This window comes from Saimiri boliviensis, chromosome 1 (assembly GCF_048565385.1).
Source record: "Saimiri boliviensis isolate mSaiBol1 chromosome 1, mSaiBol1.pri, whole genome shotgun sequence".
NCBI classification, from domain to species: Eukaryota; Metazoa; Chordata; class Mammalia; order Primates; family Cebidae; genus Saimiri; species Saimiri boliviensis.
In genome coordinates, this window is record NC_133449.1 from 225,594,322 (window position 1) to 225,824,518 (window position 230,197).

Sequence of the window (230,197 nt, forward strand, 5' to 3'; positions counted from 1 at the left end):
TTTCCATGCCCTTTAGACTCCTACTTGAATGAGTCTTTTTAATGTTCTCATTTTGCTGTTTTTTCACCAAATGTCTATTTCTGACTTTATTCCTCTAGATGTCTCACTGAGTATGCCTGAAAAAGAAAGATTATTCTAATACAATTCCTAACAAAAAGTTGGTACAACACTAGCTTATTCAGAAATTGCTCCTCAGACTTGGATTCCAAGAGTGTCAAAAAGATTTGGTGGGAGGCTGGGCTAGGAACCCTTGTTTTAATGATTTTGTCCATAATTAACACTGGTGACCATATAAGGAACAAAATATATCTGCACATTTCACTGAGACATCTACATTGGAAACCCCAAACAAAAAGAAAAACCAATTCAAATAAAAAGACAATATAAGAATGAAAATAAGTTGGTCACATTAACACTGGAAGCCATCTTGAAATGACTGCTGCCATATTGTATCACAGTAATTTTTAGCCAAATACGGCATTTGTAAATTTAAACTTTCTCTCATAGAAAGGGGCCGGTACCTGTTAAAGTGTTATTTTATGCGATAATATAGTCACTTATTATTTTGGCAATTAGAAGTAGACTTAAAGGAGATTCCAATTTGGTTGCTGGCAGCCATTCTGGGTTTCTTGATTTTAGTACTCCAAAGAATATGGTGGTCTCATGGAGTAGCTGACCACTAAGGAGGAGAGGATTGAAAGGGACTCACTTATCAGTTTTTAACAATAGAATGCAGTAAGAAAATCAATGGATAACTGCCATCCTTTGGTTAAGAAGTTAACTGTATCATAGCTCACTACTGCCAGAACAGCAACAGGTGTACAATAAAAGAGATGAAAAATACAAAAGTCATTAAGCCACCTGATTAAAAAAGACCAATATTTGAAGACATTTAATAGATACTGAGTATAAATTTGAGGAGAAGAATCAATCTGTATTACCAAAAAACCATGTTTTTGTTTCCTGTAAGATACAATGAACTGGTACATTAAAAGTCAATTTTGTGTTACTGCATTATCTTTTGATTCTTCTGAGATGTAGAATCTTAGCTATTTTTCTTTGTGTCAAACCCTGTAAATATATTATTTCCAAAAAAAAACGCATTTAATTCGTTCTTGTTCTGATATATTTGACTTCAAATTGTAAATACATATGATTTTCATTTCCTAGTACTTTTGCAGTCTGAAAAAAAGATCATATATATGGTGTTGCTAAATCAATTATGGTATTATCCCAAAATATATTGGCTATTTTCTCTTTGTATATGACTCAAAGCATAATTTATTTTTCCAGCCAGTTTAGCAATCCCAGAAATCTATGGTGTTGTTGATTAGATCAACATATTTGAAATGCTTTATGACTTAATCATGGGTGCTGAATTAAAAGAAAACTTTTTTTTTTACATATATATTTAAGTTCTCTTTAGCACTTTACACTCCCAATAACAAAGAATACATTGTGCAATATTTCCATCCCTACTCTAGATTTGCAACATAAAAAATAGTTTCTGAATTTTCTGATATACAGAAAAGAATTCTTGGGTGCAAGGGTCCATTGCTGGTCCAATGACTTGAATGGAAACACACCTAAATGAGTTTGTCATTGACATTCAAACAAAGATGTACCTTAAATTTTTTCCCAGACCTAATTGCAATATATTAATTGCCTTGGAGAAGAAAAAAGTCCAAGGATACTATGAAATTAAATCATTTACTTTTAGTGTTTTAGTTCTTACACAGATGGACGTTATCCTCACTTTGCCAGCAATTTTTGTATATTATAGCCTGGTCATATATAAAACCTGCTTGATACTTATATTGAAGGATCTTACAGAGTTTCATAATGTTTAAATAAAACAAGTAAACTGTTAAGATGTGATGTTCTTACTTTCCTACATAGTGACAAAGCTTAATATTATAATAAGACTGCACTTGAACAAGACTATCGTGAGCAGAGTGGACCCTGTCTATGATGGTAGATACATAAAAGAAGTAATAAAAACAAGATTATTGGGGGAATATGAGGGAGGAAATGAACTAAGAAGAAACTGACACCAGAAGTATAAGAAGAAGATATTTCCTTTTCTATCTCTATTTCTTGGGCCCTCCATTTTTATTTAGAGGCATGTCTTAAGATGGTTCTGTAGTCTTTGCTTCTCAGTAGGTGATATATTCAGGAAGATAATAGCTTCATGCCTCAGCTATTAAAAGATGGCTCTTTAATTTAATTGGTGTCTGACAGCAACCGGAGCTCCATTTATTCAGAAAAGTACCCCCAGGGTGGAGAGAAAGCTCTAATTTTCTATTACTTGACAATGAAGCTATTGGTCTTAACAACAAATGTAAGATTCTTGGATAGAAATAGACTTCTAAGAATATTGTATCCCTTTATTTTTCTTTCAAAGCAAGGGGCCCAGTTGTCAGCTTTTCATCTGTTGAAAATATCTGGGATTTTAATCAATATCAATGAAAATTCTGCCTGCCAAAAATCATATATATGTATAGAGCAGAGAAAGACAAAAAACAAGTGAGTTAGAGATTTTAGAGACTATAAAAGGTCTGTCTTTAAAAATGCTGAGATTCTTGCATGTGAATCTAAAAATGAAACCATTTATTATTCTAATAAATAAACATATTCATTTGTGATAATTGCTTCAAACCCTAGGAAAAGATAAATAATGTTCCTTGTGGTTCTTCCTGTGCTCAGAGTTCTGCCAAATTGAACATCCTTTCTCAATGGGAAGACGCTTGCTCCTGTGATGAGAGCCAAACTTCAAGTGGCTGAGAAGCAAATTCTGCTATTCTAATAGAATGCTTTTGAAAAGTCAAACTTTCAGTTCGGTGTACATGAACATTCAGTAATCTGTTAAAGCAATTGTACTCAGCATATTGGAATTACTTGGGAAGCTACAGAAAAAAGATTATGGTCATATAGATTCAATATCGCATGTCTTGTTCCAAAGGATCTTATTCTGTGAACTATATATATCAGTAGTGTACATTACCATACAATGTAAAAAGATCTACATATAAACAGTGCAAACCAACTATCCAAGTGTTATACCAACTAAAATCCCCAATACACTTTGAACAGTGAAAAAAAAAAAAAGATTATGGTCAAGGGTGTAACATGGACATGAGGATTTTTAACCCCCACGCCCCATTGAGTCTAAAGTACAGCCAGGGGTGATTAAAGTATTTAGGGGCAAGAAACAAAGCCATTCCACAGATATATATTTAGGTTGATATTTATGACTCACAATTTAAAATAATTTAAAAGCTCTATAATTGGTTTAAATTTTATTGAACTTAGAATATTTTTCCAGTATAAATATTTAATTGCTTTGATTTGCTCTCTTTTCTAGTGATAGTTCCCATTACATTAACAAATATATATCTAATAAATTACATGCCTACCCTATTATTGTTACTCCTTTAATAAAACCTATTTTAAACCATTTATATCAAACACTTTGCCATCTAAAGTACTGAAATATAAGGGGTATGACAATAATCATGTAAAATATTTGGGGATAAGAATTTGAACTCCACATTGAAGTCAGTGACTTCTGAGATTTCAATTATATCTCAGAGAAAAAGATTTGGATTCACTGTGAGCTTTGCATTACCAACACAGACCCTCAAACAAAAAACAAAAGCAATGCAATGCTAGCTAGGTAGAAGATTGAGTTAGAGTGTGGAATAAAGAGGAAGGCACAGAGAGAGAGAGAGAAAGAGAGAGAGAGAGAGAGAGAGAGAGAGAGAGTAGAAGGAGGAGGGATGAAAGAGGATTCTGCCCTTGTCCTCAGTAAGGATATATTATTTGATCAAATCAGTTTACCAAATACCAGAGACAACTGTTTACTTCTTAAAACTCTAATAGTATATGTTAACATAGATAATCACTATTGTTTTCCAAAAGCATATTTATTTTATGGCATCATGAAGACATGCATTACTTATTACTTATCAGAAACTTATTCATAATATTAAAGATATTAGGCTGTTTATAATTGGATGAAACAGTTCAATAGAGTGGTTCCAAGCATAGACACTAGAGTATCATAGTTCAAATCTAGCCAGGCCACCTACCTTTTCTGAGTCAATCATTTAACATTTCTTGGCCTTGATTTCTCCATCTAAAAGTAGCCATATTAATATTAATGATATCATTAATGCTTGCCTAATGCTGTTATAAAATTTGAATGAGTTAATATATTATGGTAATAGCTAACTCAGTATCACATATGTGCTAAGTATTTTATGTAAACAATTTGTTTACTCCACTTAATACCCTGTAAGACAGATATTATTGCTTTAGTTTTCAAAATGAAGAAATGAAGACTCAGTCAGGATAAATGATTTGCCTAAGCTCACACGACTTCCTTTAATAGCAAAGTGAACACTTAAGTCAGTCAGAAGCTTCAGGGAATTGCCTTCTTAACCGATGCACCATCCTTAACCTCATGGAATACCATGGAATTGTTCCTGGCACATCATAGGCACTTTGCAAATATTAGCTAAATATTAGCTGTTATTATGTTGTAATCTATATATAGATTTACAAGTAGCTTCTCAGTTTTCTCACCTTACCAAAGAGGATCAAAATAAACCATAAGGTTATTTTGTAATAATTAAATAAGATTATTTAAAGATATAAAACATTATTATTTATTACATGCTACCTCAAAACGTTTTTTTTTTTTTTACTATTTAAAAATTTAATATATAAGATTTAAATTTTTGTTTGCATATATCTTTGGTCAATAAACCAAATTGTAAGTTTTTAAAAGCATAGACTATATAATGTTATTTTAATAATCCTTCAACCTCACTTCAAGGGCTAGCATAGCTCTATCAATGTAGTTTGAAAATTAGTATTTTCTTGAGCCTCAGTGGCTCAGGTCAATTGTCCTGGTTCTTGAGAAGGCGAGGGAGCTTTCAAGGCCAGCCTGGAGAATGTAGAGATCCCTCATCCATTGAAAAATATAATAGTAGTAAATAAATAATAAAATTTAAAAATTTTTTAAAAGAAAATTAGTCTTTTCTTATAACTGGATACATGCTTATTTTAAAAATTGAAAAATTCAGATAAGCACAAAAAGAAAATTAAAATTACTTATAGTTCATAATCCAAATACCCAGGGGGGAAGAAGACACAAATTTTGTTTACAATATATTTGCCATTATATATTTGAATAAATCATAGTTTTTAATCAAAATTAGACCATCATACCTAGAGTTTTAGGAATATCACTTACAGTTTTCTTAAAGACATAGTTTTATACATTTTATATTTTCCAGGATTGATTAATTAACATAGCGAATGTTTAATTAAACTGACCTGTGGGTATGGTATAAGTTACTGGAGTCTGCTATAACTCACACTGATACAGGAGGGAGATACGAACAGAAAATTTGATAATAAACTTTCTTAAATGTTGGATGATCCCACTAAGGAGAGATAGCCTAACTCCTTCAGTCATGCTCTGGCTTTTTTAATTCTGTGGCTCTCCCAGAGAACACAGAGGCACAGGTTAAGGTCCAGCATTGGTACCAGGGGACTACGGCCTGCCCCTCCTACCCTAGTTTTAGAGTAAGCAAAGTCATGTAGCGCCGGGCACGGTGGCTCAAGCCTGTAATCCCAGCACTTTGGGAGGCCAAGGTGGGTGGATCACGAGGTCAAGAGATCGAGACCATCCTGGTCAACAAGGTGAAACCCCGTCTCTACTAAAAATACAAAAAATTAGCTGGGCATGGTTGTGCGTGCCTGCAATCCCAGCTACTCAGGAGGCTGAGGCAGGAGAATTGCCTGAACCCAGGAGGCGGACGTTGCGGTGAGCCGAGATCGCGCCGTTGCACTCCAGCCTGGGTAACAAGAGCGAAACTCTATCTCAAAAAAAAAAAAAAAAAAAAGAAAAAAGAAAAGTCATATAGCCAAAGACACAGAGGTTTCCGGCAAGCATACTCCTGTGCAAAAGAAATAGAGCTTTATTTTGTAACTTCTCCACTGGGAAGATTAATTCTAAAGAAAAGGATAATAAGCAAGTATCTTACCAAATTAAAAAGGATAAATATTAGTTAGGAAAGTGCACTAATAATATAACAACAGTTAGTTGTCACCAAAATGATAAAGAAATCTGATGAAACATGACAAATTCATTGAGAGCTGACTTCATTCTAAGGGTCAGAGAAGAAATTTCAGACATTAGGGTTTTGATGTTTTGGTAGGGAGGGCACTGTTCAGGATGTACTTTGGAAACTTGAAAACTCTTGGGCAGGTAAGTGGCCTAACAGTGCCTAGAGACTGTAGCCTAATGCTGTAGAAAGTCCACTGAGAAAAGCTTCCTCTATGACAGCTGGTTTACAGAAATGCCTACATCGTTTTACTGTAAGGGCGGAAAGGTGTAATAGCTTTCCTTGCCCATTGTAAGGATCACAGCTGACACTCTTATAACAAAAGACAACAAGGGAATAGCATAACACATTTTTTAACTAAAGTTTTATGTGACATAGGAGCTTTCAGAAATGAAGATCCAAAGACCCAGGGTAAACTTATTATATGCTTAGGTTTGTTAAAGAAAGGATAACCGTATAGAAATGTGATTGGACAGAGGGTATAATCTAATGGTAATGGATCAAGGCTGGAAACCCACAAGGCCGGTCTGTGCAGATTTTTCTGGCTGTGAGGCTTTCCTTCCTCCTGGGTATGGGGCAAGACCCTGCTGGAATGAGAACGTTGAGGAAGAAGGCAAACAGAGTGACCTTTAGAGGTTTTATGATTTGCTTTAGGGAAGAGGAAGACAAATTCCAGTTTCTATGACTCACTTCAAGTGAGAAAGAGGGGCAGGAGACAGGAGGGCAGGAGGTCAGAGAGAGACTTTGCTTCTGAGGCTGCTTCTGTGGCCTTCTAATCTCCTTTAGTTCAAAGTACTTAGCATACCAAAGAGTCATACTTTGGCTTATCGTTTTCTGTAATATCAGCTAAAGTATCACTTCACAAGACAGTTTTGACATGTAATATAAATAAATTCCCTCCAATTTTGTTTGGAATAATGCAAAGATAAATAGAACACTGAAAATATACTTAAAGCTTATTTCTTTCATTATTTAAAGAGAGGTAAATATTTAATGGTGTTTTACGTACAGAAGCCTTAAAGAACTCCAGAATTTACAAGTATACACAATAGATTTGAGGCTCTGAAAGACTCCATTCTAATGCAAATAATCAAAATAGCAATTTTAAAATATGTGTCGTCTGTATGATCTGTACTATGCACAATCAATTAATGTGCCTGAAGGCCAGGTGTGGTAGTTCACACCTATAATTCTAGTACATTGGGAGGCCACAGCGGGCAGGTAACCTGAGCTCAGGCATTCAAGACCAGTCTGGGCAATATGTCGAAACACCATCTTCACTAAAAATACAAAATTTCAGCTGGGCATGGTGGTGCATGCCTATAATCCTAGCTACTCAGGAGGCTGAGGAATGAGAAACACTTGAACCCAAGAGGTGGAGGTTGCAGTAAGCCGATATTGTACCACTGCAGTCCAACCTGGGTGACAGAGTAAGACTCCGTATTAAAATAATAATAATATTCCTGGCAGGAAATTCATTCAATATATTCATCAAATACATTTCCCTCGTACTTCTAAAACTTTCACAGCAAAGATGTATTCTACAACAATTATTTAACAAATAAATGTACTGAAATACTAGTACATTCTCATTGCAGCCTAACAATTTTTTTAAAAATTGGGGGAAATATTCCAGACTTGACTATCATTTTTTTCTTACTATATCATTTTCTATTCCAGTTCTGCCACTGTAAAAGTCAACCTAGATCCTGAATCATTGTCACTGTTTCTCAAAGGAGAGCCATGAACATTTTGGATAAAATGATTATTTACCATATGAGACTATCTTAGCTTCCAGGACACTTTAACATCTCTCACTCCTCTGGTTGCTCATTGCCAGTGATAACCAAATTCCAATCATTGTGACAACTCAAAACACACAACACACATTTTCCTGCATCCCAAAGAAATAGTACTTTTCTAGAGAACTGCCTGAGTTTTTTATTATAAAGTGAATGATTAGATAGAAGGGAACTAAAGAGGCTATGATACACCCCAGTGGAGCTTTATTACATCTGCTATGAGGTGGCCACAGTTAATCCCTGGCCTTAATGTCACCAGAGCCGGATGGGCATGCTCCTTCCTAAACCAGCCACCCACTATGGGCTCCATCAAGGTTGAGCTTCTCCGGTAAGTGCCTAGATATTTTAGCTAACCCTAATCTCTTATTTATTAGCAATGCTTTTACCAGTGCCAGAGATTCAGAGAGAAACTAGCTCATCTCAGCGTTTACTTCATTGGTTAAGATTATTTGCTGATTAAACTCATTAGTGTGTGTAAATGCTTCTAAGAGTGCTTGGCACATAGTGTTTGATAATGTTAATTTCATCAGCAATCATCAATCATTATTATCATCTTCTTCATCATTATCACTTTCATTATTTGTGATTTCCTTTGCAGTTACAACAGATCAGATGCAATTTTGTACACAGCATATAAGATTGCAATTTTTTTTTTTTTTTTTTTTTTTTTTTTTTGAGATGGAGTTTCGCTCTTGTTACCCAGGCTGGAGTGCAATGGCACGATCTCGGCTCACCGCAACCTCCGCCTCCTGGGTTCAGGCAATTCTCCTGCCTCAGCGTCCTGAGTAACTGGAATTACAGGCACGCGCCACCATGCCCAGCTAATTTTTGTATTTTTAGTAGAGACGGGGTTTCACCATGTTGACCAGGATGGTCTCGATCTCTTGACCTCGTGATCCACCCGCCTCGGCCTCCCAAAGTGCTGGGATTACAGGCTTGAGCCACCGCGCCCGGCCATAAGATTGCAATTTTGCCCAAGCCTGGAAGCTTATAATAAATATCATTAAGTCTACCATATACCATGCTCTGCACAGAGCAAGGCATTCCTTCCTCAATAAGGTGATCAACTTAAATAGTTCCTGCCCAATGGTCAAAATTTAAGCCATGGTAAATTTACAAACATTTATTGAGTTGCAAAACAAAACATAATGTAAATTTCAAGTTACACATACTCCTTTGGAAATTTTCTGCATTGGATAGATTAAACTTTTTAATATACAAGACCAGTAACATCTGAACTGAAAATATTTTCTTCTTAGCTTAGCAAATCCTCTTGCAAGTGAAGCTTTTCTTCATTGATCTAAGATCCTCCCTCTAGGATTCAAAATTAGAGTCAATATTTTAAAGTTGTTCACTGTCAATTACGTGCTTGAAAAGTTTGAATTATCTTTAAATGATAATCCTGGAACACAGCATGAGGCCTGTCTTGGTATAGTCTGCAGTTCCTTAGTGAAGGTAATTGCAGTTTGGGTAATTAATGAGGTGAAGGGAAGGCTATTACTAGTGATTTTAATAAGATCTAAAATTGGTGATTGCCGGACATACTACTATAAACTGAAGATCAATAGTATTCTGACATAGGACTTGGTGACTTGCATTTTGATACATGACATCTGTGACATAGAAATATTACTGAAAAGGGGTCCTGATCCAGACCCCAAAAGAGGGTTCTTGGCTCTCTCACAAGAAAGAATTTGAGATGAATCCATACAGTAAAGTGAAAGCAAGTAAAGGAATAAAAGAATGGCTACTCCACAGGCATAGCAGAGCAGACCAGAGGCTACTGGTTACCCATTTTTATGGTTATTTCTTGATTACATGCTAAACAAAGGGTGGATTATTCATGCCTCCCCTTTTTAGACCATATGGAGTAACTTCCTGATGTTGCCATGGCATCCGTAAACTGTCATGGCAATGGTGAAAGTGTAGCCCTGAGGACAACCAGAGATCAGTCTCCTTGCCGTCTTGGTTCTGGTAAGTTTTGACCAGCTTCTTTACTGCAAACTGTTTATCAGCAAGGATACAAGTCTTTGTGACCTGTATCTTGTGCTGAGCTCCTATCTCATTTTGTGACTAAGAATGCCTAACCATCTGGGAATGCAGCCCAGTAGGTCTCAGCCTTATTTTATCCAGCTCTTATTCAAGATGGAGTTGTTCTGGTTCAAACACCTTTGACAGAAACACCACAAGTTTCTTGAGATCAAATATTGTACACAGTTCTCTGCTTCCTTCAGAGTTTCAGCAGCGTGTGCTCCCATTTACACTACTCACTGTAGACTTTCCATCAGGCTGCAGCTTGATAGCTGAAGAGGTGTTTCTTATGTGATTGTGAAAATAATTCCACAAACAAAAATTAGGTTTGTTATTTTGTCGTCTCCAGACTAATCATAAAACACCTTGAGTTTCCTTTATAAAAGTTTCCTTTGCATAAGGAACTTAACTACTATTTCCCTGCAAACTGGCAAATGAGAAGGATTATACACAATCCAATTTTTGTTTTTTATTTTGTTTTTGTTTTTGCTTCTTTCTGGCTAAACTTGTAACAGAAGGCTCTTTGGATGAATTTAAAATACATTTTACAGGTGGGATAAAGAGTTTTTATTCAATTATTAACAAATATTTGCATCCTTTTAGTTATATCTGAAGAAAAGAATACTAAAGTGCACAAGACTCAAAATAAATCTATTCATTGGCCCTTTATAAGTATCTGTGCCTAGTCTGAGTCACCACATTTTATGTCCCAATTTAAAAGTCATTCAAGTTCAGATTCTTTTCAGTTGCAAATATGTTCAGGATTCCTGGGGAGTTTGCGACTGAACCAGATGGCTAGCAAATATGCAGAGTTTCACCTAATCTAACATTTTTATCTTAAGATAATTGAGCTTCTCCTCTTCATGTAGGCTTCAATAGAAAGCAAATTGTGTAAGGAGAAAATGTTATTGATGCTTGTTCAGGTTTTATTGGGTGATTTAATATGAGTTAGTCTTGGTAAATATGTAAAGAAATTGGAGTCGTTAAGATAAATTTCCAAGACTGCGACTTGTCCCTAGCGTTCTAAATAAACAGTTGTTAAGTAGAAATGAGTGTAACCTGTTTTAGTGGAACCTGTGAAGGCCCACAATTTTAACACAGACCAATATTTCAGACCAGCTTTGACTGAAATATTTCTAATGGATTTGGTTAAGTGAGGTTACACATTTTAGCAGTTCTCAAATTATTTTTTGCCAACTTGAAAAGAACAAACAATACAGCAATTCACATTGTGGTAGGATAATATTTTGAATTATAGTTTGTGTCTTTTCTATGAAATACCAATCATTTTGTTCACTCACATCTTGAGGGCTTTCTCTCCTAAGTTCTTAAGGGTAGATACAAGTCACCCATTCAGTGCCTATGAAGGAAAGCTAAGATATTCACTTCTTCATCAGCCTTCCAGTCTGACAGCAGGTGAAGAGATCCAGATGCATGACTGCAGAGGGAATTTACTGCTCTCCAGGACTAGAAAAATGATGCACTGAGTGAGAGAACAAGGGGCCACATGAACAGAAGAGTGGATGAGAAAGAGATAGAAAGACTTTAAGTAGTCCCTGTCAGTGTCAGGGAGTGGCTTGTGTGCTGAATCAGCACAGATTTGATGCCTTGTCAGAAGCACCAGCTGCCAGCACTCAGCCCCGACCTCTCCAGAAGAAGGGAGACTTATATGCCCTGCAGGAGAGGAGGAAAGCCCCTTCTGAACCCTGAGGGAGCACACAGCCTGTTTTACTCTCTCAGCATCGATATGTAGTTAAAAACAAACAACGAAATACACCAATAAGGAAGGCTCAAAATGTGATTAATACAGTTATCAGGTGCAAATGATGTCCACTCTGGCATTTATGAACTACAGCATAAATTTTGTTTTGTTCTTCTTTCCAACTTCTATGAAATCCAGTTCAATTCGGTCAGCGTTTTTTGAGTTCCTCCTATATGGCGATTGCTAGGGACACTGCTACAGCTGTGATACAAGGAGAAAACCACTGCCACCAACTGCAGCTGGCTCTCAATATTCATGACAATTAGTGGCTAGAAACTGCAGCAGTGCACAAAAACCTCAATGTGTCCAAATGGTCCTTCCCAACAGAAACAGTCAAAGAATCAGAAAAATTACTGTCTCCACACTTGCATCTTTTGACTCCTTTCAGTGGAACCTAAATTATATAGCAAAACATCATGGCAAGAAAGTCTTAGAAATGTACCTTTAAAAAAGTTTTTCTAGTGTTCAACATACAGGAAGACAACACAGATGATTAAAATCAATATTGACTGCCAACCCACCATAGCCAAAGCAAGCCTTCCTTCTGCCTACTCAACGTAGATGTATATTCTTCTATATATACTTCAGCTTCTAAACAACAACGAATAGCATCAACAACATGCTCCCACCAATATTATGCAAATAAATATGCACTCATTATACCGTGGCTTCTTTCTATTTCCCTATCTCTTTCTTACTCGTAAAAATTCACCATTTGAGGCATTAACTCCCCCACACTTCGGGGTTCTGCTACTTAGTGACTCTGGGCAGTCACTGGCAAGCCAGATAGCATGCTCCAAAGCAGCAGGTTACTTCAATTTAGTTTGAACATGGTGGGAAAAGTAGGCTTCCTCTTTGCCTTCATCCAGGGAAGGATGGAATGCATGCAGGAGTTGAGATAAGACAATGGTAGTGATGACCAGACCACAGCATTCCAAATGAGCAAACAATAGGATGGGAAGGGCCAAGGAAATCTAAGGAAGTATGGAAACTGGATACAACCCAATTATCCATTCCAGTGAGGATGAGTTGCTTCCCCCTCCATAATAGTTCTTTAAAAACAGCTCAGTATTTCCCTCCACTGTTAACAGACTTAAATTCACAGTGATAATAGTCAGGCTAGGATTGGTAAGAGAAAGTCCAGGCTGTTGAACCCAGAATAATCTCCATTCTTGCCACCATGGCCTCTTTGTTGATAAATCATTCATCAGGCACTAGATAGGGGGGAAAGCTAAAAAATCTGAACATAATGGACCATTCTATCCTATCTGTTAATACCTGGTTATTAACAGCCTCCTTTGCAGTGAGTTTACTTTGGTGAGATTCCCATGAATCACTTCTGAGAGGTCTATTCCTATACCAATTTCCAAGATTCAGGGGCTATCTGGTCCCTATCTTTACCTATTCATAGCCACCACTACCTATAAAGCAGTGTATGTTCATATATTGGCTTATATTATCTTTCAGCAAAAAGGAATACCAGAAATGGCTTGAACATTTTCCCACTGAAAGGATTTTGTTTCCCTTCTCTGCTTGGGGGCCACTCTTGAATGGGACTGTAATACCATGGCAGTCCACTTCTGTCTAATTCTGGTACAATCACCTATAAAACAGGAACAAATATTTTCTTCCTTAGTAAATGTGTCACAAACGTTGACTGAGGCAGGGGTGGTAATGCCAATAAATGGGTGCACTGGTTGGCTGAGCCACCTATTTATGTAACTTCTTCATCCCTTCAAGACTTTCTAAGGCTAATTTCTATATACTCCTTTTATTTGATGATGGCTTGATCCAGTTCTATAATTTGCTGAATCAGAAACACGCAGTCCATAAAAAGTGTTTCAAGCCACATGGAGTTAGGAGTTCAGGCTCTACCAGGACTCTAAAACTTTATAGTTTTATGTATTTCTCATTAACTGAATTGGAGCAATGCACCCAAATGTGTGATATATTTCTCCCACATGCTGTGTCCCTTCCTTGATAATAAAAAGTCTAAGGTATAAGAATTCATGTTTCACTTTGGAGAGACTATATTTTCATGCCCTAGGCACTGGACTATCCTGAAACTCCATTTCAGTGGCAGGTATCTGAATTTTTATGTGATTATATTTCACCCTCTGCTATGTAAATGTCTTACCCAGGGGCCTAGGGTGTTGGTTACTCTCTGGCTTATCATGAATGTCAATAATGTCCTAGGAAGATGCTTTGTATTATAGAGAGGTGATCAATGTCTCTGTGGACTAAAGTATGACATAGACCCAGACTGTTTGATATAGCCCTGATGTAAAACAATGAAGATGCGTAGCCTCAGTCAAATGAAAGAAAACTGCTCTGGCAAGCTCAGGTTCAAAAACTGGGGGACATGGTTGCTAACTTGATAAGTTCATACCAGGTGCAGGGTTCTGTTGATTATTCCAGTGAAGAAACGTGTGGAAAACCAGCCACACCTGAAGTCACTTATTTTAAGCTTACAATAATGACTGTTATTTAACAGAATTATCTGTTGGCTTAGTAAGCTAAACAGGTGAGTTAAATGGCAATGTGATAAGAATCACCATCCCTAAATCCTTCATACCTGGAGTTTCCTCTGGAATGTTCCAGCTGGTGTTTTCTGCCCTTACCTAACATATCTATATAGCATGCCCACTATATAGATATGTTAGGTAAGGGCAGAAAGTTAAGCCTTAGACCTTATCTTTTTCCACTACTTGCCTCAGCAATTCTGACATTTCTACTTTACTTAGCGTGGGCCATTATTTTTCCAAACTTGTAAGAGCTATTGTTGGAGAGTGTTGACGGTATCTCCCAGGTCGTTGTCAGGGTGTTGAATCTTGTGTCACAGGAGGCTGTTCCTGTATTGAAAAACTGTCTCTTACACAACTTCACATTCTACTCTCCTGATACAGCATGCTCAAAATCCTGCCCAATCCATCAGGTCCCAACTCCTACTGGTGTGTGTCAGCTAAGTCCCATAGCTTCTTCAAGGTACAGAGCCTTTCCTTCCCTAGTACACTCAGCACTTTCCTAGCCACGTTATGTGTGACTCAACTCTGGCAATTGATCCAATTTCCAATAACAGAGGTAGAATTGATGAAAGTATATAAATTCATCAAATTCCACCCTCAAGACCCCAGGCTTCCCCTATGGTGGCCCAGACTTTGACATACAGGCTTACTGGGGGTAGAATTTCAACATACCTTCTCTGAAGCTTTGCTACTCTTCTAATTAAGTCCTCAGCCTGATCCTTAGCTTTTTCTGCCTTACGGTAACAAAAGTGAGAGCTTTTTATATGCTTCCAAGGACATTTCCTGAATTTCACAATTTACTTTTGATAGATGATTAATTACCCTTAGTTTTTCTTTGTCTTTCTCTAATTCATCAATGGCCCTCAGCAATGGCCATCTCTTTTCATGGCCCTTATCATTACAATTTCTTCCTGAATCTGAAACACTTAGATATTGTATGCACCAGTGCATTTCCTTCACCAAAAGCCATCCCGATTCACCACCAATGAAAGTCAACAATACCAGCATGACAAAAATGTCAAGGTACCAGCAGGCTTGGTGTCTAGTAAGGGCCCAGTGCCTGTTTCCAAAATGGTGCCTTGAACACTGCATCCTTCAAAGGGGAGGAACGCTGTTCCTCACATGGCAGAAAGGCAGAAGGGGGTGAACCCACTCCTAAATGCCCTTTTATTATGGCATTAATACATTCATGAAGGCAGAGTTCTCATGACCTAAACACATACCATTAGGCCCTAACTCTCAACCCTGTTGCATTGATGATTACATTTCAAGCACAGTACTTCCGGAGGGGATGAACATTCAAGTCCTAGTACTGGCTTCTTTCACTCAGCACAATATCCTCAAGGTTCATTCATGATGTAGCGTATGTCAGATTTTCCTTCTTTCTTAAGGCTGAGCAGTATTCTATGATGTGGCTATACCACATTTTGCTTGTCATTCATCTGTTGGTGAACTTTTGGGTTGCTTCCACATTTTAGCTATTGTGACTAATGTTCCTATGAATATGAGTGTACAGATACGTCTTTGAGACCCTGCTTTAATTCTTTTGGGTAAATACTCAGAAGATGAATGGCTGGAATAATCCAACTAGAATGGAGTGGGAATTCCATTTTTTAAATTTTTTGAGGACCTGCCATACTGTTTTCCACGGCAGCTGTACCGTTTTACATTCCCACCAACCGTGCACAAAGGTTCCAATTTCCCTACTTCCTCACCAGAACTTGCTATTTTTTGTTTTTGTTTGTTTTTTATACTAACCATCCTAATAAGTTGGAGGTGGTATCTCCCTTTTGGTTTTTGATTACATAAATTGTCAGACTCTTGTAAGTCTTTTTGTTATCATTCACCTCTCAAGTCACATTTTGCATTTCTTCCTGGGTCATGCTGGGACCTGACTCTATATATAGATTTGTGTAGGGGAAAAAAGTAATATCGTTTCTCACCCTCCAATGCAAGATTCACGGCTGACACTCCTATAACAAAAGACAGATTAACAAGAGAACGGCATGACAAATTTATTTAATCAAAGTTTTATGTGACAAGAAAGCCTATGGAAATAAAGACCCAAAGACCCAGGTAAAACTACTTTTAGGCATCAGTTTGATAAAGAACAGACATTCTTGTATAAGTATGATTAGAATAAAAGGGTATGAAATTGGGAGACCCTAGCAAGGCCTGTTTGTTCCAGGCGTCCCCAAACTTTTTACACGGGGGACCAGTTCACTGTCCCTCAGACCGTTGGAGGGCCGCCACATACTGTGCTCCTCTCACTGACCACCAATGAAAGAGGTGCCCCTTCCTGAAATGCGGCGGGGGGCCGGATAAATGACCTCAGGGGGCTGCATGCGGCCCACGGGCCGTAGTTTGGGGACACCTGGTTCAGACTCTTCTTTGCCTCTGTGTAACATTCCTATCCTCTAGGTATAGGGCAGAACACCTGTCAGGAGAGAAGGGGTAGGAGAAGGACAGAGAAACCTTTCTGTTTCTGCATATTCACAGCTGAAGAAACTGTTTCTCCAGTTTCCTTCAGCTTCAAATTCTCAGTATGCCGAGATGCCATATTTGGGGGCATGGCTTCCTGTACCCCATCATTTGGAAGCCATGAGGGATAGCAAGGGTAGACCATGAGAAACATCAGCACTGCCTTTGCAGCATAACCATCTCAGATAAGGTCATTTTGGGTTTCCAGTCAAGCAGGACCAGCTTCCTGCATCAAGAAAGATGCAGCTGGCAGAGGAGGTGCTGTGGGGACTGGGTTTGGGACATGCAGCATCACCCAAGCTGATATAAATGTTTCCTTCCAATCCTATTTTCCTCATTCTCAGCCACAGAAGAGATCCAGTAAATCTGTAAATTCAACTTCTCTAATCATCAGCAGCTCCCACCTCTTATTTTAGATACAACAGCCCTGTGGTTATCAAGATAAAAATATATTTTAAGATAATCCTGATCCTCTGACCATGCCTTGAGCCAAAAATTAAAAATTCTAGTTTATATTTTTTTTTCTTTGCAGCCCTGCAGAAAAATCAGAAGCACCCAGCCAGCCCTGTATGATCATTCCTGTTAAGGAATTCTATACAATTACTGCAATAATATCAAAGGAGCACATCTGCACTATCACTGTTCAGAAATGCAATGCCCAAACAAGGATTTTTGTGATATCCACAGAGTTAATGTACCTTCATAATTTTTTTATAGATCTAATGACTGGTTTTTCCAGATTCTGAAACACATAAGCCATGATGATAAAATACTTTAATTAATTAATTAATTAATTAATTAATTTATTGAGACGGAATCTGGCTCTGTTGCCCAGGCTGGAATGCAGTGGCATAATCTTGGCTCACTGCAACCTCCGCCTCCTGGGTTCTAGCAATTCTCCTGCCTCAGCCTCCCAAGTAGCTGGAACTACAGGCACATGTCGCTACACCCAGCTAATTTTTTTGTACTTTAGTAGAGACAGGGATTTCACCATGTGGCCCAGGCTGGTCTTGAACTGCTGAGCTCAGACAATCCCACCGCCTCGGCCTCCCAAAGTGCTAGGATTACAGGCATGAGCCACCACTCCTGGACAAAATACCTTAAATTTTAATAGCTCGTTTTTATGCATTCTCTTCATATAAAAATATAAAACTATGCTTTTACACCAATAGCTTCATGGAATAACTATTAATACGTTGAAGAAACAAGTATTTTAAGTAAACAATTTCTCCATCAACATTGAAGAGAAACTTAATTTTTTTCATGCATATACACTTTTTAAAGTGTTGACAACAGGAATACTTCCTGAAATTACAAATAAATTATAAACCGTTAGCTAACAACATCATGATAATGTAGCACTGCTGCTCCTGTGTGAAATGCTGAGAAAATGGGCATACAGGTTTAGCAGTAATAGATACAAAACAAATTTGCTCAAGCAGCTCAAGATTAGGTTAAAAAGAAGAGAAAAAATTATTTAAAAACCTGATATGTACCAAGATGCATTGATTTAATTGCTTTTAAAAATGTGATTACTTGGATAATTTTTCTTTATTACATTTTGCCTTAAAACTTGTTTTTTAGTGACAGGCTCTTGCTCTATTGCCCAGGCTGAAATGGAATGCAGTGGCTCAATCATAACTCACTGCAGCCTTGAACTCAAACTCCTAGGCTCAAAGCATTCTTCCACCTCAGTCTCCCAAGCAGCTTGGATTACAGGTGTGAGCCATAGTGCCCAGCTTTATACCATCTTTTTGTAAAAGGTGTTTAGCATTGAGTGCCACATACCAAGTGCCTAACTGATCTTTTTGAACTAACACTGACCCAGTCTTCATCTTTAAGAGAAAATCATTTCTAAACAAACTAGTAGGATTCTTCTACAAGGCAATAGTTTTGATTATAACTAAATTTGGTTAGGGGAGGGTGGTAAACATTTTGAAATGTATAATATCCTATAATTTTATGTGATGAGGTTTAACCACAATTTAAAACAACTGTATTTTTACGTAAGTAAATCTTAGATAAAAATATAAGTTATGATTTCATATTTAAACAAGAGAAAGCTTTGTAGAGACTTAAACTGCTAACTGGTGACGTTTATGAACAAAACATTTTTAGTTAACAAAGTAATGGATACAACTTAACAATGTAAGGGATACATAAAGCTTTAGAAATCAAAGTAGAGCACCAGCATCCGAAGTGAATTGGTTATGACAAGATACAAAATTGGACTAATAAATTGCTTTTTAAATGGCAGTCATAACCTGCTATATAAAAGGTAAGATAAAGACACATTGAACCACTGTGCAAAGTTATTATTTAAATTCCAGACAGGATTTCAAATGGATTACTGAAAAATGAAAATAAAAACCAGAAAAATCACAATTGCAGAAAACCTTTAAATAGAATTATTTAATTTTATAAAGCCTAGACACTATATATATAATTTCTTGATTTAATTGCTTTTAAAATGTGACTCTATATGATAAACATTCTGATTAATATTTTAACATCATAAAACTGTAAAGAGAGAAAGTGTTCTTTATCAGTGTCAGAACAATGACATGTATTTTTATTCTTTTAGCATCTGCACACACCTCCAATAACCAAAGAAAAGTGTTGTCTTAGCAATTACACAAAGGCTTGTGGGTACACAACAGACTCCATTAACCATCTTGGTGAGCTGGGAAGACATTCAAAGCATGGCAACAAACCTTAAAAGTGAACCTTAGGAATGCCTATTCTGAAATGTCTTTGCTATCTGTCATTGATCCAAACCACTACTTTGCTATTTTAATTCTCTTCCCTAAAACCCTGTTTATTCCATATGCAAAACCACTGCGCCAGTTGACTGACTCCAAGCTCTCATCTTTTACCCCAAGTCATTTCACAAGTTATTTCCTTACATACAGACACCTTCCTCTTTAACAGGAATTCCACTGCCAGTGGCTATGCTAATTTCTTTAACTCACTATCAAAGCAAAAATCTACAAAGATCTACCCAAATCTAGGCAAGTCCTCCACACTTGGACTTTAAAGATATCCCCGTCCCTCAAGGAGATAGTTTTGGAGAAATGTTCTGCCTGTGTTTTCTTCTGCTGTGACCGTAAAGTCTGGATTGTCTGCCTCTCCTTTTCTGTGTCCCACACTGGCCTGCACTGAATGTATTACCTCTTTGTGTTAAGGTTAATATACCAAAGATGGAGAAACGTCTTTCAGCCATTATTAACGTGGTTCCGTTTTTCTCATAGAAGTCTGTATCCAATACATCTAGAGCCCTGCAAAGGCCAGACTCGAAGAGGTTCACTCTCTGCTAATTCTCATCTGCAAACGTACTTCCTGGGGCTTTCTGGAAGGCTTTTTCTCTCTGTGGCTCGACTGGTCACAATTTCCACAGTGTATTGTAGGCTTTGGTAGGAGAAAAGCTACTTCCGGAAGGAGGCTCCCTCAAAAACCTCCCCACATTTCTAATAAATCCTACATTCTGTGATACCTTATAAAACGTTAATTAACACATAACCTGCTTCCTGCAAAACCCTGGGGTTTCCTGATTTAAACCCATGCATCTGCCACATGCTCAAACAAAATTATCAAGGAACAATGGAAGAAACAAGAATGTGTCATTGTAAAAGAAAACTCGTAGATATTGCTTAGCAAAGATAAAGAAGAACAAAAGCTAAACAAACAAATAAAACATCAGCTTATAAAATGTTTTAACTTTATCATGAAAAGGGTCATAGGTAAAACCCATTTTTAGAGCAAAAATTTTTCACAGCTGACTCTGCCCACTAAACTTAATTCAATTTTGTCAGTGCCTCCTTAAAAATACTTCAGTTCCGCAAATTAAAACAATGATTCAAATATAGTCCCTTGAACAGTGATAACAGACACATTCATCTTGTTCCATTAGCCAATTTTCAGATACCTGCAACCTTATCCTAAGGTTCTGATACATACAGTAAATTAAAAGTCCATTTAGTAACTTTATTTTACAGCTAAACGACCTCTAAAAAGCCCTGGGCAAAGGCTTCTTTCGCAGAGAGCTGTAACATACAAACAACTACAATGCTTAGTCTCAGAAGTGGCCTGTAGACTTTGCTTTCAGTACTGTGTTTATCAGTGAAAATAACGCATAGGCCTGTAAAAGCACTAAAGATGTGCTCAGAATAAAATGTCTTCTACCATCCTACTTATTAAAATATAACAGAATTATGTGAGTCATCTTTTCAAAAATAGTCATTTTACATTTGACCTTTATCAGCAAAAATAGGGTTTCATTGAGAACATAATTGCATGGCCTAACCCATGTGCACTCTGCACAATGCTCTTCACAAAACTCAGAAATCTTCCTGATAAAATAAGCTGAAAGAGCCCAGTTTAGAACAAACAGAAACGTTTAAGCAATATTTAATTGCTTTAAAAAATGTATCTATATTCATGATACCTTTTTAAATGTTCATAGAATTGAATAATATATATAAAAAAAAAATTAGCTTCTTTATCCTCTGGCAGATTCGGGTCGTTTCTCATGCCTCAGAGAATTGTCTCCATTTCCAACTTGAACTTGGACCTGTATTTCTAGGCCTCAGATGCTGCACTCCTCAGTTTCTGAATGGTATGTGTCTGTTCAACCTCTGCCCTCCCATCTTCCACAGTCTTGGAACTGCTTTCAGTCTTGGAATTACTCGGCAACTTAGCAGACTTCTACCCAAAGTATACCTTCTCTGCATAGGCACGTAGGTAAGGATGCAGCACACACATGTGAACGCACACACATACACACATGCCCATATATAGACATATGTGATTTGGCTTCATGTCCCAGGTCATTCAACTGGGATCATTCATTTGACTCCTTTGTGCCCTTCCAGTCCTAGGTCCCACCACACCGACATTCTCCTCAGGCCTCGGCTATACCAAAACTGTTTGTATTAGTCTGTTCTCACACTGCTATAAAGAAATACCTGAGACTGCATAATTTACAAGAGAAAGACATTTAATTGACTCACAGTTCCACATGGCTGGCTGGGGAAGCCTCAGGAAACTTACAATCATGGCAGAAGGTGAAAGGGAAGCAAGGCACATTTTATATGGTGGCAGAAGAGAGAGAGAGAGAGAGAGAGAGAATAAAGGGGGAGTGCTACTTTTAAGCCATCAGATTTCATGAGGACTCACTATCCAAGAACAGCATGGGGGAAACCACCCCCATAATCCAATCACCTCCCACTCGGCCCCTCCCTCAACACATGGGAACTACAATTCAAGATGAGATTTGGGTGGGGACACAGAGTAAAACTGTGTCACTGTTGTTTCCATTTCTGCCAAGAATGTTCTTTCCTACCTATTTTCCCTATAAAACTTACCAATGCCTTTCCAGATACACTTGAATGTCACCTATTTAAACAGGCTTATCCTAACTTCCTGGGCAGATTTAGAACCTTCTCATCTATCCTTCTTTAACGCTTGTTAAACTGCATGTTTAACTCTTCATTGCTGCTATTGCAGTTCTTTTTCTTTAACATTATCTGCTTCCTGTTATAAGCTCTTGGACAGTAGGAGTCATGCCTAATTCTCTCTTGTATCACCCAGCATCTCCACTGCTTGAAAATACCATTTGAATTGAAATGCCTACTATATAGACATTGAACTAAAAGATAATCCTCTTAGACAATAGTGAAAAAGAAAGAAATAATTCTGCTTTGAAATCCAAAATGCTTATATAGAACCATTAGTGTATGAAAATAATATAAGCGCAATGAGAAAAGCAGAAAGGAAACAGAAGTAAATGGAATTAAGGATTGGATACACCATCTAAGTGCTGCAAAGTATGACTTACTTTGGAGGGGCATCTGGGATTTTGCTGATAGATAGGATCTTTTCCAAGAAAATATCTGCTTGTGCACATGAATACACACACACACACACACACACACACACACACACACACACGCACACACATACACGGTTAAAAGTTTTGAAATTCATGGACTCCAGGCAGAAAGTTTTTGTGCTACTACTGTCCACAGACCATTGATTAAGAACAATACACCTATGGAAATGGTGTGAGAGGACAGAACTCTGCAATACAATAAGCAAAGAGTAGGAGAAAGAGAAAGGAAACCACAGGACAGACAGCATCCCCTTGGACCACTATGGCTCAAAGAGCTTTTGAGCTTTTGTCCCAGTGTTTATTTGTTTGAATCTTATTTTAAGTTGTGTCTGACTTCTAATTACAACTAGCTGTTGAGGCAGTGTGGTTTTGTTGTTATTGCTATTTCTTCCTTATGAGACAAGAAGATTCAACTGATTAAAGACCTCTCCCCCTTTTACCTCTGAAGGTGAAAGAGCTGAGATCCTGAGGAGCAAGTCATTCTCAGGTAGTATGAGCAAGTCAGTCTCGGGCATAAAGTAAGGAGAAGGAGAGAAAGAGGGCAATGACTGGGCGAGAAAAAAGAGGTGGTATGTTAAGTTCATTTTCATCACTGAATTCAAATTTGGAGGAGCTTTACAATCTTTAAATTATTTTGATAGAAGGAAGACTGAGTAGAAGCAAGCACACAAGATGGAATATGGAAGAAAAAAAACTTAAGATAATGAGATACAAAAAAAGTTAGAATTATATGAAGTGCTTAACATAAGAAACTACTATTTAAGGAACATATGACATGCTTCCAGTTAGAAATAAAAATATGTTGTGTCTGCAGATGACAGGAACCACTGCAAGGAGTAGACTGTTTTGATTCCAGTCACTGTAATTCAGTTAACCCCCAGGGTTCTTCCTGGCCCCATCTAGTTTGCTAGGACACATAATTTTTATTTGAGACTTCTAAGAATTCTGCTTGATTTTCACTATTCTAACAACATAAACAATAACAGGACATTACGCTTTATTTAGCACTCCATCTTTGACAAAGGCTGAGCAGAGGGCTTTGTTCATACATGATTTCACTTAATCCTCACAATCATTTTATGGGACAGGTGCCATTATTACTTTAGTTTGCAGATGAAAAAAAGTAGACATTTCAAAAGTGTTAACTTTCTCAAGATCAAATAGTTGGTGAATGCAAAGATGAATGGATTCCTTCATTGTCCCAGACACACACTAACCTGGAAGGCAGTTACAGACTTTAACTGGTGGTTTAACTACTTAAACTGAGACATAGAGTCTGAAATGTAATGTGATTTTGCTAACACTATGGCAGACAGAAAACGTAGCCTAGCAATCAAAAGAAATTTCAAAGTAGCTCAGGTTCTATATTTGAGGAATGCTTCTTAAAATTCCACTACTCTCCTAGCCTTTCCTTCACAACTTGCTGCTGCTTCAGTACTTTCTCACTCTAACTCTCCTAAAAACTTCCTTTCTCAGTCCTAGCCCTCTGCTCCTCTAGCCGTTTTCCTTCTGTTCTCTTGTTCAGACTTCTCACCATTCTCCTGATTGTGAATCAAAAAAGCCAACACTGCAGTACATCTGTGAGAAATCACCTTGGGTTACAGCGTAACCTTCTGGCACCAGGCACACTGCTTAATAGACTGAGTACATGCTGATAATCAGGCCCACTTTCCCCTTACATCAGGTGTGTTTGGTAAAGATTTTTGGACAGATTTAAGTTGATACCTTTTCCATTGGTTTAGAATCTCTAGTGATTTAGTCATCCTGCTTTTCCTGGTGCAGAAAGGGAGATACTCTTATACATGGAGATTTCCTGTATAGATGTAAATTTCTCCAATCAAAGGATAACCTTTCAGAACTACTCCTTAGAGAGCAGTTTCTCAAAATAACCAGTTCAAAATAAGCCATATGCCAAAGAGGCTTATTTGGGGCAGCCTATTGAAACTGACTCAATTGTCCCACGGAACTAATGTTAATGGGTTTTTTTAAAAAAATTAACATAGTTTTATGACTGGTTTTAAAACTCAGAACTTAAATTTGTCTTGCTCTAGTTCCTTCCTCAGGAAACCAACCCTCAGGCAAAGAACTGCAACTCTTCAAATCCAGACAATAAGAAGCCAGGCCCCTCATCCATCTTGATTGCTTTCTTACTTTTTCCTAATTTCTGTTTTCCCTGAACACAGTTATAGTCCTTTCTCATCATACAAACTCTAAATTTTAGTCAGGTGGGAGAGACAGATTTGAAGTTTGACTCTCATTTCATCAGCTGACATCACCAAAATAAAAAGCCTTCTTCCCTGGCAATACTTGTTGTGTTGGTGATTGGTTTTCTGTGGGACAAGCAATGGGACCTAAACTAAACCCCTGGCATTTTGGTAAAAATATTCTAGCCTCTTACAATCATATTTTGGTTAGTGTATCCTGAACCCGTCAACAGAAGAAGTGAGGTTTTGATTTTATAACTGTGTGGAAAACTAAGAGAATCACATTTGAGAGAATCATAATGACATTGATTTAGGACATTGGTTGAGCTTTGGGGATGGAAGACTTTATTATTTCTGTGCTAATTAGCTACTCGCATATGTGGAGAAGAACTGAATTACAGTCTTTTATTTTTCAACTAAAAATTATTGGTGTCTACTCTGGGTCAGCTACTTTAATAAGGATCATACAGAGATGAAAAGGAGGGGGCAAAGATCATCTGTACTTAAGTTTGACATGAAGCACTCATAGCCTGGGAGTTAATATAATGCAAAGTGGCTGGTATATGCCATAACTAAGGTATACACTGAGTCATAGCATAACAAGGTGTAAAGGAGATATATTTAAGTGTTGTGCGGTTAGAAAGGGGAAACTGCTTTCCATGGATGGAAGGAGTATTTTGTTACTGACATCATTTAGAATTGCATATACACAGTTATAATATAAAGCAGGCTGACTTATATTCAGTTTTATTATAGTTTATAAATTCTCCACAGACAGTGTACCCCTTTGCTGCCTGCCCAGGACCAACTGTTCTCCAAGTCCCTTTCCATCTCCCACACCCTTGGTATGACACTGATATTAAGTACTCAATGAGTTGAGAAAGCTACAGAAAAAAAATAACAGGGTCACTGACATTTAAACTGGATTTTGAAAAGAACTGAGTTCACTAAGTTATCTGGAATTAGAATATAATGAAACATTATTCCCTATTGTTTTTTTAATCCACTTTTTTATGTACAGTAATACTGTTTGTTTATACTTGTAACAAGTATTTCCTCCAGCTAGATCAGCTAAAAGGTATCCTAGTTTTTCTTCAAGATGAGAAGAAAAACCTTGAATGTTACTCAAATGCAAGTTGGTTTATTCAAGAAGCTGACTTTGAGGGAGAGGTTGGCATGTGGAATGTTTATTAGGGAGTGCTTGTGTAGGAGAGGAAAAGGAAGGAATTAGCAGAGGAAGAAAGCAAGCTGTCATATAGGACTGATAAGCAGCCTGTCTTTGTCTGTTTGGGTCACTATAACAAAATACCTTAGACTGGGTAATTTGTAAACAACAAAAAATTATCTCCTACAGTTCTGGAAATTGAGAAGTCTCAAATCAAGGCACCAGCAGATTTGGTATCTGGGAAGGGCTCGCTGCTTCATTGATGCTGTTCATAGATTCATGCAGTGTCTTCACAAGGTATAAGGCCAAACAAGCTCTCTTGGGCCTCCATTATGAATCCTAGGTATGAGGTTGGAGCCCTCATGACCTAAGCGATTTTCAAAGACACCCACCTCTTCCTATGTTGGGAAATAAATCTCAGCATATGAATTTGGGGGAACACATTCAGACCATAATATTCTCCCCCATGCTTCCAAGTTCATGTCTTTCTCACACGAAAAATACATTCATTCCAACAGCCCCAAAGTCTTAACTCATTCCAGCATGAATTCAAAAGTCTAAAGTTCAGAATTTCACCTAAATATCAGCTAAATCAATTATAAGTGAGACTCAAGGTACAATTCATTCTGAGGTAAATTCCCCTCCAATAGTGAGCCTGGGAAATCAAATGAAGTATGTACTTCTAAAATACAATGGTAGGACAGGCATAGAATAAACATTCCCATTTCAAATAAATTTAAAAAGAGAAAAGGTTAATGAGTCTCAAGCAAGTCTAAAACTCAATAAGACAAACATTAAATCTTAAGGCTGGAGAACAATGTTCTTTGACTTGACGGTCTCCCTTTTGGACACATTAGGGCAGGAGCTGGAACCTCAAGGTTCTGGGTGGCTCTGCCCCGACGGCTTTGCTAGGTGTGGCCAATGCCACAACTCTCATGGGTTGAGTTTTGTGCTTGCAGCTCTCCCAGTCTGGAGTTGCACCCTGCTTGCTCTATTGAGCTGGGTTCTTGAGGCTGGTTCGACTTTGACAGCTCTACTAGGTATTGCGCTAGTAAGGAGTCATTGCAGCGCCCCCTGCATCCACAGCTTCACTAGTCATTGCCCTATTAGGGACTTCCTCTGATGACTCCTGTGTACAGTTCTCCATTAAGGCCTCAAGATTCAACAAGGAATCATTTGAAATCTACATGGAAGTAGCAATGCTGCACAGCTTGTGCATTCTTCATATTTTTATGGAGATGGCACTGAACATAAGAAGCTAAGGTTTACTGTCTCTTCCCTCAAGAGAGGTAGCCTGAACCACACTTAGATTAGCTTGTGAGTCACATGACAAGGCTAAGGAGTGCTGTGTCAGAATAAGGGGAGCAGAGATTTTAGGTAGGCCAGGGTGAGCATCAAAGCCCCACAGGCACCTAAGGTGCCTTTTTTGACATAATTCTGTCCCCCAGGCCTTGGCACTCTGGGCCTGTGTGAAAGCAGTAAGCCCGGTAATCTCTGAAAGACTGTCAGGGTTATTCTTTCATCGTCTTGATGAGTAGCATCTGACTTCCTTCTATCTCTACTAATCTCCTTATCAAAGGCTAGGTTGACTACACCCGTGGTATTCTCTCCTGAACATGTTTTTTGTTCTTCACAACATGGCCAGGCATAAGCTCTGCTTCATTTTTTATTGTAAATTTAATATTTTCATATTCTATAAAAAGCAGTCAAGAGAAGCCATGCTGTACCTCAACCATTTGCTTAGATCGTTGTTCCACCAAACAGCTTATTTCGTCAGTTAGTTCTACCTTCCACAAAGCACCAGGTCATGAACACAATTCAGCTAAGTTCTTTAACACTTCATAACAAGGATCATCTTTCCTCCAGTTTCTAAAAGCATATTCCTCATTTCCATCTGAGACCTCATCCAAATGGCTTTTACCATCCATAATTCCACCAACATTCTACTTGCCATCTTTTAGGTAATCTCTAAAAAGATTGAGGCTTTCTCTACATCTCTCCTCTTCTTCTGCCTCATCAGAATCCACCTTAATGTCCCATGTATAACAATGCAGGCTTTTTGTAGCATGCAGCTCCAAATTCTTCCAGCCTCTATCCATTACCCTTTTCCCAAGATGCTTCCACATTTTTAGATATTTGTTACATCAGCACCCCACTCTTGATACCACTTTTCTTCTTTGTCCATGTCGGCTGCTATAACAAAATACCTTAGACTGGGTAATTTATAAACAACAAAAAAATTGTTGCTTACAGTTCTGGAGGATGGAAATCTAAAGATCAAGGCACCAGAAAATGTAATGTTTGGTGAGGGTTCTTTGCTGCATATATAGCACCTTTTTGCTGTGTCTTCATATAACAGAAGATCAAACAAGTTCTCTGAGGCCTCCTTTATAAGGGCATTGATCCTATTCATGAGGGTGGAGTCCTCGTGACCGAATCACCTTCTAAAGCCTCTACCTCTTAATACTTTACATTGGGAATCAAGTTTCAGAATATAAATTTTGAAAGGACAAAAAGATTCAGACTAGCCCAGCTTCAGCTGATTCTTTGAGTAGTTCTGGAGTTCAAATGGCCCTTCAGGGTAGTCCCACATTGTGTTGAAATGACTCTGAGCCTTTATATAGCAGTCAGTCATTGGACATGGGCAGCCCTAGGAAGGGTGTGTCCTTCGATAAAATGTGAATACCTAGAGCACAGTCACTTCCTCAGAAGATGACAGCTAAAGACCATCTTCTGAACGCTTCCAATAATGCTTCCTTAAAGGGCCATTTCATGTCAATCACATATATCTCCTTGTTTTGGGGAAATTGCTCTGTTCTTTTGGACACTTGTCCGGGTACACAGTGCTGTGCCTGGTACTCAAAGAATCTGTGCACTGTCACCTTGCCAGCCCATACCAGCTCTGCTTCCTTTAGAATTCTCCAGTCAAAGAGAGTCCTGCTCTTCATCCAGCTCTTTTCATGTTCACAGGCACCAAGATGATGATTATCATGAAGTATAGTTTATCCTGGAGTATACCCTAGCTGTCCCAAAGAGCTTAGTTCTTTTCACTTTTTGTCCTGGTCACCATTCTAGAGAAATGAGTCATTTCCTCTCATTTATCCAGATTCTTTTTTTTTTTTTTTTTTTTTTGAGACGGAGTTTTGCTTTTGTTACCCAGGCTGGAGTGCAATGGCGCGATCTCGGCTCACTGCAACCTCCGCCTCCTGGGTTCAGGCAATTCTCCTGCCTCAGCCTCCTGAGTAGCTGGGATTACAGGCACGTGCCACCATGCCCAGCTAATTTTTTGTATTTATAGTAGAGACGGGGTTTCACCATGTTGACCAGGATGGGCTCGATCTCTCGACCTCGTGATCCACCCGCCTCAGCCTCCCAAAGTACTGGTATTACAAGCTTGAGCCACCGCGCCCGGCCTTATCCAGATTCTTGACTTCTTCAACATTTGTTCCCAGTAAAAGCAAATTCTCTACTTGAGGGTTATTGGTACACAATACACTAATATGGTCATATTTAGTTTTAGGATATTCGTAGGTTTTGTTTTTTGTTTTGTTTTGTTTGTTTTTTTTTGTTTTTTTTTTTGAGATGGAGTCTCCCTCTGTTGCCCAGGCTGGAGTGCAGTGGCACAATCTTGGCTCGCTGCAACCTTCGCCTCCCAAGTTCAAACAATTCTCTTGCCTTAGTCTCTTGAGTAGCTGGGAATAGAGACACACCTAACCACGCCCGGCTAATTGTTGTCTTTTTAGTAGAGGAGGGTTTCACCATGCTGGCCAGGCTGGTCTGGAACTTCTGACCTCAGGCAATCCACCTACCTCGGCCTCCCAAACTGCTGGGATTACAGGCAGAAGCCAACAGGCCTGGCTTGAAGATCATTTTTTTTTAATTCTCATCGTCGCTAACCAAACATCCTTTTGCAACGGGTTTGTATATAGCTTCTTAAATGATCTGAACCAAATGGACTATGATGGGGAAGGAGAACCTTGTGTTCATTTGATAGGGTCCGTTATTTTAGGTAGAGAGTTCTCCAGTCTGATCTCGCCCCACCACCCCAGACTATTTACCAGAAAAATATTGGGTAGGTCGAATTCCACTGGGGACCGTATAAGTAATAAAGTATGCTCTATAAAGCAATTTTAGAGCCCAAATTTAACACGTAGCAATAATCTTCTGGCAAAACCTGGTACTTAAGTAAAATTGTTTCCCTAGGGAAAGCTTTAATGCTACTCATTATTCAATATATGATACTATTTACTTTCGGCTTTATCTGAATTTATCTGAGGGTGTTTCCTTCTACATTGATGGCTTCTCCAATAATAGTGGCTGAGAAGTGGGTGTGATGAGGATAATAATCTGTACTGGGAGGCATCTTCAGTCCTGAGTATAGACAGTTAGAGATAGCACACACACAAGGGCTCCCAGACTTGAGGACTTTAAAGACCAGAGAATTTTTTTTAAAAAATTAGAACACCATAATAAAGCTGCCGACTTTTAATTTTTCCAATAAGAATATTAAAATAAAACTCTTTCCTACTAATATCATTTCATAAAATAAAAGGCATTTCAACATTAACAGAAAACAGAAATAATTTTGAAAGCCCAGTTCTTCAAGGTAAGTATCTTTAGCTACAGGAAAGCTCACTACATGTCTTTGTGTTTCTGATTTCACTATAGTCCACCATTCTCATTCTGCACTAACCCACTGCTGTTGTTGGCCATTTCTTTCCTAGGCGTTAGCACAGTCCCTCACATGTCATAGATCTCTGTGGGAACCACTAATCAAGACAATACAGAAGATCCCTAGGGTGGTGATTCCGTAGTCTTCACCTCAATTATATAATTTCATATTTATATATTTATTTATGTATATATATGGATAGAGAAGATCTATAGCCTTCCTGGCTATAAAGATGGACCCCAGACATTCCCAGTCTGTCACTGGTATGACCTTCATGGTCACTCCAGCTGAAAGAAGGATTATAGAATCTCACCACCTCTCCTTGCAGGAAAAACCACAGGGAGCAGGGCAGAACACTTCCCCATTTGTGACATCTAGTGGCTCAGCCTCTGCATGACAGCTTCTTAGAAAGGAAAATCTGACAATCAACACCGGCTCTGCCTGGGTTTTGCCAGCTCCTGAAAAAACAGAGCACACCTAATGCCTTAGAGGAATGTTCAATTTAGTATTACAATTTAAGAGCCAGGCAGGTTAAAATATAAATATTTTTTTCTGTAGAGTATTCCCCTCAATACAGGAAAGTGCAAGGGCCAAAGGGCACAAAAGCTCGAAAATAAAGATAATAGTGAATTGAAAATCTAGCTCTCATCATCAGGCTATTTCTCCCTACACAGAAGGAAAAAAATTAAAGAGCCAGACTCCACCATAGTGGCATCTTGCTTAGCAGTCGCAAACCACATTCAACATGAATCTTCAAACTCAATAGCTGGTGTGTTTTTTGTTGGTGGTGGTGGTATTTTTTTTTTAGACAAGAGTTTCGATCCTGTTACCCAGGGTGGACTGCAATGGCTCAATCTCGGCTCACCACAACCTCCCATGTTCAAGCAATTCTCCTGACTCAGCCTCCCAAGTAGCTGGGATTATAGGCATGTGCCACCATGCTCAGCTAATTTTTTGTATTTTTAGTAGAGACGGGGTTTCTTCATGTTGATCAGGCTAGTCTTGAACTCCTGACCTCAGGTGATCCACCTGCCTCGGCCTCCCAAAGTGCTGGGATTATAGGAATGAGCCACTGCGACCAACCTTAACTGATGTCTTCACAGAGGCTTTATGGGTCTACCTAAAGAACTACTTAGGAAGAACTGGGAAATTAGCTCAGTCTTAAATAATTTCTACAACAATATTGGCTGGGTGGTATTTTTTAATACTTTTGCTGAAAGGAGACACTTTGTTGTTGTTTTTGAGACAGTGTCTCACGCTGTCACCTGGGCTCACTTGCAACCTCCACCTCCTAAGCTCAAGAGATTCTCCCACTTCAGCCTCTTGAATGCCTAGAACTACAGCCACATGCCACCATACCTGGCTAATTTTCTGTATTTTTTTTGTAGAGATGGGTGTTCACTATGTTGCCCAAGCTGGTCTTGAACTCCTGAGCTCAAGTGATCTGCCCTCCTCGGCCTCCCAAAGTGTTGGGATTACAGGTGTGAGCCACCACACCGGCCTGACTTTGACTTTGCATATATTCTCTCACTAAATTTAATTCTCACAGCAACTCTAGAAGATGGGTCTTTTAATTTCCCCATATGAGTAAATGGGAGTGCGAAGGCTACTGAGATGAAATGTAATTTGCCCTAGTAAGCTAGCAAGTAGCATCATCGGGATCTAAAATTCCATATCTCTTTGGCTTCAGGACTGTATTTTTCTCCCCTACCACATTTATTTAGATAATAGTTTTGATTAATTAACTAATTTTCGGGGGGGGGGGCGGTTTCGTCAGTATTTTTCACTTTCCTTCCCCTTTTCCCTTGTAGCAAATAGTCTGCATTCATTGCCTCAGGGGAGGGATGTGACAACACAGGAAGCTGAAACAGTAGTCAAATATTGGGGTTTTGTGTTCTAAAGGTCTAAGCAAGTCAGAGAATTCAGAGCATAATGAGTATAAAAAGAATGCTAAGAAATGGGGTTGGGGAAAACTGGGTCTAATTATTTTTCATGATTACAGAGGTAGGGTAAAGATGAGAGACATACATAGTGGGAAGAGAGACCCAAAGCCTTTATCCCTGCCAGAGCTGCCATGACAAAGAAACTCTTAACGAGAAAACGTTTCTAACACCACAGGTGAGTGTGCAGGAGTGTAAAATGCCTGTCTGAGAATCTCATAGCCTGTGATATGCTAGAAGCTGCGAAAGCCATCGGACCTGTAGAGGTCATGGGGACACAAACGGGTATCTCCAAACAACTGGGTGGGACAAGTGTGAAGGGTTTCTAGCTTAGACACCGCCTTGGAAGGACGAAGGGGGCAGGTGAAACTAAATTGGCTGAGCTTAAGTATCTAAACACCTGGAAGAACCGAAGCAAAAATAAATGTCATGTTGAACTACAGAAAAATAAAATTGTACTTAGTGCCGCCTTGTATGTGTTTCGTAGGACTGCCATGACAAATAACCACACACTGGGTGGCTTGAAACAGCAGAAATTTATTCTCTCATGGACTGAAAGCTAGAAGTTTTAAATAAGTTGGTGGCAGAGCCATGATCTCTCCCAAGACTCTCGGGGAGAACCCTCCCTTGCCTCTTCCTAGCTTCTGGTGGTGGCCAGCGATTCTTAGCATTCCTTGGCTGGAGCCCCTCACTCCAATCTCTATCTCCGTCTTCACATGGACTTCCGCATGAGTCTCTTCGTGTCCTCTCCTTTTCTCATAAGCATTCCAGTCCATGCATGTTGGGTTCATCCTAATTCAGTACAACCTTAACTGGATTACATCAGAAAGAACCCATTTCCAAATAAGGTCATACTCACAGGTGCCAGGGGTTAGGACTTGGTCATATCTTTTTCAGAAACACGAAAGGTCTGAATCCCAGACCACAGATTCAGTTTTGTAGTGGTTTGGGGATGGAAGAGGTGACACCACACGCAACTGGGGGCACTGCTGCCAGGGGAGCTGGTCCTCATCAAATGTATAGTGACTGCTGGACCTTGAGGAAGGCAATGAGCCCCTAGGGGCCTCTATGTCCTCATTTCTTTTGCGAACGGAATGCTGTGTGATTCTTTCTAGCGCTAACATTTACTGATTCTACTGGCCCTGTGTGGAGGAGGACACGAATCCCCATCTACCCCAACCAAACACTGTGTGACTACATAGGTATCACAAAAGCCTGCTGGTCTAGAAACACGCTACCCTGCCACCTTCTGTTCCTTCTTTTCTTCCTGGTCTGTTTGTCTCACCATCATGATTAAAACGGTATTAAATGATAAATGGACAAATATCTTGTCTTCTAAAGACCACTGAAAGAATAATCTGGATTCTGGATAACAAGCAATTATATTGACAAACAGGATTCAGTTATGAAATGCTAAAACTACAGGGAGACCTGGTTTGTAAGACGTCAATCTGTGTGGTTGCCAAGGGAAACTAGAACACGATGCAGAGGAGAAAATGCTAAAGAGGTAACACAACGCTTAGAGTCTGTATGATTTATTCGTTATAATTGCAAACATATCCTAGAAAGAATGAAATGACGGAGATGAGCCAAAAATCAAGGAGCAAAGGCCAGTCCAAGGTCCCATTATTCATCTCCAGGCAAAAAGTGAGCTGTGAATCAGGCTAGACCCAAACTGCACTAGAAGTCAACAGAGACGTCTCACTCCAATAAGGGGACAATCTCAAAGACCACTATAGACAAAACTGCCGAATGTTTTCAAAGGTAGAGGCCTGACTGAAATCTGGGCCGCTTTCCAATGCCTAAAAGCTCTATTAGGACCGGGCGCAGCAGCTCATGCCTATAATCCCAGCACTTTGGGAGGCTGAGAGGGGCAGATCGCATGAGGTCAGGAGTTCGAGACTAGCCTCGGCAACACGGTGAAACCCCGTCTCTACTAAAAACACAAAAATTAGCCAGTCTTGGTTGCAGGCACCTACAGTCCCAGCTACTCAGGAGGCTGAGGCAGAAGAATCGCTTCAATCTGGGAAGTTGCTGTGAGCCAAGATTGTGCCACTGCACTCCAGCCTGGGTGACAGAATAAGACAAAATAAACAAACAAAAAAGTCTTATTAGTCAAAGTCATTCAGAGTAGCAGAACAGAACATATATATGTATATATATATATATATATATATATATATATATATGCACACACACACACACAGAGAGACAGAGAGCGAGCGAGAGAGAAGCAGGCTAAGTCCCGCAATCTGCCATCTACAACCTGGACACCCAGGGAAGCCAGTGGTATAAATACTAGTTGGAAGGCCTGAGAACCAAGAGCACCAATACCATAAGTCTCAACCCAAGGACAGGAGAAGAGCAAAGTCAGCTCAAGCAGTGAGGCAAAGAGAGAGAATTCAACTTCTCTCAAACCAGGACCTTACTATCCTTTTTCTTCTTCTTAGGCCCTCAGTTGATCGGACAGTGTTCACCTGCACCAGGAAGGGCCATCTGCATTACACAGTTCACCAATTCAAATGCTAATGTCTTCTGGAACCACTCTTACAAATACAGGCAGAAATAATGTTTAACCAGGTGCCTGGCATCATGATTTGAATGTTTCTGTTCCCTTCATAGCTCATGTGTTAGATACTTAATCCCTAATGAAATGGTGTTGGGAGGTGGGCCCAATGGAAAGTTTAAAGTGCTTAAATTAATACCATCATAAAAGGGGTTTGCAGGAATGGGCTCTCTCTCTTCTGCTGTTTTGCTGTTTGAGGGACAGAATTCTTCCCCTCCACAGGATGTAGCATTCAATACAACACCATCCATTGCACATTTCCAAGATGGACCATCTTGGAAAGAGAAACCAGGAAATTTGGAGTATGGTTCACAACAATAAGAAACATTCTCTACAGAAAACCAGGCTTCGATTGCACTGATTTCTAGGCAAATATTTCAACTTAAATATCCCAGTACTGCCTTTCTATAAGAGAATGTTAGATAATTAGATATGAATTCATCTACTAGCACTTGGAATTTCTATTTTCATTTAGAAGAAAACAATTTTCCCCATCAGTTAAAATGCTGAAAACGGAAGATTTTATTATAGCATAGAAAATGATGTTGCTTAGTCCTTTGTGTCATGAAAGGGAAACACATAAAGAACTTTGAAGAGACTTTTTGTTGGTAATTGTTCTAATATGTGTTGCCAACTCTGCATTCAGACCTAGTCTGCAGCCAAGAAGTTGTGTATGGATACTCTTAATATATTTTTATTATATTTATAGAAATAAGGCATGAAAGTATAATGATACCCTGGAAGTGAAAAAGAAAACTAATTTAGACTGAAACACCAGTGCTAATGCAAATTGGTGATATCAACTAGTAATTTTTTTTATTTAACAAAACAAGTTTTAGATGCAAATAGAATATTAAAAGTTATGTTTCAATATTTTAATACTGAAAGTAAAGTCCACAGTAGAGTGAACTTTACTGGGTTCACTCTAATGACCTGATGTTAGTGTTTAGCTTTTAGGTGCTAACTTGGATTAAAAGCTTTGTTGAAGTATTTTGCTTAATGAGTCAATTAGAAGACTTGACTTGTGAAACTCTTATTTACCAGAAATCTCTGGAAGACCCTTGTTACTCACTGGGTAGGAAAAAAAGGGAGGATTGTGATCAATGTAAGGCCTTTGGGAAGTGAGTAGGTCCTGAGAATGGAGCTCCCATGAATGGGATTACTGCCTTTATAAAAGAGACTTCTTCCACTATGTGAGGTCATAGGAAAAGGCCTATTTATAAACTGGGAAATAGGGCCACACCAGACACTGAATTTGCCCATACCTTGATTTTGGCCTTGCCAGCCTCTAGAACTGTGAGAAATACATTTCTGTTGTTGTTTATAAGCCACCCAATTAATGGTATTATCTTATGGCAGTTCACACAGACTAAGATGCTATATTGCAGAAGATGTCCTAAGTACTCAGCATGCAATCACTAATTTGGTAACACAATTACCATATAGGGCAAGCACTATAACTATCTTCCTTTTACAGATGAGGAAACTAAAACACCAAGTAGTTAAACAACTTGTCAAATATAACAGGCTATTAAGAGGTCAATCCTGAATTTGATCCAGGGAGTCTGGCTCTAGAGATCAAAGCTGTTTTTTGTTTTTTTTTTTTTTCTTTTTTTGAGGCAGAGTCTTGTTCTATCACCAGGCGCCAGGCTGGAGTTCAGTGGTGCGATCTCGGCTCACTGCAACCTCTGCCCAGGTTCAAGCAATTCTCCTGCCTCAGCTTCCTGAGTAGCTGGGACTACAGACGTGAGCCACCGCGCCCAGCTACTTTTTATACTTTAGTAGAGACGGGGTTTCACTATGTTGGCCAGGATGGTCTCAATCTCTCGACCTCGTGATCTGCTGGCTTCGGCCTCCCAAAGTGCTGGGATTACAGGCGTGAGCCACCACGCCTGGCCGAGATCGAGGCTCTTCGTCATTACATGATGTTGTAGAACTGGGAGGAACTGCCAATCTCCTACCTTAACTACATGGGCTTTCTTTTGATTTCTCAAATATGCTGTGTATTTTATTTGCTCAGAGCTTTCATATAGGATTGTTTTCTTTCCCTGAACTGTGTACCCCATCCCTAACCCAACCCAGTCTTTACATTTTGCTCTATTGGTTTCATCTGGTTCTTCACAGCTCACCTCAGCTTCAATGTCGCCACCTTAGGGAAGCCTTCCCATTCCACCATAGTAAATACTCTCACTCCACTGTTACTGTTCCTCACAGTACATTGTTTCTGCTTTCACAACATCTTACCACAACTTAAAATATTACATGTCTTTGTTATTTATCCAATGTGTTTCTCTGATAATAGGGCCAATGTTTGTTTCATTACTGTTTTATTCAGCACCTAGCACAGGTCCTGTGCACAGAAGAGTCAATCAGTAAGTATTTATTGAATGAAAGAAATAGAAAATGGGAATCTAGCTTTTCAGAACAAACGAGCAATGAGAAATATGGAGAAGGAGTATGGTAAGATACAGCTCTGTAAAACCTGGTTGCCCATTGCTCAAATGTTCAGAAGAATTGTGTGTAGGGAGATAGTCATGTGTTGATTCAACAAATATTCTTTGGTGCCTACTAAGGCCCATGTGTTCTTGTTGTTAATGAAGACGGATGTTGAACAAGGGAGTTGGAATTTTAAATAGAGGTTCGAGAAAGGTTTTACTGGCAGGGCATGGTGCCTCATGCCTGTATTCCCGGCACTTTGGGAGGCCATGGAAGGCAGATCAACTGAGGTCAGGAGTTCGAGATGAGCCTGGCCAACATGGCGAAACCCTGACTATACTAAAAATAAAAATAAAAAAAATAAAAAATAGCTGGGCGTGGTGGCATGTGCCTGTAATCCCAGCTACTCAGGAGGCTGAGGCACAATAATCACTTGAACCCAGAAGGCAAAGGTTGCAGTAAGCTGAGATCATGCCACTGCACTCCAGTCCAGATGACAGAGGGAGACACTATCTCAAAAAAGCAAAAAAAGTAAGTCTTTACTGAGAAAGTGGCATTTTTTCTTAAGTACAGTTCTATAGGAGGTGAAAGAAAAAGCTGAGCTGATATCTGAAAGACAACTGATCCAGGCAGAAAAAAGCAGGTGCAAAGCACTGAGAAGGGAGTGGGCCTGGCATGGGCAAGAACAGCAAGAATGCCAGTGAGGCCCTAGCAGAGTGAGCGTGGGGAGAACAGCAGCAGAGGAATCAGAGAGGTCTCAAGGAGCGGTGGCACAGGCACCCCAAACAAATGGGTTCGATGTGTCTTTTACTCTGAGATAGATGGGCACCCACGGGAGAGAGTCAAGTGTCAGTGACATACTCTTACTTGGGTTTGAATCAGCTCACTCTAGCTGCCCTGATAAAATTAAACCAAAATGGAGAAAGGATGAACCCAATAGTCTAGTAGGCTATTACTGCTTAACTCAGCCATGACATAATGGTGACTTGGATCAGAGTGGTAGCAGTGGTGGTGCTGAAATAGGAAAGGTGATGGACAGAGCAAGTAGGAAGGAGATCAGGAGTTTGTGTTTGGGTGTGTTAATGAGATCCCTATTCACATTCGAGTGGAGATGTGGGATAGGCTATACTTGGAGCTCACTAGAGTGGTCTAGACTGAGTCATAAATACATTTATAGCATTTATAACCACAGGACTGGATAATGTCAACAAGAGAGAAAGCATAAACAGAAAACATGTGGAGAAGCCAGCAAGGAAGATACCTAATAGAAGAAAATCCAGGAGAATGTGATTCCTGGAAGTCAAGTGAAGAAAATGTTTACAGGAGGAGTTTCAATGAAAGATTAACTGAGTCAAATGCTACCTGGTGCACGCACACACACACAAAAAGTAGTGCCAATGTGTCCTCTTTGGCCAGGGGACCTTTAAGAAACCTTATGTTGATCAGTTTTTTTTTTTTTCCTCTAAAGATTGAATGAGGAAATAATTTATATTTTTTCAATAATCAACAAGGAGACCTGAGGGCAGGAAAATCTGTCATTTCTGTCTATACTTAACTTATAAATCCTTAAGGTAGCTAGCCCTAGAGATTATTGCTCTTGAAGAAAACTAAGTACTAGAGGTTATGGTTCTAAAGTCCCACAGGATTTTAAAGGGCAACGATTTTAATTTTGCTCCCAATGCCCCAACTTGCAGATAGGTGGCAGCGGAAGTTAGACCTGCTATCTTCATAGCACTACGGAGTGTTTGTATTGGAGAAACGTACGCCTCTGGGATCTCTTCCACAAATCAAAGTATGTTTTTCAATAGGTACTACTTCAACTATACTTTTAAAAATCTTCACTTTTTTCCTGCACTTGTACAAGATACATCAGCATATGCTGCTGCAGGATACAAAGCTTCAGATGGACAATTCCAGAAACAAAACCAGGGAAGAAATTAGATACAATATTTTATATACATATATATGATTTAATATACAGTGTATTATATTATATCACACATTGATATCATACATTGAATCATATTGCCCTATGTGACCATGCCCAGATATATGATACAATATAATACATTGCATATTATATGTAATATGTATATATGTGATATAATACATTGTATGTCATATTGTGATATAATACAATGTATTATATTGTATATAATATACATTGTTTTATACGGTATACAATATAATGTATATTGTATACATTGTATTATAGCAAAATACGGCATACAATGTATTATGTCATATAATGTATTATATCATAATATGACATGTATAATATATTTTATCATATGTATAAAACATGATAACATTATATGTCATATGATATAATATAATACATTGTATAATATAATATAATTATAATATAAATTATATGTATCATATGTTATAATATGTATATGTTATAATATATATTATATTATATATATTATATATTATATATTATATATTATATATTATATATTATATTATATACATTATATATTATATAATGTATTATATGTTATAATATGTTTTATATTATTCATATAGCATATATTTTATATATTTTTACAGTATAACTACATAACTATTGGTGACATGCATCCTATGGTTCTAATAAGGTATTCCATTTAGAAAAATTTGAGTGATAAAATTTTATAAAAATAACATCCCATTTGAAACTAAAATCCAATTTAATATTCTTTTAAAGGAATCATCATTTCCACTGAGGTTTGTGTTGGCAACCTCAGAGTATTAATTCAGCCAAAAATTAAATATTAATACAAGTGTGGGATAGATCATTTTCTTCCTTTCTTGGATTTAGAACTTCTATTCTGTTTTTTATCCTGAGTACATGAGGCAAATGTACATGAACCAAATAAAATTAGACTTATTAGCATGTCATAATTAATACCAAATGACAAAGAATAATTTTTGCAGGCTAGCTTGAAATGAGCTTTTTTGGACCCATGTTAATTATCTGTACTTTCCATTTTAATATTAACCACCAATTCCTGCAGCTGACTTCAATCAGCTTCATTTGTGTTTTAAATAATTAGTACTTAATAATGTATTATGCATTACATAGATATTCATAGAGGACTGAAGTTTCAATTACCTGTCACTTTGCATTACAGGCTCCCAGTAATTAGCTTCTGTCATGTAACCCATAATGGAACAGACCCAATTTAATAGAAAGTGACAGGAAAACTATATAGCTAGTTTGGCATGAGTAGATTCCAAAATTAACCAATTCTGAACCTCTTAATCTGTTTCTCTACAGGAATTAAAGAACTGTCTGGCTAATAACCTTTCTGAGTCTCCCTCACCTGTAATAAAAGAGATAATGGAGACAGTATCTACCTCATAGGGATTATTCAGATGAAATAATCTGAAATAATATTCATCAGATAATATCCAGATGAAATAATTCATAGGAAACCAGATGAAAACGTATAGTTCAGGTGTTAGAATTTCATCAGTGATCTGCTTTAAAACATCTTTAATCCAGTCAAGAATTATTTTGAAAAGCAGAGACAATTAATACATAGTTCATTTAGAATGAAATCTCAAGACCTCATGTGACCTACAAGGCTTTATATCAATGGTTTGATTAGAATTACCCAGGGACCTTTAAAACAGATTCTGCAAGAGGCAGGGATGGAAGGTCAAGGGGAGCGTGGAGGGGTGGAGGTGCCAAGCATCAGTATACGTTATGAGGTTGCCAAGTTCTACCAGGTTTGAGAACTATTGCCCTACGTGATCATGCCCAGAGTTACATCACCTGTGAACATGTTAGAAATGCAAATTACCAGGCTCTACCATAGACCTACGGAATCCAACATTCTGAGAGCCAAGCACAATAATCTGTGTTTTAACAAGCATCCTATGAGATTTTCATGCCCATGAAAGTGAGAGAACCAGTGCTCTAAGACCTTGTTATTCAAAGTGTGTTTTACCTACCGGCAACATCAGAATCACCTGGGAGCTCGTTAGACATGCAGAGCCTCAGACCCCATCGCAGACCTCCTGAATAGAAACCTGCATTTTAACAAGATCCTCAGGTGACTAGTAAGTACATTAGTGTTTGAGAAGCATTTCTCTAAGGCAGTGGACCTCCACCTTGCCTGCAAATTGGAAGCACTTAGGGAGCTGTAAGAAACAGAGAAGCCTGTTGAACTGAGCAGGTAGCTCCAGGTTCTTACTGTTTCAACGCAGAGAGCTTGGCTTCTGTGTGGACGATGTATCTGTGTTCAGAATAAGCTTTCGTTGTGAGTAGAAAGGGCTCTACTACTACTAAACAAAAATGTCTGAAACACCTTTAGCCTCATCTACCCTCTCTATTCACTAGTAACAGCCTCGATGCAATCATCGTGGCTTAAATAACTAATCATCTGACTCTTGCTTCCAGCTATGCAGAGGGCCAAACACCATCCTCAGCTCCCAAAGCGGCCTCCGGTTCTGTCTGGGTGTCTAGACATTGCCACTGATGCCCTGCCGTGTCCCTGAAGCCCTTATATGCCAGAGCCACTCCATTTTCCTTGCCCTTGGCCTGTGACTATGGATCACATTCTGCCCCTCATGCTGTGAAGCACAGGACTGCATAAGTCTTGGTTTCAATCTCTAATGAAAATAGTTCCTCCGTCTTCTGTCTTAAGTGGTAAACATACATAGGATAGATCTCTGTCCCCTCACTTTTCCACCAAGAAAACAAAAAGGAAAAATCTTTTCCTTTAGTTTTCAGCGAAACCAAACCCCACCATAAAAATGATTCCTAAGAATGACCTCTTCACAGTTTGTCAAACAGCACCAAATCCTAACTACCATCTTAGGTCTGACTGGGAGCCAGCTACATTATCTGAGAAAACTAAATCTCAGGGACTGGGTGTCAAAAGCCCCTGAGTTAGTGGATGGACATGCTGGGGCCTGATCCTATGTTTTCTTTTCTTTTTTTTTTTTTTTTTTTGAGACGGAGTCTTGCTCTGTTGCCCAGGCTGGAGTGCAGTGGCGCCATCTCAGCTCACTGCAACCCCGGCCTCCCAGGTTCAAGCAATTCTTCTGCCTCAGCTTCCTGAGTAGCTGGGATAGCAGGCACTGGCCACCACGCCCAGCTAATTTTTGTACTTTTAGTAGAGACAGGGTTTTACCACATTGGTCAGGCTGATGTCCAACTCCTGACCTCAAGTGATCCACCTGCCTCGGCCTTCCAAAGTGCTGGGATTTCAGGCGTGAGCCACTGCCCCCAGCCTGATCCTGTATTTTCTGATTTCAGGCCTATCTGCTTTCTGCCACACCTGCTCTGCCTTTGCAGGTTATGATCTGACAATCCTGCCTCGCCCCAATCACCCTCCACAGATCAACTCAGGATATTTCAGTGACATTCAGGATATGCAAGGGGGCTTTCCTGTCTATTTCAAGTGTAAGTAACCAGTTTCCAACTGCTAAACAAGGAACTGAGAGACACAAGAAAAGAAAGTTCAGCAAAACATTGCTTGGCATTGTGTCAGTACATTTTAAATCATCTTAGAAGGTGGCATAAGACATGATATTGAATGAAATATGTAAGGCAACATTTTCAAACAGAGAGTCCCTATTTGGCATAGAATTATTACCAACTTGTTATTACAACTACTTTGTTGCTTGAATGCAAATCCACCTTCCACCCTAAACATTTATTTCCAACGTGAACTCCCAGGCTATTTCTAGATTCCAGCAAAGCTTGCTTCACTTTATAATGTCTTTAATCCTGAGGCAGATAACATATATTTTCGGTGTGTCAGTATAAGTGTTGGATGTTGTCAGATCATTTCTGGAGGGCTAAATGTTTCATGTTTCAGGAGCAATTACTAAAACCCAGATGAATCTTGCCCTATTGTAATAAAAGTCTGAAATGAATCTGAGAAATAAAATAATACCTGAAATGTAGTTGTGCTCAAAAAACATTGTGAATGAATGAAAAAATAAATGAACAAAGGAATGAATTTGTGCTCTTACATTTATAGCCTAATTTGAAGTAGATTCCTAAGAGTTATAAAAACTTAGAGCACATCGTCGTTTATTTCTGCCACATTTTCTTTGAAAACAAAAGTTGGATTGTTTTATTTAATATCCATTCACTTCAGAAATTCATAGATTTGTATTCTTATGTGAATTAGAATATGCCATAAGCATGTCAGTGACCGCTGTGAATGCTAAAGTGTGGACCGTATTTGAAAATTTCGTGCAATCATTTCTTGATCTCTAGGATCACGCAAAATGGCTGCATGGAGATTTGTCCACAGCTCCCTGGAAAACAACTTCCGATTCTGTTCTAGACATGCCTGCTGATGCCCTGGCATGTTCCCAGCATCCCAAAATAGGTGTCAAATATTTATTTTAGTAGAATAGGCAACAATAAAACTCACAATGTGCTGAAATCCAGAACGAAATGGCTGACATTCACTCTGATTCCGTAGTCTTAAATAGACACAAATTGTACCTATGTTTTTCTAAACATTCATTTATGTGAAATTCTAGAAATCCCAACAAGCTTTGTGATTCTTATTTGCTAAATTATTCAACCACTCATTTAGGTGGCAGACAACGGTGGATGACATATTTCTGGAGCAGAGTGGTGAGAGACAAATGGCTTCATTTTTTTTTTTTTTTTTTTGTCCTCAGCTTCTGATGCTGCTGGTTGACAGAACTGCTCATTAATAATGTAATAGGTTATTGACAATACCCGTCTTATGGAGGTAAGGGGTTTCTGTTTTAGTTTCAGTGTGATGTTATTAATATCATCACATTGACCTTATTTTCTACCAGCTCTCCGGTACCTAAGGAGTAATAACCAAATGTATTAATGAGCTCCAGAGTCAAGCTCTCTAGGTGTACATCTCAGCTCTACCTCCCATCACTAAGCAGCTTTGAGAAGTCAGCATAATCTCTCTGTACCTCTGTTTCCTCATCAGCAAAGAGGCATGACAATAGCCCATGGGAACACTAGGAGTGGTAATTTAGTCCTTCATTTAACAAATATTTATTGAGTGCCTGCTGCATGCCAGGCCCTATTGCAGGTGTTAGGAACGTGGTGATGAACAAGACAGAGGAGGCCTTGTGCTCACGGAGTTTACTTTCTCATGAAAAGAAACAGATGGTAACACACTTAGGAGAGTGACTGGCACCCAATAAATAGTTCCATCTACATATAGTTCTTGAGCACTCCTTGGATCCATGTGGGTTAAAAATAGTGATCTGAAGCAAATAGTCTCCTAAACATTTATTTTCCTGTTTGTGCTTTTCTCTATTTTCCCACAAGTTTATCATGAACAGGTATTACTTAGCTAATAAATTAACAATAACAACGACAAAAGAGCAAGGACATAATTTAGCACATATCTAAATGTTTTCAAGGCGTGTAATGGAGAGAGCTATGATTCAGGTAATATTGAATAAATATTAATTGCCCATGCCATTTTCAGCCTAGATGCCTATTTTCCAGCATTAGCACAGTGGCCCATTCATTCTCAGTTGTTTCAGCATCTCCCGTTCTTTGGCCTAATCTCTATATCCTGAACTTCCTTATTTGTGGATAAGCAGGGCTGATATCCTTCATTTAAATAAATCGATAATTCTAAATTTGTTTCAACCTTGTAAAATCAGAACTTCCCAAGTCCCTTACTAACATTTCTCTTATTGGTAGTGAGCTTCCAATATTTCTTGATGTTCCTTGTAACCTATACTGTGTTGGCATGAATGCTTCATAGCATTTCTATTTTCCTCAACTCTGTAAGCTAAATGTTGTATTTACCATTTTCTTCTTTCCTCTTTTCATCATCAGAGCATCACCGAATCCCAAAGCCTACTTTTTAATGGTATATTTTGGCTCAACCTAGATTAGTATAATCTCTAAAATCCCTGAAAGTCTTCTTTCTTTTCTCAATCTTTTTCCAAAACAATGACATTGTTGTTTTACTCTCATTTTTCTGGAATTGCTTTACTAGTTTTCCATTTTATTTTTCCCCTCATTGGAACTAATTTTCTTTTCTTCTACTTCTTTTGCTGATTACTTTTATTTTTGTTGCTTAGTATGTTCATTAAAAATTTTCTTGATCGCTTTTTTGAACAACATATCCTTATCCAAATGAAAATTATCTGTTAATTTACCTCATGCTTAAGGAGAAGAAGTTAAAAGTCAAAATATCGCCACATATTAAGCAATGAAAACACTACTTATAAGAAAGCCCGTATAATATAGATATTCCCAGATTTAGTTTTAAGAAGTTGCACTTCCCTTGATCGCTAAAACAGCATTCCCAAAACCACACATTGCCTGCCAAAAATTTAAAAATTATATAAGGCCTTGGCACATTGTATTAAGGAACAGTCCTGTTTCATACATAAATTTCCCTGCACATCATTGTGACCCCAGCCAGCCTTCCCATACCAGACATGATTCCCAACCATCTTTACCCGGCTTACCAAGACTGCTGCTGATCTATTGCTCCGCCCCACCCAAATGAAGCCAGGGTCCATGTCTTAGCTCTGAAAAGCATAGTCAAGGTTTAGCCAAATTATCCTGAGAATTTAAGGAAATGTAAAGAATTCGAACACAACTAGCCTCACTTATAACAGTGTGTTTTATTGTACTACTTCCAGAGCTTACAGGCCTCTGCGCAGATCTCTCGGAGAGGTTTCTCTTGATTTCAGCACATCTGCCACCACGTTGCTGGAATCAGCTTTTCTCTTTAACACAGAAAGCCTCTGCCAACACATTTTTATACCCTGGAATCAAGACCCCAGAGAAAACGAAGATAATATGTATTAAAATTTAATATAAAAGATACAACATTTTTTATGAGAAGAGAACATTTTTTTTAGAGGCGGAGAACATCTTTTTAATGCAAAACTGCTCAGTTTCTCCTTTTACCAGTTCATCCCGAAGTATGAGTTTGGTCTTACATTTGTGTGACCTGAAGATCTCCCCTGGAATGACTTCTCCAAAAACCAGAGGGAAAAAATCATCTCTGAAAGATAAAGGCATACTTCTACCCAAATAAATGAAATATGTTGATAGGTTTAAAATAGCTATGCCAAGGCCGGGTGTGGTGGCTCACACTTGTAATCCCAGGACTTTGGGAGGCTAAGGCAGGCGGATCACAAGGTCTAGAGATAGAGACCATCCTGGCCAACATAGTGAAACCCCATCTCCACTAAAATACAAAAATTAGCTGGATGTGGTGGCACGCGCCTCTTGTCCCAGCTACTCAGGAGGCTGAGGCAGGAGAATTGCTTGAACATGGGAGGTGGAGGTTGCAGGGAGCTGAGATCGCACTCCAGCCTGGTGCCTGGTGATAGAGAGAGACTCTGTCTTAAGAAACAAAAACAGCCATGTCCTCCTCCCTTCTCATCCTACTTTCTCCATGGGTAGCCATAAAGTTTCAAAAATATTAGGGTTTAGTCTCAGAAAAACTTGTTATGCACCTATATAACTTCATGCCTACTCTTTTTTTCCCCTCTTAATCATAAAACAAACATTGAAAACTGACCTTGATTGTGATCTCTAGTTGAGGAGTAACACATTTTATTTTGGAAGTTTAAGCCAGAAAACACAACGCTAGGACCAAGAAGTCCGTAGTGTGGCCATGTTTATGCATAGCTAAGGCAGAGAAATGGCTGGCAGTTCCAACAATGACATGGTTTGTGTTTAATGGTTACAAGAAAGGAATTAAAGACATAACCTCATAAAAGTACACAAGAAGATGCTATAGAAGTAACCGAAGGGAACCAGTGTGCAGGCTTCCAGCGTGCAATGCAGCATGCCTATCCTATGATTGAAATGAATGGGGTTACTTCCATAATTTCCCCTGAAGAAATGCATCAAAGACCACTGTCAGCCAGGAATCCAACAGGAAATAGATGGCACAATCACATGAAATAAGTCAAAGTGTCTTTAATAAAGGGATTCTTTTACAAAAGTAAGAGGCTTAAGGAAATCAAAATTCATAAACCAGTGTCTATGGGGCCAATAATAGTGGATAACTCTTACTAGACCATTCCTGAAAGGTCAAGGTAAGAGAGCAGCCATGGAACCAGGAGACAAAGAGGGTTATGTGGAGACTGCTGCCCAGGAGGAGCTAATGACTTTATTGTAAGGTATCACCAGCCCATGTCAATCCCACAGGATTGGGAGGAGCCAAACAGCCACACACTGATATAATTGTCCTCTCCGGTTCTGATTTCCTGCAATGCTTTCCATAGCTGAACCCCATAGGAGCAGTCTATACCGTCAGTATCTCAAGGCACAGGGCAAGAAAAGGGTACAGGGTGTATCTGGAAAGACACACCTATGTCCTACCAAGTCAATAGCAGTTTTGGTCTTCATTTCTGCTTCCCATACAATTGCTATAGAGATAGTCTGACTTTTGATCAGACTGAGCAGGAAACCAAACTGATCTAATCAAATGAAAACATCAGAACTTAAATTTGATAGTTGTTCCACTTATGATTTCTAAATCAATCCCTGAAATACAATAGTTTGGGTTTTTTTTTTCCAAAGCATTTTGCAGAATATTAGATTGGACAAGCAGGTAATGACTATGCATATGAAATTAGATTCTATTTTGCAGGCATTAAGTTCTGAAGAATCCTACGCTGGGGAATGCCAAGCTCTGATTTGCACATTTTAAAGAATACTCTGCAGTAGTTTGAAGGAGAATTTGAAAAGCAGTGTATCTAGAGATAGTGAGGCTATATGAGATATTGAGGACAGTTGGGATAAAGAGAAGAGAATGAATATGAGAAGGCTTTGGAGGTAGAATTATAGAATTTGGCAATTGATCGAATATGGGCATTAAATTTGCAGCCAGAATGACTCGTAGTCTATTAATTATAAAAAAATATAGTTGGGGGAGAGAGAGAGATAGTAGTTCAACTTGAAAGATAAAGACCTTCATGTGCCAGTAGAATCCAACCAACTGGACATGGAAGTAATCATGTAGGGATTAAAGCCATGGTTATGAGGAATCAGGCAAAGACGGAAAGCAGAAAAAAAGAGATGGTCAAGAACAGAGGCTTTTACATTTTTGAGAAATCAGGCAGTTCCTCCTTTAACGGCATTACCAATCTTTCTCATCAGACTGTAAGCTCCCTAAAAACAGAAACTCAGCTAGTCTTATTTATACAGTATCCCCAGCATCTAGCATAGTGCCTGGAACCTGATAAGTGCTCAGCATGTATCATTTGATGACTGAGTTTAGTCTGGCTAGTGAACATAGGGGAGGCGGAGCTGATCTAGGAACTGAAGCGATTTAGAGATCAATGCACTCCAAAGGATTCTCCCATCTAGACCTCTTTTAGGGCTTATCATTGAATTTGAGGTTCCTTTTCCTGGTTGGCTCTTGAAGAGAAGTTACAATACATCTTCTTTGCTTCTAGTTCTGTTGTTAAATTTCTCTTAATTCCTACATTTAAAACTTAGTTTCAGGTTTTTAAGAAATTAGTATTTTTAATACTAATGCTGCTTTATTCAGTTTTTCCCGTAGGGAAAACCTTTCTTACTTTTTTCTTTAAAACCAGAGGCCCATAAAACCAGAACACATGCTCACATATATGGACAGATAATGAACTCAAACTCCGAAAGTACTTTAAGGACTCTGCGTCTTACAGCAGTTTTCTCCAAACCAGGGGCAAACTTGGTGCACTCCCAAGGTAGGACGACTGCTGTAGGAGGGCCCGAAGACTTTCCAAGGGGTACATAAAAGTGAAGCCATTTCAACAACTTTAATTTCCCTCTGGATTTGTTTCCAAATCTCATCTGCCTAGGTCGGTGGAGGCTGCTGCTTCTGCTTTTGCATCCACTTTATGCCAGTTTTCATACGCTTTCTAATGCATGAGAATCACCCGGAGTGCCTGGAAAAACCCATACTGCTGTCCTCACTCCCGTAATCTCTCATTCAGTAGGGTAAGGTCTAAGGATTTACATTTTTTATAAGTTCTCGGGTGAAACTTACGCTGTTATTCCAGGAAATAAACTTTGAGAATCAATATTTCAGACAATTGCCCCTCTTCTACTTAATTAAGAACAAGATAAAATAAAACCACTGCATGAAACATACCTCTTATTCATTCTGAGTCTTAGGATACATTGTCATGGAATGCAAAAATTAGAACAAAAAAAGATAATTCACAGTGAATAATTCTGATGCCATTGTGACAAATTTCCTTTTTCAAATCAAGTGTCCATTTAAAAAATTATATATTGGCCGGGCACTGTGGCTCATGCCTGTAATCCCAGCACTTTGGGAGGCCGAGGTGGGCAGATCACGAGGTCAAGAGATCAAGACCATCCTGTCCAAAATAGTGAAACCCCGTCTCTAATAAAAGTACGAAAAATTAGCCGGGCATGGTGGTGCGTGCTGTGGTCCCAGCTACTTGGCAGGCTGAGGCAGGAGAATTGCTTGAAACTGGAAAATGGAAGTTGCAGTGAGTCGGGATCATGCCACTGCACTCCAACCTGGTGATAGAGTAAGACTGTGTCTCAAAAAAAAAAAAAAAAAAAAAAAAAAAAAATTAAGGAGTGTGATAAATTATTTTTCAAACCAATCGTTTATTTAAAAATTAAGGAGGACTTGAAATGTCAGCTGAGAGGTAATTTGAAAATAACTTTTGATAAATCACTGATTTTTGGCATATAACTCAGAAAACGCTTTAAAAAATGAGTAGCAATGCACAATAAAACATCATTTTCATCTACTTATTTATGTAAACATCTTTTCTCAGTATTTAAATCTATCAAAGTAAGAGTGAAATGAGTCAAGCCATACCACATTCTAGTTTTAAGGAATATTTAACCTATGGGATTGTGAATTGGGAAAACAGCCCTAATCATCTCATTAAGATACATTTTCAATAAAGTTTTACAATTTGCATAATCTTTCAAATTTTGAAATAGCTTTATATTGTTTTGATCAATTGTGTGTTAGAAATTACAAAGACAACTCGGTCCAGGAAAATTTTAACCTTTATAGGATTATGTTCAAAGAAAAAAATTTAAACTTTAAAGTACAAATTTTGATGTACATGAGTTTCATGGCTTAATCAATAGAGGACTTCCAAGCAAATAACTATGTAATTTTTGATAACATTCCGTAAGACGAACTTAAATTTTAAAATTTTAAAATTTAAAGTTCCATAAGAGGAACTTAAAAGTCAAAATAAAAGAAAAATATAAAATTTCTCACTGTTAATAAAGACTATTTTTAAAAGAATAATGTAGGGGTCAAATCACTATGATATTTAGATTTTACTGAATATACCTGAAAGTAAAGTTGCATGCTTATTTTAGAATGGCAATATTTAAAATAGGTCAAAAATTACATCCTCTATAATTGTTTAACTTTATAATGAAAAAAAAATTGTTGACAGCTTAAAATGTGAGAGGTACATAGTTTTTAAAATTTCAGAGTAAATACTATCAAAAATAATTTAAGACGTACTACCTAAGGCAGTAAACTTTTAATCTTCAACAAGGATCATTTGATGGACTCAGACAGAACTCTGAATTAAATTCCAATTAAAACCCAGGCTTTGCTTATTCTGTAAACACCTCAACAAAACCATTCTTGTTCTATTTTGGCATTTGCTCTTTCTTGTCCAGCTGGGAACTAAACATACAGAAATGAGTAATAATGGGAAAAGATTATACAATCTTGAATGACTCACTCAAGAACCTTTATAAATGTTCTGTTTAGACTTGTTTCAGAAAAGAATCATTTGGGTAAATTCTGATTTGTTTAGCAAATCCAAGCTTCAACACAATAAAAAGAAACATGAACCAATATCACTGCTAACCTGTCACTGCCAACCTTACCTTTTTCAGAAACAGTTTCACCGCATTAGAAAACATAAACACTTTACAAATGTTATATTAATCACTGAGTCTTTAGCCACTTGATAATAACATCTTTTGCCCTTATCTAGAATATATTTTCTCTCATAGATCCTTTTCATGGGAAATAGTTATGCACAAAATAAACCCTGAACTTTTTACACCCACTTCATATTTTTCTATTTTCAAACTCCATGGGTTTATTGTACATGATACATGATTTCTGGGAGAATAGCTCATGGCCAATTCAGTTCCCACGCTTGGTACTATACTGAAAATTAAGATCAGCAAAGGTCTACTTACTATCACATTAAAATGATGCTTCCCTCCCTATACAATCTCTCTTATCTCTTCAGTAACACAGCTGCCCTGGAAGACCACCTCTTCTTAAACAGCCCCCAATGGCAGGGACACATTCTTCCCTCTGATATGCCACTTAACCTTTAAAAATGGGCAAAGAACCACTTCTTGGTGACTTTGACTAGTGTCTTTTTTAATGTCTCATTCTGTCCCAATATTCTAGACATTCCACAGATTCTGCGATTTCATCTACTTACTTATGTAAACAGATTTTCTCAGTATTTAAATCTGTCAAACAAATTAAGAGTGAAATGTGCTGTTATTTTTACCTAGATCCATCAATAATCTAATAAGGGTATATATGCACAATTAGTACCAATTATTATATATTCCCTTGGATCATTTCTATTTAAATTCCATGTAAAAGATATGACAGACTGCACACTATCAAAGAGTGAAATGTGCTATTTGTACTTATAGCCACCAATAATCCAGGTAACCAATAACCAATACTAAGGGTATATATGCACAATTAATATAAATTCTTATATATTCCCTTGGATTGCTTCTATTTAAATTCCACATAAAAGATATGATAGACTGCACACTAAAAGGACAAGCTCAGAAAGGAAAATAACCTCTTCTCTTTCATACTTATTCATGCCAAACTCCCTGTATATTTTTGACATTTTTAGAAAGTACCTTAAAATAATTTTCAGCTCAACTTTGACCTTTATATCTTTGATACAACTTCAGAGCATATAACTGTTTTGTTCTTCTGGATTATCAGTAAAGATATTGAATAGAATGGGTTCTAATCTAAGATAGTTTTCATGGGATGCAGCCAGTATAAAAACTTTATGTGGGCAGAAACCTGTCTACCTCATTCACTGCTGCATCTTCAGAGACTATTAAAGTGCTTGGCACATATTAAATACTTTAATAAATGAATGAAAACTGAATGAATAGATGGCTATCTGAATGGATAACATTATATTTTTGATAACTTCTGCTAATTATTTACATATGATATCCTCACCAGTAAATTAACCTCTAAGTGTATAACAATCAGGGATATAATATTTTATAATTTTCTTGGAAACACTGTGTAGGCTGTAGGGATTACCTGCTTCTGCTACACTCTAACTGCATGATTTTGGACAAATAACGTGAACCCTCTATGCCCGATCCCTCCTCAGACAGTAATGATGAACCCTGTTTCATAAGCTTGTTGTGATATATTGCATGTAAAACACTTGCTCTGGTTCATAGGAAGATTTCTGTAATGTGAGCTATCACTTTCTCATTGCATATTTTTCATATTTGAAATTAATACGTAATATTCAGATGAAAACATTATTAGAATTATCTCAACTTTTGTGGGTATATATATATAAAATCATTTCTTTGCTTGCCACAAAATTATTTCATCCAGGCTAGCAGCTTGCTCTCTATGATGGAACCAGAATGTGAAAATGTTGGTGCACATTAGGATTTAGAGTTGGAAATAACCAGACCAGTCACAGTGTAGTAAAAGAAGGATTTTAGGTTTCTTTGGTGAAACAAAAGCAGATATAAAAAGTTACAAAGATTTTAGATTTTCATTCACAAAAAAAGTCATTCACATTTTACACTATACACGTTATGATATAAATACAGGAAAGTATTATGTGCATTGTAATGAGAAAAGAAAAATAGAAACCTAATAGATCAACACAGTGTTATTCTGTGCTCTAGAAGACCTAAAGGTGGATAACATTTAATGCAACAACCAAGGGAACCTGCTTAAATATACTGTATATGATTGTAGCCACAGTCATTCCTTCTAAGCCAGAGGAGGTTTTATAAAAAAGAATCAATGTTGAGACAATACCTGGTGCTCTTTTCTACTTTTCTATTTGCATTTTATTTTTTGTCTACTCTTCCTCAAGCTGCTCTAACTGAAATTAGGGAAAGAGTCTTACTTTCCATTACAGGTTTTTCTTTAAACATTAAATTAAGTGGATAAGGATTCAAAGTCATCTTCAGCAGTCACTTTATTCAAATAAAGGGGAGAAAACAGCGGGAAGAGATGGGGAGAAATGTCAACACATACACTCCACCTAACAGGAAGAAATGCCCACACTATTTCTATATATTCGCTCCTTTCTTAGAATGGGCAAACACCATTTGCTAAAAGCTATATACTTTTTCACTCTTTTCATAATAAACACTTGATGCATTCTATCCATCACATTATTTAATCAGGGACAAAGTACCTACATTATATGATTCCAAATTGCATGAGGAAAGTAAAAGGCTAACACTGAGAAACAACTAGCATACTATGTCCATTTTCAGGTCTTAGGGAAAATAACATCCAATAAATTAAATCAGTATGGCTTACTTCATTTATTTGTGTATGCTTCACAGCTGCAGCATTCATACATGAACATTCAAAACTTTATAAAAAGATTAAAATGGTTATATATACAAAATTTCTTTTTTCTTTTTTTCTTTTTCTTTTTTTTTTTTTTTTTTTTTTTTTGCATGTGTGTTGTTTTAACAATCCCCCACCCTCCAGAACCCCAGGTCTAGATCCATATGAAATGCATTGATTGGTAACTTTACGAGTTAGTGTTATGAAAGCCATTAAAAAGTAGACCTGGTTGAGTTAATTATTAGCACTTTGACCCCTAAAAAATGCTCCTGGTTACAGAAAAGTCCTCCATTCAGGCCTTTCGTGTAAGTGAAGAAAAAGGAATGCAGCAAAGAAGAGTTCCACATTGGAGTCCCTAGTTCCATCAGGATCCCATTCGCAGCCTTTAGCATCACATAGAAGCAAACCGCACCTATGGCTGAATTGGGTGCAATGACCTACAAGATTCTGTGTTTTCTAGCTGTCCAGGAAAAGCCATCTTCAGTCTTGCTGACAGTCAAAGAGCAAGTGAAACCATTTCCAGCCTAAACAAACTACGTCAAAGCAGCCAAACCAATGATTAAAGACCTCTAAAGCTCCATAATCATCATTAAATATGCCCAAACTCACTGTGACTTTTTATTTTATATACAGGATTAAAATCAACATTAAATCATCTTATTTACATGGCCATCGGTGCTGGAATTGAGTGTTTTAAATAGTTCAGTAGGCTGGTATATGTTATGAAATGGTCGGCACTGGAGGCAAATAGAAAACTAAAGAAATTAGGCTGGAAATGCTTACTTTCTGCTCTCACCTTCTTTCATTTTGTCTGCTGGCTTTTTGAATGCCAATACTTTCATTTAAAATGTTTTGGGAGCACGGCAACCCAAAATGACTGAACGGTGGTCCAAAAATCCAAACCCACTGATAATACTTCTCGAGGTGATAGGAAAGGCACAGGAAGTTAGGACTTTGGCTGAAATGATGAAAACACATGTTCGCCATTTAGGGATCAGCGCCTCGACTCCTGCCACCTCCGGCTCCAACGATGATCATGTTTGGATGTATTTACTGAATTGTCCTTTGCTGATGAGGAAGTTTTAAAGTATTTCATAGAATAAGTCCTTTGGTATGCAGATGCTACATGGAAGGAAAGAAAGAAAAAAAGAAAACACAACAATATTACTTGCTCCATACCCTAAACTGCCGATACCACAGCCGTAAAATGAGGATGTCTAGTAGTTGTTATAGCACGGTAGTCCATTCTTTCTAAAGGACCACTTACGGTTCATGCAGGTAATTTTAGGTATAGCCCATCTTCCATTTCCTAGGCACCGGATAGTTGGAAGGTGGCGCTGAATGAAACCTTCTTTGCAGTGGTATCTAATCAGGGAGTTGATTTCATAACGAGGTTTCATCTTTCCAAAGGTCTTGGCATTTTCTACAACAGGCGGCTGGCCGCAAGCAACTAAAGGAAAGCGAATTGGGTTATTTCCAAATAATCTAAGTATTTCAACTAGAATGAGTCTCTCATTTTTCTCTTTTCCTTTTACCAAAGTAAGCACCTTCATCACAGGTAATCTTTTAGAATTAAGAATATAAAATTTTTCAAGAAAAAAATTTAATATTGACGCTCTAGTCCTACTTTGAATCTTAGATTATGTCATCTTGAATTTTGTTTTATTAAACAACCATAGGGCTAAATAGTCATACATTCGTCTACCTCTCTGGCAGGGTCACGTTTCTGATGAAAATTCCAAATTAAAAAGCATATTGTCTTCATCACCATCCCTACATTTTTGTTTGTTATTACCTTCACCTGGGACAACAATAACAAAGTAATAGTTTAACAATTAACTATTACTATTACCTCCTTATAAAAACTTACAATCTACAATAACATCAGAGGTTTGAAATATGGATGAAGACTCCTACATACAAATATCTTTTGGTCCTTTCATGTTTATTTACTCTTTTTTGTCTTCTCTATTGGGCCAGGAAAAGGGGGACATAATTTTCATGCCTGAGTTTTGTAAATACCTTAATGAATATAAATTTAAACCCTTGAGACAGGTAAGTGAGAGTAGAGCTTAGAATCCTTAACCATCATTTTAAATTTACAATGAAAAATTTTAAATATCAACAAACTTAGCAATAATAGAAATAACAAAAAAAAGAAGTAGAAGTAAAAGAAATATATTGATTTTAAAATTCAAAAGCTTGGAAAATTAATTAAATTTAAATTTGTATTAACATAGTTTTATTCAACATTAGTACCCTTCTTTTGAATGATATACTTTAAAAATCAACTTTGATTAAATTATTGTATTTTGCTATATATCTTTAATAAAAATGTAACTTAAATATAATTTTCCCTAAGTGGAATTTTCTACTGTTTAAGAATTCTGACACCACAAGCCAAAAAAAACATATCACATTCTCTTATGAAATAATGTAAATATTCAGTGGGAAAATGATTACCAGAAACCTTGGTACCAAATATTTGGATGTCAACATCCTAATATTAAAAGTTCACAATTATTAAATTTATTTATGTATTCAGAAGACTATTTACAACTATATTCTTTTGTAATGACAAATTTTGGTTTAACTTAAATGTTTAGTTCTAATTTACTTCTGCTTGACCTTAATCTGGATACTGCTATACTTTTTTTCAACTTTTAAGTTCAGTGGTGAATGTGCAGTTTTGTTACACAGCTAAACTCATGTCACAGGAGTTTGTTGTACAGATTATATTGTCACTAATAGGTACTAAGCCTAGTACCCAATAGTTACTTTTTCTGATCCTCTCTCTCCTCCCACCCTCCACTCTCAAGTAGGCCCCAGTGTCTGTTGTTTCCCTCTCTGTGTCCTTGTGTTTTCATTGTTTAGCTCTCACTTATAAGTGAGAACGTTCAGTATTTGGTTTTCTGTTCCTGTGTTATTTTGCTAAGGATAATAACCTCCAGTTCCGTTCATGTTCCTGCAAAGGACATGATCTCATTCCTTTTTATGGCTGCATAGTATTCCACGGTGCACATTTTTTTTTTTTAATTGTAATGTGGAAAGCCTATATTAGGGCCCACATACTAATAAGTATCAGATGAAATAAGACCAAAGTGATACAGAAGGTTAAAAATCTTAATTTTATAATTCAATATACTTGATTTGGTGCCATGTTAACAAATTAGAAGTCGTTTTTTATAATTTTGAGGAAATAATCGTATAGTTTTCTTCTAAAACTATCTATATATGAAGACTTATTAAAAAGCTAAAATAATTCAGTGAGCATGGCATTGACAAGGATAGGAAAATAGACCAGAAACAGATTTACACACACATGCTTGATATTTGAAAGTGGCAACATGACAGAGCAGAGGGAAAGTGTAGTCTTTTCATTTGAACACTTGTGTATTCATATGGAAAAATAAATAAATTTAGTTCCAAACTTAGAGAATAAATTAAAAATCAATTCTAGATGGTTGAAATACATAACTACAAAAGGCAAAACTATAAAACATTTAGAAAATACAGAATATCTTTATGACTTTAGTGTCAACCAAAATTAAGGCCGTTGAGGCAGAAATAATTTGATAAAGGTATACTGGAAGCCAAATCCAAGGATCTACCACCACAAAGTTGGTCATATTCCAGAATCTGCTACAGGTTGGAAGGCTTTTATAGGGAAGTTCAGAAGGGAAGGCAACTCCTTAGACCCGAGTTGTCATTTTCATTGAAGGGTACAATACAGAGGTTATAATCATTGGCTACAGATTACAAAATACAAGCTAAAATGCTCTCTGTGCAGAAACAATCAGTAAAACTTCATGATTCAGAAACAAATCAGCGTCTTTCTAGTGTCAGTAGGCTACATATTAATCAGTATGTTAACAGTTTGAGGAATTCATGATAAGATTTGAGGGACTCACGATAGGATTGTTTACTCAGGGACAGATGTAAGCCATGAATCATAAGACCTTCCCAGGCAGATTAATTTTGAAGCCTGCCAATGTGACCTGTAGGTTATCAGTAGGTAAAGATTTCTTAAAACACAAAAAAGATTAGATCGTAAAGGGAAAAAAAAATCAATAAAATTAAGAATTCTGTTCATCAAAAAATATCATAGGATAAAGGTAAAGATAAGCTACAAACTGGGAGAAGATATTTGCCACATATAAAATTGTCAAGGGATTAGTAACCAGAACATAAAAAGAACTCCTACAAATTAGTATGTACAAAATTATAAGTAAACAATTTTCAAAAATAAACAGAAGATATTAACTGAAAAAGTGATTGATAAATATATGAAAAGATACTGAGAAAGACGTATCAAAAAATGTGAATTAAGTCACAAGAGATTACATTTTATACCCACCAGATTGGCAAAAATTTCAAAGTCCAATAGTGTCAAATGTTGGAGAAGATGTAGAGCAACAGGATCTATCACAGATTGTTGGTGGGAGTGAAAATTGGTACCACTACTTTGGAAAAAAATTTGGCTTTTTAAAGCAGATTGTATGGTACATATATCCTATGACTCAGCAACTTCACTCCTGGAAACATATCCTACAGAAACTCACAAAAGTTGACCAAGAACAAGTTCAAGAATGCTCAGAGAAACATAGTTTATAACGGCAAGAACACTGAATATAACTGACATGTCCACTGATAGGAGAATTGTTAAATAAAATAGTCATACAGGAAATACAATACAGCAACAAAAACGAAGAACATGCCACTACATGCATCAACATGAATAAATCTCACAGACATAATGCTGAACAAAAAAAAGAGCAAAGCACAGAATATACACAGTAGGATTCCACTTATTTAAAGTTCAAAAAATGTACGAAACTAGATAATTTATTGTTTAGTGATGCAAGTATATATCATAATAAAAAAGGGAAAAGCAAGGAAATTAAGTCATTATTTCTGGTGGGAGTTGACAAGTAAATCCTGTGGGACTGGGAGGATCCCAAAGGATACTCCACCGATGTATGGATAGTATGCATTGAGGTGTTCTTTTAAAAAATATGCCTTTGTATATGATTCATTACAAGTATTTAATAGTTAATTAAAAGGAGAATTACTTAGGTCTGTAGGTTTAAAATATCTAAAAGTAGAAAAGGATATGTATTACAAAAGCTTATCAACATGTATAAAATTCCCAAGTACTGATTATCAAAGAATTGACTGCACAAATATAATAGCCAGTAGGGAGATAAAATATAAAAATAAGAGTTTTTTTCTTCTTTTTTAATGAGGTAGAACCAGTATTTTATAAAACTTGTTCTCCACTGAGAAATGTAAAACTCATGCTGTTTTTGTGAATCCTTTTTGGTATAGGGTAGTGGTTCTCAACCTGGGACAATATGGCTCTTCTGGAGACATATGGCAATGTCTAGGGACATCTTTGCTTTTTATAATGCAGAGGGGATGTAAAGGTACTACTACTGATATGTAGTACACAAAGGGCAGGAATTACGCTAACCATGCTTTAAGGTACAGGATAGCCTCTCAAAATAAAGAATTATCTGACCAAAAATGTCAATAGCTCTGCTGTTGAGAAACCCTGCTATAGGAAAAAATAAAATAGGAAATGTAAGAGTGTTCAGATCATAAAATGAAAAGCATGACTCCAGGGACCATCTGGAGACAAAATAAGGCAAACATGACATTTGGATAGAGATGAACAATTTATTAAAGATTTCTACACTGGAAAAAGAAAATCAGAAAATACTTAATTTGCTATTTTTATGAATCCCATTGCAGAGGAGTTAAAGTAAGGCACATAATCAGGAAACCTTCTCACGTAGAAAAAGTATTGAGAATACATTCTACCTTGGGTGAGAAAATAGCAGAGTAATGTACTCATTGCTAACAGTTGACTTTCATATGAGACTAGGGCTTTGTGGGTGTTAGTGTTCTCTTTCTTCTAATGGAATTTCTCATTATTGGGGTTTAAATCTTCCTAAAATGTTGATACAGTGTGATTTTTAGTTTTATTATTTTTGTATTCAAAGACAAATGAATCAAATTGGTTTATATTTTATATTTGTTCTTTGTACTCTTATTTGGTGGGGGGGAAGTCTGGGTCTAGAAACTAAATAAATATTCCTGTGATAACACCCTTATTCATTGCAAATAGGTTAAAATTTTTTTTACAGAATTTCTATTTGTTTAGGGGAAAAGTCTGTACAGCATGCTTTAGAAACTGGCAAATGATAAACACACCTTTTTAAAAAATAGCTTTAAAACTATTTTCTATTTAAAGTTAACTAAACAATTCTCATAAAATTTACATTACACATGTTCTTATTTTATCTTGTAAATATTCAACTATAGATATAAGGATGGCATTTGAGTTCCATAGTTTATAAGCATGAAATAACTTCTAAGGGAAAGATTAAAAAACTCAAATGCCTACAGACACCAGGCAGTTAGCAAAAACAAGTGTCCATTATAAACCCCAAAGACACAATCTCAAAAGTTATAATCCCAAATTTTGAAAGTCCTAAAGACCAAAGTCCCTAGAGGCTAAAATCTCTAACATCTAAAGTCCCCAAAACCATAATCCTGAAATATTAAAATCTCGAAGTTGAAATCCTTAAAGCCAAATTCTAGGGAAAGGATTAGAGCATTTTTGGTTGTACGCAGGATAGTTACATCATGTTAGGAGGAATTATTATATTACCTTGTTATTGTTTTCATTTGGGAATTTAAATATTATTTAACAAGATGCATATGGGTGCCAAGTTGTAAGGGGTAGGCTTGTACACTGAATTTTGGGTGTCAACATGACTGGATTAAGGAATACCTAGAAACCTAGTGGAGCATTGTTTGGGGCATGTCAGAGGGTGTTTCCAAAGAAGATTAATGTGTCAACATGAGTGGATGAGGTGGTGAAGATCTGCCCTCACTGTTGTGGGTACCATCCAATCAATCAGCCAGGGGCCCAGAGAGAACAGATACAGAAGGAAAGCTGATCTCTCTGTGAGAGCTGGGACAGAATCCTACCATCTTAGACATCAGAACTCCAGGCTCGCTAGCCTTTGGATTCCAAGACTTACACACCAGAGGCCCCCCCCAGGTCTTGAGGCTTTCAGTCTCAAACTGAGAGTTACACTACTGGCTTCAGCTTCCCTGGTTCTCAACATAAAAATGTAGAAACTTCCGCAATAAATGAAGAGATGTTCTTTTGTACCTCTCATTTATGAAAGATAAAATATATCAAGATCTCAGTGCTTCGGGTGACTGAATATGCAGTAGTAACCCATCTCAGTTTTTGATAAATCTTGTGAAAATATTTCTGTTGTCCATCATGGTATTTCAGATGACCACAGTCATAAATCTGGTGCACATGATTGCAAGCAGAATGATGTGCATTCATACATTTTGGGTTTTCCCCAGCTGCCTTTATACCTGAGTGCTTACGCTTGAAAATATATGTGGTGTTTTAATTATCTATTTTATTGTCTAAAGTGGCTTATGAAGCATCCTCTCATTTTTATATGTTTCTCTAATAAATCTGCATTTAAAAATGTAAATTAATGTCTTTAAATTTTTTTCTCTTTAAAATAAATGTCTTTAAAATTTGTTTTTTTCCAGAATTATATTTTCGGGATTTTAATCTTTTGGGATTTCAACATTTAGAATTATGGCATTTGGGACTGTGTCTTTCAGGATTGGGGCACGGACTCACATAAAACAACGAAAGGTCTCAATGAGGACTGCAATAAATGGAGATTGCAGCCCCAACCCAGGGAGGGCAGTGGATCGCAGCTCTAGTACTTCAAACCACTAACAAACTGTAGACGACTATTTTATTTTGTAATGTTCTACTCATCAGAATAAAAATAAGTCTATTGGCCTTTGGGCTGGCAGTTGTTCTTCTTAAAGATATTACCAGGCAGCATTCCTAAATTAATGCCACACTGTTATCTCAAGGACCTGAAATCTAAGGTGAGAACACTGCTGAAAACAAACTTTTCAATTGTGTTGGAAGAGTGAAATATTCCAGAGCAATGAGAGATAACATACATTGACATATCCATTTTGTGTCTCAAACAAGGAATTTGAGACACAAATTGCTGAATTATCTTATAATTGAAATGAAGATTAAGTACACATTATTAACAGGGTAATCATTACCTGTTCCTTTCTTGCATGTATAGGTGAGATGGTAATTGCAGGGAACATCATTCCACTGGCCATTCTCATGCCAAATGATTACAACACAGTCTTCTCCAGCAGAAAAGAAACTGTCTGGCTGGTTGGGCCTCCAATTCTCATATTGCTGTAAAAATGGAGGGAGAAGGTAACTACTTGCTAAAGAGTAACGTAAGTGCAATGACAGTATAATATCACAACCTAATTGGAACAGACTCAAAAATTTCTATGGTTTCATATAGCTGAAATTATTCTGGAGATAAAGACTGTTAAACTGTGAGTAAAAAATATGTGTCTCAAAGTCTTTTTCAACGAATATCTATTATATGGCAATAAGACATCATTGAGAAATTTTGGTCTAGTTATTCTAGATTTCTTAACATATAATCAACCCTCAATTTAAGAAATGTTATCATATGAATATTAATTCAATAAAATTAATGGAAGAAATAGAAAAAACTCTAATAACTGTTTTCTTCCACCACTTACGTGCACATATGAATTCATATAATTGTGATGATAGTTCAATCAAATTTTCAGCCTGTATTTTCTCTTCTTTACTACTATAAAGTACCTTTGTCTCATTTATTGTAATTGCTTTTTACCCAAATTCATCTATTTGGTTAAAAAGTTGAGACACTTGCAATATTTATTTCTTTGTATTTATCTGACATACCGATGCTGATCATTTTATATACAACCTTTCAGAGCCAGTTTGTTTTAGATGTGATTCTTATTTGCACTATACAGTTGAATTGTACTTTATTATTTAATATATGATTTGTTTCCTTTTAACAGAAACATTTGTGACATTTATGCATATTGATATGAAGAGACACCTTCAAAAAAAATCTTACTACAGATTTTTTTGTGTATAATGTATGCTGAGATCATTGAAGATGATTTCATGGGTTTGACATTTCTCTGCTGGTTACCTTTATATACACATGTATATATACATTTAAGAGATATGCATTATCTCTTAAAATAATCCAGCACAATTCCCTATTTGAAGAATAAATGAAGAAATGGGAGATAGTAAAAGAAGTGTTAAATTATGTTACAACGATCCAAATTTTACTTACATTCTGTATAAGTAAACACAAGACACACACACATACATCTACCCCTACACAGCTGTATCACACAGATATATATCTGTATCACACAGATACAACTGTGTAGGGGTAGATGTATGTGTGTGTGTCTTGTGTTTACTTCATTTCTTCATTTATTCTTGAAAGATACAGCTGTGTATGGGTATATGTATGTGTTCGTGCACGTGTGTGTGTGTGTTTGTGTGTATAAAAGACCAAAAGCAAATGCAGTAAAATCTTCCAGAGTTTATGCCTGAGTGATATGAACTTTTCCAAGTTCTCCATGGTGAGCATTATTTTTCTAATTGCTAAAAATAAACTTTATAAAATGAGATGTGTATTTCTCACAAAAAAATACAAATTTCTTAGCCCATTTCAATTTCAAGCCCATTTCTTAGCCAAAGTCACTTGATTGCCTTGTATTTTGCAGCTGACACTTCCTCCTGATCTGAACAATAACCATCTCATTTTCAAACTGAAATGAGATTCAGAGTCCATGCCACTAAAGTGATTCTCAGGGCTCAAACTGCCCAAATTCAGGCCTCTGGTAAAAGATTTAATTGTTTTGGGTGAGAATTACATTTGGCTGGCAGCAATGACTTAAAACCAGTGTTCCTGTTGTTGCTTGGCAGAGCTGTGGTTTAATGGTACAGGACCAAATTTTAGCTCTGTGGTTTTTACAAGAATGTCTGATACCCACAGGCATGTCACACTATTACCTCATATCTGATCGTTCCATTGTGCAGATTTATCTTGGCTAGGATGTTTTGATTTTGCTTCATGTTATTGCCAAACTGACTTAGCAAAGAAAACTCCAGTTTTCTGAACAACTTTCTTTATGTCCTTCTGAATTTTTTATAGCCTTATTTAAATTAACATTACTTACAGGGACAGAGTATAAAAAAATAAATATTTAACTTTAGCTTCAATAATGTATTTTTCTTTTCACTAAAGTGTTAAGAAGAAATCCCTTCTCAGGGAATCAATTCTGAGTTCTAAGAGTGTAAAAGATCTTCTCGTACAATATGGTGTCTTATACATACAGAAATATAGATTCCTGGAATTAGCAAAGGAAAATTCATTATCTCCCATCTTGATTTCTTTGCTCTTCACTTGGAATTATGAGCAAACATCCTGAGTGATCTATCCTGGATCAACTCTCTTCTAGAGCTGAATGTACAAACTACGAATTATTCCCAGAGCCAGCATGGGTCGGGGAAATTCATTTTAACCCCTTAGGTAAAAATAAATGCTGGTCATTGCCCCACGTTTGTCTGTGCCTCAGGGACTCAAGTTCCCCACTACACATCTCAAACTCTTGTTGCCTCCCCAGGGACAAGAATTAGATCACCACTATACCTGAAAGAGAACCCTAAAATTACTTTGCATTTTCACTCTCTTCTGACAGCAGAGGAAATTGTGACATAAGAATCAAATAGTTGCTGGGCCAGGTGGCTCACGCCTGTAATCCCAGCACTTTGGGAGGCCAAGGCAGGCAGATCACAAGGTCAGGAGTTTGAGACCAGCCTGGCCAATGTAATGAAATCCCTTCTCTACTAAAAATACAAAAACTTAGCTGGGCGTGGTGGTGGGCGCCTGTAATTCCAGCTATTTTGGGAAGCTGAGGCAGGAGAATTGCTTGAACCTGGGAGGCAGAGGTTGCAGTGAGCTGAGATCACACCATTGCACTCCAGACTGGGCGACAGTGTGAGACTCAGTCAAAAAAAGAAAAAATCAAATAGTTGATGTAGAGGAAAGCCAACTCAGATGTAAAATTTTCTTGCATTTTATTGAGATAATTATTTTATATCTAGCATATAATTGCTTAATGCTGGATAATATACGATAAAATGCTTTCTTTTTAGAGTCCAATAAAATAACTAGCTCTCCAAGTCTGTAATAACATGCCAAAAAGGACAACCATTTCAATTAAGCTGGAATCAGTCACTTTTCAGTTATTGTTTTTCTTTCTTTTTCCCCCAATTGAATTCAAGTAAATCAGCTGCCAAAATAAAATGATTCAAAAAACGCTGGACAAAATCTAACAGCTAATAAATATGACTCTCACATGAAAATCGTCTCCACAAACCGGAGAACTTATTGTGAACAAATCCCAACAGAGGGGGAAAACCCAGAGCAGACTGACACTATTCATCGAAGTCTATCAAACTCTAAATATTTTGATTATTTTGTTCCAAATAATCTGTATTTGTCAAAAATTTATTTCTGTCTCACAATAACACAAAAGGGAAGACTCATTCTGCAGGTCTTCTGCAGCGTACATGACTTCTGTGCATGCCAGCATCCTTAACCCTCAGAGTGACCTCAATTCCACGTGTCTCAGAGGGATTTGACTATTTTTCTCGCTCAGAATGGTTAGAGAGCTATTTCTCTACCTCCCAGCTCTTTGCAAGTCTCCAACTTAATTCACCATACCAGAAAAAAAAAAAAAAAAAGATGATTGTGGATGGGGAGTGGGGAGAGGTCTCTGCTTTTGAAAGTTACCAACAATCTACTAAATTCAGATGAGGTTTACATCTGTTCAAGGTGAATTTCTGGCTACAAAGTGTCTAGGAAGTCTGAACTGTCAGTCAGAGATACCAGATGATCTTTTGTCTTTTAACATAGACACCAGATGGCCATGATCGATGGATTAAAATCTCAACAGATAACTAGCATCACAAGGATGAACAAAACAAGCTGATGATAAAAATATAATGTATACTAATTGACCTTTTCCTTATGCAGAGATGGATAACTGCCTTTTTGTAAAAGTTAAAAAAGCATGTTTTCAGAAATAGGTAAGATTTAGAAATAAAACAGGAGTTGTTTTTTTTTTCCTTCTTTGTGTTAAAAAAGAAGTTGCCTTAGGTTAATCTTCAGTACTACTTTCAGGTAAATAAAGGAAACAAGACCATCCAGTATCAGTTACTGCTGTCACAGTCAAGTCCCAGCTGGCCCTTGCATGTCACATACAGAAGCAAATCCATCTATGAGCAAAAGGCTAAGAATTTTTAAGAGCAATTGTTCTTATCAAAACCTAATTGATAACTAGCGCTTCTTCATCATACTCAACCCATTTCAAGTTCTTTTAACTGAGATTTCACAATTCCTTAACTTGGTCAAATAATTGCAAAGAACAATGAGCACTGCTTTTCTAGAAGGGTCAGAAACTCTGTTTAGAATCTTTCCATTTCTTTTCCTCTGTACTGGCTCCTAAGTCATACAATATAAACAAAAAGAACACAGGAATTTCATAGACACGAGACAAAATTAAAGTTCATATTATTGTGAGTCATAAATTTGAGACTCTCTCTCTCTCTCTCTCTCTCTCTCTCTCTCTCTCTCTCACACACACACACACACACACACACACACACACACACACAACTTCTTGGCACTAAAGAAGTACCTAAGACCTAAGACTTGGGAATGCTTCTATTCACACACACCTGTGTAGCAGATCATTTCCTGCCGTAAATACAGTGGAGAACATCCAAAATGGTCAGCAGAGTAGACAGCAACCCACTTCTTGCAATGGGAAAGCTAAGCTGTCCAACAGACAGACTTGAGAGCTCACCAAGGGTTTTTACACACTAGCCAGTCACTGGGGATGGTTCAAATTTGTGCCTGGGCCGAAAGTACAAATGAGTTCATACTGCAGACCCTCAGGATCTCATGTGTAACTGGAACTGAAAATCTTGAATCTGTAACTGCCAAGAGCCTACCTTCCAGCCTTCTCTATGTCTATTCACATATTGTCTATGATTTTACAGCTTAGCTGCAGTCATCTTTTGTTCTTTAAAATTCGCCATAGTTTAGATTACACTGAATGACCAATTAAGGATTTTACCAAGTACATCCCAATGGGACAAACCATTCTTGACATGTGTCCAGTCACTAGTCATTCATAATATATTATTTTAATTGTTGGGAGAATTTGCTGAGCTTCAAACTATAATTTGGAAGTTTTTTCTTGAACAGTTTCATCACTGCTCTTCACTTAGTCTGTTTTCCTCCAAACATCGCTAATTTAGTTCACATAAAAAAAAAAAAAATATTTAAAAAAAACCCGCAAAAGCCCTCTCGGTTCACTTCCCAAGGAAACCAGGCAAGGAAAACTTTCTGCAGGGTTCTACTGTTGTGTATAAAGTGGAAACAGGACAGACAGGTCCTAATATTTGCCTTAGTTGCTAGGATTTTACTAAGCATTTGACTACATGTGTTAGCTTCATGCTGCATTTGAAAAACCCTCTTATTTCACGTTTAACTTTCAGGGTCACAGTATCAGGCAATTTATACTAGAATTTAAAACTACTCAAAGCTACAGGAACTTAATTTACAGATAGTATTACTCCTGTGCGTATCTGGGTGGAGTTCTGTAAAAGGGGTTTTGAATCTCAAAATAGGATACAACCACTAGGTGGTGATATATACCCATTCTTATATTAGGAATTACCAGCTACATCACTTAACAAAAGAGAACTTAAAGACTACCACCCCACCTCCGGAAAATCATGATTATGTGCTCCACATGGCAAAAAAAAATATATTAAAAGATTGTCTGGGATATGTTCTCTCAGTTTTGTGAGTGAAAACACAAAGAGAATACTTTGCAAGAAGACCGACCTCAGCGAATCGGTATTTGCCAACCTGATTGCAGTCTGCTCTGTTGCAGGCCATTGCATCTATAATCTGAATTTTCTGACTGAGATGTTCACCTACAGTAGTTTATTCTTTTCCACTCTGTCTTTTTAAATTATCAGATGATTTACATCAATGGTGAAATTGCCTCAGAACCAAAGCCAAATGTGCCCCCTTAAAATCCTTACGACAGGTTAGATGATAGATAAACACCTAAGCACACAAACGCAATGCCTGCAGTGTGAATCATGGTTAGTATGTCTTTAAGTAAAAATTTATCTAGATTATCTATGAAAACACGACACCTGCAGTCAACGCTGACTTCTTTGTGCGCAAACTCTTTTCATCACCTGCGGCCCGTATTGCCACAGCTGTACTCCCATAGCTACAAAATTCAATCCAAATACACTGGATGCCAAGGGCAAGCAGATAACCACCGAAGTATAAAAGCAAATTCCAAATAGAGAACACTCTCCCAAGAGGACAGGTACCTGTTTGAAACACGCACACGCTGATAAGAAACCATCTTTTCACTAAATAACCAACAGAAAAACCACTTGGGGTTGGCCCCAGCCTTTCAGAACACGGGTCAAATGGTTATCTAAAAAGAGGCTCTGAGGACTACTTATTACAGAAATCAAAACATTCGGTACTTTAAAATGACTTTTTTATCCCTACATGTCTGGCCTACACAATAGGCATTTGTTTGCAGTCCAGAGGGGGAGTGGTTCGTTTAACTTTGTCTCGTTTGTTAGGGGCAAATGACTTCCCCGCGAGGTAAAGAGAAACCTTCTTCTGATCCTTGTACTTGCTTAAGGTTAGTCTACTCTGGGTCCTTATTTATTTATGTTTTAAGGGAGGTTATGGTTTTGCTGCTGTCTTTTAGTCGAACGGGGTAATGCGCTGACCGACAACTGAAAAGAAAAGAGCAGCTTTGTTTTAAAGGAGAAAGAGACGTTTGTTTTGGTGTCACTACCCTATGCTGGCAGCCTGGAGTTGGATCCTAAAAACATGAATATGCTGAAGGGAAGAAAAACTAACTTGGGGTCTCCTGATAGTTGTTAAAGTGGCAATATGCCCATTATTTTCCTAGCTGGCAAACCTCTATGCGGGAAAGACAATCTGGCCAGCTCTTGAGAACAGCACTAATCTTGTGTAATAGTGTGAGCTCACTGCCCCACAAAGCAGTAATTATCAACAGCATTTTCAGAAGGATGTGAGCTACTCGAACTGTGAGACCACTGTGAGACAGGGGGCCTCAGGCAGAGGCCCCCAGAGCAACTTGCATTTAATCCATAGAATGAATGGTGCCAGTAGGCTCCTTTACCCCAAGCTTGTTTGCACAGGTCTTCAGTTACGAAGTGCTAACCATCCAAATGTAAGGAGAGACTGCCAAAACTCATTCAAACCTTTTTTTTTTTTTTTTTTTTTTTTGGCCTTTTCCATGGTTATGCATTGCCATAAACTAATTAGCAATTAGATTTAAATACCTCCATGTGATTTAAAAGTTGCAGGGGACACTGTTTGAAAAGCATCTGTGAGATGCTACTGCACTAAATCTTCTTTTCTTATTTTTTATAACAATCTTGTCAATTATAAAATGATTTTCCAGGAGCGAGTAAATGTTGTTCTTCTACCTGGTCAACCCACCACTAGCTATCTGAACTTAAAGACAAAGCAGAGGGTAGGGTTGTGTTTTAGAACTAATCTATGACTCATAGTTGCTCACAGTTAGAATCAGAAGAATCCATTCTTGATTCTAAATCAAATTAAACTACAGCGCAAGTCAAAATTTTCATTAAAAACTCAGTAGTCTTTTGCAGAAAGGAATCTGAGAATTCTCCCACTCACGAGTAATGTGTTAAGGGATGAGAAAAGAGCCTATGTTTTCCTTGGCTTTTGGGTTAATATAATAAAGCCTGTGAAGTTTAACATAATTAAATTAATGCTGATATGCAGTGTGACTTGTTCACGGAGAAATGGTATTTGACTTAGAGCTAATGCCACACCACAGCTGTCACACATCCGTCTGCAAATGTTGTACAGAAAGTCTTCTAAGATCTTCACGTAGGAAAAGGAAAACTCAAAGTTTTGATGTGGGGCGTTTGTTTTCCATTGTTTTTCTACCAAATCATGTGAAATCCTTTCAAATGAGCAGAAACCTACAAACAAGCTTAGAAAGCACTGGAATTAGTTAATACTCTGCATTCTCTTTTCAATGCCCAAGACATTTGGGAAAGGAAGGGAAATAGGAACCCTAGTGTTTATGAAAGGGAAATAATGATACATTGCTGCAGAAAAAGAATAACGGTTTATGGTCTGTGATTTGTTACTCCTTTTTTTTTTTTTTTTTTTTTTTCCTGCCTCTTTCAAGTGTCTCTTTCTGGGCTAAGGGCTATTTCTTTATTGTTTCTACCTTTTTCAAAGCCGACTTTTCTCACAATAGTTTGCTTGACAGACTGGTGTGTTTATTTGTGAAAGAAGAAGGGGCGCTGGATTTAGAGTCAAATCCACACATCTGGCCATTCTTCTGCATCAACTCTAATCAGTTGGTGAAAGGGGACAAGTGGGTGTTGGAAACTGTAGGTGTGTCAAGTTGCCAAAGCCAAACTATGCTTACCAAAATGAAAAACAAAATGTAAAATCGAGTTATCTTCCAGAAATATTTTCAAGAAGAATTTAAGTAATGAAGGTTAATTGTAGAATTAATTGCACTACTTGTCCTATCAATTAGTTTTTGTTTTTTTTTTTTTTTTAGTTTATATCATAACTCATAGCAAGATGAGTTGGTTAGAGCTAGAAAATAAGACATTTATGGATCTGTGGTTTAGTAATTGTTCTAGAACTTCCTGACCAGCTTCGGACAAACGCAGAAGAGAGAAAGCCTCTCTTTTTTCTCTCAGCAGCAGAATGGGAAGTGAGAAGAAGGAAGTTGTGACAAGTTCCCAGGAAGCAGGAAATCCAGCAGCAGCCTGGTGGGGGGTGACATTTGAGTCCTGACAATGTAGAGATGACAGAAGTAAAAAAAGTGAAGGGGACGCAGAGAATGGTTTTTAAAATGTTTAGCAATAAAATCAGGGCTTTTTCTGCAGAACAAACGAAGTCTTCCAAAAGTGCCTCAATATTTTAAAAACGGAATGGCATTGTCAGTTATATTCAGTCCTCAACCTCTGCACGTGACCATCTAAGGTGATGATTCCCTTTAAAGTAACTGCATCTGATCCACTGAAGAAGCCAGGGTCCAGTGGGAAGGGATCAGCATTGATGGTGCTGGGGGAATCACTAAAGAAAGGTGAGCAAGGAGCAGTGTGGAGCCCAGAGAATTCCCTTGTGAGAATCTCACTCCAGAGGGTCCAAGAGAGAAGACAACAGTATGCCAGCTTTACATCTCTGAGTTCCACAGTTTGATTTTAAGACCACTTGCTGGGGAAGTTTATCAGACAGAACAGTATGATGAAGGCATGTAAGAGTTTCTGATAGCTCCTTAATTGGGCTGTCCCATAGACACTATAGTCTTTAGTTGAAAACAATGTGATGAAAATCATTTTGCCAGGAAGTATACTGATAACGTTCCCTGCCTGTCTGGTTTTCTCTGCCCTTGAACCAACAGCCTCAGATAGCGGATTTACAAATGAAGCCCTATCTTACCTTAGGCAACCAAACCATCCTAAGCCAAAGCATCTACAAAAAGTAAAATGAGCTGATAACATTTAGGAGTGATATTTTCTTTTGTTTGTTTCACTCCATTTTGGATATAAATTATAAGGTTTTTAAAGCTCATTTTTATTCAGAAAGTATACCTACTGAATATGTGCCTATGTGGAAAAAAAAAAATCCTCCTCCAAAGTTCTGAGTAATTGTTGGTTTCTTAAAATTTCACGGAAAACCTGCCCTGATGTAACTCAAACCTGCAGGGGTGGCAGAGTCTGAAGGTTTACTTTCCATTTTTAATTTCCAAAGTTTATTGCAAAGGTGTTTCTAGGACAACCATGGACAAAATTGTTCTCATTTCTAGTAAAAACACTTGTTTTCCTTTGGGCTGATACTTTTCTCAGATGCATTATGTTCAGCTATATACTTCTATTTTTAAGAAACATCTTTTTTTTTTTTTGTCTTTTCACCATAAAACCCATCTATTATGTTTTGATGTTTTTCATACTGGTACAATTTTAAATAAAATCTTTAATTTAGGTAAACAAGAAATGTCAAACAGAGATTCAGCCAAAAGTCATCATGTGTTCATTTCAGGATTCAAAAGGTAAGAGTCGGCTGAGCAATGTGTGTATACTAATTATCACTGGTTTATTCAAACATTTATTAAATATATATTCTATGTCAACTACTCTGCTAGGTGCTGAAAAAAATAGAGATGTAGGTTAATTCCTATCTCAGAAGGCTCAGTGTCAGGATATCAGTTTTACGGGGGCCTGAGTTAGGATGGAAAGAGAGAAAAAAGGATGTGGGAGCACAGAAGAGGAGCTCAATAGTCATACCCCGCAAAGAAGGCTTCCTGGAGGGAGACCCTTGGCTCTGCAGGGTATTTGACTCTTTGTGAGATGAAATTAGGACAAGACGTGAGAATATGCTAAACGCTAGGGCCAGTATTGGCAAAGCCCCCCAGGAGTAAGAAGTCATGGCTTATGCCAGGAACTGAAAGTATTTTTGAGATCCTGTAGCTTTAGGAAGTGGCAGGCGGAGTGGAATAGCTGTGTCTGCCATACTAATAATTAAAACTTTATACCGAAGGCAATGAGCAGACACTGAAGAATTTTAAGGGAGGAATAAGAGTTCATAGCCAGGGAAGGAAAAGGTCAGGAGCACTGGAAAACAGATCTGAAGGAAAACACTCTGACTAGTCATTCATTTAACAGTTGGTTAAAGGAAGAACGTAAAAGTCAGCTAATAGTATATAAGCTAGATAAGAAACAGTTTGTTTAAGTTCACCAGCTTTAATGTATATTTAACTTGGATGGTTTAACTGAGTGTCTTTGAAGATATTCCTTGGGTGACAAGAAAAGCAATTTATTAGTGAAGTTATTTGTTAGGGTTTCCAATAAAGCAGTGTGTGCATCTTGCTACAGAGAACAACAGTCAAGTTAACAATAGTCAAGTTAAAGAATAACTGGGTTAGGAGAAAGCCACGTGACAAAGTAAAAACTGAAATGCATTAAAAGAAAATAATCTTAATATAAATCACAAGGGTAAGCCTAGGCACAACTTTATTTGTGAATTCACTTTTGTGAAATTTACTGGGCAAACACCCCAAAGAAAATAAGTAATAGATTTTTAAAATAAAACAGACATAAGAATTTGACATTTTATCAATGATATCAATATCCTATTATAGAGGCCAGTAATGTGGAATTAATCCATTAAGAATTTCAAGAATAAGGGCAATTTAGATAACTTGGTCAAACAACATCATTAATTTAGTATACAAGTTGAATTAGTCTAGCTGCATAGCATAATCATATTAAATATGATACACGTATACTGTAAGTTTATTGAAAGCCAAATTTAATTATTTCAATAAAAAGGATCATTGAAATTGAGACCTAATATAAACTTGTCTGTTCTTACTGGACTGTAAAACTAACTGTCAAAAGATAGATTAAGGTCAATATGAAAGGTTCTTTTTGTTTTAATACTGTTCTGCCGCCCAAGATGGAGAGGCTCTAATAAATCTTCAAAGAGAAAATGGAGGGAAAGAGGGTGTGGAAGAGGAGAGAAATCACTCCAAAACAAACAAAGCCCTTAAAACTGCACACAGTCAAATTAACATCATTCCAAGTACAAGCAGATACTGCTTCCCCCGATGAAGACTTCAGCGTTAGGGATATTTTCAAAAGCAAAAACCGTGGGGTAAACAGCGAAACAAAGGAGAAGGATTTCATTCAAAGGCCTGCACACATATGGAACCCGTTAAGGGGATGGTGACTGTAGAAAAAACTACGAACGAGTTGAAGGGACACCTAGGCTTCATCAGAGAGGAAAAGGACAGAGGAAAGGGTGGTTACAAAGGCAAGACAGTGGGCAGATCAGTGGAACTCGAGGGAGGCCAGCTCCGGGACAGACGGTCTGTTCTCTTCCAGAACGTTCAAAGTGAAGGGACACTCCTTAACACACTTTTATTTTACACAAAGAGTGAATTAAGAAGAAACCAAGAGTCTGTCAGAGCTCTTTTCTGGATTTACTCGTGTCATTTCTTTGATAAACTTTGCTCGTTAATACGTTTCATCATGTGTCTTCTTCAAAGTAAGGCCTTCAGTGCATTCTCCATAATCCTTATATTTCAAGTAAAAGTGCCAACTAATTAACAGTAAGGTTCTTGTTTATGCTGTATAGTTATCTATACAACAGCTCATGTTATCTTCCTCTGGAAGCTACTGAGGAAAATTAATATTTCTTTTTTGACAAGGTGCCATGCTCACTAATTTACCATGTTTAGGAGCATTCTGGACTACGGAAATGGTCATTGTTATTTCTTGCAGAGTTTTTGTGTACTCACATTAAAAATTAATAGACACAGACAAAAACTAGCTGAGTTGCCTTGCTTTGGTGTAGAGAAATAATGGCATGCGATGAGTCAAGTTCACCTGCATGGCACGTGGCAGAAAAGAAATTTCCTAAGATATTCCACAGAACCCACACAGCTGCCAGATATGGGTGGATATAAAGTCTCTTTAACCAAGCACACAGGAATAAAGGATAACACTTTATCTCAGACACCATGAGAAGTAAAAAGCAGGGAAAACAATTACTTCTTTGAAGAGGTAAACTGCTAAGGGAGAGACCAGAATAAACGTCGAGTAACACACATACATGCTAAGAATGAAAACATGTACATCAAATCTACGTAACAAATGACAGATTAGAAATAGATGGGGCTTGGTTCAGTCAGGTCAGTGTGTAGGAAAAACAGATTTTTCATACACTCCATCTGGCCAAATGCAGCTGTTCTAGGCTCAGGGCTGGAAGATACGGGAACCCAGACAATGGGTACACTTTGAGCTAAGTCATGGCCTGCATCTGCAAGGCACACATAAGCAGTAACTAGACAGAAATGGCCAGCTGATTCCTGGGCGTGCCAGCTTCTGTATGCATGATGGGGGCTCACAAAACCCCACACTTTTCACTGGGCTATAAATAAGGGAAACTTGTGGGAGGTAGACTTAATAGTGGGCATCCTAAAACCCAATTTATTCCGTAAGAATGAAGTACACATTTAGCAAAGAAAACTCATTACATGCATACACTGTATGATATGCATTAACGAAATTATAAAAAACAGTTTATCTATAATATGTAGAAATAATCCTCTTAATCATATGTTCACTTAGAAATTAAATTAATAAGAACAGAATTATCTTCAATTAAAATGAATATAATATAAGGATTCATGCCATACCAATTGCTATTAATCTAATGGACCAATATTATCCCACTAAGTACAGCCAAATGCAAACATAAAGAGGCAACAATTGCGGATAAACATCCAATACATCCATCCAGGACAATTATTAACAGAAGAAAATGAGCCTACGGAGTCTAAGGCTGTGGTTCCTACAGCTTACTGGGAACGTATTTTAAGAACAACCTACTTGCCCTACTTTTCTCACATCTTGCCAAAGAACCTACTTACAAACTTGAATGGCAAACAGTGAAACAGTGCTGATTAAACATAAACAGTGGTGACAGAGAGAGAAATTCAGGTCTTATTTGGGGTTGCTCAAAGCAAAACATGTAATAAGGGATACAGTCTTTTTAAAGCCAAAGAGGTACCAGTCAGAAGAAACTGTGGCTTTGGAGACAGGCCTAAGTTCAAATTCTGGCTTCATCCATTAACGGCTTTGTGATTCCAGAGAAATAGCACAACCTAACTGACCTTCCTTTTCTTTACCTGTAAAACAGGTGAAGGAAAACCCAATGTTTTTGGGTTAAAAGTCATTGTAGGGAATACACACATGCAGGTGCTTAATGCAGTGGCCGCCATGTAGATAAAGTGAGTAGGAGAAGCTTTACTTAAAACAGCAGAACTTCCAAAAGCAGAGACTACTTTGGCATCTATTCTAGAATAAACCTTCTATTTTGTCAAACTCATTAAATCCAAACAAGTGCTAGATAATGAATGAAACTGAAGTATTACCTAAGTAATTCACACACAAAAAGGCCTTTAAAGTCATTTTTAATTTTTTACTTATTTTCTAATATAGAATTTAATTGACACTTACTCTCTAGCCCAGTGGAAAACTCTGCATTTCAGAATTACCTGTGGAACGCTGAGAAAATACAGCGGATAGAGGTTTTGCTGTAATCAACCTGGGAGAAGGCCTAACGCCAGTTTTTCATTGCATATTCCTGGTGATTCTAATGAACAGCCAGCACTGAGTACCATTAGTATAGCCAATCACATTTGAACACTTTCAAAAAGAATTAGATTCATCTGAGTTTAGTAGGAGTGGCTCAAAACAGCTTCACCTGTTCTAAGAACCTATTACAGCCTACTCAAAGTTGTGGCCAGCATTTCCAAGTCACTTCTTTCTTTAAAAAAAATTAGAAAAAAAAAGTTGAAATATGTAATTAGTCAGCAAAGATTCACAAGACCATATCAACAATCTTCTTTAAGATTAAAAAAAATGAATATTTTTGCTTGGATAAAAATGAGCCATGCCTTATAGCAGATTTCCAGTGCAAGTATTTAAAAGGGAAAGGTACTTTTTAAAAAGGACTTTTCTCCTTTATTTATTCTTTTTCTTTTTGCTCTGAAGCTTATCTGAAAGGCAGACCCAAGGGAATTCTAGCAATTTTCTGGTTTGATGAAAATCTGGTACACTTTTTTTTTTATTGGCCAGGCTGGTCTCGAACTCCTGACCTCATGATTGGTACACTCCTCTTTTAAAGAGAACCACAACTATTGAAGAGAGTACTGGATGTTGGATCAGTTAGCTTGGAACTCTTCTAATCCTTCCCTGTTTCACTGAGTGACCTCGATCAAGTCTCTAATGCACCCTCTGTAATATGTAATCAGTGCACAGTACCAAGTTTCCCGAATGTAGAACTTGACATCATTTTCTTTTTTCTTTTCTTTTTTTTTTTTTTTTAATTTTGAGACAGAGTTTTGCTCTTGTTACCCAGGCTGGAGTGCAATGGCGCGATCTTGGCTCACCGCAACCTCCGCCTCCTGGGTTCAGGCAATTCTCCTGCCTCAGCCTCCTAAGTAGCTGGGATTACAGGCACGCACCACCACGCCCAGCTAGTTTTTTTTTGTATTTTTAGTAGAGACAGGGTTTCACCATGTTGACCAGGGTGGTCTCGATCTCTCGACCTCGTGATCCACCCGACTCGGCCTCCCAAAGTGCTGGGATTACAGGCTTGAGCCACGGCGCCCGGCCTGACATCCTTTTCAAAGGCATCTTACCAGTGTGCTGCCATCAGTCCAGCGGAAGTCATGCTCAAACATCTTGTCATTGAGGCCTATCCACTGATAATCATGGCCCACACCTAAGGGATAGGAAACCACACAGACATTTGTACTACATTTTCCATATATGGATGAAAATATATCAAAGAAAATTATTTTCAGTTGGAATCATGCATTCTCTTTACTGGTTGGATTTTTATTTAGGTTGCTCATAAAAAAATCTCTCCTAGCCTGTCTTTTGTTCTTCTGCCCAATGTGCTTTAAATGAAAAACTTAATGCGCAAACACTGTGAAACATTAAAATATCAGGCATAGACAATAATTTTCCTAGCAATTTATTATAATTAAATTTTTTCATCCTTACTCATGATAGAAATTTTCTGTTTTTTAGCTGTTGTTAAGTAAAGCCATTGGCAAAAATTCAGTGACCCAATAAAATGTGCCAGATCTTATCTATGCTATCCTCATTTTGGAAGTGTTTCTTCTCAAAGCATTTTACTTCGTGAACACCTAGATTAGATATTGCTACAAATTTATCCTCAAAAATATCATGAGGTGAGTCACCAGCAACGATAACACACAGTAAAGTTAAACGAACCTCTATCCCAGATTACAAATTAACAAACTTCTAAAAGATAGTAGGCATCATGAGAAAATCATTAATGGAACATCAAACAATGCTTCACAGGGCTCGGAATGGTGGCTCATGCCTATAATGCCAGCATTTTGCGAAGCAGAGGTGGGAGGATTACTTGAGTCCAGAGGTTTAAGAGGAGTCTGGACAACATAGCAAGACACTCTCTCTTTAAAAAAAAATACTTTATGAGCCACAAATTTCTACATATGGCTACATAAAAACTAGTTGCTCTCCTTTTTTGCTGCGGATGAAGGAGTTATTAAACACCTCTGATATTAAGTTGCATCAGCATTGCGTCTCCACCTATTCAAGTTCTTAGGATGTAGCTCACTTTCCACAGTTTAAAATATTTAGAAACTTGAATGAGAATCAATATGCCCAAAAGGTAAGATTAGGGTGCTGTTGTTAACAATTCCATTTTAATTAGCAGGATAAAAATAACAGAAAGCAACTGTCATTTTGGACAGGCATATACATATTGAAAATAGAGACTACAAAAGTATGACCATAGTAAGAATTTTATTGAGCCATGAGAAATGGCTGTTTTTGTAAATTTTAAAATGATCAAATAACAATTTCTTATGATTCAACCTACAGCATGTGTTTCACCTATTACTGCTGGTAGACTAATGAATGCCTTCTTATATTATAGCTGAATGTTTCCCCAAAATGGGGACTTAACACAGGTGAGATGATTTTAAGTAATTCACAGATGAGGGATCTGATAAGTTGTATTGTGATTGAAAAAGCTACTTCTTTTCACTTGCACACAGACAAAACTAAGAGAGTGATGAGAATGAGTGAAGTTCCAGGAAACCCATGTCTAATTGGTACATACGATTAACAAACATTTGTTCTTCGTGAGACAGGATGCTCGTGAGATGGGCGCCCTGCAGACGGCATTCCCGTTCGGCTGCATCCCATGTGCGTCGATGGGCAAAGTATTTGTAGCACTGCCCTTGGAATTTGTGCCAGCCATAGTCACATGTCTCGGTGTCTGGGAGAAAACAGGCAGGAGCTTATTAAACACACATACGTCATTCAAACTTGGCACCCAGATCCAAGCATTAATAGGATACCCAAGCCAATATCTGTGCAATGTCCCTGAAGTAACCGATACATAAAATTTGGTCACGATGACAAAGAAATTATTATAAAGTCAGCCCAACCAATTCGTGCGAAGTGGATGGCTGTACATCTTTGGACTGCAAAGGCAGCATCTAACAGTAACTTTCTTGATTAAAGCCAGAGAAAACTGGAAGAGGGGCCAGCCAAAACCTCTTGGGCTGCTGTAGTGTTGGCTGACTTAACTTGTGAAGCAACTGGGGCTAATTCCTTACCAACACAACTTTTCTAAGAGACTCATTCAAGGGATAGATAAGAATTCCGGCTAATAGGATTACAAATGCCCTATTTGCATAACAACTTCAAAGTTTCTGAAAGTAGTCCTCTTCCACTTTCCAAAGAGCTATCTGAGAAGTCACAAGATAGCTTTGTCATGTTTTAACTGACAAAGAGAAAAAAATCCTTTATGAATAGGTACCTTCTGGGAAATAGCTAGAACTTATGCCTTCTTCCTAAAAAGAAAGATAAGATAGGTAACTCCCAAGGAAAATCCATCAAGATTTTACATTTATTAAAAATGAAATAACAAATTATTTAACTCACACCCCCATTCCACCAAGTCATATACCTATGTGTGTGTGTGCATATGTGTGTGTGCGTATCACAATAAGCACCTGTAACTGATATTCCAGTGGGATGAGAATATTTTTCAAATATATCTAAATTTTACACTGGCAGTATCAGCTACACTTTCTAGGTTGCCCATTTTTACTTAATTTCATAAGAAAGTAGCCTTGTGCATAGCACTGTATTCCCATTGGCAGTCTTCTCACGGAATCACTCATCCACAGGTGGGGTTACACTATATATTAAATAATAATCAGTAGAAATAATTTTGACTTTCACAAACTACATCCTACAATTATATTGAAGTAGTTACATGTAAAAACTAACAAAATTGCCAAGTTTATAGAATTTCAGGCACCAAGAAAACCTTTCAGATGACCTAATAAGTATCCCCCCACCCAAATTTGCTGATTAATAGAAAATGCAACCCTACTAAATTAAATTAAACGTTTGCTTTAACGTTAGTTTTGGTGGCCAAATTGAAACTCAAATTGTCTCTTGACTCTCTTTCCTGTTACTCCTCTTTCTATAACCATGGGAAAGTATGAATGCTGGAAGACTTCATTTTTTTTCCTGGCTTCAGTGATTAAAACCATACTCACACAACAGATGCAGCTTATCTGAGAGCAGCATTTATTTCAGTTTAGTCTATCAGGACTGTTGTTTAGTTGCAGCCAGCTGACTAATTCTTTTGAGTAATGTGCCCTGGAAGTTTTGCGTTTATTAAAGTGTTGTTTGGAGATCACCAAATCTCATAGGAAAGGACTCAAGACACAGCTACACGGTTTGGTATAAAAGTAGCACTCAGTGCCTCAAAATGAAGCAAGTTTTGGCTACTTGGATGTAGTATTTCCGCTTTGGAGAAGTTCATTCAGAAGAATTTAGAGGTAAGGTGAGAAGGGTAAGGAGAACACAGCTCTTCCTATGAAAAGGCTCATACGCGAGGGGGTTAGTTTACAGAGGAGGAGAGTCAAAATAATTTTTCCAACATTCTTACTGCCAAAGTCAATAATGTGATTTGTAATGGTATAACTTGCCTGAACCATGGACATTATCATTTAAGATACATGATGTAAAATTCTGGAGATTTTTAACTTCCTGAATAATACATCAGAAAAACTTTTCTACATCCTCTTTCTTATCTGCTATTAACCCAACTGGTTTTAGTTTGGTTTCCCCTTTTTTGTCTCTGTGTGTATGTGTGTGTGATGGAGTCTCGCTCTGTCACCCAGGCTGGAGTGCAGTGGCACGATCTCGGCTCACTGCTACCTCTGCCTCCTGGGTTCAAGCAAGTCTTCTGCCTCAGCCTCCCAAGTAGTTGGGACTACAGGTGTGCACCACCATGCCTGGCTAATTCTTGTATTTTTTGGTGGAGATGGGTTTCACCATGTTTTCCAGGCTGGTCTTGAACACCTGACCTCAGGTGATCCACCCACCTTGGCCTCCCAGAATGCTGGGATTATAGGTGTGAGCTATCGCACTTGGCTCCCTTTTTGTTTTTTAAATAGTTTATCATTAAATATTTTTCCTAGAAAACCCGGATGATCACAAAATGTAGATGGATGAGCATATCACTACTACAATACCTGTCTCAGTTAGCAGATGCATACATTCCTATCAGAACACAGGTCCAAAAAATAGAGGCAGAGTTTGTTAAAACCAAACTGGAAGAATGTATTTATCTGTACTATCTAAATAATAGCTTCTCAATGATTATAAATATATCTGCAAAAACCACTTAGAGTAGCTTTTTCTGTAAAAATAAATAAATAAATAAATAAATAAAGCCAACTAGCCACATTGGTTCACTTAAATGTTATTATTCATGAATTCAACAAATATGTAATGAAGGATAATGTGTCAAACTGCATCTCCCAGGATGCTATTTCTATTATTAATAGAAATAGTTTATTTGTTTTTTCAACCTTACCTAAAAATCATGTGAAACTCTTTTTATTTATCAAAAGACAACCCTTGTGGATGACATTTTCTCAAAAATCATTCAATGTATGGAAAGACTTATGCTTTAAAACTCCTACAGGTTTTAAAGAGGATATCAAAAAAAAAAAAAAAATAGGTTGTTTCAATAGGTTACAATACAAAGAAAGATTTGTGGTGTGCCCAGCTCCTATTCATGAACATAGAATGTGAAACGATCACAGACAATTTCACCAAAAATCGATTCTTTTGATGCTGTACAGGTAACGCTTTCAACAACTCTGAGATATTTCCTAAGAAAGTGCCACCCTCTACACTTCTCACTGGCGAGCTGTATCACTGACTTTGCCTAGAGCAGTTTGTGCAGCCAGAACTGCCTCTCTACTGTTCCAATAGCCCTTTCTAGATATTATATCTGTAATTATTGCACCAAAATGTGTCCTCTGTTCCAGAGTAACTGTGACTTGGGAAGTTACTAGTGCAGAGAACAGAAAATGTCAGCTGCAGGAACAACGACACAGTCATCACTGAACTTTGGATAGAAAATTGTTTAGGCAACAAAGCTGCTGTTAATGAAGAAAACATTTGTTCTTAGGCAACCTGAAAAGAGGAGAAAAAAATCTTTCAGTATCCTGGCAATAAATCACAGGAGCACAGCTGCACTGCATAAACAGACTGGGATCAATGTTTCTCAGCAAATAATGTGCATGAAAATCAAACTTACTTTTAAATAGAATAGAAAATACCTGAAAGTTAGTTGGCATCGGAAATAAAATTAATTAAAACTTTTTACTTTCAATATTCTTTTGAAAAGAAAGAGAAAAGGTAAATGGCTCCAAAATCTCTTCCAAAAATCTGTTACCACTCAATCCATCAGATAAACATATAAATAAAATGTTTATCTTTGAGAGTTACTTTAGAAGTGTGAAGATATTGAGAGAAACTCGGGCTGTAGAGTGAAGCCATCTAGGTTCACTTTTCCCGTTGTATGATTTACCAGCTGTGTGACGTTAAACACATCACTTTTTTTCTCTGAGCCTTAATTTCTAGCCCACTTAATGCATAGAAATGCTGTGCCAACCAAATGAAATAATGTGCCTGGATGCATTTGATAGTCTATAAAGTATAGTCTACCAAGAGTTATGCTAAGTCACCAGGATCAGGGACTTTGTTTTGTTCATACTTTTATTTCCAATGCCCAGAACAGTGCTTGGAAGACAGTAGGTACCCAATAAATGCATGCTGAACAAACGATTTTTTGAAATTGCTTCTTTGTACATGGAACTCATGGAAGCCAGGATCCTGTTTAACATATTGCAATGTCTCAACTGTCTCAGGCTTTTGTTTTCTTCAACAAATGGCATATTTCTAATGTTTTTACTTTAAGAAGAGGATCTTGCTTAGTCTATCTTTATGTACAAAATCTAAAACAAACAGATTCACCCTATGCAATAAAAAAAGAAAAAAACCCAACACTTAAAATTGTAGCCATCATCCATCCACTTGGAATGTCAATTCAATATGTGCTCCTTTTGAATTTGTATTCATTGCAGTGACGTCCGGATTAACACCATGAAGCAGAATGTGGGACCAGCCCAATGTGTCTGAGTATCTAATGCATTTTCAGTTTGTCTGGTGGAATGGAAGTTTGGCAGTGAACACTTTTGTCAAAGCCAAACCACTGTATGAGTTTAAGTAGAGGAAATCCACAGTCCAAAGCTGAGTGTGCTTAGCATGCAATCTGTTCCTTATTGATGGACCGACAAATGCTACCATTAACCACCTAAAATACATTCTCAGGTTGGCCATAAAATGCAAATTACAGGAATCATGAGATTCAAGCCATCATGAACATAGGGCTTTCTTTCATTCAGAAAAAGTCAATGCTTCTTTAGTAGGAAAATTTCCTGGTGAGCAGATTCACAGTATCTTCTACTTAGCATGTGCCAAGGCATATGTATCTAACAACTATATCAACTCATTCTCCAGATATGGTTGATGATGAAAAACAAGCCCATTGAGTCTCAAGTGCTTAGGAGGAGAAAATCATAACAGCTGTAACATTGAATTCAGTACTCCTTGGTGCACGAGCCACATTAAGGTCAGTTCTTCATTTGTCCCCAAGAAAAATACATATGACAATGACAACATTCCTTTTATTGGCTGGATGTCTTTAAATGCAACTCAGTGTGCTGTCTGTAATTCCAATCTATCAGCTAAGCAACCGTAATCAAGCCAACACTATTATTCAGATGTTTTGAGCTATCCGTGAATAAGGAAACCTAAGAAGACGTGAATTTCCACTGCGAGAAAGAATATGCAGTGAGACCAAAATTGCAAAAAACATCAATAATTTTCATCACACAAACGTTGCAACAGCTCTTACCTCGTTCACAAAGTGCACCAACATAACTTGGAAGGCAGAGGCACCTGAATGTGTTTAAACCATCAACACATGTGGCTCCATTCCGACAGGGATTAGAGTGACATTCGTCAAAATCTGAAACAAAATAGTAAAAGCTCACAAAATACTTCCAAAAAGGATCATAGAATTCCATTTAGTGTGAGGTTGCAATATAACATACAAGATGGCCAGTTAAATTTGAATTTCAGATTTTAAAAATGTATAATTTTTTAGCATAAGTAATCCATGCTATATTTAGGGCAAACCTACACTACAAAGTTATTTCGTTTTTATTTGAGACTCAAATATAAGTGGCCATTCTGAATTTTTATCTGCTAAATTTGACAACCCTAAGAAAATGTCAAAGGTATTCAGAGGTAGCATCATCTCCATTGTTAATAAATGAATCAGATAAGCCCTAAAATAAATGAAGAATCAACACTCCCAGCCTTTTCACCTCCAATCATGGCTCATTCTCTGATGACCTCACATATGGAATACTCAAAGTAATTGGTCTTACCATCACTGGGCCCTTTCCTCTCCAATATATCTATCACTCTGCTAAATGTCATCTTTTTTGACACAGTTATGATAATTTTATCCTTTTTTTTTTTTTTTTTTTTTTGAAATGGAGTTTCACTCTTGTTACCCAGGCTGGAGTGCAATGGCGTGATCTCAGTTCACTGCGACCTCTGCCACCTGGGTTCAAGGAATTCTCCTGCCTCAGCCTCTTGAGTAGCTGGGGACTACAGGTCCATGACACCATACACTGCTAATTGTTTGTATTTTTAGTAGAGACGGGGTTTCACTATGTTGGCCAGGCTGGTCTCAAACTCTTGACCTCAGGTGACCAACCTGCCTTGGCAATAATTTTATTCTTTTACTTCCAAACATTCCATGGATCCCAACTGCCCAGGGCAGCAGTCTTCAAAGCAAGGTCCCTGGACCACACCATCAATATCACCTAAGAATGTTAAAAATCCACATTTCCAGTTCCACCTCAAATCTGCTGAATCACATACTTTGCGGTGGAGACAACAATGTGTTTAGCCAGCCCTCTGATGCGTGACCAAGTCTCAGAATCACTTGACTAGAGTGTGAAGTAACACTACACAGTATCCTGAACTCAGGACCTTCTTAGACCTTCAGGGCTTTCTAGACCCAACCTGCTTTCTGGTATTCTCTCCCCAGTACGTCTCCCTCTCCCAAACCCCTAGGTAGGCATATCTGGAACTGTTCTGTCACTCAAATGCCTCTGTACATTTTGGCCTCTGTACTTCTGTTTGTTGTGTCTATATCTCCCTCCATCACCTGTCAAATCTTCCTCAACTTTAAAATCTATGTCAAATAAAATCTTTCTACCCAGATTCTAAGCTTTCTACATATGCTTTTTCCTGATGAAATTAATAACTTTATTTCCATAGCATTTTGCAATTACACTAAATATTTAATGTTTAAGAATATTTTTTAAACGAATATACAAAGTAAGTTAAATTTCTAAGCCATAATGTATTCTTCCCTAAAGAAATGGTCTTAGTAACGGTGATATTATATAGTAATAATACCAAACATGTTTATGGTGCTTGCTGAGTGCCAGACACTTTGTCACCCAGCCTGGAGTGCAGTGGCGTGAACACGACTTGCTGCAGCTTCAACCTTCTGGGCTCAAGCAATCCTTCCACCTCAGCCTCCCAAGTAGCTTGGACTATAGGCATTTTTTTTTTTTTTTTTTTTTTTTTTTTTTTTTTTTTGGTAGAGGTAGGGTTCTGCCGTTTCACCCATGCTGATCGCGAACTTCTGGGATCAAGCAATTTGCCCACCTTGCCCTCTCTAAGTGCTGGGATTCTAGGCTTGAGCCATCTCGCCTGGCCTCGCAGACATTTTTTTTGTAAATACTCTTTTAATATGAATGTTGAGATTGTATCCTCATATTTACGTGTAATTTAAAGTGTTATTGATGAGCTTTCTTTACTCAATCATTGTAAGCAAATGAAGCAAATCTTCGTGATACCTCTAAAAGGAACAACTGGACAGCATATTCCATCATGCTTTTCTTAGCTAGTGAGGTCTATACTTAGCCAAATCAACACTCATGCCTTTTTTTTTCTTTAAAGAGGAGGATGTCTAAATGGGAATATGGGAATGTAAGAGTTGATTACATTACTTGGAACCAAAAGAGAGGAGGGAAATAGCACTTGCACAGCTCCCCGAGGCAGAGACAGGTTGGGCTGGTTGCTGGGAGTCAGGGAGAGGGTCTTTCCCATTCCAAAAGAGAAGAAAAAGTTATCCCCAAACTAAGAACTAAACTCTCTAAACTTTTACTATTTTCCTAATTTTTAAGCCTAATTCTCTAAAAAGATTTTTATACCGAAATTGATTTTTATCTATATGCAGATTTGGGGGATAGATGTACATTTTTGTTAATATTTATGCAACTTTACATTTGTAAATTCTACCTGCAAAAAAACACAAAAAGACTCAGCAGGCCTCACTGAGTCTTGGGTATATTAACAGAATTCATTAAACATCCGTACGCATTTTCCAGCCCCCAGTTAATTACCCTCATGTTTTAACTTCATTTAACATATAATTAATCTACACATGGGTTTCTCCAAAATCTCTGATTGATTTGACAACACAAATGTTCTCCCAGTACATATTCTGTGAAAGAACTGTACCCTTTCAGCCAAGCACATCTTACCAAGTTCACACTGGTCTCCACTGTATCCTGGCACACAGGTGCATACATAGGAAGTTTCAGTAGGATAACAGGTGCCTCCATTAAGGCACGGGTTCATTTTGCAACGATCAGGTCCTACCATATTCAGGAAAATAAGAAAAGCAATTAGGCTCATCTCTAATGTTTCAGTATATTTTAGCATAAAACGCCCCACATTGCTACCACATTACAGGCTTTAACCATAGTAATTTAGAGTTACTACACATAAAAATTAACATTAACTTTACTGTCTGGAGTGTTTCTATAACTAATTGTTACAAACTGAATCTATTCATTTCTGGGACTCAATCATGATTATTTTTAAATGATACATTTTGTACTGTATCTGGCAACTAATACATTCTACTGCAGATTTAGTTGGCATGATAATGGCAATTGATTTTAGTCAAAAATGATTACACATATGTGCACAGTGAATGGAAAATGTATTCTTTTAAATGGGGTTAGTTCATGTGAAATGGCTGGATACACAGAACATGCATTCTTTTTAGCAGGTTGGCTTGTTATCATCATTTGAATTATTATTGCCTTTTACCACTTAATGCTCAGAAACTGTTTTTCTTCGAAAGTGTGCACTGAAGTCTCTTCTGCTACATTAATATGCTTTTTCCAAAAACACGTTCCAAATGTACTCCTTTAAACTATACTTGAAGAAAAGCAACACATGGATTAAACTCTACTGTATAAAAACAAACCCATATACAAAACCTCACCTAAAATGAAATCCGAAGTTTTAATTACAATATTCTTATTAAAATACAAATAAAACCGACACTCCTGGGAGATAAATATAAAGGCCAAAGACATAAATTCATGAGGACAAACAGTTTAAAATATATTTTCTAAGTGCAAGTACTTTTACACCACTTGAAGCATGTCTTTTATATTGCCATATTGCTTGGATTAGTGCATTTTCATTGAAGGTATACTTATCCTTTGTATATTGTTTCAGAATTGCTTACATTTCTAAATGTTCAAAGATCCAAATGAAAGTTGAAAATTTTACAAAATAATTGGAATAAAATAGATTTTCTATGGAATACAACCATATTTTCAAGAATCTCAAGACCTGAGACCCTGAAATAATTAAACATGAAAGAAGAAAGACGTCTGACTTCTTATGAAACAGCTTAAAAAAGTACTAGGATAAACAAGGTACTGCTATAGAAAATAACTAAGACTTCCCCACACTGGAAAGTCAAACTCAAACTTTCTGAGTGTTAAGTAAATTCTGGATGGTTATAAACCTGGATAGATACACATTTCCACGTTTGGGAGTCCACATTAAAATTAGGTTAATTCAGCTGAGTACACCAACTTCGCAAAAAAACTCCCCCAAATTTTCTGAGACACTTTTTCCTATAGTTCCAAAACTATTTGAAACCTCCCTAACAATGTTAGCTTTCTGGATTTGAAAGTCTAAGTACACTGCCAAGTTAACAGACGCCATAGCCACATGCTGCCCTCTGTGCAGAATCCAAATGACACTGTGTGAAAGTGCTTCATCAGACTGTGATGTGCCACACAAATGTGAAGAAGTGCTATTACTATTCCCACCACTGACACTGGACGCCATGCCGAGACCATGAGACAAGGACTTAGTGAGTCAGTCTTTCTGTGAACTGGAAGTCATTCCAATTAAAAGAAAACTTCTGTTTTTACGAATTTTATTCTCCCCTGAACAGTTCATATTAACCTCTGAAAGTTGAATCTGCAACATGTAGACCAGGTAATCCCATAAGAGCTACTGTTTACCGAATTAAGCTAAAGTGGCTATTTGTTTTGCAATGAAGACGCAAACTGTAATTCTTGGTAAATACTGTGAACTGGATAATTGGTACATATTTCTCATTTGTCAAATTTAACTCTGTAAGTACCTAGCTATTACCAATTATTTTTATATCATATTTTCAACAACCTGAAGTGTATTAAACTAACTTACAAAACAATACATATTCACCAAATTATTAGATTATCATTTACAGATTAAACATAGAGTGATAACAAAAAACCAAATGCCAACTACATTTCATTAATGTCATTCAAAAGATTTCAAGCCATTTGTTAAAAAATGCACTTTCTGACTATTTTACTCTTTCTGAAGCACATAAAAACAAAGCATTCGTGGCACAAAAGGTAATACTGATATGATCAGAAGAATAATTTTAACAATAGTCATGGCATAAAACATATTGATTAAAATAAAACATGTATTCTTAACCAAGACAGGCATTAAAGTACTCTGATTTTTTTTTCTCTCTTTTTCCAGATAGCAGCTAAGTGATGATGTCTACTTGTGGATTCCACTGACATTGTTAATATAAATAATAACATTCTGGGAAAACACTATTAAGAGTGGATTTCTTGACATCCTCAGGCTAGATTAAGAGAAAATAAATTCTACAAAGTAAATATTCCAAGATTCCTGGTTTACATATGGTTCAATATAAGTAGTTTATTTTTATAGTATGCTGAAACCAGCAAAGAGCAGTAAAAAGAGTATGGACTTTAGGGTATAGCTGAGCTGGGTTCAAAGCCTATTTTTACCGCAATGTGGCTGTGCCACCTTGGCCAAGTTATTGAGCCTCTCTGAATCTTCACACCTTACCCTTTCACACAGGGCTTTTATAGCTTTTTTGTGACAATCAGAAGACGTGGTTTATATGAAGCAGTATCAAATTCATGCTTTCCATACATTCAGTAAATAAACAGAAAACTCTCAACAGGCAGTGTGTTTATATAATAAATGAATACTCAATACTGCTAGGCACTGTGTTTGAAGCATTATGTAGATGTCTTAAACAAGGACGTTCATACAAGTATGAACTGATACTGATACTGCACAAACTCTTAAATATTTATTAGAACTATTCACTACTCTCAAATGTTAAAGGCCTGAAAGAATTTGATATTGCACCAACAGCATCCATCAGTGGGAGGATTTTTAAAAACGGGACTCTTTTTTTCTACTTTTAAAACTAAGATGTATAACAGTGAGACATATGACAAAGCAATACTCTAGTTGTGAGTAAAACTAATTGAATTTTTATAACATTAACAATTTCATCTTTTCCACGTTGTAATTGTATATTATTTCTAAAACCCAGAAAAAAATCTAAAGCATACTTGCAAAGTCCAGAACTAATCTATACTTACTGTCATTTCATCTCATTATGAACTCAGTCCTGTGGCCTGGCCTGCTATTATGTGAACAATATAAAACTCTCCATTGATTTAACATCACAATAAAAAGTATATACATAGAAATGTTAGGACCAAGAGGCTGTTTCCAGGTTTGGAAACAGATTTATCAACGTTGTGGTCTTACCTGGTAAATAGATTGCCGTGCCTTCCACTGACTCTTCATTAATGCCAATCAGGAAATCTGTTTCATTAGAAGTTTCCAGAAGGGAAAATGGTGGTGTTGCAAGCTCAGTATTAAATTCCACAGTGCTTACTGTTGCCTGATTATCGGAATCAAGAATTCTCGCTGCCACTTGCTGTTCTGACGCTGCTATTGTGGAATCCTGCTCTCTGATTAAAGCTGCTTGAATTTCAGGGTTTGTTTCTGGAGAAGAAGAAACGGTGGGTCTCTCAGAAGTCTGTGGGCTTGGCCAAGGCACCACAGCTGCCTCGATCCCATAAGTAGCAGAAGCAGAAGTAGAATGTGGCCACTGTGTCGCACCTTCTAATTTAATTTCATTGGCAGTTGTAATCGTTCCAGCCTCAGGTGTTTTAATGCTGGAAAACATCTGGATTCCTTGTCCAGAAACTTGACCATCGGTTTTGTTTTGGAAATCTTGAAGAATCTCAGTTCCTTCCGCATCAGTAAGTTCTGTGGGAGAAGCTTCCACTTCTTCTAATAATTTAGGCTTACCGTCATCTTCTGAAGGTTCTACTTTTGTGTCAGGAGATAACGATGGAGGCTCAGTTATGTGAAGGTATTCCTCACTTGATGGTTTGAAAGTCGCTTCCACATTTACATGAATTTCCTTAAAAGAATTCTCTGGAGACGTTACAGATGAGCTGACATCTATTCCTGACAGAGCACTGGGCTGGGGGACCTCTGTGTGCCCAGAGGCTTCACTGCCTGAGTCGATAGTGAGTGGAGATGATGGTGTCTGAGAAGACAGCTTTGCAAATGTTGAAACTGCTAATGTGTCAGTGTAATACGGGGGACTGGATCCTTCCATCACATTAGGCACCTCTGTTAAACTCTGATCCAAAAGATAGGTAGTAGCAATACTTACATAGGGAGTATGATCTACCAATGCCTCTTCGGCTCCTGAAGAGAATTCGGGCTGAAAAGACGGACCCACATGTTTCTTTTCTTCATACTCCTCCTGGGTCCTTTCAAATTGGCCCAATGTTGATATTATTTCGCTTTGGTCTGCAATAGCTTGACCATCAGACAAAGTGCTTGATTCAAACATGTCATCCAGCACTTTTGCTTCAGCTTTTATTTCTTCAATCTCTGGAATCGCCATGGCAGACTCACTAGGAATTGGCAGGGATGTTGGTGTGGGAAGTAAAATGTCTAATACTGTGTCTGTGCTAGGAGCAGGGGTCCCAGTTGTGAAGTTAAAGCCCATATGATCTAATTGTCTTCTATCTTCATAAATCACGGATTCATTGTGTGTTGCCTGAGTGTAGCTAGCCAGAAGAACATCGCCAGAGCCCTCAAATGTTTCCTCAGTTAAAGAAAGGTTGGCAGCTACCTCATAGATCTCTTGAACTTGAGTGCTGTCATCATTACTTCCATCATTACTGTCATGTGGTTCGGATGGTACCTCTGGATCTATGTCTGTTTGCATTCCAAGAATGTCTTCATATACAGGTTTGGTATGATCAATATCTATGATAGTATTTTTATCTGATGTCAGCTCAGGTAGAATTTCAAGAATGGTACTCTCTGTAATTGTCAGTATTAAATCCTTGTCCTCTTTGTCCAGGTCTATAATAATATTTTCAGTGGGTTTTATTCTGTTAGGTTTTAAGGTGGAATCCTCCAGTTCCCTGAAATGGTCTTGGAAACTACCTGCAACACCGTTTGTGGCCTTCTCATATGACACTGTATTTGAAGGTGCACTAGTTGGAACAGGGGAGCTTTTGTTCTGCTCTGAATGAAGAGGCTGCATCACTGAAACTGTTGGGAATCCATCATCAGTAACAGCTTTAGCACTTGCCATCTCAGGATGCTTTTGCAGGGACCCATCAGAAACAAATGTGGTGCTGCTTCCTTGTCTGGTTGCCTGAGTAGTTGCAGAAATATGAACTGAATCAACAATATCCACTTCTCCAGATCCTTCTCCAGAATGTTCATGAAACAAGTCAGACAGTTTTGGTGCTGATGTAACAAATTCTTTGGCCATTTCAAAACCATAAGCTCTAGCCAGAAAATCAGTGGACAAGGTTGATGTTTCATTAGTTTCTGCTGTTGAAGAATTCTTGTTAGAGTCTTGTTCAGTTACGGTTTGTGGTCTACTAGTCTGGATTTCTTCTGCCCATCTGAAAGTCTGATTTTGAGGATGTTCTATGTCCGTGGAGAAAGGGAGAGATGCCTCCGTGGGTCCTTCTGTTCTAGAGTCACTTAAAATTTCTATTAAGATTGTGCTGGCTACTGACTCACTACCTTCAGAGATGCCTGTTTGGGACTCGAGTGGTCCAACCTCACTTGCCACATTTTCCATTCTGTTAGAGTCTTCAGTTTTGTCACTTGAGGTACTTGTTTGTAAACTTTCCACTTGAAGAGAGTGCGTATATAATGTGTTATTGATTTGTTCCATTTCAGTAAAATTCACTGACTCGGTTTGTAGAGTAGGTAAAACTTCTTCACCTGATCCCAGTCCAGAGAATATGAGCTCAGTATCTGACTCTTGAATTGTTGGTCTCATACCTTTGGGAAAAAGTCTTATACTTTCTTCTCCTTTCATTGGTGAATCTGTGACTATATGTTCAGCTGGTACAGATTCAGTCACTAAGGGAGTAGCTAAGAAAAAACGTGACTTTTCAGTAGCTTTAGGAAGAGTTGTATAAGATTCTGAGCCCTTTGCATCCGGATCTGGAGTAGACACATTAGCTAAGGAAATGTCTTCCTCCTCCATTTCTTTATCAGCACTGTAAGTTTTCTTTGTTGTTAATACAGAATAATCTGAGATTTTGAGTTCCGTTTCAGTAAATGTTTGTGAATCAAAGATGGTTTGCTCTGGTGCAGGGGAATGTTGTGGGGATTCAAAAGACTTTTCTTCTTGAATTTGTTCCTCTGATGCTGTTTCATTTTTAATTTCTTGTCTTACAGGGTTGACTTCTTGCCTTGACCATAATTTGGCTGGCTCCATAGTTTGGGGAAAGTTTGTTGAAACTGTGGCACTGACCTTTACTTCCTCCCTTTGTACTGGTGTTTTAGTGCCTTCCACTTCTGCTGTTGGTAAAATGGTGGATCTTCCATCAGTTTCATTGACAGCACCCACTTCTCCCAAACCTTCATCAATAATGGAGGAAGCTGTACCAGAAAAATTTCCCACAGCACTAGGAAGCACTGGATCAACAGAGTGGCTGACTGTGACCAGCTGCTCACCCGAGCCCTCAGCTGAGGATGTAAACTCTTCCCAAGGGAAGGCTGAAGTGCTCACCATAGTGCTACCGGGTCCTTCTGAGTCAGGTGTACGACTGATGTGAACTGAAGTAGGTATTGTAGGTGGTGAAATCTTGGCGTCCCTAAATACTGCATCTCCAGAGCCTTCCGTCATTACTGTTTCTTCTTTCGCTATGGGATGAGGCACTGTTGAGTATTCTCTAAAGTCACCACTGAAATCTTCCTCCAAAGGAAAACCAGTGGAAAAGCCCCTTATTTCTGTCCCATGATTAGGTTCTCCTAATCTCTCTGAAATCAAAATTTCCCTGGGTGTTTGGCTTATATTTTCAGCACCTTCTCTGTCCATTACTGTACTCAAAACCAGTCCTGTTGGCTCAGTGGAGAATGTAGGTCCCACATGTGGAGACAAAGTACCAGCTGCTTCCTTTTGGGCTTGAATCTCATACTCTAAATTTAATGAAAACGAAGAAACAGTGGTGGTTTCTGGGTGAGCAGCAGCTTCTCCAGAGCCGTGCTCCACAAAGAGAGAGGCAGAACTACCTGGGAGAGTAGCCAGACCTTCCTGAACCCCAGGTTGATGGACACTGCTGTGCTCAGTGGTTTGTGCCCCCAAATTTTCTAATGTATTTGTTTCTGTAAAGACAAGAGTAGAATCTGTCATTTCCCTTTCAGACTGTGCTGGTGTTGTAAAGGACATAAAACTTTTCCTGGCACCTGAATCACTAGATGTATCTACATTTGAACTTTCTAATCCAGAGGGTAAAATTATTTGATCTGATCTCCGTGTTGGCGAATATACCTCAATTGTAGAAGCTGTACCTCTAGTTCCCTCCTCCTCCTTCCTTTCCTTTTCTTCAGCAGAGGTACTGGAAATCCACTCAGAAATGTCTGTTTCACTTACAAACTTGGTAGGCACCACTTCTGCAAATGGTTGTTCCGAAACTGAATAAGTGGTGGTTGCAGGAACCTCAAAAAAGCTTTCTGTGGTTATCCTGCTAGTGTCTAAAGTAATGAGTGTACCAGTAGTATTTCTCTGTGGTAAATCAGTTACCGTGGTGGACATTATATCTTCATATTCTTCTGCTTCTCCAGAGCCTTCCGGAAGTGGAATTGAAGAACTCCCTGAGAGCTCTACAACTTGTCTAGGCGTTGCTTCTACCCAGCTTTCCTTGGTAGATAATAGGTCATCTGGCCAAGGATTTCCTGTTAGGGTAACCGCTTCTTCCTCTGAAACAGATACTGATGCAGAGCTAGGAACGATAGTGGGGGTGTATGTGATGGAAGTACTTTTTTCCACCTCGTCACCAGGTGTTACTTCCTTAGGCCTGGCAAAGACTATTTTCTGAGATTCTTGGTCAATGGCAATCTCTCCTGAAGACTCTTCAGGAAACAGAGTTACAGGTTCGATATGTTCACGTGCCTGATGACCAACTTCGGTATCTCTCTCTGTGTCTGATTCTGCCCCCTCTGCGGCTGTTTCACTTTCAAATTCCTCATGGAATGAGGCTGTGGGGAAAACATCAGGCTCACCACCTGAAAAATGTTCTGATGTTTCAGGGTAAGTCTCAGGCTTCCACGTAATTTCAAGAGATTCAGTTGTTTCTGCAGATTCATTAGGTTGCACAGCAGTAGACAATTCCGTTTCAGCTATTACGAACAGATGAGTATCACTTTCGGAGCTGTCTGAGAAATTCTGAGAAGGTGCAACACTTTCAAACTGGCCACGTCTAGCTTCTGCAGCTTCTGGGTCCTTGGGCACAGTGGTGACTAGATGCTTCCCATTTATGTACTGCACAGATGGGGTGGTTGTCACATCGGTAGCATTTGCACACTCTTCTTCATCTTCTTCACTGTGGTATAGCTCTATTTCAATTAGGTCAGGTAATTCAGGTATAATTTCAGCCATTAGATCATGCTCTGGATCTGTTTCTTCACTACAAGGTTCCTCTTCTTTAGATTCTGAATCTATTGGATGACCAATAACACTCAAATCACTCATTCGACCTGAAAAAAACAGAGTTTTCACAATACTTAAATAGAAAATTTGGCAGTGTATGACAGAAGAAATTGATAGCAAGGCTGGTCACACTCACACACACAAAGAGGGATTCAAATCTTTTCATAATAAGTGCAATCACCCTTTTATATGGTTCTGGTCTTCAAATTTGCTGTTTTTATATTAACAGTAAGAGAAATGTATTCAGTTTAACATTATTAAAACAGGTTATAAAGACTCGTCAACACATTTAAGAAAACAACGTAGTCCTTAAAATGAAGCAGGGAATCACATACACATTGTAATCTTGCAATGCAGGAATTAATCTTTGTGTGAACCGCAAAAAGAGTAAAATTAAGACTATTTCATAGAAAAAAGTTAAAAATTAAAACCATATTATATAGAATTAATTACTTTTTCTATAGATCTATTTTTAGATATGATCTATATAGGAAAAGTAATTGATTACTGTTCTTTTTGTAAGGGAACGTTTATACACTCTCTATTCAATAAGAAAACGAGAAAGAGATTCCTTCTGGCTCCTTCATAATATGTTCTAGAGCGGATTGTCTTACAGAAAAACAAGAGCACTTTATTTATGGCCCTTTCACATTGCAATGGCATCCTCTACCCACTGCAGCACTGAGACAAGGGCTTAACCACAACCCGTGCATAAGAATAGGAAGCACCGGAGAGGAGGGCTCTGTGGGAAACTGCTCACTGAAAGGACAAGAAAGAAAGAACCTTCCACACCTGTAGACCTTTATCCTTCCCGAGATGTGACCCGTTAGGTCAATTTTAGTTCTTGTTATTAACATTTTCTCTGAAGAAAGTTCAGGAGTCCTATCTAAATATTCTAACTAGCATTCTTTGAAAAGCACATATCATCAGAATATTTCCTAGACTGGAAATTGCCAAATGGTAGCAACCACTAAGCTCAATGGACTTTTCTGCTATCAAAAATACACCAGCAAAGCTCCTTGTCTTGGGCACTAGGAAAGAAGAAATTCTGAGCCCTCACGACAGAGGCATTCAACTGTCCTAAGACAGGGTCCTGCCCCTGCAGCTGCCTTACATTTAGTGACAAGACAGTATGAAAAGGTGTCTGTGTATGTACTGACCCATAAAGAAGACCAAAATAATTGCACACTTGCCCATAGGAATAATAATGCAGAATTAGTTTTCAAACTAGCCTCAATTCATAACACACACGCCTAGGCCGAACCTGAAAACGTTTAGGAGAAATCACTATGACGGAGCCAATGCTGCTTCCCACCCTATCATCTAAAGGGGAAAAACCAACTGTTTTCTCCGGAATTATTCCTTTTGCAAGAAGCTATTTCCTTCTATCTGTAGAAAGAACAATATCTAGCATTAGCTGTTTCATCAGAAAAGAAAAAAACCTATTGACGAGGAATCAGTGTTGCTTATATTCTAATTTATTTTGTGAATCAACACAAATATAGAGGTGTAGGAACTGCCAAGACAAATTTCACAGAAGCTCCTGGAATTTTTTTAAATTAAAAAAAAAAAACAGACAATAAGACTTTTATGTAATCAGAAGACATATACATTTATGTATTTTATTCTAATAGGAACAAGAAAGAAAATTCTCTTCCGTATCCCACCACATCTTCACTAAATTATTTCACTAAACTACTTCTAGGTATGACTGGGTTATTCTTACCTGAACTAAACACCCTTCCTATTGAACTTTTACAAACTACAGTTCATTTCTTATATCTCCATCCCATTCCATTCTACACATTCAGCTTTTCAACTACATAAGCTACAGCATATGGGTGCTCAAATGAATGAGAAAATATTTCTACCACAAAAAGAAGTGAGATAAATATACAACTCTAGTGTAATATAAAAACATAAAATGAATTCAGATTATTTCTGACACAGATGTTGCAATTATTGCTAATTGCCAAGTTCAAGGAAATGATGAAATGCCTTGTCATTTAAAATATATAGATAATTAAAAGGACTAAGTTTCTTCACTATTAGGTCAATAAAGTTATTACTTGGCTCTTATATATAGTACCCATGATGTATACGTTTTAAAATAGGAGGATACCACAAAATATTCAGACAATAACATCCTCTTAATACAGTTTGCATTGAAGGTAAACTTTGTGCTATGAAAAAAGAATGTGAAGAAAATGTTTAAGCTGCAGGAGAGGAAGCATTTAAAATGCCTTCTGTACAAATGAATATCTTGAAATATTCACATCAATAATTTTATCTAATCACCAAGACCAGGAATCTCTCATTGCTAAAACTATTTGAATATAGTTGAATTAAGCCGGACGCAGTTAAACTATTCAGTACAACTTCATGAGATTTAACTGGAGTTTTAAAATGTGCTTATCTTAAACTGCTCATACTATCATTTTACCTGCAAGCAACCCTTTTATTTTGCTTTGTTAAACAAAACTAGAATTCATGATTAAGAAATATTAGATATAGGTACACTAAATTCTTACGTCTGTTTGGTGACATCATAGCTTTCATTTAAATACAGAAAAAAGATTTCAAATAAGAAACATGGGCCAATGTCAAGCATATAAAGAACCTCTATCATATTTTGTACCCTTTTGTAAATAATGAAGTTAAAACTAGCCATTCAGCTAGGTTTCTCCAGCCAAACACAAGGATAAAAAAGACAATATCTGATCAATATTGCATATTTATAGACTCCTAGGCCAAGAATGGGGTAAACACACTCATTGCTATTACAGATTTACTTAGGTTTCTAAGTAAATTTTTCACTTAAAAAAAATAAGACTGCTATAAACATATCTCATGATTTTCTTATTGAGTAATTACAGATGGAAGTCTGTCAAGTGTGATGTTGGTGGGTGGAGAAAAGCAGAGAGAGAAGACACGAAGATGTGCCAACGTGTCACATGTCAGTATGGCAGGAAACTGATGGACGATCATAATACTCACTGAAATGTTTTGTTTTTGTTTTTGTTTTTGTTTTCCCCTGGGAAAGAAAATGAAGGATTCTAAGTGTAAATCATTAATATATAACAATTTAGCTATCAACTCACATTAAGACTACTTAATTCCACTAAGGGCCATGGCATTCATTTCACAGTTTCTGATTTTAGCTCCAATAACAAAGTATAATATTCTTTTAGTTCATATTCTACTCAGATCAAGAACTGTAATACTTCAAATTGCCCATAAATTTATAAGGACTTCCTTGCCATTTTAGACTATGATATAAGAATTTCTCACCAAAAACTCAACTGTTAGATGTAGTAAATTCCATTCTGTAACCTAAATAAATATGATAATATTTCAACCACAGCAATATAAACATATCAGAGACAGAACCTTTGCATACACTTCTTAAACACAGTGTTGCTTCATATGGGGTTTTGCACACAAAATAAATCTCAGTACCACCACAATCATGCCTGCTACCCTAAATGTAATATCTCTTCAGGTGCTAACTGATTTCTCAAAATATACCGAATACCTTGTATGCGTCGGACCCAAAGGCAGACACTCTCTTGTCAACTTCAGAGAGACCCAAGTGTACTTTCCAAGTCTCTCCTTACCCCCTTCCTCTCTCTCTCTGAAACAAATGTTCTTGCCAGTAAATCAAAGAACTGGCATTACTAAACTCTTTTCCCCTATTTTAATGGGAAATTTTCTGAATGTACTTATTGCAAATGTACCAATCATTAAATTTAGATTAGGATTCCTTTCTCCGCCCATCTCCCAAGTATTTGACCTGACTTGCCTTCAAAATGATAGAAAACAAAAATGTATTATGCAGTTTCATCTTGTATTTCTCATCATGAAGTTGGCAGCACATCAAAATAAATTGAGTAATTGAGAGGAAAATCTACCTATAAATAAAATAATATGCTCATTTAATATGTATAATATAAATTTTCTTTTCTTTTTTTTTTTTTTTTTTTGAGACCGAGTTTCGCTCTTGTTACCCAGGCTGGAGTGCAATGGTGCGATCTCGGCTCACCGCAACCTCTGCCTCCTGGGTTCAAGCAATTCTCCTGCCTCAGCCTCCTGAGTAGCTGGGATTACAGGCACGCACCATCATGCCCAGCTAATTTTTAGTATTTTTAGTAGAGACGGGGTTTCACCATGTTGACCAGGATGGTCTCGATCTCTTGACCTCGTGATCCACCCACCTCGGCCTCCCAAAGTGCTGGGATTACAGGCTTGAGCCACCACGCCCAGCCCTTTTTTTGGGGGGACGGAGTCTTGCTCTGTCACCAGGCTGGAGTGCAGTTGCTCGATCTCAGCCCACTGCAACCTCTGCCTCCTGGGTTCAAGCGATTCTCCTGCCTCAGCCTCCCAAGTAGCTGGGACTACAAAAATTAGCTTGCACCACCATGTCCAGCTAGTTTTTGTATTTTTAGTAGAGATGAGTTTTCACCATGTTGACCAGGATGGTCTCAATCTCCTGAACTCGTGATCCGCCCACTATGTTCTCCCAAAGTGCTAGGATTATAAGTTTGAGCCACCATGCTCAGCCGAAATTTTCTTTTTTTTTTTTTTAAATAAATTCTGTTGTGTATTTGAGGTTTACACCATGATGTTATAAGATATATGTAGATGGAAAAATGAAGCAGATCAACATATATACCATCTTTTTTGTGAGAAAAGCAACTGAAATCTACTTTAAAAATCCCAATACAATTTTATTAACTGCAATCTTAATGTTGTATATTAGATTTCTTTCCCCAGAAAGAAATTATCTACTAAATGGGAATTACTTAATTTCAAAAAATAACATAAAATGGGAGTTGAAATTATTTTGTTTCCTTTTTCTGAAAGTAATAGTCTCACAATTAAGCAACTATAATTATTATTTAAATAAGTTGTGACAACTTGCAAATGGTTTTATCGAAATTTTTTTTGACAGGGTCCTGAACTGTTGCCCAGGCTGGAGTGCAGGAATACCATCATAGGGAGCTTCACACTCCTGAGTTCAAGCAATCCTCCTGCCTCAGCCTCCTAGAGTACTGGGATTACAGGTGTGTACCACTGCACCTGGCTGGATTTCTTAATGTATGAAGGAAAGAGAAATGTTAATTACCTAGGGCTTTAAAGTTAAAATTTTCTGCTGACATTTCCTATACTTACCAATCTAAGTTTTATTCTGTCAGTATAGCTTATTTCTTCCCATACTTTTAACATCCAATAGCAGGAAAAGGTGGGGTATAAAACCTGTCTACCATTACCGTATACAGATCAATTTTTCCCTGCCCTGTCACCCAAATTCCTGCCACTAACCCCTTGCATCTCACCAAATCCTACTTGCCCCTCTTTGTTTATCCTTCCTCTGAAATTGCCTTTTCATCCCCCTTTCCTATCACCACCTCCACCCACACCTATTATTAGAGAATCTCAACAGCTGTAATTATTGCAAACCAGAAAAGTTTCTTTGTGGTGTATAGTAAGTGGGGGACACTCATGCTATTGTGAGAGGAGGAATCTCATTCCAAAATGGTGATCTGCTGTATTTCATAGGAACAGAGCAACCCAATGGTGTAATTGACATTCCAAGCTCTTCGATGAACAAGGCCTTATAAAAGACTGCTCTATTCTAGAATTTTGCTCAAAAGGCAATATAACTTTTATTTGGATTTCAAGAGTCAAACCACAGAACTCTACAGAGTGTATGCATAATCTTTTCTATGTTTATATGAATGTATTTTAACAGCTTGACGTGAATATACCAGTACCATGGTTAATAGGTTTTTTTAATGACATTTCACACAAAGCTTTATTGCTAGCTGACTTCAAATTATTCACCAAGTATTTTTAAGTACTTCATAGCAAAGTTTTGTAGACAGAGCACAAGTCTTCCAGTCATACTGTTACCAGACACAAAACATAGTTGCTAAGATGCATAGGCAGCTGGTTATAGTTCATGTTCTCCTTGGGGAACTTTACAATTTAAGTTTAGGAGCTTTTAATTAAATGTGAGTGTATACCAATCTACTCAGCAGAGATATATTAGGATCACATTTCTTTATTAAAATGGATCTCATTTTAATGTGTAACAAAAAAATTTTGTTTTATTAAAAAAAATACAATAGACAGTCGCCTTCCTGAAGTGCTTGAGAAACACTTGCAGAATTTAAAGAGAGAAAGCTTTAAATTCTTTAAGATATTTAAGAGCCCAGCAGCTCCCTGTTCCTATCTTAGTATCTTCCTCATTCCAGCCTCAGACTTAGGCAAGAAGACACCACTGCAGCCCACAATCTCCAGCTTGGGATGCTTCATATATCCCCCTTTGAACTTTACTCATCCAATTAGGAATGATCCACGGAAGCCCTCATCCTCCAATATATCTTTTCTAAAACACCTCAGCCCAAACTAGCCATATCTTTGATCTGTTTGTCATAGGATGTATGTCATACAGGTTCTCATTTCTAAGTGTCCTCGTATTTTCATTTTTTAATCTCGCTTCCCTACCTAAATTTTCTATTCCTTAATTAATGTGAAGGGAATCTTTAAACACATAATGCTCTTCATACTCTCGCCCTCTAGCCACTTAGCTCCTCTTTCCGGAATCTAGTTGGAAGAATGTAGACATAATTATCATTACAAATAAAGTTTACATTCTGCTGGATTGAGACTTCATTTGAAAGATTTGTATCTCAGACTGAAAAAAATGTTTTTTGGTTGCAATTACAGCTTAGTCTGATCTACAACTAAAGAATCATACAAACAACTCAAACTCTAAAGACTTTTGTGGTTATAAAAATCTAGATAATTTAAATGTGTTAAATGTGCAGTCTCAATACATTTTTCATCTTTTTTTTTTTCCAAATCCATGTAGGCTTACATTAAGGCAGTAATCACAGTTTTTCTCTAATGTAAATGGATATTGAACAAACTAACTTTGGTAGTACAGCCAAGGAATGCTTAAGCCACAGGCATATTTCCTTTTCATTTCTATGTTTGCAGATAGAACTTAACATGGGTATAGCAAAGTGTAAAGTATGTGGTTTTGAGTAATTAAGGAGGTACTCTTCAATATTACTCCCAGTCTTCAATAGTACTTTTGATTCAATTATTATTCCCAAAATTAAAAAAAAATTATTTTGATAACAGTTCATTCCCTTTTCCTCCTCATTAACTGATGCCAAGTGCTATTTAACATTTGTGACAAAAACTGTACTCCCCCAAATCTGATCAAAGGCCACCATTTCACTCAGAGAAGGCTGAATCAGTTATATTCTTTTCCCTTAACATAGAGTACAGCTTAAACCAAGAGAGACGTGAAGCAGCCCCTCCCCAGGGTTCTGCATTTCAGCAGATCTTCTAAAGATCAGAAAGCCTTTAGTCATTAGTAGCATTCAACACTCACTGTTGCAGCAAAACGCAGGAGAGGCACTTAAAAATAAAGATGCCTAATAAGAAATAAATAAAGCTGATTTTTTTAAAAAAAAAATGCAAATTCCTGAGCCCTACCACTAGAAATTCAATTTCAAGTTGTCTGGAGGGAATGGAAATGTGAGTATTTTTATTTGGGGAGACCCTGATGATTCTGACATATAACTAGGGTTAAGAAATGGTGTGGGCAGTATTTAAGCCCTGGACTATTTCCTGATGCCCCTCAAACCAAGGTATATAGTGGCACCATGAGTGTTCAGCCAGCTGGTGCCTGGTTGGGGAGACTCTACACCTTCCCAGGTAAACTGGGTGGATGCTCGATGAAGGAACATGTGCCTAGAGTTTCTTCTGAGATCAGTTCCGAGACTTTGCATGCTAAAGATACTTCTTATTTCACATTTGCCTCAATTTTTTTTAATGAAGCAAGCAATTAATTTTGATATGTACTCTCTTGTTTACTATTTAGTTCAAGTTGCCTCCCAACTAAGCTATAAATTGAATTTATTTCTTTTATAAGATGCATTATAAATTACAATTATAGTATTATGAATTGTATTATTTTCTTTTCCCCAGCAAACAGTTAGTAGCCTGATTGAATGACTTTATTTCAATAGACCTCTAAAACATGTTCTGGGGGTGAGTGTGAGGAGATCAAAGAGAATGTTCTGTCTGCAGATAGCAGATGCGTTCCTTCATAAAGCAGAGGAAGATAAGTTTTCGGCACAGTAAAAATGAGGATTATACTATATTCCATTGTACTCTCCAGAAATATACACTATCTTTTACCTTTCTCATCTTAGAAACAACCAAACCTCCAGAAACCTACTATATGAAGCACATGGCCAAAGTAACTAAGCTACCCTTGTGAGACACCAGGGAGACTGTGCTACAAGGTGAAAAGATGAAGTCACTGAAAGCCAGTCACGATGCTTTCAGTGTACTGGTTGTACACGGGAGTAAGCATTTCCGGGTATAACACAGTGGCACCGTGTATCTTTTCAGAGGCATTGATACTGAAATACAACTGAACTTTTCCTCTCACTCCAGAGATTCCTTCTTTCTAGTTTAAAATCTCCTTTTAAAACTTAAATTATTTATGGAGAATCAAAATCTGTATATACTACCCAATCATTCAAAATTTATTTTCCTTCAAAAGATCAACTCACTCTTTTTAAAAATAATTATTTCCATTTTCTTGTCAATAGATGTGTGTTTCCCTCCGGATTCACATTCAGAAAGTCTAAACGCTGGCACGCTCTAAGGAACACCACATTTATTGCAATCAAATGAGTTCTCAGATGTCCACAGGACATCCCAGGATGAGGAATATTTTTATATTTTAGATCACCTCAATTAGGTTGTAAAAAAATTCAAACTACTTCAGCAGAAATGAAAAAATATACAACAGTTTTTAACTAAAAGACATCATCACTCCCTTGTCCATCCTGCCCCCACCAACCTGGGCCCCAATCTTGGAACTATTCTCTTAATGAAGCCACTTAATAACCAACATTTTTGTACATGACAACACTGGCCCCAGTGAAAAGTAATGTTATACATTTTCTAAACTGACAAACGTAGGCAATGTCTTTTTTAAAGCATATAATTTTCAGCTTTACCTAATTAAAATGGACCCTCAGTGGGCATTTCTTTCCCTCTCCTTTTATCCCTATTGCTCCTCTCACCAGGCACTTTTCTCCCCTTAGCTACGCCCCTCATCCACCAAAAAAGTTCTGAACACTGTCTGGACCCGTGAATACATTTTTTATTCATTGCACAAATGAACGATCTAAGAGCTATTAAGAAAGAAGAATGTAATCCCTGTGTAGAGAACTGGGAGTTTCCTTGACAACAACAAAAAGACAGCCGGGAATGCCCAATCCATTCTATAAATAGGCAGGAAGCTAGGCCCAATACCTGGGGAAATATATCGAGAATTTGTAAAATGATTTTTATGAGAAAAATATCAAATTGGTAGCTATCCAAATCATAAGCCTAACTTTCACACGTGAGAAAAATCAAAAAGCTAATAAATTCTACTCTTAGATCCTACAGACCCAATACTATATTTACATTTTAATTAAGGGCTACAGCTGCTTCTGATTTGCGTCCAAAATGGCACCATCCTAAAAAACACAACCTATGTAGGATTCAAATTTGAAGAAGGTATTTCAGTCAAGGAGATACTAAAACATAATTATACTTGGCTCCTTGTGACACAAATGATCTTGAATTTTAAGATCATTTGGTTTTTACCTATTTAGTACAAAACAGTTTATATTTTCCCATATTTAGAAGTCTGAAATGAAGTAATTTTTAAAGCCCACAGGGGATTAATTTGTACTAAGTTGTTACTATGTACCAGGCATTGTGCTTGGTGCTTTCTAGTCACTCAAGGAATATTAAATGTGTGAAGTGCCTGTCACAGCAACTTGCATGTGGCAATCACTCAGAGATCCCCTTCTTAAAGCAATGTGGTGAGGTTGTAATATTAGTATACATTTTTAATTATGTAATAACTGAGGCCTGCGGAGGTTAAGTAATTTCTACAAGACCAAACAGACTGTAAATACAGTTATCCTTCACTAGCCACGGGGGATTGGTTCTAGGACCCCCAAGAATTCCTGCAAATACTATGCCATTCTATAGAAAGGACTTGAGTACCAAAATCCATGGTACTCAAGTCCTTTCTATAGAATGGCATAGTATTTGCAGGAATCCTACATATAGGTTCATATACATATACTCTAAATCATCTCTAAATTACTTATAATACCTAACACAATGTAAATGCCATATAGTTATTAAAGTGTTGGGGTTTTATTTGTAATTTTTTTATTGTTGTATTGTTCTTTTTTATTGTGGTGCGTTATTTTTTTTTTTTTCCAAATATTCTCTATCCATGTTTGGTCAAGTCAGAGGAGGCAGAATCGTGGATACAGAGCGCCGCCTGCAACAAGGTTGACAGTGAACCCAGGTCTCTTTCCCAAGGCTCTTTCTACCACATTAACTGCCTCTTCCATGTATACTACGAAGCAAACTAACTACATCTTCACATTCCTTCAGAATATTAACTAGAATGTACTTCCAAAAAAATCCGGTTCTAATGTAGTTAGCATATTGTCATTATTTGACTGTTGAATAAATTAGAAAAAAATTTATCTACATATTACCTGCATATGTGAGTGTATATGCATATGTGTATATATATATATGCATGTGTGTGTGTATGTATGAACATGTGTGTGTGTATCTTTGTTTCATAACCCCTGTGATTTGGAGAAAGAGTATGTGTCAAAGTTTAGAAAATATCATTCCATATAGTAGTAGCCATTTTAATATGTTAAAAATTCTGACAGGGAAGTTGAGAAAGTCTTGAGTCCACATTGCATATAAGCTAAGAAGAGACTGACTCCAGACTCCCTAACTTAGAGCACCTGCTCTATAATCCTACTGATTCAGTATTCACTTGAATTAAGATGCCATAAACCTTTAAGTCACCTTTTAGAGAGTGTAGGTACTTTTTACAAAGTAGTTTTATGCCATTTAACTTTGTAAGTGTAATTCTGAACCATGATACTTCATGGTAATATATTTTGAAAAGGTAAATGTACTTAACCCACAGAACACGCTGTCATATCAAAATGTATGAATCACTGAAGCTCAGAAGTGTAAGAACACTCACTCCTTCCTCGAGAAGTTGGCAGAATATCTCTGGTTTCCATGAACTGTACTAGTTTGTGCATGAGGCCTAGGAAGGTACTCAACTTCTGAAGCAGACCATGTCAAATAGCGTTGGGATGACATGGCCTGCTTCAGAAGTGGTTTAGAAGTGCTGGACATGGATAAACCTGGAAACCATCATTCTCAGCAAACTGACACAAGAGCAGAAAATCAAACACCGCATGTTCTCACTCATAGGCCAGTGTTGAACAAAGAGAACACATGGACACAGGGAAGGGAGCATCACACACTGGGGTCTGTTGGCGGGAAATAGGGAAAGGACAGCAGGGGGTGGGGAGTTGGGGAGAGATAGCATGGGGAGAAATGCCAGATACAGGTGAAGGGGAGGAAGGCGCAAATCACGCTGCCATGTGTGTACCTATGCAACAATCTTGCATGTTCTTCACATGTACCCCAAAACCTAAAATGCAATTTAAAAAAAGAAAAACAGCTGTTTATATTTGGGGCTCCTTAACTCCTCTGGTAAGCTCATGTTGGGAAGCAATTGCCTAATAACTGGCTTCTTGTAATTGGATTGTAATCTATCCCTCCCGGAGAGACTGGCATGAGTCTCCTCCTTCTCATGAAATATTCTGTAACTTCCTGTCTTTATTGATTCCTTCCTTTTCCGACCTCACCTATTATTCACAGTCTGTCATACCATTACTACCTAGTGTGTAACCATGTTTTTGTATAATTGTATTTGATTGTGTTAACGTTAGCCAGCCAATAGGCACTTAGAGGCCTTGGGAGCACAGCCTATAGTTTATGTTTCTTTTATGACCTCCTTTAATATCCATCAAAGGACTAGACATGCTATAGCTTTACCTGAAGGTAATTCTTGATTGACTGTGCTCTGCTAGAAGATGACTTAGTTTTGCACATACAGGCGAGACTCTGAAATACCATTATATATTATCTTAATGACACATAGGCATCAATAAGATTGAAACAATATTTGTTAATTTGTTTTATTCAGCACCATTCATATAGTGAGTCAAAGGTAAATGTTAAATGTGTATAATTATACTGAGATAGAGATATAGATAATCAGACCAATTTTTAAAACATTTTTACTTTTAAGAACTTAATTCTCTCAGGAATGAGTAACTGTTTTTGCTTTATTTTTAATTGTCTAGATATCATTCTTTTTCTAGCTGTGTTCTGAGGTACATGTTATTTTAGAAACCACCACAGGTGATGAGGAGAAGGTCCCAAGGGAGTGAGGCTCCAGATCTCCCCCCCTCAAACTTCAACCAATCCAGCTACTCTTTTGTCTGTTCAAGATACAGGAGCTCTCAATAAGACTTTGTTTGAAGAAAGGACCCGGATCTTATAATAACAAATCGGAAAGTAATTTTTTTATTTAATTAAAAAGTTTTATAAAATTCTATAAAAATAGAAAATACGTGATTTTTTAATAATTATATGAGACTATCTTAAATAAACATTACCTTTTAAAAAGTGATGACTGCAATCAATGACGTAATGATTGATATCTACCCAGCTGTCTCCTGCTCTCAGAGCCAACGTTCCTTGTTCTTTTTCCTCTCCATAACACCATATTTAGAAAATAAGCTTTTAGCTTTTTGTGTATTTCTCAAAATCGAATTAATCTTTAATAGCATTACATTAATAATTTTACCAATATCCTAATCTTTCTATCATTTGATTTAATATTGCTTTGCACCTGACTTTCACTTACATTTGGGTAGATATAAAACCAGTAGAAAAAAAAAAAAAAACACCTAACAAGACAATATCAAATAGGCCCGACACATAATAAGTAGCATATATGAATTTGTTTGTTAGAAAAGGTAATAAGCTTCTGTGAGCATCCTAATAAAAAAAATTCCATTTTCATGAGAAAAAAAAAGGTAATAAGCTGCCTATTTTAGGGTTATAAGTATTTTTATAATAACTTTGATATTGAATATCCACACACTTCTAAATTATTCTTTGATTTAAAAATACCAGTATGTCAGTTTTTAAAAACAGTCACAGTTTCTGTTCCACTACCTTGCAACATTTCAGATGATTTAGAGAAGTGTTCTTTAAAAAAAAAAAAAAAATCTAGAGTTGAAGAAACTACACCTTCAAATTCTAGGCCTTCATGCATGTTCACAAAGAAAGCCTTTCAATAATTTTTCAAAATGCAGGTGTGCAAATTACTCCTAAAATAGACAGGAATAAAGTTTTCAGTATCCCCTGAACCACTGTTAAACACACCCCATAGCATTTTTCAGCTCGTAAAACTTTTATGAGCTGAAAAGTTCCTTCAGATTTTTTTAACTGCTAACTACAGTTGCCCTCTAGCAACAGCACCGCAAGTTGCTTTTAAGATCCATTTGAGCAAGTATAACATAAGTGTGTCCTGAGTAGCATGTTTTGTTTCATAGTAGCAAAAAAAGAAAAAAAATCAAGATTTATATGACTCGCTGAGTGCAGCAAAAAAATTATTGAATGCCTGGGTTTAGGGTAGCATGGGTGGTATTTTTGCTTACTTCGATATACAGTATATATAAAGGTGGATTCTATTCTTGTGAATAGATTTATGCAAGTTCACACATGTACCAAGGATTTTCCAGTCTGGAAAATTGTGCCTTGATACATAAAAAGGTTGGTTCTCCAGGCACATATGCCCTTTTCCTTATTAAGGTATACACCTGCCTTGAAACTCATTAATTGAACATCTGCTTTAGGATTTTCCCTTGCCAAAGCTCAAAATGTTAGAAGATAAAGTTTCTCATAGAAAATAAATATTAGTATAGGTAAGCAGTTAGAGCTGAGTAAACTCCAATGTCTTGTGAAGACAATAAACAATGCTTTTAGTTAAGGAGAGCAGCATGTACACAACACACAAAAATACAGATAACGACAGGCAGGCAGGCAGATACGTAATTACTCCACAGACACATCCCCTCCCCTGCACACACATACACACACTCTCACATTAGAATTCTGCCTGATGGAAGTAACCAAGTACTGTACAGTTCTCTGATCTATTATTATTCAAAACCAAATTAGTTTGAAGGTGGACTATAGTCCCCCATTTTGGAAGCATAAGAGAAGAGCACCCATACATATTGGCCAGGTCTAGCTGAATGAAGTCCACAACTCGCTTATAAATATACACCTTTGTAAAATTATCTCAGCTTTAGCTTACTTAGACCCTCCATTTCCAGTAACCGTTTATAACTTAGTTCTTTTTTTCTGATGACTGTCAATTCTTTCAGAGAGATGAAGTTTCACTTTTTCCATTTTGTAATTTGACCGTCATAACTTTACCTGGCAGTTTCCCACTTAGAAGAGTTTTTAAATGCAGAACATTTTTACTGGGTTTCATATTATTCAACTCAACTTATTATCTACAGTAACAGAGGACTATATATTAAAAAACAATCTGCATATTCATTCTGGTATTTTTTAAATTATCAAACTAAGTGTTGGTAGTAATTTACTTTTTACTTCTGTTTGCTTCTTCTTTTTTTTCCCCCCCACAGTTATATCTTCCTGTCTCTTTTCCAGCCTTACTAACGCAATCCTCATTCCAACTTCTTGGCAATTCATTTACTCTTTCCTACACCAGTTCCGAGAGATGAAAAATGGTGTGGAAAAGCGGAAATATGTTATGGTTTCCAAGAAATAATATCATCAGCAAGAAAATCATGATCAAATCCTGGCCTTTTAAAACTGTATTGGGAAGTGCAGATTAATTTTAGTGCTCTGTGAGTGTGTTCTCTTCTCTACTATTCACTGACAAGCCAAAGCTTTCACACAGAAAGTTTTGGAGAGTAGAAGCCATGAAATTTCCACTAACAGCACTACATGCAATCAGACGTGACCACAACGCTACTCGTTTGTTTCCAATAGGTGAGGATAGCATCAGCCTTCAGAAAAATGAGACTCGAAAGGGAACATCCCAACAGTAAGAGAGAAACCCAGCTAACACAGAACATTCTTCTACTCTGTCTTCTTACAGTCAGGTCAAGAAAAAAATGAAAATTTTTTATTCATTTAACTCTTATATGAAAATGAGAATACAGCAACATAACTAACATCTGTGATCTTAACTTCTAAATTAGAAAGAGACAAACCTGAATTGATTTATTGAACTGCATTTGCTATGTATTCTCAACTCAGCTTATCATCGGTAAAAGATGGTGCGATCTCACCTTGATCATGACAACTGCAAGTATTAATCAAAGTAAAGAAACAGCTTTTAAGAGTTCTGCCACAGAGCTAAAATAGTTGAGTGGAATAGAAGGCATCACAACTATTCCTAGAAGTAAAACAATTAAATCATAAAATAAACAACATTACAGCCTGGTTTTTAGGAAGCAAAATAATGCATACATATCCACCTTCTGATAATATATTTAATACAATGAACTGTAATACTCCCTATAATTGAGCTAGGTTGTATTTGCTCTAAATAGATAAAATCACGGTAAAATCCCCAAAACAACAGCATAAGAATATGTTGCATTTACATTAAAAGAACACTTACATTAGAGACCTATTACCCACCACACAAGTCATATAATAAACCTGCAAAATCCTGGAAGAGAAAAACCAAAGCAAACCTTTAAATGTCTTTCCATCAAACCGTAGGGATATGCAAAACCATTTTAGCCGTCCACATTGTAAGTACTGAAGGTTAATAGTTAAAGACCAATGGGATGTTAACACAATCTAGTGCTACACTTGAGTAGTAATGTATGAAAAGACACTGAAATTAAAACACTTTGTTCTGCATGTTCTGAAGTGATGTAATAGTGATGATTTGGTTATATTAGATGACAAAGCAGGGCTTCTTATGACTTTTAACCTAAAATTGTATCTAACATTCTTCCACATTGTTTAACACATTCTTCCAATTCTTGTACAAATAAATGAAGCTAAAACATTTATTTTTCACACTCCAGTTATCTTCTAACGGCAGCATTTGGTATGTTGATTTTATTTTCCCAAAAAGTAACTTTCAAGATAAAATGCAGATTGCCTTCAATGGTAGTCTAGAAAGCAAAGACTTACCTGTCTTGTTTTCTCTGACCTCAATAATATAAACATTAATGTCAGAGTGTAATTTTGTCCCCACTGGGGGCTGTGGAGTAGAAAGTGCCTGAGGTCCAAAGGCCTCTTTGTCTTCCACAGTGGGTGGTCTTGTTGGCTGTGTAGCTTGAGTACTTGAAGTCGTGAAATACTCTCTATCAATATCAGCTTCCGTTTCCTTAGCTACAATATCTTCAAGGGTAGTGGGAGGAACCTGAGATGATGATTCTCCAATGATTACCATGTCACTGGTTGTTTCTTCACCAGGTTCCCTGTCCATGAGAGGTGGTTTCTTAGTGAACGCGGAAGACGGCTTGATTGCTGAAGTTGTGTGAAGTCTGTCTACTGAACTGAAGATAGTGCTAATATCACTTGGAACTGTGACTTTGATTGTTGAAAATTCTGGGAGTTCTGTGGCTTTGGGCTTTTCGAATAACCTCGAGCCTAAATCAATATCCTCTAAGTATGTTTTCTCAGTAGTGGTTTCTTCCATAGGCCAGGTAACATGCGTGCTAAAAGGACTCAAAGACGATGTAAATCCTGTTGTACTACTACCTTCAGTTTCATATTTTTGTTCAGGTCCTGGACTTAAAGATACTTTTGGCCCAATGCTTGGTGTTAGTGTTACCATTTCATCCATTTTCACTTTGTGCTCAGTTATAGCACCTGGTGGATAAGACACACTGTGATCAACTTTTCCAGCTGGAGTTATTTCTAAAACTGGGACTTTCTCAGAACCTGTCAACAATTTATCTTCAAAGACTGTATATGCTGATCCATCGCCCTCTCGTTCATCCAATGGTGTTACTGTCTCCCTGGGAGTCCAAGCTGTAGAACTAACAGCAGGAACTGCTTTCTCTGAAGTCTCTTCTTTGCAAGGGAATTCTTCCTGAGTTGTTACCTCTGTGATTTTTGTTGTTCTCATAGTTTCAGGAGAAATAGTTGCTTCAAGGTGAGTCTGATCAATGACACGCATGTCTTGAGAGGGTTCACCTACAACTTCATCTTCTGATGGAACAGAAGGTAGTAACAATCCCCAGTCTGTCTTGGGAATTACAGAAATTGGAAAGGTATGGGAAGAGTCTACGTAAGTGGTAGGCTCTTGGGTGCTACTATAACTAACAAATGCTAATCCTTCCACCTCTGAAGTGTGTGCAAATTGGGGAACAGTAGATACTGGCTTAGAGAAGTCCACGTCTTCTACTTCACCCAAAGCACTTCCTTCCATGGTTGCATAAACAACTTGGCCTTCAGTGCTTGTGGTAGGTGGAACCTTTTCTTCCGTTGTTGAATCTCTTGAAGTTGACTTTTCTGCAATAACAATTGATGTAGTTGGCTGAAATCTAATTGAGAATTTTCCATGGGCTGCTAAATCTTCATCAGTAATCTCCTCTAACTGCTTTTGAGTACTAACTGGAATAAGAGTAAATTCATCTCCTCCATCTTCAGTAAAACTTGGGATTTCTTTATCTTCACCATTCATCCCCACAGTTGGGCGTAAGGCAGGGGGCAATTTTGAAGAGGCAAAAGGTTCTGTAGATTCTAAAGGCTTGGATGTTGTATTATCTTCATCCCATGACCATTTTGATACAGTGGCCACTTCAACCCTTAAAGTGCTATGGGTCAAATGCACTGTTGTAACATTTTCATCATATGTTGTAGTACCTGGAGTTGCCGTAAAGCCTTCCTCTGTATCTCTTACTTCTGTTGTCTCTGCACTTAACTTTGTTGTCAATGTTGGGAAATCGAAAGCCTTGGTCACTTCTGCAGAAGACTCTGTAACACAAATGGGCTCTGAGGGAGATGTAGAGGGTGTCATCCTAGGGAAGCCTTCTTCTTCTGTTTTTCCCATAAATGAACTTTTAGTGATCTCTTCTTGTGTTTCATCTGTGTAAGCATCTGTTCTCATCTCTGGTATTAGTGTGTCTGTTCTTTCTCTTCCACGTGTCATTTCTGTTGGTGAAGGATAAATAACTGTGGAAATTCCCTCTACTAATATTTTATCACCAGAATAAGGAAACAATTCTACTTCTGTATGATGCTGTGATGGAAAAGGTGTAATAGACAGATATTTGCCAAAAAAATCTTCCATTATCCTGCCATTAGTTTGTCTCTCTTCCCATCTGTCCACAGATGATTCATTACGGTCAGGAACAATTAAAGGTCCTGAAACAGTTGTGGATGCTGAGACTGACTCCAAGTCCCCTAGCTGAGTGTGGGTGGTGTCTTCTGAAGTCTCTGATACCTTAACGACTTCAGGTACTTGGCCAAAAATTAAGGTGCTCTCATCAGATCCAACTGTAACTGTTCTGTCTTCGTCATCGTCTTCCTTCAAGGTGAATCTATGGTGATCTGTGGTTTCCGATTCAGACACAGTGCTTACCATTTTCTTTTCAGTTTTGGATTCCAAGGACTTTCTTGCAGTTACCAATGGTGTTTCAGTTACAGGGAATTCCTTGGAAGGAATGTGCTTTAAGATTTCCATAGATGTTACCAAAGGACCCACTTCAATTTGTTCAATCTGTGTGGCCGATTCTTGTGTTTGTGTATCTTCCATGACACCATCCCATGAATCGGTAGCATAATGGGAGAGGACAGTTGTACTCTGGAGCACTTGTTCCTCAATTTCTGATGTATCTGGCTTTCTAAGAGGTCCTGAAGCAGAAGGTGAGTAGTCATCCATATCCCAAGGCTTCTTGGTACTGCCAGTAGGTGTGGGTAATTTGGTGGCTAAACTATCTGTGACAGCCTGAGGATGGACTGTGGCTTTCTGTTCAAAATTGACAATATTTCCCACGGGAAGGAACTCTGTCGGAATGACAGGTAATTCATCAACTAAAGGGATGACTGGTGTAGTTCTATCAGAAACCATTTGTGGTTCTTTGGATAAACTGGGTGATGCAGTTTCTGCGAGGATACTCAAATCGATGGTTGTAGCCTCTTTAGCTAGAAAAATAATTTCAAAGAGTTGATTAGACAAGTCGCTAACAAAAAGTTGTATGCCCAGTGTTTGTTAAGTGCTCCTGAGTATTTTGTAGGGAGTATTTTGGGGAGACCCAAACATGTTCTGTGATGGAGAAGAGCCTACAAACTATACCTGAATTAACCCAACGACAGATAATTGATCACTTAATAGTCGTAAATTGATCAGCTGTTTTACGTTATAAGGGTTATCACTGCTTTTACCTAAAAGTATGAATGACTGTTATCAGTTAAGGAAAATTAATATTATATGGTTTTAAGATAAGGAAAAGCTTGAAAAACATGAATGCAGATTTTGGATACAGTAGATTGTTTATTTACCAGAAACTACAGCGTCAAGTTGAAGCCCAGTAGGAGAATTCAGAACTATTCTTCCGGAGGCTTCTGTACCCTGCCCCTAGCTTTCCCCACATACTCCCTTCTTTTCAAGTTGCTGCATATTATCTCAAGGGAGAGGGTGTATCTCAGATTGCAAAACAACAAAAAAGCCACATCAAACGTATCCAAGTTACATATAAACCATTACATTGTCCATAATGTGGAGACTTTGATAAAAACAGGATATGAAAACTTTTTAATACCACTCTTCACTTGATCCCAGGTGTTGGACATTTGTCTTCAGCTTTCTTTCAACTTCGTAGTGTAGATTTCTTTCTAATAAATTATAAAATGTGCCTGGCAGAGGCTGGTTAGCATTTGTTGTTGTTCTACATTTTGTTCTATGTTCTACACACTCTGTTTATATCTCCTAAGGGATCTCGGTTCCAAGCTTACTTTAGCCTGAAACACAAATGTAGAACAGGAAGTAAAGTACCCACATAATATATTTTAGGTCTGTAATTACGAATTACTGGGAACAACCCTGAGCATCAGAAAGAACAGGCTCACGCAATATAAAGTAACCTGTCATCATAAAATGCTGCATTATAATACCTCCAGATTTACAGAGAACAGCCTGGCCTATTGAAATAAGTTTAAATTGTGTATAAAAGTGACAGTTTGTAAACAATATTCTTTCTCAACACAAGGAAAAGGCAGCAGCCCAGCATATAAAGATTATTTTTTTATTTTAAAAAAATATGTATTTTAAAAACTAAAAACTATTAATAGTTGCCACTGAACTTGAAAGAACTGTCCGGAAGAAACCTGTAGTTATTGCCTTGCTACATCTGTAGGACTTAAAGCTGGTTTTATGAGTAAATGCTTGTCCACCGAGATGTAATAGCCATAGAATCTACAGTATCTTATTTTTTACTTTTAATAATTCCAGAACAGGAGCCCTCAAAAAAACAAAACTAGCTACCATTTAACTCCGTTTGCTCTGTCAAAACGTAATCAATGATATGATTTTATTGTAAATCAGACTAAGGCTGTAACCAGTTCCTTATTTTTTGTCTGGCATGAGCTGTTATTAGGTATGGTCATTTCCCATTTTAAAGACCATTGTAAAGTTCAGCTCCACTGATTTCATAATGAACACTTGATGACTATTTACATTATGATATCTTCTTTAAAGTCTGTCACTGTTTATCTTTCTAATATTAAAACAAAACTAAACCAAAAAAGAGTTGGAGTCTTTAAAAACACTGAATAACCCTTGCCTCCCCTTTTTAAAGAAAAGCTTTTCCTACATTCATTCCCTGGGAAAAGCGTTGTTCTCTTTTGATTGACATGAACAACTTAAAAACCCAAAATGTTGACTATTTTAATTCAATTCTCTATCGTCTGAAATTCCATAACCGTTACTTCATTTAACTGCCAAATTTCATGTTTGTCTTATAACTGCATTCTCTGGGGAAATAGTAACAAAAAAATGTACAGAAAAAATTCCCATGGAAACAATGTAAATACTTAGCAAACAGCATATTAGAGAAAATTTAATCATATTATTATTAACAACAACAAAAAAGCTAAATTTACTTTTTCCCTCTGAGTATTTCCTTGGCTAATGAAATTAACTTAGAGGTGCAATTGCATTAGGGCCAAAGGGATTGTGAATCCAGGCTTCCTATGTTCCAATCCAAGCCCTCTGCTAGAAACTTTCTACAGTGCTACGAAAATATGTTTCTAGTGTTTTAAAAATTAACTCACAGTTTTAAAATAACTGCATTTCATTGTCAATTCTTCCTGTGGTGCTTGCTGTTGCATTCCTTCCTCTAGTCCTGCTGCCTAACAAAGTGGTAGCAAGATGTCCTAGAGAATCTGCTCTAGAAAGCCAGTATTTATGTGACTTTGTTTCCAAAAACGAAGGTTTTCAATAATTTTAGAGTCCTAGTTAAAAAAAGAAAAGGTCTGCTTATAATTAAGTTAATTAATTCTACTACTTGGAATGGGAAACCTCAGACTTCCTTTTCAGTTTGGGTGGCTTTTTCATCAACTTCACAGCTGATTTTGATCACAAGTCAGTGTATCTGATCATCTGTGCCATTTGTTTCAGCCATTCCAGGAAAGGAAATAATTTCATAAAGCACAATATCTATAAAGAGATATTTTAAGAATAAATACCACTGTATTCATGATGACTACTGTAAAAGTAAAAACACAATTTCAGATTATTCTAAAAGTGTCCTTCCAATAGGTGCATTCACATGGAGAAGTTTTGGTTCTGGAAAACTACCAGTATTCCTTCAACTTTATTACTGAAGAAGCCAACATAAATCAACATGCTTCTTTTCCCACAAAAGTTCCTTTCCAACCTTTGCAGCTGTCTGCCCACAGATGTTTCACATCACTGTCCTTATGGCATTTTCGTCCTATGGACTATCTTCTCTGTGAGACATGAGGCAGATTTTCCTAATAAAACTTAACACTCCTATTAGCAGCGTGATAGTCAATTTAACTTATTCCCATGCTGTCTACATTATTGAGAAATGACTAATTTTAACTTGGTTCTTCTATATTAAATTTGTTATACATAACTAAATGTAAACATGGTTAGAAAAACTGTAACGATTCGAGTAGTAGAATTACAATCCAAACTATCTTTTTAAAGTTTCGTGAGTGATGGAATGCTAACAAAGTCAAATTCAATAAACAGGAAACATTTGTAAAACACCAATTAGGGAAAGATTCGTTTTGGCACATGTGGTCAGATTATGAACTAGGGCACACACAAAAAAAGATAATGAACTAACCACAGGTTAGAAGGGCAGGCCAATTTTAACAATGAATGAATATATAAGATAGGATAGGAAGTGGTGTGAATTAATTTAGGCTTCTCTGGACTCCCACTTTGATTTCCAAACTTAATTATAAACTGACGAATGTGAAAAATGATGATGAAACTTCAAAGCAAGAGCATATCAACGATTAGAAATTTGGAAATTGAAATTGTAAAACTAGAAAATTGTTTCAGTTGGAGTAGAGGGATGAATAAACAATCATCATCAGCAATAGAAATGTCTGTTACTCAGATTTTGGTTTCCAACTCAAAAATGAAAACAAGGTTCAAATTCAAATACAATGTACTTAATTAGAAAAATTATCTGAGAGTGGTGGTCATGGAATATTAGAATGAGTTTTCTAGGAAACATGTTCCATCTCCCTCTCCTGGAGATAATTAATAACATTCTACGAGATTATCATGAGTTCTGATTCACTTAAATTTGGAGATGTATGAAATTATCTTTCAAAGCCTCGCATAACTCTCCAACTTTCACAGAACTTGTTAAATTCTGAGGTCAAAAAATATGCAAAGTTGTTTAATCATTAAGAGAAGATATGCAGGAAAACTTTGTCTTACAAAGACATTACTTTGCCTATTTTTCAAATCTATTTTAAAAGAATAAAGTCTAATTTTATATTTTTTATCTGTCATTGTGAATGTTTTAGTCAGTGACTTTATGAGGCAAAAGGAATTAAAGCAAAGTAAGATTTGGCATTGTTCATTCACCAAGTGACTTAAAAAACACTTTCTATGTTTGGTGGAAGCAAACAAGAAAAATATGATTATATTTCTAAATTTCTCTACATAACCAGCCAGCTGCATTTCTCTGAAATCACTTTTGGAACTATAGCTGAGGCCATGACTCTTATAAATTTTACCCTACAGAATTTAGTCACTACTTTACTATGTGGAAAAGTGGATATCAATTAAGTCATTTTGAAAATATTTTTCAAATTATTTAAAAATATATACTAGGCCAAGAGCAGTGGCTCATGCCTATAATCCCAGCACTTTGGAAGGCTGAAGCAGATGGATCACCTGAGGTCAGGAGCTCAAGACGAACCTGACCAACATGGTGAAAACCCGTCTCTACTAAAAGTACAAAATTAGCCAGGCATGGTGGTGCATGCCTGTAATTCCAGCTACTTGGGAGGCTGAAGCAGGAGAATCACTTGAACCCAAGAGGTGGAGGTTGCAGTGAGCTGAGATTTCGTCATTGTACGCCAGCCTGGGCAACAAGAGTGAAACTCCGTCTCAAAAACATGTGTGTGTGTGTGTGTGTGTGTGTGTGTGTGTGTACTAAAAGAATTTATGAAAAATGAATTATAAATTTTGGAAAGCTATTAGCGTTGTATGTGGCTTACAAAAGCCTTCTATATGGTTAAACTCTTAACCTTCTATGTGCTGAATGAATTCTGAATATAATAAGGTCTTTAGTACAAAATAAATAAGAATCTAGCCACATGCTTAGGTGGGAAAAAAAGAGAAATATGAATTCATTATATTTACAAGTTATATATATGTAAATAGAGAGATAAAAATGAGTATAAACTTTTAAACATGTTTTGAATTTTACATAGATTTTAGTAGGTAATTACTCTATTTAAACATAAGTACCTTGTTATTTCTTGGGTATTCTTCAATTAAATAATTTAAAACACATCAGGATGAATTATTTAATAATAGTCTTTGTGGCTATAACCAGGACTTGATTTTAATTTTACCCTTAAAGAGATGAAAAACGTTGTTCAAAAGTTTTCCAGTGCCAGCTTTATTAATAAAGCACAAGAAAATATCAAGTAAGGAAGTCAGGCTGGATAATTCTACTCCTTCCCTAATTTAACCTCTCCAATGCCTTTCCCCCAGCATACCAATATGATTTTGCTCCTTAATTATATCAGTCACGTAATGTAAAACTGATTTTAGAGTCTGAAATGCTTGAAAAATCATAGTTGTGACAATGTGGCTTAAAGGAATGTACATCTGCCTACTTTTAGAGATAAGGGTTTTGTTACTGTTTTCCGGAAAATGATTACGGAAGAATTCTGTTGTTTCAGGGCCTGAGAACAAAAGCTAGCATTTTCTACAGTCTTTGTGGATTGACCAGCTTCTATCAAGCTAATACACAACACGTGGCTTTAACACTCAGACAGCTGAGTCTAAGAGAGGAGATCCAAGCAGAGGCTTCTTACTAGGAGATAAAAATGTGAAAGCAAACCTTTTAGTTGCACTAACATCCATTCTACTGACTACATCACAGTCTGTCTTTTTGGTTGATTAAAAATGCCTGTGTATTTCACTCTAGAAATCAATTATATAATAAACTAGTATATTTTGTACTCATTTTAGTGACATATTGCTACAACAAGATACATTGGAAATTTAGTCACAATTATTTACAAATTCGTTTCAACATAACCTGACTCTGTCCGTCTTGGATATACCCAAGGTCATCAAAATTCTGGGAGAGCTTTGTTTAGCTAGCATAGTATAGATAGTTCAGTACATATTCCAATGAGAATCTAGATTACTTGCTTAATTTGCATGGTACAATTACGATACTACATCATGTGACTGCTATTGCTAACATCATTTGAGGACATCTGGAAAATTAAAATAATTGTATTATGAATATTGAGAAATGTTATTTAAAACTAACGTTAATTAGTAAACCTAGCTAAAGATACTCTATGTTATAGGTTGCAAAGAACATATATTGTACTTCAATATGATACTACAGAATTAATCACTAGAAGGCATATATTTCCATTACTTGAAATAAATGGAGATTGTTATCGATAGCATGCTTCATTTTTAGTTATGACTTGAACATTTTGAGTCTCCATGTCAACTTCAAGTACTCACCTGTAATTACTGAGATTTAAATTATCTGCCATCACAAAGAAAAAGAGTGATACCGAAGACAAAATAAACAATCTCAAAGATTTCACTCAGCCTCAGTTGGCCTCAGCATTGCAGCAAATTGCAAAATTTAAGGACTGCAATTCATATAAAATACCCGGAAATATACTCTGTGGCTCTGGACACAAAAAGCACAGTTAAAACTTAACCTGATATTTCCTCACCCCTCTACAAATCCATTTGTCAAAATTCCTGTGGTTTTAACCATATCAGTGCTGTTCAGTTTGCTTGCTTTTGAAAACCACTGAACTGTTTCCATTCTGTGCACACACTGCAAGACATGGATTCCATTCCAACGGCTAGTTGAACATCAATGCATGCTTCGAAGGATTTTTTTTTTAAATTTGTAATTTTTAAAAAGGTACCAAACACTTACGTTTAAAGCAGTAGGCATCAAATCTGCTATCAGGGGTAGGGAAGCCTGTCTGGTTCTCAAAACGATACAGGGTTCTCACCCCAAGTAGACCACCTCCACACTGGGCCCTGGCCACAGTCACAGGGTGGCGCACGCTGGCATCCGACAGCCACCCGTAATCGCACTGGTCAAAGCCATTTCTCCATGCCGCCTGGAGTTCCCCCACTGTTGCCAGCCTGGCATTCCAGTTTTCACACTCTTTTGCAGCCTCCTCGAAGGTTAATTTATTGGGGACTGAGATGTGGAACACATCACCTGGAAAAAGAAGAGGGGAAAAAAAGCCCAAGTTTTATTATTCGTCCCTTTCCTGTTTGGATAAATATGGTAGGGGAGAAATTGGCAGAACAGCTTTTGATACTTTAAAGCAGAAAACATAATGGTGAATTAGCATTGTTATAATTACAAATACATAATCATAAATAACACATACCAGAGATGTTTTAGTCTATACCTGTGTGTGTACATTGGCTATAGAAGCAGTCATTTGATAATAACATTTGATAACACATTCTTTAAAATGAACAAATCTTTCTAAGTGATTCTTTAGATTACTATCCAGGAATTTCTTTCTTTCTCTTTCTTTTTCTTTCTTTCTTTCTTTTCTTTCTTTCTTCCTTCCTCTCTCTCTCTCTCTCGCTCTCGCTCTCCCTCCCTCCCTCTCTCCCTCTCTCTCTCTCTTCCTTCCTTCCTCTCTCTCTCTCTCTCTCTCTCTCTCTCTCTCCCCCTTTCTTTCTTTCTTTTTTAAGGAAAAAGCCTGCTACGTGCCTCCTAACATGCCATGCTGGAAGGGAAACTGTATTGAACTGCCACCACCGTTATCCTAAAATCAAATAGTAATTCTCTGGCCTTCCTTCTCACTCATCACTACCAACATAATGGATTAATGCCATTAAATAAAACAAATATATAAGAAACCCTCCAGAAATCTGAAGATAGGAAGGGCTAAGAGTGGTACAGAATTCTACTTCCTGCCTTCCAGTACCATACACAGGGTTGCCATGATGGTTAGGAAGGCCGTGGCCTGCACAGGAGCAGCGGGCCCAGTGTGGAGGGAGGGCCTGGGTCACCTCCCACTCAGCCAGCCGAAGGAACTCCAGCCCCTTGGAGAAAGCCTTGTTTTACTTGCTCTGCCCAGAGAGAGCACCATTTGCTAATTCTTACAAAGACACCCTGCAGGGGCTTTAACTAGGTACCAGAAACTTTTTTTTTTTTTATTTTTTAGGAGGATAGCTTGAACTCAGGAGGCGGAGGCTGCAGTGAGCCAAGATCACTCCACTGCACTTCAGCCTGAGCAACGCAGCAAGACTCCGTCTCAAAAAAAGGTCGGAGTGCAGTGGAGAGATCTCGGCTCGCTGCAACCTCCACCTCCTGTGTTCAAGCGATTCTCCTGCCTCAGCCCCCCAAGTAGCTGGGATTACAGGCGCATGCCATCATGCCCAGCTAATTTTTGTATTTTTGGTAGAGACGGAATTTTGTCGTGTTGGCCAGGCTGGTCTTGAACTCCGGATCTAGTGATCCAGCCGCCTTAGCCTCCCAAAGTGCTGGAATTGGTCAAAGAGATTTTTTTAATTTGTTGATTGATTAACGAGAAAAGGCTGGACACTTGCTTCGTATGGGTGGACGCTTGCTTTGCTTATCACCAAGTCTAATTAGCAGAGGGTACATTCATTATCATTTAACATGTTACAATGAAAGATTCTGGAAATTTAGAGTTTGTTAAATTGGAATTTTACTTAGCTAACTAACATAACAATTTGCTGAAATAAATGTAACACAAATGAAATCACTTTTTTCACATGTGAGCCAAAGTAACCAAATACAGAGGCAGAATTATTGTAGGCAGGAGAAGAAATGAAAACTGAAACAGGAAGTTAAAATGTTGATAGCCCACTCTTGTAGCTGAGAGTCCTGTTTCCATCTCACTGAGGCTGATCTCTGATTCTATGATATGTTAGACAACTGGGACCCAAAGAGCTGTCATAATTTGGATCTACACCTGACTAAATCCAGATGTCCCAAGCAATTGTTTAAAATGAATAGTGCCATTCCTTTCTCTGAGTGGGTGATAATACTATAAAACCAGAAAAATTAGTCATGGGGAAAATGGCCAAAGCACACATATCAGCTATTCTCACTATAGATCTAAAATTGCTATTGAGGAAACTAGGCCATATTTCAATCAGAGCTATTTGAAGAAGAGAGAGAAAAATTACTTTCACCTGACTGAAAGAAGTGATAGAGGTGAACATAAGTTTTTATTCTTAACTATCCAGTCTGGCAAAGGACAGTAATCTCAAATACAACAATACGCTGTAAGAAGTAGTCCCCCTCCCTGCTCTCACAATGTCTCCCTTCCTAATGAATTTTAAAAGCGTAAGGGTCACAGTGCCAGTTACAGAGTATGTGTTCAATACTATTTGTTAAATGAATGGCACTTCAAGTTCTTATTAAGAAACTAGGTCTCTTTTTTCCTCCCCATCCTTCCCAACAGCATGTTAAATGAAGCTAACTCTGCTACAAAGCTTTGGATAGACAGCTGCTGCCTGAAACAGGCATCTTATCTCACCATAGACAGCTCAAAGCAACATAAAGGCAGACGGAGAAACTACGTCACCCTGAGCAGCCTCCTTCACCTCAGAATCACACTTGCCTGAGGCCTGAAAGGGCTGAAGGTGTAAAGAAGGCAGCATGCCAATAGTTTTCCCTAAAAGGTAGAACGCTTGGACTTGTTATTACAGCTGGAATATTAGCTGTGTTTCCTGCATTTCCTGAGATACTTCTACCTTAAGGCAAAACTACCATTCCTCGTAAGTAGCAAGTGTGATCTGCCAACCACAGCAGGGCAAAGAAATGTAATTGAGTAAAACTCCGCTTCTCCAGCTGCACTGTTAGGCTGTTAGGGAATATCAGCTTCTCCAAGGAAGATCAGACCAAAGGGCTAATGAGGAAAAAATGGCAGCATGATTTCACGGGTAGCTGGTTTCCCAATTTTAAATAGCAAACATGTTTGCACTATTAAAATAAAGAAAGGCTTCAGTAGGTGCTGGCCCATTACAAACACAATTCTCTTATTAGTAGTAAATCAGTTCAGACCTATTTATAGAACTTTTCATGTAGAAACGCTTGTTAAATCTGACTTTATATCAGAATTACCAATTATCAATTATTTATATGAGTTTTCAATTATCAATTATTTAATTCACTTGTTTGAAGTGTATTTTCATTTATCTGTTTGATACCCATAGAATAATCATTTTACTACTTTCAATAAATTATGTTATCCCAACTCCATTTCTTTCTTCTTTCTTTCTTTCAAAAATGATGGAGTTTTGCTATATTGCCCAGGCATGAGTGCAGTGACTAGTCACAGGCATGATCATGGCACACTCTGTCCTCAATTTCCTGGCCTCTGGCAATCCTTCTTGCCTCAGCTTCCTGAGTAGCTGGGACTGCAGGCAGGCACCACTGAGCCCAGCTGATCCTTTTCAATTATGTGTAGAAAATTTTCAAACTTTCCAATAAAATTTTTATAAAACATATTGCAAGAAACATTACCCATGGGTTTCTTGTAATTCAGATGAAAAAAGGAAGATTTAACTGGAATCAATTGAGTTGAAGGTGAGGATTAAAAGAATTAATCTGTTAAGATAACGTGTGATCAGTTATTTTATTTAGCATAATTACTGTTTTTTTTTTTCAGAATAATAAGAAAAAGAAAAAAATTACTTAAATTCTGTTCTAAAAAATAATGATCTATGCCTTCCTAAATCATAATTGTTTAGCGTGAACATTACCTTGCTCACCTCAAAAACCTAATAATGGAGTGAAGCATTACACTATAGAACTGAGTATGTCTTTAATCTCTTATAATTAACACTCAATCTGTACTAAGCATGACAAGTTAAATGTCCAAACTTCTGTCCTTTCCATGTATCAACCCTTTATTATTAAGGCAGGGACATGTGTACATAAATCTGTTTTATGGAACAGTTTGGAAAGCATTGCTGTAAAGACGTGTGTTTTAATCAAGAAGAGGAATCTCAATTAACTTACAATGCACGTAACTCAGTACTAAATGTCTGGTACATGTCAACCTGTTCAAGATAGGAGCATGAGCAGACTGGGTACCCAGTCAGAATCAAAGCAGGAGATTACAAAGCAAAGTATATCTGATGCCAATTGCCACCTAGGGTTATGTCAAAGACTGCAAGTGAGCAAAAAGGGGAGGCAGAGCCAGGAACTCTGATGAAGTGCCTAATTTAAACTGAACATAGAAAGAGCTCATTACTTAACAAGAAGATCATTTTGCACAAAATAAATCAAGGTATGGCAGATAGCAACAGGCTTTCTCCTCAACAATACATTCCAGGAGCAAGTCTTTCAACCCCATATCTTGCACACACACACACACACACACACACACGCACACACACGCAGATTTTAAGCTAAACACTGGCCATTTCTACACTAAGAAAAGCAATGAAGATGTTAACATTTTCAAAGTTTCTGTTGATCTATTTTCAATCTTTAAATCCATAGTCAGGAATTATTTATAAGTCAACTTACATGTTGTAAACTATAGCACAGTGGAATGAAATTGGATGGAAATGAAGTCTGAGCCAGTAACAGAATTGTAAATCCAAGCTTGGTCCAAAAATGAATGGTCATAGAAGGATGCATTTGAAGATAAAATCTAATGCCTAGAGGCAAAGTCAAATCAGGAACCAAAGGAATGGACAAAAGAGAAAGCCACTGATCACAGCAAACATGGGAAATCAAGCAAATCAAATAGGCACGTTTGCTTAGTTGCTCTCTCTCTCAACATGATTTAATTGGCCCAGCTGTGTAAGCTCCTACCCAGAGGGTATCTTAATGCCAACTTTTTGTCTCTTACATGAATAATAAAAGTTCTTCCTGAGTTTTTATCACAGTACAACTTTAGAGTTAGACTGGGCATGCCCAGCTTTGATGAAAGAAAATGTCTATCTTATTAGCATCGAACGAGATTGTGTTCTGTCTCTGCTCCTGGATACTTGTACTTGAACGATTTCATGTATTTTAGATTGCTGGATAGTTGTTCTCCTGGAAAACAAACATCTTTTTTTGTAGGTTGACAAGAAGCCTGTTTCCAGGGGTAGCCTCATCAAAGAAGCTACATTGATAGGATCATTATCAAACTTGTAATTAGAGTACAGATTTGGAACATGTTTCTAACTGTTACCTATTCATGAGGGAATATTTTATTTTTCTCTAATTAAAAACAGTAAATAAAATGTAAAGTGATATGATTTGGCTGTATCCCCACCCAAATCTCAACTTGAATTGTATCTCCCAGAATTCCGTGTTATGGGAGGGATCCAGGGGAAGGTAACTGAATAATGGGGGCTGGTCTTTCCTGTGCTATCCTCATGATAGCTAATAAGTCTCACAAGATCTGACGCTTTTGCTTTTTCCTCATTTTCTCTTGCTGCCACCACGTAAGAAGTGCCTTTCACCTCCAACTATGATTCTGAGGCCTCCCGAGCCATGTGGACCTATAAATCCAATTAAACCTCTTTTTCCTCTCAGTCTTGGGTATGTCTTTATCAGCAGTGTGAAAACAAACTAATACAGTAAATTGGTACCAGTAGAGTGGGTGTTGCTGGAAAGATACCCAAAAATGTAGAAGCAATTTTGGAACTGCGTTAACAGGCAGAGATTAGAACAGTTTGGAGGGCTAAGAAGAGAGGAAAATGTGGGAAAGTTTGGAACTTCCTAGACACTTGTTCAATGGCTTTCCCAAAATGCTGACAGCAATATTAACAATAAGGTCCAGGCTGAGTTGGTCTCAGAAGATGAAGAACTTGGGGACTCGAGGAAAGGTGACTCTCGTTATGTTTTAGCAAAGAGACTGGCAGCATTTTGCCCCTGCCTTGGATATTTGTAGAAGTTTGAACTTGAGAAAGATGATTTAGGGTATGTAGCAGAAGAAATTTCTAAGCAGCAGAGCATTCAAGAGGTGACTTCAGTTCTTTTAAAAGCATTCAGTTTTATGTGGGAAGTAGAGCATAAAAGTGGAAAAACTGAAGCCTGATTATGCAATAGAAAAGAAAACCCCACTTTCTAGGGAGAAACTCAAGCTGGCTGCAGAAATGTGCATAAGTAGCAAGAAGCCTAACATTAATCCCCAAGACCATAGGGAAAATATCTCCAGGCCACATCAGAGACCTTCACAGCTGCCCCTTTCATCACAGGCCTGGAGGCCCAGGAGGAAAAACTGGTTTCTTGGGTCAGGCCCAGGGTCCCCATGCTGTGTACAGCTTGGGAACTTGGTGCCCTGTGCCCCAACCACTCCAACCGTGGCTGAATGGGGCCAATGTACAGCTCAGGCTGTGGCTTCAGAGGGTGGAAGCCCCAAACCTTGGCAGCTTCCACGTGGTGTTGAGCCTGCAGGTGCACAGAAGTCAAGAATTGTGGTTGGGTACCTCTGCCAAGATTTCAAAAGATGTATGGAAATGTCTGGATGCCCAGGAAAAAGTTTGCTGCAGGGGTGTGGCCCTCATGGAGTACCTCTGCTAGAGCAGTGCAGAAGGGAAATGTGGGGTTGGAGCCCCCAGACAGAGTCCCTACTAGGGCACTGCCTAGTAGAGCTGTGGTAGAAGAGGGCCACCATCTTCCAGAATCCAGAATGGTAGATCCGCTGACAGCTTGCACTGTGCACCCAGAAAAGCTGTGGACACTCAATACTAGCCCATGAAAACAGCTGGGAGGGAGGCTGTCCTCTGCAAAGCCACAGAGGCAGAGCTGCCCAAGACCATGGGAACCCACCTCTTGCCTCAGCATGACCCGGATGTGAGATGTGGAGTCAAAGGAGATCATTTTGGAGCTCTAAAATGTGACTGCCCCACTGTATTTCAGACTTGGGCTCTGGAACCCCTCTGTTTTGGCCAATTTCTCCCATTTGGAATGGCTATTTACCCAATACCCGTACCCCCATTGTATCTAGGAAGTAACTAGCTTGCTTTTGATTTTACAGGCTCATAGGCAGGAGGAACTTGCTTTGTCTCAGATGAGACTTTGAACTGTGGACCTTTGGGTTAATACTGAAAAGAGTTAAGACTTTGGGTGACAGTTGGGAAGGCATGAACGGTTTTGAAATGTGAGGACATGAGATTTGGAAGGGACCAGGGGTGGAATGATATGGTTTGGCTGTGTCCCCACTCAAATCTCAACTTGAATTGTATCTCCCAGAATACCCATGTGTTGTGGGAGGGACTCAGGGGAGGTAATGGAATCATGGGGCCCATCTTTCCCTTGCTATTCTCATAATAGTTAATAAGTCTCACGAGATCTAATGGGTTTATCAGGGGTTTCTTATTTTGCTTCTTCCTCCTTTTCTCTTGCTGCCACAGTGTAAGAAGTGCCTTTTGCCTCTTGCCATGATTCTGAGATCTCCCCAGCCATGTGGAACTATAAGTCCAGTTAAACCTCTTTTTCTTCCCAGTCTTAGGTATGTCTTTATCAGCAGCATAAAAACAGACTAATACATCAGGAAATATACCAAATATCTTTTATATAAACAAAATGATGCATTATTTTAGATGTCAGATTTAAAGTAAGCTAGATTGTTATAATAAGAATTCATCAAGGTATATACCTATTCAGATTAGTGTACATGTAAAATATGATGTCAAACAGGGCCTTTCATGCATAGGATACATTGCATATTCATATGGAAAATGTACGCAGTATCTTAAGCCATAGTTTTCCAAAATTTCAAGTTAAATACTTATAGCTTTGGCATATTTCTGTTATTTCAACTTTCCAGGGATGCCCTGGAAGAAACTGGAAGACATGTTGTGAGACTTTGATACCTGGTGACATTCTACAAACTAAATTTATATTAATTGTGGGAATTAATATCAGAAATATGAAGGGAAAAAAATACTCTAATTTGACCACTGGCTGCTACAAGGTTCCCTAGAAAGTGGACCATGTATATTTTTTTTACAATTCTGTTTGCTAAATGGAAAAACTGCTTCTTGGCAGACTCAAACATGACACATACTGAAATGGCAAGCAGTGATGAAAACAAATCAAAACATTAAAAATGACCCACAGTGTTCAAAAGCTAGAGTTTATACTCAGCAGTCACTCAACAATATGATTAAAGAGCCTAAGTCTAGTGTAAAACCGGGATAGGATCTTTCTCTTCCACTGACAATTCTTGCAATCACCAAGGTGAAAGGAAGACTTAATCACAGATAATTACACAATTCTTTCCTGGACTGCAGCGGTTGGGCTGCTTTCTGTGGCAGTCAAAGCTGAGATCTCACCAGTTTGCAAGCAGAGTATATTTGCTGGATGCTGTGATACATGATTATGCTTTTTCTGTTCATTGTGCTTATAGCTCTACTATACTCAACTGTTTGATCTGAAAATCAGTTCTTATAAACTAATTTATAATTTCCTTTCTCCATTTGGGACCAGCATTCCCCACTTTTTGTTTTGTTTTGGTTTTTGTTTTTTTTGTTTTTTTGTTTTTTTTACTATAAAACTTCGAGATTTATAAATGTTTTTACATTTCCTTAATATCTGGGTCAAAACAGTATATAAATAATAAATGTATGCAAAAGTAAATGGGATGAGTAAGCTGGAAGTAGTTACATGAAATAAGCTTCTAAACACCCATGTGATAAAATCACTAACAGAACATATTAAGTATCAAGGTAATAGCAACAATTCAACAAAATAATTAGCTTTTAAGCTTTTCCAACACTTTCTTTTTCTTCTCTGTCTATCTCTATCTCTGTCTCTCTCTGTCTCTGTCTCTCTCTCTCTCTCTCTCTCTCTCTCTCTCTCTCTCATATTTTCGTCTGTATCAATATACACAAGATCAAAGCAGGAAAAACTAATGCTCATTATCCACTGAATCACAAAGCCCCTCAGATGCACATGGTTGGTTAACAGCTAATATATACATACAATCTTTTAAGAGCTAGTATTTGTAGATAATTTAAAAGCAAGTCAATTTCCTCTAAGATTTGATTATTTAACCTGCACAAAGGCCAATCTTCTGTTAACAGTGACAAGAAAACTCCAGGGCTCCCAAAATAACTTCATTTTAGACCCCAAAATTACTGTTAGGCTGGTAATGTTTCTAATTTGGGAGTAACAAGACTAGAAAGCTAGGAGAGCCCCTTCCAGATTTCTCCCTTGTATCAGACTGAAGTAGAGCATTAAACCATAGACTTTGAGTTTTAAAAATGTTAACCTTTAATTAATTATTAGTGTGTTATCTATAGTCTACTATGATAGCTAACATTCTCTAAATCAGATTATATTCATTTGAAAATGAATGTGCGTATTTGATACTATATTACACATGATCTTACCTATGTCAATTCAAAGAAGTTAAAGATGCAGGAAGCCCCCACTAAAATGTAAATGTATTTGTACGGTTTTCAGAATGTCTGGACTCATTCTTTCCCATTGACAGAGCAGTAGGTTTTAATTAGAGTGAGAAAGAGGTTCTAAAAAATTTCTGGGTTTCTGAGTCTTCAAAATATACAAAAGATTGAACATGTTATTTGGTTTGACAGGCACAGAATGACCTCAGGTCAACACAGGAGGATCAGCCTAGTTTGGGTTTTTTGGCTTTTCACAGCTGGGAGGTAAATGGTGACTGTATTTCCAAAGAAGCTCTTTTGATTCAGAACTCCAGGAGACCCTGACATCAAAATCTTAAAGCAAATGACTGTCACATGCTTTAAGGAGTTTAAGTCAAGACAGTTTTACTCATGTAAAGTAAGATTATAAAATGAAAGAGACTGTATAAAGAAAATACTGAGAAATCCACTAAAAAACATTTAGAACTAAGATGCAAGTTCAGCAAGGCTGCAAGATACAAGGACAATATATATAAATCAATTGCATTTCTATACATTTGTAATAAACAATAAATAAAAGAAATTAAGAAAATTTCATTTGCACTTGAATCAAAAATAATAAAATATTTACAAGTAAATTTAACAAAAGAACTGCAAAATTTATAATCTGAAAAAAAATCGTTGAATGAAATTAAGGAATATCTAAAAAAAAAAAAAACAGAAAGACATCTCAGGTTCATGGATCAGAGGACATAATATTGCTAAGAAGGCAATATACCCCAAATTGATCTAGAAAGTCAATGCAATCTATAACAGAATCCTAGCTGGCTTCTTTGCAGAAATTGATAAGCCACTTTTAAAATTCAGGTGGGAACTCAAGAAACCCAGAATACTAAAACAATTTTGAAAAAGTACAAAATTGGAGGCCTTACCCTTTCTAATTTCAAATTTTACTGCAAAGCAACAGTAATAAAGACATTGTGATACTGGCATAAAGGTAGACACACAAATCAAAGGAATATAATTTAGAGTCCAGCAATAAACCATCTACCTACGGTCAATTGATTTTCAACAGGGTGCCAAGGTCATTAAATGGAGAAAGAATTATCTTTTCAACAAATGGTGCTAGGAACACATCCAAAAGAATTAATCTGGACCCCAACCTCATACCATATACAAAAGACTAACTCAAAATGGATCAAAATAAAAACAAAAGAGGTAAAACTTATAGATCTCTTAGAATAAAACAGAGAGCTAAATCTTCATGACTAGGGATTTGGCAATGTTTTCTTAGATATGACACAAAAATCACAAAAATTTTAAAAACAGACAAATTGTATTTCATCTAAATTAAAAATTTTTGTTCTTCAATGGGCCCTATCAAAAGTAAAAAGACAACTCACAGACTGGGAGAAAGTAGTTGTAAATCATATACATGAGAATACATGCCAATCTAGAATATACAAAGAGCACTTGCAATTTAATAATAAAAAGGCAATCCAATTATAAGTGAGCGAAGTTTCAGAGTAGACCGTTCTACCAAGATCAATAAATGATTAGCGAGCACATGTAAAGATGTTGGAGCTCATTAGTCATCAGAGAAATACAATTTAAAACCACAGAGATACTACTTTACACTCATTAGGATGGCTACACAAAAGGTCAGATGATAGCAAGTGTTGACAAGACTGTGGAGGAATCGGGACCCTAGTCCACTGCTGATGAGACTGTAAAATGGTGCAACCATATTGAAAAACAGCATTGAATTTCCTCAAAAAGTTAAAAGTAGAGTTACCATTTGACCCAGCAATTCCAGTCATTGTAGTCCAATCAGTAATGCAATCACTGCTCAAATAAGAATTATGATATTTTCTAATGAGATATCAGAGATTTGGGGGAGCTTTGAGGGTATTTTTTATCTTCTTGGCTTGTAAGACTGCCTGCTGCTCTACCAGGGAATCTTTGGTGGCCCTGTGAGTGTATGACAATAGAAGAAGAAAAAAGGCATATTCAATAACTTAACCTCTCTGTGCCTGTTTCCTTGTAGGCAAAAGTTCTTTTCAAAAGTACCTGACAAAGGTTTTGTAAGATTTAAGTTAAATAATAATCCAACCATACATTAGATTTCCTTCCTCATTCTACTCATAAAGCTACCTCACAGTGAGTATACTAAAACCACTATACTGAATAAGGACATCATCTTCCAGAGGTGCTTCCAGTATGCTGTGCCTGAGTGCTTTCCTCAGTGGCTCTTAGACTGTTCAAACACTGTACACAGAAGCAACTCTAAGCAAGGTGTGTTAATCTCCAAAGCTTATATAGAAAGCTACAGAGAACAGATTAAAACTTTTCAGCACCTTCTAGCTCCAACTGCAACAAATGTGAAGAGATTCTGAAATCAGGAGTCACTATTTTAACCATTAGCTGAATCACAGTGTGCATGAAGCTCTTCAAGCTGAAATGGGGCTTTTTAACTGAATAAGCCCGGTAAGGACAGAAATCACTAATTCTTAAATTACCTTCATCAGTGAAATATTCTGTAGAATACATACTGTAAATTTCATTAAAACTGTCAGGCAATCTGAGAGTCTATAGGCAAAAAATTATATAATTTCCAGATTCAATGTCTGATTTTGGTGCAACCAAAACCTCTAAAAAGCTAGAACTAACCATGCTCTAAGAACTACTTAATGATGTTTATCTAAAGGTTTAGATGTTCATATCTAAAGGAGCTCATGAAATAACAAAAATGGAAAAGTTGTTTTTGGTTCTAGGTGAGGCAAAAGGATAATATGGAGGCATTAGATAAGACACAGAGGTGACAAAGCCATCCTGGTAACAGTAAAAATAATAACCTATAGTTAATGAATAGGTATTAATACAGGAAAAGCAATCCCAGAGATGACAATTTGCTAGGAAGGAGTGGGAGGCAAGGAGAATAAATTATCATGAGAGGTGAGAAAAGGAGTGTCTCTGGGAAGGAGTTATTTCTAAGAGACATCAAAGAAAAGAGTGGGAGGAGAAATATAAAGAAGAAAATATAGTATCGTGGTGATTAAATAATGGTAAAAAGCAGATCTTTATGAATTTGGTAAATAAAGCAAAGCATTTTTTACAAGTGTTATAAAAATGGAAAGGTGGTGGTAGAAGGTAGCTTCTAAAAGAGACAAAAGTTGGAGAAATACTATAAGTACCATCAAGTATTTATTGACTATTATGTGTCTGTGATGGGAACAGGCTCTTGATTGAAATTGAGAAAGATATAGAAGTTTATGGTCTTATCTCTATTAGGAGCTTATAATAATTTTGCTGAAATAAAACAAATATATAACATTTTATATTTGATGAACACAAAGAAACCAGAAAACAATTAAGCAATAAATCACATCGAACTAATTCTAAGTAAAGTAATCACATCGAACTAATTCTAAGTAAAGTAGAAGGTCAGAGTCAAGAAATTTCAGTGTGAACTGCAACAGCCGAAGAGCAGATCCTGGAAGCAGTAAGTCTTTAGGCACAGGTGAAATCACAATGCTGAAAAAATGAGGGGTGTGTGTTCCCTGAGAGGAACAGAGCAGACTTGCAGGCAGGAGCAAGCAAAGGGTCCCAGAGGCACATGTGTGGAGTCCCACTGAAGAGTGTGAAAATTGAGTTTGAATAGATTGCAGTAGGGCAGGTTTTAGGGGTTTTGAAGAGTTTTTGCTTGTGGATGAAGCCAGCAAAACCAAAGCACAACTTTTAAGGAGAATTATATGGCGTTTGGTGTTTAAGTGTTTTGATGGTAGTAAAACAGATCCCCTCAAGGACTTTTAAAGTCATGGGGACTATTTGTGACAACCAAAACCAAAAATGAAACACAAAAATGATTTACAAACTAGAAATATGGGTATGAAATTCAGAAGAGAATTTGGGGGCTAAACAGGCAAAACTAGAAATTAACACTTTCGTTGTTCACGTATTTGTTCTTTTGGTATTCTTTCATGCCCCATATGTCCCACAAGACTTTTGGTTTACAATTTATGCACAAGCAAACAAAAATGAAATTAAACAAACTAGTAAGAAAATTAAAGCAATGAAGAAGTCAGGAAGCAGATAAGATACCGATGGAGCCTGGAGAAGTATGAAAGTATCCAGGAAATAAGTATAAAGCAACGTGAGTAGGGAGGCATCAATGGTTTGTAAGTTAATTCACTAATTCACTCATTTATGCATCTCCACCTATGGAGTATCTACTATATGCCAAGGACATATTGGGGATACAAAAATGAATTTCTTTGTTTTGTTCTTCACCACATCCATATTTAGTAGGAGAGGAAAGTATAAGCAAATATTTTCAAGAGGGTAACTGTAGTCACACATTCAAAGTTCAGAGATGGTAAAGATGAGAAGGATCAACTAGGTCTTCAGGAGGAAATATGAGATGAGAGTGTTCACATTATAGGCCTGTCAAAGTGCTGAGAAGCTTGTGTTAAAAAAAAAAAAAAAAAAAAACAAAAAAAAAAAACAGGGAACTGAAATACTAGGGTAGTAGTCAACGCAGGTGACATAAATACCCAAAGGCAGGGCTGCATAGAAAATACAGGCCATGAGAGGATAGGCCTCTGTCACGGGGAAAAAGAGCTCCTGGACCAGCCATTTGTCAGGTCTGGGGACAAGACTGGAAGGATTGACTCATTTGCAAGGAAAATAAGAGGGTCAACAATGAAGAAGGTAGTCTGATCTCATCTGCACTACTCCAATGTATCTGCAGGGTGAATTAAATGCCTGAAAAAAGAAACTTATTTTTTAAAGTACCAGCTACCATCAGGAAATCAAACAGTCTATTAATTTCATTCCTAAATAATTCTGATCCTTTACCTAATTTCTTGAGCCATTTAATCATCTCAACTCTGCATTAAAATCCTCCCAATGTTTTCCAAATCTGTCTTACAGGGAAACAAAGATTAAAATTCCTAAATAAGGATTATTTTGTGGATCTTAATTTCTAGATTCTTGTTTTAAAATTTTAATTCTATTAATATCTATTACTGACTGAATCATGTCTAATAAGCCATTATAATTTCCAAATCATTTCTAAGAACACAAGCTGATACTGAAATGTTCGCTAGTGAATAGGCTTTGAAAAACAGAAGTGAGTATTCATTGAATATGCATAACTGTTACAATCACCACCTTAGGAAAAGAATCCTACTAGAATCTTCTCCCAAAACTGGCAGGATTTAATTTAGTGCAATTATTTAAATTTTATAGAGAAACACATGTGTCAGGAAAATATGACATTACAAAACAAGAAAGGAGAGAAAAAAGGGTCAACGTTCTGTCAACTAAATATCTTTCACAAGAATTAAATTAAAACCGAAAATTAATTGCCTTTTTGAGCAACGTTTCATTTTATACTTAATTGGCTTTTTCATCAGACCATCTGGAACATATGGCTTCTTATCTAAAGTAATTGCACCTTGGTTCATAACTCCTGTGTGTGTATTCCAACACATGCATTCAGAATACATCAAATCTAACTTGTACTGTCCCCACCACTTTTCAGACACACACACTTGGCTCCCCTAAATACAAAAATAAAATATAGGCAGGAATTATTTGACTCATGAATTCCTCAATGCCTCTTATGAGGAATCTTGACTCAACTTCAAATGATCCTTTGTCAACATGGCAATTGAAATATCAGATGTAATTTTATGTAGTCAATTTTCCACAAGAATTTTGTATCAATTCACTCATTAGCCAATGGTCTTTACTTCAAAAGGGAAGACATATATATCCTTCAGTTAAGGAATGAGAGAAGTCTTACAAGAATGATTTTGTGATCTTCCCCTTACCTCATCATCTATAAAAGTTACCTTTAACCCCCAATCCTGCTGACTTTCAAGCCAAGAAAGAAAAGAGCAGTGTTCAAAGATCTGATACTTAATCCAAGGGCCAATAAACAAGCAGGAAAATAGTGTCATGAACAATGTTATTGTAAACACGCTGAATATCTTCCAGAATTGTCGAGTTTCTTCTATGACACAACTGCCTTGCTACTTCGCTGACACAAATTTCAGCCAGTGCTTGAATTAACATTTGTACTGACTCTTTTACATTTCTCTTCCAATTTTTACATACTAAAACAAAAAGATTAAAATTCCGTCGATTTGGTATAAAGACCCTAAGGAACGTTATGTTATATTCCACATTACAAGTTTTCGGTCACCAAATATGTAGATTTATCTGAAATAACTTTATAAAATACAGTTGGGTTACACTGGGACACAAACTGGCTTCGGCATAACATTTGCCTTAGAAGTGACTGCGTTTGTGGAAGTGGGAGAGGACAGCTATGAGACTGGTAAATCCTTCATCGTGGGAGATGTGCAAACATCATCAGCTCCTCTTCGGACAGAGTCCAGTTCCTGAACACTGGTTATGATACTATGAACAGATTCTGGGGAGCCAGCACTCAGTGACGACAGTGTGGCTAGGAAATCCCTAGAAGGACTCCCACCACCAAGACTTGTCCAAAGTTCTTCAAACAGTACTTGCAGCAGCCCTGAAATTTCCGGGCTTTCTACAACATCCCTCTCTGGGCTTGACGAAATTATTTTGAAGTTGGACAATCTTACAGCTTTAGAGAGCTAAGAGCTGATAGTACCTTTACTAGGGTAAACTGAAGAACGAACACACGAGGGGTCGCTAGGGCTCTCTGGCTGTTGGCATCATGGGTACATAAGCCTGTCTTTCCACCAAGGAATCTGGCTTGGGATATTTGAATCAGGCCATGAAAGCCCACCATTTAATAATATTTGGTAAAGATCTTTCAGGTTAGTGAGAACTTACATATAATTTTACAAAAACTACCTCTGCATCATTTCTAGTATTACCAGCATTTCAGATTTTTTTTATAATTATCACCCGTACAGACATTACACCAAATTAAAACAATAGTGATACAAATTTCCACCTTATCAAAATAGCAATAATGAAATTTATTTCCTAGATTATTTAATCAGATTTTCCTACCAACCATCTTCTATTCTCTATTTTAAAATCAATTAAAATAAAGGCAAGAAAAAAGCCCTAGTTTTATGTATTTCAACCATAGCTTGGATGTTATGTTTTCCCTTTGCCTATATACAAATATAAAAGTTGCTCACATCCACACTTTTGGTTTAGAAAACACATCTGGCAATCTTTAGTGACAGTGATAACAAGAATGCTAAGATGCTCAGGAACCACACCTAAGCACCCTTCTTGAAAGCAGGCCTTCCATTACAAATTTAGTCGAGGCGTTAGGAAAATATAAGTTGCTTATATTCTAGCTTTCAGGTTCGAAGGCTGCTTATTCAATTCACAGAATCATGAAATTACAGAATTTTAATGTTGAAAGGGACCACAGAAATTCTCTAATCCAGCCTCTTCATTTTAAACATAAGAAAATTGAGATCATTCTTTTTATGTGCACCTAGTCAAAATTAAAATTAGAATTTAACATTATTATCTATACCTTTAGGATTCTAATAATAGCTGTTAATACAAATAAAAATTCATTTCAAAAGTCATAGAAACTTCTATTCTGTGTGCCTTTATTTTATTTATTTATATATTTATTGAGACACAGTCTCGCTCTGTCACCCAGGCTGGAGGGCAGTGGCGCAATCTTGGCTCACTGCAGCCTCCACCTCCTCGCTCAAGTAATCCTCCCCTTTCAGCTCCCCCCACTCCACCCACCACCCGAGTAACTGTGACTACAGGTGCACGCCACCACACCTAGCTAATTTTGGTTTTTTTGTAGAGACATGGTTTCACCATGTTGCCCAGGCTGGTCTCAAACTCCTCAACTCAAGCAATCTTCCCACCTAGCCCTCCCAAAATGCTGGGATTACAGGTGTGAGCCAGTTACCCAGCCCCCTGTGCGTTTATAATAAAACTGCACCACACCCTTTAGGTAACGTTGGTACTGCTGAACTCAAACTGGTCTTTAAGAATCTCTAATTCAGGCAAAGGAGAAATGACAGTGCCAAAATCAGACTTAAGCAACTTAAAGCAAGGGCTATATCTTAACTGACTTCATATCTGTAGCAACTGGCAGAGTACCCAAAAAAAATTACAATAGGTGATTTTTAATTTGTTGATTGATTTAATGTATTGATTGGTTGAATGAATGAAGGATTGCTCTGAATATTAGTGTAACAAAATAAACAGGAAGGGAAACTTGAAAACCCCTGCTGGGCTAGTTTACAGAGATATTTAGTTGAGCTCTGGGGTATGTGTCAGTACTTGGATTCACAGTGGATTGTCATCACACGATTTTTATCTTATGCTCTCACCAGAATAGGTACCACCCTTACAGCTTTCTATTCTTAATGCTCTAAAAGTGTACTGGAAACAGTCCAAGAGCAGCATGACTGTAAGAAAACCTGCCATTAACTGAAGACATTTCTAACCTGCATAACCATTTACACGCTTCTCCTTCCCTTTCCACTTTAATTTCGGCTTATTTTACCGCAAAATCATCCAGTCATATAAACAAAATGCCCCCGTTTGGAATCCAAACAAGCACGAAGACTTGCTCTATTCCAATGCACTTCTAGTCTTCCCTCAATTTTCTCAGTTCATATGAAGATATAGAAACTCAAACATCTTACCATCCAGTTGATCCACATAACAATACACATCATAAGTTTCCTGGGGAGAACGGAATCCATAGGTCCTGACTCCTTCCTTTCCCATCATATCTCCATAACAGCCTTCTCGGGGAGTCCGGATGGGATATCTGGGGAAACAAATGGCCAGTTAGTGGCACCTTCTTCTCACTCTCAAGTTAATAATTAAGGCCTGTGGCCCCCAGACCCCTTACCTGACAGTCTGATCAGACAGCCAGCCTGCGTCACACTGCTCAAATCCATCTTCATAGGCAGCGAAGAGCTGCTCTGGAGTTGCTATGACCGCCCCAATGTCCAAACAAGCCTTCTGAGCAGCCTCAAAATTCAGTGTGTACCTGCTGGTTGCCGCCCTATAGTGAAACACAACCCCTGCAAAAACAACAGCAAACAATTGCTAGCCTGTTCAAATCTCCCACTGTACTGTGCAAAATTTCTCATTGGAGCAATGTATCAACTTAATTGGTTACATAGCAATACTATCATAATTATTTACTTTTACTTTATGCAGCATTATGCAAAATTACGTTGATTTGAGGGGCTCCAAAAATGCCATTCATCTAGGCATCCCATTCTGCTCCATCAGAAAGTTTTCTAGCGGATCTCCTAGGTGCAAGGAAAAGATTTAAGTCACTAAATCCCAGTACTTTTCCTGACTGAAGGCAGCATTCAGACAATCATGGGAACACCAGATACCTAAAGGGAGTAGATTCTGCAGAAGACATAAAGACCTAAAGGGCCCACAAGATCAACTTCTACTCAGGACTTTATCCAGGGTCAACCCAATAGATATGCATGAAACACTCACTCATCTCATGAAAATATTCACTAACACCACTTCCTCCACATATAAAACACTGAGAGACAATGTACTAGAGTGGAAAAGACCCTGGACTACTTATGAGTGAGTAGGCTTATTCTAATTCCTAATTTGCTCCTTAGTTTTATACAAGACCAGTTCTCTGAGCTTTAATTTTCTGTCTCATAAGGTGGAACTAAAATTGTGTGTGTTATTTGATTGGCGTGATCAAATTAGGTCATATTAGGTCAAATTAGGTAAAGGATTTAAAAATGCTGAGTAGGCCATCATGTACCATTCAAATGTTTATCATCTTCTTTACCTGACCAGCATAATATAGGGTCTCTGCTATGACAGGTAACATGGATAATTTTTATCCGAAAAAAACCTGAAGTAAATTCTTCCTAGTAGAAACTTCTGATACTTGCCTCAAATTCCACTCTGTTGTATTTCAGGGATTGTTTAAACTAGTGGTTTTGAACTGCGCTCCAGGACTCAAGAAATTTTCAAAGGGATGAGGATAGAGCAGGCAAGGGGGTGGAGCTCTGGACCCTCTCTTCCCATGTCAACAAGAGTCTCTCCATTTTTAGCTGGAGTAAATATGATGACTCATTTTGCAAGACATCAAAGTGGATCAAACTTACGTGCCAGAGAAGTCATGGAAAAATAGAAATTGAGGCAACTGGGTCTTAGGAATGAGATTTTATTAAGAGTCATCCCATTTAAGAACACTTTTATTTGTTGTTATTTGGAATAAATTGTGGTTTTCAAGATCTGTGTCACTCTTCTTATCCCTAGTAATTTTCTGGGATTTACAACAGTCTATCTTCCACAGCCTGACTTCCAGCTATTAAGACTGTCTCCCATGTGTTTATCCTTAGATCGTCTCTGTCTTCCAAGGTAGGTGTGTGCCAGCAAAATAACTACAGGGGAAAAGACTATCCATCTCATAGATAAGTACCTCTGATCAGTGCCAACACAAAAAGACCTGCACAGGCTCTGAGTAGATAAAATAACAACTAGCATTCATTTTCCCATTTCTGACATTTTATGACTCAAATAGGAGTTTTTGCAAAAACAAAAAAAAAATAAATGCCGATTTGTACCTTTATAGAATCTCTCTAAAATTGCCAGGAAATATATATGGTGCTATCTGGTGAGTATAAGAGATAGCTTGAAATGATCTCTAAGGCTTAAGCAAGAATTTGAATAGATTTAGATTAGTTTTATGTTGATCAAAGCTCCAAACAGTCTTCTTGGTAATTAAAAATCTTCCATGTGCACTGAAGATTGGCAGTAAAGGGGCACAAAGAGGCCTCCTCGACCAAGGCAGGGAACTTCAATCTGTACAAGTATCTGCAGTTGCTGGAATAATTTGAAGACCCCATGGAGCTAAGGAGATTAAGTGGAGGATTTTCATTGTTTCAGGGGGGCAAGGGGCAAATTCATTGCTAATTCTTTAATGATGAAAAATTGTAAGAAGTCGTTAAACTCCTTGGGGGATTTTAAAAAGTGATATATAAACAAAAGAGAGAGAAATCATAGCAGTGGGGCTAACTACAATAACTGATAAAAAGGTTAGAAGAACCCAAGGTACTTAATGGATGCCTGGACAACATAACAATAGATTTATGGAAGGAAGTAATAGAATTTGAATATAAAAGGGTATTCAGAAAGTTAATGCGTTGCATCTGAAATTCAGAGTATTTCCTTTTGGCTACACAAGAAAGACTTTTAATAAAACCCTTTGCATATATTTCTGAAAGGTAAATATTTTATAGGGAAATGGAGGATTGAAAGAGAATCTGTTCCATCGTGTCTGGGTATTAGAATTTTGCTTAATAACTTGCCAAAATATTAGGCTTCCAAGAGCTATGGCATTACGTGTGTACCCAATTAAAGCAATTTTTCTTTGCTTTGTCTCCTACCTCAAATTCAAATGACATAAACCACCCCTGAAAAGAGGGTGAAACTAACATGTCTCACTGCAAGACTTAATGGATAAGAACTAGGATGTTAACCTTAAAAAATATACTAAGTTCCTGTTTTGATTCAATTCAAATATTTATTAAGTCTTGGCCTTTCTATGACACTCTGATATGTAACATGGTTTTTATTGAATAACTTATTTCTTCAACGTAAGTTAAGATAGAATTTCTTAAAAGCAAACTCAAACATTTTAATAATCATATTAAGAGAGAAAAAAGGGGGAAAGGATTTTCCATGCATATATATGTGTGTGTGTGTGCGTCTATGTATGTACATGTGAATACACACATATGTAAAAGTTTTTAAAATGTAGATTAGCTTTTAGAGTCTTGAAAAAGAATCACTGATAAGTCCCAACACTAAAGTAATCATTATTCAATTATGTGTCATGTCTTGGAGTATTTGTGATTTTCAGTATACAATGCTTTCCTTCATGGAATCAGTGAAGTGGCTGCCAAAAATGCACCTGCCTTGACCTTTGAATGTATACCAGTTCATTTTTGGTGAAAGACATGAACTATTGAATTGACGGGTGTTTTTCCACTCGTCCAAACCCCAAACAACAGTTACTTCTAAGTGCTTTTCACAACACTTCTGAACCAGACGTCATTGTTATACTACACTTTTGCAGATACTAAAAGCCTTACCATCCACAGCCAGTGACACCGTGTCTTGGGTGTCATCAATCCCGTACATGACATCACAGCGGTAGTGGCCTGCATCACTTGCAAGCAGCTTGACCATGGTGAGGGTGGCATCGCCCACGGGCTCGGGATGTGTGGGCATGGACACTCTCCCTTTGTAGTCCTGACCAACCTTGATATTTCCATTTTGGGCCACAAGGATAGTAGTCTCTTTCAAATCTTTTCCATTTTTGTCCACTTCAATCTTAGACCATTTGATTCGGAGAAATTCACTGGTGTTGTAACTGGGTGATAAAGTAGGCATCGTTGAAAAATGACAAGGTAGGCTGACTTTTCCAGAGAGGGAGCCCCTCACAAGGGGGCTTTTCTCCACTTTGACTAGAGGATAGAGAAAATAACAAATTAACAGTCTTTAAAAACCCAGACTGAATCTATTCAACATGTGAATGGATAAGCAACTCTTAAAATAGTTTGATTACATCTTCAACATGTGAAATAATTAGAATGACTTTATATAAAGAGAATAGCATACAATTTCAATGATGTTTTACAACAACAGGGATTAATAATGCTCATTTCTATGTATAGAAATGTGGCATCATTCATTGTAAAATATTTTTTAACTTAGTGTTTAATATGAACAAACTAAGCAATAAAAAAAAGGGCAAGCATAAGAGCTCAAGCAATTAAGGGCAAAGAAGGGTGGACTAAAATCTGTAGGGCAGGTTGAAAGGACAGGACCAACGTTAGGAGGAACAGCTGAAAGATGACAATTATGTCTACAGGTCAAAAGACAAAAAATGTTTGTTACAATAACTGTCACATTACCTTAGAGGAAATGAAAATAAAATTCAAAGAGGAAGTGAAAATTAAAAAGTGCTTCATAGGATTGGAGCCAGGAAAATGTTAACATTCGCAGGATGCTCTTTGGTCCTGTGTTGGAACCAAAGACTTTCGTAATTATAACGAATGCAGCTACCATCAATTTGCAATGAGACACTACCTTCAATTATACACTAGAGGGAAGTTGGCTTCTGTTCACCTAACCCTTCTAAAATATTTATCTGCAGAATATCCTTTGTTTAAACTCTCAAGCTTTTAATGATAAAGAATATATTGACTACAGTTTCACACCATTATGTGCAAAAGAAATGTTCTCTCACTCTTACAGGAATCCATCCCTTTCTCTCCTACCCTCCTCCCTATCTTCCAGCCTCTATTAATTAGGCTAGACAATGTATTGGGGATAATGGAAGTTGTTAATGCACAAGCAATGCTCACTTCATGAAAATACGGTCAACGAGTTAATAGTAGCCTCTAGGTAAAATGAAGTAATGATTTTTAACCAATGAAATGTTGTATATTTAACACTGTGCTAGTGGTCAAACATTGGAAACACACATCTCAACATGGCCGTGCTTCAGAAATGATATCATTCTCATTGTAAACACTGTGGATTCAACTGAAGAAAAGTCATTTTTAAAGTTGCAAGAAGATATTATGGAGATACAATACCCTTTAAGAAAAAAAGACTCTCTGTTGCTAAAAATTAAAATTTTAACCTGCTGGCCTGTAAAATCTTTCACGTGATACAAATAAATCCAAAATCATTAATATAGTATTGTACTTAATGTACTTACAATAGAAATCACTAATTTATTTCAAATGTATAATAACCATTGCTGTCATGCATTTGTTTATTATTTTATTAATCTACATATAGCTTATCCAAAGTAGATTTAAGGCACTTAATGCAATTAAATAAAAACAAAGTGAAGTGTGTTATTAGCCGTACTAAATTATCCTTTGAAATACTGCTAAGACTATTATCATTTTGGAATATAATTGCAAGGGAATAATTCCACTTTTAATGGTCTCCTTGGCTTACAAAGTAAATTCTCTAATTTAGCTCAACCTTAAAGTAAAACTGGTCCAATTCCTTACTAAGGATGTTCCACTGAGAGGAATGACAAGCTCCCAGATGACTGGTGAGAGACCGGGTCAGAACACATGTCCCCTGACACTTAATCAAGGAATCTTTTAGCTCTGGTGTTCTTCTTCTGCCCCAAATTAAGCAAAAGAAGTGTTTAATTACTATCTGAACTAAATCTTTTAGTAATTTCATAATCTTTTTAAGAAATTCATAAAGTTCACAGAGGACTCTCTGAAAGTACCTTCTACCTATTTCACATTCCTTTAATTTGGACCTAATTAGTGAGATGATAATAGCATAAAGATATGGTTCTAAGAAGAGAAAGAGTGAGAATTTTGTGATCTAAAAATCTCCAATTTTATATTCATCATATGTTCTAGAAAATCTCATCTTCCTTCCTGAAGTATTATTTAGATGACTAACTTTGCCACAAATAAAGTACTATGTTTAAATGGAAAAATAAACAGCTTTATCATCAACTTCAATTCTGGTATGTATTTTGAAACACTTTATTACCTCCTTTAAAATTAGTTTAAAATAACTGTCTTCCAATTCTTTATTATTTCTTACCAAGTTTTATTTCTCATAACAATTTTAAGAATATATGAGCAGTGAGATTCAACCCAATCTATTCAACAGAGAGGTTTCTGAAACACAGAGTATTGCTAAATAGCTGTGCTGTAAAGAAAAGGTATGTTGGAACAAAATAATGTTAAAAAGGAATCTGCCAACGGCTATTTATTGTTCTAAATGTTTATATATATAAGAAAATTAATAGCTTTGGTTGGATATAAATATATATTCATGTGAATGCAATCTTAACAGGATCAACAAAAAGCTATGTGGTCAAATCTTTTGTGTATTAAATCTTGGGTCTTAATGCACTGGGTCACGAAAACAAAATTCACTAAATCTAAATATTTTAAGAAAGAAATTCAGTAGTTCAGAGTGTAATGTTTATAGAGTATTCAAGTTTAAAAGAAATCTGCTACCTGCAGGAATTGGTCTGAAATGCCTGCAATTCAAGTAACGCAAATGAATCCTAATAAAATGTTCACTGTTACCAGATGGTTTGTGGTCCAAATGCATATAGTAAGGGAGAAATCAGTAAATAATGAATAATCAAGTACTCCTCATTCTCTGTCAGTAGATTCTTTAGAGTAAGAATGATGTAAATTCCATCTGCACAATTTGAGCAAACACACACACAGACCTTGGCCAAATAAATGTCAAATTGAGAATATGGGTATTTATCACTCTTTCAGGTGACAATATCACTATGTAGTTCATTCACTAATTCATGACTGTGCATGACTGTTTTCTCTATTAATTAGGCTAGACAATATGTTGGTAATAATGGAAGTTGTTAATGCACAGGCAATACTCGTTTCATGAAAATATGGACAACAAGTTAATAGCAGCCTCTAGGTGAGACTACTGTTAGGGGAACATCAAAATAATTAAGCCAATGGTAGAGAATCAATGATTAGGACAGTTTATAAGATAATATAATGTGTATTGTTAAAGGAAATAGTTCTTCCTGGGTTAAAATAAAGACAATAACAATAGACGAGGTGTTCATTTATGTTAGTCGTTGGCCTCTTCCATGACTGGAAATAAACACAGAAAACCTTAAGATGTTGATGTACTGACTCAACAATAGTTACAACTGTGTTTTCCTCTACAAACCCAGAAAATCTGTTTTATGTGGATTATATATTTGCAAGTTTCACCTCTCATATAAAAAAATTCTCCTGAAATTAGCCCCAAACTAATTACATCTATTAATAGTGATCATGGATTTACAAAGAATCAGTACAGACACGCAGAAATTACTCAGTGCTGTTGACTGTTACAATTGTTTCTGTAAACACTGTAAAGCAGCTATACCACGAGTTGTTCTTCATGGCATGAGTTCTTTCTTTAAGTGGAAAGTCTAAAGCTGAGCTGAGGGATGGTCACCTGCTACTTTCCCTGTAAATTCCCTTCCAATTCTCCACATCCAAATGCCACTCTCCTTTTCATATTCCTTTCTCCATCCTCGCTGGATGCTGCTGTCCTTTCCACTCTGTGACTTTCACCTTCACCTCCCAAAAACTTTGAGGAAGACAACTCTTAGGCTTTACCATCTGACTGGTGTGTCTTCATGAGCTGAGTGGTGGAGCCTGGATTCTAAAAACCATCCAGGTGGTTCACTGTGGCATTTATTTATTTATTTATTTATTCATTCATTCACTCACTCATTAGACAACATATAAAATGATTAAGTGCTGTCAGTGTGTCAGGCACTCTGCCAGAAGATGAAAGGCCTTTTTGCAGTTTACAGTAGTCTACTTGGGAAGAAAAGCAGTAACTTATCCCAAGAGCATGGTAGATATTATTATATCTGTAGCAGCACAGGCAACAAGGGGAACATGGAGGAAGGATTTTTTTTTTAATCTATTTGTTATTGACATAGGATCTCACTTTGATGCCCATGCTGGAATGCATTGGTGTGATCATGGCTCACTGCAGCCTCGACCTCCTATGCTCAACAATTCTCCTGCCTCAGCCTTCCCAGTAGCTGGAACTACAGGCCTGAGCCACCATGCTTGGCTAATTTTTTAAAATTTTTGTAGAGGTGGCGGGGTCTCACTATGTTGCCCAGACTGGTCTTGAACTCCTGGGTTCAATCAATCCTCTAACTTTGGCCTCCCAAAGTGCTGGGATTACAGGTGTGAGCCATTGCACCCAGCCAAGGAGGCGCTTGTAAATTGGCTAGAAAGGGAAAGCCAGAGGTGAAAAAGGGAAAAAGAACCATCCCAGGAGTCAATTTATCCTTGACTTTTCTCATGCCCTCACTACACACCCCATCCAATCTATCAGTAGGTCTGACTCCTCCATCTCCACTTATCCAATTCACTTCTTTCTATCTCTACTGTCACCTGATCTAAATTACCCCACTTCGTGCACAGGCTACTACAATAACCTCCTAGATGATATCTCTGCTGCTACTCTTGTTCTCCTACAATCAAATCTGTATAGATTATCAAAAATTGAATATGTAAAACATTCATCAATTCACATCTTTCTTTGCTGAAACGCTTCAATGCTTCCTATTGCACTTGGAATAAAATACAGACTTTTTTAAAGGTACAATGTTTCATACAGATTAGAAGCATAACGTGGTGGTAAAGAAGGCACACCCCCAAGAATTGGTTCATCTCCTAGCTTTGCTTCTTACGGGGTATGGGCCTTTGAGCATGCTGCTTAGCCTCTCTTGGTACATCAATTTCCTCAAAAGAATACATGGGTAATGAATGTTTCAATGAGTTAGTGTTAAGCACTTAAAACAGTTCCTGGGTCATATCGAGTTCTATTCAAGTATAAGGTGTCATTATTATTTAGATGAGTTGGTTTCTGCTAATCTCTGTCCATATCTCCTTCTTTCCCCTTGATCACTACTCTACAACTACAGTGACCTTTCTGCTGTTCACACACACTATGTTTCTTCCTAACTTACAGACAGATCTTGGCTGGCTGGTTTGTCATCATTCTCATTTCAGTTTAAACGTTATTTTCTCAAGGAGGTCTTATCAACTTCCTCCAACCCAAGTCACTCTCTATGATTTCATTCTGTTTTATGTTCATCAATTTGAAAATACCTGGATTTTTGTTTACTGGTTTATTGCTGGTCTCCTATAACTAGAGAATTAAGTTTAATGAAAAATAGGCCTATCATGAGTCATCCATGGGTATATTCCTGGATACCCAGAATAACATCTGATACAAAGAAGGTATTCAAAAAATATCATCAATGAGTGAACAAATGAATGGATGAGTGGGAAAATGGATGGATGGATGGATAAATGAATGGATAAACAAACAGATGGAAAGATGGATGGACAGGTGAATGGATGGATGGATGGATGGATGGATGGATGGATGAACAGACGAATGGATAAATGAACAGATGGAAAGATGGATGGACAGATGAATGGATGGATGGATAGATGGATGGATGGATGGATGGATGAATGGATGGATGATGGACAGATGCATGAGTAAATAAATGGATGAATGAATGGGTAAATCAATAGACGGATAATAGATAAAGTGATACTTAAACTTTAGCAAAAGGAATTCATCTGGAAAAACATAAAAGATGAGTCTAAAGCATAATGTAAGTATGAAGAAGAAATGGAATCTGAGTCTGGAGAGGTACACTAAACAGAAGCAGATGAGTGAAACTGTTGGATAGTATCTTTCTTCAAATTCCTTGATACATTACCTTGAAAGTATTAAATAATAAACTTGGAATTATAGCAACCTCATGAGAGGAATATAAAATTTTAAATTAAAAAACTAGGACACATGCATACCCAATTACTTTCTTAAGAAAGAGAAGAAAAGAAAGTAAAGGCAAAAATATGGTTGTCAGCTTTCTCTTTATATTCTCAACTCTTTTCAAATTCTAGCCTGCTGGGTGTTTAATAGTGTTTCCTTTTTTACATAGGAAAGTTTGAGGAATACTGTTGGAATTTTTAAATATGCCCAATACCATATGTGAGCTTTTTTGCAGAGCCTGAAAGTAATTAGGGAAGTTACTGAAAGTCCACTTGCATGTTTAGCACCCTACTTATTATTTTGTTTTGACTTTATTTAAAATCAATGTTTTTAGTCCAATAATATTTTAGCTAATAGTTTTCAGCACTTAAGAGATTTTTTAAATCAATCTTTTATTCCAGTGATTCCACATTGCCATTTCATCCTCCAGGACTCACATTTTTATTTCAATTAGCAGCAAATAAATTGTTAGCACACTCACCTTTGTGTAGCGCATGGGTTGCTATTAAAGTTGAACACATCCATAAGATGCTCTTTATATTTATCAACATCTTGGCCTAGAAATGAAGAAAAACACAAAGTAAATCACAAGCACTCAGGTTTATAGCAGGTAATAAATCACACACTTTTTGTGCATTGTATGTAATAAGAGCACAAGAAGTAGCTCCTCTTGGATTGTAAAAACAGGAGGAAACCTGTAAAAGCAGAAGTTATTTTGATGCTTTAATTATTAGTTTGAATCTCATCCAATGCAACGTTACCAAAACCATTCCAGAATAGTTTGGGAACATATAACAATGTGGATGTGTGTGACAACCACAAGTGGGTAAGCTGTAGAAAGAACAATAGAGACCACTGCTCAATTAACTAGTGGCTAGGAGGGGGCACATAGAGAAATGGGTGACCGCGAAGTCTATTTAGAAACAGAAGGCTGATTATAATGAGCAACGGAAGATGGGGAGCACTAGAGAGAGATGTTGAAAGAAAAACAGCTTCATCAAGGGTAAGGTGAGAAGGAATCAATTGGTGGTTCATGCACCTAATACCAAAACAGAGAATAAGGACTTCAGCTGGCTTTCTAAAGCGCAGACTCCATGTAGTTTCTAGCTGGCTAAACAAACAAAATAAATGTATTATAAGGAGGTGTTAATTACAAAAGTGACCAGTTCTTGCCATGAATTTTAAAGTAGTACCAATAGTCCTGAAGTCTCAAGAGTAAAGAATGAAAGAAAATACCCTGTACTGAGTCAAGAAACTGCCCTGGCTTTGCCATTTAATTTATTGCATGACTTTGGGAAAGACATTTAACAATCTGGGTCTCAGAGTGATCCCTTCCAGGGCCAATTTCAAGGCAGCTGTAATTATCAGGAGAATAAGTACAAGTGTTGGGGGACCATCTAGAAATCAAAGTGCCAACTTCCAGAAGAATGGCAAAAGATTATTTGGTCTCTATAGTTGTGCCCTTCTTGGTGGCATTTCGAACTATTCTATAATAGCCACCTGTTTCTCCTTTCTAACACAACTCTGGTTCCATTCTAGTTGTAATGGAACCCTCAGCCATAGAGGATCCTGGGTCAAAGCCCAGCCCGAGGGATGATCCTGATATCCTAAGTTAATTATAGTGGTCCCATATCCTTTTCCAATGATTGGGTTTGGAACAGTATGTGATATAGTTTTGGATAGTGAGTTGTGAGGGGATCTCTTCCTCTAGGGAAGGGCCCTTGGGAAAGACAGATTTATCCTGAGAAGAGATAAAAAGGAAGAGGTGGTCAGTTTTCTTCCCTGGATATTATCATGCTGGAATATTTCTGCTGGAATTGTTGGGATCATGGGATTTTGCATCCATGAGTGAATGAAATAGTCTCTGGAAATGAAGCTGAGAAAGAATCAGCAAAGGCAAGCCATAAGTCCTGAAGAATTAGACCTAGAGTAGACCATGCCTTTGAACTTCATTTTATGAGATTATAAATGGCATTATTGTTTAAACTCAATAAAATTGTGACTTTTTGTTACTAGCTGAAAATATCTTAACTGACACATATATTTTAGTTGGGTCTCTCAATAACTTCCTTGGAAAATAAATTCCATATTATTTGGCAAACCTAGATTGAAAGAAGCAAATGCTGAAATCAGTCATAAATTATGAAACTGATCCTGAACACAAATTGGGCTTGGATTTGTATAGCATTTAATTCATTAAGATTTTTTCTTAATTTTTTTTGCATTTGACTTCTTTATATATTTTGAAATAAGGATTAGACCTTTTTAAAACAAAATTTTAAAATTCTATAATTCTAGATACTTCCTGAAGAGCATTTTTTAAATTACACATTATACATCTTTTTTTTAAAATTGGATGTTTAATTCATTATACATTATACATCTTATACATAAATATAAATATACACTATACATCTTATATTTTCCATCTATAGACCAGCTGATAATTCACAATAAAAAGCATACAGTTGATAATCCTAAATTAACCTTGATAATTAAGTTTGTTATTTATCATATAATCACTAGAATATGCTAATAGACTTTGTTAACCACTCACTGGGGAATGCCATAATGTTTCTACATTTCTGGATTTCTTATAAGACAGCAGAGCAAGCATGAAGTATACACCTGTATCTCTATGCTAATAAAGTATTTCAAGGAAAAATAAAGGTATCAATTGCACAGTCAAATTAAAAGATTGGATTGCATCATAAAAAGGTGTTAAAGAAAATCCCTTCCATGAGTATTAACCAAATCCAAATAAGAACCCTTTCTTTAATTGTACTTATAAATAATAATTTCCTACTTTCCATCAAGAAAATGTGTTCTCAATTTTTTTTTTTTCAGGAAATCTTTATAAGCATAATTTTAAAAGTCTGGGCTCCACTGTCAAATAGCCCAGAATTCAAGTTCTGCATTCTCCACTTATATTCTTTGACTAGGTAAAATACTATATCTCTCTAAACCTCATTTTCTGTAGCTACTTAGTAGTGAAAATTAGTACTTAGTGAAGTGATCATAAAAATTGATAAAATAATGTATGTAAAATAAATCTCAGTGAGATACAATATATTAAGTACTCAATATTTATTATTAAAATTACTAATTCAGACTTTCTGCAAATGTTCTAACAAAGGTTTCATATCACTAAGAGTAAAAAGAATAGTATTTGAAGCTCTTGCATCTGAAAATTATAAAAATTATAACCTAGGTTACCACTATAGTAGCAATATACACTTTATGCTTAGAATAAATTGTCCTATAACTTACTGCTATGTACTTCAAATCATTATCTGTAAACATGTCTAATCTCCTCTGTAGAACAGTAGGCTTCTGGAAGGCGGAGCTAGTACTTTATTCAACATAATAATTCCCACAATATTTCTTCAGTGCCAGGTTCAGAGTAGATCCTTGAGGAATGTTCGCAGACCAAATACATGACCAATGCCTCTATTTACTACCGAGAAACACATCTGAAACTCAGTGCCAACAATTCCTTAACACCTGAAATATTTTTGAACACTTTTGAATCTGTCTACTTGAAGATTTGTCATGACCCAGTAATATAATGTTCACCAATATCTATAGAGTCAAATCTCATTTTTAAAAAACGACGGGTGTCATCCTGACCCAGGAAACGATCTTCTGCAACTGCGTTTCCTACTCAATTTAAATACTCAAAAGTCTAACTCTTTGTGTCATACTTAATCCTTATAAAATATTTAGTTTTTTGCTGGGGAGGGGAGAATGGTCCTCCATCTACATAGGCATAACAAGCATACGCATCGCTTTCCCTAAGATTACCCTCAAGACTAGGTAAGAATACAAAGAAGAGATCAGATATGCTTTAACTACATTTAAATAAGTTGCATAAATATGTTTGAATAAGTTACTCAATTTAAAAATTAGAAGGTTTACACTAAATATCAGATCTCTAACTTCTTTCAAAAAACCAGAACGTCTAGCAACACTAAGTCTATATTTCAGCTGGCTGGTCATGAGCACTAACCAAGCAATAGTCTCTCCCCTTGGGTCTGTGTGCTCAAGGCCATTACTCCCCTTCTTAGTCTCTTATCCATTTCCACTCCAAGCCTGGCCCCTGTAGTAACCTAAGTTTGCAACCCTTGAATTAAAGGATGATCATTTGCTTCTATAGTAAATATATCAGAGGGCTTTATTGACTTTAGCTGCCCAGAACTACATTTCCATTGCCTCTTCCTTGGAGTCCAAGGCATTCATTCCATGTCTCTAAATTTCTCAAGGCTAGATCCCGATCCTTGGTCATTAAGTTACGTCTTTTGTCTTCTACATTTGACCTTATTAAATGGAAAGCTTTCTGAAGCCTCTGTCTTTGTTTTAGCACCACTCCAAATCTCTATTTCCATTCTTCCACTTTTCCATGTCTGCTAGTGATAACAAGTCTGTCTGCCTGGAAAGACCTGGGAGATATGAGAGCCAGTGCCTATATTTAGCCTTCTTCTCCAGTGAAGTCATTGAGAAGGGAAGAAGTCATTGAACAATCCAGGTACAGGGTACTGAGAGTTTTCATTGCCTAGGATACATAAATGACAAGGTCAGTAGAACGCCTATCCATGAGAAATGTCTGCAAGGAGGATAAGGGACACTCCAGGGATGGGCAGCCTCAGAGAGAAAGCCCAGATTCTATTAAATAGATATTTAGTATTCTCCCTTGATTTGGGGGAAGCTCAGCTGGCAAGGTGACCTGAGGACACAGACACGGTGGTTTTGTCTACCATTCTGCCCATTCTGCTAATTAGTTCCCCTAGACAACCAACTCTCTAGGATACTTCAGCTACAAAGTGGATGTAATGAGCATCACGCATCATAGTGCTCCTTGGTTCTTTCTCACAGAAAGAGTCATTGTAAGGCAGAGAGAAATCACATGATTTAGATGTGAAATTTCATAAATTTGTTTCATACAAGTAATAGCGTCATGTGAATTTATTACTAACCTGAAACTGGATTCCTGAACCTTGACGTGGCTAAGATTTTCACGTTGTTGCACCTTAGCACTCCTCTGTTCTCTACCTGGTGAACTCCTTTCTCATCACTCTACCTAAGACAAACTGTACTCCATTCCCTTTCCTACGCTCTATTTTTGTCATAGCACACATAGCCATTTTGCATATGGGATTGGGAATTGACTTTCTCTACCTACCATGGTAAAAGTTTCGACAGAGCTGTCTTTGATGTTTTGTTCACTCCTGTATCCGCAATGCCTAGAACACTCAATACATATTTGTTAAAGGAATGAATATATACCCATTTTACATAGTTAGATGTATACTATATAAACAGTTTTGTAGTTTATACAGTAGATTTTGTAGATTACTTTTTTCACTTAAAATACAATATATTTTGGAGAATGTTCCAAATCAGCAAAAACAATTTTTCAGAAAAAAAAAACAAAAAACCACGTTATTTTTGACAGTTGCATAGTTTTCCATTAGGTGGATACAGCAACTTCTATTTAAACAGTTCCCTATGATGAGACTTTACACTGTTTCCAGATATTTGTTCTTAGAAGCAATGCTGCAAAGAACATCCTTGTCCATTTGTCTTGAGTGACATTGGTACCAATATCCATCCATATAATAATATCAAAAGTAGAATTGCTGGATCATAGAGTATATACATCTTTTAAAAATTTTTGATAATCAAAAAAATGTGATAGCCAAATTATTTTTTTAAATGGAGGAACCTACTTACATTCCCACCATAGTATATGAGAGACCCAGTTTCTCCGCAACCTGGCCAACATAAAACTTGCATCGAAGTTTTTTTATTTTCTTTTTGCCAGGTATGGTGGCTCATGCCTATAATCCCAACACTTTGAGAGGCTGAGGTGGCTGTATCACTTGAGATCAGGAGTTTGAGACCAGCCGCCATGGCCAACATGGTGAAACCCCATCTTTACTAAAAACATGAAAATTAGCCAGGCATGGTGGTGGGTACCTGTAATCCCAGCTACTAGGGAGGCTGACACAGGAGAATTGCTTGAACCCAGGAGGTGGAGGTTGCAGTGAGCTGAGATCGTGCCACTGCACTCCAGCCTAAGTGACAGAGTGAGACTCCATCTCAAAAACAAAAACGAAAACAAATTTTTTTGTGTGTTATTCCTCTGATTGGTGAAAAAATGGTATAACATATCACTGGTGTTTTAATTACTATTTATTTAATTATGGATGAGGCTGCATGATTTTTTATATAATTTTAAAACTCTATATCTATTTCTGCCACTACCTGTATACAGTATTTGCTCATATTTTGGTAGATGTGGACTTTTCAAAGTTATTTATAAAAGTCCATGGAATATCAAGAGTTATTAACTCTTTATCTCTCAGGTGTCATAAATATTTTCCAAATGTGTTATTCACTTTTGTGTAATTTAATTGTTACTTAGTCAGACCTATCAATATTTCCAAGAATGGCTACTGGGTTTTATGCTTTGCTTGGAACAAGTTTCTCTATTCCTAACTTATTTTTTTAATCCCATGATTTTCTTTTATCATTTTTAAAAGTTTTCACCTACATTTCATATTTAATTCATATTAAATTTCTTTTAGGATGAGAAATCAGGCAGAGACTGAGTCTAATTTTGAGTGGACCCGTCAATTGTCCTAAAACCATTTGTTGAATAATTCTTCTTTTCCACTGAATGTCCAAGTTCATTTGAGTCAATTTCTGGCATCTGTCTTCCAATTAATGAAACTAAACAATTTTTACAACAATATGCCCCTCTCTGATTTATTTTATAGATTTAGTAGGAACGATATGGCTTGGGTAATGTGGTTATTATCAAAATTATAGAATTAGATCAATTTGAATCCCACAGGCATATTATCATCCCTTTTCTGTACAGTTTTTCCAATTAGTTACTCTTTTGATCTTTATAACTGCATATTCATTTAATAGATTGTGACACTAAAGGTCCAAATGTAGTATCTTTACTTGGTTTCCTCGGCTGGTGAGTCCAACTCAAACTTTCTAATTTCAAGTCTAGTGCTCATTGCACTATTCCTCAGGTAATATCATATCAATAATTTAATAATAAAATGATTATAATTTATCACATATATGTGTTTATTGTGAAATATGTAATCTTATTTTATAGAAATGAACACCTCTTAAAATCCTTGGAAAAATGAGGTAGGATGTATATAGATATGGGAAAAAGTATATACATTTGTACCCTTTTATAGATGGAACATCTACCCAGAGATGTTTCAGGAAACAGAATTGACACATTAAGCAAAGTTTCTTTATACTGACCACTGAAATACCTCTAAAACATTCAATGGTAAGAACTTAGCAGTGTCTAAAAACCCTGTACACACACACACACACACACACACACACACACACACACTTTATATCTATGTAATTTACCAAGTCTAGGCTAAAAGAGGAAACTGCAAAAAATTCACTAATTGAAATGGAGCTTGGCCAAGGCATTCAATTCTAATCCCCCTTTTTCTGATCCCAAATCAGTGAGAGTACATGCTTTGTGTTTTCTGGTGAATTACAGACCTATGTAACAATCAGCATATTTTCTCAGACCAGAGCCAGCAACTCCCAACAATGAGTGTTTGTCAGTCCTAACTGGTTTCTCTAGGTGGGTGGTGAAAAAATAGCCTACTACAGTCATTAATTCTTTCCCTTAAAAGAATCATGTGTCTTGAGAAGTTCTGCTCCATCACAGGGCAATAGCCCATTTTAAATACAGTGTTTACTGATGTTTGTCCATGAATGTCATCAACAGAAGTGTTTAAATCTCACCAGGAAAGGAGGGTTTAGTTGCCAGACTTTGGGAGACAGAGTTAGTTGACCTCTGTGCTTTCAAAGGCTCTGTCAGTTAAGTGATCAATTATTAACTCCAAAGTATTTAAGCCTAATAATATAACAAAAGATAGAACAATGGATAGTATCTTAAACATTAATCATCGTCACCTTTGGTTTAGCTACTTAGGTCCTTTCCAAGCAGAATTTATCAGTGTATAGATACAGGTATTCTGGAATATCAAAGGCATCCTCCTCTAGTTTGCAAACACAGGGAAAAAGAAGAAACTGGCATCTGTAAACCTATGTAAATCTGGGGGGATTCTTTTCAAACGTTGTTTTTTGGAAAACAGGAAATACGATTGAAAACCAACTCTGTGTTTATCTACCAAAAGAAACAAAACTTTGAACTCTAACATAAATCCTAAATGATTGTCTTGAATCTCATCCCTCTTCCTACCTAATCTTCCCACAAGAAGATTCAGGACTGTGGACTTGGTAGTGGAGAAGTAATTGCTCAATCACATTGGAATCCATTGGAACCCTTTGCAGTATTAGTGCTGGCAGACAATAGAATTCTAACATATTTCTTTCTTTACTTAGAGTTCAGAACAAGAAGTCAGGCTCTTGGAGACCCTCTCCCTGACGCACTGCTCTTAACATTTCCAAGTTACAAACTGGGAACCGCTGCTATCTCACAGCACTAATTGCTACTTCCATTAGTACCTTCCTCTTTTTATATTACACTCACATCTTATTTTAGGACTTTATATGAACATTTTCAGGATGAGTTTGGCAAAATCGTAAAGAAGTACTTAACACAATTAGGTCACAGCTTTTAGCAGACAGAAAAAGAAGTGGATGTTAGCCTCAGAATCTGAAGCGATAGATTAAAACCCAGTTCTTCCAAGATAGAGCAAAATGGGAGGACTTAAAATGCAGCTCTGAGTAGCTGCGTCTCGTTGGCGCCAAGCTTCTCCAGGTCTTCAGCTCAGTCACTTCCTAAACAGGTGCTGAGCTTCCAGTCCCCGCCAGGTCTCCTCACTGACACGCAGGGACTTCAGTTACACTCGCAGCCCTTTCACATTTGCCCCCATGAAATTCTGTTAGTCTTGTCGAACGGCAGTATTTGCCATTCTAGGCGAACTCCTTATGACAGTCTGGAAAGAAATTAATCTGTTAATTGACTAAAAATGGTCTTTAGACTGACCCGACTGTATTTAAAAAGTCAACAAATGAAGCACAGTATAAAGTCGTCTCATTTTTCTGCCAAAGGTTGCTTGGAGTAAATGTTAACCTCTCCCCTGTCTCAAGGCAAAAACACCATGCTCCTCCTACCACTCCCAAGAAGCAAGAAAAGAAAATCTTAAATAGCCTTTTAAGAAGAGTGTTTAGCGCGGTCTGGATGGAGGTCGGGTCAGCTCCAGCTGCGGCCGGCCCCGAGCGCTGGGTGCGCTGCCACTTGGCTCTCTCCGCTAAGCTGGGCCCCGCCTTCCCCGCCCCGCCCCCATGGGCCTCGGTGGGTGGGGGCCTCGGCTGCGCCGACCGCCCGTGCGGCAGTGCTGCTGTCTCTGAGCCCAGGAAGTCACACCCGTCTCGGGCTGGAAGCCGGAGCTCCAACCCACGTGGCGGCGGCGGGCGAACCCAGCCGCTGCGGGGAGCGCCTGTTGCGGGTCCTCCCTTGGCGCGGGCTGAGCGAGTCGGGGCGGCCCCCAGACCCAGCCCCCTTTGGGCGGGGCTGGACCACCTCCGCTCCTCTAGTTCTTTCCCACCCTTCCACCCCGGCTCGCCTCTGCTGTCGCGTTTGTTGCCGCTGGGAGCGGAAAAAGACTATCCTAAAACGAGTCTCGAGATTCAGACTCAAACCCGGAAACAAACCCTTCCGGTCTGTTCCTGGCTGTTTGAACGTAATCTGCCCCATCTCCGTTCCTTTCTTCTTACCCTCCCCTCCGCAGTCCTTTTTCCTTCCACTTTCCTTCCTTCCTTCCCTTTTTTTTTCCCTCCCGCTGCGCGCCTTCCATCCACTTTCCCGTACGACGCGCGCCATGAAGTTGAGGAAGTTTAAGTTTTGGATTAGGAGCCCTTCTTTTGCAATATCCTGGGGCGGGGTCCTAGCGTCGGGTTCAGGTGGTCAGGGGTTTTGAAAGCACAGCATTTGTATTATCTTTCTTAAAGACACCCAGGGTGGCGCGTCAAGACCTCCGAAACCTGCTCCACCCCGGCCATGTGCGTTCTCCCACTAAGCGGCGAACTCGACCCACGGCGCCGCGTGCGTTCCAGCCGACTCGCGGGAAGGCGCCGCTGCACTTTGCACAGACCAAGACATTTTTTCAGGGTCCTCCAAAACCCTAGATGTACGCCGCAGATTGTGGAGTGGAAAATGAATGACTTCAGGGAAAACTGGGGCCTTCCATCCCTGAACACAAGGTTGTGAAAGCGGCTCGCTCGGTCTGGGGGGACTCGTTTTTCTGCACCCGTGTGGGGCTTCTCCATCAGGGGGCGCCCACACCCGCTGCAAAACTCCCAATTCCTAGACATCTAGGTTCTGCAAGTCCTAGGCGCTGAACTGGGGGCAGATCCGAAGGAGCGCACCGCCTCCCTCGCTCCTCCCTCCCTGCTGCCTTGGAGGACGGGGAAGGCCGGGATTTCACACTAGCCATTCATTTGTCAGTTGTGGGGGAGGGGTCGGGGAAGCCAGAGAGACAGAACAGAGGCTGGGAGAGGGGAAGGGAGGCAGAGAAGATGGAGACAGAGAGGGAGACACAAAGATGAGAAACGAGACCCAAACAGAGAGACTCCGCCTCGGTGTGTGAGCCGCAAGGCAACTCTCCCGGCGCCGCGTAGATTTCTCCCCCCTTCCCGCAGCATCTCCCAGGGACATGCAGGGCTAGCCGGGACGCAGTTGGATTCGAGAGCAAATAGTTTAGGCTATGACACTATTTTTCTACCCTGTTCTCCACTGCCTAACACCCAGACCGCTCCACGCCCAGTGACACAGACCACGAGCCAGGACAACCCGGATGCCCTCGGTCCACACGCAGCAGGGATGTCGCCCTACAGCGCCCACGCCTCTGCAGGACGGTGGGACGCTCCAACCGAGGATGTCCCCCGGGGCTCCCGGCACCCGCGCTCCGCTGCCGCTAGACCTGCCAGTAAAGTTGCTCAACTAGATCGGAGAACTAGGAGGGGGTGGGGGATATGTAAGGAAACGGAGGACTCCTGTAGTCTGGGCGAGAGGACTGGACCCAGAGGCCCCTAATTCGGGTCCCCTAGCCACCTTTGTCTGCAGTGCGCTCTGGGTGCCGGTTTGTTTGTTGAGATGGGAGCGACAGACCCCATTTAGCTCTTCAGGGTGAGAAAAAAAAAAATCTTGCATACCCCTGCCGATTCAGAACAGGGTTTTCCCGCCCAGGGGCCTCCCAGTCCTCCGCGGGGCTCCAATAACCCCACCCCCCATCCTCTGCTCCTTCCCTTCTGGCCCCTGCGCACCGCGCACAGGACAAAAGAACCCAGGGACACCGGGAGAGAGCCGTGACAGTCCCCAAGTCGCCCAAGAGACACGGCAGGGATCCTGCACCTCCCCCGGCCGGACCTCCGCCCAGGCTGCTGGCGGTCTGAAAGGGTCAGGTCCGCACAGGTCCCAGGCTGCTTGGGCGCCGATCGCACTGTCAGGAGCTGCCCGGGAATGGCTTTCCAGGAACACCAGGCACTGACCACACACCAGGGGCTGGGAAACCAGGTGGCCTGCACCGAGGCGCCTTCGGTGACTTGTTTGTGGGCAAGTCTTGGTAGTCCCCATTCAAACTTTTGCCTCGAGCGTGTTAAGAACAAAAAATAATCAAAGTGCCAAAGGTCCCTCTCTTCTCTCCACCTCAAGAACCCACTACTTTTCTATGATTTCTCTACAATTTATTCCCTCCCTTCCCCCAATTCCGTTAGTCATTTTACCCCCACTCCACCCTGGGCTTCTTTTGTCTGAATCTTTTTCAACACCGAGGTCCCTCTGTATCCCTCTCCCCAAAAGCCCTTTTGAAAGTTACCTGCATTTTTTAAAAGCCTACATTTTCTTAACTTCCCCTTACAGCTCCTTGCCTTTAATTAAAGCCTTCTACCAATTGCAATGTACTTCTTTTTTCTAAGCTCGCGCGTTTTTTCTATAAGTTGTTTTTTTTTTTTTTTTTTTTTTTTTTTTTAGGGGGGAACAAAAGAAATGTGATTACCTTGGAAGGCGGCTTATTGCAGTTTGGGGGGAAAATTCACCGCAGCCCTACGCGACTTGACTCGGCGTTGCCCAGGCGGGTCACATAGGAAACGTGGTGGCCCGGGGAAGGGTGCGGAGGGTGCGGGACGGCGCTGGTAGACGCGGGAGGATGCGGGGCTGGCCGAAGATCCTGGTCCCAGCTCCTGTCCACAACACCTAATATTCTCGGCTGTTGCGTCCGCGCGCCTGGAGGTCTTCCCCAGAAAGGCTCGGGGCAGCTCGCCTGCAAGTTCAAATGCGGGTTGTGACACCCATCATCATTATATCACTGTACCGTCAGCGCCGAGGAGGAGACTCAGCGAGAAGAAGGAGGAGGGAGAGGAGGAGGGTTCATTCACAGGCTCCAAAAGCGCTCCGCAGCTTCAGCCACTCCTAAGAGCCCAGGCTTGGAAAGCAGGCGGAGGGGTTGGAAAGGCAGCTCCCCGCGCCTGCGGTAGGGACCGCCTGCCTCCCTCCCCAGGCACTCCCACCTCTTAGCGTTTCTTACTGACAAGAAGTACCAATCGGCTTGGGGACAGCAGCACTCCCCATTCAGGGACTCACTCAGTAACGAAGCTCTGCTCTCGGAAACCACTGCCCTCCCACTCCTCCCCCACCCCCATTTCCCCGCCCCCAGTGCAGCTAGTTCTGGGTTAGGGGAAGGGAGCCCCCAGGCTCTTATGGGGCAGGCCAGCAATAGACAATTGAGTACACTCAATTCTTCTCGGGAGCATACAAAACTGTAAAATCAGCAGAGAACTTGGTTACAGCGTGTTTACACGCCCACAGAGCTTGCCTGTCCCATCAAAGGGAAGTGTCAGGCTCAAGACTCCGGCCAACCTGAAAGACACACTCAGAAAACGAGATCCTTTGGAGACCAAGAGGGAAAGTGTAAGAATTCCCCACTGCACTCCCAGGGAACTGCCCGATGGGGAGCCCAGCGTCATAGCACCATCCACAATGACCCTGGTAATAAAGGGCTGGACAGGAAATTCCCCCAAGCAAATCCCTTGTCGGATTCAAAGAGAATCCTTTCCTCTGCCACAGATCTCTCCCTACATAAGTCTAGCTTCTGCTTTCTTCGTTCTTCCTTTCAGTCGTTCAAAGAATATTTGACTATTTTCCTGAGTAACAGGGACACCTTGGAAGTATCAGTCACCTTTCATGCTGTTCTGGAAATAAGACCATACTCTTTCATGCGTTTATGCGATTTTTTTTCTTCAGTCAGGCCCACCCCACTGTGTAAACAGCATCAACACACGGAAGCGTCCCCTGCATTGTGTTACAGAAGATTTCCAATAGGACCTCACAGAGCAAAGGGTCAAACAGTTGACACAAAGGATTTCTGTCCCCTTAGAAAAGAGAGACTTTGGATTTTCCTTTTCTTTGAAGTGAGGTATGAGTTTATACATAGGAACAAAATAAATCCAAGGTGCACATCAGTATAACACTAGGGACACTAGAATGGATGGCAAACTTTTCCTTCTACGCAAATATGAAAGTATCCTCACAATTCTCTCTGAAGCCTCTACTTAGAAAATTATATTAAACATAGGGCCTCAGAACAGTAGTGATTAATGATGAAAGCCAATTTTTACTCTCAACTCCTTTGATTAGTTTGGTTTAAACTTAGGCTTTAAAACTTTTAGTAACCTAGACTCCTGTGCATACCCATTTATAAGATTTCTTTTATACTTTTGTAATCTGTAGGCATTCAGCATGGTCACTGATTTTAAGTGATAAACAAGTAGAAGGCTTGTCAGGATACTTTTAATTCTCAAAATGTGCATCTTTCATTTCTTTTGTTATTTATCAGCTCACTGCAGTGAGTAATATAAGTTACATCATTTGAAAATCAATTTTTTTTTGCTGTGAATTAGTTAGTAGATTTGTTGTACTGCCATTCCAAACACTGAAATTCAGTTTCATCAAATGTTTAGAATGATAGAGTTGTAGAGAGGATCTGACTTCAACCTTCAACATACAAGCAAACTAAGGCCCAGAAAGTGACTGTCCCAAGGTCACACAATCAATAGTCCAGTCGTCTTTTCAGGGCTTCTAATAACAACTTTATATTCAAGATTACTTGATTTAGGAAGAGAGAGAAAAAAATAAAATGAATCTTCGTTGAAATACATACTCCAGACATTAAGGTAGACCTTTCTGTGAAACACTTCAAGATATGTATTTTTATTTTTATTCTTAAATTTGAGTAAATCTAGTTGCATTTCAAAGAGTTCACGTAACCTGCCCAAGGCCATTTGGTAAGTGAGAGATCTGCCGGTCTCAAAAGCTTATTATGTATTACCCTTTTATCCCTTTATTATATAGTTAAGTAAAACCTTTCAACAGACGAGAACTAGAGCAAAACAAGCAACTAATAGCAGAATAATGCCCATTTTTATGGAAATGTTAATAGTTAACACGCACTATAAATAATGCCATCTGTACATAATGGAATATGATTGAAAGTGATGGGTTAGATACTTTTTACACTCTGAGATGTTTTCATTTATCTTGCCAAGTTTGATTCTCTAATCTTTCAAAATTTATAGTTTCTTTTAATGCCCGTAGACATTACAACCCTTGACCAAATACTTCTACAGGGCAAAGGCACTTTCTCAGGGCTGACTTAAGGAATTTGAATGTGGACAATGTTGAAAAGCTTTATACTGCCTGTCTTTTCTCTTCTTTGGCTTGTAACATTATTATTCAGAAAATTAAATACTTCTTCAGGCTATCAGATAACTAAAATGAAATTATACCCCATGAATATCTTCTTTCTATCTCTAAGGCAGACTTTCCTCTCTAGCTATCCAAAAGAGAGAATGGATAAAAAAGAAAAAGGAAAATATACCAGGTATATTTAGAATAAAGACTATGTTTGTATTCTTATTTCTATATAACCGTTTTAAGGACTTTCTTTCATCAAGATAAAAAAAATGAGAGAGCATTTATTTCTGATTCTCTATTGTCTAACAAAACTATCAGAAGTTTTTGAATGGGAAAATATCTGTTTTGCAGGTTTTATAACTAAAATTGTATTTATTTGTCCGTTACACTCAAGCCTGAATCAAACAGTAATTAAATTTTATTATGTGTGTCCCCCTTTAAATCATATCCTTGTACTGGGGATATTCTTTGTGAAAACTCCAATATCCCAGGTATAAATAAAGCAAGATCTTCATTCACAATGCTTGTGTCTAAAAGAAACCATAAGCTATGTGCCTTGCTTCCTTGCTTTGATGTTGTCTTTGGTAACTTGGCTGAGCTCAGGGGCAGCAAGCCAATGACTTGGAGAGGAAAGGTGTAAATGGTTGATGTGTCTCCAGGGAATTTTATTATCTTCATCTAAACCTCCTTCTGAGGTTCGTTCGGATCACATTTCAGACTTCTCTTTTTTTATTGATCAGGTGAAGTGTTCTTAGACATGGCATCATCTGTTGCTGCTCTAGGGATGACAAGACTAATTCTAATTCTAATTCAGAAAACAAAGACTTCAGTTTCAACTCCTTGGTCTGACTGGTCCTAGGCACGATGAAGCAAATTATCCTCTCTGGAAGATGCTATAATGCTACAGATTAAAAATCCACTTTAAATAACTTTCAAAGACCCTAGAAAAAGGAAGCCAATCCTCTAAGATTGTGTCACAAATAAAAAATAAAATAAAATAAAATAAACACTACCGATTAGAGACAGACATTCTATCCAGCATTTTCAATTCTCTTTGGCTTTCTAGGAAATGCAGAAATATAAGCTCTTTGTTGTGTTCTTTTTATTCTTAAAAGAGAAATCTTGCAAAAGGCAAAGTGATAGTGGCAATCTCATTGTGCTTTAACCTAAAGTATATAAATTACTCTGATAAATTAAACACAGACAGATTTTCTTAGAAAGCCATAAAACATTAGATTTTTCCCAGAAATCAGATACTGAGTTTTTGCTCTCCAACCCTCAAATCAAAATGTTACAGTAAAATGTTTTAATATTTTTTTTCTCCTTTGCTATAAATGTCCTGTTCATGGTTGAGCAGATTTTTCTAGAACTTAGCTGAAAGACCATCTACATCATGACAGAACTATGCAAGCCAAAGCCAAGTTCCAACATGGAGTGATGGGAGAGGCCGGGCTGCTGAGAGGAGATGACTTCATTAGTGAGAAGAGAGGCTCTCTGAGTCGGTCCTCAAGGCAGCCAAGTGGCTCAGCACATCTGCACTCACCCTGGGAGGCTGCCTGGAGCAGAGCATCAAAAACGCTGTCTTTTTTATAAAGAAAAAGATGAAGGCATAAAGAACGCAGTCCAACTAAATTGAATCAAAGACAGTATCACTCTTACTCCCTCCTTAGTCACTTTCTCAAAGTCTTTTTTTTCCCTCCCCACAGTCTGAAAAATATAGGTTGTTCTTATAAAGCATTTGTCTGACTGAAGCAAGACAAACTGAAGAGTCTGATTTCTGAACGCAAGGAAGAGGTAGAGATCTTAGAATCAATGAGGCAGGGTGGAATACAATGCAGAGCGGTTTCTTAAGAGGCAAAATTTTGCAGTTGCTGTTTATTTTCAGCTGTTACCAGTTTCCATTTATTTAATTAGACTACAGTGGGGCCGAGACAAGAAACGTAATGAAAGCTTCTGCAAGTGATGGCATCCTCACGGTGCAAAAGGATACATGGCATCGGTAATGTTTCTGTGGTGAGCAAAGGTAGAATGCAAGACAGAAAACAAAGACACCTCTATGTAGTGAGAAAAGTCTTCATGGGTATCAGCTAGCATGTACAAGCAGCAAGCATACATTCCATTTTTATTCTGTTGATGAAAAGAATTGCAGGACTAATTCTTATTCCTATTAAAATATGAGAAATCACACTGAACCCTACAAATCAAAGGAGGTCAAACATTTGCTGTAATTATTCCAAAAATAAATAAATAAATAAGAGAAAAATATCTGTAAGACTCAGCAAATAATTATTACAAACTTACCATTTTTCATATTTTCTCTCTTCAATTCGACAAAAGTTTATTGAACATCTTTTACGTGCATTGTTTTAGATGGTAGACAGTATTCAAAAAAGTAACAATTGTTTTCCATCCTCAAGGAGTTTATAATCTCTCCAGAAAAAAAAAAATAACTCATAGGATTAGCCATAGTTACAATTGATCTATATAATGACTAGTGAACTTAGAAGAAAGAGTATATAAATATTTTCATCTCCATTGGCTGGTTCAGCTAGACATCATTTAAAAAAACATCCCATTGACTACAAATGGATAAAGGGAAGATGTTAGTTCAGCAAATCTATTTTCTTTACTGGAAAACCTTTTTCATGCTCATATTCTATTAACACTGTATCCCAGGCATTAACTTTATTGCATACGACCAAATCATGTTTCTTATTATCTTATAATGTATTGTTGTTATTTTACCAACATGTTGGTATATATATCTACGAACTATATAAACAAGATAGTTGATAAACTAACATAATGTTACCTTTTCCATATTGGTAAAACCCCAACATGTTGTCAGGGTTCATTATAAGTGATAAATCAAATATTCATACCATGTGGAAAAAAAAAAGAATGGTAAAGAAAAACATTGGATGTCATCCTAATAAGAAAGGAAGCTCAGGGAAATTGAACACTCTCAGGATACCAGCATCTCTGACAAATGCAGCATCTCAGTATCAAATGTAGTCACTAGAAAACAAGAGAAAAGAACAATGTGCTAAAAATTCTCCTTCTTAGTTACCATAAACTTAATATGATTTAAAATAAAATATCCAATATCCAATCTGTAGGCTTCCTTCAAAAAAGTAAGTTGAGAGTGTGTAGTGGCCCTCCCTACCCCCATTTCCACAACTCCTTTGCAACTTTTTGTCTCCTCGTTTCTCTTGCGGCCTCTGTCTTCCTCCCGCCTCCTCCTTCACGTATCATCTCACAAGGTCACCATCTCAGTTTGGATTCCCACAGCAGCAAACCCTGTGACAAGGATTCAAATGCAGATAGTTTATTTGAGAGATAAGATCAACGACCATCTACAGGGAAGTGGGAAACAAGGCAGGGAAGGAAAGGAGGATGGCCAAACGTGCATTTCCAGCAGGTTGCACTCTGGATAAGTGGAGCTCATTCCCATTAGAAATGCTCAGGAACAGTACAGAACAGACATGCACCTCAGAAGCACCCCATCCGAGAGGTGAGGGAGCTGGAGTATTTATACACTTGTTGGTGGAAGGCTTCTCCAACCGGTGTTTGTCCTCTCGCATTTCTGCCATATGCGCCGGCAGACCGGGCTCTGGTTTATTTCCGCAAGGGACCACTGAAAGCAATAAGCTAAAAGACGCAGGTAGGGGCTGCAATTAGAACTTGGACCAGCATGCCCAGGAATGACACAGGTGAGGGGCTATGGGTGGGGTACCAATTACATCTGTTATAATTCCCAAAATTCTCATCACTACCAAGCATGCGTAGGGTTGCAGGACTGGCAGCGACAGCTTTGTTACCTTGGTTGGAGCAGGATAAGACGGTGAGTCTCAGGATATTGGAGAGGTGTGTGAATTCTTCCATCACCTCTTTCCTCTCTTAGCCCCTTTCCTCTACCGGGATCAATCCTACTGCTACCTTCATACACCCAGGGTTACCTCATTCGCTAGATCCCCAGCCTGAGTCTCAGAGCTTCTTCTCCCTCCCAGAGCCCTAGTTTGATTCCCTCCCATCGCAATTCCTGGGAAGAACTATCCAGATAAGGCGTGAAAACTATTGTGCTAGGAATCATAAATGAACCTTCAACTCATGGTAGTTAAGGTCCAGAAGTGCTATGAATTCACCTAGTCCAAAGTCTTCTTACTTCAGATATATATATATATAAAATAAATGTAAAATGATTACATCAATCGAGAGTGCTCTACACCTGAGAATGTCATTAGAGAGTAGAGATGAAAACAGGAATATCACATAGTCTGCTTAGAGAAACATTGCAAACTCAAATAATTTACTGAGGCCATGAGGATATCACAAAAGAGTAAAGTAGAGAAGTAAACACTAGAGAATAGTGAGGAGTCTCTTCAACTAGACAGCTCATTACTGCTTAGTTCAGCCAATTGTAACGCGGGGCTGTTTGTCCAGTATTTCCAGCTTTTAAAATGTTAAACAGGTCAGAAAAACTATTCTGTGGCCTGAGTCCCACCCAAGGGATGCCAATTGCCACCTTAAGCTTAAATGATCAAAGGCAAGAAGGATGGGAAAGGAGCAGAAACGGTACTCGTGTTGTTCCCTTAATCCACTCTCTCATCATCTTCTTCTTCTTTTATTTCTTATCACTAAACACCCTCATGAATCCTCAAGAGGCAGTGTGCTCTGCAGAGGCTCAGGAAGGGGTAAAAGCAATGACAGGGAAAGTTCAAGGAAGAAGAAAGGGACCAACACACCAGGATTTCTGAAGAAACAAGGAACGCTGAGACCAAAGTGTAGAAGGCAGGCAGGACGCCTCGCTCCCTTTCTTGGTCCTCACCATGTGCCACCAGCAGCCCAGTCTCCTCTTGAGCCCCTGCTCCAGGGACCGAGAAAGTGTCTTTGCCCTTTGCAGTTGAGGAAGGTGAAGCCCTGGCAACCCAAATGTAAGTGTGGTTGTATTTCCTGAGAGTATCTTAAGCAATAATACGTTAATTCTGTAGTCCTCATGCACATTCTTAACCAATAGACTTCACGTGATTTGAAGGAAGGTTATTTTGTAGATCCCACTCAGGGAGTTTTAATAATTAAAACCTGCAAATTTTCTTTCTTTCCAATCACTGCCTAAACTAGTATGTCAAATATCTCCTCTGCTGAGATTAAGGTTCTTGAATGTTGGATAGATTTCATATCTATCTGAACACTTTTAATTAATAAATGCCTGTTTTTACAGTATAAAATGCTAATCTCATGTACTAATTAAGGCTTTCCCTCTAGCAAAGCTTCTATGCCTATGGCTCAGAGGGGAATAACTGGGCAGGGAAGTCTGCTTTTTTTTTTTTTGAGACAGAGTCCCGCACTGTCACCCAGGCTGTAGTGCAGTGGCGCGATCTGGGCTCACTGCCAACTCCGCCTCCTGGGTTCAGGCAATTCTCCTGCCTCAGCCTCCCAAACAGCTGGGCCCACAGGCCTGCGCTGCCACGCCCAGCTAATTTGTGTGTGTGTGTGTGTGTATGTGTGTGTGTGTGTTTAATAGGGATGGGGGTTTCACCATGTTGGTCCAGACAGTCTTCGATCTCCTGACCTCTATTATGTGAAAAATACCATTGGAATTTTGATAGGAATTGTATTGAATCCATAAATCATCTTGGGTAGTATGAGGCTCTTTACAATATTGATTCTTTCAATCCACAATCACAGGATATCTTTCTGTATGTTTTGTTTTCTCTTCTTCAGTTTCTTTTTTCAATGTCTTACAGTTTTTATTGTACGGATTTTTCACCTCCTTGACTTATTTTACTTCTAATTATTTTATCCTTTTTGATGTTTTTATAAATGGAGTTGGTCTTCTTAGTTTGTTGTTAATGTATAAAAAGTCAACTAATTTGTTTTTTGGTTTTTGTTTTTATTTGTTTGTTTTTGAAATGGAGTCTCCTTCTGTCGCTCAGGCTGGGGTACAGTGGTGCAATCTTGGCTCACTGCAACCTGCACCTCCCAGGTTCAACTGATTCTCCTGCCCTAGCCTCCCAGATAGCTGGGACTACAGGTGTGTGCCACCACACCTGGATAATTTTTGTATTTTTAGGAGAGATGAAGTTTTGCCGTGTTGGCCAGGCTGGGTCTCGAATTTCTGACCTCAGGTGATCTGCCCACCTCAGCCTCCCAAAGTACTGGCATTACAGGTGTGAGCCACCACGGTTGGCCTCAACTGATTTTTGTGTGTTGATTTTGTATACTGAAACCGATTTGCTTATTAGACCTCATAGTTTTTTTGGTAGAGTCTTTATAGTTTTTTAATTTTTTTGTTTTTTGTCTTTATATGTTCTCTATATAAGAATATATCATCTGCAAACAGACAATTTTGTACTTTCTGCCAAATTTGGATATCTTTTATTACTTTGCCTTGTCTAGTTGCTCTAGCTAGAATTTGCACCATTTATGTAGAATAAATCGACAAGGAAGTGTAGCTTACATTCAAAGTTTCCATGTAGATTTTGGTCTGAATGATCAATCCTTGCTGAAAGTGAGGTACTAAAATCCTCTATTATCATTGTATTGCTGTCAAGTTCTCCCTTTATATCTATTAATATTTTCATTATATATGAGCTACTCTATTGTTGGGTGCATATATATTTATAATTGTATATATTTTGATGAACTGACTCTTTTATTATTACGTATTGACTTCCTTTGTCTCTTTGCAGTTTTTGATTAAAGTCTATTTTGTCTGCTGTAAGTCTAGCTACTCCTACTCTTTTTTTGGTTTTCAATTTGCATGGAATACTTTTTACATCCTTTTACTTTTAATCTATGTGTGTCCTTAAAGCTAAATGAGCCTATTCTAGGCAGCATATAGGTGGGTCTTGTTCGTCTCCTTTTAAAAAAATCCATTATTCATTCAACCATTCTATGTCTTTTGATTGGAGAATTTAACCCATTTATGTTACAGATCAATATTAATATGGAAGGCCTTATGTGATAATCATAAGTCCTTAATAATTAAAATGATAATTTTTAATTATTTTCTGGTTTTTTTTAATAGATATTTTGTTTCTTTGTTCTTTTCCTGGCAGTCTTACTTTTTGATTTGATGTTTTTTGTAGTGATGTGTTTTGACTTCTTTATCTTTTGCATATCTATTATTGGTTTTTGCTTTATTACTATGAGACTAACATGTAACATCTGAGAGTTATAACAGTCTGTTCTAAGCTAATAACAACTTAGCTTTGATAGCATATAAAAATTATGCTTTTAGTCCCCTCTTCCATTTTGTTTTTGATGTCACAATTCACATCTTTTCATACTGAGAATCTATTAAAAATTATTGTAGCTATAGTGATTTTAATAGTTTTGCCTTTTAAACTTTAGGCTACAAATGTAAGTTATTTATACATCAACATTATGGTATTAGAATATTCTGAATTTGTCTATATACTTACCTTTAGCTTTCATATTTTTTTACATTAATGATTTGTATCATTTCATTTCAGCTTGAAGGATTTCCTTTAGTATTTCTTGTAAGGAAGGTCTAGGGATAATGAGCTCCTTCAGCTTTTCTTTGTCTGGGAAAGTCTTTATCCTTCATTTCTAAAGAAAATTTTGCCACATAAAGTATTCTTGGGTGGCAGTTTTTTTTTTTTTTTTCTTTCAGTGCATTCAAAATATCATCTCACTCTCTCCTGGCCTGTGAGGTTTTTGCTGAGAAGTACACTGTTAGCCTCATAGTGGTATACTTATATGTGAGAAACTTCTCTTGCTGACTTTAAGATTCTCTCTTTGTCTGTGATTTTTGACAGTTTGGTTATAATATGTCTTTCTGAAATCTTCTTTGGGTTAAACGTGATTAGAGCCTTTTGGGCTTCATGTATATATCTTTCCTCAGATTTGAAAAGTTTTCAGCCGTTATTTCTTCAAATAACCTTTCTGTACATTTCTCTTCTAGTTCTAAAATTTCTATAATGTGAATGTTAGCACTTTTTATGCTGTTCCATAAAGAATTTCTTTATTCCTTTTTATTCTTTTTTTTCCTTTTCTGACTGGATATTTTTAAATGCCTTGTCATTGGATTCACAGATTCTTTCCTCTGTTTAATTAAGTCTACTATTTATACTCTGTTACATTTTTCATTTTATTCATTGTATTTTTCAGCTCCAGAATTAATGTTTGGTTCTTTTTTATTACAGTCATGAGCCATGTAAAAACATATCAGTCAGTGATGAATTTATATAAAATGGTGGTCTCATAAGATTATAATGACTGGCCGGGCGCGGTGGCTCAAGCCTGTAATCCAAGCACTTTGGGAGGCCGAGGCGGGTGGATCACGAGGTCAAGAGATTGAGACCATCCTGGTCGACATGGTGAAACCCCGTCTCTACTAAAAATATAAAAAAGTTAGCTGGGCATGGTAGCTCATGCCTGTAATCCCAGCTACTCAGGAGGCTGAGGCAGGAGAATTGCCTGAACCCAGGAGGCGGAGGTTGCGGTGAGCTGAGATCGTGCCATTGCACTCCAGCCTGGGTAACAAGAGCGAAACTCCGTCTCAAAAAAAAAAAAAAAAAAAAGATTATAATGGAGCTGCCCTATACTAATATACCATTCTAAATATTTTAAACCATATTTTTACTGTATCTTTTCTATGTTTAGGCACTTACCATTGTGTTACAGATGTCTACAGTATTTAGCACAGTAACATGCTATACAGGTTTGTAGCTTAGTAACAATAGGCTATACCATAGAGCCTAAGTGTGTAGTAGGCTATACTATGTAGGTTTCTGTAAGTATATTCTACGATGTTTTCACAATGACCAAAAAATCTAATGACGCATTTCTCAGAATGTGGTCCTTATCATTAAGACTATACATTCAGCCGGGCGCGGTGGCTCAAGCCTGTAATCCCAGCACTTTGGGAGGCTGAGGCGGGTGGATCACGAGGTCGAGAGATCGAGACCATCCTGGTCAACAAGGTGAAACCTCGTCTCTACTAAAAATACAAAAAGTTAGCTGGGCATAGTGGTGCGTGCCTGCAATCCCAGCTACTCAGGAGGCTGAGGCAGGAGAATTGCCTGAACCCAGGAGGCAGAGGTTGCGGTGAGCCGAGATCGCGCCATTGCACTCCAGCCTGGGTAACAAGAGAGAAACTCCGTCTCAAAAAAAAAAAAAAGACTATACATTCATTCATTCATACATACATACATTACATTCATGACTGTATTTCTCTCTATTGAACTTCTCTTTCTGTTCATGTATTGTTTTCCTAATGTCATTAAGTTGTCTATTAGTGTTTTCTTGCTGCTCCCTAATCTGTGTTGAAACAAATGTTTTTAAATTGCTTGTCAGGCAATTTGTAGGTATGCATTTCTTTGGGATTGGTTACTAAAAAAATTACTCTTCCTTTGGTAGTAACATATTTCCTTGTTTTTTTTCTCATGTATTCTTGCTTTACATGGATATCGATGAATTTTATGGAGTTTTCACCTTTTCTAGACTTTATGGACTCATTTCAGTGGGAAAAAGGCCTTCACCTGTAGGTTGGTGTGAAGGTGCTGGATGGATAGGGTGCAACAACTCTGGCTCTGCTGCGGGTGCAGAGGCATAGTCTTCATGTGATTCTGTCATCTGAGGTGGCATCAGCAAAGATTACAGGGGTCCTTGGTGACCAAGGCTGAGGATATCCACAGTGGTGGTGAGGGCAGTTGGAACATCTGGTGACAAAGGCTACTGAGATTCTTTTGATCTCTACTTTTCCCACAGGGGAATTCATGGCCAAGGGGATCCCTCACGGTAACAAGTCTGGCTTGCACATGTGCTCAGGGTGAGGGTGGCACTGGTGTTTGATGTGCACCTTCATGGACTAGCCACAGTGTCAGGGGCTGGAGCTTGTGTACATGAGGAGTGACAGTGGCTCTGGGGTGTGCAGCATGGTCATGGGCAGGTCTACTGCTGCTCCAGGGATCAGGGTACAGATACATCTGCTGCAGTGATCTGCTATCTAGAGTCCAGGTACTCTTGAAGCAACCACAGAGGCAAGGTCTGGGACAGGTGTGTGCAGAGTGACATTGACTATGGGCTCTAGGGTGTGGGCAGTGGCTTCCGTGTCCAAGGCATAGCCAGCCTTCAGAGCACAGATACACACAGAGTGGCCTCAGCTATGAGGCCAAGGGAAGGACTAGCTTGCAGTAGTAGTGGCTTCAGTGTCTGGGGCAAAGGAGTATGTGGTGTGACCACAGAGCAAGGATCTGGAATGCAGGTGTGCCTGGGGTGGACACAGCTTAAGGATCTTCAGTACACTTTCTTCTTGGGAAGTGTAGAAAGCTCAGCAGTATCTCCCTATCTGGAGGTATTGGCTACTTTAGTTTCACTTTAGTGAAAGCTACTGGTGTCCTCTGTCAAGCAGGTTACAGGGGACCACGGTGGCATCCATTCCATGACTGATACTGATAGCCCCCATTCTTCTTTGAACCTAGCCATCTCCGGATGTCCCAAGTATGCCAATCTCTCCAGCTATCACTTCTGTGCAGCTATTCTCCGGTTTTTGCTCCACTGTGTTGCTGCTGGTTTGTAAATGAAACCTGGATCCCTTCCAAAGCTATTTTTGTTTGTGAATAGTTGTCTACTTGTTTTTTTGTGGAGAGATAAAAACTGGCAACTTCTTTTCTTCCATCATGCTGATATCCCTCTCCTAGGCTTCAACTTCTCTGTTATAAAGTAGCAAAGTGGGGATAAATGAAAGGGACAGGATTCTCTTACTTACCTGGAAGTTGCTGTAACCCACTTGGGAATTACAGATGCTTCCCTGGATAACAGTACTCACAGCCAATGCTGCTAGTGTGGCAGACGTCCCAGTGCTGGTCATCTGGAGGATACACATGTGCACTTTCCTGAAGCCCATAAGACACATCCATGTTATACGATTTCCTGCCCTAGGAAATGCAACTATGCTTCTTCTTCCTTTATCTTCCTCCACTCTACCCGAGCTGACATGCTCCATATCCCCTGCTGCTGTGGTCCCCTACTCCAGTAGTCCACCCTTGGGACAAGAGGAAGGCCACTTTAGTCTAGTTGCTGTCAGTCCAAGTACTACACAAATGTATCTGGCCAAGGAATGAGCAGGGCTCTGTCACTCAGCCCGTAAAACAAAAAACTCCAATCCTGATACTTGTCAGACCAAGAAGGGGGAGCACAGGCTACCCATGCTCTCCTTCCAGTCACTTCTCTTCAAATACTTTTGCTTTGTTTCAGGGGTGCAAGGACAATTGACAAATTCATTTTCTTAGGAGATATGCTGAGCTCCACTTCTTACATACATCTTCATTATCTATGAAGTATTCTCTTGGAACCTCTCCTTCACTTCTCCCATGACAGAAAGAGAAAAAAGAAGCAACCTCCTCCACAAAAAAAGAATAAAATATGGCAGAAGGCAGTGCAAAATATATTGGCAAGGGAAAAAAACAGGTTATCCAAAAATGCACCAATATGTATCTCTTTGGCAATAAAGATTTGCCTACAATGAAAGAAATCATAAAATCCTCTCCTCCAGTCTCTTCTGCCATAGCTCCTTGGCTTTCTCTCTATGCCCTTGTGTATTTGTGTGCCCATGCTTCAAATCCATATCAATCAGGGCTCTACAGAGGGACAGAACCAATAAAATACACACACACGCACACACACGTATATACGTGTGTGTATATGTGCATGTGTGTGTAAGGAAGCTAAGCAAGCTGAATATCCCCCTTCTTCCACCTGCTTTGTTCTAGTTCACAGGCAGTTCCTAATATGGTTTCAAGTGATGGAATTTAGGCTTCAAGATGTCAAAACTCGAGTGGCCATAGAATATTAGAAAGTGGCATAATGGAAAGAATATTAGAACCGAAGTCATAAGAGAGGGTATGACTCTCCACTCTATGCTTCACTCATTTTCAACTAAAGTAAACCAATTGAACTGAATTTCTTCCTTGACAAAATGGTATCTTCACCACAGAGTTAATGCTAGTATTTGACAAAATAATCAGGTGCGCTCGCCTGATTACAAAGAGGAAGTCTCACAATAGGCTATCTATAAGCTGCGGGATGAGAAAAGCCCAGTGTGGCTCTGTCCAAGTTTAAAAGCCTCAAAAACAGGGAATCTGACAATGCAGCCCCAGTCTGAGGCCAAAAGTCAAGAGATTTCCCCAGGAGGTCACTGGGGCAAGTCCCAAAATCCAAAGGCCAAAGATTCTGAAGTCTGATGTCCAGGGGCAGGAGCAGAAAAAAACGCCTCACTCTGGAAGGGACAGAGGAAAAGGAAGCTAACAAAGCAAGCTGAGTTTCCCCCTTCTCCCACCTGCTTTGTTCCAGTTCACTGGCACAGTTGGATAGTGCCTGCTCCCAATCTGCTGACTCATATGCCAATCTCTCTGTAAACACCCTCCCTGACACACCCAGAAACAATGCTTCACCAACCATCTAGACTTCCCTCAATCTAGTCACATCGACACCTCATATTAACCATCACATTCACATTTGAATAAAAACTTACAGGCATTCTGGTGCCAAGGCAATGCCCTACACCAATTCAGGATTTCCTCCAACTCATAGTGTTTTGGTAACTTCACAGAGGTAGGAGAGACCTTGCTACAGTTTGGCGACAGAGGAAGAGAAACACTGCCTCATGTTTGGTAGTCCTGAATTGAAAAGCCAGGTGTGTGATATAGGGAAGCAATGCAAAGGGAATAGGACTCCGAGTGCAGACTTCAGCATGGTAGATAGATTCCTGACATGTCAGCCGTTCCTAATGTGGTTTCAGGTGGAGGAATTTAATAGGCTTTAAGGTGTCAAAATTTGAGTGACCATCGAATATGAGAAAGTGGCATGATGGGAAGAATATTGGAACCGAAGCCATGATAGAGGGTATGAATCTCTGCTCTATGATTTACTCATTTTCAACTTAAGTAAACCAACGGAACTGAGTTTATTCATCGATTTATCACCCGAAGATAAATCACCCGAAAAGTGGCCAGGGCCACTATGTGTGCACATATATGTATGCGTAGTCTGAGTACTACATGAATGTGTGTGGCCAAGGGAATGAACAGGGCCTGAAAACCCACTCAAGTTCTGCTAGTTCAGGTCACTGGCCCAGCACAGGGTTACAGTGGACCAGAGGAGGGACCCACTTGTTATACAAACTCACCAAGACTTCCACCCGAGGGACTCTATCTGCCACAGTTGGCATCTCTTTCTAATTTCCATAATACCTACAGTGCTCCAGCAACCACTCAATGAATGAACAGATGGAATATAATGTCTCATTGCTGGGCTCTGGGTTAGGCTAATCTTTCTGTAGATAGTAGCTTCTAATAAATCCAGATCAGATTCCATAAGAATGAACTGTATAACTCAAGGACCATCTGGCAATTAGACCAGTGCTTCTCAAAGTATATCACTGTGCCACTGTAACACATGTCATGGATTTTGTAACTATGATACTAAAATCGTAAGGAACAAAAAAATAATAATAATTTGAATCTCAACAAAATAAAAAAAAAAAACTTTTGTACTTTAAAGGACATCTTCAAGAAAGTGGAAAGACAATCCACAAAATTGGAGAACAATTTGGAAAATTACATATCTGATAAAGACTTGTATCCAGAATATATAAGGAAGTCTACAATTGAGTAATGAAAAGACAAACAATCACATTTTTAAATGGGCAACAAATTTGAAAAGACCTTTTCCCAAAAAGATATACAAATGATTACTAAGCACATGAAAACGTGCTCAGTATCACCAGCCACTGGGGAAATGCAATTCAAAACCATAATGAAGTGCAACTTCACACCCACGAGGATGGCTAAGAATCAAAAGTCAGGTGATAACAAGTGTTGGTGAGAATGTGAGGAAATCAGAATCTTCACACACTTTTGGTAGCAATATAAAATGATGGAGCCACTTTGGAAAATAATCTGGGAATTCCTTAAAGAGTTAAACATAGAGTTATCGCTGCACAGTTTTCACCGAGTGCATAACCTCTGTGCTTTGGACATTGCAACCCCAAGTACCGTCCCATTTCTCAGATGAGGACTGAAAATCCCAAGAAGCTTAGACCACACATTTAGTAAACAATGGATCCAAGGTCCGACCAGGAATTATAGAGCCCAAAAAGAAAAATATATTTGTTTCATTACAAAATGAAATACGGTAACATCTCAACCTTCTTAGGCAAAAGAATTCCTTAAGTATGAGAATCAATCTTTATTAGAAATGAAGTTAGAAATTTAAACAAAAATAGAATTGGGGTTAAGTCTCATGTGAAACATTGTTCAACATGCTCAGAGTAACAGGATATCGCCTTAAACCTAATAGCCAAAGCACAACGCTGTGCACAGGGGTGTTATAAGGCCCTTATGTGTGGGTCTATCATTTGCATGCATTAAGATGGAAATTGAGCATCCATATTTTACTTACATGTGCCAGTAACATGATTGCACTTTCCAAGATCCCTTTGTACTCATAATTACTTGATTTGTGAACCAAATGTGTGGTTTGAGGATGGAAATAGATACACAGTGACTCCATTTGGGAGGTCCAATTTTGACAGAAATGACGGAAGACTTTTTTTTTTATCAAGAAAGATTAACTATAGAATTTAAATTTAGTTTATTTAAATCACTTGATATTTGGAGATCCATTTATTTGAAAGGTCAATTTTTATTTGCTGCCCTTAAAATTAGATTTTAATTGGGAGATGCAGTTAAGTGAGTTCTGATATATAATTTGTAGCTTAAATACACAAGTACAAAGTATAGTTTAAAGAAACATACTGAAAAGAGTTAACAGTTTAATATGATTTATTTTATTCACAGCCATCAGCAATTCTAATGCAATTTCAGGTGAAATTGGGAATTCAGGAATCTCGGTGTCGCTGTTAGTGTAGCCAACCTTATATGTAAAATACATGCATACTTTTGATAGCACATGTGAAGGTATCTCTCTAAAATTGATCTCACTGGTTTCATTCTCAGCAAATTGACCCGGGCCACTCAACATGGCTTTTATCATGCCTGATGTTAATGCATGTTCTCTTTTTACAATAAATTCATGGCCATCAGGTGATATGCATCTGACATACATGGCATCAGGGCCTTCACAGCCACCATAGGTTTTCTCCTCTCTATCCATTTTGTTCTTATGAAATTCTACTTTGCTTCCCCAGGAACTTTAGTAGTTTCTCATCAGCCTGGCAGCCACCACAGCCGGGTCCCCGTGTACTGCCACAGCCCCTATTCCAGGGCCGCCCCCCGCCAGTCCCCCACGCCCAGCTGCCTGCTCCCTTGGCTTCCAGGGAAGTCGGAAGAATTACTTCTGCTGGGTCAGACAGCTTTCTGCCACAAAGTATAGTTTTTATCAGTAGGGTATATTATATGAACCCTGCAACCTTAAGAAAAATAACATCAAAATTTTATAGTTAAAGAATCATAACAAAGTCCTGAATTTATCTTCCAGCTGCTCTAAAACACAGGTACATAATACTAGCAATTGTGAAATTAGATTTTTACCTCCACAGACCTAAGCGATACTTTTCTAAAAACACCCTGGGATTGATGGTTTAATTTACAAAAGTTGTTCCCTACCTTGAAAAGTCAAATTATTTTCCCCTTGTGCAAAGATGTTCTATAGGTAATAGAACAGTTTTAAAACATGCATTCTTCATTTGTTGAATGTTTCTATCCATATCTAATGCTATATTACTGTAAACAGAACGCTGCTATATTACTATATCATATGCTGTGATTAGTAGAGGTGCTTTCGGCCGGGCGCGGTGGCTCAAGCCTGTAATCCCAGCACTTTGGGAGGCCAAGGTGGGTGGATCACAAGGTCAAGAGATCGAGACCATCCTGGTCAACATAGTGAAACCCCGTCTCTACTAAAAATACAAAAAATTAGCTGGGCATGGTTGTGCATGCCTGTAATCCCAGCTACTCAGGAGGCTGAGACAGGAGAATTGCCTGAACCCAGGAGGCAGAGGTTGCGGTGAGCCGAGATCGCGCCATTGCACTCCAGCCTGGGTAACAAGAGCAAAACTCTGGCTCAAAAAAAAAATTAAATTAAATTAAATTAAATTTAAAAAAAGTAGAGGTGCTTTCAACTACTGTTGCTTGAAAATTAGCTTTGCATTTGAAGGCTGAGATGGTCACCAGTTCTTCCTAGGGCTAGAAGGGAAGCAGGAAGACTCCTGTCCCAAGGCGATGTGGGGCTAGGCTCATGCTAGTGGCTAGCATGGGGCAGTACCATTAGCCATCTTAAAATAATGATTCTAGAATGATTTTAACATAAAATGCTGGATATAGTTACATTTAAAAGTTTGTATTTGTAGTTTTCAAATTTCAAATGGGGTAACTATCATTAGGTTTTTAAAAAGATGTTCTAGTGGTATAAATACACAAGATTGGCATGAATATCTGCCTTCTATTCTAGTGACAAATCTAATTGTCACATTATCTTCCTGTTATCAAAACCAAAATATTTTATTTTCAGGGAAGTGTTTGATCAAAAGATACCAAAAAATGCTAAAATCTCACATGAGCTGTTTAAACGTCTCCCTTTCACTCTCCAATATGATTATGACAGTAATTAAAACAATAATGACAATAATAAAAATAACTGTACTAATAGCCACCAATTGTGGAGCACCCATTACAGGCCAAGCACAGTCTTCATGATAATATTGAAAAAAAAAATAGATATAATTATTTAAGCTTTATAAAAGAGAAGCTTAAGCTCAGAAAAGATGGAAACTGTTTCAAGCAGCTAAAACAGGATTGATTCCTGCTGTTTCCATGTAGCATATATCATATACATCTATGCTTAGTCTTACATTTCCATGATTTTTGGAGGCAATAAAAGAAAGAGGTGGGGGAGCAGGAAGAGCACGAGTGAGATTACAACAAGCAAGCTTATATATATATCTTCTGAAAGTATGATGGTGTGGGCTGATGGTGATCTATTTCATCCTTCTCAGACCTGAGATGCCCTCTGGTTCAAGTAAAACATGCTCTATGAAAAAGTTGGAGCTGAATTTTCCAACAGTAAGTATATTGTATCTTTCCCAGGGACTTGTTACTGTTTCTATAGGGTGCTACTTATTTATTTTGTCTTCTTTGCTAAACTGAAGCTGAACAGAACACAGATGGCTCTGCTCCCACTCCTCTTTCAAAAGGGGAGGGAGAGTGTATGACAAAATTACTTATCACATTTAAGTGGCCTCAGACTTAGTTAAGTGCTCTGTAACTCCTTACCATCCCGGACGTTTTGATAAACTGTTCTGGGGACATAGTATTTTGATTTTGATAATTTGGCTGCTACATCATTCAGTTTTACGCAAGAACATGGAAAAATCAATGGATGTTTTTGTTCCATTGGCCTTCCTCAATTAAATGCTTTTTACGATTTTTTTTCCTTTTTTTTCTCCACCACGCTTTAAAGTAACACAACACGATAGCTTCAGCCTTGGTATTAGTCCTCACAGATAGAAATGTTCTTGAAATAAGCTCAGTAGAACTTTTTGTAATAACTTTACCCATGTTTCCAGACTCCTATCAGTCCCTGAGGTAGTCATAATAAACACGAGCCGAAACTCCAAGATCTTCAGGAAATTCTAGCCTTTACAAAAAAGAAAACTATCTTTGGAGGTTTCTACAAAGTTAATGCAATGTTTACAAATTGCGTCAATAATCTATAAAAGTAAACCAAGGGATTGTTTAAGAAGATAACCAAAAGGCCTCTTTATTTGTTACTAAGAAGTATAGACCTAACATTTCCCAACAAAAGTAACACAAGAATAGGAGTCCTTAAGGGGAAAAAATGAGCATTAAAAGTTTTCATATTTCAACTGCTCCATTTTCTTAAAGGGAAAAGGGATACAAAAAAGTAGTTTCATGACATTTTCATACAAGTACAAAGTTTGTAAAGCATGTTTCATAAGCATTTATTCCCTTATTAAAATAGCTTTGTGGTGGTCTTGTTACCATGTAAAATTTAGCTTGCCACAAAAGTTTACTCCAGACCTAAATTATTTTCATTGTACCAATACACCACTTAGAGATACCAAGCACATATATTCCTAGGTCACGCATTGTGACCTGGAGTGTGTATGGTAGCTAAACTTCTCAAGTTCTCTATGTTTGTTATCTCATGGCCACAAAGCACAACGAATTTTATGTTCAAATACTTCTGGAAATTATAATAGCCTAATGAACTCCCGAAGAACCCTTTTCACTTTCCAGAAATTTCCAACTCAATCGCTGATGATTCTTCTTATAACACTTTGACCTAAAAAGTACATTTCCAGTATTTTCTGAAAACGTTTTGCTTCTTGGGGCCATCCTGCATGCCTCTGTGTATGTTATGTTACTTCTATGACCTGCCTCCTTCTTTCTCTGCTTCCTATCTTTGTCTATCTGGAAAAAAAGCTGGCCAAAATTTCAAGACTTGTTTTAAGTTTGCTACTTACTGACGTTTTTCTCAAGGCTCCCAGAAGAATTAGTTACTGTAATCTGTATGCACTTTCTTTATTACATTTATCCAAGTATACCAAAATTTATAGATTACATGAGACTTTAAAAGCAAGGGCCAGGATTTGTTTTGTTATGTTATAGTATTTGCATCCCAAGTTTCCAGAGCAGTGCTTGATACATAAATATCCCGAAAATTTTGTGAAAAAATGAATAGTGAAAAAGAACACATCTGGTTTCTATATCAGAGATACTTTAATTTCCCTCTCAGCCTCGAAAATGAGGTTAAAATTACTAGGGCATCCATTTTCTCCTCATTGAAAAACTATGCCTGGATATTGAAGTGTTGAACTAGCAGCAGGCTGCCTGGGTTCAAAACATGGCTTTACCATTTTAGTTGCTGAATATACTTGATAAAGTTACTTACTTTCACCCTTTCTCATAAAAGAAGTCCTACTCATTTGTTGAATAGGGATTGTAACACTACTTAACTCATAGAGTTGTTGTGAGGGTTGATGGATATAACATACAGAGAAGACTTTGCCCAAGGCTGAGCACAGGGTAACTGCTCTCATACATAACCAATTATCAGGCTAGTGTCTACTGACCTGTTTTCATTTTTAAAATCTGAGAAAAAAATGTCTGTGGCTTGAAAAAAACAGCTTTATTGAGATATAAGTATTAATATGTGAATACGTGTAATAGTGCTATATTATAATTATTAATCGTGATAAATAATACCATATTAATGGGTCCAGAGTTGGTGATGGTTGCACAACAATGTGAATGTATATATTTGTTGTTGTTGTTGTGGCTATTTTTTTGCTTTTTTGAAATGGAGTCTTGCTCTGTCGCCCAGGCTAGAGTGCAGTGGCATGATCTTGGCTCACTGCAACCTCCGCCTCCTGGGTTCAAGCAATTCTCCTGCCTCAGCCTCCCCAGTAGCTGGGATTACAGGCATCCACCATCGTGCCTGGCTAATTTTTGTATTTTTAGTAGAGATGGGGTTTCACCATCTTCGTCAGGCTGGTCTTGAACTCCTGACCTCAGGTGATCCACCTGCCTCAGCTGCCCAAATAGTTAGTATTACAGGTATGAGCCACTGTACCCAGCTACAAAATATTTTTAAGTGATACAAAAGAAATTTCACATATTGAAAGTATACATTTTTGACAACTATTGACATATGCATATACTCACGATACCATGACCACAGTAAAAATAACAAACATATTTATCGATTCGTTGTGTCCTTTTGTAATTACTCCCTCCCAACACCTCTGTCTCCACCTTCAGGCAGCTGCTGATCTTCTTTCTGTCACTTTAGATTAGTTTGCATTCTCTAGAATTTTATATACGTGGAATCAGTATGTATTCTTTGTTTTGCTCCCTTCTCTAAGGTTTATCCATGCTGTTGTATCAACAGAGTATTCCTTTTTATTGGTATAGTATTCCATTGCATAGATTATATCACAGTGTGTTTATCCACTCACTTATTCATGGACATTTGGGTTAGCTCCAGTTTTTTGCCCATTGCAAATAAAGATGCTATGAACATTTGTATATGTCTTTCTATGGACATACGCATTCATCTTCTTGAGTAAATAACTAGGAGTGCTATAACCAGGTCCTATAGTAGGTGGATGTTTAACAGTTTAGGAAACTGGTCAACTTAGTTTCTTAAACAGTTAAACATCCACCTAAACAGCCATCCAAAGTCACTGTGCTCTTTACAGAACTACCAACAGAGCATGGAAGTTGGTTCCTCCACAGCCTGAACAGTTAGCACCATGGCCTGAAAACTCTCTCTAGGCAGAACACTGGGACAATGGTAAAGCTCACCTTGTTTATTTCCTACCTTCACAGTCATTCAGTGACATTTCTTACCTGACATCCAGTTACTTGAAAGCCATTTTTAATAAATATTTCAGCCAGTTTTTTTGGTTGTTTCTGGCAGGAAGACAGATCCAAACCCTTTTATTTCATCTTAATCAGAATTATGTCTCCTATGTCCCCATTCTTATGATGTGAATGGTTTAGTTTTTCACATACACCAGGAAAGGTGTGATCACCAACTGGAATTGCACTCATGCATCATGCTTTCTAATATTTCAGTTTACAGTTGGCACCAAATAGTCTGCAATTTATTTTGTGTTACATTTGGGTGTTGAATCTTTATTATGAAGTAGGTTGAACTTAAGCAAATGCAATTTCTCCTCCGTTAATTTTGGGAAAGTAGAAGAAAGGGGGATATATTACTCTCCCCTGGCCAGTTAGTTGATTTTACATTATTTGCATTAGCAACAGGATTGTCAATGGAACAACTGTATAGCATTGTTCAGTGCTAAATTCAGTAAATTGAAAGAACCTAATCAACGAAAGTTGTTGTTGATTCAGTTTGGGTAGCTTATTAGAAACCCAGTTACAAATTAGCTGAGCTGCAAGGGATTCTTGTAAGGAATTTTCATGTTATTTTACAAGGTAAAATGAAAATCTCATATGGCTCATCAAGTAACTCTCTCATAAAATAGGGTCTGTTAAAGACCCGCTCCTCCTTGGCACCCTGGTGGATGATTAACAGATACCCTGTGATGCTTCGCATTTTTTTCCGGCGTCAACTGGGTACTTTATCTGTTAAGAGTATATTTCCTGGCTTCGGGGAATTAGTGCAACCTCATGTAGCCCTCCAACAACTCCCTCAAAAAAATCATCCCCTGAGATGCCTGACCTGAGCCTTTGGCTATCATTTTCTAGGAAGTCGGAGGAGAGCTCATGGGCTTGTGTCTCTGAGTGCTCTAATCAGTGTACATTTGGCCAGATGCAGTGACTCATGCCTGCAATCCTAGTTCGCTGGGAGGCAGAGGAGGGAGAGTCACTTGAGCCCAGGAGTTTGAGACCACCCTGAGCAAAAAAGAGAGACCCTGTCTAGACAAAATCTTTTAAAAATGTAAAATTAGCCATGCATGGTGGCATGCACCTGTGGTCCCAGCTATTTGAGAGGTTGAGTTGGGAAGATCTCTTAAGCTCTTCTGAGGTTGAAGGTTCTCTTCTTCGTGGTTCAAGGTGGCACTGAACCATGCTTACACCACTACACTCCAGTCCTGGTGACAGAGTGAGACCGTGTCTCAAATAATAATAATAATAATAATAATAATAATAATAATAAAAGAGTGTACATTTTAGTATCAATTTTCCTAGGGTTATTCTTCCATCTTTACTTGCTTCAAATGGAAGCCAATTCAGATGAGAAAATTATTCTAGCCTTTGGGTGTAATGATTGACATGCACACATCTGAGGTGGCGGGGGTGGAAAGTAGCAAATCCGGGGAAGTGAAATGGTTCCCAGGAGGTTGTGCAATCTCTGCAGGAGCCTCTCCCAGGTGGCGAGTGGCTGGAGGCAAAGAGGAGGCCTTCAGTTCAAGGTGTTTTTTTTTTAAAATAAATCCCTCTGGGCCGGGCGCTGTGGCGCAAGCCTGTAATCCCAGAACTTCGGGAGGCCGAGGCGGGTGGATCACGAGGTCAAGAGATCGAGACCATCCTGGTCAACACGGTGAAACCCCGTCTCTACTAAAAATACAAAAAAATAGCTGAGCATGGTGGCGCGTGCCTATAATCCCAGCTACTCAGGAGGCTGAGGCAGGAGAATTGCCTGAACTCAGGAGGCGGAGGTTGCGGTGAGCCGAGATCGCGCCATTGCACTCCAGCCTGGGTAACAAAGGCGAAACTCCGTCTCAAAATAAATAAATAAATAAATAAATAAATAAATAAATAAATAAATCCCTCTGATGCAGGTTCAGACTGGGGATGGAACTGGGGAAGTGAAATAACCTTAATGTGCATAAAAGGCCTATTAATGAATGCACCCACTTTTTAAAAGCTTCAAATAGAACTTTCTCAATGCCAGAGAACCTAAAGTGAGGCAAAACAAAAGCAATAGTAAAAAGTGAAGAGAGAGAAAGAAGAGAAAGCCCATGTGGTAAAGGCTGAAGTCTTTTAAAAATACAGCATCAATGCTTTATCATACATTACTGAAAAATCAAATTTAATAGAAAAGTATCTCAGATGCCACAGAAATAACTTGCGTCCTAAAATAAAAGTCATTTCATAGAATGGGAACTAGAGCCAAGTGAATGAAAACACCTTACCAGCTCACTTAGGCACTTCAGGTTGAAGTAATGGAAGGTGCTTAACAACTCTTCTCAGGCTATAATGCTGGCTGGCTGGGTGGCCCAAGTCAAGATGGAGAAAATGTGTCTCCTCTACCTATAGTAGATGGGCTTCCCCAAACTTTGGTCCTGAAGATTGTTGTATCAAGTTGAAATCAATCAAACTAACCTAATCCTTTTCCCCCTAAAGTCTGTAACAAGTGTAAGCAGATGCGAATTGCCATTCCCTCCCAACACCTCTGCATGTGGTGGATCACAGTAAGAACACACTTTGGGGTGAATGAACAAGTTCAATACAGCCAGTGCTGCTGTTTATCAGTTTGCTGTCTGGGTTGGAGGTGAAGGATCCCTGATTTATGGTTGTCCCCTCTATCCACACTTTCACTTTCTGTGGTTTCAGTTTCTTGTGATCAGCTGCAGTCTGAAAGTATTACATGGAAAATGCCAGAAATAAACAATTCGTAAGTTTTAAGTTGCAGTCATTCTGTGTCACATGAGGAAATCTCTTGCCGGCTCACCTGGGGCATGGATCATCCCTTTGCCCAGAATATGGACACTGCATATGCTACCTGCCTGTTAGTCACTTTGTAGCCATCTTAGTTATCGAGCCAAAAGACAAAGTACATTTAGGGTTAGGAACTATCCACGGTTTCAGATATCTACCCCAGAGGTCTTAGAATGTAGCCCTTAAGAATACAGGGGGACTATTTTGAGTGTTTGCCAATTATTGTGGTTTACCCACTGTCAACAGGCCAATTTCAAGTTACCAACGTGATGTCGCTGAATGCATATTTCGGATGTACGCAGTTGGCTCTCTACTGATGGTACGAGCTGAGTCCCGCTCACCAGTGAATACAGCTTCACTGCTTTGAGTCACTTACAAATTTTCTGCTAGTGATATGGCTTCCCCATCCAAAATCTTCATCTAAAAATGCTTGATTTCCTATTGCGCCCCCAGTTCCCTAAATCCCACCTTGTTTCACATGGGTCTTTTCTAACGTCCTGCTCTATATCCTAGGTGGAATCCCATATTTTCCAACTTTCTAATCTTTATATGTCATCCTTTTGAAAGCAATCATTTAAAAAACAGTATAAATGAGAAACATTTCAGCACGTACACTTTCAAGAAGAAGATAATATAATGATGAAAAGATACAGTATCAATGATGTCACGCTTCAGAGATAACTGCTGCAAATTATCCGATGCCTGGCTTCCTAACATTTTTATTTATGTATTTTCATATACATGTGTATTGCATAAAATAACAAAAAACTACTTCATACATAATATTTTGTGACCAATTTTTAGCTTAAAGATATTATAATTTTTTAAAAGTTATGGGCCAGACATGGTGGCTCATGCCTGTAATCCCAGCACTTTGGGAGACCGAGGTGGACGGATCATGTGGTCAAGAGATCCAGACTATTTTGGCCAACATGGTAAAACCCTGTCTCTACTAAAAATACAAACATTAGCTGGGCGTGGTGGCATGTGCCTGTAGTTCCAGCTATTCAGGAGACTTAGGTAGGAAAATCACTTGAACCCAGGAGGTGGAGGTTGCAGTGAGCCGAGATCAGGCCACTGCACTCCAGCCTGGCAACAGAGACTCGATCTCAAAAAAAAAAAAAAAAAAAAAAAGTTATAACTGAGGTACATAGAATTAAAGGGAAAGTAATATAGTAGAAAGCAGAGGATCCAAACTAGTTTCTTACAGCAGTAATTCTATCCACTACGTCTTGGACAAAGAATTTTCTGATCCATTAAATATGAATTATGTTTTGAAAACTCATAACGTACGTTAGCATCTTAAAGACTCAATTAGAAAAACTAAGAAAAATTAGAAAAGATGTGTGTGTCTGTGTGTGTGTAAAACACGTTTCACAGAAAACATTTAAACATTTTTACTAAGCTTCAGTTTGGATGTACAATGACTTAACTTATCCAGTCCTGTGCTGTTGATTGCTTAGGTAGTTCCAGTGAGATCCACCAGAATCAAAGCTGTGAGGAACACCTCTATAGCAAGCTGGCAAAGGCATGCATATTTTACATTTCCCTGCAGAAACTTACTGATTAGTGCAAACACTTACCTGTGCCCTCTGAAATATTACATAAAATATGATTTTTAGTCTACAGCAGTCAAGTGATAAATGTTTATTCTCCTTTTAATGAGCATTTCTTTGATTACCAGTCTTCTACTCTCTTCAGGTTCAACCGGAAAGAACTTGATTTGTTACTGTTATTGTTTGGGTTTGGTTTGTTGATTTGTTTTTATATGTTTATGCATGCATTGCCTATTACCATTGTTACTGCCAGCATCTGTTAAGTGGGAATAGAATCCTGATAGTTACATTACCAGAAATGTGGATCACTGATACAGAGGTAGTTAGAGCAAAGAGCTTACAGTTATAGGAAAGAACCATAGATGAAAATGACTATATTCCTGCACTCTGCTTTCAAACATAATAGTATCCTAAAGAAATGTAAAGAGTATATTCTGTTTACACTTTCTACTGTCCTTCAATTTCAAATATTTTCTTCAAGGCCAGGCATGGTGGCTCACGCCTATAATCCCAGCACTTTGGGAGGCCAAGGTGTGAGGATCACTTGAGGTCAAGAGTTCGAGACCAGCCGGGCCAACATGGTGAAATCCCATCTTATTAAAAATACAAAAATTTGGTGGGCGTGGTGGCGACTGCCCATAGTACCAGTTACTAGGGAGGCTGAGACAGGAGAATCACTGGAACCTGGGATGTGGAGGTTGCAGTGAGCTGAGATTGCACCACTGCACTCCAGCCTGGGTGACACAGTAAGACTCTGTCTCAAAATATAAAAATAAAAAATAAAATAAAATAAAAATTTTTCTTCAAAAAGTGCTAGGGTTTAGTTACTTTAAATTTAATTAATATCTGTGCTTGGATAAAGATTAATGTACAAGAAGCATCTGGATTTTACCTTAAATGTTATAATTATCTAATCTATCTTTCAGAAAACTAGAAATCTTCTGGAAAACTTTAAAAGTTACTTTGTTGAGAAACAGATATGCTTAAGTATCATTGGATCAGATCTGCTTGAGCTTAGGTTTTTGCACCTTTTGAAAAAGCTTTTCCTGATGGTCTCTTTTTAAAATATCTACGTGACTTTTTAACTCTAAAAAAGTACCATTTAAATGTTTCCGGATTTAATCTCTCAAAAATGAACAGACGTGACTTTTTTAATTTAAGAAAACCCAAAAAACTATGAAGTTGAAATTAGAGAGAACAAGTATAGTTTACTTTAAAGTGTGTGGTCATTATTAAAATAAAACTACATGGAACTTTAGCACAGTTTTTTTTTTTTTTTTTTTTTTTTGCTGCTATCGGGTGCTTGTTTGTTGGCAATTATATAGAATAATGAATGAACTATAGATTTAGGAGAGCAAAACAATAATTTAATTGCAATTAATTATGAGTGAATTATTAAATAATTCTTTCATTCTACACAAATCCCATATTCCAAACATTTAAGTTAGTGATAAGATATAGACTTGCCTATGCCAGCTTTATATGAGATCAATATTTCTTTCCTATAGCTTTCAAATCTCCTAAATTAAGGTTCTATTTAATGAGAAAATGATAGAACAAAACAGTTAAATATAAACTTTAAAACCACAGTCTTATTGCAATCTATCTAATTGCATTGTTTGGATTACAGTGCTTTTGAATTGTGAATCACGATTCAGCAGCTATCCTGTTATAACTAATAAGGCAACATCAGCGTTGGATACTACGATAGTACTCCTTTCCACAGTCCAGTGTGGGGGTCAATGAGAGCCCAGAAATGTTAGAAATCTTATCCCTACTTACATAATCTGTATACATTTTTTAGGGGTTTAGAACTGATATAAGAGGTCCTACATGAATCTCACTATTGTAGCCCACACTAGTTACAGTAGCTGTTGACAAGCATCAGGGCACAACTTATATTGTTCTTAAAATCAGGTGACGTAGTTTGGAGGTTTTTAATTCTTTGGTAATGTGTATCATATTACAATCTTATAGAAACTTTTGATAAAAATTTAAAAAATCAAGGACAACTTCACAATAGACATTCTATCAATGGATAAAGTATGTAATAAGAAGAGGACTCACCGATTTTAAAAGGATTTATATTTTGTTCGTCACAGTGGTTTTATGTATACATATTAATTTCTTAGCAGTCTCATCTTTCTGTTTTCAAATGATCTGCTCAATAGTTTTTCTTCAACCTCTAGACAACATTTTGAGGGCAGCATCTCTAAGTTTAAACAATGGGTACAATCACTAATCTAAAAGAACTATACCATACTATTTTCTTTATATTTCCAGACTCAAAGATACTAAAAGACCCAAAGAGACTTTCAGTTAAACACACATACATATATACAATAATTAAACCCAAGAATGTTTTATTTTGTTTAACTTAACATTTCCCAAACTTAACTTCTTGATAGTAAGCTTTTTGAGGGCATGGACAGTGTACACTTAACAGCTTTCAAAATACCTGGCACATGTAAGTGCTCAGTAAATATCAGGTGAATGAATGAATGATAAAGGAAGGCTGAGAAACCAACAACTAAATATATTTGGTGCCCCACATAGAATATGTTCATAAAAATGTAACTCCAAAGTGAAATTTGTTTTGACGTCTGCAACAACCCAATAATTTACGAATATCCTTTGTAGGCTTCCAAGTCTGTCTCACTCTAACACTCTTTCCCTTATTATTCTAGTTGTCATTGATCTTCTTTTCCTATGAAATTTTATAGCACTTTTAGTCTCCATCACATAAGTCACACTAAATATAGTGCCTCGTATAATCCGCTATGACATGTTTGATTCGTGACTGTTTGGCTTCTGGGTATGCACATTTCTTGTGAATTATAAACAATAATAACAAGCATCAGCATGTAAATAATTCATTATTAATAATGTTGGTATTGATTAATAATTATATGGCCCTTAATATCGGTAAGGTTCACTTAAAACTATTATCTCACGTGGTTTCATACTAACTGTACAATGGATATTGATACAATTATCCCCATTTTATAGATGGAGAAACTAAGAACTAAAGGGGTTAAGTAACGTTCTAGTGATTAGATACAGTCATTAAATTATGGACAGAACTTCAGCATCTATGATAGCCACAGCCCATTTTCTTGCTTCCCAGGGCTGCTTTTGGCCTTGCTCTAGGGAAGCATGGTTCTGGCATTCAGAACCCATCCAGCTCTCCAGTTTCTCCTGCGCTGTACAACTTCTTTTCCAGATGCTGGTTTCTAACCAACTAGTGGTTCAAGAAACTGAAAAGTGAGAAGAGAAAGAAAGAGGAAATAGAAAGAAATCCAAGGGAAGTAAAGAGAAGTAGAAGACGGTAAGAAGTAGAGACCCAGACTGGCGGGCTCTAGGCCTATCTGGCCAACAGATGTGTTTTATTTGGCCGACACCGAGTGTTTTCTTTTTCAGTGAACTCCTTGCCAACTTTTAAAATGGCAAGTGTTCTCGCCTATATTTCTGGCTTTTCTTGAAAATATGAGAAAAGTGGCAACATTAGGCTCAAATTTCTGCATGGCGACCATTGGCTATGGCTCAGTAGTGGCTATTCCCTTAAGAGAGAGTGTGAGCCTTCTCGTGTGCCCTGGTCCTTACCCTCTCTCTTATTTAATTTCAGGTTAGCGTCACTCTTCCAGCCTTTTCAGTGATTTGCAGCTGTTTCTTCTGCCTAAAGAAGTAAGATGGGCTTTATTTTACAGCTGTCTCTGACTTTCTATAGATAAATTCAGCTTTAGCAGGTAAATTTTAAGTATGCACATCTTAATCAGAGGTCTGTCTAAAAGTCAAACTCAGCTGGGCATGGTGCCTTATGCCTGTAATCTCGGCACTTTGGGAGGCCGAGGTGGGCAGATCACCTGAGACCAGGAGTTCAAGACCAGCCTGGCCAACATGGCAAAACCCCATCTCTACTAAAAATAAAAAATTAGCCAGGCGTGGTGGCAGGCGCCTGTAATTCCAGCTACTCGGGAGGCTGAGGCAGGAGAATTGTTTGAACCCTGTGAGGCAGAGGATGCAATGAGCTGAGATCACCCCATTGCACTTCAGCCTGGGCAATAAAAGCAAAATTCTATCTCAAAAAAAAAAAAGTCAAACTCTTAGATGAATAAATTCATTCATTGAACAAATATGTATATATTGAATGCCTATTCTGCACCTCACATTGTTTGGGAATTGATCTTATTATTTTAGAATTGCATCTCAAATTTTCCCCTAACATGACTATTAAAGGGAAACAATTAAATTACAAACTATTAAATTACAAACAATTGATATTTGATAAAATGTAAGTCTTACGACTAAAATACAAATGCTTTTAATTATGCACATTGAGGATCAAATTTCAACAATGTATGACTTTGGCTGTGGTCATCAAATCCAAGCAAAGCTTTAAGGATTCCAAAACGATGAAGTAACATTGTGGTAGATCAAAGTGCTCAAAACAATTGATTTAAATATCTTAAAGATTTGAGGTCTTGTTTTCTCAATTGTGCTACATATAAGAAAAACAATACAATTTTTAAATTACATTTGCCTTAAGAAGCCAGACAGACCTTGATTTGCAGGCAACAGATAACTCAAAGCTTATTCTTTAATGCCTTTACTTGTTAGCCAGAACTTAAAATAAGGATATACATAGAAATGTTTCTCTGAATTTTATTCATCATCTCTAGGCATCTCTTCAAAAATGCTGTTACAATCCCCATAGGAACTCTACTGAATTTCATTCGTCCCTTATGGCTGTGCTTCTAATTCTGATTCATTATAGAAGAGGGAAGGCAAGAATCATGGTAAATAAAAGAAGACCATCAACAAAGTTTTATATGTACTACGGTGTGAATGTATGTGTCCCTCTAAATTTTATTTGTTGTAACTTAAGCCTGAAGGTTAAGAGGTAGGGAGCTAGGGAGGTTATTAGGTCACGAGAGCTCTGTTCTCATGAATGGTGTTAACAACCTTATAAAAGAGCTAAAGGGAACTAGTTAGGTCCTTCTGCCTTTCCACCACGTGAAGACATGGTTCGTCCCCATCAGTGGATGTAGCAACAGGGCGCCATCTTGGAAACAGAGACAAACCCTGATCAAACACTGAATCTACAGGTGCCTTGATCTTAAACTTTTAGCCTCCAGATTTGTGAGAAATACATTTCTTGGTGTCAGAATTACTTAATTACCTAGTCTGTGGTATTTTGTCACAGTAGCAGGGACAGCCTAAGATACCATGTTTATCAGTACTCTGTGGCTGCCATAACAAATTTCTAGAAACTTGGATGAGATCATCCTAGTATCCTTGGTAGCTTAAACAACACAATTTATTCTCTCATGGATATGAACTAGAGGCCTGAAATCAAGATGTTGGCAGGGCTGCTCCCCCTGCAAAAGCTCTAAGAGAAGCTCTTCCAGCTTCAGGTGGCTCCAGGGGCTTCTTGGTCTGTGGCTGCATAATGCGAAACTCTGCTTCTGTTCTCACATGGCCTTCTCCTCTGTGTCTTGTCTTCTTTTCTATCTCTTATAAGGACACGTCATAGGATTCAGGGTCCACTTGGTAATCTAGGTTGATTTCATCTTAAGATCCTTAATTAGATCTGCAAAGATACCTTTTTGCAATATAAGGTCATATTCTCAGGTTCTGGACATCAACACATGGGCATATTTTTTTTGAAGGTGTAGGCACCATTCAACCAACTACATTATGATTCTTTTACTTCCTGGTAGATCTTCTAGAAACATTTATACAATGCAAGTGTACTATTTATACCATACTTACGATTAATTCTATACAAGGTATAGTATCAAGTCCCTGGTCAACAACAGAAACATGAATTCTGCCATCATATCTATAGGAAAACTCAATTTGACTTATGATATGCCTGCTTATCTGTTTCCCAGGAATGTTTACATGTTCATCTTGCTATTCAAATTATATTGTAATCTTTCAGAATCCAAAACTGTGCCTTATCTTTATTTCCATTTTCTACTCAATACCTAAGACAACTAATACATATGAATAGACATTAATTGAATGCTTATTTATTGGCACATTTACTTTGAAATTCATGCTTGCCTATGATCTCTGTAGGAACTCTGAGTATAGAATGTATTGGAGGAACAGGAGCAGCTTTTGAATGGCAGTGTATTTTCCTTCAGTGGGAGTGGGTAGAAGCATAAATAAGGCCAACTACATATAGGGTTATAATTTCTTCATGTTTCCTCTGAGTTCTTTTTTTTCTTTTTAGCTGTTTGAATTGAGCTACATGCCCTCTTCTAGAAGGTACCAGCAAAAAGAGTAAGTCTGTAAAACTTGTCCATGAGCAGAAAGACAAGACTATTACTTAGAAATCTTGGCAGAATCCTTTGAGAGGTTTCATTAGGACTGAGGCTCTACAGAATCACCACTGGGAAATGTGTCTTTGGAACTCAGGGAGATTGTATTAATACTTTAGAACTGTTTCTGAAAGAGTTTTTTTTTTTTTTTTTTTTTTTTTTTTGGAAAGAAGGAAGAAAGGAAGGTGGGGCTGGGGAGACAACTTTAATTTGAATATATATTAGGATTAATAAAAGAATTATTTTTAGGTTCAGAAAACTGTCACTTTTTTTGAGATAGCGTAAGAGATGTCAGAGAAAGAGAAACAAAAGTCTATAGAGAAGTGAAGAAATTTTACACTAGGTTGGTGGTTGTAGGAAATATAAATTAAAATGCTCTGAGCTGGCTGGAGGTACTTGGCGCAAAAAAAGAAAAAAAGACGACTAATGAAAATTAAAAAAAACTTTTTTTGGAAAGGCTCGAGAAATATAGAGCCTCAGTGATTCAATTACAATATGAATAGCTGGCTGTCTTGGGACTGCTGAAAGGAATCATTAGCCCTGGTTAAATGAGTAAGTTTCTCCTGCAAAAATGATAAAGTACCTTAGAGGCATCAGAAGCTGGGCTGGAGGTTTGTAGCAATCCTCTTGATGTTTCATTAATTAACCGAGACAACCTTTTTCTAAGCTTCTTCGAACCTCAATAGGCAGAACGTATGGATATTTTTCTCCTAGGTAGAGAAAAAAATAACTAGTATAATCCTGTTCTCCTTCTGTTCATTTTAAGTAGCTGTCGCTTAAATTTCCTTAAGCTCAGTGAAAACGTTATCCGGGCAAAGATTCCACTGCAAACTGAAGTAACTCTCCTTGTCCAAAGCTCTAGATTAGTCTTCTGTAATGGTTTCCCTTTAAAACAGGGAAAATTGTAAAATGCTGATCCTTTGGTGAGGAACTGGACAAAAGCTTGGGCTCTATAGTCTGTTCTGCTTAGGAGACATGTGAACTCTACTATCCTTTTTCTGTCTGTCTAGGCAAGGCGTCTCTGAATGCTCAAGGATTGTTTTCAAACCAAATTGATAAGAGACTAAAAAGACTCAGCCTGAGTTTGCTGGACTTTATCTTTTTTCCATAAAATGCCAACTACGCTGGCAATGTAAAGCAAATAGGTAAAAATTAAATCAAACGTGGTCCAAGCAGACACATTTTCTTGTACCAAGATAAGCATTCCTATAATTTTTGGAAAGTAAAAGCAATGACAAAGTTGAGATAGGAATGTCAGGTGGAGGAAGGAGGAACTGTTCAGTAGAAGCCATCAGCCACAGAGAACAAAGCGCCCTCTTGTTCCGGTGGGGAAAGCACTGCCTAGGAATGTGTCCACCAGGTGGCGTTTCATCTCTTAGATTTGTCCTGTCGTTCAAAATCCAATCTGCTAAGTGTTTTGGTGGTCTTGAGAAAGGTCAAGAAAATCACAGTTGTGAATAATAGTGAGGACAATCAAGATTTCTCATTTAGTGTGAAAATTAGGTGCCATCATTTTGGAAGATTTCACATCAAGTATTCTGAGGATCTAACAGGATTAAGGAATTGGAGCTGAATGGTCCTCTTAGAGATCACCTCACTGGTCATCCTGTTTTGTAGATTAAAACACCGTGAACCAGGCATATCTTATCACTTGCCTAAGATTATAGTACTGAATAGTGATAGAACCAGGATCAATTTTCTATAGCCAGACCAGAATCCACATGGCCTAAGTCATCCTGATCCACCTTAAAATCTTTCATCAATAAATGTGCATTATATGCACATTAGGTTCTAGGCACAAAGCTGGTTGCTGGGGATGCAGAAACAGAGTCTGTCTAGAATCAACTCTTAGCATAATTGAAGATAAAAATAAGCTAACAGACAATAACAAAACAGATAGTACATTAAATAACGACCATGATGATGCCTGCCTGGTGCCCAGAGCAGAATGTATGCTGTGAGGAGGCAGAGGCAGGCCCTGAGAAAGGTAAGGCAAAGCTGAATGAAGGTTTGGGAAAGGAGATAAGTTCACAAATTTTGCTTTTAGACTGGAATATTTGCCTGTCTTCTCAGACAGGGAACTGGCTTTTCAGACCACAAAGCAAAGCCCCTGGGTAGGTCTCAGAGCGTAACAATGTAATATCATCATGAAGCAACTCATGGCTAGGGCCACGCTGAGTCAGATGCTGACGATTTTCATGATCTCTAGCTCATATCTTGAAATGTTGTACTCAAACTAAATAGAAATCTTGGCTTATTGTGGGTTTTAATTTACCAAGACTGTTCCAGTAAGTCTGGTATATGCTACTTATATGGGATACTAATTTTTAAAGATATGATTTACAACGTTCTTCGTATTCTTCGAAACCATTATGAGCCATTTTCATGAACAACTCAATATGTCATGAACCTTGGGGCGGGCTTGTGGGTTGCTGACATTATTCTAGTTCTTCGTCCACGTTATGTAGTTCCACGGTATTTTGTTTCATGATAATTTATTGTTTATGTTTTATATTTCTTTCATGTGTATTATGTTTCAGAGTTTTTTAAAGAGTTTTAAAAAATATTGATGGTCTGTGTTTTTGAATTCACGAGGCTATCCTAGAAACACAGTGGGCCGGGCATGATGGCTCACACCTGTAATCCTGGCACTTTGGGAGACTGAAGTGGGAGGATTGCTTGAGCCCAGGATTTCCAGACTACCCTGGGCAACATAGTAGGACTCTGTCTACAAAACTACAAAAATTAGCCTGGCACGGTGGCTCACACCTGTGATCCCAGCTACTGAGGAGGCTGAGGTGGGAGAATCTCTTGAGCCTGTGAGGTGGAGGCTGTAGAGAGCAGTGATTGCAGCACAATTGCACCGTGAGAATGACAGAGGGAGACCCTGTCTCCAAAAAAGTAAAAAGAAAAACAAAGAAACACAGTGAAGTGCTAGCAAACTCAATAGCGGTATTCTATGAGATCCATTGTCAGTAAGAAACCAGTTTCCACCTATAGAATAGTACCATTTTATCGCAGCACTTTAAAAAGAAAATGTTTCAGTGTATAAAATGTTTTAGTGTATATTTCCACTGCCTTTTTAGTGACTTATAAAGATTTTATAATTTTTTTTTTCCCTTTTCTAGATTTCTGATACCCAGGGAAGTGGATTTTGGTCTAGTTAACTACATTATGTAAAGTAGGAAAATGAGAATTTCAAAATTGACATATTTTCATGTTTAAACTCTATTTTTGAGCTTTCATTTTTTCATCTTGGACTATCTGTCTGAGGAAGAACGTGCAGTTGTCATACATCAGTGTGCACCGTTCATTCACCTCAGAACATTTGGTTGACTTTTCTGATAGCATTTGTCCTTCTGTTAACTTACTCCAGGTGTGTTAGTGTCAGGACATAGACTCAGAGGCTCCAGACCCACGTGCACTAAAACAGACCTGAGTTTTTCATTCTTTTCTGAATGTTCTGCTACTTTGAACTGGTCTCCGTGTCTCCTTTTATTAGACTGTGTATGCATATCTACGCTATACAATACTAAAAACAATTAATGTGAGTCTTAGACTGTCAAGTTTAGATCCAATCAAAATTTGTGGTTTGTATTTCAAACTGACCTTGAATCTCACCGTTTGGGCTAGTTTCAATCTTGGCAATGTTTTGCTTCCTATTTCTAAGAATGAACTATTATTTGGTTCAAAAGCTTTATGTGCATCTAATAATCCTTAGAAAGCAAGATTATCATTGTGCGAGGGAATTTGGAAGATTAAACACTCATGATGACCAAATTAAGCCGGGAAAAATCAAATAAGAAAAGCAAAGAAACTGTACTCGATAAAAATCATTTGTGTTGGGCCAAGTGTGGTGGCTCATGCCTGTAATCCCAGCACTTTGGGAGGCTGAGACAGGCAGATCATTAGCTCAGGAGTTCAAGACCAGCCTGGCTAACATGGTGAAACCCTGTCTCTCTACTAAGAATACAAAAATTAGCTGGGCATGGTGGTGGGTTCCTGTAATCTCAGCTACTCAGGAGGCTGAGGCAGGAGAATTGCTTGAACCCAGGAGGCAGAGGTTGTAGTGAGCCGAGATTACACCATTGTACTCTAGCCTGGGTGACAGGGTTAGACTCCATCTCAAAAAAAAAAAAAAAAATCATTTGTATTTTAGAAAATCTAAGACATTTAAAAATGACTAATAATTTTATATACTTAAAAGAGAAAAACTAGTCCATAAAACTGACATCTCACGTGTTTTACTGTCATGAAACTCTTTTATTTAGTCAAAAAAAAAAAAGCTCAGGAAACACATAGATCAAATATTCCTCTATCAATAACAAACTGCCACATAAAAGTTGCTAACCTCTGCTACTAATATGTTTAACCTTCTTTTTTTTTTTGAGATGAAGTCTTACTTCACTGCCCAGGCTGGAGTGCAATGGTGCAATCTCAGCTCACTGCAATCCCCACCTTCCAGGTTCAAGGGATTCTCCTGCCTCAGCCTCCCAACTAGCTTGAATTGCAGGCATGTGCCACCATGCCCAGCTAATTTTGTATTTTTAGTAGAGATGGCTTTTCACCATGTTGATCAGGCTGGTCTTGAATTCCTGACCTCAGGTGATCCACCCACCTTGGCTTCCCAAAGTACTGGAATTCAAGGGGTGAGCCACCACACCCGGCCTGTTTAACATTTTTAATAGTTAAGTCAGTAACTTTTATTTTTGATAGCAAATTAACTCATTGAATGGAACAGTGCAAATGCAGGAAGAAAGCAGAGGTGGATGTTTTGGTAAAGCTCCCACAGAAAGTATAAAGATAACACAGATTTGAAAGCACTTCATTATTCAGCATGGGAAGCTGTCCTCGTGGCTATGGGAAAACCGACCTGAGGCTTCACTCTCATTGTCACTGTCTCCCAAGTGTGCTTGTCAAAGAAACTCCAATGCCAGATTTCAGAACCCCTCTCTTGCACATATTTCTTAAATGAGCACCTATTTTAAAAATGTATTTCATCTGCTTTCATTTAAAAACGTAAATACCTGCTTATTTAGGTAATGTGTCTCAAGGGAGTCAAAAATATGGAGTCAGTTTTGCCAGTGGCTAGTTTTTACAGTTCCAATAAGAATAAGATTTAAACATTTTCTAGTTATTATACATACTCCATTACAATCGGCTCGCTCTCCCACTATCAAGATCAGCTTTAATAATATCCCGTGGAAAGTTTGGCCACTTTTTTTGTTCTATAGTCCTGGTGGTAGTTGTGAGGCACCTGCAAAAAGATCATAGTGTTAGGTAACTGAGAGAAGGTGGCTGCTGCATGGTACTGGAGTAATGGACCCTTTGGGGCAATTTGAGCATAGAATATGGTGGTAAAGTGGAGGCGTGGACTGAATGGCTGATTAGGAGCAAGCTCCAGGTTCCATCCAAGCACTGCTGAAGACAGAAACTGTAATCACTCTGCATTTAGCACCTACTCACTCCCCAAAAGCTTTATGCTTAAGTTTTTCTCGTAAGAAGATATAGTAGACTTTTACTTCTGGCTCTGATGGAGTAACAGGAACCAGATACATCTTTTTTATCCTAAACAATTAGAAAATGTGACAAAATATGTAAGACAATGATGTCAAAACGTTGGCCAAAAGAAATCACAGAGTTTGCAAAGAACAGAACTTATTTCCTGGTGGCAATTTACAGGCCATCAGGGGAGACTTACAAAGCATGTAAGTTTCATTGAGTTGAGGAGATAGAGATCAGAGTTTCAGGAAACCTAGGAAGTTAGAACTCATGAGACAGCATACGAGATAGGACAGACTGTCAGGGGTGCAGAGAGAATAAAAATAATAGGCTCTACTGAGCTGTAGGACAGGATCAGGAGGTCTAACCTACATGGAATTATAATCCTAGAAGGAAGGGAGAAGAGGAAATAGAAAAATATTCTTAAATGATACTATATATATGGAGGAAAAGCAATTCAAATGACCACAGATTTATCACCAAAAGCCACAGAATCAATAAGATCCTAGTACATTTCTAAAGTGCTGGCAAGAAGAAATCATTACCAATAGAGGTAATGATTTTAAAATATGAATAACAGCAGATTTCATGTCAGGAATTATGCAAGCCAGTAAACAATGCAGGTATAACACTAAATTTCTGAAGGAAAAAACCATCAACATAGAATTTTTACCCAGTGAAAATACATTTTAAAAAGGAAGATTAGATAAGATTATTTTCAGACAAATTAGTGTTGGCAGGCCATTCATTATCAGTGGATATATCCCATCAAATATGTTAAAGGAAGTTCTTCAGACAGAAAGAAAATGGTATTAAATTAAAATTTAGATCTACATAAAGGAATGAGGACTGTCAGAAACAGTGAATATGCAAGACATTTTCTCATTTTTAACATTTTAAAAATCAATTAAATGTTTAAATAATAGCAATGTATTGTGGATTAGGTAATATATGAAGAAATAGAACATATTTGCAATATATATAATTGACAGAAAATTTATTTGCAAACTATGTGAATAATTACTATGAATTTATAAGAAAAAAGTTAAGTTTCTCACAGAAGAGAAAACGCAGACAATGAGTATATGAAAAGATTCTCAACTTCATGAGAAATAGAGAACTGAAGCTTAAAACCAGTATGAGATCCCAACTAAAATCCATCAATTGACAAAAATAAAAAAGGTTGACATCTGGTGTTTGTGAGGATAAAAAGGCATAGGAACTCATGCCCTGCTTGTACAACTACTGTGGGGAAAAAATGCACCATCTGCTAAAATTCCACTCATAGGTATAGTGTATAGAGAAGCTATTGAGTGTGTATATTGGAGACTTACAGAAGAATGTGCATCATGACAGTCTTTGTAAGAGTAAATATTTAGAAACCCAAATGTATGCTGATGATTGAACCATTAAATTAATTGTGTTATAGTCATGCAATGTACACTATACATCACTGGAAAAACAAATTATAGTTGCTGGCAGCAACATGAAAAAATCACAGAACCATGACATTAAGCAAAAGTAGCAAGTCCTATATTGCTCATTATTTATATGATACAATAGAAAAAACAGCCAAAGCTAAATAAAACATTAATTTCTGTCTTTTCCACTAGACTCTTTAGCGTGTTTATCACAGCACTATTAAAGTCGTAATCCGATGTAATTTATACTCGACCCTCTCTGCATCTGATTCTGTTGACCAGTTTTCCTCTTGACTGTGGGTCAGATTTTCTTACCACTTGGCATGATTCAAATTTTTGTATTGTGTGCCCAACATTTGTGTAAGCCAACAGTGAAGCATAACTAATATTTACCCCAGAATAAGGCACATCCTACTTTTGCCATGTCATTAATATGAGGGGGCTGAGTCAATCTAATCTATAGAATAGCTGTGTCTGGGCTTCATTAAAGCTTTAGTTATTCAGTTCACCACTGGATTCAAATAATTTCATGTTGGAATCAGGACCTTTCCTCCAGCAGTACTCGAGATGTGAGCATTCATAAAACTCCAAAGGTGTCTTTGTGCTCTATAGCCAGGCGATCAGCTTTCTGAATGTGGGAGATACCTTCACAGCCTGTGATTACTAGCTTTTTTAAATCCTGGAACTCCTCTTTGCTTTCCAGTGCAATTATTGGTCTTTTGTATCCCAGGAAATTTCTGGCCTGTCTTTGGAGGTCTGAAATAATGCATTAAATGAGGGCCTTGAGAGCCTGGAAGAGATTTTACTCTCCTTTCCTATTCCCAGTCTTCAGCAGATGCTGCGCTGCTTCCAAGGAAGGCCTGGAGATCCTCAGGATTTGTCTTCATTCTCCTGCCCTGACTGCAGGCTTCAGCATTCCTTTCCCCAACACTAGGCGTACCTCTTGGGAAAGAGTTGGTGGATAGGTGGAGACTTTATCTGAGTCTGTAACTCCTTGGGATTTTAATCTGTCATGGAAGCTCACTGGCAACTGCTACATATTTTTGAGTTTGGCTGGTTTTATGCCACTCCCTTCTAGGGCAAACTTCTCCTTTCAATGTTGTATCAGAGAGGAAAGTAGCTGAGAATATCTTCTTTCTTGGGCATGGCTAATCACTTTCTGGATTTGAGTTTACTTACTTTTTGTATATCTTGTGGTGTTCTGATTAGTTTTAATACCAAAGTCGTGTTGCTTAACTGGACTGTTCTCATTTGTTCATCAGGAGGGTCAAACTCTTATGATTTACAAAATTGTAAATGAAGGCAGAAGCTAAACTTTGAGTTTTGAGAAATAATTCACCAAATAGGTTCTTTTAAAAAATGTGTATTACTTTTTGCTAAATTCAAAAGTATTAGATGTTTATTATTAAAATTCAAATTAAACAAAATAACAAAAATCTCAGATAAATACATATGGAGAGTATCTTTTTTTTTCTTTTTCTTTTTTTTTTTCTTTTTTGGTAGGGATGGGGCTTTGCCCAGGCTGGTCTTGAACTCCTGACATCAAGTGATCAGCCCTCCAGAGTGCTGGCATTACAGGCATGAACTACTGCAACCAGCCAGGAAGTCCCTCCTAACTCTACCCTCCAGGCATATCGCTTGTAAAAGTTTACTGTAGTGTGATTCAGAATAGCAGACAGTTGGTAAACTCAAAAATTAATCTGAGTCACCAAGACTGATTTTAACACCACTGTACACACTACTTGAGGTGCATTAAAGTTATTCATTTCTGCATGTTATTAGGATAAATGGTGTCTCCAAATAAATTTAATGTCATAAACATTTTTAAACAGCATGCAATAACTTTCGTTTCTTCTCAGCAAGTTTTGATCCTAGCCTAATCTTATGAGAACTAAGTTTTATTTTAGCAAAATTACCTTAGCTACATTTTGACTGAAGATCTGAAAAAATCAAAGAAAAAATATAGGTTGGCTGAAAGTAGATGGTAATTGAATTAAGTCATACACTTGATGGATGTTGTGTTGAGAGAATCCATGGAAGTTAATGCCATCAGGCTGTTTTGCTTATGCAGAGATGGTCAGGACTGAGACTAAGGGAACAGAGAGCCATTGACTTATCTAGAATAACTGCAGGTATAGAAATATCAACCTTGCTTCATACATCATTGTTAATCATTTAAAAACTGGGTTTATAAAGGTATGTCAGTACCAAGAAAAAAAGATTCTTCCCGTGAGAAATTCAAATAAATAATATGCTCAGCACGTTTTAGGAAATATTTCCAAGAATGATTAAAAACACTCAATACTTATGATTAAAAGCAATGGTTTTTAGTTTATGATGGGATGCCCCAATAAGTATTTCAGGTTTGGAGACCCAAAAGTTCTAAAGGCACATTGCTTTTCTTAAGGCAGAAGTTTAGCCCTAAAGAATTGTCTTAGTCAAGTCTATTCCATTGTTTATTTCACTGAATTGTACAGCACACCTTTACATCTGTGTTACTCAATTATTCAACAAATGTTTATAGACTACCTACTGCATGTTAGATGCTGTGTTTGATGCTGTAGTGCTGGGACAGGTAAGTGAGCAAAATCAAATATAATCTTTGCCCTTGTGATGTTACACTTTTCTGGGGAAAATGGATATTATTCTAATAATCACAATAAATAATCGAAAATTACAAGTAGAGATAAGTGTTCTGCCTATGTACTAGTCTATTCTCGCATTGCTATAAAAACGACATGAGGCTGGGTCATTTTTAAAGAAAAGAAGTTTGATTGGCTCATAGTTTTGCAGGCTGTAAAGGAAACATGGCTTGGAAGGCCTCAGGAAACTTACAATCACGGCAGAAGGCAAAGGAGAGGCAGGTGCATCCTACATTTCTAGAACAGGAGGAAGAAAGCAAAGAGGAAGGTACTATGCACTTTTAAGCAACCAGATCTCGTGAACACTCATTCATTATCACAAGAACAGCTCGGGGAAATTTGCCCTCACGATCCAGTCATCCCCCAACAGGTCCTTCCTCCAACAGAGGAGACTGCAATTTGACATGAGATTTGGGTGGGGACACAAATCCAAACCACATCAGTTTACAAAGCATGTAACAGAACAACTGGACCTACTCTGAGGTAGTCGGGAAAGGTTCCCTGAATCTGAGATCTAAAAAAATGAATGAGGTTTGTATTAGTTTGTTCTCACGCTGCTGATAAAGACATACCCAAGATTGGGTAATTTATAAAGAAAAAGAAGTTTAATGAACTAACCATTCCACATGACTGGGGAGACCTCACAATCATGGCAGAAAGCAAAAGGCACACCTTACATGGTGGCAGACAAGAGAGAATATGAACCAAGTGAAAGGCATTTCCCCTTATAAAACCATCAGACTTTGTGAGACCTATTCACTACCACAAGAACAGTATGGGGAAAATTGCTCCATGATACAATTATCTCCCACTGAGTCCCTCCCACAATACATGGGAATTATGAGAACCAGAATTTAAGATGAAATTTGGGTGGGGATATAGGCAGACCATATCAAGGTTTAACTGTTAGTGGAAGAGGTTTAGTTCAGATGATGTGAACAGCATATACAAAGGCTGAATGGGTCAAGAGTTGCTTTAGGAACTTTAAAAGGCTAATGCAGTTGGAGGTCAGAAGGAGAAGAAGCTGTCTAGTAGTTTGAGACGGGGTAGAGAACTGCATAGAGACCTACATAAAGCTATGTAACTTAGCTTTGGCTCTTCATTCTCAGAGCCATGGGATTTAATAGAGTGAATTTGGGGTGGGGTTGAATGGTGACTTGGTCAAAATAATAATTTTTAAATCTACCCTATTTGCAATATGGAGAAAGTTTGGAAGGGCAAGAGTGGATGCAGAAAGACCAACTAGTAGATTTTTCCAAGTAGACTTGTTGGCAGGTAATAGTGTCTTGTACCAAACTGTTGTCAGTGAAGAATGAGAGCAATAAATTATCATTTGAAATATTTCAAAAGTAAAATTGACAGAACGTAATTACAAATTTGATTTAAAGAGACATGAGAAAGGAGGAAACATCAAGAACTCCTTTTAGAATTTCAGTTTGCATAATTGATTGGATAGTGATGCCATTTGCCAAGATGGGAAACAACGTATAAGAATGAGTTCTTAGTGGAAGATCATGAGTTTGATTTTGGATATTTTGAGTAGGAAGTACCTTTGCACAATCTAAGTGCAATGTCAAGTAAGCTATTGCATTTGTAGGTCTGGAGTTTAGAGCAAACATTCAGACTAGATAAATATTAGCAAGATAAATATCTAAAGTATGGAGATAGAAGAAGTTAGGGGGAAAAAGTATAGAGTAATAAAAATAAAATAAAATAAAAATAAAATAAAAACAAGCTATGGCCAGGCTTCTATTAATCCTAAATACAGTGTGGTCTCCCTCTGTCATAATGCCCTGAGAAGGCCACAATAGCTGTCTAGGAAGCTAGACAGCTTCCTCTCCTTCTGATCTCCAACTGCATTAGACTTTTAAAGTTCCTGAAGCAACTCTTGACCCATTCAGCCTTTGTATATGCTGTTCACATCACCTGGACCAAACCTCTTCCACTAACTTAGTTAAACCTTGTTGGTCTGCCTGTATCCCCACCCACATTTCATCTTAAATTCTGGTTCCCATATATCACTTCTATAGCATTTCTCCCCTCAAAAGCATTACTTGGTTCTAATCAAAAGGAGACATCAAAAATACCAAAGTGAGAGCTATTCTATGAAATAGCAGGTCAATATTTTCCAAACAGTCAAGGTCAAGAAAGTGAAAGGAAGAATGAAGAGCTGTTCTAGAGTAAAGAAATCTAAAGAGACATAACAACTAAATGCAATGAGTGATGCTGAATTGGATGCTGTAGGGTACAATGAGGAAAAGTGATAGCTGACATAGCCTCATGGCATAAACATCCAAGCATTCCCCAATAGATGATAAACTATAAAAAGGCAGAAAACATATAAACTGTGTTCACTGCTATATACCTAGTGACTGGCCTGCAAAGTACTATGCATACATAGGTGGTCAAGAAATAGTTTCTAAAATAATGAATGCATGAATATTCAAACAGTTTGCTATTGGTAGATTTTTAGATCTCTTAGTTGCTAATCTCATTTTCTGAACCTGATTGGTCTCTCGGCCAGCTGCCATTTCCATTCCTGGACCTGGATGTTCTCCCAGCCAATTGCCATTCTCATTTCCTAAACTTCTTGGTTTCTGAAAAATTATAAGTGGAGAGTGGGTATACTTAACTCTTGTTAATCTTCCCAGCCCTCTGCTTCCTCTAGCCCCAATTATTAAACCACTCACTTTCATGTCCATAGATACCCTATAGACACACGCATACGACTGAGAAATTCAACATAGTTCACAATCAGGAGAAAGTTCATTATCCCCACAATAGCTTCATGGGTTTATTTTTCCTTTGAACCACTATATTTGCTCCAAATTTCAATGCCTAGGCCTTTCACAGTCTTAGTCCAGAGAGCTGCATAATAGCTTTTTTGTTAAAATAAATAAATAAATCAGCCTGTTGGTATTTGATAAAGGCTATTGTTTTCTGTAGATAGTGGAGCCATTTTGATTAATCTTAGATTTCCCACTAGCATTGAACACAGTGTCTTGCACATGACAAATTCTTAATTATACACACACACAAAATGCGTGTCTGGTTGGGGGAGGGATGTGGAAAAGAGAGAGGGAGAGAATACATTTACTCTCCATGCACCACAGTCCACAATAAAGACATTAAATGATCTTGTAGTTTTCCTGTCTGCAAAACAGAAGGCGATTGGGATTGATGAATAGAAGCCTCCATTATGTTTTATCTAATTGTGCTACAGTAAAGGGGTCTGCATCTTCAACTAAATGACAATTTATGCTTCATTAAATTCTTCTCACATTTTTGCACTTCAGGTACTTCGATTAGATGGCAGCTTTATTTTGAATGGCTCATTCAAGCATGACAAGATGCCAGTGAGTATCTGGAGACGCAGTAGAATTAAAAGCACCCTTTACGTCTGGAAGAGACTACCTCTTACTTCTTATAATACAGGACTGAACCCTGTGGTTCATAAATATTCATAAGTCTGAAAAAAGTATCTTAGATAAATGAACAAACATCAAAAAATTCCGTGATGGGAGGCTCAACTAACGCTTTAGATTAGAATTTGAAATTTATTTTTACAGAAGTGAAATGTTTGCCTCATTTGGCACACTTGAGGATTAGGTAGCTTAGAGACCTATTTATTTTTAATTACAGTTTGCTTAGAATATTAACCCATCAGTGATTAAATATGATCCCACAGTATCTCAAGCTTGCAATGTGTAAAGCCTGAAGACTTTTTAGTTTCTGAAATTGATTGATACACTATATGTTGAGATATTTTCTTTGAAACAAGTTGAATTTCAATACAAGTCTGAACTATGGTTTTACATTCATATATTAACTTGAATTTACACAAATAAGAAAGGTTTGTATATGTGGAGGTAAGATTTTTGAAAGTTTCATTATCATTTTCATAACTTCATAGAGAAACAGATGGACTGTAATTTCATTGGTGAAAAGCTAAGAATCAAATTTGTTTCTCTTTGAAAGATAATGAAAACCTAAAGAGAGAGCTGATTCCTTTTAAAGAAATATTTGTCGTATTTTAAGTTGTTTATATTCGTGAGCCAATAAAGTTGTTTATGTTCGCGAGCCACTAAAGTCATATAAAATGATTCTTCCAACTCATCATTTCAATAGACAATCTTTAACAAATATGTACCCTTCATGACTGGATATTTGTACTTCTTATTTTCAAGAAGTCCTCATTTCCTCTGTGTTTTATTCATCACCATGTACACTGTCTGGTAAAACGCCTTCCCTGATTTATATTCTGATGTCTGACACCCAGATGCCTTGAAACTGAGCAAGTAGCTATGGCACCATCTTTGCATTTATATTTTTCCTTTTCAAGATGGAAATTAGACGCTTTTTAAAGCAGCTTAATCACGTTTCTCAGTGACATAGGTCAATTCCAGGTTCAATGGAAATATGAAGACGCTCAGAGAAAAGATGGAAAAACCCAGAGAAGCCAACTGAGATCGATAGGAGTGACACTCACGAGCCAAGCTCTACCTGAGGATTTAAATACTCAGCAGCAACCTTACAATTTCACTGACTTCCCTCTTTGGTTGGGCAAATATTTTTAATAAAAATTGCCTCTTCAGTTTATTTACTATCCTGCATGCAGAAAAATCCTTTGAACTGCTAGCATGAGTCTCTTCACACCCGCTTTCTCTCACAGGAGCCCCGGCTCTCCCCCTTCCTTCCCCCACACATACTTCCCTTAAACAAACATCCTTGTTTTAAAAAGCAAAGAAAATCTCGGCTCTCCATTTTTGTTTGACTTCCCACACATTGCTGTTAACTGTTCCCCAAACACAGATGGAAGCCAGGCTTGGACTCTTCCACTCAGCTTTTTTACAAGATGTCTTCCCTTTAAATATTGTGATTTATTTTTCTGAAAAGAAATTGTCCCTTTTGGGGTGCCCCCCAACACAGGAATTGTGTTATTTGTGAATCTTGCAAACGACAAAACATACACCAATGGAATAATCAATTGCAGGGTTTAAAAAAAAAAAACACTCATAATTTATGTGTCTCTCATTTGGAATCTCCTAAGTAAAAATAAAGTGTCAAAGATGGAAAGAGACAAAAAATAAACCCACCAATAATCCCAGGTCTAAGAAAGGAAACATACATGAAGAGGAATAAAATGATTTCTTCAATTACTTACCATTCACAATTTCCTTGCTTTGTCTCTGAGCCAAGAAAGGTGTGGCCAGCATCTTGTCAGGTGTGGAATTCTTGCAGAGACAGCTTGGTCTTGTGCATGCAGCCGTGTGGTAAGGATGCTGTACATTCACAATGACTTTTAAAAACCAGGTAGACTGTTTTTGGGGTGGAGGAAGCAGGCTTCCCTTTGTCACACACAACAGCAATCTTCAGCGTGAAATCATACAAAAATCCATTAGGCATAATTCCAAACTAGGGCTTTTACATAGAAAAAAAAAAAGTTTTATCTAAAGAAGAACACCTTTGAGAGAGAATCCAAAAACTAAAAAACTTGTAAGAATCTTGCACTTTGGATATGTCATTACTAATTTACCATCTTCAGCAATAAAATATGGAGGTAGATTCTAGTCTACCTCCCTTAGAATCAGCTGTAGATTTTCTTCTAATGCTAATACGTATTGTCTTATAAGTCTACAAGTATTTCTTTCTTACTTCTTAAAAAATTGAGACATCTTTAAGCATTTTTATTATACACAAGATTCAGCTTTCAAAGATGTAACCAGAAGCTGATCATTCACATTACTAGAACTCTCTTCCTTCTTTCTTTTCTTCTCTTTCAGAAAAGAGCTCCCTAAAACTGTGAGCTTTGAAGTAAAAATTGTATTATTGAATTTTTAAACAGCTTTGGAGGGAACATGTTAACATAAGATCATGTACACTATTGTACGCCAAGAAACGTTAAACCCTTTGACACTAGAAAACTACATTTCAAAAGAAAGTTTACATTTATTTTTTCATGTTCCTTTTGTAACTTGTACATAATGGAGTCTTGATTACATACACACATACACCTTTCTCATGTGCATTTTCTGTGTATAATTGGTGATCAACAGCATAATACAGAGTATGCTCATATGTGCACACACAAACCTGAAAGCAGACACCCATTTCCTATGAAACCCGATTGATTTCTCTCTCTCTCTCTCTATATATATATATATATACTCACAGCGATAGATCTCTACTCTATATATGGAAATTCTATTTTATAGATTATATAATGAATTTTATATTATTCAATATATGTAAAATATATATCTATAGATAAATACATAGCTATGGAGAGATCTCCATTATATAGATTTATATATGTGAATTCAAATAGACTATATAGTAGATATATTTATGAGAATTCAATATATGAAAATAGAGAAATCTACATATCAATATATAATAGAGGTTCTTATATGAATTTGTCCATTTTCACACTGCTATAAAGAAATGCCTGAGACTGGGTAATTTAAAAAAGAAGGAGGTTTAATTGACTCACAGTTCCACATGGCTGGGGAGGCCTCAGGAAACGTATGATCATGGCAGAAGGAGAAGGGGAAGCAAGCACCTTCTTCACATGGCAACAAGAGAGAAAGGAGCAAAGGAGGAACTTAGTGGAGATTACAGTTCGAGGTGGGATTTCGGTGGGGACACAGAGTCAAACCATATCACTGTATATCTACATCTTATATATATGTATGAAGAAAATCAGTAAAAGTTTTATAGGCTATGGATTCCAGCACCTCACCTTCTGAACTAGCTTTTGACACACACACACACAAACACACACTCTCTCACACACACACATACACACTCATAAATATGTGTGTATCTAGTATTAATACTGTTGTTCACCAAATATTTTTGGATTTCATTCTTCCAGGCATAAGATAGGACTGTACTTCCCCACCCCTTTGAAGTTAGATGAGGCCATGTGACTTGGTTGGCCAGTGAATCATGAGCAGAAGTGGAGCGTTTCACACCAGGTGGAAATTCTGAGAGCCAGTATGCAGCTCATCACATCTCCTTACTGCAGAGGTGACCACGAAGCACGTAATGACATGAAGTTCCTTGCAGCCCAGGTTCCTGAGTGATTGTGCTAAGCAGAGACTCCTGACAACTTGTCTTGGGCAGGTGGCATCAGCAAGAAATACATACTGTTGGGCAAAACTACTGAGACATGAGTATCCTTTGTTACCACAACATAACCATATAACCTAGTCCAGGGGCTGGCAAAATTTTTCTGCAAAAGGCAAGACAGTAAATACTTTAGGCTTTGTGGGCTGCATATGGTCTCTGTCACATATCCTCTTTAAACGTTTCTTAGTATATATATATATATATATATATATATATATATATATATATATACACACATACTCATAAGGGTATATATATATATACCCTTAGTTTCCATACTGTACAAAAACAGGTTGCAGGTCAGATTTGGACTGTGTGGCCTAGATTACTGATCCCCCTACTTAGCCTATCCTGAGAGTAAAAGGTATTTACCTTCTCTATGTATCAGTTTATTCAACTGTAGAACTGAATACAGCTATCCGAAATACCATCACAGGGTTCCTTGGTAATGAAAAGAAGAAATACAGATGAAACTATTCTGGAAAAGGTAATGTTACATGCTACGCAAAAATCTTACTATTTCAATTTAAACAATTGTTCACAACAATATTTCCAAACAAAAGTGGATACAAAGAAACAAATGTTCTCCCTTGTATCCTTTTTATTTCATGTGGATGACCTATTTCAAATGGAGCTCCTCATGCCATAGCCCAGTATTTCCCAAGGTGTGTTTTATAGAAAGCACTGGTTTCTCAAGATGCAGTCCTCAAACACACAAAAAAATAGGTTTCTTAGATAAGTAAATTTAGGCAATTCTACACACTATGTCCACGGAGTCCTTTTAAACATAATACCTATCAATATTCATTGGTGTTTCTATCCAGCAGAGCACACTTTGGGCAGCCTTGTTTGTCTCTTACTTGGTACTGAGCTCCTACAAGTTAAGCCACTGCTAATATGACTGGACACAGTCTAAACTTTTCCACTTCCCAAAGTGTCTGCGTTTGTTGAGACTCATGACCCATTTCTGGGTTTACAACAACTCTAGATGGACAATTTGTGTGGCAGGCTTGGGCTTGAACTCCACTTTTTGGTGATGATAAAAATTCATTTCACACTATTTTCTGAAACGGCAACAAAGCAAGCTATCTTGGCTTCAAAAGAAACATACTCAGTAGGAAGCACTGGATGGAAAAAACAGAGGAAAGATTTTTTGGTGACTTGAGTGTTTACATTTTCAGACCAATTGTTTTGTAAGAAGCAAGCAAATCTGCAGTAGCACTCTGAAGAACTTCAGGCTTTTAAAAGCTACGAAGTTCCATAGAGACATTGTCATCTGTTACTTTGGATTGCTTCACTCTCATATGTGATAATCATCTCTACTTGCTTTGTTATCCAAACCTAATTCAGCATGCAGCCCTAGAATGAGTAACAAATGTTTTTCATTTAGGATTGCATTAGAATGTTGTAAAACAGCAAATTCAAGGATTTGTGACAATAAAGAAAATGACAATAAACAGAAACACACACACACTCACACACACACATATAGGTATATATAATATGATTTAACTGGAAAGAAACTTGAGAAATGTAAATATTAGCTATACCAGAACAGATATTTGTGTTTCAACTTACATAGAACTAAAGAATATTATACACATGATGATTTTGGTGTTTTTTCACAAGATAAAATAAGCAGGAAAATGTGATAGAGTATAATATATAAGCTTGTATAATATATAGATTTGTATTATAGCTTGAAGTCAGGTAGCATGATGCCTCCAGCTTTGTTCTTTTTGCTTAAGATTGTCTTGGCTATACAAGCACTTTTTTTTGTTGTTGTTCCATATTTCAGTTGGCCTCCAATTGAAATAGTGTAGAGTTCTTCATACATTCCTATGCTGCCTGCCCTGAATCATCTAAATCAAAGTGCCAGAGTAATAACACCAGATGCTGGATCCCAAAGACTGGAGCTCAAATGGGAATTTTTCAACAAGTAGCAGTGTGACTTAAGGAAATATTTAATTTAAAATATGTGGATAATGATATTCCTATCCCTGAACTCGTTGTGAACATACATATGAACAATATATATGAAAGACATCACATTGCGATAGATGTGTGCTAACTTATGTGCTTAATAAATGTGGTTGTTATTCTGGGTTAGTTCATATGTCTGAACTAAATTATCAGTGATTCGTAATGCAGAGATTCTAATTATTCCTTTAAAAGCAGGAGGGCTATATGGCAGGTGTTTTTATTTATTTATTTATTTTTAATTTTATTTTATTTTAAGTTCCGGGGTACATATGCAGGATGTGTAGGTTTGTTACATAGGTAAACATGTACCATGGTGGTTTGCTGCACCCATCAACCCGTCACCTAGGTATTGAGCCCAGCATGCATTTAGGTATTTATCTCGATGCTTCCCCTTCCTCCTCGGCCCCCACTCGACAGGCCCCAGTGTGTGATGTTCCCCTCCCTGTGTCCATGTGTTCTCATTGTTCAGCTCCCAGTTATAAGTGAGAACATGTGATGTTTGGTTTTCTGTTCTTGTGTTAGTTTGCTGAGGATAATGGCTTCTAGCTCCATCCCTGTCCCTGCAAAGGACATGATTTCACTCCTCTTTATAGTTGTAGAGTATTTCATGGTATATACCACACTTGCTTTATCCAGCCTATCACTGATGGGCATTTGGGTTGATTCCATGTTTTTGCTATGGTGAATATTGCTGCAATGAACATGCACATGCATGTATCTTTATAATAGAATCATTTATATTGCTTTGGGCATATATCTAGCAATGGGATTGCTGGGCCAAATAATATTTCTGGTTCTAGGTCTTTGAGGGATCACCTCACTGTCTTCTACGATGGTTGAACTAATTTACATTCCCACCAACGGTGTAAAAACATTCCTATTTCTCCACAGCCTCACCAGCATCTGTTGTTTCTGGACTTTTTAATAGTCACCATTCAGACTGGTGTGAGATGGTATCTTATTGTGGTTTTGATTTGCATTTCTCTCTTTATCAGCGATGTTGAGCTTTTTTTCATATGTTTCTTGGCTGCATAAATGTCTTATTTTGACAGGTGTCCTTTGCCCACTTTTTAATTGGGTTGTATGGTTTTTCCTTGTAAATTTGTTTAAGTTCTTAGTAGATTTTGGATATTAGATGGATAGGTTGTAAAATTTTTTTCCCATGGTGTAGGTTTTCTTCTCACTCTGATGATAGTTTCTTTTCCTGTGCAGAAGCTCTTTAGTTTAATTAGATCCCATTTGTCAATTTTTGCTTTTCTTGCAATTGTTTTTGACTTTTTCATCATAAAAGCTTTGCCAGTGCTATGTCCTAAATGGTATTGCCTAGGTTTTCTTCTAGGGTTTTTATAGTTTTGGGTTTTACATTTAAGTCTTTAATCCACCTTAAGTTGATTTTTGTATAAAGTGCAAAGAAGGGGTCATGTTTCAATTTTCTGCATATGGCTAGCCAGTTCTCTCCGCACCATTTATTAAATGGGGAATCCTTTCCCCATTCCTTGTTTTTGCCAGATTTGTTAAAGATCAGATGGTTGTAGATGTGCAGTCTTATTTCTGAGATCTCTGAGACACGTTGGTCTATGTGTCATTTTTATACCAGTACTACCATGCTGTTTTGGTTACTGCAGGTTTGTAGCATACCCTGAAGTCAGGTAGCATGATGCTTCCAGCTTTGTTCTTTTTGCTTAGGATTGTCTTGGATATACAAGGCCTTTTGTTGTTGTTCTTTCTCCATATGAATTTTAAAGTAATTTTTTCTAATTCTGTGAAGAATGTCAGTAGTAGTTAAATGGGAATAGCATTGAATCTATAAATTACTTTGGGCAGTGTGGCCATTTTCACAATAGTGGTTCTTTTTATCTATGAGCATGGAACATTTTTCCATTTGTTTGTGTTCTCTCTTATTTCCCTGAGCAGTGATTTGTAATTCTCCTTGAAGAGATCCTTCACTTCACTGTTAGCTGTATTCCTACGTTTTTTAATCTCCGTGTAGCAATTGTGAATGAAAGTTCATTAATGATTTGGCTCTCCGCTTGTCTATTGTTGGTACCCTATAGGAATGCTTGTGATTTTTGCAAATTGGTTTTGTATTTTGAGACTTTGCTGAAGTTGTGTATCAGCTAAGAAGGTTTTGGGCCAAGATGATGGGGTTTTCTAGATATAGGATAATGCCATCTGCAAACAGACAATTTGACTTTCTCTCTTCTTACATGAATATACTTTATTTCTTTCTCTTACTTGATTGCTCTGGCCAGAACTTCCAATACTATTTTGAATAGGAGTGGTGACAGAGGGCATCATTATCTTGTGCCAGTTTTCAAGGGAATGCTTCCTGCTTTTTGCTCATTCAGTATAAGATTGGCTATGGGTTTGTCATAAATGACTCATTGTTTTGAGGTAGGTTCCATCAAGACATGGTTTATTGAGAGTTTTTAACATTAAAGGATGTTAAATTTTATTCAAGGCATTTCCTGCCTATTAAGATAATCATGTGGTTTTTGTCTTTTGTTCTGTTTATGTGATGAATTGTGTTTATTGATTTGTGGATGTTGAACCAGTTTTGCATCCCGGGGATAAAGCCAACTTGATTATGGTGGATAAGCTTTTTGATCTTTTGCTGGATTCAGTTTGCCAGTATTTTATTGAGGATTTTTGCATCAATGTTCTTCTGGGATATTGGCCTGAAGTTTTCCTTTATTGTTGTATCTCTGCCAGGTTTTGGTATCAGAATGATTCTGGCCTCATAAAATGAGTTAGGAAGGAGTCCTTCCTTTTCAGTTATTTGGAATAGCTTCATGATAAAAGCTACTAGCTTTTCTTTATATTTTTGATATACTTTTGACAGAATTCAGCTGTAAATCCATCTGGTCCAGGGCTTTTTATTAAGTTGGTAGTTTCTTTATTATTGCCTCAACTTCAGAGCTTGTTATTGGTTTATTTAGAGATTCAGTTTCCTCCTGGTTCAGGCTTGGGAGAGTGTACGTGTCTAGGAATTATCCATTTCTTCTAGATTTTCTAGTTTATTTCCATAGAGGTGTTTATAGTATTCTGTGATGGTTGTACTTTTGTGGGGTCAATGGTGATATTCTCTATCATTTTTCATTGTGTCTATTTGATTCTTCTCTCTTTTCTTCTGTATTAGTCTAGTTACCAGTCATCTATTTTATTTTTTTCAAAAAACCAGCTCTTGGATTCATTGATTTTTTTGAAGGGTTTTTCAAGTTTCTGTCTCCTTCAGTTCCACTTTGATCTTGGTTACTTCTATTCTTCTGCTAGCCTTGGGGCTTGTTTGCTCTTGGTTCTCTAGTTCTTTTACCTGTGTTAGGATGTCAATTTGAGATCCTCCTAGCTTTCTGATGTGGGCAATTAGTGCTATAAATTTTCCTCTTAACACTTCTTTAGCTGTGTCCCAGAGATTCTGGTATGTTGTCTCTTTACTCTCATTTGTTTCAAATAATCTCTTGATTTTCCTTATTTTCATTAATTACCCAGGAGTCATTCAGGAGCAGATTGTTCAATTTCCACATAGTTGTGTGTTTTTCAGTGAGTTTCTTAATCTTGAGTTCTTATTTGATTGCATTGTTGTCTGAGAGACTGCTATGATTTCAGTTCCTTTGCATTTGCTGAGCAGTGATTTCCTTCCAGTTATGCAATCAACTTCAGAGTAAGTGCCATGTGGTGCTGAGAGGAGTGTGCATTCTGTTGTTTTGGGGTGGAGAGTTCTGTAGATAGCTAACAGGTCTACTTGATCCAGAGCTGAGTTCAAATCCTGAGTATCCTTGTTAATTTTCTGTCTTGATGATCTGTCTAATATTGGTAGTTGCATGTTAAATTCCCCCACTATTATTGTGTGAGAGTCTAAGTCTCTTTGTAGGTCTCTAAGAACTTGTTTTATGAATCTGAGTACTCCTTTATTGGATGCATACATACTCAAGATAGTTAGCTCTTCTTGTTGAAGGGATTCCTTTACCATTATGTAATGCCCGTCTTTGTCTTTTTTTAATCTTAATTGATTTAAAGTCTGTTTTGTCAGAAACTAGGATTGCAACCTCTGCTTTCTTCTGCTTTCTGATAGCTTGGTAAATTTTCCTGTATCCCTTTATTTGAGCCTATTGTGTCTTTGACCATGAGATGGGTCTCTTGAATACAGCACACCAATGGATCTTTGACTCTTTATCCTGCTTGTCATTTTATGTCTTTTAATTGGGGTATCTAGCCCATTTACATTTAAGGTTACATTGTTATGTGTGAATTTGATCCTGTCATCATGATGTTAGCTGATTATTTGCATATTTGTTGATGTAATTGCTTCATAGTGTCATACCTTTGTACTTCAGTGTGTTTTTGCAGTGTCTGGTAACAGTTTTTCCTTTCCATATTTAGTGCTTCCTTCAGGAGCTCTTGCAAGACAGGCCTGGTGGTGACGAATTCCCTCAGCATTTGCTTGTCTAAAAAGGATTTTAATTTTCCTTTGCTTATGAAGTTTAGTTAGGCCAGATATGAAATCCTGGGTTGGAGGTTCTTTTCTTTAAGAATGTTTCATGTTGGCCACCAATCTCCTCTGGCTTATAGGTTTCTACTGAGGTACACTGTTAGTCTGATGAGCTTCCCTTTATAAGCGACTCAGCAGCTCTCTGGCTGCCCTTAACATTTTTTCCTTCATTTCAACCTTGGAGAATCTGGTAATTGTGTGTTCTGGGGTTGATCTTCTCATGAAGTATTATACTGGGGTTCTCTAGATTTTCTGAATTTGAATATTGGCCTTCTTGTTAGGTTGGGGAAGTTCTCCTGGATGATATCCTCAAGCGTGTTTTCCAACTTGGCTCCATTCTCCCTCTCTGTTTCATGTACCCCAATCATTCATAGATTCAGTCTTTTTACATAATCATAGTTCTCAGAGGTTTTGTTCATTCCTTTTCATTCTTTTTTCTCTAATCTTGCCTGCCTGTCTTATTTCAGCAAGATGGCCTTCAAGCTCTGAAATTCTTTCCTCTGCTTGGTCTGTTCAGTTATTGATACTTGTGGTTGTGTAGCGAAGTTCTCATGTTGTGCTTTTCAGCTCTATATTGCAGGTTTTGAGCTATGAAGACAAGTTTCCTAGCTGTGGCTGGGTTGCAGATTAACAGAAAGGATGACCAAAACAAATTTAAACTATGATAAGATGTATTTTTTTCCCTCAAAAGGAAGTGAAAGGTGGTGTGGCTCCCAGGGCTTATTGATTTACAGCTCAAGAAAGTCCCTCTTTCCTCTGTTGTCCACAGTGGTAACTTCATTCTGCTTGAAGCTCTTTCTCCAATGGGAGTGAAAATAACTCCTTTCAACCATGGGATAAGTTTCTCCATTGGTTTTGGATTGGGCCAACTTAGGTCACATATTCCTGAGCAAATGACAGCCAGAAGAATATTGAGTTCTTATGGGCTTAAGTATTAGTTCCTCAAACAATAGTGACAGGAAAAATGGAATGATCATAATTGATTTAATCAAATCAACGTGGATTTGTTGTGAAGGTACTTATGAACAATATATATGAAAGATCCTACATTGTGATAGGTGTGTGTTATCTGTTGGTATTAGGGTCACCTCTCAAACCACATGCCTGCTGTATGTTAGGAGATCAGCTCTAACAGGTTTATCTCTATAACCAGCTTTTTCCAGAATAGCTATCCATATCGCTTTTCCTAAGCCTCATTTAGTCATTGTTTCACCTTTAAAGGACAATAACCCATTCAATATTGAGTCTGATATTTATAATGCAATTAAAAAGATTATTTTCTCTTACTTGTTTTACCTAAACTAGACATATAAATTTTCCAAGATCACACAAACGGGAAATAAACATAGCTTAGTTTAAGATAATTCAAGCCATATGAAAGAAGGGATTTTTTTCTTAGGAATTATATACCAGTATAGTCATGCACCATAATGACCTTGTAGTCAAGGACAGACTGCATATACAATGGTAGTCTAATGAGATAACAATGGAACTAAATATTCCTACATCTAGTGATGTCGTAGTCTTTGTAACACCATAGTGTAACACGTTACTCACATATCTGTCTTGATACTGTTATAAATAAACCTATTGCACTACCAGTCAAATGCAAATACAGGGCCTTACAATTTGAGACAGTACATAATATTTGATAATGATAATAAATGACTATGTCACACTGGTTTATGTATTTAATAAACTGTACTTACTATTTTCAAGTCTACTCTTTCTGCTTGTGAAAACAGGTAACCGTAAAATAGCCTCAGCCATGTCCTTCAAGAGGTATTCCAGGAGAAGACATTGTTATCAAAGCAGATGATAGCTCCATTCCTGTTACTGCCCCTGAAGACCTTCCAGCAGGACAAGATGTGGAGGTGGAAATGGTACTATGGAAGATCCAGACCCTGTGTAGGCCTAGCCGAATGTGTTTGTGTGTGTCATAGCTTTTATCAAACAAAAAGTAAAAAAAAAACAAGTAATAGAAAAAAAACTTATAGAATAAGGATATAAAGAAAATATTTTTTAATAGAAGTACAATGTGTTTATGTTTTAAGATGTCATTACTAAAGAGTCAAAAAATTTAAGAATTTAAAAGTTCATAAAGTAAAAAAAGTGTAGTAACTAAGGTTAATTTCTTATTTAAAAAAGAAAAATATTTTTAAGCAAGTTTAAAATAGCACATGTACAGTGTTTATAAAGTCTAAAGTAGCACACAATAATGTCCTAGGCCTACATATCCACTCACCACTCACTCACCACAGCAACTTCCATTCCTGCAAGCTCCATGCATGGTAACTGCCCCATACAGCTGTATAATTTTTTTAATCTTTTATACTATATCATTACTGCATATCTCTTCTATGTTTAGATAGGTTTAGATGCACAAATACTTACTTTATATTACAATAGCCTATAATATTCAGTACAGTAGCATGTTGTATAGGTTTGTAGCCTAGGAGCAATATGCTATACCATCTAGTCTAAGTGTGTAGCAGGCTTTACCGTCTAGGTTTGTGTAACTACATCCTATGATACAACAATGAAACTGCGTAACTACTTATTTCTCAGAAAATTTCCCTGCCATGAAATGATGCATGACTGTACTATATTTCAACACAGGATGTTTGAATGTACTATATATTTGATGTTTAATGTTAAGTATGAAATGCATTTACCACATAACAATTTTGACCAGATGATATTTGAGGGTAAGAACTATCATGTTTCATTTCTGGTTCTATATATTTCAACCTGCATGACTTTCAGCAAATGAAAGTCACTCTCCTGTGGCTCACTTTCTCACAATGTAAAATGGAAGATAAAAACAATATTTACCTCATAATGTTGTTGTGAGGATTAAATGACTTAATATATGTAAAGTGTACAGTATGTGATAGGAATGTGAAAATACTATGGAAATATTGGCTATTATTATTATATTCCCATCATGATTTTTCTTCTTTAAGTAGTGAGCAGTAGTATTGAGGATGTGTCAGTATAGACAAGAAAAATAAAAGTAAAGGTATCTCTTTTTATATGCATTTTCAAGATTATTATTAAGAATTTTCTTTTAAACAAAACATATTGCATTTTAGAGACTGTGATGAGATTTGTGGCAAACGCATGTCTGGAAAGACATACTTCAGCAAAACGATGGAAACCCAATACTTCATTTCGCATGCTCCATGGGGCTACACAACTCCTCAGGACATGCTCATGCCAATGCTCAGAGTGTAAAAAAGAATTCCTTCTTAAGTTTGTTTAAGTAGAATTTCGGTGAGATTTACATTGCCAGTTGTTCAAAATTTATTGACTCTGAAAAAATATCTGGAATCTCTTCTACCTATTATGGAATAACTATGCCTATGTGATTGTTATTTTTGGAATATCCTTTAAATTCCAATAAATTTGAAAGGCTATGAGTGGCTTATATTATTCACCAATAATATAAATGTGGCTCTTATTTAAAAAATTGTTTGAACAGTACTTCACTAATTAATAATCTAGGAGTTAAACAACCTGGGCATCAGTACAGGCTACTTCTGTAGTTTGCTAAAAGGTTGAGCTAATGAGGCCAAAGTTACAAATTCTGTTTAAGTACGACATGATCTAGTTTGAAAAGTTCTATTCTGTAATCAATCCAATTCCAGGCAGCCCTCTGGGAACTGTGGGCCTCTGAGGACATACGAGAGACCCAGCAAGGGTAGAGAGGGTACAGTTTGCACCTAAACAACTGTTAGAAAAAGATCCAGAGCTGTACCTCACAGATAGTGGGTCTGCGGCATCATGAATAATAACGATTACAACTATTGCAGTTTGTTGAGTACTTACACATGCTAGACACACTGATAAATGTTTTACAAAGTAGATTTCATTTTCATAATACCATAAGAAACAAAGTAGTATCACTCCTTTTCCAAAGATGAAAAGCATGAAACTTGGAGAGTTAAAGAAACTTGCTCAAAATTATAAAGCTAATGACCAGTAAAGCTATAGCACTGAATGTTACAAATGCTCCTTTTCAGGGAAGATGGTCGAGAATGAGGGTGCATGACAGCTGATCACAAGTCTTAATGCTGCTTTACAATATATTTTGAGATGCACTCTTCAGTTGCAGTTTTCAAATAGCTCCATCAAAAGCAAACAGAATTTCTAATTAAAAAATGCAAAACTATTTCTTGCTGATTTTTTTCTTTGGAAGAGGAGCTGCATTATGATGGTGAGTATACTAATATTAACAGGTGTTAGTGAGGACTTAACCATGAGCCACACACTGTTTAGGCACATTTAATCCTCCCTGCAACCTCAAGTATGGGATAGGTATGATTTTATTCCTACTATTCTACAAATAAAATAAATGAGGATAATAAGCTAAATAATTTCCCTAACATCACACAATTGTCAAACAAGAGGGTCAGGACTTAACCTCCATATAAGGTCAAAGCCCGTGCTCTTACTGAGACATTGCACTGAAAAAAATAAACAGCAAAGAAATACTTATATAATTTGGTGGACTTGTGATAAAAATTACACCCAACTCCTGATTATTCCATATAAATTCATCTTCCCCAATAGCTCCAAGAATGATTTGTCAATGGTTTCATGGCATAATATGTTAGACCTATAATGAAAGTCTCTTGTGCAAGCATAATTATTTCCTGGTACACAAAAAAATGCAAGGAATCGGGTATACCCACTTCCTTTCATATTTTCACTGAGATATAGATTCTCACTTAACTATTTTTGTTTCATCTAATTGGTGAAAAGCAGTAATTTTGTTGATACTTCGTTAAGGTACCTATGACCTATATAAATGCTTACATTTACTTACAGCATGTCTGCATTCAGCCATTAAAAGAAAATGGAGAACAATTTAAATTAAATTTCATCAGTTGTTCAAATACATGTCTCTCTGGTCACACCTTCATGACGAATCATAGCAGACAAGCAACACAGCTAATAAGTTATTTTAATAGGATGATGTGGCAGTGTGTGAACTGTTACCTCCTGGGAGAGTAAGTGACAGATTCCAGTTCTCATTACTGTGTAGATTAGTCTCAGAGAATTCAGTAGTGCCTAGTGGGCAGCTCTGCTGAGTGCCCTTAATTTGGAAAAAGAGACAGGAGGCCCATGTGCTCAAGCAACACTAACAGCAGATGATCTGGAATTGAAGGCTTTTAGAGCAAGGGACTCTCCTGAGAAGATGGCAATTATTCACCGAGTTTTTCAGGTGACTGCTGACAGCTCTCTTCCCTTTAGTCTGCATCAGTACAGATAATAGAAATAACAGAGGATTGCTGGATTTCACCTCACCTATAAGGAGGCAGGTGCAGAATGCTTCAAAGTTATAGTATATCCATAAAATTACAAATAACTTTTTGATTTTGTAGGATGGCAGTGAACAGAAGTAGCATAGAAAAGTGCAATTTATCAATAATCTTGATATATTATTTTTTAGACAATAGTTTTAACCCCTTCCACCAAGCCACCAAGCAAGCTTGGTATTGATTTATTTAAAAATCTTATGTGTGCTATTTCAGCCACATCATAACAAACACAAACACTGTTCTTATTTCTGGGCATTTAAAGGTACCAAAATAGCACTCTTCAATACTATTAAAAAGCTTTCAAACTTTTTTGACTGAATCCCTTAGTAAGAAAGATGGTTTATACGCAACCGATACCCATATACATGCAGGTATTTATATAAATGAAACTAAAGTTTTAGCATATATGATGCACCCTTATCTGCATTATTCTATTTAAATCTTTTCCTTTACTCTATTTTATTATGCTGTATTGTTTCTTTTTTAGAAATGTTGGTTTTTTTAAATGTCAATTATCTTTTTAAAAATTATTTAAAAATTGATTCACCACTTACCAAACAAGATCTACAGTTTGAAAAAATGTGTGAAAGAACCTTGTTTCAGGACAAATGCCTTTTCACATTAATTTTTGAAAGAATAATAATTTAATTACTGAGAGATTGTTGTATGTCCCAGGTGCTGTGCCACTGGTTTACAAAACTTCTTACTGAATTTACTCTTCACAACAATGATGGAAGTAGATATTGTGGTTTATATTTCTCACATAAAGAAAGCCAAGCTCAGAGAGGTAAAGAGTGTTGCTGTAGTACACACAGCTAGAAAGTAGTGGAGCTATAATATTGGCACAAAGTAGGCATGTAATAAACCTTCACTGATGGATTTATGAATCAATCAGTATTTATTTATTTATTCATTTATTTATTAGAGACAGGATCTCACTCTGTTGTCCAAGCTGGATTGCAGTGGCTCAGTCCTATCTCACTGATCTCACTGTAGCCTTGAACGCTTGGGCTCAAGCAAACCTCCCACCTCATCCTCCAAGGTAGTGGGGACTACAGGTATATTCCACCGCACCTGGCTAATTTTCAAAAGTTTGCTGTAGAGCCATGGGGTCTTACTATGTTACTCAGGCTGGCCTCAAACTCCAAGCCTCAAGGGATCCTCCTGCCTAGGCCTACCAAAGGGCTAGGATTATAGGTGTGAGCCACCATGCCTAGCCTTACTCAACAATTGAGAACAGTGCACAAACCCACTGACTTGACCATTGGATGTACTGATGGCTAATCCTCATTCCAACATTTCTTTGGAGACCACAATCTAAAGCTATAGTATTCAGCCATCTCAAAATGAAAACAGTTTTTATCTGAAAACAGCAAAAATTATTTTTTGATTGGGAGGGTGACAAGAATATTGATGATGCCAGTGATGATCATGACTAACATGTATTGATTCCTCAATATGTGCCAAGCACAACTCTACATGCTTTCACATGCATCAGTACAAAATAATAGTAGCTATCTCATAGGTTGTTATGAGGATTACATTTATTTACTCTTTTTAATCAACTCGAATGGATAGATGCTATTATTATCTTCATTTGATGGTTGAGAAGACTGAGGCACAAGGGATTGAAGAACTTGGCCAAAGACGTACAGTTAATAAAATCCAACAGTCTGATTCCAGAACCTAAACTTTTCACCTTGACTCTTCTTGACAAATCATTGGTGATCAACTGTGTGTGTGTGTGTGTGTGTGTGTGTGTGTGTGTGTGTTTAAATCACAAAAGCAAGGTGGATTGCTTCCAAAGCAAACACAATAAATGCTAAATGCTTTAATGAAGTGAGCCATTTGTCGTCCATCATTTAGCTCTCCTAACATGCTCATAGCTTCTTAACTTCAGAGCATTTTTCCGATGGTTTGGAGACAGTTTATATTACTCAGCACAAATATTGAAAATAATGATTTCAGAATATTTTATATTTGCATGTTTCTGTATTTTATAAAGTTAGTGCTAAGCGTGTCTGCAAAAATGAGTTGATTTTACTTTTAATAAAATAAAATTTTAAAAACCTGAGTGGCTAATAGCAATATATTTTCCCGAGACAACATCAATGAGACAAAGAAATACAGTCTCTAGTATGAATATAAGTGGCTTAGTGGCGGGGAAAGCGGTGGTGGCATCATTTCATTGACAGAAGTTAAGGGATTGACACCAGTGCTTGAAGAGGAAGTCAGTGTTAAACCAAGAGCCAGGATTACAAGCTGATCACAGTGCTGCCTTGAGGATAGGAGTGGACTGCAGTGTTTTAAGCTACTTTGTAATGAGAACTTCTCCCTTTCCTCTCAGGGACAAAAGAAGTGATACTTTGTCCCTTTGATGTTTGATGTTGAAAATTGTTTGAAGCTTCCCTCATAAATACAGTTTATAAAGTTAGTTGGTTCTTTGTTTAGGTTTTTGGATTTGGTTTATTTTTTGGCAGAGAAGGCCAGTGCTCACAAATTCACCGTGATTGTCCTTTTTGGCACATTTCCTAAACCTCTTAACATTCTGACTAATGCAATGTTGGGAGAAGCGATGTGCCTGGTCTCTAACAGCCTCTCTTGAGATCCTCTATTCTCTCTTTTTTCATCTACCTGCTAGATGATAAGAAGAAACCTTGTGTTGAAAATGGAAGTAAACTGGGTTTCCCAGTGAATTGGTGGGGGCAGGGCCCCCTTTCAACCTGCATCAGACAGGAAGAAGGGCAAGAAGTAAGATTTCATCGTATTAGGCCACTGAGATTTTTACAGCCAAGAAAACTACCCCAAAACAAAGCTTTTTACAGCAGCTGCAATGACTTACCCTGACTAAAACAGTGCTGGAGTCTCAGCATTGGTGCAAAGGCTGTGCTGAAATAAAAGGGGGCACTTGGTGTTTAGTGATGTAAATTGAGAAAATGTGTGTATGATTTGCAGCGTGGCTCGCTCTGCAAAAGCCACGCTGATTTTAAGGAGCGATGACTGCTCCCAGAAACCACTTCGGCAGAGCAGAACATGCAGCCAGGCCAGTTTCCTCTCCACTAACCCTGCCAGAACCTAACAAATCTGTTGCCCTCCCATCAAACGTAAGAAGGACCTGGGACTCCCCAAGGGCTCACATGGTGGGGTCTAGATAAAGTCCCGGAGTTTAAATCCTGCCTTCCACTCTCAGTTGCTGTGTCTCTTAGCAATTTGATTAAAAGATGTGCCCATCTTTCTTACGTGTTAAGTCAGGAAGTAATACCTAGAGTTATTTTGAGGATTAAAAAATTTATCAATATGAAGCACTTAAAACAATGTCTGGCATATGGTACATTGGCTCAGTCTATGTTAGTTATTCCTATTGTTATCCTTAGCATTTGAATCATAATACTTGAGTAATTCTCTCTCCCTTTCCTGGAGTCTTAAGATTTATAACTCTTACCTATTTTCTAGGCTAGGGGCACGCTCTCCTTTTTCCTCATTATCTAGGGATGCTGGAGGAAGTAATAAGGGTTTTCTTTGTGACAATCCTGTTTTTGGAGTTTGTATTTTCTGGGTTTTCATTCAGTCAGAGGCAAAGAATATTCTCTTGTTTTTATCTTCAGATTTACAAAGAAAGAAAACTTCCAGCCAGGCACAGTGGCTCACGCCTGTAATCCTAGCACTTTGGGAGGCCGAGGTGGGTGGATCACCTGAGGTCAAGAGTTCAAGACCAGCCTGGCCATCATGGTGAAACCACATCTTTAAAAATAAATAAATAAATAAAATATTAAAAAATAAAAGAAAGAAAACTTCCAAATTTAAATTAAGCCTAAAACACTCACAAGGCAACAATAACCTGGAGGTGAGTTCTTCTTTTCCCACAGCTATGTGGGCCTGTTTCCAAGGCATGAATCTGAACCCCAGCTCTCCACTGCCTAAGCCTACCCAGGCTGTGCCATATATTTCAATGTGGCTGAGTTACAATGGGAAAGACAAGGCCAGCATTCATAGCATGAATGTGTAACTCCAATGATCTAAGATTTCAGTTGAGTGGAGGAATTTATAATGATTTTTTTGCACAAAGATATGCTTAATGTCTTTTTTTCTTCCAAATTTGGGAACTGTCAATACATAATGCTAAAATAACATTTTTGCCTTTCTCTTTCATAGGACACTTTAACATAGTGGCAGCCAGACCCTCCTGTGAAGGCAAGAATGTAATTAGCTGCCAGAGTTTATCAGCTCTATTTCTCTCCATTTCAAAAGCAAGTTGACTGCCCATACCTTTCTAAAGAGAGAAAATGAGGTAGGAGCAGAGACCACGGATGTGACAGAAGGTAATATTGTAATGACAAAGGAGAACTTGTCAATATTGGTATGATGATAACAGCTCAGACTTGCCCAAACACCAATCTGCACTGTCTTCATTGCTCAGAAGAAAAAGAAAAAAAAGGGCTTATCTAATTTTTAAGGCTTGAGTATGAATCAATATCTATTTGATTCCTTCTATAAACTAAATTGTTGATACATGTTATTAGCATATAATAAATAATGTGTATGTAAAAATTAAAAAAAAACTTTGTGACCAGACAAATTATCTTTAATAAGAGGGGAAGAAAGATTTTTACCTGTGAACAAACAGTGCCGTATTTCTTTCTTTTCTCTTCTTCTTCTATTTTTTTTTTCAATGAAAAGGCTGGACAGACAATATACAAAAATCAGCAGTTTTAAGAGTGAATATTAATAAGTAAAGTCAAATTAAAACATATATCTTACAAAGCTTAAGAAAGCTGTCTTCTCTCTACCTAATTTTTCTAACTAGTTTTGTGTTGACACAATTAGACATATTGAATCAAGTTATTCAAAGATTTCTTTCTTTTTTTCTTTTTTCTTTTTTAAGATGGAGTTTTGCTCTCGTTGCCCAAGATGGAGTGCAATGGCGTGATCTCGGCTCACGGCAACCTCTGCCTCCCAGGTTCAAGAGATTGTCCTGTCTCAGCCTCCTGAGTAGCTGGGATTAGAAGCATGTGCCACCACATCCGGCTAATTTTTTTTATTTTTGGTAGATACGGGGTTTCTCCATGTTGGTCAGGCTGGTCTCAAAGTCCTGAACTCAGGTGATCCGCCTGCCTCGGCCTCCCAAAGTGCTGGGATTACAGGCATAAGCCACTGCACCAGGTCTTCAAAGCTTTCTTTAACATGGCTTGAAAGTTCTAGTTGTACCAACCTTACATTCACAAAAGATACTAGATATTTTTTCTTTCTTCTTGGCTGCCAAATATCTGAACTCCCTTCATATATTTGGGGACCTTCTCCCATTAGAGAAACTGGAAAAATGCCTGACACTTCTCTTCCCAGTTTCTCTCCAAGCTAAGCATAGGCCCATGACCCTGGCCTCCACTAATCATAGGACATACCCACTGTTTTCAACAGAGGGCCATTGACACAAGGAAGTAAAGTCTCAGAGAATTATTTCCAGAGTCAGTGAATATTACAGCAAGATCTCCTTCTCAAGGCAGTGGTGGCCGCAGCCCCTGTAAAAGAATCTCATGTCCTGTGCCAGTCATGTTGACAGTTCAAGCAGCCGTCGTAGTGATATAGAGTAGGCCGTTTGTGTCTGTGGGTTCCACATCCATGATTTAACCACTCCCAGAAAAAATTGGAGGGGGGGAATGTTGCATCTGTAATGAACGTGTACAGACTTTTTTTCTTGTTACCATTCTCTAAACAATATAGTACAACTATTTCCATAGCATTTACGTTGAATTAGATATTGTAAGTAATCTAGAGATGATTTAATGTATATGGAAGGATATGCATAGGTTAAATGTAAATATTATGACATTTTGTATCAGGGAATGAAGCATCTGTGGATTTTGGTGAGGGAGGTCCTGGAACCCATCTTCCAAACCACCTCAGATACTGAGGGACGGCTGTACCGGCAGGTCAGTTTCACTGTATCTGGCATTTCCCATCTCCCAAACCCCCTCAGATACTGAGGGATGACTGTACCAGCAGGTCAGTTTCACTGTATCTATCATTTGGGACATTGCTTGTGGCTGTGCGGCCCTTGAGTCTGATACTCCTATAAACTCAACAACTCAGTGAACTTCCCAATAACTTTTCTATTTTCTTTATTACTTTTTCCTTTGAGTAATTTTAGGTTTACAGACTAGTTGCAAAAATTATACAGAAAGCTTCCATATACCCTTCACCCAGCTCACTTTATCCTTAACATCTGGCATAGATAATAATTATGGTAAATTCATCAAAACTAAGAAATTAACATTGGCACTAAACTGTCTTCGAGTTTCCCCAGTTTTCCTACTAATGTCTTTTTCTATTCTGATATCCAGTTAATGATAACACATGACATATACTTGTTATGTCTCTTCAGTGTATTCCAGTCTGTGACAGTATCTTTCATCGCAGTAACACTATGTGGTCGGGTATTTTGAGAAGTGCTCCTCTATTTGGGTTTGTCTGGTATTTTCATGATTAGACTGATGTTATGGGTTTGGGGGAAGAGATCCATAGAAGTGATGTACCCTTCTCAGTACATCATATCAAAAAGCACATGGTTTTGATATGTTTCATTATTGGTGGTGTTAACCAAGTTCTGTCGGTTAACCTGGTGTCTGCCAAGTTTCCTGAATGTAAAATTACTTATTTTTCCTTTTTCCTGTTCTGTTCATTAGAAGCAAGTCACTAAGTTCAGCTCATATATAAGAGGAGAGAAATTAAACCCCACCTCCTTGATTTGTGGACATATTTTTAAACTACCACAATAATTAATACATATTTTGAGGAAAATACTTTGAGGCCATATGAACATCCTGCTTTTCCTTAACATTTCACTCACAAATTTTTGCATTTGTCCCTAGATCTTGCCTGCCGCAAATATTACTGTGGGATCTAGCAATGATTTTCTATTTCCTTCCTTCCTTCTATATTTATTAGTTGAAATTGTTCCAAAATAAATATTTGTCTCATCTCCCTCATCTGTTTATTTGCTCATTTAATCATTTATTTCTATGTGTCTGGACTCACCGATGTCTATTCTGTGGTTTTTAATCCAGTAAAGTTATTTATTTGGTTGCTCAA

The 230,197-nt window shown here is 37.7% G+C and overlaps 1 protein-coding gene across 3 annotated transcripts; it reads right to left on the reverse strand.

Annotated features, from left to right (window-relative positions):
• Positions 1 to 54,136: 54,136 nt before the first annotated feature.
• On the reverse strand, positions 54,137 to 161,411 carry VCAN (versican). 3 transcript variants are annotated; one of them, XM_003920784.4, is made up of 15 exons: positions 160,889 to 161,411; positions 149,350 to 149,425; positions 142,613 to 142,987; positions 139,375 to 139,549; positions 139,163 to 139,290; positions 121,114 to 121,407; positions 111,650 to 114,613; positions 90,232 to 95,502; positions 86,865 to 86,978; positions 84,146 to 84,259; positions 78,968 to 79,126; positions 77,490 to 77,572; positions 62,313 to 62,457; positions 55,447 to 55,629; positions 54,137 to 55,301 (listed from the first exon to the last, which is right to left on the reverse strand). In XM_003920784.4, exons 2-15 carry the CDS (start codon positions 149,417 to 149,419, stop codon positions 55,174 to 55,176), a joined length of 10,203 nt encoding a protein of 3,400 aa, XP_003920833.2. In that variant the 5' UTR covers positions 149,420 to 149,425; positions 160,889 to 161,411; the 3' UTR covers positions 54,137 to 55,173. The 3 variants fall into 3 exon arrangements, with proteins under 3 accessions (XP_003920833.2, XP_010338987.1, XP_074240186.1); XM_010340685.3 differs by lacking the exon at positions 111,650 to 114,613 and having other exon boundaries at positions 160,889 to 161,393; XM_074384085.1 differs by lacking the exons at positions 90,232 to 95,502; positions 111,650 to 114,613 and having other exon boundaries at positions 160,889 to 161,393.
• Positions 161,412 to 230,197: the final 68,786 nt, after the last annotated feature.

Excerpts from the sequence above, each read along its gene's own strand:
- VCAN (XM_003920784.4), bottom strand. The coding sequence starts at position 149,419 with ATGTTGATAAATATAAAGAGCATCTTATGGATGTGTTCAACTTTAATA. Across the intron at positions 84,260-86,864 it reads TGGAGACCAGTGTGAACTTG|ATTTTGACGAATGTCACTCT; the intron begins GTAAGATGTGCT and ends ATTTTGTTTCAG. Across the intron at positions 79,127-84,145 it reads TGGTGCACTTTGTGAACGAG|ACACCGAGACATGTGACTAT; the intron begins GTAAGAGCTGTT and ends GTTTTCTCCCAG.